This window comes from Populus alba, chromosome 3 (assembly GCF_005239225.2).
Source record: "Populus alba chromosome 3, ASM523922v2, whole genome shotgun sequence".
Taxonomy (NCBI): Eukaryota; Viridiplantae; Streptophyta; class Magnoliopsida; order Malpighiales; family Salicaceae; genus Populus; species Populus alba.
In genome coordinates, this window is record NC_133286.1 from 16,684,573 (window position 1) to 16,962,603 (window position 278,031).

General features: G+C 33.5%; 37 protein-coding genes, 2 long non-coding RNA genes and 2 other non-coding genes across 57 annotated transcripts; 30 read left to right on the forward strand and 11 right to left on the reverse strand.

The window, feature by feature from the left end:
- Positions 1–501: 501 nt before the first annotated feature.
- LOC118034136 (nucleoside diphosphate kinase 3) lies at positions 502–3,780 on the forward strand. Of its 3 annotated transcripts, none has more exons than XR_004684983.2 (7): positions 502–689; positions 1,386–1,517; positions 2,439–2,476; positions 2,586–2,636; positions 2,835–3,002; positions 3,084–3,268; positions 3,456–3,780. XR_004684983.2 is itself a non-coding variant. In XM_035039356.2 (7 exons), exons 1-7 carry the CDS (start codon positions 605–607, stop codon positions 3,577–3,579), a joined length of 708 nt encoding a protein of 235 aa, XP_034895247.1. In that variant the 5' UTR covers positions 502–604; the 3' UTR covers positions 3,580–3,780. The 3 variants fall into 3 exon arrangements, 2 of the variants coding, with proteins under 2 accessions (XP_034895247.1, XP_034895239.1); XM_035039356.2 differs by having other exon boundaries at positions 1,389–1,517; positions 3,084–3,196; XM_035039348.2 differs by having other exon boundaries at positions 504–689; positions 3,084–3,196.
- A 1,254-nt stretch (positions 3,781–5,034) lies between these two features.
- On the forward strand, positions 5,035–8,834 carry LOC118034153 (uncharacterized). Its single transcript, XM_035039369.2, has 7 exons — positions 5,035–5,211; positions 5,648–5,714; positions 5,816–5,874; positions 5,966–6,055; positions 6,159–6,298; positions 7,954–8,008; positions 8,376–8,834. The coding sequence occupies exons 2-7, from the start codon at positions 5,648–5,650 to the stop codon at positions 8,565–8,567; spliced, it is 603 nt and encodes a 200-aa protein (XP_034895260.1). The 5' UTR covers positions 5,035–5,211; the 3' UTR covers positions 8,568–8,834.
- A 636-nt stretch (positions 8,835–9,470) lies between these two features.
- On the forward strand, positions 9,471–9,543 carry TRNAA-CGC (transfer RNA alanine (anticodon CGC)). Its single transcript has one exon. It is a non-coding gene; the product is annotated as a tRNA-Ala (tRNA).
- A 77-nt stretch (positions 9,544–9,620) lies between these two features.
- Positions 9,621–14,301, forward strand: LOC118034162 (uncharacterized). Of its 3 annotated transcripts, XM_035039380.2 has the most exons (12): positions 9,625–10,238; positions 10,304–10,455; positions 10,550–10,627; positions 10,827–10,906; positions 11,107–11,191; positions 11,769–12,188; positions 12,571–12,678; positions 12,850–12,917; positions 13,010–13,097; positions 13,270–13,341; positions 13,425–13,478; positions 13,814–14,301. In XM_035039380.2, exons 1-12 carry the CDS (start codon positions 9,791–9,793, stop codon positions 13,892–13,894), a joined length of 1,734 nt encoding a protein of 577 aa, XP_034895271.1. In that variant the 5' UTR covers positions 9,625–9,790; the 3' UTR covers positions 13,895–14,301. The 3 variants fall into 3 exon arrangements, 2 of the variants coding, with proteins under 2 accessions (XP_073263918.1, XP_034895271.1); XR_012169311.1 differs by lacking the exons at positions 13,270–13,341; positions 13,425–13,478; positions 13,814–14,301 and having other exon boundaries at positions 9,621–10,238; positions 12,571–12,702; positions 13,010–13,145; XM_073407817.1 differs by lacking the exons at positions 13,270–13,341; positions 13,425–13,478; positions 13,814–14,301 and having other exon boundaries at positions 9,621–10,238; positions 12,571–12,702; positions 12,850–13,145.
- Positions 14,302–19,379: 5,078 nt separating this feature from the next.
- On the forward strand, positions 19,380–23,098 carry LOC118034171 (UDP-glucose 4-epimerase 5). The gene is made up of 9 exons (XM_035039398.1): positions 19,380–19,840; positions 20,162–20,211; positions 20,415–20,550; positions 20,649–20,750; positions 20,926–21,153; positions 21,681–21,759; positions 21,941–22,023; positions 22,501–22,592; positions 22,763–23,098. The coding sequence occupies exons 1-9, from the start codon at positions 19,658–19,660 to the stop codon at positions 22,854–22,856; spliced, it is 1,047 nt and encodes a 348-aa protein (XP_034895289.1). The 5' UTR covers positions 19,380–19,657; the 3' UTR covers positions 22,857–23,098.
- A 1,380-nt stretch (positions 23,099–24,478) lies between these two features.
- On the forward strand, positions 24,479–31,526 carry LOC118034176 (dynamin-related protein 5A-like). The gene is given in 17 exon segments (XM_035039406.2): positions 24,479–24,929; positions 25,023–25,086; positions 25,188–25,295; positions 25,448–25,549; positions 25,757–25,807; positions 26,126–26,187; positions 26,441–26,531; positions 26,660–26,724; positions 27,818–27,875; positions 27,878–28,011; positions 28,130–28,249; positions 28,386–28,456; positions 28,700–28,925; positions 29,632–29,682; positions 30,516–30,744; positions 30,907–31,046; positions 31,168–31,526. Coding segments are annotated over 17 exon segments (1,830 nt in total). The 5' UTR covers positions 24,479–24,800; the 3' UTR covers positions 31,297–31,526.
- Positions 31,527–33,107: 1,581 nt separating this feature from the next.
- On the forward strand, positions 33,108–36,002 carry LOC118034183 (GDSL esterase/lipase At4g10955). Of its 2 annotated transcripts, XM_073407950.1 has the most exons (4): positions 33,108–33,682; positions 34,366–34,429; positions 34,525–34,643; positions 34,912–36,002. In XM_073407950.1, exons 3-4 carry the CDS (start codon positions 34,582–34,584, stop codon positions 35,879–35,881), a joined length of 1,032 nt encoding a protein of 343 aa, XP_073264051.1. In that variant the 5' UTR covers positions 33,108–33,682; positions 34,366–34,429; positions 34,525–34,581; the 3' UTR covers positions 35,882–36,002. The 2 variants fall into 2 exon arrangements, with proteins under 2 accessions (XP_073264051.1, XP_034895304.1); XM_035039413.2 differs by lacking the exon at positions 34,366–34,429 and having other exon boundaries at positions 33,109–33,682.
- Positions 36,003–38,669: 2,667 nt separating this feature from the next.
- On the reverse strand, positions 38,670–39,624 carry LOC118034194 (uncharacterized). The gene has a single exon (XM_035039424.2). The coding sequence runs from the start codon at positions 39,451–39,453 to the stop codon at positions 38,830–38,832; it is 624 nt and encodes a 207-aa protein (XP_034895315.1). The 5' UTR covers positions 39,454–39,624; the 3' UTR covers positions 38,670–38,829.
- Positions 39,625–42,352: 2,728 nt separating this feature from the next.
- LOC118034203 (GDSL esterase/lipase 7) lies at positions 42,353–44,975 on the forward strand. The gene is made up of 5 exons (XM_035039436.2): positions 42,353–42,841; positions 43,466–43,593; positions 43,681–43,920; positions 44,108–44,363; positions 44,445–44,975. Exons 1-5 carry the CDS (start codon positions 42,457–42,459, stop codon positions 44,675–44,677), a joined length of 1,242 nt encoding a protein of 413 aa, XP_034895327.1. The 5' UTR covers positions 42,353–42,456; the 3' UTR covers positions 44,678–44,975.
- LOC118034210 (calcineurin B-like protein 7) lies at positions 44,925–47,336 on the reverse strand. 2 transcript variants are annotated; one of them, XM_035039447.2, is made up of 8 exons: positions 47,124–47,336; positions 46,919–47,001; positions 46,651–46,710; positions 46,450–46,558; positions 46,317–46,369; positions 45,898–45,978; positions 45,690–45,802; positions 44,925–45,056 (listed from the first exon to the last, which is right to left on the reverse strand). In XM_035039447.2, the coding sequence occupies exons 1-8, from the start codon at positions 47,191–47,193 to the stop codon at positions 45,011–45,013; spliced, it is 615 nt and encodes a 204-aa protein (XP_034895338.1). In that variant the 5' UTR covers positions 47,194–47,336; the 3' UTR covers positions 44,925–45,010. The 2 variants fall into 2 exon arrangements, with proteins under 2 accessions (XP_034895338.1, XP_034895347.1); XM_035039456.2 differs by having other exon boundaries at positions 44,986–45,369.
- A 2,017-nt stretch (positions 47,337–49,353) lies between these two features.
- On the forward strand, positions 49,354–52,046 carry LOC118034226 (SUN domain-containing protein 5). Its single transcript, XM_035039465.2, has 4 exons — positions 49,354–49,534; positions 49,930–51,281; positions 51,361–51,446; positions 51,809–52,046. Exons 1-4 carry the CDS (start codon positions 49,354–49,356, stop codon positions 52,044–52,046), a joined length of 1,857 nt encoding a protein of 618 aa, XP_034895356.1.
- A 1,757-nt stretch (positions 52,047–53,803) lies between these two features.
- On the forward strand, positions 53,804–57,221 carry LOC118034235 (F-box protein SKIP8). Of its 2 annotated transcripts, none has more exons than XM_035039473.2 (3): positions 53,804–54,494; positions 55,528–55,724; positions 56,828–57,221. In XM_035039473.2, the coding sequence occupies exons 1-3, from the start codon at positions 54,048–54,050 to the stop codon at positions 57,087–57,089; spliced, it is 906 nt and encodes a 301-aa protein (XP_034895364.1). In that variant the 5' UTR covers positions 53,804–54,047; the 3' UTR covers positions 57,090–57,221. The 2 variants fall into 2 exon arrangements, with proteins under 2 accessions (XP_034895364.1, XP_034895371.1); XM_035039480.2 differs by lacking the exon at positions 56,828–57,221 and adding an exon at positions 56,212–56,819.
- Positions 57,222–59,445: 2,224 nt separating this feature from the next.
- On the forward strand, positions 59,446–59,517 carry TRNAQ-CUG (transfer RNA glutamine (anticodon CUG)). Its single transcript has one exon. It is a non-coding gene; the product is annotated as a tRNA-Gln (tRNA).
- Positions 59,518–61,984: 2,467 nt separating this feature from the next.
- LOC118034259 (uncharacterized) lies at positions 61,985–63,507 on the forward strand. The gene has a single exon (XM_035039503.2). The coding sequence runs from the start codon at positions 62,147–62,149 to the stop codon at positions 63,239–63,241; it is 1,095 nt and encodes a 364-aa protein (XP_034895394.1). The 5' UTR covers positions 61,985–62,146; the 3' UTR covers positions 63,242–63,507.
- A 2,991-nt stretch (positions 63,508–66,498) lies between these two features.
- Positions 66,499–69,208, reverse strand: LOC118034267 (DCD domain-containing protein NRP-B). The gene is made up of 5 exons (XM_035039512.2): positions 67,956–69,208; positions 67,397–67,497; positions 67,190–67,273; positions 66,970–67,080; positions 66,499–66,857 (listed from the first exon to the last, which is right to left on the reverse strand). The coding sequence occupies exons 1-5, from the start codon at positions 68,788–68,790 to the stop codon at positions 66,816–66,818; spliced, it is 1,173 nt and encodes a 390-aa protein (XP_034895403.1). The 5' UTR covers positions 68,791–69,208; the 3' UTR covers positions 66,499–66,815.
- A 4,911-nt stretch (positions 69,209–74,119) lies between these two features.
- On the forward strand, positions 74,120–77,335 carry LOC118034278 (3-oxoacyl-[acyl-carrier-protein] synthase I, chloroplastic). The gene is made up of 8 exons (XM_035039523.2): positions 74,120–74,534; positions 74,894–75,252; positions 75,337–75,768; positions 75,900–76,073; positions 76,190–76,303; positions 76,452–76,553; positions 76,658–76,724; positions 76,925–77,335. The coding sequence occupies exons 1-8, from the start codon at positions 74,369–74,371 to the stop codon at positions 76,990–76,992; spliced, it is 1,482 nt and encodes a 493-aa protein (XP_034895414.1). The 5' UTR covers positions 74,120–74,368; the 3' UTR covers positions 76,993–77,335.
- Positions 77,336–87,470: 10,135 nt separating this feature from the next.
- LOC118034289 (auxin response factor 9) lies at positions 87,471–92,052 on the forward strand. Its single transcript, XM_035039531.2, has 14 exons — positions 87,471–88,011; positions 88,084–88,199; positions 88,362–88,457; positions 88,739–88,795; positions 88,915–89,067; positions 89,149–89,233; positions 89,404–89,494; positions 89,584–89,748; positions 89,884–89,997; positions 90,116–90,188; positions 90,274–90,427; positions 90,529–91,136; positions 91,237–91,424; positions 91,537–92,052. The coding sequence occupies exons 1-14, from the start codon at positions 87,948–87,950 to the stop codon at positions 91,673–91,675; spliced, it is 2,103 nt and encodes a 700-aa protein (XP_034895422.1). The 5' UTR covers positions 87,471–87,947; the 3' UTR covers positions 91,676–92,052.
- Positions 92,053–98,320: 6,268 nt separating this feature from the next.
- On the forward strand, positions 98,321–103,294 carry LOC118034298 (cellulose synthase-like protein G3). The gene is made up of 6 exons (XM_035039543.2): positions 98,321–98,987; positions 99,853–100,002; positions 100,224–100,349; positions 100,479–100,922; positions 101,340–101,687; positions 102,522–103,294. The coding sequence occupies exons 1-6, from the start codon at positions 98,382–98,384 to the stop codon at positions 103,065–103,067; spliced, it is 2,220 nt and encodes a 739-aa protein (XP_034895434.1). The 5' UTR covers positions 98,321–98,381; the 3' UTR covers positions 103,068–103,294.
- A 1,402-nt stretch (positions 103,295–104,696) lies between these two features.
- Positions 104,697–110,291, forward strand: LOC118034306 (cellulose synthase-like protein G3). Of its 2 annotated transcripts, XM_035039556.2 has the most exons (6): positions 104,697–105,354; positions 106,607–106,756; positions 107,422–107,547; positions 107,745–108,188; positions 108,474–108,821; positions 109,643–110,291. In XM_035039556.2, exons 1-6 carry the CDS (start codon positions 104,728–104,730, stop codon positions 110,186–110,188), a joined length of 2,241 nt encoding a protein of 746 aa, XP_034895447.1. In that variant the 5' UTR covers positions 104,697–104,727; the 3' UTR covers positions 110,189–110,291. The 2 variants fall into 2 exon arrangements, with proteins under 2 accessions (XP_034895447.1, XP_034895456.1); XM_035039565.2 differs by lacking the exon at positions 107,745–108,188.
- A 2,814-nt stretch (positions 110,292–113,105) lies between these two features.
- LOC118034320 (cellulose synthase-like protein G3) lies at positions 113,106–119,140 on the forward strand. Of its 3 annotated transcripts, XR_004685003.2 has the most exons (8): positions 113,106–113,759; positions 115,480–115,611; positions 115,894–116,019; positions 116,652–117,095; positions 117,181–117,528; positions 117,750–118,396; positions 118,706–118,779; positions 118,997–119,140. XR_004685003.2 is itself a non-coding variant. In XM_035039576.2 (6 exons), exons 1-6 carry the CDS (start codon positions 113,139–113,141, stop codon positions 118,293–118,295), a joined length of 2,217 nt encoding a protein of 738 aa, XP_034895467.1. In that variant the 5' UTR covers positions 113,106–113,138; the 3' UTR covers positions 118,296–118,603. The 3 variants fall into 3 exon arrangements, 1 of the variants encoding a protein (XP_034895467.1); XR_004685002.2 differs by lacking the exon at positions 118,706–118,779; XM_035039576.2 differs by lacking the exons at positions 118,706–118,779; positions 118,997–119,140 and having other exon boundaries at positions 117,750–118,603.
- A 786-nt stretch (positions 119,141–119,926) lies between these two features.
- On the reverse strand, positions 119,927–122,571 carry LOC118034334 (probable E3 ubiquitin-protein ligase RHA4A). The gene is made up of 3 exons (XM_035039596.2): positions 122,051–122,571; positions 121,764–121,840; positions 119,927–120,680 (listed from the first exon to the last, which is right to left on the reverse strand). The coding sequence occupies exons 1-3, from the start codon at positions 122,270–122,272 to the stop codon at positions 120,236–120,238; spliced, it is 744 nt and encodes a 247-aa protein (XP_034895487.1). The 5' UTR covers positions 122,273–122,571; the 3' UTR covers positions 119,927–120,235.
- A 6,005-nt stretch (positions 122,572–128,576) lies between these two features.
- Positions 128,577–131,616, forward strand: LOC118034343 (26S proteasome non-ATPase regulatory subunit 8 homolog A). Its single transcript, XM_035039607.2, has 6 exons — positions 128,577–128,772; positions 128,929–129,007; positions 129,164–129,266; positions 129,992–130,255; positions 130,781–130,892; positions 131,272–131,616. The coding sequence occupies exons 1-6, from the start codon at positions 128,668–128,670 to the stop codon at positions 131,410–131,412; spliced, it is 804 nt and encodes a 267-aa protein (XP_034895498.1). The 5' UTR covers positions 128,577–128,667; the 3' UTR covers positions 131,413–131,616.
- A 1,994-nt stretch (positions 131,617–133,610) lies between these two features.
- Positions 133,611–135,569, forward strand: LOC118034349 (protein ABIL3). Of its 2 annotated transcripts, none has more exons than XM_035039635.2 (6): positions 133,611–133,785; positions 134,299–134,358; positions 134,537–134,669; positions 134,832–134,914; positions 135,004–135,154; positions 135,388–135,569. In XM_035039635.2, the coding sequence occupies exons 3-6, from the start codon at positions 134,562–134,564 to the stop codon at positions 135,529–135,531; spliced, it is 486 nt and encodes a 161-aa protein (XP_034895526.2). In that variant the 5' UTR covers positions 133,611–133,785; positions 134,299–134,358; positions 134,537–134,561; the 3' UTR covers positions 135,532–135,569. The 2 variants fall into 2 exon arrangements, with proteins under 2 accessions (XP_034895526.2, XP_034895510.2); XM_035039619.2 differs by having other exon boundaries at positions 133,612–133,785; positions 134,178–134,358.
- An 8-nt stretch (positions 135,570–135,577) lies between these two features.
- On the forward strand, positions 135,578–136,713 carry LOC140954203 (protein ABIL2-like). The gene is made up of 5 exons (XM_073407966.1): positions 135,578–135,674; positions 135,788–135,827; positions 135,919–136,010; positions 136,133–136,230; positions 136,393–136,713. Exons 1-5 carry the CDS (start codon positions 135,593–135,595, stop codon positions 136,519–136,521), a joined length of 441 nt encoding a protein of 146 aa, XP_073264067.1. The 5' UTR covers positions 135,578–135,592; the 3' UTR covers positions 136,522–136,713.
- Positions 136,714–138,277: 1,564 nt separating this feature from the next.
- On the forward strand, positions 138,278–141,718 carry LOC118034384 (cyclin-dependent kinase E-1). 4 transcript variants are annotated; one of them, XM_035039677.2, is made up of 2 exons: positions 138,278–138,498; positions 139,551–141,718. In XM_035039677.2, exon 2 carries the CDS (start codon positions 139,687–139,689, stop codon positions 141,094–141,096), a length of 1,410 nt encoding a protein of 469 aa, XP_034895568.1. In that variant the 5' UTR covers positions 138,278–138,498; positions 139,551–139,686; the 3' UTR covers positions 141,097–141,718. The 4 variants fall into 4 exon arrangements, with proteins under 4 accessions (XP_034895568.1, XP_073263966.1, XP_034895559.1 ...); XM_073407865.1 differs by having other exon boundaries at positions 139,555–141,718; XM_035039668.2 differs by having other exon boundaries at positions 139,574–141,718.
- Positions 141,719–146,829: 5,111 nt separating this feature from the next.
- Positions 146,830–151,900, forward strand: LOC118034402 (protein NLP6). Its single transcript, XM_035039685.2, has 5 exons — positions 146,830–147,443; positions 148,590–149,161; positions 149,337–149,384; positions 149,517–150,444; positions 150,597–151,900. The coding sequence occupies exons 1-5, from the start codon at positions 147,140–147,142 to the stop codon at positions 151,751–151,753; spliced, it is 3,009 nt and encodes a 1,002-aa protein (XP_034895576.1). The 5' UTR covers positions 146,830–147,139; the 3' UTR covers positions 151,754–151,900.
- Positions 151,901–152,977: 1,077 nt separating this feature from the next.
- Positions 152,978–154,860, reverse strand: LOC118034411 (bidirectional sugar transporter SWEET7). Its single transcript, XM_035039692.2, has 5 exons — positions 154,660–154,860; positions 154,440–154,476; positions 153,669–154,047; positions 153,362–153,481; positions 152,978–153,284 (listed from the first exon to the last, which is right to left on the reverse strand). The coding sequence occupies exons 1-5, from the start codon at positions 154,700–154,702 to the stop codon at positions 153,096–153,098; spliced, it is 768 nt and encodes a 255-aa protein (XP_034895583.1). The 5' UTR covers positions 154,703–154,860; the 3' UTR covers positions 152,978–153,095.
- Positions 154,861–157,427: 2,567 nt separating this feature from the next.
- On the reverse strand, positions 157,428–160,943 carry LOC118034419 (protein KINESIN LIGHT CHAIN-RELATED 1). The gene is made up of 3 exons (XM_035039704.2): positions 160,048–160,943; positions 158,398–159,306; positions 157,428–157,898 (listed from the first exon to the last, which is right to left on the reverse strand). The coding sequence occupies exons 1-3, from the start codon at positions 160,710–160,712 to the stop codon at positions 157,673–157,675; spliced, it is 1,800 nt and encodes a 599-aa protein (XP_034895595.1). The 5' UTR covers positions 160,713–160,943; the 3' UTR covers positions 157,428–157,672.
- A 4,014-nt stretch (positions 160,944–164,957) lies between these two features.
- Positions 164,958–165,855, reverse strand: LOC118034426 (uncharacterized). Its single transcript, XR_004685031.2, has 3 exons — positions 165,708–165,855; positions 165,562–165,614; positions 164,958–165,235 (listed from the first exon to the last, which is right to left on the reverse strand). It is a non-coding gene; the product is annotated as an uncharacterized lncRNA (long non-coding RNA).
- Positions 165,856–174,945: 9,090 nt separating this feature from the next.
- On the reverse strand, positions 174,946–179,411 carry LOC118034431 (beta-amylase 1, chloroplastic). The gene is made up of 4 exons (XM_035039721.2): positions 178,759–179,411; positions 176,500–176,710; positions 176,282–176,398; positions 174,946–176,159 (listed from the first exon to the last, which is right to left on the reverse strand). Exons 1-4 carry the CDS (start codon positions 179,301–179,303, stop codon positions 175,272–175,274), a joined length of 1,761 nt encoding a protein of 586 aa, XP_034895612.1. The 5' UTR covers positions 179,304–179,411; the 3' UTR covers positions 174,946–175,271.
- Positions 179,412–182,481: 3,070 nt separating this feature from the next.
- LOC118034439 (luminal-binding protein 5) lies at positions 182,482–185,706 on the forward strand. The gene is made up of 8 exons (XM_035039732.2): positions 182,482–182,681; positions 183,031–183,298; positions 183,378–183,592; positions 183,685–183,927; positions 184,050–184,529; positions 184,627–184,781; positions 184,868–184,950; positions 185,027–185,706. The coding sequence occupies exons 1-8, from the start codon at positions 182,627–182,629 to the stop codon at positions 185,526–185,528; spliced, it is 2,001 nt and encodes a 666-aa protein (XP_034895623.1). The 5' UTR covers positions 182,482–182,626; the 3' UTR covers positions 185,529–185,706.
- Positions 185,707–186,337: 631 nt separating this feature from the next.
- On the reverse strand, positions 186,338–192,041 carry LOC118034448 (glutamine-dependent NAD(+) synthetase). Its single transcript, XM_035039743.2, has 13 exons — positions 191,533–192,041; positions 191,102–191,407; positions 190,692–190,915; positions 190,349–190,452; positions 190,001–190,135; positions 189,683–189,851; positions 189,068–189,203; positions 188,247–188,385; positions 187,801–187,977; positions 187,350–187,517; positions 187,088–187,183; positions 186,870–186,998; positions 186,338–186,794 (listed from the first exon to the last, which is right to left on the reverse strand). The coding sequence occupies exons 1-13, from the start codon at positions 191,724–191,726 to the stop codon at positions 186,579–186,581; spliced, it is 2,193 nt and encodes a 730-aa protein (XP_034895634.1). The 5' UTR covers positions 191,727–192,041; the 3' UTR covers positions 186,338–186,578.
- Positions 192,042–196,281: 4,240 nt separating this feature from the next.
- On the forward strand, positions 196,282–197,063 carry LOC118034456 (uncharacterized). The gene has a single exon (XM_035039757.2). The coding sequence runs from the start codon at positions 196,423–196,425 to the stop codon at positions 196,678–196,680; it is 258 nt and encodes an 85-aa protein (XP_034895648.1). The 5' UTR covers positions 196,282–196,422; the 3' UTR covers positions 196,681–197,063.
- Positions 197,064–199,996: 2,933 nt separating this feature from the next.
- LOC118034463 (uncharacterized) lies at positions 199,997–200,973 on the forward strand. The gene is made up of 3 exons (XR_004685034.2): positions 199,997–200,089; positions 200,557–200,689; positions 200,807–200,973. It is a non-coding gene; the product is annotated as an uncharacterized lncRNA (long non-coding RNA).
- A 6,023-nt stretch (positions 200,974–206,996) lies between these two features.
- LOC118034472 (probable trehalase) lies at positions 206,997–211,322 on the forward strand. 2 transcript variants are annotated; one of them, XM_073408021.1, is made up of 11 exons: positions 206,997–207,694; positions 208,069–208,188; positions 208,628–208,698; positions 208,782–208,882; positions 208,994–209,103; positions 209,224–209,296; positions 209,374–209,541; positions 209,636–209,723; positions 210,323–210,422; positions 210,606–210,819; positions 210,911–211,322. In XM_073408021.1, exons 1-11 carry the CDS (start codon positions 207,021–207,023, stop codon positions 210,992–210,994), a joined length of 1,803 nt encoding a protein of 600 aa, XP_073264122.1. In that variant the 5' UTR covers positions 206,997–207,020; the 3' UTR covers positions 210,995–211,322. The 2 variants fall into 2 exon arrangements, with proteins under 2 accessions (XP_073264122.1, XP_034895666.1); XM_035039775.2 differs by having other exon boundaries at positions 206,999–207,694; positions 208,583–208,698.
- A 1,940-nt stretch (positions 211,323–213,262) lies between these two features.
- On the forward strand, positions 213,263–217,656 carry LOC118034480 (probable trehalase). Its single transcript, XM_035039788.2, has 11 exons — positions 213,263–214,036; positions 214,403–214,522; positions 214,931–215,046; positions 215,135–215,235; positions 215,337–215,446; positions 215,656–215,728; positions 215,806–215,973; positions 216,068–216,155; positions 216,669–216,768; positions 216,950–217,163; positions 217,255–217,656. The coding sequence occupies exons 1-11, from the start codon at positions 213,417–213,419 to the stop codon at positions 217,336–217,338; spliced, it is 1,794 nt and encodes a 597-aa protein (XP_034895679.1). The 5' UTR covers positions 213,263–213,416; the 3' UTR covers positions 217,339–217,656.
- Positions 217,657–228,842: 11,186 nt separating this feature from the next.
- LOC118034486 (short-chain dehydrogenase TIC 32 B, chloroplastic) lies at positions 228,843–231,470 on the forward strand. The gene is made up of 8 exons (XM_035039800.2): positions 228,843–229,405; positions 229,504–229,735; positions 229,839–229,918; positions 230,004–230,163; positions 230,384–230,465; positions 230,618–230,705; positions 230,794–230,840; positions 230,953–231,470. The coding sequence occupies exons 1-8, from the start codon at positions 229,282–229,284 to the stop codon at positions 231,181–231,183; spliced, it is 1,044 nt and encodes a 347-aa protein (XP_034895691.1). The 5' UTR covers positions 228,843–229,281; the 3' UTR covers positions 231,184–231,470.
- Positions 231,471–235,352: 3,882 nt separating this feature from the next.
- LOC118034495 (uncharacterized) lies at positions 235,353–236,615 on the reverse strand. The gene is made up of 2 exons (XM_035039811.2): positions 236,263–236,615; positions 235,353–236,118 (listed from the first exon to the last, which is right to left on the reverse strand). Exons 1-2 carry the CDS (start codon positions 236,393–236,395, stop codon positions 235,409–235,411), a joined length of 843 nt encoding a protein of 280 aa, XP_034895702.1. The 5' UTR covers positions 236,396–236,615; the 3' UTR covers positions 235,353–235,408.
- An 11,645-nt stretch (positions 236,616–248,260) lies between these two features.
- LOC118034517 (uncharacterized) lies at positions 248,261–249,491 on the forward strand. The gene is made up of 2 exons (XM_035039841.2): positions 248,261–248,551; positions 248,712–249,491. Exons 1-2 carry the CDS (start codon positions 248,419–248,421, stop codon positions 249,395–249,397), a joined length of 819 nt encoding a protein of 272 aa, XP_034895732.1. The 5' UTR covers positions 248,261–248,418; the 3' UTR covers positions 249,398–249,491.
- A 3,774-nt stretch (positions 249,492–253,265) lies between these two features.
- LOC118034503 (uncharacterized) lies at positions 253,266–257,678 on the reverse strand. Of its 2 annotated transcripts, XM_035039829.2 has the most exons (8): positions 257,458–257,678; positions 255,927–257,120; positions 255,707–255,797; positions 255,297–255,454; positions 255,151–255,202; positions 254,618–254,697; positions 254,427–254,520; positions 253,266–254,208 (listed from the first exon to the last, which is right to left on the reverse strand). In XM_035039829.2, the coding sequence occupies exons 2-8, from the start codon at positions 257,085–257,087 to the stop codon at positions 253,631–253,633; spliced, it is 2,214 nt and encodes a 737-aa protein (XP_034895720.1). In that variant the 5' UTR covers positions 257,088–257,120; positions 257,458–257,678; the 3' UTR covers positions 253,266–253,630. The 2 variants fall into 2 exon arrangements, with proteins under 2 accessions (XP_034895720.1, XP_034895714.1); XM_035039823.2 differs by having other exon boundaries at positions 255,927–257,678.
- Positions 257,679–272,595: 14,917 nt separating this feature from the next.
- Positions 272,596–274,192, forward strand: LOC118034525 (dof zinc finger protein DOF4.6). The gene is made up of 2 exons (XM_035039854.2): positions 272,596–272,809; positions 273,231–274,192. Exons 1-2 carry the CDS (start codon positions 272,786–272,788, stop codon positions 274,041–274,043), a joined length of 837 nt encoding a protein of 278 aa, XP_034895745.1. The 5' UTR covers positions 272,596–272,785; the 3' UTR covers positions 274,044–274,192.
- Positions 274,193–278,031: the final 3,839 nt, after the last annotated feature.

Here is a 278,031-nt window from a genome sequence, read left to right on the forward strand (position 1 = left end):
AAACATTTTAAAAGTTGTAATTATCACTTAACACCCACCTTTTTCTTCCCAATAAAATAAAGTATTTTATCATTATATAATTATAGCAAAACTGTAATCAAGACACACTTTATAAAAATCCTTTTCACATCAACTGTCTCCTTTTTTTTTTTTTTTTTCAATTGGGACAGCACAACACAGCATACTCGTGGATCACATTGCTACACATGCTAAGATTCGAAGATCAAAAAGAAAAATGTTTGAACTAACAGCATATCAAATCACCTTAGAAAAACAAAACAATCTAAATATCCTAACCGTTAGTTAGTTACTGCATTTGATGGATCCTCTCCCCACAGTTCTGGTAGGATTTGAGCTGTCGGCTGTGTTTGGAATTGTATTTTGAAGTGTTTTTAAATATATTTTTTAAAATAAAATATTATTTTAATATATTTTAAAATAAAAAATATTTTAAAATTTAATTTTTAGCCTACTTTCAAATACACTAGTCTTCTATCACACCACAGCTTTTTCACTCCCTCTCTTCTCACTGTCTCTCTCTCTCTCTCTCTCTCTCTCTCTGCATCTCCATTTTGCTAAGCTCACGAAAAGGATATAAATAAAAATGAGCCCTAAGATATGGAGATCTGCTTCTAGAGCTGCACAGTCTCTCCTCTCTTCAGCCTCTAAAAGCTCTCGTTTTTACTCTGGTAATATAATGCATTATCTTTTAGTTCTTTTACAATTCTATTATTCTGCTTCTGTTTTTATTTACCTGTTGTTTACATTTTGTTATTATTGCTGTTGTTCTTAAAAATACTTGATTAGTTTTTTGAATTACTGAAGTGTTTAAATCTGAATGTTACGATTTTTATTTACTGAAATGCTTCTGTTTATGTGATTGTCTATCTTTTTTTGGGTTGTTAATTAACATGTGTACGCAAGCGTAGAGATGGTGTAATTCTTTTGATTGAGGTTAATTTTTCTTTTTCTTTTTTTTCGTATTTAGGCTTATGAATCAGGGTTTAATGTATTAATACTGTGATTGGAATTATGATTTTGGTGAGCACAAGGAAAAGAAAAAAATAGAAATATTTTGATATTCTATATATAATCACTTTGGCTCTAATTTAATTTCGTGGTGGAAATCTTTTAATCTCTAATCTGCTTCTGCTTGGCCACTGTAAACATCAGCAACAAGAATTTCTATTTTGCTCCTCGCTGAGTTGTCAAATAAGACATTAAGCATGTGTTTATGCCGTTAAAGGCGATTCTTTTCTCGCGTTTTTGCTGAACTTTTCTCATCCCACAAACACGAATGTATGCTATATGTGTAGTAGAAAAATTAATGTGAGTAGGATTCGAGAAGTTGTTTTTTTACCCCTTATGAGTTGTCTTATTTGTAGAAGGGAGAGCTGTCGCAGCAGCAGTTTCATTCAGTGGAAAGTTGCCTTTCCTAGCTTCGGCTCATGGAAGGACTGGTTCTTCAAATGTGGCTAGGCAATGGATTTCAGGGGCTCTTGCATTTCCTGCCGCAGGTTTGGACCAAAAATACTGTACTTTTGGCCTCTTTATTTTGTGGTTTAATATGGATTTTGCATGTCTTTTCGATCCAATTGGAATTTTGGCACATCATCATAAACATTTTCTCCTGGATTTCCTGATGCAAAAAGAAAAGAAAAGGTGTTTTGTTTTATTTATTTGGAATTTTACTTATTTTCTTCGTACCAAAGCATCGTGTTACATATTTCACGTGAAAAAAGAAAAAGAGTTTGTGTTAGCTCTTCCATAATTCACGTGAAAAAAAGAAAAGGAGTCTTCAGCATAGAAATGCATAAAGGAAGAGAAGCCTTGTTCCTTGCTCAGGTTTTTTTAGCACAGTGACTTTCAGGACCTCTTCTAGAATAATCACTCTGTGCTTAGGCTTAAGCATGGTAACAGTTGAAATCTTAGGCATGGGAATTGATTGCTTCCCTAAATTTCCCCTGACATTCCAGCTGACTTCCAAAATGCATGAATATGTTGGTGCTATCATACATTCTCTGCTTGTCCTTTCACCAGTTTGAGCTTGTGGGTCTTACGACCACCCAGCCATCCACCCTTCTTTATGACATCCATTAAATCTTCATTTTCATTTGGGAAGTTGTCTCTTGTGAAAATTGCTTGTCAAGCAATATGGAGATGTGGAAGAAGTAAAATAGAGTTGTAGACACCTTAGATTTTCGTATCCTTGCCTACCTCACACCTAAAATTCACCTAAACAATGTAAAAAATGTCTTTCTTAGTGTGTATTTAAGGCTGATCATGTCTATATCTCTTGAAGATATTGATAATTGTGGACGAGAGTCACCATATAATAGTATGCTTTATGAATTATTTCTTGCTTGCATGATATTATTGATTGATTTTCCTCTCTTTAAATATTTGATTTTGACTTTCCTTTCTTCAAATTTTTGCAGTTTATATGCTCCAAGAACAGGAGGCACATGCTGCTCAGGTAATCTAATGAGAATTTGATCCGTGTCGTTAACTGTCACCTACTCACCGGGCGTCTTTTCTTCCTTCCTTGTCATTCTGTTAATGTTCAATCTTCATTCTATATTCAGATGGAGCAAACTTTCATTGCCATCAAGCCTGATGGAGTGCAGAGAGGGCTGGTAAGATAAGCATCTGAATTTTGGCATCTTAAAACCCTATTCCTTGGCAACCTTCTTTAGAGTGCACTGATGCAATCAACTTGAACAAAATTTTGTTGTCTTACCTGTCTAGGTGGTAGCATTTGCTTCTCCCAGTGTTCTGATTGGGCAGGAATGCTTTTTGATGTATAGGTTTTCTGACATGTATTTTTCTTCCAGATTTCAGAAATCATTTCTCGTTTTGAGCGAAAAGGTTTTAAACTTGTAGCAATTAAAGTGGTGGTTCCTTCTAAGGAACATGCTCAGAAACATTATCATGATCTGAAGGAAAGACCGTTCTTTAATGGTCTTTGTGACTTCCTTAGCTCTGGACCTGTTGTTGCCATGGTATGAAAATGAAGAGCAGAATTTTTACCTCAATGTTTGATGTCTACTCTTGACATACTTGAACTTATCCAACTCATGCAGGTATGGGAAGGAGAAGGGGTGATCAAATATGGTAGGAAACTTATTGGAGCAACGGATCCTCAGAAATCAGAACCAGGAACTATCAGGGGTGATCTAGCCGTTGCTATTGGAGGGTAACTGAATTTAGTCCAAATATCTAGTTTTCTGGATCTTATGACATGTTACATGGAGCTCGTGATTGTAAAGTATTGCCTTGCAACTCTTTCACTTGATTGACCCCGTGTGATATTAGTGTTGTTGTGTATTTATTTATCGGGTATCTGACTGTTTTGTATTACGGGACCTGGAAGCCTGCATGATAGTTGTGTTTCATGTTTTTTAGCCTGTAATTGATTTGCATAGGCTAATCTTCCCCTGGTTTGTTTCATGTAGAAATGTCATTCACGGAAGTGACGGACCCGAGACCGCCAAGGATGAGATTAACTTATGGTTCAAACCAGAGGAATTGGTTAGCTACACTAGCAATGCTGAGAAGTGGATCTATGGAGTGAACTGATGAGTATTTTTTGTTTTAGCATCTCTCTTCAGGGATCTAGGTCCCTCGTAAAGAGTGGGATGGACATAATTGTTAGAATAAAATCATTTCTTGTAGAGAGGTGAGTGACATAATTCCTTAGCTACGAATTGCTGGCAATGTGAAATTTGATCATTAATGCATTCCACCTCATTGCCAATAAATGTTGCTTATTTACCTCTAGTTAATTTATCATGGCACACCCTGTAATAATGCTTGGGGTTGCCAAGATGATCCTCCGGATGGTTTGTTTTTAGTTGAGATTGTGCTTGTGGTTGTAATGTGTTTTTTAAAAAATTAATTTTTTTATGTTTTTGTATTTTTTTTAATGTGTTGATTTTAAATATAAATTTTTTTAAAAGTATTATGTTAATATATTTTAAATAAAAATTATTTTAAAAAATAATTGACTATATTCTTAAATATTATTGGTATCGATCAAGTTTGGTGATTGAGTATGAAAAAATGAAGTTTTGAATTAGAAAATATTGGTTTATGAGTTTGTTTGCAAGCGCAGTTCAACATGTTTTTAAAAGAAAATTAAATTTATTTTTGTTAAAATTTAATTTTAAAATAAATTATTTTAATATATTTTAAACAAAAACTATTTTGAAAATTAATTTGCTATATTTTTAAATATTATTAGTAACGATCAAGTTTTTGTGGTTGAGTGTGATACAATGAAGTTTTGAGTTAGAAAATAATGATTTATAAGCTTGTTTAGAAATGCAGGTAAACTTGTGTTTTTAAAAATTTTAAATGTTTTTTTTGTTAAAAATTAATTTTTTAGATATTTTGATGCATTGATATTAAAAAATAATTTTTTAAAATAAAAAAATATTATTTTAATATAAATTTTTTTAAAAAATTTAAAAATAATCACGATTATATTTTCAAAGAAGCATGCATGCATTGGTAACCGCGGTTCCTGTGCAAACAATGATTTTGAGAACTCAAAATCCCAAGCAAAACATAAATAATTCTGTTGGCCCGGCATATGCAATTGTTTCATGCTAACAAGGCGTTTACATAGTATGGGTTGGCTGATAAATGTCAATAATACTTCAAAAAATTAAAAATAAATAAATTAGAATCCGTCTGCCTGAGTTGCGTTTCCGTTCTCCTTTTGAGGTTCAGTCTCGAGGAAAAGTCATCAACACGGCCACCAAATCTCCTTGCATCAGCAATTTTATAAGCATTCAATTCCTTCGTTTTTATTTTTCTACTTTTATCTCAATTGGTCTCTGTTGTCCTTGATGATAGCCAACCAAATACAGCCACATAAAGCCCATTTCTGCTTTCCCTCCCTACGGCGCCGCACCGGATGGTTAACCCACGGAACCCCCGAGATGACGCAATAATTGCTTTAATTTCCACGCGGACTTGAAACATAAATTATTTCATTACCTGTTTTTAATCATTGCTTTAATTTGCCAATCAAAATCCGCTCTCTGTATATAAATATCCCACTCGTCTTTGTCGCCTACTTTCTTTCCCCTCCTCTCGCAAGAATCCCCGATTTGTTTCCTCTTCTTCTAGAAACCCTAACCCGAGTTTCTCTTTCGGTTTTCGCTTCTCCGTCGACGATCCCTTTTAATTTCTTGCTGCTAATCGGTAACCACAGCAACCTTTACGCCTTGATTTTATACAGCATTGATCCTTTGACCTTCCTGTATACTTTAGCTATGCCATGCGTTTCTCTTGTTTGGTCGATTTGTTATGCCTGGCTGTGTTTTGGTCAACGAATGTTGAAATGCTACATGGTTGTTGATTTTGTGATGATTATGTGTGAAGAGCTCTCAGTTTCCTGGATTTAGGGTTTAAGAATAACTAGAAACAGTGCCTATTTTAAGCTTAAAAGATTGAGTTTGCTGCCTGGTTCTTTCCCTTGTTGGGGACATTTGGGCTGCTTTTTCTACCTTTTCTAACTTATGTTTTTGATATTACAGACTTGTCCATGCTTTGTGGTGTTATACATTTATTTGTCAGCCTTTCAAAATATCTAAATAGTTGTATTCTATAAATGACTTTTTTTGTATCCCTGTTGCAGATGGCCATTAAACCACTTACTCATGACGAAATTGCAAATACAGAAAAGAAATTGGACATGCCATTAGGTATGCCAATCTGCCGTTTAATGATTTAACTTGATTGTGTTTTCTCTCTCCTTGTGAATGGACTTCTCATGGATATAGTTCTGCTTTGTTTTATTTTTTAGATGACATCGTCAAAATGTCTAAAAATACAGCTAAACCCAAGAAGCAGCAAAGGGCTCCAGTAGGGAACTTTTCTTTTCTTGGAACATCTTTTGTCTCCTTTCTTAGATTTTCTAGATGTGATTGATGACATGTCTTTTAAATTCGGACAGATTAAAAATCAGAAAATGTTCAACAACCCTGCCCATGAAAAAGCTTTAAAGATGCAGCGTTATATGGACTCAAGGCCTTTGGTTCGGCAGGTATTAAATAGCTGCTTCTAGCACTTGTTATTTTCATACATTTTACCTATTTTTACTGACCCGGTTATTGTTACTCTCAATTTGCTTTTAATTTGGTAATCAGGCTGCCTTGGCTCAAAGAAGGTCAAATTTCCAGAGGAATCAATTTCCTCCAACATCTGAGGCTGCAAGGAAGGCCGCAGTTGCTCGCTTTCGCAATAGAAGTTTTGGTCATAATTTCATGGCTAATGCAAACAGTGCAAGGTATAATGCGATGCAATTTCACACTGCTCCTTTATATAAGAACACTGGTTCTGACTAGTTGGAACGATGCCGGCAGTAACAGGAAATCATCTTATCTTTTTGTGTTGAATTGTGGACTTGTTGCAGGTAAATCTGATGAACTCTGTCTGCCACGTGGTCTTCTGCTTAATAGTTTCCTCACATAGTGTTGTGGATTTCTTGTATGTGACTCGTTGTGTTACAAGTGGCCCATTTGGAGTTATACTAATTATCGATGGCTTCCATTCACATCACCCAAATAGAATCGCCACATTTTGGATATCGTTTGCCTGTTTCGATACAGATATGTCATTTGGGCTGGCTGTAAAAGGTGGTTTGCATGTGATCATGGATATTTTATTTGGAGATGGGCTATGAAAGACACTAAAAAAATGGATGTATTTTAAAACAGTAGACAGGCTTAACAGGTATGAAAAAAGAAAAGATGTCCAATCAGTTGAGGTGATTCTTGACCAGCAATTTTGCAAAGAAATTCATCCTTTGCATATGACCACTAGTGTTCTGTGAATTATTTCTTTACTGAACAGTTCTCTTCCTGTCTGGCAGCAGTGTTAAGTGGATAGTTATTACCTTGTGGGTGTATTTCCATCATTTGGAGGGTTTGAATCGTGTTATCATATGTGGTCATCAGCTTCTTCTTACCACTGGTCTCTGCCCCTTTCCTTATGCATTTAGGTTGAATTTCAACTGATGTGATTAGTTGTAGCTTATTTCACATTCTCAGTCTTCATTCTCATTAATTTTTTACTCTTTCCTGGAAATGGGTGGATAACCAATGAAGGTGCCTATCCTTTGCTGTTAGAAGGTAGTGTCAAGGAGATTTGAAGTCTGGAATTTTCTTTCATTTTAGTCAATTTGATTGATTCTTCCTTGTTCTCGTCTCTTTGATATCTCTCATCTGCCAGATGCATGACTGGCTTTTGATCCAATTTTAGGTTGCTGAGATGGAGTTAACGGGCTTCTTGGTTTCAAAACATTGGACAAGTTATTGCTTGGAAGAATAAAAGTTGTGTTTTGGAATTTTTATGCTCTGAGTGATAAAGAGGGATGCAATGGACTGGATTTCTAGAATATGCCTTCTTTGAAGTTTATGTACACTTTAAGATTTGGCTGGAGAATCATTTCTTTACCAGCACAAGCTTTTCTGTGGCTTTTGTGGGTGATGGATGGTATTCTTGACCTGGGCCTGGAGTTTTTTTTTTTCATAGACAGCACGAGAATTGGTCCTCATAGTTCATCAGATCTGCTGCCTACATTGAGGTCCTGCCCTCAGTTTTTGCAAATAGCATAGACTTAAAAGAGTCCCAACAAAAGCATCCATTCCTTTGAAGTTTTCTTGAGTATAAAAGGAAAAACTGCTGTGAAGAATGATCACTTTTTTTATTCATGTGACTGTTGTCTGCAAAAATGGTTTGTCTTAATTCTTAATTCAATGTAATTTGAACATTTATGTCAAGAATATCAGGTCTCAACCAAGTGGGATTTATCTCATGTGGTTTTCATAAGATCTGATTGATGGTGGTGCTAGCAGTTCAGTGTGGAGAGTATTATGTTGGATTCAGGTGCTTGGTACTCATCCTAGTTACAGAGTCATTTTTTATTGTTTCTGGATGCAGGGCTGGAGGTTTTACAGTCCAGAGGAGAGCTGCAAATGGAGGCTTTGCTATGAAGGTACTTTCTTTTCGTCTCTTAGCTTCATTGGCTTTCTTTCAGGGTTTTCTTCTGTTAAAGATTCTATCTTTTTTCTAAGGCAGATGCATTGTCACTACCACCACCACTACTAGCACCATCACCTTCACCACTACCACTATTATTTTTGAAGTTCTTGCATCCCAAGTTGTGATTTTGTTAGATACATCTGCAGCCTATATGGGTGCAACAAGTTTTTGGGCAAGACATGATTAAACAACGCACCAGACCTTTTTAGGGTTGCTGACCACCATTGGTGATTTGCTAGGGTGTGCAGCAGCGACAATAACGCTGATACTTGTTGTTAATGCATATTGATATGATGCTGATGTTTGCCATTACTGTGCAGTCACCACCACGCCCGAATCAACAACAGCAGCAAGGGGATGGAGGTGCTAAGCAGAGGCCTCAAACATTGGATTCACTGTTTGCTAACATGAAGGAGCAGAGGATGAAAGTCTTTTCACGACAAAACAAAGTTATACAACACAATGGCGGCGGTAGGCGGCCAAGGGTGCCATGGGCAAGAGGTCGATTCTGATACAAACCCTTGTAACATACCAGTCAGAGTAGGTGTTTGTGGCGCTAAAGCAGAGTCTTCTGTGATCATGTCCTTCTCAGTTTCTCTGTGGACCCTGTTTGTTCAAGTTGGGGTGTGCTTCAGTTGCATAACCTAGGGTTCCATAAATTTTCTTTTCTGCTCGTCATCTTGAACTATTTTCAGCATGGTATTTTCTAGTGGCATTGTATATCAGTTGCAGGATATTAATGCAATTCATGCCTTCTCAGAAATTCGTAGTTGATCGTATTTCCACCTTTGCAAGCACTGCTTAACTTGTTGCTGTCGAATGCATGGTTTTTGTCCTTCACTGCCTGGTGAATGCAGATATCAAGCCTGAAGATGGATGGATTTTGGTGCTTTTTAGAGAGATAAATGAGTTGTTCTGTTGTCGCTTTTACCTCTCCCTCCTGCAGCAAATTGCAGTTACTGCCACCCTAGCGTCCCACAGGCCCAGTAGCAGTTAGATAGTGTTTGGCTTTGGTAAAAATTCTAAAAAAAATAATTGTTTAAAAATATTTTTTTATTGGTCTCAAAAGATAAATTTAAAAAATAAAATAAAAATATATTCTTTTAATAAAAAAAATCCAAAAACATCGCCATTACAATATTAAATTAAACGCTATTTTAATATAGAATGGGACGCGATGTACGAATGTGAGATCGCATCTATGCTCCAATCTTCTAATGAGTTAAGTGTCACCTGGCGTAATTATAGGTCAGATTCTCTGAACGGTAGATGTTGAGAGTGCACAAGTCTTCTTCGCTGAGGAACTTTTAAGCAAAATGGCTGGGGAACTGACAACGACATTGGGGAAGGAAAGTCATCTATAAGCTCACGTTATTAGTATAGATAATAATGGTGTTGACCAATTACAACAAGTTGGGGTTGTAGCTCATATGGTAGAGCGCTCGCTTCGCATGCGAGAGGCACGGGGTTCGATTCCCCGCAGCTCCAGCCCGTATATTTTGTCTTACAAAATTATTATTCGTTTTAATCCTAATTTAAGTAATCAGCCACGTGGCAGTGAATAAAGCCCCCGCTTGTCTCTCGCAGTGGCTGTCCTTCCTCGCACACCTCTGGTTTCTGATCTCTTCACCCAGACAGTAACCACAAACTAACTACGCCGGAAAACAAGAACCTCCCTCCCTCACTCCATCCTTTCTTTCATCAAATTTCCTTTTCTTAAAAGGAAAAAAGAAAAATGACAGTAAACTTAGGCTCCTCCTCCTGCCTCTCTCTCTTGTTCTCACACTCTCCTCCTCCAGTCTCCAAACTCTTTCCAAAACCAAACTACACTACTACAGCCACTCTCATCTCCCTCGTATTTTCTTTCAATAAAACCACTCCATTCCTTTCCACTTCAAGAACACCGTCTTTAAAACCACTCCCTTTTTCCCTAAGCCAATCCGATAACGAAATCGTTGACAACACCAACTCTGTGTTATCACTAAACGAAGAGTCACTTTCTAGAGTCTCCGCTGCTAAAGACGCCAATGAAGCATTACAAATTATCGCCGAAATTACTAACAGAAGCAACGGTTTAGTTAGTGTAACCGATTGTTGTGGTATTATAACTGCCGCCATTGATCGCTGCAATGCCGATTTGGCTCTCTCTGTTTTTTACGCTATGCGTTCCAGCTTCGACCAAGGTAGTTTGTTTGTTGTCAATAAGTAGCATTCAATTTTTTATTTTATAATTTGATTTGATTTTCAGGTGATGCTGAGATTGAGAGATGGAAATGGTCACGGCCGGATGTCAGTGTTTACACGTCATTAGTTCAAGGTCTTGCTGCGGCTTTGAAGGTTTCTGACGCTCTTAAAATGATTGATTATATTTGCCGCATTGGAGTGTCGCCTAGCGAAGAGGTAAATGCTGATATATATATATATATATATATTAATAAAAACAAACAAACAAAAAATTAAGTAAATTAACTTTGGATGTTTGTGGTTTTGGTAGGTTCCGTTCGGGAAGGTAGTGAGATGTCCAACTTGTATGATAGCTGTTGCTGTTGCACAACCTCAGCATGGCATTCAGGTATTTCAATACAAGGAAGGGGTTTTCATAATGAGCTTTATTATATATATTGGGATATGATTAATGTCGACTCAAACTGTAAAAAAGCTACCATTTTGGGAAGGGTCTGATGCTTCTGATCATAAAAAGTATAAGTTTATTCCTTGCAATGTTGTTGTTTGAAATGTTGTGGTGATAGTATATAATGCTTTTGCTGTAGATTGCATCTTGTGCCAAGTGCCGATACCAGTATGAGCTTGTTTCTGGGGATATCACTAGTATTGACTCAGAAGCAATCAGGTTGGTTTACTTCCATCTGTATTGTTGCAATCAAGCTACCTGCTGTCTATTGTGTTTGTAAAGTTTAAAATATGTAGTCCAGTGTTTCTTATTTGATAAGGTACAGTTTGAACCGATAGATTCCTTTTTACAATAAAAGTAGTATGGTGTTGATCTTGGGATATTCACTTTTTCTAAGGAACTACTCCTGCCGAACGCAGCATGGATCTTCCAGCTTGGGAAAGGGGGCTGAGATTTTTGCAAATAATGAAGCAAAGTATTCCTGCAGCTGTTCACTCCATTGTGGTATGTTTTTCTTGAATTTGAATGTCAACTGGTTCTTGTGCTTTTATGAGTTTTATGAAACATACAGGTTGTTGTGGTATTTTTAACTTTTATGGCCATCACTGCTTGTGTTTCTTAGGTCTAAAAAGCTCTGCAGTTGCAGGATGAGATTGTCATGATAGTTCAAAATGGTCGAATATTTTTTTGTCAATACCAGGAAGTTATTTTTGCTAGTTGATCTAATGTCCTCATGCTAGATAGGATACTTAGGTTCCATACACCATTAATGCCAAATTTTGCTTTCTGTATGCTTAAAAACTCATCTTCAATAGCAACCTTTATGCAATCCCATGTGGCAAGTTTTTCCATCCAATGTGACATAGTGGTATATCCTTGTCCGTTGTCCTAGTAGATTATGGAGACCTGGATTTTGATCTTTATGCTTCCTTTCTCACTGTCCATTCACTGGACTAAATTCATATTAACTAAAAATACCGCCTGATTAGACCTTCAAATGGTACCTTAAGTTTCCAATCTTCTGCTGTGCTCATTCCCTTTAAACATCTTCTAGTAATTTCAATGCATCTCTACTTTTCAGGTACAGACCCCTTCTGGTATGGCACGTACACAGAGATTTGCTACTGAAACAGTCGACCTTCCAGCACAAGAAGGTGAAAGGGTGACCATTTCTTCAGCAGCTCCATCAAATATTTATAGAAATGTTGGCCCCTTTAAATTTAGTCCAAAGGCGCCCAATGTATACCCTGGAGAACCTTTGTGCCTGATGAACCATGAAAATGATCGGGAGTCACTTCTGTTACGAGCCCCTGTAAAAGATGAAAAGTTATCCTTGCTTAACCCTTCTGTCCTTGTTCCACTTCTTGCTGTCTTGGCTACTGGAGACGCTGCATCTGGTATTATTGATCCCAGCTTGCCCCAGTTCCTTTTAGTTGCTGCTATTTCTTCTCTGGGTGTTGGAGCTACTCTAAATAAACTAGTTCTCCCGAGATTGAACCAGGTGAACCTCATTCTCCTGTTTTCTTGGGTTTTTTCCTGTTAACAATTATCTGCCATCGAGATACCAGACATGGGCGTATGACTTTCTTCTAGCTCCTAATCTATTCATGTCATTAAAGTTCCAGCATTTAGCTACTACACTCTGCTTTTCTTTTTCCTTGTTTTTTGCATGTCCTTTATGTCCAAGCTCGATTTGCATCTTAAACAGAACATTGATTCACTGATTCCTATGCCTCCATGCCTTTTTTAGACTGTCACTGTTGTAAAGCTGCTACTTGTAATTCAATGAAGTTTAATTTGTTTAAGTGGCATAAATGGTCTGCAACCCTAAAGATTCTGTTTAGAACACAAAATGAATATACTCATTTCTTTGATGTTGTCAGCTTCCTCAAAAGTCAGTGGATGTAACTGCAATCAAGCAGAAGCTGTTATCTCAATATGATGTACTTCAGTCTCGCATCAAGGAACTAAAAGAAGCAGCAGAAAAAGAGGTATTCCCGTGCATACCATGACTGGTACTGTCACAACTTAAGTGATTAGTTTCTTGATATGGTTGTAATTTCTTAACTGAGGTTTCAAATTGTTGGAACGTCAAGTGCAACAGATGTGCTCAAAAGATTTGAAAGAAATGGCTGTAATATGTCTATATGTTGTGTGTATAGGTATGGATGTTGGCTCGGATGTCTCAGCTGGAGAACAAAATTTTTGCTGTTGGAGAACTTTCTTATCGGTGAAACCCCCTTGACCCTCCAGTAATCCAGTTCATAATATTTACCGTGTTCATTCCAAACCTATTGTGGCTCACTCCCTTCATTCTCTCAGTGCTCGTATGGATAGGGTGAAAAGGGTCCGAGAAGGATTGGAAAAGTCACTCAAAGGACTGATTGGACTCATTGATAGCTATGCAAGAGTATGTGTTTGACACTAGAGGAGGAAAAAAAAAAACAAGAAAAGAAAACTCAACCTTTTCCCCCTATATTCATTCTCATCACCCAATTTCAACACCAACAAATGCACACATTTGTGTTTCAGTTTCTGCTTCCAGATTGGGATCAGTTAAGATGATTACTGTTCACTTGCAGATTTCTTCCATGATTGAAATTGAAGTTGAAATGGACTCTGATGTTCTTGCTGCTGAAGCAATGAGCAATGTGGTGTGTGGCATTTCAGTTGCTTTGTATCCTTGATCTCACAATGCTGATATAAAGCTACTGAACTCAGTAATTTTTGTTTGCAGGAAAGCATTGCTGAACAGATACAGAAAATTATGGAACTGGAAAATCTTGAAGAGGCAGGTTTTTTTTAGTCTTTACCATCTCTGAAAGCAAAATAGTCGGATTGAGAATGTCAAAGCCAAACTTTAATATAATTACAGCAAAAGAAGAGCTAAAACCTGGATTTTTATGAAATGAGTATGCAAACGTGACTTGGTCGTGAACTCTTGAGCTTAACTGTATTGGATTCTTGAAAACAAACAGATCAATAGAGAGAGAAGAGGCCAGCTGTGTAAATCATCTGGATATCCATTCGTTGTGCAGTTTGCTTTGGTTTTCCATTTATTCTTTCTCTCCTTCTTCCTTCCTTCTTTCTTTTTATCAATTAAAAGAAAATTCTTGTTTGATGCAGAGATGGAGACTACAAGCTGAAGCAAATGATGAGGCTGAAAGACTACTTAGTTCCCAACCTGTACCAACTGAGCAGGTTTAGCCATGGTTCGGGTTAGAATTCAGCCACTGACTTCCAGTTTGCGAAGTGTTACATTGATATACCTTAGGCCCCTGCTCAAGAAGATGTGCTCGGCTGAATCATCTAAAAAGCAGGCAGCAAATACACTAGCGTGAATACTAACCCATGATCAGAACTACCATAAATTGCACATCTATGCGTAGATATGGAGGATCAGAAGCTAGCTGCTTGGTGGTGTCACAGCCGAAAACGTTTTCTGGTACTCATTGAGTAATTAACCCATTCAAGCTACAAAGGTAATTCTTATGTGTTTTAACGTATGTTAATGGAAATCGTAAAATTGATCACCTCACGTGAGTGTTGTAACACTTATGCCTGTACAGATATGGGGACTTGCTTATAATTTTATTCCTTATTATTGTAGTTAATTTCCGATTATTCTGCAGAAAGAAGTTAGAACCATTTGTGTTTCCTTTTGTGAATCCCGGATTACGTCAACAATGAATAGGATGTTAAGGTGTCTCCATCTGATGATGTCCTGTAGTAGTCCTGTGAGTGGATTTCTTATTTTTCCGACTACATGTTGCATATGTTTTTGGTCAAAAGTCGGTTGAAGCTAAAATAGGTGGCAAGTATATTTAATGGTTGAGTCAACGTTGCCACTGCAATTCGTTACCTAATTCAGCTTTGCTGTTGGTCCAGGCAGCAAAGCATATGCAAAGTCAATCAGTTAGATCTAAGGATTTCTTTTATTTTTGTATTTTTGTTTTTGTTTTTGTTTTTTGCTATTGTTTTCTTGTTTTTCTAGGTTTAGTTGTGGCAGTAATTTGAAGAAAAAAAAAAGACTCATGTCAGTTTGTTTCTAATTTTATTTTATTTTTAAGAGAAGGGGAAAGAAGATGAGAGGAGAGGGTGGCTGAGGATGACAGGGATTTGCCCTCTTCTTTCCCTGCCATGTCTCTTATGGTATTATTACGTAGTTTGGAAACAAACCGATATTAGTAAAGGGTTTTGGCTTTTACTTTTGCGGGTTGCAAAACCTGCTAACCTAAAGTAGAGAATTCGAGCTCCTTTTGCATGTAAAGTACGAGAATTTTAACAAGACAAAAAGCAAGATGACACGAGGAAACCTTGTTAAAGAGATGATCTGAACTCCTTTTTGCTTTTGTGTGAAGCCAGGACAATGAGACAACATGCAACTCAGTTCATGAAATTGATACTTGTGTCTAAAAAGTTGGTGTGTGGCTTGTAAATGGCATTACTGCTTTTACACATCATGTTAGAAAAGCTAAATTAGACCCGAGTATCATTTTCGGCATAATGATGCTGATTAACAAAATAATTAAAAGAGATGGGTTCGGTTTTATTCTTCATATGAATAGTGAACCAATTAACTCTTTTTTTCTCATTTTTAAATGTTTTTTTTTCTTTTCAGTTATATCATTTTATTGCCTAATTAGAAAGAAATTAAGCTTGAGTTTGTGATAAAAATAAAATATTTAAAGATAAAGGACTGACATGTAAAACATGAAGAAAATATATAACTAGACATATTAGCGACAATTTTCTTGTTGATCCAGAGTTTATTTTTCTTTATTATTTAGTCTTTGAACAAGAGAGAGAAGAGAGAAATTTATCTTAAAACAGTAAATAAAGAAAAGGTGGCCGGTGAGATCTTTTTTAGGCAAAAAAAACTCATCATTATAAGGTGTCAACAACGATAAAAAATTTAATGGTGATGATTTTTTTAAAAAACATCCTTATTAAAAAGATTATGCTCAATTTAAAGATTTTTTATTTAATTAATTTTTGTTTTTTAGATGATTTTAGAGTATTTTAGGATTATTAAATGGTTTGAAGAGGGTTTTATACTTTTATTATGTTTTAGATATCTTCTTAAGTGAAAATGGTTTTTAATCTAATTTTATTATCTAACAAATAAAATATCATTTATCATAATAAACAATGTGTTGTTTATTATTTTTAAAAAAAAAAAGAAGACAAGTAATCTATTATCCACCTTTTTAAAAAAATATATGGCCTAGATATATAGACCTATCTCAAGCCCATGCTCCAGGGCTATTTTTTTAAGGCTTGAACATGATAGGGCACTTAGCCCGTATATCTGGTTTTTTTTTTTTTTTTAATCTTTATGTTTTTTTTATTTTTTATTTTTTATTTTTTTTTTTATTCTTCAAGGTTGGGTTTTTATCGATTTTTTAAAAAAAATCCTTTAATATTTTTGTTAATTTTTTTTTTTTATTTAATAAAATAAAATAAATTAATTGAATCCAGTGAAGGTTAAAGTGAACTTTTGTTTTCCTTTAAGGTCTTTTTTTTTAGATTTGTTAGGCAACAAAGTTATAATATAACGATTTTTATATAATTTAATTTAAAATTAGAGTAAAATAAAGAATTGAGGTGGGAAGTTTTTAAGTTCGTCTTATTATACGTGTAATGACAATACTAAAAAAAGTATTACATCTTGAATATATATATATATATATATATAAAAAATTTTCGGTCCAAATTGCAGTCTGGCGCAGGAAATAACTATTATAATTTAAAATCAAATCAATAAAAATATGACAATCTTTTTAGCCACCTTTTAGTTATTTGTCGCCTCAAAACTCTTTAAAGGTGCATATATTCGAGTCCTAGAGGTTTTGTTGAATCATCAATTAATCTTAATCTTATTCATTAAATAGGTCCTGTTTGTTTTTTTTTTATTTTAAAAATATTTTTAAAAAAATTAAAATTTTTATTTTTTTGTTATTTTAAATTAATATTTTTATTTTGTTTTTAAATTATTTTAATTCACTAATATCAAAAATAATTTTAAAAAAATAAAAAATTATTTTAATATATTTTTAAATGAAAAGCATGTTGAAAAGCAATCTCAACTACACTTCTCATTTTAAGTGTTTTACTGTTTATAATGAACAGTTAACAATTAATAGTCTTCCTTTTCTTTTCTTTTTTTCATGATATCAGGTTTATTTATTTATTTAATTATTTTGTGACCTAATTTTATGAAATAAAATTTTAAATTATAGAAAAAAAATTTAAAAGAGATTATCATAATATAAAACGTGAAAAAAAACATGTGGTCAACCTCAAAGTTTTTACTGTTTTCATTTTATTACAATAGTATATCTTATTTAATTTTTAATCTTTGTCTTCGAATAAAAAGAAGAAAAAGTCACCTTAGAATGCAAAAGAACAGGAAATATATGTAACATTCCAGCTATGAAAAAAATCATGTTTTGTATCAACGAATTTCATTTTATATGAAAGATAAAAGATAAAAGGCAGGCATGTAAGCTTTACCTTAAAGGCCACATGGGCCTAGATTCCGAACCTCTATTTATTTAACTCATTATGCTCTTTCATATATATTAAAAATATCAATCTATTAAATATAATTCAATTTACATTTCTATTTTATGACTTCATAGCATTTCTTGATAACATTATCAAATGTGTTACATAAAAATATCATGAAAATAAGTAACTTAAAAATATCATTTCTAAAAATAAGATTATAGTTTTTTTATATAAAATGATCATTTGCCTTCTTTTTACGGTCCTTCATAAATTTTATTTATTTCTTTTCTTAAATTTTGATTTTTGAATCTTTTGCATGAGTTTTTTAACATTCTCAATATATTATTTTCATGTTTATCAATAGATCTTCAGCATAATAATAAAATCATCAAATATTTTTAATTAAATCTTGCTCTTATGATTCTTATAATTTTATTTCCTTAGAAAAATAAAAATATTTAAAATTTTTTGTTTTTTGGGATCCTTTAGAGTTTATCGGATATTTATTCTAATTCCCTTCAATTTTTACCAAATGAAGTACATGTTAAAAAAAAACTATATTTTTTATTGAAAAAATAGATTGATAAGAACAAGAAGGATTATACTGGTAAGTTATTTTATTTTGATAGAATATCTAAACTCATAATCTCCTTATTAAAATATATGAATAACTTTCAGCATCACGAGATCGGATATATTGACTTGTAAATTATCTCTCAACTTCCTTAGCAGTCAGTAAGCCATACACGTGTACGGGCCAAGAGAAAAGAAAAGGAAAGTTATTCTTCTCTCCCTCTCCTTTTTATTTTTCTTTTGGATACTGTCTCTCTGTGTCCTCTGAGTGGAAGAATATATACGAAACTGCAGAGCATGCCATTTCTCAGCTCTTTTGTTTTATTACTAGTTTGATTTATGCAGATGGAGTTTTTTTTTTTTTTTTAATAAGAAAAAAGTGTGAAAGTTGCTAGCATTTTCTTATCATCAAAATATCAAATATCAGAGTTTATACATGTATTTAATAAAACAAATTAAAAATTATTTGTATTAATAACTAATAATAATTTTATTCATTTTATAAAAGATATAAGAGCTTTCTATGCCATGCGTGTATTTGGGCCGAAAAAGAAAAAAAGTTATTCTTATCCCCCCCTTCCTTTTATCTTTCTTTTGGATATTGCTTATTCTTTTCTCCTTGTTAGAAGCATAGTTTTAAAATCCGGTCTGATTCTACTGGTTAACCTAGTCAACCTGGTGTTGAAATCGGATCAGATTAAAGAAAAAAAAACCCGGTGTAACAAAATGGGTTGACTCGGTAACCCGGTAAAACTCGGTCAAAAATTTAGTTATAACTTGTTTATTTTTAATTTTTTTTACTAAAATAACATTATTTTAATTTTTTTTTAAATAAACTGATCAAGACAACTTGGTGACCTAACCCAAACCTAAAACCTGAGTCTTTAAACTGAACCGAATCTGAAAAATATGAGTGTAGATATACAACACGAAACTGCCAAGTATGCCTGCTTTCAATTCTCCCACTTGACCTTTGTTAACTCACATTGCATGTTGAGTTTATTCTCGGCTCATGATAGCTCATTTTTTTATTTTTTAACAACAAATGAATGTTTGTATATTTTAATTGATTAAATTTTAAATTTGTGTTTAAAAATTACTAGTTTGAATGTTAATAATTTTAGGATAACTGAAAACTTATATAAATATTAATTTTAAGATCTTGGAGAATTAATCAAAATATACATAAACCGACTTAGATACCCACAATTAAAAAAAAACAAATTAATGTAACAAAAATAAAAATAAAAATGACTGGATGAGTAGTCACACATGGTTTATCACTATTATCCTACACACATGGCTTATTGCATATTAAATTTGTTAATTCTTAATTAATGAAATTTTATGGATGTAATTATAGTATATTTTAAAGTTATTTAAATTGTTATAAATTTTTATTTAAATTATATATTTTAAGGTGTTTGAATTTTTATATTTTATATTTTATATTTTACTTTTTTCTTTAATTATATTATTTAATTATTTGATTTTTGGCTAAAGTTATTGGTATATAATTAATTAAAAAAAATTATTATAATTTTATGATTTTACTATACAAATACTGATTAATTTTTCGTTTAATATAAAAAAGAGTTTTTTTTTACAACCTTCGATACATGATACAATCTAGAACCGAGGAAAGACGTTCGCTACATTCTGCAACAAAAAAGATCCCTGTAACAGACAAATTTCCGACCACCACCACGTGGCTGATCACCACCTCTTCTTTCTCCTTCAAAATTATTTTTATAAACACGAATAACGTAACCCTCTATTAAATACTGCACTTCATTCTCCCTTGCTAACTTCCTCCCTTTATATAAGCATACAAATCCTCTCCCTCTCTCGTTTTTTCTTCCTTTTCGGGATATTACTGTTTTCATGGCGAAGAGTATTTTGGTTACCGGCGGTGCCGGTTACATAGGGAGCCATACGGTGCTGCAGCTTTTACTTGGCGGTTACAGCATCGTGGTTGTTGATAATCTCGACAACTCCTCTGATATTGCTCTTAAAAGAGTTAAAGAACTCGCCGGTGATTTCGGTAAAAACCTCGTCTTTCACCAGGTTCGTACCTTCTGTCACCCACTGCTCTTTTTTTTTATATATATATATTGTTGTTGTTGTTGCTGCTAAAGAATTGGTGGTTTAGATTGAGTATTAATTAGCTAATCACGCGTTTAATTATGATTATCTTTGGTGATTTTGAGTCAATTAGGTTTTGTATAGATTTGATAATAATTTTTGTGGGACATAACGGAAATGCAGACTGTGGCTCGGTGGGCCCACTTATACTTATAACTGGGCACTGTATATATATATATATATATATATATATGATTGTCGACGGAATGGTGTGATATTTGAATTTGTATATTAAATTTGCAGGTTGATCTCCGGGATAAGCCAGCACTGGAAAAAATTTTTGCCAGGACAAAGTATGATTAGCCTTTTTATTTAATTGTTTATATGAGATTTTGCAGCCGAGTATTATTTTATTGTGATCATGGATAGTGGAAATAAGTGTCATTTGATATTTTTGATTAATGTGTGCTGTTAGGTTATAATGTTTAACACTGTTATTAGTAGTTGCATTTCTAATTTTCGTTCTCTCAAATTTGGTTGACTGTTTATGCTGCAGATTTGATGCTGTCATTCACTTTGCTGGGCTGAAAGCGGTTGGTGAGAGTGTGCAGAAACCATTGCTTTACTTTAACAACAATCTCACTGGAACAATTACCCTGCTAGAAGTCATGGCTTCCCATGGATGCAAGCAGGTAATTTTCTTTAGGTTGATTTGTAGTTATAGGTGACATGTTATATAAAGGTCAAGGCATGCTTGAATAATCTTTGATTTTTTTTTCTATGTTTTCAGTTGGTGTTTTCATCTTCAGCTACTGTTTATGGTTGCCCAAAGGAGGTTCCATGTACAGAAGAGTTTCCTTTGTCTGCTGCCAGCCCATACGGAAGAACCAAGGTTTGCTTATAATGTTCATTAAATGCATCCAGAATACATATTTGGAGAGGGAATTGTATGGCTTTCAATCTCTTCGGCTCATACTGAGTTTGCTGCCTCGTGGTGTTTAACAAAAATTCAGCATGGATTCTTTATCTTTGAACGCAGTTGTCATCTGACAAGCTTCATCTTTCAGCTCTTCATTGAAGGGATCTGCTGTGATATCTACCGTTCAGACTCTGAATGGAAGATCATTTTGCTTAGATACTTCAATCCAGTTGGTGCACATCCAAGTGGTCATATTGGCGAGGATCCACGTGGAATTCCAAACAATCTCATGCCCTATGTGCAGCAAATTGCTGTTGGCAGGCGGCCTCATCTAACCGTATATGGAACTGATTATTCAACTAAAGATGGTACTGGGGTATGTTTACATTGTCAGCATTCTGCCTTTATTACATTTTTCACATATATGTGCGACTGTTTTGGTGTTTGAAGCACAAACACAATTCCTGTGATTAATTTACACATTCCAAATTCTAAATATTTCAACCTGTCAGGCAAGGTTGATTGTCAAGAAACCTTAAAACTGTGTGTCAATAATCAGGTTAAGGAGCATTAAAAAAATATTTGAAAATAGGACAGTCTTTTCATTAGTAAATCTGCATACTGGGCTGTGTTCATCTGAATGTTTTGTGTAACTAGGAACCTGGTAATGTAGCTGTTTTTCTCTCTGGCTTCCTCACAATCATATGGGTTTTGTAAACTGTGTTTTCCACTTTGCATGATGGACCCAGAGTTATTGGTTTGTGGAACCTGTTTTCTTTGGTTCAAGTCTATCAAAGGGTGGTTATGAACTTGATCCTCTTTTTGGTACTAGGCTTAGGTGTGCTTCTGCTGCTAACTCTTTCCTTATGTTCAGTCCTCTTGATGGCTTTTATGTCTTTCCAGGTACGTGATTACATTCATGTTATTGATTTAGCGGATGGGCACATTGCTGCATTGCATAAGCTCTCTGATGCTAATATAGGTATGAACTTATGCCATTTCCTTTATGGCAACCCAATTTTTTTCTCATATGCATTAACTTGCAAGCTCACAATTTGGTAGCTCTTGAAGTGTTGTCCATTCAAACTGATTGTTTTCATTGCTTGGAGTTCATCTCATTAAAATCTGATGAAATTGGACCCGATTGGTGCATCTCACAACAGGTTGTGAAGTGTACAACTTGGGAACAGGAAAAGGTACATCTGTTTTGGAGATGGTTGCGGCATTTGAAAAGGCATCTAGAAAGGTACTGAAATTTTTTGGTGTTGCTTGCATATCTTCTTAAAGTTTCTGTATTGCTTTTCACTATTGAGAAACTGTGATCCTGCCATGGAGTTGTTGCTTGTGTTGTTGCATTGAGAAATTTATTGAATAATATGCTTCTTGTAAAGTGAGAAGTAATATGGTGTTTTGTCTTGTGCCCATGACATAACCACTCACATCTAGTTTGCGGGGTGTGCCCATGTTTAGAGCTTTGTAAATAGCAGGGAAGAGTATGATGCTTCCAGGTTAGACTTCATGGATGATAGTAGAAGGAAAACATGAATCAGACAGGAGCCTAAGATGATATCCCTTTCAATTTTCCCATCCTTGTGTCAAATTAATCTTCAGTAGATATTGAATTTCACTCTGGATGGATGAAACTGGAAATAGCTCGAACCATGTTCTTCAAAAAAATTTGCCTGTACTAATTTCTCCTGATAGTTCTTTCTTCTTGTGCCAGAAAATTCCCCTTGTAATGGCTGCGCGGCGACCTGGTGATGCTGAAATTGTGTATGCAGCAACAGAGAAGGCAGAACGTGAATTGAATTGGAAGTAAGTGTGAAGATGCATACCATGTGGCAAAAAGTAATTGAGGGGATGAAATTCTGAAAAATTAAGAATGAGCCATATATCTGGATAATAAAAGCTGCTTTGGCATTGTTATCTGTAGTAGATCTTGTCAAATTTCCTATATTTTCCTCACAGCATGTGTAATCTTGCAGGGCAAAATATGGTATTGATGAGATGTGCAGGGATCAATGGAACTGGGCCGGCAAGAACCCTTATGGCTATGGATCTTCTGACAGCACTAACTAAAGTTCATATCCGTATCTATCACAGACTAAATACTGTCTCGTGTCCTGTAAAGGCTTCCAAAGCATTAGGTTTTCGAAGTTTCACTCGGAGTTTTTATTTGATAGACTTGCTGAATAAGCTGCCGTGCCATGCTGGGTTGCTTCTGTTTAAAAGGTTCAATTTGTTGTCCCTGTTGTGGAATAGGGACAATTTTTTTAAGTTTAACATATCGATATTCACTCTCTAACGAAGAACACTTTTCTGATCTGGTGTCCCTTGTTCTCTGTTTCATTTTCGTGTTTGTGGAGGCAACAATTTGTAGCCATACCATCGATAACATTAAATTTGCTTCAGGATGGTAAATCACAGAAAACCACCAAGTCTGGAACTTTTGTTCATGAAAACAACAGATGTCCTGCTGACCCAAGAGAGTTTGACTTTTGCTTGCGGGTTTGTAAGTCTTGGATTTATGCGGTTAATTATCATGACTGAAAGCTGCAAGGGGAAGGGTGATTGAATCTGCTACTCTTGTTCTGCACTTAAAATAATTATACAGAGAAATTATTAAATGCTCTCCTCCGTGTTTTAATTTTGGATATCTACCCCTAGTTTTTAATTTTATTTTTATGTGAGAGGAGGAGAAGCATTATGTCCAAAATATCATTAGATATTCTTGAGATGCAACACTTGGCAATCATCTGGCTTCATTTCCTCTTCTTTTTTTCTTTTTTTTTAAAAATAAAAATAAAAACTCGGACATATTTTTTTGTCGAGTGTTAATAAAAAGGTAAAACTACCAGATATTATCGTAATTTCTTAATACCATTTTATTTGGTCATGAATTTTTTTTTTAATATTAATTACTGATTTCATGTTTATTGAAAACGAAATACAAAACAATCAATTCTTTTATAACATCAAAGGACCCCAATAAATAATTTAGATTATACTATAAGAAATCTCAGCATCTCGAATCTCATAAACGTCATCGTTGAGGATCCAGAAGCTTTATTAGTGGTGTCCAAAAAAGAAAATAATTCTCTTCATTTAACAAAGGAGGTTCAAATCAAAGATAACGAGAAGAGCTCTTAGATATAATGGAAGACGATATTTTCTAACGAGTTTACAAGAGACAGTATGAAAAAAAAAAAAAAAAAAAAAATACTCATACAATATTGAAAGTACATGCTCAAGTCTAAACAAAAAGAAAGAGTCGAGTCTCCTATGAGTGGCTTGAAAATGATTTTACTTGGGTGTGTTTTGCGTTGCGGTTGAAACGCTGTTTTGTTTTGTTTTTTATTATTATTATTATTATTATTATTATTTTGTATTTAATTAATTTTAAAATATTTTTTGATATATTAAAGAATTTTTTTAATTTTTTTTAATATATTTATAAATAAAAAAACACTTTAAAATAAAATCATTGATGAAATATCAAAATGTTTTTGTATTATAAAAGTGTTTTTGAAAAAGAAATTTTTTTTTTATTTTAAATTAATTTTTATATATATGTTTTTAGTTTGATTTGCTGATAATTAATATTAAAAATAATTTTTAAAAATAAATAAAAAATATTATTTTAAATAAAAAATATTTTAAAAAATAAAAGATATGATAGTCTTCGTAACCTCGTGAATCCATCCCGAGCTAAACTTCAAAATAGTGAAACAATGAGTATGAACCGAGCTAGCCAGGAATGCTATTCATAAATCCAATTATTTTTTCCTTGATGCCCCAAAGATCAAACACACCTTGGAAAGGAGTGTAAAAAAAAGCAGTGAATATTGGTGCATCGAGAATCTCGCAAAATTGTTTTGTGCGGTAATCTAGTGGGAGTCCAATTCATGTCCTTCCATTTCAAAAGCCACCAAATAAAAACGCGCTTCTCCTTCTCTTGTCTGCTCACACTGATCGACCTGAATCTGACCCTCACCTCACCTGATCACCCTCTCCGATTCAGTCATGGAGAACTTAATTTCTTTAGTTAATAAAATTCAAAGAGCTTGTACTGCTCTTGGTGACCACGGTGAAGCTACTGCCCTGCCTACTCTTTGGGACTCCTTACCCTCCATCGCCGTAGTCGGTGGCCAGGTCATCCTCCTTATCTCTCTCTCTCTCTCTCTCTCTCTAGCAAACATGTGACCTAGATGTTTTTTGCCTTACAGTTTTTGTTTCTTTTTATAGAGTTCTGGGAAGTCATCGGTGCTGGAAAGTGTAGTAGGGAAAGATTTTTTGCCTCGTGGTTCCGGTAATTGACTTATAATTGTGTCTCTTGTTTTCATTGCCGAATTATTTAGGGTTTTTTCTGCAATTGGAATGAGAAAGTGATGTGATTGTTTGTGCCTGAAGGTATCGTTACACGGCGGCCACTTGTGTTGCAGCTTCATAAGATTGATGAAGGAAGTAGAGAATACGCTGAGTTCCTTCATCTCCCGAGGAAAAGATTTACTGATTTCGGTACATTTCTTTTATCTATCCCGTGTTGTTTATGTATAGATATAGGAAATCTTTGGTGATTAATATTATATTGTGTCCGTGGTTGTTGTCATTGCGTTGGTTGGATGGTGGTTGTTTGAATTGTGGTTGTTGATGGTGATTTGTGCGTGTAGCTGCGGTGAGGAGGGAGATTCAAGACGAGACTGATAGAGAGACTGGCCGAACAAAGCAAATTTCTAGTGTTCCAATTCATCTTAGTATTTACTCTCCTAATGGTAAGTCTAGTTTGAGTCTGAAACAGCCTTATCTAAAGTAGCTCATGCTTCTGGTTTGTATCTCACTTATGGAAACAAGTTCGTGTTTATGATTTTTTTTTTCCTATTTGTATTTAACCACATCTACATACATTTAATCCCCCCCCCCTCTTCTTTTTCATTACTTTTGAATTTGCATAACTCTTTTGGATTGTTGGATTTTGGCAGTTGTGAACTTGACATTGATCGATCTTCCTGGGCTTACTAAAGTAGCAGTCGGTGAGTTGCATTTGTGCTTCTACTCTTGGCTTCCCAGTTATCTGCATGCTTTCTTCTTCTTCACTATTCTTCAGGTTACTTAGAAGCTGAAGGAAAATGAATGGAATATGGATTTTAAACCTTTGACCCTAAATATTTTTGCTCATATCAACTCAACTTTCGTTTACACAACATTCTGGTTACTTTAAGAAATTCTGAGAATCAACTAGCATGAAGTTAAAAAAAATATATCTGCTATTTTCCACCCGCTCTACCTCATCATTATCAGGTTATATTGTAAACAGTTTATGAATATCCAATATGTATTTTCAAATGCAGAGGGTCAACCAGACAGTATTGTGCAAGATATTGAAAACATGGTTCGCTCTTATATCGAGAAGGTAATGCACATTTCATTCCTCTTAACTTCTTCTATCCTGTTGGAATACCTTTGTAAAGTGGATATCTTCACTCTTGTAGATAGTTTTTCATGAAAACATTTGGAAGCTTAGCAAGCAAATGATTCTTAGAAAATTTGCATAATCATGTTTTTTTATATTCTACCATTTTTCTTATGCCATAGTATTCTTTCATATTTTGATCTAATGAAACTTCACAAAGTCAAGCTATTTTGTTTGCTAAAATTTAATGCAGCCCAACTGTATAATTTTAGCCATTTCACCCGCCAATCAAGATCTTGCCACCTCTGATGCTATTAAAATCTCTCGTGAAGTGGATCCAACAGGTAATCTTGTGCAATATTTTTATTTAAAAATCAAAAAATCAAAATCTATGTTTATATCATTGATTTCACAAACATTCATTCATATAACTCTTTAGATGTTCTGGTTCTTACATTGGTCTGTTTTTCAGGAGAGAGGACCTTGGGAGTCTTGACAAAGATCGATCTTATGGATAAGGGCACTGATGCAGCTGATGTAAGTTGGATTAGTTTCTTGTTTTGATTGTATAGACATAATGATGCTCCTTATATGCATCTTGGTATGTTTTTAAGCCCTGTGGATGCTGAGAATTCATTAGTATCTGGCTAGAAAATGTTTGTAAGTACAATTTTACACGAGTAACAATAGATCTCATGTTCAAGAGCCTTAAATCATATGATGAACTCTTTCCTCTCTTCACCTCTTTGTCCTTATCTCCCAGGAATTATAATTCCTACTCGGTTTTAGTTGTGAAGTGCTTTATATGAAGACAGAAGCACTTCTCTCAGTGGATGACATACTATATATTTGGGTACTCTGATTTTGTATGCTTTTTGCTGGGTCGTGGCCTGGTAAATTTTGGAAATTCATGGTTGCTTTATACTTGGGGATTTATAAGGGGAATTACAGTTGAGGTTCTTTTTCGGAACTGTTTAGTTGGCAAGAAATTAAGATATATTATGCAAGTTTTCTAGGGCATCAAGTCAACATTTAACTATCAGATTTGAAGTTGAATTTTCATGTTTCATTAAGGGAAGTAAGTATAAGGTTTTGAATGCTGCAACTGATGGCAACTGCCAGCATGCTGTGAGCTTAACCCGGGTTCTGTAGCTGCAGTGCTTGGAGAATGAAGGAAGATGCTAGATATGCTTGTCTTCAAACCGTAACCAAATACTCTAATCTGTCATCGAAAATTTATGAAACTAGACTAAATATTAAAAGGATATAAATTAGCCCTGTCGTTTAAAAATAATCTCGGCACTTTTAGAAATCCTAAAAAGTAAAAAACCAATCTTGTCCTAAACTACCAGCTATAAAATTTGGAGCTTCTATTATGCAGGACATTGTGTAATCTACAGTGACCATAAAGCATTGTGGTCACTGTGGATTACACAATGTCCTGCATAATAGAAGCTCTAAAGTTCAAAATTGTCAAAATCCCTTATATGTGGCTGTGGTATCCACTAATTTCCTGCTTGATGTTGCTTTTACATGTTTTTGCAATTTGGTTGCATCCTTGTTTTCCTTTTAGAGATGTTACATGCCTTCAGCACTATCACAATCATGAGCTACTTTTTTGCCTTCTTAGATATTGGAAGGAAAATCTTATCGCCTAAAATTTCCATGGGTCGGTGTGGTGAATCGCTCAAAGCAGATATTAACAAGAATGTCGACATGATTGCTGCTCGGCATAGAGAGCGCGAGTATTTTGCCAGCACCCCTGAATACAAGCACCTTGCCCACAGAATGGGTTCAGAGCATCTAGCAAAGATGCTGTCAAAGGTGGGTGATAAGCTTTATGTCCCTTCTCTTTTACTTTAGATATGTCCAAGTCTCATACATTTCAAAAAGCTTTGTAGTGTTATTGTAATAACCTAAATATTAATGATTAATACTGCAGCATTTGGAAGTTGTAATCAAGTCCAAAATCCCAGGCATTCAGTCCCTTGTCAACAAAACAATTGCAGAACTTGAATCTGAATTGAGTCGTCTTGGAAAGCCTATTGCTGCAGATGCTGGAGTGAGTGTGTTATTTAACTGTACATATTTTAACCACCTATGGGTATTTTAAGCTCAAGAAGAGTTAATATCCCTCCCTCCCTCTTTCCCATCTGTGCATTTATGTGGATTACTAATTATTGTTGCTTGATGTGCAGGGAAAGATGTACTCAATCATGGAGATTTGCCGCCTTTTTGATCAAATATACAAAGAGCATCTTGATGGCGTGTATGTATCATCCTTTATTTTTTTTCTTGCCTCTGACCAGCTTGATTTTGTGCTACATTTAATATTCTGTACTTGTCTTTTCAAGAAATTTAATTTGAAAGGTTAAATTGTTGTTTGCAGCCTATCTGGTGGTGATAAAATTTACAATGTTTTCGATAACCAGCTTGATTTTGTGCTACATTTAATATTCTGTACTTGTCTTTTCAAGAAATTTAATTTGAAAGGTTAAATTGTTGTTTGCAGCCGATCTGGTGGTGATAAAATTTACAATGTTTTCGATAACCAGCTTCCTGCTGCTCTGAAAAGGCTGCAGTTTGACAAGCAACTTTCAATGGAAAACATTCGGAAATTGATCACTGAAGCTGATGGGTATCAACCTCACTTGATAGCTCCTGAACAAGGATATCGTCGTCTCATTGAATCTTCCGTAGTTTCTATCCGAGGTCCTGCTGAGGCAGCTGTTGATGCGGTATGCATGATATTCCAAAAATTATTGAACATTCCCTCAGCATGATTGAAGTTACATTTCTTACTTCTGCTGCATTCTATTTCATCTGTGCTTTGGTTGAATTGATGTTGCACAGTCAACTTAGCTGCCATATGTTTCCCCAAAACTCAACAGTTCATGATTTCGCATGAGACCGTAGTGGAAGAAACAGTTTGAAGTTCCTCTAGGCTTCATACTCAATTGTAATCATGGATATTGCCAGCTCAAATGATCTAAATATCTGTTTCAGAATGTGGTTCTTTAAGTAGATTTTTTCTGGCCCTAGGAATTGGTTCACATATGAAATTGGGATTCCAATATTCAGAAAACACTTCTCTCCGTAATAAACTGGTTGCCTAGTCCATATGTTTACTATATCAGCCTCCTGGATTCCCTCTTCTTACCAGGCTGGGATGCAAAAAGTAAGGAGAGGGAGGGGGAACATAGTTGAGAGGGAGCCAAGCTGCATGTGGCTTCCACCTAGGGCAGGTCCTCTCTTCTCAGAGAGAGGATGGGAAGAGGGTCCCACATGATTTTTGGAGGGAAAAATTATAGATGGAGAAAGTTAGTTCTCTCTGCAGGAGACATTGCTTTTCCTTTTTCTTTTTTTCTCTTCTATGTGCAGTTTCGGAATCTCGATGCACTGCATGGTTCTCAGTTAGCTGATACATTTTTGTTTATAATCCAGGTTCATGCCCTTCTAAAGGAGCTGGTTCACAAGGCTATCAGTGAGACTATAGTAAGTTCCTATCATTTCCAAGTCTAATTGCTTCTATTATGCCCTTGTTTTTGGTGCACCTTGTTAGCAAGGTTTAAGAGGTTCTTAATTTGTTATATTTATGTGAAGAGGGGGAATATATTCCCTGAATTGGTTGTGGTATGGTTCTACGCATGGTTAAGTACAATGACAGTTTTCCCTTCTCTTTTAAATGCTTTTGTCATGTAAGGAGCCAAATACATGGTGGCATACTAGAAGTTGAATTACCTTTTGGTATCAGTATTAAGCATTATGTAGTCAGTGAAATAAGGCATTACATTTTAGGAAAATGGAAAAGAATGCAGCTTTGAACTCAGTCTGGTCATGTGTGAGAATTTTGCACCTGCTAGTATTTTAAAAGGTGAGAGAAAGGGAAGGAAAGGAGAGAAGACTTGAGGGCCTGACATGGTGCTTTACAAGCAATGAACAAAATATTGACCAACACCTTGGAACGCATTGATGAAAGTTCCTGCTTCTCTCAGCTTGCAACACCTAATAGAGGTCGAGCAAAAGTCGACCTTTTCTGTTATTTTAAAACATCTACTATTTATCATGGATGTGTTCTGATAATGTGATCTGAAGGCTTTTTTTGAGAATCAGTCTCATTTGTTGTAGGCATTTGATTCAAGCCATTCAAAAAATTTAAATATTATGTTGCGTGAAGAAGATTGAGTCAAACTCAGTCATCTTCCTTTAGTTTTATCCATTTTCTGGAGTATTTTGATTACATTGGACCTGTTTTTTCATCATACTTCATTTGTCCTCTTCAGTTAATTTTTAACCTGTTGGATAATACCACTTTTGATGTTTCTCAGGAATTGAAGCAGTATCCTGCTCTTAGAGTAGAGGTCAGTGATGCTGCTATTGAGTCACTTGAGAGAATGAAGCAAGCAAGCAAGAAAGCAACACTTCAGCTAGTCGATATGGAGTGTAGCTACCTGACAGTGGACTTTTTTCGGAAACTTCCTCAGGATGTTGACAAAGGTGGAAACCCTACACATTCCATATTTGATAGATATAATGATTCATATCTTAGGCGAATTGGTAAGTTCAATGAAATCAACTACTTTCTTATATTGATGATATGTACATCCTCAGCTATTTAGCTATTTTCATGTTATATTTTTTTTAAAAATGTGGGTTATGGTATCAATTCTGCATGATTCACTACTGATCTTAGGATTTCTCCTGGCAATATGTGAACAGGATCTACTGTTTTGTCTTATGTCAATATGGTCTGTGCTAGTCTACGTAACTCTATTCCAAAGTCCATTGTTTATTGCCAAGTGCGTGAGGCGAAACGAAGTCTGCTTGACCATTTCTTCACCGAGTTGGGTAAACTGGAGGTCAGAATGAAAATCATTATTTAACTGTTATCTATATGCATTCCTGGTCAAATTTGATGCCAAAGTCGATTTTAGATGATTCCATGATGAATGGAATTGACTATGGAATTAACCCTTGCAGCAAAAGCAATTGTCATCATTATTGAACGAGGATCCAGCAGTCATGGAGCGCCGTGCTGCCCTTGCAAAGAGACTTGAGTTATATAGGAGTGCACAAGCAGAAATTGATGCAGTTGCTTGGTCTAAGTAGATATGCAGCATTTGAATCGTCCATCTCCTGTGCGTGAATTTGGCTTTAATTGTAGCTGTGTTATTCTTTCATTTATGGCATGGGTAGCAGAAAAAAGGGGAGCAATATTTTTGTTCGATTCCACACGCTATAAAAGTATATAACAAAATGACCACTGTAGTCGTATATCATAGGTGACAATTTGTTGCTTCTGCCTTCAGCGTTTATATGAATATAGTATGTGCTAGTTTCCATTTTTGTGCCAAGCTAACCTAAAAATGTTCAATCTATTAAGAATTATTAGACATTGTTAGTAAGTCTCAAGTCTAATGGACTAACCCTGAAATATCTTGATGTAATTGACTTTTTGTTTAACCCTATAAAATTATTATAGGAGTTATTTTAATGTAATTTAATTAATTAAAAAAATACAAAACAGGCCAGGAAACATTTAAGAATGTAACACAGTTGCACTTGTTACAATTGTTATTTATAACTAGCGTGTTGCAGTCTATTTTCACAATTATCAACATTTTGTCAGTTTGAGTGAATCTGACAATGACATGGCAAAACAAGATGAGTTTCGATATATGCCTTACTTTTTTAATTTTGAGATGTCTCATTAATTAAATTTTTGATGATATCTTCCATGCAAATACTATCTATATCTGAATGCTTGTAAACAGTTGATTGTATTGCGATGAATTTCTGATAGATCAACACTGAATTACATTAATACATTTAAACTTGTTTTTGAATTTTTACCCACCTCTAATTCATCAACTTATAAACCTAAATCACTAAGACTATTAATCCAATTATTACATCTATATTGGTCATGCCCACTTATAATATCAAATTCAGGAGCGATAGGTGTCATGTATTAATTTATAGGCTCAACATTCTCATCTTCCATTAATTACCCATTTTCCTCCTTTTTCTTAACTCTATCAATGTGACAATCTTCTTCATTATTTGGTTTAGATTTTATATGGCAATTTGAAATAGAATACCCTAATTGAAGTTTCATATTAACAATTTCTTATATTGATGTTTGTTTCTTTTCATTACCACCTTAACCTAGATGGATCAACTATTTGTGATACATATGTGGTCCTCCAATTGTTACTTGGAACTCGGGCCAACTCCACACTAAAAGAGTTTTCATCTAAGTCTATTATTGAAGTAGAACTCTAACATATTAATCTCATTAATGCGCGCAAACTTAAGCAATTAAATTCACAATTTTGTTATTACAAATAGAATGTACCGATATAATGAGCTTAACTAACCTTAATTTACAACATTCTTAAAATAATTTCAATTTCTATTTAAAGCATATTTTAGCTAAGTCGATCACATAATATTCTATATAATTCGTTAAGAGACATTTAATATCGCATTTGGGAGCTCGTGACTTTCTTTATTATACGTGATACCATTATCAGTATTGACAATGATACCACCCCACAAGCATAGTATTTCAATATTGTTAGATATTGTGTCAAACAATACAACAAAACACAAGTCTAATTTATTAATATCGTGGATTAATCAAGGTATATAGTTTATCAACAAAACGATAACAGTAACATAATCAGTGAAAATCAAAATTCATAAATTTTTGCCATTATAATAAAGTTAACAACCTAATTCATTATTTGCGATAGCTAATTTACATACATATTTTATATTTAATTTGGAAAAAATTCTTAATTTAACCTAAAAGTTTAATCTAATTCTAATCTTAAATTAAAAGCAACAACAACCTAAAATTATTTATTATCTTAAAAGAATAACATAATTAACAACTCAAATCAATGTTTTTTTTTATTTAATTAACCTAATCTAAACTTTTTTTCTCTAAAAATCTCTAATTCTAAATCCTAACATCTTTAAAATCAGCAATTAATATAAATTAACATTAATTATATCAAATTAATAGAGAAAAAGTTGAATATACCTCTAATTGTTGTGCGGGCGGTGCCGGCTGAAACTTTGATGAATGACCCGCAGATAGAGAGCGAGGGAGAAATTGAAGTAGTGGTGGAAAGAGAGGGGGTGATCTTGCGGTGGATTTGAGTGTGTTTCGTAGTGAGAAGAAAGAAAGAGTTGTTGCAGGCAAAGGGAGTGGAGGAGAGTGTGACGGCAGGGAGAAAAGAAATAATGGGAGACCAAAAAACTCTCTGTGGTGCCATGCTACCTTTAATTGAAACAACGTCGTTTAGAATCCCTTTCTTAACCCTTAAAAACTCACACAACTCGTCATCATTATTCAATAAACAGGAGGCTGTGCTCTGTTGTGCCAACAACCACTATTAAGACACACCATCTCCCACCTTAAAAACTTTAAAAGAAAGAAAAGTAAACGTATCATCAGATCTGCTCTTCATTTGAATTAATCCAGGTATTGCATCTCTCTCTTATAGCATCTCTTAATTCACATTTTGATTTTTTACGAAGATTGAAGATGGAAATCTTTGGGTGCCCATCATAATTCCTTAGAACGTTAGCATCTTCTTCGTTCTTATTTTGCTATGTTAGAAATCATGTGATGATGGGTTGTTAGAAATGCTATTTATATTGTAAAATGCTTTGTTGAAGTTTTCTCTGAAAGAAATTACTTTGGCAGGGACTGTCGTGGGTACAGGGGATGTTATATAGTTTTTTTTTTTTTTTTGGTTTCTGTATTTTTTTTTTTTTTAAGTTTGCTTCTTTTTTTTTTAATGAAAAGCATTTTGTTCTGTACTTTGGTTCAGAGGGGGATTCTAAGTTTAATTCCAGTTGTTCTTTTTTGATGAATCTGGCTCAAGGGTCATTGTCAAAGTTGTGCTTGTTTGCTGGTGGAGATGAAGATTGTGAGCCTAACTTATGTTTTTTAAAAGATTTTTAATGGAAGAAAATTTGTGAACTTGTAAATTATGAATTCTTTTTTGATGGGAGGTATTTGTGTTTTGTGGGAACTGCAAAAGTATTATGAAGGGGTAAACTTTCGTATGGGAGGGTTTATGTATCTTTCAAATGGATTTATTACTTTGTATAAGTTTAACTTATTGGAGAATGTTCTTCTTGGATATCTTTTTTGAACAGCTTCATCTACTTTGAATATTGCATGTTCAACACTTAGTTTCTTCCAGTAAAAACTTGCCGTCAGGTTAACTTATTTGTTATTTTTCTTGTGAAAGAACCCGACGGCATGTGATCTATGTATCCGGTAAGCACTCACTGTTTTTTATCTGAGCAATGCAGTGGCTTCTTGGTGGATATCAAGAACCAGCAGCAGCAGCAACATCTACATTTGGTATTATGGCCTCTGAGAGGGAAGAGTTTAGCCTCTCAGGACCCTTACATCTAACTGTTGTTGACTGGTAAGCTCTTTGATGCTCTGGTATAATTCTCCTGCTGTATTTACCAACTCATGTGCATAAACAACATCACATAATTTAGGGGCCAGTACTATTTTTTGAATGTGATGCAGCGGCCATATTCTACTTGTACTTTGTGATGGTCTGCTATTTTGATTAATCTTTGCTGATGAAATAGCTGTAATGCTAAGTGACATAGTGATTAGGTAAAATAGCATATTTATAGTACCAAGATCATGTGGGAAACAATGTTATTTGTGATCTTGTGCAGGAAAAATGCACATCATCGAAGATCTGTTGCTGCCAGTTTGGTTCAGGGTGTCCGCATTTTAGAGCGGGACCGCCAGGTAAAACGTCAAGGTTCCCAAGCTCTTGCTCCTCCATGGTGGGAGTTTTTTGACTTCCAGTTGATTCGTCAACTTGTGGATGATGTGGATTCCTCCATTTTTGGTGCCATTTATGAATTCAAGCCTCCAGAATCTCATTATCACAATTCAGTAGATGAAAGCCCTCGTTATGTAATTGCCTTCCGTGGCACCATAACCAAGCCAGGGTCTGTGTCACGGGACCTTGAGTTGGATGTCTGCATTATCAGAAACGGACTCCATGAGACATCTCGGTTTGAGACTGCTATCCAGGCAGTCCGAAATGTGGTTGCTACAGTAGGCAAATCAAATGTCTGGTTAGCAGGCCATTCCCTGGGAGCAGCAATGGCATTGCTTGCTGGAAAGACCATGGCCAAGACAGGCATCTTTCTTCAAGCATTTCTCTTTAATTCACCATTCATCTCTGCCCCAATTGAAAGGATAAAAAATAAGCGAGTGAAACATGGACTCCGGATTGCAAGCAGTGTGATAACAGCAGGACTTGCTCTTGCTACAAAGAAGAGCTATCAGAATAGTCGATCTGTTGACCCATTTGCTACTCTTTCTGCTTGGGTCCCTCTTCTATTTGTCAATCCAGGTGATCACTTTTGCTCAGAATATATTGGGTATTTTGAGCACAGGAAGAAGATGGATGATATTGGAATTGGAGCTATTGGGAGATTAGCAACCCAGAATTCACTCGGCGGTCTTCTCATGAGTGCAACGGGTAGGGAGTCAGAGCCACTCCATCTCATCCCTTCAGCAAATCTAATCGTAAATTTAACTCCTTGTCAGGACTTTAGAGAAGCCCATGGAATTCACCAGTGGTGGAGACCTGATTTGCACATAAAATCCAAGCTCTACAACTACAAATAGTTTGGTTGAATCTGTGTATAGACGGTGTCTCTTATCTTGTATTTGTTCGTGTTATTGGAGGAAGGATTATTAAAAATCGGTTCATCGCCTTAACTATTTCAAGCTGATTTTTATTGCTGAATTATTTTGTCATACTGTATCCCATGATCTTGTTTGAAGTTGCGCATCTTACTGTAGAGGTAACCACTAACCTCGTCTTAAGGCTAGGGTTTCAGAAACCAGCCGTTTGACAGTCACTTCCTAATGCTCAACAACTAGGGTTGGAACTTCCAGCAGTCATGAATTCGTATAGAGGTTTGCAAGCAAGGCTGCTTGAAAATTTATAGCTGGAAGGCCATTTTAAGCATGCATAATATCTTGTAAACATTTCCGGTTTTAAAAATATAACCCAGCAGATCTGTTCACATTTTAGATCACCACACCGAGCGATCTTTAGTTCTTCACCAAATGTTACGATAAATGAATTAGAAGTTATGGTGATTGTTTGGAAGAAGGTACTTTTTTATTTTGAATACTTTTAAAAAATACTTTATTATTTAAAAAATATATTAAAATAAGGTGATGATATAGGGAATATGGAGCCTGCTGCCTCCACAACAGTACAAGTCAAAAAAGCAAGGGCTCCAATCCCAAGAAAGTGGAGCATGCAGGACAAGATCTGCAGTCGCCAACCCCACAATCCTCTTACTGCACTCACTTTGGTAACTCTGTAAATCTTTAGCAAATATTACCATTTACCACCTCTGCTGCATGTAATAACCAGTTCCTGTACTAAGATTCTTTTAAACCAAAAATCACAGGCCACCACCAATTCAGTCCCCGCCTGGTTAAATCAGCCCACTCTCCAAGACTCCAACGTGACAAAATGACATTGTCAAGTGTCGACCTTTTCATGTTACTCCTCCATTCCCATTTACCGATTTACGATTTCTTTTTCTTCTTTTTTTAATTTAGCACGATAATTTACAACTTTTGACAGAATTCTATCATTTAAAATTTTTCTTCGTAAAATAACATATTTTTATATTGTAACTCTTTTAAAATATAATATTTACTAAATATTGATATTTTCAAATACAATAATATAATTGACACCCTTAAAAAAATAATAATTAAATATGTACAATAACTTAGTATGTGGTGCTTAAAAAGTACGATATGTAAAATCTAAACCCTTTTCCAGATTAAAGGTAAGATAAACATAACTTTATCTCTCTAAAAACCAATATCAATAACCTACCTCTCTCTACAAAACTCATCAATCACTTTTTTCTCTCTCAAAACATAAAAAAAAAAATATATATACTCTTCTTAATCTACAAGTATTATAGGATGTTTTCCTCTTTAAAATTCATCGTTGCTGCCTCTATCATCACCGCCCTAGCTTTTTTTGTAGTTTTGCATGCAAGATAAACATACTATATTAGTATAACATACAATGACAAAAATAGTTTATTGTTTGATGATAATCTTGGCATATCATATGTGGAAATTAAAGAATCTACTTGTCATGGATTTTGATGAAATTATAATGATATCAACGTTGAAATAACTTGGAGGTATCAAATTGATAAACATCAGTATTATCTTATATTGATTGTATGTGATAATAATTTTAAGACAATGATTAATTTTTTTATTTAAAATAGATTGAATATAATAGTATCGTATATAAGTAGTCAATCAAATTTTTTGTATATCACAACTTTTGCTTGTCCTTCAAAGTTAGTTAATAGAGAAAAAAACAATTTATTGTTGGATGATTTACTAATAAGGATGGATGATACTATTTTTTATGATTCATTTATTGATTAATATAGATTTGACTATTTAAATTGAGTGATGATGAAAATAATAAGATGTGAAACTTGAATGTTACAATAAATATTGATGATAATGTTGATTATGAAATAATCCCTCATGTTCATAAATTTAAAGATATTTTTTATATTTATTTTTGTTATTTCTTATAATTAGATATTTAGTCATAGATGTTACACTTTTTTATTTGAAACATGGACAAATATTTAGCAGTAAAAATAAATTAGTTAATACAATTGAACAGTGGTAAATTGTATATTCTCAAACAATCAAATTTGATATTAAAGTATAATGTATGCAATCATCTACATATAAATAGTATTTGCAAGGAAAATATAATAAAAAATTATTTTCACCCAAGATAATAAATTTAAAAAAGTCACAGTGCCTCGATTTTTGTTTTGAAAAACTACTGTCAGCTCAATGCAACATTAAAAAACATGCCTTTTCACTAAAGTTTTTTTTTTTAGTTTTTGTTGCTGCGTTAATTGTCATTTTTTAAAATCTATAAGCCAAGTGTCCAATTTGTCCCGGATTTACTAACCCAAATTTTAGAAGGAAAAAAATTACTTCCTCCTTTTTCATTGATAAACAGAAAATACGGAGCATTCTGCGGGTCTTTCCAGCTCATTTCTCACTAACCCACTGACCTTTAACAGTTACACTTTAGTCCATGATTGGACCAAACTCAAGTTTCATTCTAACCTCAACTGCCCCGTGTTCTTACAATAATCATGGTATCATCCTTTACCTAGAGCACAATTAATCCCGGAAGAAAAAAAAAAAAAGCAAAGAGAAAGCAAAGGAGTTTTTTTAAAAAAAATAAAAAAACTTCTCTTTTTAGACCAAACTCATCATAATTAACAGCTTTCCTCCTGCTTCAAGATCTTTTACTAAAACTGTAAATTAAGAAAAGGGGAAGCTCCAAAAACTCAAAATTTTCAAAATGGAGATCAAAGAGTGATCATAAATAAATCACTGGCGAAAAAAATCAGATTTTTACACTTCCCTTCAACATATCAGTCCTCATAATACAAATTTAAACACCCAAAATACTACAATTAAAAAAGAAAAGCTACACTTTAAAATCTAAATATAAAAATACCAAAAAAGAATTAACATTGATACTAGCAATGAAACCCTAAAACAGATCCATCACTCACAGCGATGACAACCCTGCATCCAACTTTAGTCTCCAAATGATGGGTAAAAAAATGCAAGACGCGAACCCGACCCGCCATGTGAATTCTGGACTCTATCTCCATCGTAGGCCCGACCCGATACCCATTATTAAAACCGGATTGTCCACCACCGCCAAACCCACCGTCATTGAACGCAGGTCCCACATTGACCGCTGCATCCGGCGAAGCCGATAAAGGGAAAGACTCAACAGAAAAGGTAGCGGCCATGTACTGGGTTCGACCCGCATCAATTTTACCAGCAGGTATGAACATGAACCCGATTTGAGAACCCGAGTAAAGAAGCTGAAGGGTACTATCAAAGTGAGAAAAAACAGCTCTATTTGGGTTCTTGACGGAGACATATTGAGAGAAAGTGAAGTTAACAGTGTTGTTAGAGACAGAAAACGATGGGAGTTGAACAGAGTTAACAGAGATTTTAGGATCTTTAGGCTTGAAAACAGTGAAGAAGACAATAAGGATTATGATAACAAGGAAGATTAAGAAGATCGTAGCCACTATGCACGAAGCAAGATTTGTGCGCCCGGAAGGTGGTCTGTGTGGTTTGCTCATTTTCTCGACGGATTGATGAGTTAAAAAGAGGGGATCAGGCGGGTGGAAAGAAGGGAAAGAGGGAATCTTGGGAGTGAGAGAAGATGGGAAACTTGATAGGTGTTTTGGTGATGTATGTATGTATGTGCTCCTGGGAAAGTGAAAGTGATAGGACTGGAGTGGAAGTAGCGAAAAAATAAATAGTGTGAAAGCCAGACTTTTGGTTTTTGTTTTCTTTATATTTCACTTGAGGGAGAAGGTTTTGATCGTGGCTGAAGATCCAAAGAGACGGTAAAGGTAAATCTTGCCTTGGTTCCGTGGTGGGACCTCTTTTCTCAAAATAAATAAACAAAACACTTGAACTGCCATGCCATGGTTACTTTCCGCCTGGCATTTATCTGGGAATGCTCTCGAATACTGGTAGATGTTATCTTCTTTTGGCGGGAAAATCAAGCAGGAACGAATCAGTCTCCATCACTGTACAGCGCAGTGAATAATTCACGTGTAACTTTCTGGAATTAATTGGCAATTGATGCTGTGGCTATCATATGCCACCATCATCATGACGATGATAAGTGTTGTTATTATAAATAAATAAAAACTCTACGAGGGATCATTGTTTTAATATATAGCATGTAAGGTAATTCACCACAAAATATAATGCGGCGAGTTATTTTTTTATATAAAAAATATATAAAAAAATTAAAATTTAAAAGTGTTAAGTCTTTTTGCAAAGCTATACTCAAAAATTTTGGATTTGGTTGTAATAACTAACCTAAGAGTAATATTTATAATATTAATAATAACATTAAACTTGCATGACCCAAGTTTTTAAGTGAGTTTGACTACAACACTGGATCCAAGAGCATTGGATGTGGGTCTGGCTATAAAGCCTTGTTATAAAAGTATGATAATTAAATAGATTAATAAAAAAAAACAAAGAAAAAAAAACCAACATGAAGAAAAAAACTAATGAAGAAAAAGAAAAAAAATCCGAATTAATTGGGTTAACCCTTCAAACCAGTTTAACCCGTCAAACCTTGGATTCGTGTCATGAAAGTTTGATAACTAAATAGAAAAAAAAAATTGACGGGTTTACCTATAATTAACTAGGTTAACCCATCAAACCAAGTTAACCCGTCAAGCCCAGGATACGTGTCATGAAAATCTGATAATTAAATAGAAAGAAATTTAACATTAACAAACTAAACTAAAAGAAAAAAATTAATTAAAAAAATTCGGGTTAACTCGTCAAATCAGGTTAACCCATCAAACTCGAGATCCATATCATGAAAGTTTAATGACTAAAAAAAAAAATAACATTAACAAACTAAATTAAACAAAAAAAATTATTAAAAAAACAAACAAAAAATAAAAACAAAAAAAAAGACAGTTCTATAATAATAATAAGAATAATATAAAAGAAGAAGAAGACATTTTTATAATATAAATATAATATAAAAAAAACCCATAAAAGCATAAAATAAATAAAATAAATAAAACAGTTAAGAGTTTCACTGTACACACAGCGAAACACTGTTATATAAAAGACATGGGGAAAGCTATAGTACTTTCCTCACGCTTGTTACTAATGAAGAAAAAAAAAATCTGAATCAACTAAGTTAATCATCAAATCAGGTTAACCTGTTAAACCTGAAATTTACGTCATGAAAGTTTGATAATTAAATAGAAAAAAAAAAATCGACGGGTTAAATGAAAAAAAAAATTAACAAACTAAACTAAATGAAAAAAATTGATTAAAAAGAAAAAAATAATTCTGGATTAACCCGTCAAATCCGAGATCCGTATCATGAAAGTTTAATAACTAAATAATTTTTTTTTCACATCAACAAACTAAATTAAACAAAAAAAATTCATTAAAAGAAAAACAAAACATAAAGAAAAAAGCAAAAAAAAAACCCATAAAAACATATAAAAAAAAAATAAAAACAAAAAAAAAAAACAAAAAAAAGGTTAATAGTTTCACTTAAATATTACAATCTTCACTGGAAAACACTAGATAGTTATGAGGGGAACGGATAAAAAGAAAAACAAAAGGTTGTGTGGGGAAAGCTACAGTGCTTTCCCCGAGTATTCTATAATTTTATCATTTTTTATATAATTTTTTTTGTCTTGCTAGCTGATTAGAAAGGTATTTTCTATGAGATATAAAGATTGTTTGTAAATTGATTTGGTATAATTTAGTAATTTATATTTTTTTTTTACGTAGATACCATTAGAAAGAAGAAGAAGAAAAAAAAAGGCAGAGAGGGGTTTTTGCACATTTCTTTTTTACAAATAGTACAATTAATTCATTGTTATTAAAAAAGTCAAAGAAATTAAAGAATGGGTTAAAGGACTTTTTAGTATTTTCCTTGTTGTATTTTTGTTATGCTCTATTTGGATTTGGATCAGAGAAAAATTAATATTTTCAGAAATAAAAATAAATTAATAAAAAATATTGACACATGTTCACATGCTAATAAGTGGATGTCACCTATGTTTTTTGAACATGTGGTGACCAAAGTTTCCCAACCACCATGTTGTCGAGAACGTCCAATGAAGATGAAGCTATTGCGGCAGCACGTATCGTGTAAAATACGAAAGTTTAACAGTGGTTGGTTTTTTCTTCTCCCTCTATTTTTTTCTCTATACTCCTTGAAAATCATGCTAAGCCGGTTGTCCTTCTATTTATTTTATATTTCAATTATGCTTCTCTTTCTTTTGACTAGCCTTTATTTATTTTAATTTTTTTTTTTAATTTTATCCCTTAATGTATGCGTGTTTCATTTATTTATTATTTTTTAATAATAAGGCCACATCTACAATCAATCATATTTTGGGCTAGCAGATCCAGCCAGCCCTATATAAGAACACAGAAGCTCAGAAATTATAAATTCAAGAGCCAGTTGAAGTGAGGTTATTTTTGGACTTTCCATTGACTCAAATCTCCTTCTACTTTCCCTTTACGCGCCATTGAGCACTCTTTCTTGATCTCTATCAAGAATTGATAGAAACTTAACAATGTCGATCAGTCTTCTTCTGCCTCTCCTCTTACTTCTTTTATCCTCCTTTTTTACTCGTTCAAGAAATCTTGCAGTCCCTCAAGAACTCAAGAACTTATCTCAAAACATCATTACCTATAACACCTCCGCTATATCACCTTCTTCTTCTTTAGTTGTTTCCTTTTCAATCTCTCCATCTCCATCTCCAACACCAACAACCTTACCAGTCAATCCTCCTTTAGTGCCTGCTTTCTTTGTTTTCGGTGACTCTTCTGTTGATTGTGGCACCAACAATTATCTTGGTACTCTTGCTCGTGCTGACCATAGTCCTTATGGTAGAGATTTTGATACTCATAAGCCAACTGGAAGGTTCTGTAATGGAAGAATCCCTGTTGATTATCTTGGTAAACATTTAGTTTTTAATCTTCACAAGAAAAAGCGAAATATTGGGTCTTGTTTAATTCTTTTGCTTTGAATGTCCTTTTCAGTGAAAAGAAGACTTCAATTCAGATGTTTGTTTTGCATTTGTTGATGGTTTCAACTTCTAAGCGTCTGTTATCTGGGTTATTTTTGTTTTGGTGATTTTGCTTGCTCTTCTGTTTGATATCCAAGAAAGTGAGGGAAATTATCAAGAAAAAGAGGACATTGGAGTGTCCTTTGTCTTTTTATTTACTGATTTGGAAGAGATGGAGATATCAACTGAATACAGATTCTGAGATATTGTCATTTATTTTTTGTTCTTTGATCAATTACTCTAGGCACTGTTAGTGAACAAGTCAAAAGAGCCTTAACTCCTGAATTTTCCTACCTTTTCTTGCCAGCCAAACATATTTTTGCCTTTGTTGCTAAAACTGACTTTTCCAATATTGATTATGTTTACTTGTAAAGAAATTCTTTGTCAGGGCCAATAATAGATATTGGGAATCAGTAGTTTATGTGTCTTGCTTTAGATTTCTCTTAGAGAAACAAGGCTGGTTTAGAATTTTTTTTCCTCATCAGTTCTTATCTATTGTCATTTATTTGATCAGCATTGCGCCTTGGGCTTCCCTTTGTACCAAATTATCTTGGGCAGATGGGAACTGTCGAAGATATGATTAAAGGGGTGAATTATGCATCTGCTGGTGCCGGAGTTATATTCTCGAGTGGATCAGAATTGGTAAGCTCCTCAGTACTATGTAGGAAAGATCACAAATTCATTCAGTAACGCTTACACCTAAGCAGCAATCATTTGATTTTGCCGCAGGGTCAGCGAATCTCCTTCACGCAGCAAATTCAGCAGTTCTCGGATACTTTACAGTCATTTATTTTGAACATGGGAGAGGCTGCTGCAAATGAGCTCATCTCGAACTCAGTCTTTTATATTTCCATTGGAGTCAATGATTACATACATTACTATTTGCGTAACGCATCCAATATCCAAAACCTGTACCTACCATGGAGCTTCAACCAGTTCGTAGCAGCTTCAATAAGGCAGGAAATAAAGGTGACCTTTCTAGTTTTTCACTTTTCATATTTTGTTGTGTTCATGCAAGAAAGATTTCTTCTACTCAATAAATTGTGGTTATATATATATATATATATATATATATATTCTCTCTTTTAACAAGTCCTTAGAATTCAAGATGTTATTTATATCAGAAATTCCTAATTCTTGTATGTTTATGGAGCAGAACTTGTACAATATGAATGTCAGGAGAGTAATTCTCATGGGGCTGCCACCTATTGGCTGTGCTCCTTACTATCTGTGGAGGTACAACAGCAAGAATGGGGAGTGCATTGAGGAGATAAATGACATCATTCTAGAGTACAACTTTGTAATGAGATATATGATAGAGGAGCTAGGCCTGAAACTTCCCGATGCCAAAATCACCTTCTGTGATATGTATGAAGGTTCAATGGATATAATTAAGAACCACGAACTTTACGGTAAGGCACGTAACATTTTCCTCCCTTACGCTGCTGCAATGTCTATAGAATTCACTAGTCTTGCGTGATGTTTTCTCTCAGGTTTTAATGTCACTGCTGACGCATGCTGTGGGTTAGGAAAGTATAAGGGTTGGATCATGTGCTTTGCATCGGAAATTGCTTGCAGCAATGCAACCAACCATATCTGGTGGGACCAATACCATCCAACTGATGCAGTGAATGCCATCTTGGCAGACAATGTATGGAATGGCTTGCACACAAAAATGTGCTACCCCATGAACTTGGAGGACATGGTTGCTCCTAGAACCAAATAATCAGAGGCAGAAGTTAACAGTTGTTGAATTTTGTGGTCTACTGATCGAGCGTTTAGTCCTGGTATTTTCTGTGATGCTTATGCCCTGTGAACCTATTAACTGACAAGAGCGAAGTGTAAGATTCATGTAGATGAAGTACAGACTAGAATAGTGTGTAACATACAATATGTACTTGAGGAGCTGAGATTGTGGAATGTAGGTAGTACATATGTGATATTACTTGGAAACTTTGCCTTTTGATAGATATAGTAGAGTTTCCATTCTTTATATATAGCAATTTATTCTTAGATTTTCTTCATCATTGGATGAAATAGCACCGACTATTATCACTTGTCAATATCGCCTTCGATGTCTGATCTCGGATGCAGTTGTGACCTCCCTGCAACAGTGAAGTTCCATCAACAAATTATTTGCTCGAGAATGGCTAAAGAACTGGAGCTTAGTACTACATACAGAATTTAAAAGTTGAATAGGATCCCGAAATTGAAAAAACAAGTCGCTTTAGCTTAAGCTGGTTAGATACAAAACAATTTGAAAAATTCCCAGTTTGACACTAGATAGATATTAAGTGAGGATCTACATCCTACACAGGCTTGTAATACAGCTAAATTATCTTGAGATGATCTTTCAGCCAAAATAAAGAGGAAATGACGGCACCGTTTCCTCTTTAAGGTGATAAAACAGTCGCCAACCTAGAGGAAACACAGATAGGTAAGGTGGTCGGTTACAGCAAAGGAAGTCAGTATCAAAATCACACCTTTGACTTCATCATGTGGACATATTATGAAAATAAGGTTGAATGATAGCAGTACATCACTATACAAGGATTTTTTTTAACGAAACAAAGCTAGAATATCAAAATCCTAATTCTCATGTATGGACTGGTTAAAAACCTTTCTTGATCTGCAGTGGATTTTCCATATACTACGTTCTTTTTTGAAAGTACATCCAAATTCCACGGAATCTGATAGATAGGAGCAAACTAAGATTAACATGGGTGAAAGGGAATTACTTCAAATATGGAATTGTCATGTTCTTTAGCAAGGATGGATTTCGAGTTGAGAATTCGTTCCACTCCTCTTGATCAATATTTCCATCCCCTTTAGAATCCACGTCCTCAAATGTCTAGGCAGACTCAAGGAAAAGGTTTCAATAATTTTGTGTACTTTACAACATGATGAAGAGATTAATTTAATTCTTTAATATCATGCAAACCTTACCTTGTCAATAATGGCTTCAACAACGTCATCTGAAAGCATCAATTCTGATTCATCTAAAAACGCCAATATCAGCACCTTGACCTGTCACCAGTTAAATATTCCAAAGCATATCAATATGTATTTTAGAAATCCAAAAGGAAGTGCTTCTACTTGAATTAGCTAGCCTGGTTCTATGCAGAATAAGAACTTGTATGATGCAACTTATTTTGTTTGAAAACCATTGCCTGGATATGAAGATCTTCAAGTAAATATATTTTAGCCAAAAGAAGCCCTTCCAGTTAAAAGTATATTTAATCTTATCAAATTAATATGATGAGAAGCCTGTACTAATTTACTTCAGTCTTACTATCATGTCACTATTCTGGAAACTCGTTAGGAAATGAAAAACAATGATCTCAGATTCAGTCTTTAATCTTTACCTCATCGCGTTCGATGAAACCTGTCTCCCATATATCATATAGTTTAAATGCAACTGCCAGACCAGAACATCAAACTTTTAGCATAACTTTCAAATAAGAATGATAGCACACATAATATGAGAGGGATTCATACAAGCAGCTTTGTCTGATTGGGGTGCTTCTGGGTGAAAGACACTGAGGGATCGTACAAACTCTGCGAATTCTATGACTCCATCATGCTTGGAGTCAAGCAATTGGAAAATCTGGAGAATGTATAATTAAGTAAGATACTGCTATCTATTAAAAAAAGATACAGGCCAGTGTAGGAATGCTTGTAAGGAAATAGCAAGCTTACCCGGTCGGAAAAGAGACTTTGATTCTTGCTATTTCTGAATAACCCCAACTGAAACTCTTCCTGGATATTAATAAGAAGCCAGGTTCAGGAATTAAAAGAATATCAAGTAAGAACCTTTTCGTATAAGCTTAGATTGTTTCATTGAAATTGAAATTGCAATTCTGCTCTACAAGAATAAGTCCACCTTTTTTATGTTAGATTGTGTTTCTCTCACAGATTGCATGCCTTCAGCGTATGAAATTGTATAAATATAAAATTAAGAACTTACTTTGCTAATAAGCCCATCATCTTTTAAAGCACTGCTTAGTTTCCTGAATAGCTCATGCAAGGCTTCAATTTCAGCTTCATTGACTGCAAGAATACGAGCACAGAGGAAACAAATGACCGAACAATGCGTATCACCAAGAATCTGGCTTGTGGAGAGGAACCCAGAGAAGTAATTCCATTCTAAAAACAGTATAAACGAAACTTACAGCAAGTCTCTGCTGCAAGAACTGCTGGGTCATCATATTTAATTTGCTGCTTTGTGCAAATACATCCCATAAAGCTGGACTTTTATGTTAACAAATAAACTTCCTTCGATGAGAGAATGTTATACCAACACAGCTGGTTTCTCTTTCTGTACTTTCAAGAATGAAATTGTTCAGTTTACCAGTCCAGCAGAGGATAGAGGTTGGTTTTTAATCAATCCTTTCAACAACTAAAGCTAAATATCACTGGGATCTTTGTTATTCAAAATTTAGATTTACCTCTTGAAGCTTTTGAGAATTCTCTCCTTTTCATTTGATTTTGGAACCAGTGTACAGTTAAAAAGGCAAAAAACAGTATAGTTCTAACAGTCTAGAACAATGAATTTGTTGAAAGAATGTCTTAGAAGGCTGCAGAAGATCAGGAGACTCTGTTGATAAGGTTCTCAGCTTGAAGACCAAGTTTTTAGGAATAAAATCTGATTGTATTTGATTTGTTTGTTATGTAATTTTAAAATCTGATACTCTTTGTTTCAAACTAAAACTCTATCTCTATTCAAGAGTGTTTTGCAATCAATAAAATCATACTTCTTATTTTCTTTTATTCTGCTATTCTTTTTATTTACATGTTCTGCACTTAGTGTAAAACAATCAACAGAATTGATCGCCGGAAAATCGTCACAAGCCCATGTTTTAACATGGCTGTTCTTGGTTACGAACTCACACACGTTCCATGACCTACCACTGGAACTCGCAGATTGAAAGCTCAAAAATTTATTGTTAAAAATAGCAGAAAAGGTGTCCTTAAAGAAGCGTAGGTTCTTCCGGCATCTCCATGCTACTTTAAGCACATAGTTCTATTCTGTCATTACTGTTTTTGGCATCTGGTGCGAGCAGAATTTTCATACCACATGTACACCATGCATGTTATTTATAGTCTGGCACTTCATTGTCGAGCACAAATTAAGCTGGGAAATACCAGAGTTAATTGCCTGAAAAATGGAACCAATCTTCGAAAAGTAAATCATGATGTTATATACTTCTGGGCCCCTATCTGGAAATATACAATTTAAAAGTTAAAACAAAAGGAATTTAAAATATGGAAATTCCTGCCATGCAGTAGATTGTTTCTCCTGATGTACTCGATTTTAGGGGCAGGTTTTTAACCCCTAGGATCGCTAGCTTTCAACTGATAATCTCCCATCCCTCCTCTAACATGGAAGCTTGCGCATTTGCGTGGGTTTAGAACATCATCAACTTCAATAAAAAGAAAGCATGTTTACTTTAACACTGTCAAAATGAGTATCCATGATTCTCAGGTTCAAAATAGTATTATTGGCCTCGATTTTCTGTTGGACATTGCTGGCTGAGTTGCTAAAATAGATGGGGTTAAGAAGTATGTTTTCTATGTAATCTTCAGTTCAACTTTCTCTACTTAGTAATATTGCAGACTACAGACTATAGGGTATAAATTTTATTCGGGATATAAAAATTTAGTTCGTGTGTGTAAACTAGCATAAAATACCTTATATATATATATATATAAAGAAACATATCTTATATCAATGATGTTGAAATGATTTATATTGAAGTTATTTTTATAACACCAAGATCAATATTTTAAGAGTGGCTACAAGGTTTTTAGTAAATATACTTTCATGACTAATATATATATTGTGTGGTATTTGTGGAGTTTGTTTTATGATTTTATTTGAGATATATTAATTTTTATGTTTTAATATTCAAAGATTTAATATGATGTGATTTCATTTAAAAAAAAGAGTAAAAATAAAATTGAGTCGGGTCGGATATCCACGTGTCTAATGATGGATGTAGGGGTGCAAATACACTAAAAAAAACAGTCAAACCCGTTGTCTTCCCTATTGGTACGCCGATTAGCTCATGCAAGACGGGCATCCACAAGAGACTCTCTCTCTCTCTGAGATGATTATGACCCAAAAAAAACTCATGAAATGATCTTCCAAGTTTGCCCTTGGAAGTGGCCGTTAACAATCAACAAAATTTTGGTTAAAGGACAAGTCTGGTAAACAAAAAAGACCCCGAATTTGGCGGCCTTTTAAATGGCAGCATAGTGGCAAGTGGTTGGTTCCCGTAAGATTGAGAGACTTCTTGTAATAACTCCGAAGATTCATTCATGTGACAGTCCGAAGCAGAGTCGGAAACCACTACCATCCCCCACCTCTAAGGAGAGGAGACGAGAGGACATCGAAGAGCCATGAAAAAACCTCGACAAGGGTTCTCAGTCTCAAACGCCATTGCTTGTCAAAACAACAAAATCAGAAACGGCCATTCAAGAAGGAGAAGTTTATATGAGCTGCGCTTCTCCTTGCTTTTCCTACTTTGTTATCTTCTCTTCTTGTTCTGTGCTCGACTTAGCATTGGTCTTGGAAATCAAGGTGATATTTATTTTCAGGGCTGATCTTTTTTGTTTTTGGAAGTTTTTCATGCTCCATTTTTCTTTCTTTCTTTTTGTTACAACCCATTATTTTGTTTTATATTTCTAGCAAATCCATTTTATTTGTCTTCTTATACACATATTAATTGCCTAGAAAATTGATGCAAAAGATGAGGCCTTTGGGTTTCTGCTGTTTAGTTTTTCTATGATAATGAACTTGCTCGTCACGACTTGCTTAAGTGACCACATAATTGTGCAGGAGCGTCAACTCAAGTTCTAGCACTTTTATGTTTAGGGTCTGTTCCTTCGAAGATTTGTTTTTCTCAATAGGGGTGCTAAATTGGCCATTTATTTTATGCATGATATTCAATTGATATATTGATTATGCGTTTTCAGGGAATTTGACTCTTGATGACAGTAGCATACCTTGTTCCAGTGATCTCAAAGATACTCTTTGCGGTGATACATATTCACGTGATGCCAATAGAAGCAATAATTGTACAAATGGAATTCTGCTAGGGGTCAATTTATCTACCAGCAATAACAATGCTACAGTTCATACTGCCTCAAGAAATCGGAGGTGCCCACTCCCAGAGACAAATAGATTGGAAGAGGTAATTTTGAGTGCTTTAGGGCATGGTTCTTCAGGGTTAATAATGAAGAATCCAGAAGAACTGAAGGCAGTTAAACCAAAAGAACTACCTAGCGGGAGACTTCAGCATTTGACTTATCTCAACTTTGACGAGTTCCGGAACTTAACAAAACAAGAAAAAGGAAAAGTTGTGCCCAAGCAGCTTGCTAACGTCACCCACCGGCTTGAGCCTGATGGAAAAGAGTACAACTATGCTTCTGTGACTAAGGGTGCAAAGGTGCTTGTGTACAATAAGGAGGCTAAAGGAGCATGTAACATACTGGGGAAGGATCATGATAAGTACCTGAGAAACCCTTGTCTCACGAGAGAGAAGTTTGTTGTGATTGAGCTTTCAGAGGAGACACTGGTTGATGTCGTTAAAATAGCAAATTTCGAACATTATTCCTCCAATTTCAAGGATTTTGAACTGTCAGGAAGTTTGACCCATCCAACTAGAACTTGGACACAATTGGGAAATTTTGTGGCTGCAAATGTGAAGCACATTCAAGATTTTAAGCTGCCTGAACCCAAATGGGTGAGGTATTTGAAGTTGAATTTACTAAGTCATTACGGGTCAGAATTTTACTGCACGTTGAGTGTTGTTGAGGTATATGGAGTAGATGCAATTGAGCAGATGCTTGAAGATTTCTTTGTTCCATCCGAAGAACCTCTTCCCAATGAATTCCCAGAGCCTAATTCAACTGCAGCCCCACCTTCAAAGCCAGAATTAAGTCTGGCTGACAAGGAAGATAGTGGGAAAGTTCACAACGGCTGTGATAATGCTGGTATGGAGACAGAGAACATACATGGTATTCAACAATCCAATCCCAGCGTGAAGAAGAATCCTGAGAGTATAAACATGATTGCTAATCCTGTAACTGGAGTTAGACAGCTTTTAATTAGCAGAAAACCAGGTGACACTGTTCTAAAGATCTTGATGCAGAAGGTGAAGTCGCTTGAACTAAGTTTAACTATGCTCGAGGAGTATATCAAAGAAATGAATCAGAGAAAAGGAGATATTCTGCCAAAGCTTGATCAAGAGCTATTCAGGATTTCATTGCTTGTGGAGAAGAGCAGAACAGAAATTAGAGATCTCATGGAATGGAAGGAGAACACGGTACTGCTCAACTTCCAAAATTTTCAAAGAGAAGGAATTTCTGCGATTGCCTAACCCTCGTTTTGTTTCTCATTTTCAGGATAAAGTGCTCATGGAGTTCGAATCATGGAAGGCTGGTGTTTCATCTAGTATGGATGCAATGGTTAGAGAAAATACAATGCTAAGGTGGGAAACATCTATCTTATAGTCAAAATTCATGAACATCTTTTCAAATATTTTGGTTATTATATCTCCTGAATGTCTGCTATCTCTGATTGATTCAAGTTGTCTTACCTAATCCATTTTCCAAAGGGAAAAACACATCAAGCATTTTCTTTTACATGCTATGCTGTTCCCTGTTCATATAATCCTTTGTACTTTGACCATCTAGCTGATAATCTACAATAGTTTGCCAATCCTCTACTTTTAGTATTATGTCGCTTTTAGCTCATGTTTTATAAATTTTTACCATTTATTCACTGTGTGCTTTCGCTTTGCTGGCTGACTAGCTTTCCCATTTGTTTCACCCCCTCTCTTTCCTCTCACAGATTGGACGTTGAAAAGCTTGCAAACGATCAAGCAAATCTGGAAAGTAAAGAACTCGCAGTGCTAGCCAGGAGTCTTTTTTTTGTGTGCTTTTCAATTGCCATGCTGGTTTCTGCAAAAGTTTCGAAATTCTTAGGAGCAGCATCATGTTTGGGGAAGGCATGCCGGAGTAGAAGAGGCTGGATAATGATACTAGTTAGCAGCACTGTGATAATATTCGTTACACTACTCTCCAGCTAGTCCCTTCTTCGTAGCTTGAGAACCGGTAGGTAGAGCTTCGATTTTTTTTCCTGGAGCATCAGAGTCCGCTAATGCAATGCTTCGGGGTTGTGATATCAACGGAACCATAACAATATTCATTTTCTTGCTGTGGACGTAGTCTTCACTTTTGTAGCCCTAGAAAATCAGATACCTCGTTGATATTTGGCTTTTGCCTCTTCGTAACTATAGCTTTTACATCAATGTAAAGCATGCTGTTATTATCTTTTCTTGTTTCTTTAATCTTGAATGAAGTTATGGTAGTGAATAATGTGACATTTTTCTTTGATTTCTTCAAAACGTCATGCGTAATATCAAGAATAGAGACGAAGGGTGTAGTCTAGAGCAAAAAAAACTCGTATTTTTTTCTTAAAACAGTGATGGTGGGCTTCACGATATCCTTAGCACGAGTGGACTCGGTCACGGGAGGTGTAGTAACTTCATGACATCGTGGTATATGATATCTCTCTCTCTTTTTATTAAATAACGCTAGTTTGATTCTACGCCCTATGCTGTGGGATATAGTAATGTTCTTTTTTCAATGCAAGAAAAAAAAAAGTGTGGGCATTATCTTTAACTATAAAGTTGATACATATATTTAATAAAATAATTTGATAATTATATATGTAAATAAATTATAACAAATATGTTGGTTTCAATCAAATATTAAATTGGGAAGCTGAAATAAAATGCTATTTTTTAGAGAGAAAAAATATAATATTTGTTTTAATTTGAAATTAAATCTTTAAAATTTTAATTAGTTTAAATAAATAAAGTTAAATTTTATCTTCTTATAATAGAGGGCTTTCATCCTCGTGTGTTTGGTAATGTAATTTTTGTCGTGACGATCATGAAAAGCTACTTCTAAAACTTGGTAACTACCACTCGATGTTATGGTTTCTTTAACTTATTAGCGTGTCATTAATTATTTTTTTCTTTGTATATCTAATATAGTTTATTATTTGGCGGAAAAAAAAGGATCAAATATTTGTTTCAAGTTTAAATTTTAAATTGTATTAAACAAATTCTTAGTGTGTTTGTTCTTATAGTTTATTTTGTGGTTTTGAATTGGCAGGAAGAAAAAACTTTCGGTATTTTTTTATTGTGTGTTAGTAAATTTCTATTATTGGTTTATCAACAAAATAATAATTATAAGTTTGATGAAAAAGCTGTAATATTAATATTATAAGAATTTATTATTTGAAATATTATAATAATCTTATAAATATTTTGAATTATTTTGTTAACTTTATGTAGAAGATTGATATGATTAGTTTGTTTTTATATTTTTATTGCGTGGTTGCCGCTGAATCGATTTAATTTTTTTTTAACTCTTTTCTAATTTTTTTTATAAAGTTATAATATTAATTTAACAATAAAATAGTAATTATAAGTTTGATGAAAACAATATTGTAATATTAAAATTGTAATGGCTATTTAGTTATTATTTTATATAAAAAAGGTAATTTTGTAAGTATTTTGAACTATTCTGTTAAAAAAAAGTTTCATAATTGTAATGTTCAAAACTATAAAGATGAAATAAAAAAATAATTAAACTATTAGAAAATCAGGTAATTTTCTTTTTTAATTTAAAACTTAACGCAGACAAAAGACCGAGTTAGCAGACCACCGAGTTTTTTCCTCAAAATTCTACAAAATAGAAAATATTTTAGTTATTTAGCACAAGAAATCAACTGTAATATCATTTGAATATATTATTAATTACACTTAGTACGCACCCACTCCCACGCGATCGAGTTTCTCTCAGTCAGTTGACTCGCACGAGTCGCGACTCACAACGACCTCCCTCCCTCCCTCACTCTCTACTCTGCAATTAAAGAGTTCGACGACTCCGTTTCTTCTAGGGTTTCCATGAAAAACCAAGACGACGACACCCTCTCAAATAAAACGGCACTGATTTTTCCAAAAATACGGTTTCATGTTCTTCATTTGTGAAATCTCACTCGCTTTCATGTCTTGTAAATGGAGATTACTGCCTTTAATTTCACTCTCTCTGAATATTTCCTCATAGCCTCATCTCTTACCCTTCTCTCTCTCTCACTTGCGCTCCTCGCTCTCCGATCAAAATCTCCCAAGTCGAACCTCACCGTCCGTTCCTCCACGTCAGCAGCATCAACATCGAAGACGAGAACCTGCAGGTGTTGCTGTTCTTGTATCGGTGAGATTGGAAGTGATAATATTAAGGATTCTGTTACGGCGGAGAAGTACGTGAACGGTGTTGGTGCGGCGGAGGATATGGTGGTGGATAAGCATACCGGAGCTTCGATGATGGAGCAGTTAGTGCCGGAGATCACAACGCACGCGCTTAGTTATTTGGATTATCCAAGTTTGTGTAGGTTGTCGATGACTAATTCGTTGATGCGTAAAGCTGCTAATGATGATAATGCGTGGAAGGCGCTGTATCATAAGGTTTTCATTTTTGTTAATTTTTAGATTGTTCGGTTAATTTTATTATTGATTATAGATTTTAAGTGCATTTATTGTTGTGCCGTGGAATACGCTGCATTTTGGTATGAAATTTTTTTGTTTTTAAATTTTTGGGAGCGGCTATTGTGATTGTGATTGTGATTGTGGGTTTATTTTAGAGTAAAATTTGGTGTTTTGGTTATGGTGAAATTGTTGCTGATTTGGCTAATTGTGGGGATAGTGTGTGAAATTTGGAGAAATAGGGAATCGATGTAAATGTGATTGGCATTAACAAGTTGTAATGTAGGGTTCTAGTTTCAGAATTTTCTTATATGCGTTGTAAAATAGGTGTTTTTCTTTGAAGTGCTGTATGACACTATATTTTTTGTTGGATTTTATGTAAGTGAGAAATCATTTTGTTGCATAACATGCGTTTTGGGGAATAAAGAGTGTTATAGTTTAGTTCTCTTTCTTAGAACTTGTAGATGTTGAAGAACTATAGATTAAAATCCCCTAACCTGGATAATAAGGCAGCATAGGAGCTACAGCCGTAGGGAAACTTTTGAATTGGGAGGCCCAAGGAAGGGCATTTGGAACATTCTTTTTAAGGAGGGAAAACGTGGTACCATTACTAGCTCAACATATATTGAGTGTTATTCCATGAAATAATTTATAGCTCAAATTATTGCTATAAGGTTTAAATTTTACTTGTTACGAGATCACCCCCCTACCATTATTTAGGAATATCGTCTTCATTTTTGCCTTGCATTTTGATTTCCTCTTAAGGATATCTTGATTTTTTCCCCAAAAATTCTGGAAGTTCTTCTCTGCCATTCCTATTTTCTCTTCTGTTTTTTTTTTGGCATTTAAATTTTTCCTTATCAATGTGGATTTACCAGGTTGCAAATGTGGATTCAAAGTGTAGATCTTTTTTTTTTTTTAGTAGTAGTAGTTGCCTTTTAGATTTTATTGCTTGAGGATTTTCCTTTTATTGTGTGTATTGATTTTTTCTTTTCTTTTGTGTTTGCTGTGTTAGGATTTTACATTGGAACAAGGTAGTGTGATTCCTGTTATTGGTTGGAAGGCTTACTATGCAGTTACAAGAGCAATTGTGAATGTCAATACAGAATTCTTTAACATCATTAGAGAAAGGTCTCTTCAAGCAATGAGTCAATTATGGCTTAATTCAGATTATGTGAAGTGCACCCATGCATCTGGGGAAAATTTTTCAGGGTATGATCATTTATCTATACTTCAGCTAATAAGACTATTTTTATGTTTTTGAGTGATGATCATAGAAAAGGTTTATAACGTTCCTGCAGTTTGCAGTACTTACTGTATATATGAGTTATTGAATGTTTCTCTAGTGGCATCCTCCTGTGATCTTTTATCCCATGTCCTGCTGTTAACTGGAAATCCCTAGGCATGGGACTTCCTAGTAGTTGTTTTTGATTTACAGAGGATTCACACTTTTCACTTATAGGAACTGTTCTTTAAAGACATTTATCCTGGTTAATGCATTTGGGGAGCCTAGGAGGATTTATATAGGATGATAGTTGTCCTGTAACCAATTTATATGGTAGTGATGAATTATTGCTGAATAGAAATACTGCGGTGACTTCTTCTATTATGAAATAAAAAAAAATTCTTGCATTTTTAAGATGCATATATTGATTTGACTTGGTTATGAATTTTGATATATGTTTTCATTATTTGACAGAGTAATCAATCTGCTTAGCTTGGGCTACAGGAATTTGTTTTCGAATTTGGTAGATGGGGGAATATGTGGCTTGGTAGAGTAAATATGAACAAACTAGTAATGTTAGAGATGTACCCGCATCCATTGGAAAAGCAGATGAGGGGTGAGGTTCTCTCATCCTATTTGATAAGGAATATAGGAAACCGGATTTTAAAATAAGGAACTAGATGTTAGGAATGAGAACTCTATTATATCCCAAAATTAATTTGCCTTCGTAACTTTTGAAGTCATGGTAATTGGAAAGAAGTGATCGACACGCAGGAGATGATTTCTTAGATGGTATGAGCGAGTCACCTCAAGCACAAGTATATTTGGATGCAGTTTTACACTTGTCAATTAATGAAATGGTGGGAGAGATAATCATAGGATTTTTTATTCTTTAATCACCTAGCACTGATTCCAAGTTGATGAAGTCAATCCAGAAATGGCAGTTGGATCAAATAAAGTAAAAATGAGAATTAAAATGGTCAGGTTATTTATTGTATTGGAGACTTATTTTATGCAGTATTCAAAACTTGTTTGCCTTTAATGTTTGATTGAACAGAGCTTAGAGCTGAGACGTGCTTGACCCATACAGGTATAATGCTGTAATACAGAGTTGGCAGTTTGCATTTAATTGGGAGCAAGGATTGGACTTGCAGGTTCGTGATGTAAGAACTCGTGTGCTGACTGACATGGCTTGGGTTACCATGAAAATGTACGTTGTTGAGATGGACAATGGGCCATTTAACGTAACTAATGTCTTTGAGTTCCATGATGGACGGTGGTACATGGTGCATCATCACAGTTCAGTGATGATCATTGATGCGGAGGTGGACCAGCAGATTGTGCATGCATGAATTAAGAGAAAAGTAAAATGATACTCAAGTGATAACTTAAATACTAGTTGCAAAATAGCGGTCTTTATTAGCAAGAGCCAGTTTCTCGATTTTTCTTTATGAATTCATGGAAGATCATTTCAATTTTCTTCATTTCTGTTCTTCTCTCGGCTTTTAGTTCTGTAATTATTTCGCCCAATTCATTCCTTAGACACAGATAACATATACACACATCCATAGCAAAGTTGTTATTGTATCATCATTTGAGGAAGTAATTGAAGGATAAAAATGAGAAATGAACCCATGCTCATCTTTCTGTGCTGGGATTGCCAGAAAACATGGAAGTCAACTTGCGAGATGAGTAGATGGGAAGCAATTTACTTGTGCTTGCATTCAATCTCTGCTTTCTACCTTAGTGTCCTGTTGTGCTATACCTTTTCTTTTCCGCTTAGATGTTAAAAATCAAAATGTTCAATATAGCCATGCCCTAACCGTGCTGGTTGACTAGGAATGACATTTTTGAATTGTTCATGTACTTTGGGTTCTTGTATGCTGAACTAATCACAATGTAAGGATTTATCCCATTGGTCGATCCTTTTCCAGAATTGGTGGGAGCAGTTCCATCTCTGCCCCGCAAGAGTTCAGGAGGAGGGTGAGGACCTGGATAATGAGGGACCCTTTTGTAATAATTTATTTGGAGAATACTTGGGTTGGTTTGTCCTGGAGGTTGGCCTGCAATTGTATCTACACTAAAGGAAGTGTTTGGTTAAAATAGAGGTTTATTTTAAATAATTTTGTTGATTTTTTTTCCATACATGATCTGAGTTTGGATTTTTTTTTTTCAGACAAACCAACTTCACCATGAATATTATAATGAAAAAAAAGTAAAAGTGCTGAGCTGTAAACCCCCAATTTATTATATACTGTGAATTAGAATAGTGTAATGATGGTATCAAGAGTAATATAATTTTTCACTCAAGTTGTATTGTTTATTATCATATTAATTATGAATAACTTGATTTTCATATTTTTTGTAGCATAATAAAATAATTAAATTATCTTTAAAATAAAAAGTCCAAAGGCTTTTCTTAATTTTCCCTTTTCAAAGCATGTTAAATGATAAAATTACCCTTATAAGAAAAATTTCTTTAACTAGCATCCAATGACTTTTTCGTGTTTTCATCTTGGGTTTTTTTTTTTTTTATCAAGTTAATTAGGAGAAAAATTAATATTTTAATAAATATAAAATACCATTAAAAAAAACTAGTTAGTGTTTGCATTGCACAGCATGTAAAATATATCCTTGTTATTCATGCAACTGAGGGGGCATTTGACAAATAAACAGTGGCTTCAAAGGCGACATTTGAATCATGTCAATGGATTATCCATCTATAGGCAGCACATGTGATTTGATGTGAACGATCTTTTTTTTTTTCTTCTTCTTTTATCTATCATTGATTTCCATGTTTCACACTTTAAATTTTCAAAGCAATCCTTCAATTTATTTTTTCTTTAAATTTGATCCATATTTTTTTATTACTATTTGTTGTAATTAAAATAATTTATATATATATATATATATATATATATATAATTTCTGTTGAATTTGGTCCGCATTCTTTTAATTGTTGTTTGTTTTATTTATATTTTTTTAAAATTGATTTTTTCCCCACAATTTCATCCTCCAAGTTTTTCTTCCTATTAGATTTGATCTTCATTCTTTTGATTAAGTATTTTTTTTTTTTAAATTAATATTTTTTTTTCAATTTGATCTTTCAACATTAAATTAGTTAGAAATTAAGCTCAGGTTTAGGATTTCACATGTTACAAGTTTAGGGGAAATAACCTAAGTTTAGAAGATTTGCTCGGGTTTACTTGTTTTTGTAGTAAAAAACTCATATTTTTTTCAGTTTTATCTTTTAATATTTATTTAATTGGAAGGCTGGGCTCTATTATTTTTTTTATTTGCTTTCTATAGGATTTTTCATTAATTTTAAAAATAACCTGGATTATCTTGAAATCTTTTTTTCTTGAGTATGATATCGGTAGCTCATTTATTTATAGTTTTTATTTTTATTTTATTATTTGCTTTATTTACTATCAAATTTTTTAAAAAAATTATATTATTAAATTAACTGCTCTTATTCAACTTAATTAAATTAATAACCAGAGTATCCAGTTTTTTTTTTTAATTATTGAAAAATATTGGCATTGCTTCAACATATTTTTATTATTAAAAAAAATAAAACCTGGTCTGCGGCATAGCGCATAAAAGATATCCGTCGAAAGCCAAATGGGCACTAACAATCTCGGATGGAAAATGAGAGACTTGTCAAAGTACGTATTAGTATAATAAAATGAAGGCGTGAGTATTCGAGGTTCCATGGTCTAGTGGTCAGGACATTGGACTCTGAATCCAGTAACCCGAGTTCAAGTCTCGGTGGAACCTTTCGTTTTCTTACATTTCTTTTTGGTGAGCTCAACACGAGCTCATAAAATCTTTCTGTGGGGCCTAACGAATGCTATTGGATTTGAAGCTGCTAGTGGCTACCACCCATTCCTCTGCCTTCGCAGTTGCGCACAAACACACTGCACAGGAGAGGGGGAGAGAATGGCAATAACTCTTTTTTCAGTTCCAACACCTCACCAATCCCTTTGCCCTCGACGCTCATTTACTAACTGCAACTCAAGGTTTCATAGCTCTACAATAACTCTCATTCAGTACCCATCTAAGTCTAACATCATCCCTCTTTCTTCTTCTTCCTCTTCTTCTTCAACTTCTGTTGTAGAGGATGGTCCCCCTCCTCCATCAGATGCTCTTCCTGCTACCGATGATGTTGACAAGCTTCCTCTTAGGTACTTCCTATCTCTTCTTTTTTGTAGTTGAGCCATTAATTTTCTTGCTATGCACTTCCATTTGTTTGGTTGCCAATAATTCAATGGAAGAACTGGTCTTTGATGTTAATTTTATGTCAGGGCCGGCCAGATTGCTAGCTCAGTTGAGCAACCAATTTGTAATACGTTATAGTTGTGGATGAGGAATTTGTAATATCTCTTTCCTCTATGTTGTTTGTGAAAACTAAAATATCGCAATTGTTTCTTAAAACTGAATTATTTTCTAAAATCTTTTTTCACCTACGCTAGTTTTCTAATTATTTTATTGGGATAATTTTCAAAAAAACAAATCCAGTTTTCCTTGTGAAAAGTTCGATTTTTTAATCATAACCATTATTGTGAGAGGCAACATAGAATTGTCACTAGGGAAAGTTTGTTAGCTGTACATTGAGACAACAGTTAATATTGCCCACTAAATTACCGAGGGTTTACTGGGTTTTAGGAGAGGGGTGGGATTATATTGCACAAGAAAGTTTGAAACAAATTGCCCATCTTAAGTAGAAAAAATCATTTCTGATCTGGGCAGCTTGAAAGATGTTCTCGTAGCTTTGCTCATGGAAGAAACTCTTAACTGATGGTATTATATGACTGGTTTTGAGTCATTTGACACATTTTTCAGTCAAGAATTTTCTCCTTTTGCTTTCCTTAGATGATGGTTGATGAACATTCTTTCTCCACAGTGGTTGTAAGAGCTGTGGGAGAGAGGAAATAGAGAAGGGATGCAACGGAGAGGGAAGAATTCAAGGTGGGATCGCAACAGTTCCAGGGTTTGGTTGGTGGCCAATAAAAGCTTACAGGCCCTGTCCTGGATTTTTAGCATCCGGTGGAAGGTATAGGCGACAAGGGCAAAGCATGGATGAGGTTGCCTTCGGAAGGGGAGGGGGAAAAAACTCCGGTAGTGATCAGTGACGAGGGCGAGACCAGGTAAATCTGAGCACCGTTTTACCTGAGCAATCGGGCATCCTGCTAATCACTTCTGGAAATTTTACCAAAACAAGCTGTCCTGGATTTTATGCGTATAATTGGATGAGCTGGCCAAGTATGATTGTAGTTACTGTATGTACTGTCTGGTCAATTTTCACTTCAACTATAATCAAAGCCATAGACCAACATAGTATCGTATCCCATGTAAAGTTTTTGAAGTCTACATTACATTTAAAATGTCTTCAACCAGATGTATTTATACATATTAAATTATGTTACAATCTTCAATCAAACCAGTAATTATATATATATATATATATATACACATGAAAAAGATGTCAAAACCCTTGTTTAATTGGCTTGGATTTTTTGTTTTTAAAGTCATATAGATAATCTTACTATTTTATATATATATAAAAAGAGACAACAGCGCCTGTGTTCATCGGCTTCATGTCTTATTAAATTCAAACTTTGAAATTCTTCCAAGCCTTTTAAAATTAAGAATATATTGATATTCTTAGATTTTTTAAAAATACATTTTATGAATAAAGATTTTATTAATTTTATTTTTTTCTTCAAAAATATCAGATTAAAAAAAAACACAAGTATAAATTTCTCAAATTCTCCGGCCCAACACGCATCAGCCCAAACACACTCCAACGTAGACGTGTTGGGTACAGTATATTATCAGCCCATGTATCAGTGGGCTTGGCATCACACCTGGCCCATTTTATATGGTCTAAATAGATGTCAGATAAGCTTTGTAAAAAACAAAAAAAACTTACAAAGTAGGGAATATCGGGATTCTGAAAACACAAACAAACAAATTTATCTTTTGAATCCCTGTTTGTTTATGTGAATACGAAAAACAAAAAGCTACAAATCCAAGCAGAGCCAAATAAGCAAAAATAGCCTATTTTGTATCTCACTCTCGAAACCCCCGTTGTCCAACCACCTGTCATTCCAAGATAACGTCCCATGTCATTTCCTACGTGGCACTCATCGACACCATACATCAATCCTGAGGCCGAGAACCAAAATCCCACAAAATTTTCTTGCAGCTATCCTTCTATAATCCAAAACATAATTAGACTAAAGCTTCTACTAAAACCACACAAATATTATTCCACATTGCATTGCAACCATAAAAATACCCTAAATTCCTTTCACGCATTACAAATCACTACATCCTGTCCTTGAACACCCCAAAGACGCCAGTTCAAATCACACACACACACAAAAAAAAAAGCAACGCAAAAATGGGGTGCACTTCTTCAAAAAGAATTGAAGCAAATGTAGATGTCTATCGTCCGCCGCCTTCAAGCTTTGCAGTATTTGACATCAACTCAATTCAAGAACCATGGCTTGTGGTGGACAATTCAGCTCCAGAAAAGACATCAAGTGTGCCAGCGCCGATATTAGAGAAGCTCAACAAGTTTGAAACCGATGCTCCTCGTTCTTGGGATGAGGTTAGCAAAGCACTTCAAGACCTTAAGCCTACACTCAATAGCAAAACGCCTATTGCCACACCTTCACCACCACAAAAGCCTGATACTACACCAGCTCAAGTTGCTAAAACCAACCAAGAAAAGAAGCAAGAACCAATTAGAAAGAGTGTTTCTTTTCATACCCTAGAAGAGTTGGAAGCAAAAATAGCTCCAAAACCAGAAAAGGAGTTGAAGAAAACAGAATCCAGCAGGACACTGTCGAGGAAAGTTGAGGTTGTCAACAAGACCGAATCACGAGTTGGTACTGAGCCAGTGACCGAGCCATCCGGTGGTGGTGTGATCCGGTCTGTGAAGGAGAATATATTCATTGTAAGGGATAGGTTAGAGAGGGAAAAGGAAGGGAAGCCTCTGAAGAAGTTGGACCCGCTGAGTGGATTCGAAGAGAAGTGTCCACCAGGTGGAGCTGACTCGGTTGTGCTGTACACGACGTCGTTAAGAGGGATACGAAGGACGTTTGATGATTGTACACGTGTCAAGACCATATTTGAGCTGCAACATGTAGTGTTTGATGAGAGAGACGTGTCGTTGCACGGTGAGTTTTTGAACGAGTTGAGGGATTTGGTAGGGGAAGGAGCGAGTGTGCCCAGGGTTTTTATCAAGGGAAGGTACATAGGAGGAGTTGATGAGATGGTTGAGCTGAACGAGTCGGGTCAACTCGGGAGGATGCTGGTGTGGGCACGTGTGGGACGAGTCGAGGGAAGGCAAGCGTGTGAAGGATGTGGGGATGCTAGGTTTGTGCCATGTTTGGAATGTAGTGGGAGTTGCAAGGTTTTGATTGATGGGGCCAAGGAGAGGTGTGGAAAGTGTAACGAGAATGGGCTGGTTCGGTGTCCGACTTGTCTTTAGGGGTGTTCTCGTCTTCTGAAGGAGAGGATACATCAGAAAATCCTTCGAGCTCGGTGTCTCTGTAGTTTGCTGCTTTGGATTTGGTGTGATTGTGGGCGAAGGGATGGTGGGGGGCGCCGAGTGGGCGGGCGGTGATGGCCGTGCTTTTTATTCTTCAAGTTTGTAATTGATGTGTTCCATGTTTGTCGAGTTCTGAAATTGAGATAAAAGGAATTGTATATTGAATAATTATGTGGGTTTATGGTGATGGTTTTTAATAGTTTCAACACGTTAATGTTAAAAATAAAATAAAAATCTAAAAATTACTATTTTATTATATTTTAAATTAAAATACATTACCAAAAACACTCACTGAGTAAACTGGAATGAATAATATATTAACTTCAGTGTAAAAGTAATGATAAGGTTTTACACATTAACCGAGGCCTCGGTGGCCAATTTCCTATAAGGATTCCAAAATGGTAGGATGATCCCTTACTTTTCGAGGGTTGATCGTTCACGAAGTTCGATGGCACCATTTTTTCTTGACGAGGGAATGCATTGAGTATGTTTCTTTAAATACTAACCCTTTAATATTTGTATTTTTCAAGTTTTTTGGTGTTTCTTTTTTTTAAGAAGATAAGAAAAAGTTAAAGGTTTAGAATCCTATCTTCGAAGAGGGTTCAAGTATGGTCTGTTTTTGGCAAGAAAGTGTTGAGGAGAGAAATTTGTTGGGATTATGCTCTTTTATTTAATTATTATTTTTTCAAATTCTCAAAGCACTGTACCCACCATTAATTATTTTTTAATTATATCTTCTTTAAAAACAAATTTCTAAGATTTATTGGAGCTTAACACCGCACACAGTTTTTATATACTAACTGGACATCCTTAGAGCCCGTTTGGCATTGCTGCCAAACTTTTGTAAAAATTCAATTTTTTTTTTTTTTGCTAAAATTGAGTGACGGTTGTACTTTCTGGATCGTTTTGATGTGCTGATATCAAAAATGATTTTTAAAAAATGAAAAAACATCATTTGCATGCTTTTACGAAAAGCTATTTGAAAAGCAATCGCTCAGTTCTTCATCTTACAACTATTTTTTTACATTTTTAATACTCCATCATTTAACATCTAATATCTAAATACTTAAACTATTGAGGATTTATCCATCATTTAATCCAAGTGTTTCAATCTCTTTCATTTTTTTTTTTTTATTATTATTAATATAAATGTTTAAATCAGCTTATACGTATCTGAACTAATTCTATAGGTCCTGAAATTAATAATTATATAAATTTTTAATGATCATGAGATTTATAAGATTTGAACTAATAACTTCTAGATAATAAATCTAAAATTGAAGTAATTAAACTATATCATTCGTGTTAACTCTCCTTCGTTGATATATCTGTGAAAGCCTCTCTTGATCCTGATTCGACATTATTCCACATTAAAATACATTGATCTTCCCCGGGATTTCTTACCATGACGAAAGCGCAACCCAGGTCTTGAAAATGAGAGGATAATCTTTGGGTCTAGAGATGGGCTTAATCTGAGTGGTTTGATTAAATGGACCTGATCAAACGAGGACGCAACAGGCCTGCAACGGAAAGGATAGCCTGCATGCACTGAGCTTTAGACCCAAAAGCCATCTTTTATTTATTACTGGGCTAGCTGTTTACCCTCAAATCCGAACACCATTATTGTAAGAGACTCGTGTAATTATTGCCTGGCTTCAGGTGTAGACCTCACTCAAGCTGCTCGGATTAGAATTTAATAATAATTTAGGTTAACAGGTCATAGTCACCGTCACGTTGCACCTTTCCGACAATTAAAATCCATTGGCTAATTCATTCTAATGGTGGCACGAGATTTAAAGTTATGTTTGTTTAAATAAAATTGAAGGAGGGTTGCCTGCCTTTAGTACGACAAACAAATCAGACCCTTCATCTGTAGTAAACATGAGACTTCAACTCTCTTCCGAGGAAAAAAAAAATATAGTTGTTTTATTCGTTTGAGCTGTCAATTCATTTATATTTAAATTGTTTTGATTCATTGATAAGTTAATTTAGGTTGCATTATTTCAAATGTAAATGGCTTGTGAGAAAGCATTGACTTCGTATAATATCGATATTCATGTATGCGAAGAGCATCCACCAAACATGAAATAAATAAATAATTGAAATAAAAGAACTGTAGTCGAATCTTGAACTGAATTGGTCCAGTTATCTGGATAGAACAACCCCACCAGCCTTCGAGGCAGTTAATGTCCTTTGTCTTCTTCCTCCTCCTCTTCTTCTCCACTGGTTTGTTTATTCATACGACATTAGTGAAGAATCTGTCAAAGTGATGTTCGGCACATTTTGAATTGGTAGTAGGTGAAGACGTGTAGATTGTCGAAAAAGATGGTGCAGCGCCCAATCTTTGAGTTGGGTTAAAGTTTTGTGTCCCATTATTATTTTATTTGTTTTTATATTTTAAAAAATAATTTTGTTTATTTTAAATTAATATTTTTTTTAGTGTTTTTCATATATTTTGATAAGCTAATATCAAAAATAATTTTTTAAAATAAAAAATATTATTTTAATATATTTTAAAATAAAAATTATTTTAAAAAATAATCAAAATCATACTTCTAAATATAATAACTGCTCCTCCACCTTTCTTTGAGTGCCGAAATAAAGCTTAAGCAGGCAACATCACCCTTGTCAATTTCCATCCCGTTTTTGTATGCTTGCCTCTTGTTATAGCCGGCCAAATTCAAGAAAAGATCCTAAAGGGCTTGTTTTATTTGTCGGGGGAGATGACTGGATTGTAGAGTTTTGGTTTTCAAAATGAATAAAAATTACATATAAACATCTCTCCAAATCTCGATCTAAATTATAATATGAGAAATAAATCCAGTTATTTGATAAATTAACAAGGTGAGTAATGTTTTTTTTTTTAAAAAAAAAATACACTAAAATAATATATTTTTAATTTTTACTTTTAACGTGTTATAAAAATAAAATAAAAAATAAAAATATTAATTTGAATTTGAATTTTTTTCAAAAAAAAAAAAACAATCAAATTACACTCCCGAAGCACAACAAAGGATGTGGCAAACGTAGGGTTTAGTGCATCAGACAAACAAACATATTACGACACACTCAACGTTGAGCTCCGCAGGCATTGAAGGATAATACGGGGAGAGGCATGGAAGAACCATGGCTATGAGCTTAAAGTCATCTCCTTCTTTAATACCATTTATTTCCATAGCTTCTTATGCAAATGGAAAGAAATTCAAACAACAATACATCCTTTATTACAACAACAACTTAAATAGAAGTCTCATTTATGTTTGTTTGTAGTACTTATTTATACGACAAGCTAGAGAACAGAGAAAGAGGGCAGACAGCCTCCATTCGAAAAGATCATACATCGCCCTGGATTCATTTAATTCCCAGCCTCTTTCCTATTCCCATAATTCATCTCCAAACCCTCCTTAAAACTTTAGTAAATTGAAGCCAAACAACTATTCTTTATCTTCTACTCTGTTTTCAACTCTTCTTTTTCACTTTATGTGTGTATGTATGCCCGCATGGAGTCGTGTTTTCAAGGGTTTTGTTCTTCAAAGATGTCCAGGAGAGACAATGCCTGAAAATCCAACAAAAAACATAGTTAGGAACTCAGATCTTGTTGAAGAAAATGCAATGAACACAAATACACCGTGCAAGACTCATTTTGGTCACAGTGAGACCCAAATTACCTCTGGTATGTTGAGCTCGAGGCGGAACTTAGGGCCATCATAATGGTGGAGAACTGGCCGGAAAGAGTCCTCTTCCAGTGGCTCGCAAACTTTCCTTGTCATAACTCTCACCTGTACAAAACACAGGTATTAAATCGACAATGATCCAATATACGAGCCACATTAAACCACAGGCAGATAATTATCTGACTAATAACAAGCAGACTTCGGATATATATACCTGAGCAGGGAAGCGTGATTCCCCAAGACATTTCTTGTCTTCCCAGGCTGAGGGATCAATGTTTGTTCCTCCAAAACTTGCAGCCTATACCATCAACGACGTCATTAGTTTATTTAAAAGGACTGCTCTATCTTTTGTAATCATAGCCATAAAACGAAGAACAGGTGAAAACTGCTTAAAGACGAGGTAAAGAACTGAGAAACAAACCTCAAAAACTCCATGGAGTTGGTGAGTGGAGTAGTTGTAAAGGAAAAGGGGCAAGCCCGGAGTGATCTGCCTCACTGAATCGCGGTATCGGGGAGGCAAACCTACACAATTCACACAGTTGTTTAGTTTAGAATTCAAGAACAACAAAAACCACTTCAACGGTGATAAAAAAGAATTAGTGAAGAGAATATCAATAAATTCAACAGGGCTCAAATAACAACCGAGCAATGAATTTTTATCTTTTTATTTGTGGGACAAATCAAACTATGCCTCTCAGCTAAAATAACCAGATTACTGGGGGGGGCAACCCTAAAATTTCGCACCTAAAATTTATTATGGCTTAACATTCCAAAATTATTTTTTTAAAAAAAAAAACTGTTTTTGCATATAAAAACCTAGCTGTTACAAAAAGAAAATAACTAAGATCGAATCTTCATAAGACCAGAAATTTGTAAAACAAATAAAAGAAAATTAAAAGAACAAAACATGCCATATAACACAGAAACACACGCAAAAAAGAAAAAGAAAAAAGAACAGAAATGAAATTTGACAAACTTACCAAAAAGCTCTCTCTTGAGATTCTCTGCCATGGTATCATTGTTGCAGACGAAGATATATCCACCAATTGTTTCATATCTAGGCAGAGACTCAGATGGTGGTAGTGTCTTAAACCTCTTATCAGCAGCACTCTTATTATCATTATTATCATTACTGTTGCTCTTCTTGTTGCTATTCTTTTTGCCATTCTTGCTTCCAAAATCATCATCCCCTTTGTTCTTGCTACCCTTCACACCAATATTAAGGTTACTGTTATGGATGTTATTGTTCTTTGAATAGATCCCATTACTGAATCCTCCGTTGACCCCAACGTTTTTTTGAGATCCACCAACAACTTGACCCATAGGTCCAATTGGACTAACACCATAATTGTTGGCACGAGAACCCATCTTCCATCCATCATTGAACACATTCAAATCAGATCCTTTTGGCTTCAGATTATAAACATCATTGAACACATTCAGGTTAGATCCCTTTGGCTTCAAATCATTGACAGAATTCCACCCTTCATTGAACAGATTCAAGTTGGACCCTCTTGCCTTCAGATCATTAACAGGGTTCCATCCATCATTGAAAAGATTCATATCAGAACCCTTTGGCTTCAAATCACTAATCGGGTTCCATCCATCATTGAAACTATTCAAATCAGAACCTTTTTGCTTCAGATTGTTAACTTCAGCACCAACTCTGATATCAAAATTCCTCCTTTGATCTGGCTTCTTAGATCCATATGAATTGCTCCAAATTGAGTCATTGAGTGACAGATTAGCTAAATTTGGTGTCTGCACCCTCAGTTGATCACTGAATTGATAAAATGATTGCCGGTTGTTCTCCATTTCTTACTCCAACTTCCTTCAAAAACAAACAAAAAAGCAAGCGGGTTTTCGAGGATGGATAGAAATATAAAAGTTTTAAAGAAAATGTAAGGAGCAGGGACGTAAACAGAGGTGAGAGTTTTGGATATTGATGTAGGGAAAGGAGAAAAGGAAGTATTAATAGGTGAAGATTAGGTTAAAAGTGTGGAAATTTCCTGGAAATGGCTAGGATTTTATACGACTTTCAAGATTGCGTGTGGATTTGTCAAGGAGGAAAGCTACCAAGGATCTGTGAGTTTAATCGGTCAAAACAGTATACTGCGTGTAACAAATCAATTACAGCAAAAGGGGTTTTAATATTAATGTTTACAGATGGGGGGGTAAACACCACGATTGCTGGTTTGTGACAAAGGACTTTGCTTGTTATTACCGTTCTATGTTTTTTAATTTTCTTTTTGTGAAAGTTTTTGAAGTTCGAAGAAATAAGTATTTGCAATTAATAATTATTGGTTTGGATTTTGCAGTTGAGCGAAAATGACAACGATATGGCAAGAACGCGGTTTGGAAGTGGGGTAGGAAGGAGAAGGAGCAAGAGAGAGAGAATGGAGGTGGACTATCTAGAAGGTCAGTTTCTACTTCTTGGATCCCATGTACAAGTTCACACTTGGCAACTTGTCTTCGCTTATGTGTTAAGACTTTTTTGTTTTTTTTTTTTTTTGATTTATATGGTATCTGGACTAGTTTACATGTACCATGATTAATTTTATGGTTCATTGAATATCCTGCAAATATAATAATCATATAAAACATCAAGGGATGATAGACATGCCCAATAAAATTTAAATCCTATACAGGAAAAGAAAACAAGCTATTTCCAAACCAAGACCTCAAGTGGACAAGTTCACACTTGGCAACTTGTCTTCGCTTATGTGTTAAGACTTGAGAGAGAGAGAGAGAGAGAGAGAGAGACTTGGGGTCTTTTCAGGATAGGAATAGGTTCGACGGAATTTTTCATCCTTCATAAATTGCAATCTTAGCACTCCAGTCCAGTGCTTTTAAAAAAAACAAAATTGAGTCCTTAGATTTATGGCTGGGAGGTCAAATTTGAATTGTAATCATTTGTTCAACATGTGTCAAGACTCTAGAGGACAATCATGGGACACGTGACACGTTCCTATTAGCCATCAAACTAAATGAAGTTGGTCCTTCTAAAGAACAATATATATTTCCCACTACATTAAAAATATTATTAATTGATGTATTATTTAAGATATTTTTTATTGTTATATACAATAATTTTCTTTATTTTGTTCACAAGCCGAAGGAAAAACAACACAAAAAGTGTCATTGCTGAGGGCTTTTATATTTGATGATTTTTTTTTTCCAGTCGTTCATGATGATATTCTGTGTGTTTTTCTTTCTCCTATTTATTCTATATTAAAAAAAAATCTTTTAACATGTTTTATTTACCTTGCAGACCAGTATAAATGCGCCATGTGTTCAATATGGTAGCCTCTAAAGTTATGACATATTTTATGCAAATCACTTTAAAGTCATGACAAAGTCGTTTTCTTCGTGGTTTCTGATAGGGGAGATTTTAGTAAATTTATGTGTTTTTAATGAAACAAAATAAATCATATGATTTTGATATGACTATCTAACCATGGTTTTAACTTAAACTAATAGAAAAATCTAATTAAGAATTCCCTAATCAGAGCAAAAATAGATTGAGGTTCTATTTGAGATTACCCCCGGCTGGGGACTTTTTATATATTTTTTTATTTTTCATGTTTTGTTATTTAAAAAAACTTGATGAATGTAAAATATATTATCATTAAAAAATTATAATTTACTTTTTAAAATTTTATTTTAAAAAAATAAAAATAAAAAGTATTTTTAATTTATTTTTATGACATTACTAAACATCAAAATATAATTTATTTAAAAAAAATTACTTTTCAATAAAATTACTTCTTAAAAAAAAAACACTTTTCAATAAATAAATATAACCTAAAAACACTTCTATCGCTTCTTACAAACTAACTAATAGTTTTGAGTGTGTTTTTCTTAAAGTAGCACTTTTAAAAAAATAAATTGGAAACGCAACACACCTTTTAAATTTTTTAGAAAAATATCACATTTTTATTAAAAACATTTTCAACCATACAGTTTTTTTTTTTAAATGGCTAACGCTATTATATTCTCAATAGTAATCCATTTAAAACTTAATTGAAGTCTTTGAATTATTAGGTTAATTAATGATTATAATAATCATAAAATGATTAGTTGTTGTCAAATTTAAAAATTCAATAAGATTCTTTAATTGATTAGTTGTAGTCAGTTTCAGTTTTATTGATAATTATTAATTAACCTAATGAAATTTAAGTTTAATACAGCTAACATCCTATTGAATTTTAAATTGAATATAACTAATCATTTTCATTGGAGTTGAATTATCCAATCCATTAAAATGTGCTATTTCTATAAGAAAAAATTATCAAAACTTTAACTAATTTGGAATTGTATTGGAGACAAGTAACGATGACAGGTGTGGAAGGTGAGGCTCCCTTCTACTGGCCGGTTTAAAAAAGTCATGGCACTCTTTCTGGACTCCAATTTCAAACTTAACATCTATAAGGGTACAAAAGTCGTATCATCATGTGGTATCGTGTGGTTAAGATAAACAGTGTTGACCTGAAATTAGTGTATGTTTTTAATGCAGACATCGTTTTTTCTAGAATGGGACATTGGTGGACCAATCTTCTCCACAAACCGTAGAGAACCATTCGCGTTATGCATTACACCCTTTCACCATTAACACGTTTTTTTAAAATATATATTTTTATTATTCTAAATTATTTTTTTATTTTATAATTTTAGATTATTTTGAAGTGTTAATTTTAAAAATAAAAAATAATTACTACCATAATTTCAAAAACTATCTTCATCATAGCAATAATAAACCACGTTCTTCCATGGCAGTTTAATTTTTTTCGTTCTTCCATTGTGGTTTAAATTTATTTTTTTTATGATAAGGATACCATAGTAATTACACTATTTAATAAAAAATGACAAAAAAAGCCTTACTTTTTTCATGGGCATTTTAGTGTTTTCATTATTCATTTTGTTTGCGAAAAAAACTAATATGGCCTACCCAAATCAACCATGACCAATATGTCATTGTGAAAAGATGATTCTACCCCAATAACCAAGGCTAATGTTTTTTAGTGGAGGGATGAAGTGGTCATTTCACTATAATAATCCACAATAATATGTATTTATTGCTATAGTACAAAAATCACACTTTATATGCTTTTGGGATGATGGTTTTACCTAGGTAGTTTTCTCTTTCTTAGAGACAATGACACATATTTCTCACATTTTGATCTCGAATGAAAGATTTATGACCATTGATAAAAAAAATTTGGGAGTTTTTAAATGTGAACACACAAAAAATTTAGGTGGTTTTGCACAAATAAACATCTCAGTTAAGGCTAATTGAATTGGCCACTTTCAAGGTTTCGCTGGAGAAACTCCGATGTAAACTTAATCGGAGATCACTTGAACTTGATAAAGGAGATTCACACCTTTTGTTTTGATATATCCTTGCTTCATTTAGAGATCTGTAGCTACACGCTCATTTGCTTAAAAGCGATAATTCAATCAATCTAGAGTTTGAAAATGCAACGGTGACTGATCATAGATAAAATATTGGAGACTTATATGAAAGAATTGGGATATAAAAGTTCAATTTCATAGAAATGAGGTCGTAGGGAGAATGTTCATCTTCTATTTACAAAAAACCTCATGTTATTTTGAGGTTTAGAACTCCACGACGAGTTATTGGAGGTGTCAAGATCATCCAAAACTACTAAGGAAAGAGAAGAATAATGGATGAACGACGTGTCGTTTAGGCTAAACCCCTAGAAATTAGGATTTTTAATTTGGGATCTAACAAATTTTATTTTAGTCTCTATTCTTCCAATTACTTTTAATTGCATCCATAATTGCCTCACAAAACTCTTAATTTCATGCAATTTCACCTGTGCCGAATTCAATCATCAGTCCCAAAATTTAGCATCATTTTCATCCTAGTCCTTGGTATTTTTTTGTGCATTTGATCCCTTAATTGACTATGAAACTTTTACTTTTCTTCAATTTGACCATTGATTTTGTTAATTTCAATCTTTGAAGTCTCCCAACTTTTATAATTTGATATTTGGTTTTAATTTCTTCAATAAAACTCTTAATTTGTTATCAAACTTTATTTTTTCACAATTAAACCTCTTATTTGATTGATTAAACTTTTCAAAGTCCAATTTCAATCCCAAAACTTTAATTTCTTCCAATTAAAACTCAAATTAACTCCAAAAAACTAAATTTTCTTGCAATTAAATTCCAAAAAAATGAATTAAGCCTTCTAAAATCCTCACCGAGTCTATAATCAACCAAATTTATATCTCTTTATCCCAAATAAACATATTTTCACTGAACAAGTTTTCCGTCAATCAGAATTTGATCGCTAAATTTATCAATACATTATTATCCTCTAACTTTTTCACTTGTCATTTTGGTCATTGAGTTTTGGACCTTTTGGTCACAAAATCATGACGGGCCTCAGCATTTAAGTGAAGTTTAGGTTTCCATTTAGAGGTTGAATTTATTTTTTATTTTTTTAGTATTTTTAAATTGTTCTAATATATTGATATTAAAAATAAATTTTAAAAATAAAAAATTATTTTGATATATTTTTAAATAAAAAACACTCAAAAGTCACAACTACATGCTTGTTTTATATATATTTTTTTTCAAATTATTTTTTTAGTATTTTTAGATTTTTTTAATGTGCTCTTATTAAAAATTAATTTTGAAAAAAAATTTCTAAATAAAAATATTTTAAAAAATAATTATTATTACTGCAATACCAAATAAATATTTAACCGAGTTAATCAGGCCAACATAATTATTACAAAATAATAAACAAACTACAAGAGCCGTTAAGCATTTATAAGTGCTGACTAAAATTGCAAAAGATAGTTGTCTAAATAGATATTATTTTGATATATTTTTAAGTAAAAATACTTACAACTACATGTTTGTTTTATGTATTAAAAGTAACTTTAATAAAATTAAAATATTTATTTATTTTTAAATTAATATTTTAGTATTTTTATATTTTTTAATGTATTAATATAAAAAATAAATTATTTTAAAATAAAAAATACTTTAAAAAATAATTATTCTTATGGAATATAAAATCAATGTTTAACCGGCCAACAGGCCGACATGATTATCACAAATGAACAAACCGCAACAACCGTTAAGCATTTATAATTCCCAGACAAAGTTGCAAAAGTTAGCTGTTCAGGGTAGTTAACCGGCTTGAACAAAATGAGGGGGGCGAAAAATACAACTATTTTGCTATTATCGCCCCGGTATTCTTGGTGGCGGATTCTCCAATATTAACTCAAACCAGCAAACAAAACCCATTCTTTGTTAAGTCCTTCTCTTGCACTGATAACCCAAAGGTGAGCAAGTTTTTAAATCATCCAAGCTTTACCCAGAGAGGAGAAGGAGAGTGACAGAGAAAGAAAGAAACATGGCAGGCGTTGCTGGTGCTGCTTGCTCTTCTAATGTACTGTTTAGAAGCAGAGAAGTGGGGAACCATGGAGCTTCCATGGCTCCATATAATGGGCTTAGACCAGTTGAAAACATGCAAATGGCTCCAACAGGGAGCAAGCTGAGTGGATCCGTTTCTACTTCAGGTATGAGTCTATTAAATTGTGCTTCGGTTTTTTTCTACCTTGCAATGCACCTAAAATGACAAGTAATGATGCTACTTGGAAATGTTTTGGTTGTCTATAAAATGCAGTTAGCAAATATATAGGAGCCAAAAGAAAATGTCTGAACTCATGTTCTAACAATGTTCTAACACACGATTCGAATGGGAAACTATGTTTGTGATTCTGAATTTTCTTCGTCATTGCTTCATCTTTCTAGTAATTTTCCTACATTAACTTGGGAGACGAACTAATAAGCATAGGAGTATTCAATATGATTGTGTTAAATTTTTACACTTTGACCTCTCACAGGATTTAACTCTGGTTGAATTTACCATTTTCAGCTTCAAAATTAAGAACAGTTAGAGCCAAGGTATCTCAAACTGTTTCAGCCCCCAAGCGTGAAAAGGATCCCAAAAAACGAGTCGTAATTACAGGAATGGGACTGGTCTCAGTTTTTGGTAGTGACATTGACACGTTCTATAACAAACTCCTTGAGGGAGAGAGTGGGATCAGCCTGATTGACAGGTTTGATGCTTCAAGTTTCTCTGTTCGATTCGCTGGTCAGATTCGTGATTTTGCTTCCAAAGGATACATTGACGGGAAAAATGATCGTCGTCTTGATGATTGCTGGCGGTACTGTCTTGTTGCTGGCAAGAGGGCCCTCGTAGATGCCAACCTTGGCTCTGAAGTGCTTGAAAATGTAAGTCATACCTCAGTTTGCTTAATGTGAATCACCTTAGACTAAGCGGTAACGATGAAATCCCTTGACACGTATGCATTGCAGATGGACAGAACAAGAATTGGAGTTCTGGTGGGAACTGGCATGGGAGGCTTAACTGCTTTTAGCAGTGGAGTTGAGTCTCTTGTCCAAAAGGGATACAAGAAGATATCTCCATTCTTCATTCCTTATTCCATCACCAACATGGGTTCAGCATTGTTAGCTATAGACACAGGGTTGATGGGCCCTAATTACTCCATCTCAACTGCTTGTGCCACCGCGAATTATTGTTTCTACGCGGCTGCTAATCATATTAGAAGAGGCGAAGCAGATATCATGGTAGCTGGGGGAACTGAGGCTGCAGTCATGCCTACTGGTGTTGGTGGTTTTATAGCTTGCAGAGCACTATCTCAAAGAAATGAAGACCCTAAGAAAGCTTCAAGACCTTGGGACAAGGATCGTGATGGTTTTGTCATGGGAGAAGGCTCTGGTGTGCTGGTAATCTGTACAACTTCCTCCTTCATTATGTTTGAGTACCTATTAGCATCGTATCACTAGACTCGTGTACATATCAGTAGCGTTTCAACCCTAAGAATTTTATCGGGACTAATTTTGTTCGATGGGAATAGATAATGGAGAGCTTGGAGCATGCGATGAAAAGAGGAGCTAATATAATAGCAGAGTATTTAGGAGGTGCTGCAACTTGTGATGCTCATCACATGACCAATCCCCGTTCAGATGGTCTCGGAGTTTCAACTTGCATAGCTAAAAGTTTGGAAGATGCCGGAGTTTCCCCTGAGGAGGTAGGAGTACTCAATTTCTTCACAGAATGGAAACCTGAATTACACTTTCCTTGAGATCAATTATATATTTTCCCCGTGGATCCAATTGTGTAACTGGTCTAATGTCTGCTTTACAGGTGAACTATGTTAATGCTCATGCGACATCAACACTAGCAGGGGATTTGGCTGAGGTTAATGCAATCAAGAAAGTCTTCAAAGACACTTCCGAGATCAAGATGAATGGAACTAAGGTAAGATACCGTGCAGTTGAAATTTACAAAAAAAGAGAGTACATTTTACATCTTTTTGCGATATCCCAACAAATATAAATTGGATTTTACAGTAATCATGCTGGAGAATAACATCAATGCTAGCTAATTTGATCTTGTCTTGTCTTAGTCAATGATTGGACATGGGCTTGGTGCTGCTGGTGGATTAGAAGCCATCGCAACCATAAAAGCAATCAACACTGGATGGCTTCACCCAACTATCAATCAAGATGTATGAACCACCAACCTTATTTTCATACTGATTTCATGCTCCATATTAGTTTACTCAATATACCGCCTGCTGTTTTTCATGTTATATATTACTTGACTCTGCAGAATATTGAGCTTGATGTTACAATTGACACTGTTCCAAATGTGAAGAAGCAACATGAAGTTAACGTTGGTATGTATTATGTTCTTCTCTCTACATGTACATATGATAGACGCCGGTCCAACATGTAAAGATAAAATGTCTTACTGGACGTTCAAATGATCAAACAGTGCACGAGTGCACATATACAAATGCAATATCTTGGTGATATATGTTAATATAAGTGCATAGATTGTATGATGATATGTTTTCCCCCTTTCATTTCATTGCAGCTATCTCAAATTCATTTGGCTTTGGAGGGCACAATTCTGTGGTTGTTTTCGCTCCCTTCACACCCTAATTGAACAAAACTCAAGCCAAGCAGTCTTGCTCCTCCATCCTTGTGAAATTTATTAATTTTGGGCGTCAAAATTGTCTCAAGCATGGCTGATATCGCACAGATATCGGAACGTCTCTGAATTTTTCAATGATGAGGACTGAAGATAATGTCGCCTTTTTTATCATTTCATTAATTTGCTCTCATAGCTATGTATCATGAGATCAGATTCTGCGTTTTGCAAGTCAATAATAAAACATTCTTGTTGTCTTCCCTTCGGTGCTCTTGTCTACTAATATTGTTTCTATTAGTAGACAGACACCAATGGAGTTGTGACTCCATAAATATTGGTTATTTTCCCCTCGACTATGGAAATGTTGAGACGTTCCTCTCCTAGCTTTCTTATGACCATTGCAAATATGATCTCATGCATTTCTGTTGTCTTCTCTTGATGTTTTTTACTATAGTCTTCCTGCTAAAGGATCCACGAACTAACTGGTTAAAATTTTTCCGGAGGAGGATGCAGCAACAAGTATATATTTTAGGTGATGTTTAGCATTGTGATCTAATATTATTTATAAATTTTTTGAGTTTGTTTTACATTTAAATTATTATTATTATTATTATTATTATTTTATATTTTTTTATTATTTTAATGTGCTGATGTTAAAAATAAACTTTTAAAAATAAAAAGTATTATTTTTGATGTATTTTAAAATAAAAATATTTTTTGAAAAACAACTTCTACTATACTATGCACTCTAAAATAGTAACTTATTATTTTCAAAGTTTAAGCTTAATCATTGTTTAAGGTGCATTAATTGAGAGTGTGGTTGCGGTGTGGGTTTTCAAAATATTTTTTATTTGAAAATATATTAAAATAATATTTTTTTTTATTTTTAAAAAATTATTTTTAATATCGACATATCAAAATGATCTGAAAACACTAAAAAAATATTAATTTAAAGAAATTTTTTTTTTTTTCAAAAACGCTTTTAAAATAAAAAAAACAAATAGAAAGTAGTTTGACTATATACTATTGCGGTATAGCCATCATTATGTCATTCTCAACTTTTAATTTTGTATATTAAATTGAAATTGTCACTCTAAAACTTGTTTGATATTATGATTTAATCTTGTTTTTTAATATATAAAAAAAATTAGCTCAAATTATTTTTGTTTATGTTTTTAGATTATTTTAATGTGTTAATACTAAAAATAAATTTTAAAACATAAAAAAATATATTATTTTAATATATTTAAAAAAGAATCACCTTAAAAATCAGCCACCCACATTCTCAAAAGACATTTAAAAAAAGTTCACGGAAGCAATGGGAGAATTAAGTGAAGAGAAAGAGATATATACCTGGCAATATAGCAGAGCAAAGAACGGCATGATAATCTTTGCAACTTTCCTTTCACGAAGATTTGTCAAAGAATCAATGTAAAGGAAAGCTACTGGCTGGGGACAAATAGAACCTCTCTAAATTAAAATATCCTAATCTTTAGAGCCGCCATAATTAAAGCTAGCCAAGTTACTGCTGAGCTAGTGAACTTCGAGGAGGAGGAAGCACATGGGTAGCTTGATGTTGACGATGAGAACCTGGCCCTTCTTGATTCCTCCATTAAGTTAATGCTATGCTGATAGATCAGGCCATCATGAGCTTTTCAAACCACCAAGAGAATCGTTCTCCTGTTAGTTTAGTTGTGGTAATATTCCTCTCAAAGAATCTTCGAGCACTCCCGCCCTCACCTTTTTATGAATCCTTGTAGAACGCAGCCACAGTCCACGACTAGTGTTCATCTGCATCTACACACTTCTCAGTTCTTACTTTGCTTCCCTTCCACTTCGAGCGAATAAAAAGTAAAGCAGACAGCCTTCTTTCAATCAATCTTCCACAGTGATTTCTTCTTAAAATACCGAGTCAAAAGGTCTGGGCAACACCTAGCTACCTCGCAAAAAAGGAAACCTATAATGCTAGTTTAGGCGATGGCATCATGGTTACAGGTGAGAGGGCTTCATCAGGACACATTTGGTTGGGTGTTGTAGTGACATTGAGGCTTCGTTTGTTCTGGAACTGTATTTTGTGCTTATACAACACAGTTTTTGTAAAATAATTTTAAAAAAACTTTTAAGTGAGTTTTTTAAACATTTTATACATATTTTTTTTATATATAAAATTCAACCACAATATTTACCAAATACATATCTAAATTTCATTAACCACATTTAAAAAAAAAAATTAAAATCATAATCATAAAAACTACTTAAAAATAAACATACTAGAACAAGCGCTAAATAAAGTTTTTAGCCTTTTAAAATATTAAAAAAATATATATTATTTTTTAGGTATATAGATAAGGAGGGTTTATTGGCTATCTTCATTTTGTGCTTCAAGTTTTTTTATTTTAAAAAAAAAGTGTACGTAATTTTTATTTTACATAAGTATAATTAAAAAATATATTTTATTTATTTATAGCATCTTGAACCATTATCCAGGTAGCCTTAGCTTAAACCCATCCTGATAACGTTCATCATAATCCAACTCAAAATTTATCCTAATTTATACATTTCAACATCTAATCAAATATACCCTGAAAATCGATGGTAGATAATCTAACATTAAGGTGTTCAATATCGAAGGCTAAATGAAGAAAGTAGCAAACCTTCATTTTTCCCTAGAGCAAGTGATATCACACAATGGCCACATTCGGACACCCCACGTCCAAACCAAAGAGAAGACCACCTCAATAATCGGTTGCCTTAATGGACTTAACTTGGAGACGCAAATGTGCTTGACATTGATATCCAACGCAAGAGAATAGGTGGTTGGAATTTTTCTTTTTCCTTTTCTTTTTCTAAAAGGATAGGAATATTTGGATCAATTGTCTTCCATTCTTGCTTCATCCACTCTTGAAACCTTTCTCAATCAAGTCTTCAATGGAAATTAACAGCTCATTTCAAGTCGACAAGAAAGGATCAAGCCGGTGTCGATTGATTAGCATTTTGAACGGATAGAAATGCGCAGGACAGCTCTAAGTGGTGACACTCCCCTTCAAAATTCATAGCAGCATGCCAACTAATTAGCATTCTAACAGACGTATTTACATAAAGCTATCAAACATGATTGTGTTCACTAATGATTCTTGAGTGGCAGCTACAGAAAATTCAAGATATATCCAGACCATCCCTGTCTTCTCCAATTATCAATTGGCAATGTAGGGTTTTGTTGTTTGATGCGTATAACCCTATCTACAAACTTTAGCACTAAATTCTTTGCTAATTGCGCTTAATTCAGCCTTCACTTAACCAATTGGAGAGTACTAACATGGGTACTGACCTGGTTAGTGCTAGGTTAATTGGCTTGCCTAATCTTATCGTGCTTGTATGAATTGCTGCCATGTACTCAATTGCTTAATTCAAGGCCAATATCCTCGTAACTGCTCTTTTGCCCGTGCTTGCCCTGCATGTGGCATGTGATTCTCTCTTTTCTTTTGCGAAAGACGTGCATAATTAATGGGATTAAATGACATCAGATTTAATCTAATTGTATCTGAGAACAAATCGTGACAGCCAGCTTAACACGACTAATAAATGGATTAACTTCAGCACCGCATAAAAATATAAGAGAAATTAAACTCGAAGTTGATATCGTGCTAAACCCAAAAGCTGGTTCGTGGCTTGGGACGATGACGATGACCTCCATGTATTGACAAAAGTCTAAGGAAGTCAGGGCGTCATACTATGGTAATGGTAATTTATAAAGGGGATCTGTGTCCTTTCGTTCTTGCGCAAAGGTAATGGAAAAGGTTGAGAAAACGAGGAGGCAGTGTAGCTCTCTAGGTTTTTTGGACTGATGGAGTAGGCAAGTCCTCCACATCGAAAGGCAGTCGAGGCCTCTGGCTGTAAGATCCCACGGTTGGAAATGCTTCAAATTAGGTCAAAAGGGAGTCAATCTTGCAGTCCTACTCTGGGGGGACCAAAATCCCACCCCCACACCTCTTTCGACTAATAAAAAAGCAATTCTTGAAAGAGCTAAGCCTCCACTAATTGAACATTTTCCAAATAACCATGATTGTCTTCACATGGACTTTTCATTATTTAATGCTCTTAAGAAGGCATCCACCCAGATAAACCCCATCTTAATCGCACCTCTTTTATTAATTAATTACTAATTTGTGGGGTAGCCCTACAAAAGCAGTGCTGAGTCCTAGGATTGGTTAGAACTTTCATCCCGTGGTTCTCTTTCATTTGTGCGGGCTAAGGGCAGCCAAAGGAACACCAACCAAATTGGTCGCCACATGGGGCATACAAATATAAAGTGATCACCAATCATAGTACAAAAACATTTTAAATTCATAGGAGTGATGTCCAAAAAAAAAAAAAAAAAAAAAACGATAATGGTTGTCTTAGTAGCCTCCCAATAAAAGCATCCCTTGTTTTCAGGGGCTGGTGGGGAATTCCACTGCTTGTCGCTTTTGGACACTGTAGATCGATTGAATCAATGGCAACATGACTGACTACAGGTAGGCTGGCCGCAGAGCTTCCCTGTAGACCCTCAAGTTTTCTAATATTCTTTTTTTCTTCGGTGAAAAACTAGCTCGACTGAATTATCAGCCTTGTTCGATTATTAATATTGCTTGCATCGATATTCTTTCTAAAAAAAAATCATTAAAGTCTCGGTATGATGTATATTTTGTAGACTTACTTAAATTGCTCCTTAGCTCTTAGTTAAAAAAACTATTAAATGATAAAAACATTTTATTCGAAGTAATTTTTTTATTTGAACAGAAAAACTTGTTGCGAAATCGAGTAAAAATACAGACTCGGTCATGAATCAAAGTCTTGAATTTTTAACTTCTTCATGATAACTTATAATGTGTATTTTGTTTTTTTTCAGAATATTACTTTAACTGTAAAATATACTTTCTAATTTAAGGTATTCTTATTTTAATTTATTCATAAATATAGTTTTAAATAATGAGAAAGCTCAAAAACTATTTTTGAATGAATCATATACCAAAAAGACTAAATCTTTCTAAAAATATGATCAAAGCTAGAATTTTTTTCAAAATTTATTGATGCTTGAATGACTAGAATATCCTTCGAAACCGAAATTCAATGAACCAAATTCAACGTTTTTACTTCAGAAGATCTATCAACTCTCTTGACAAAACGCGAGGAAGGGGAACTTTACACGGCAAAAAATGCTCAAGGAGTCGGATATTATGAATAAATAAATATGTTTTAACGTTTTTATTCATTCAAGATTAAATGGTAATAATTATCCATGTATATATGTTGGTCTAATTTATGATCAGTTTTTAAGCCAATGTTTCGAGTAAAATGGCTATGTAATTAGCTTCTCCAATCAATGAACCAATATTCTTAATAGTCGACGACAGAAATTGATCTCTCGGTTAGCTCATGCTCAGCAACCGTAATCAAGTTATATAGAATAGCAAGTAATACCATCAACTCTCCGAGAGAGGCCACCGAACATGTAGCTTAACTGGCAATAAAATCCCTCTCCCCTTAAAAAAAATCTCGTGTCTGAGCCACTCGTTTGTAAAAAAAAAAAAAAAAAAAAAAAAACTCTCCAAGGTAGCAAGAGTCGCTAATTAAAAACACATTTCCCATTGCCATAAAAGCAAAAGTTTGACTTATCAAAATAAAAGGACAGGTGTCAAGCAATAAAGTCATCCTTTGTTGCACAGTCAAGCACGTAGAAGACAGGCAAACACACACATAAAGGGGCCGTGATTGGTTTATCCTTGTTCGTGTTCATGTTCTCTTATGAAAAGGGCTAGAAAAGGTGTAAGACCTAAGCTAAGAAAGCTTTTCCAAGTGAATCAATAAAGCTAATCACTTAAATAAATGAGGATGACGTGGACTCGACAAATCATGTTGCTGGTGTGAAATTAATCTCTTGGATGCACACCAAGACGAATCCTGTAAGAGGTTAATAAAAGAAATGACACATTTTTTCCTCTTTTTTTTTTTTTTAACATGTTGGTGGCCACAATTATCACTCACATTACTAACCTTTTTTTTGCATAGCAATACATATAATTGAAGTAAATAAAATAATATAGGGTACATTCTTTTCATCCATCCTTTTTTCGTCTAGCGTTCGTGCTATATTTAGACAGCCACCTCTCTACCCCACCGCAAGAAGGAAGGCAAAAAGAAGCATAAAGGTTTGTCCCTTGGAAAGCATATATAGAGTTCTTGGACTTTATTATACAGTTTCGTCGATTTTTTCACTTTTCTTTTTCCTTAGTTATTAGGGTTGCGTTTTGGTAAAATTAACCCAAATTAGCTCGGATTGTTTTAAAAAAAAATTATTGAATTTTGTTTTGTATGCTAGGTGCTTTTTTATATTTTTTTTTTATCCCCATCTCATATTATAAATTATGAGTTTATCAAGTTAAATCAAGTTAACTTGAATTTGCTTCTTCAGTATTATATTTTTAGTTTTTTTTTCATCTTTAATATTAGGTTGTTAGGTCTTAAACCTTGCGATTTCTCTTAGGTATTTTTTTATAGGTTATTTAGATTTTATATCATGAGTCGTGCCTTAATAAATTTAACCTGATTTATCTTGGATTATTATCATTTGAATATTAATTTTTTATTTTAAAAAAATTTAAACAGGCACATGCCCGTAGCACAGATTAGCTATCTAGTTTATCACTCAAACATCGTTTGGGAATGCGGTGTAAACCATATTCCATAAAAAATTTATTTTTTTTGTTAAAAATTAATTTTTTGTGTGTTTTGGATTATTTTAATGTGTTGATCTCAAAAATAATTTTTTTTTAAAAAAAAATATTATTTTAATGCATTTAAATCTAAAAGATATTTTAAAAAGTAACCACAAGACGTGATTCGATTTCTTATCTCACTTTGTGGCCAAGTGAAGTCATGCGTTACTCTCAATAAACAAACAAATAGGTCTAACATGGTTTGTCAAAAGTTTTTGGTCTGTGGCATCTATTTCCTTAATACCTTAGTAATTTTGCGTGTGTAATTCTAACAGGTTTATTATTACCGTTCCTTTTCTTCACCTTTTTAATTTGAAAATAAATTGTTTTAGTTTACATAGACATGCATAACTCTTTGTTTTAAGCAATCATGCCCTACTCCAAGCATAATTTCTCATTCAACCAGAATCCAAGAAGAGACAAGGTCGCAGATAGTTGTGGACGTACGTGGAAGGCATCTTTGGATAGATTATGCTTAGGAGAACAATGGTCGCTCTTTGTGCTAAAGCTTCAAAAGCTGGAAAACAAATTATAATTCATTAATTAATTAAACTAAAAGTAAGGTTGAGCAATCCCCCCCCCTCCCCTTTCAATCTCCTTCCATGCAAGAAAGAGGTGAAAGCAGCTTGAGAAAGGAAATTTAATTATTTAATTTCGTAAATTGCTCGATTTATCTCCTTGTGGGAGTGCTCTTTATCACTTGAGAAAAGCACATCAGACACTTTGACGAATACTATTTCTAAAAAAATAAAATAAACATAAATGTATGTGAATTCATGATAATTATTTGAGAAGAGAGACATTTTGTGTGCGCAATCATTCATCAATAATGGAGATGTGATGATCCCATCCATTACTCTTTACAGTAAATTAGATAATGGTGAACAAATAGAGTAATATCTTGAATGCATGATTGGATATATGGTTGTGTTTGTTTTTAAAGTTTTTTTTGTATTGAAATATATTAAAATAATATATATTTTTATTTTTTAAAAATTATTTTCAAAATCAGCGCATCGAAAACGATTTAAAATATATAAAAAATTAATTTTTAATAAAAAATAAAAAATAAATCTTTTTAAAACATAATTTGTAACGTGTTCTTAAACTGTGCTAAAACGCTAGCTATTATTGATGAAATTCAACTTGGAGAAGATAGCTAGCTAGTCTGGTTATTATCATTATTTAGTGTTAAGATTCCGGTGTGCTGGTTTAAGTAATAAGTAGATTTGTTGTTTATGTTATCGAATTAGAACATAAGAAAATGTGAATTAATGATTAAGACATTGACTTAGTTTTCGTGCCGAAAAGTGATCGCATGTTCGAACTCAATTTTAGCATAAAATTTTAAAAAACCGTTCCTGCCCTTTAATTTTAATAATCTGTTCGCTCAAGATTTTTAGTTCCATTCTCGCTTGATAATATTTATAAAGAATTTATAATTTTAATATTAAAAAAATATTTTAATATGTTAATACCAAAAATAAATTTAAATAAATAAATAAAATTATTTTAATATATTAAAAAAAACATTATAAAAACAAATTTACCTGGCCACGTGGGATGTGAGGGGTTCGTGGACTTTTTCCCAAGGCCTCGCAGGCAATCAGCGGACGGTTTTTATGGTCCCTGTCATGACACGTCGGTAAATTTCTTCACTCAACCTCCGAGGTAACATGTCGCTTGGTTGTCCCTCGTTCTTATTTTAACACAGACGACAGTCACTCGCTTCAGAATGGCAAACCACGTAAAACAATTATATATTTAAGGTCAAAATATAATAAGGATAAAAACTAAAAAACCCCAAAATTCTGCCGGGTTAACTCAAGACAACCATGTCGTTGCCTGCTTCGTAGCAGACAACGAAAGAGACGGCAAAACAACGGTAACGTCAGTTCCAGATCTCCGTTACCCCAAACACACGCATCCCAATAGAGTGTCCGTACAAGCAAACAAATCATTTTAAAATAACCGCCATTAAAAAACATATATATATATATATATATGTGTGTGTGTGTGTGTGTCATTTAGTGCAGCATAGTTAACATATTGTGCATATATGATCAACACGTGATTCTAGGGAGGTGTTTGGCAACCTCAGATTTACAAATTTTTTATTTCAAATTAATTTTTCCATGTTTTTAAATTTTTAATATATTGATATAAAAATACTTTATTTTAATATATTTTATATATTTTAAAAAATAATTTATATCACTATAAAAAATAATACTTTTCTTAAAACCTTTTGTTTTTTTCACCACTTAAAAGTAATTTTTTTTAATTTTACAATCTAAGAGCAAATAACATATTATTAAAATTATTTTTAAGAAACTAGTTTTGGATCTTATGTTGAATTTCTTATTAAGGAGATATTTAAACTCTTGTAACATTTAATCTCTATAATGGTAGATTGCTCAAGTTGATCTCACGAAAAGTATAAATTATTTATTTCTCCAGTATAATATTTCATGATTCATTTGTTATTATTTGTGATTAATCCTTGTAGGTTTTTTTTCTTCACTTATTAACATGCTTAAACTTAGCGGGTAATCTCATCTAACCTGGAGTTTTAACGAGAATATTCTAAAAATCCAATGCTAGAGGGCTCACGAGATTCATGTTTTAACAACACCATAACTCGTATGATCTTAGAAATCAATGAAGCGAGGGGCTGAGATGGGCACAAAAATTGTTCTTATCAAGCACGGAAGAATAGGAGAAAATTTATTCCAATTTACCTTTAAATTATTGATTTTGTTAAATTAATTTCACTATTAAATAGTTTTTCCAAACTTATCTTTTTCAATAAATTTAAACTGGTCTTTCAAAATAAACCTCTTTGACCATGTATATCATGAATTATGATTCAATCATCAATATATATCTTAAAAAATTATCAAACCACCAGCACCATCTTCAATTACAAAAACAAATAAAAAATAAAAACCCCAAATATCCTCTCATCTTCAATTGACCTCCATTCTAATGAGATATAAAAGAAGTTTTGAAACAAACAAATTCTAATTATTACCAGTCTTTATCTATTCGACAACATTACAGTTAACAACGATGAAGATTTACTGATAATCAAAGAGAGTAAAGAAGGAAAACAAGAGGCATTGATTGGCTTTAGTTTTTATAAAATGATGGAAAATAAAAAAAAAAACGTTATTTAATTTACCAGAAACAAACCGAAAAGAAAAAAAAGAATTTGAGAAATTCACACACTTCCTGGTAATGATGGGATTCAGAGTAGTTTTTTTTGAAATCTTTCTTTTTCTTAGAAAAGCAATTTATTTTTACGAGTATTATGATGCATAATATTTTTTAAAATATTTTTTTATTTAAAAATATATTAAAATATTTTCTTTTAGATTTTTTTTTAATTTTACAATAACTTATTATTATTTTTAAATATTTAAAAAAATTAATCTAATAATTTTTCAAAATAAAAATAGAAGACGTGCGAATCACACGTTCAAAACAACGATACGTCTTTAAATTTGCAAGTCCTCATCCCACGTGGGATCCACAAATTGGTAACCCAAAAAAATTATTTTTCTTTGAAAAAAAGAAAACTACCCGCCATCCGTTAAGTAACGGCAAAATGATCATGCTCGTTAACGGCATCCATCTACTAACTCTCTCAAGTTAAACCTCTTAACTAGGGTTAGGTTGGTGAGCGTTGCAAAACAAACAGCAACAAATAGGAAAGAGAACAGTTAAAGCAACCCAAAGTCGCGTACTATAAGAAGCGCGCAGAGCAGAATTTGTGTTCGTAACGGCGTTTTTATTTTCCGAGGAGAGACAAATAGAAAGAGAGAGAACAAAACCAAAAAACAGCTGCTTTTAGTGAGAGAAAACAGACATAGAGAGGCCAGAGCTAGAGTTTGTGGGGTGTTTTTTGAGGCTATTAAGAAGAAGAAGAAGGTTTTGTGACGTTTTGAAAGTTGGTTTTTTTAGCTTTACAGGTTCTTGGATCTCTCAAGTGTGAAATAAGTGGAAGCTGGGGACTTTTTGTTGGTTTTTTAATGGATCTTTTAAGGGAAGTAATTGTTGCAATTATCGAGGGATTTAATTGTTGTGATTAAGTGTAGATAATGAGAGTTAATTAAGGTTTGTAAAGGAAGTTATTTTGAGGGTTTGAATTTATTTTTTGGAGGGTTTTTTTTTGTTGACTTTGGCTGCTGCTTGGTGGGTTTTAAAAAATGATGGCTATGAATAGAGGAGAAGGAGGAGGAGCAGGGTCGTTTTCACAGGCGAATAGTGAAGGTGAAGTGTGAAATGGCTTTATTTTTTTTTGTTCGTTTCCTGCGAAAACTGACTTTTCTTTTTTGCTTTCAGGTTGTGGAGGGGATGATCTGTATACGGAGTTATGGAAGGCATGTGCAGGTCCACTTGTGGATGTTCCCAAGCGTGGAGAAAGAGTGTTCTATTTTCCTCAGGGTCATATGGAACAGGTAAAGATTAGATTTTGAACTTTTTTCTGTCTAGTAAGTGAGTGATGGAGTGAATGGGTGTGGTTTGATTGGGAAGTTTGAGTCTTGGATTGGTTTTCGCTTGTGGGTTTGTGCTATTTCTGGTTAAAGATTTGAATTTTTGCTATTTGTGGGGTTGTGTAGTTAGAGGCATCAACAAATCAAGAATTGAATCAGAGGGTTCCTTTGTTTAATCTGCCTTCGAAGATTCTCTGTCGTGTTATTAATACTCAGCTGCTGGTATTTTTCGCTCTCTGATCTTAATTTCCTTTCTGCAGTTTCTATTTTCTTCATTTTTTTGCATGGTTGCTTCAGTTGAGTATTGATCGATTTAATTGAGTTTTCATGAAATTGATCATATTATTTTGCTAAACTCGTTACTTTATATGTAAGGCTTGTTTGAGTTAGGTCTTAGTCATACTTATTTTTGTATTTTCTTGGTGACTGAATGATCTGCTAAATTTTAATGGTCGAAAGGGTTGATTTGAGAACTTTTTGTTGATTTCTTTCTATCTGTACAGGCAGAACAAGAAACAGATGAGGTTTATGCGCAGATTACTTTACTGCCTGAATCAGATGTAAGAAACAATTATTTTTCTTTCTGACTTTATAGTTTTAGTGTTTATTTAGCAGATATGTTGACAATCATTTGTTTGATTTAACTTCAATGACTTTAAATATTGTTGAAATACTGTAGCAAATTGAACCTACAAGTCCTGATCCATGTCCATCTGAGCCTCCAAGACCTACGGTTCACTCTTTCTGCAAGGTTTTAACTGCCTCTGATACGAGCACCCATGGTGGATTTTCTGTTCTTCGTAAACATGCCTCTGAATGCCTTCCTCCACTGGTAATTTGTGTGTGCAGTACTAGTCTTGGTTTCTTCCTTCTGATCATATATTAACTTTACCATCTCGTATATGTTTTAAAGGATATGATCCAGCCAACCCCTACTCAGGAACTGGTTGCCAAGGATCTACATGGTTATGAATGGCGATTTAAGCATATTTTCAGAGGTAAAGGATTTCTATGTGCTTTCCGTCTATCATTGAGATGTCGATGTTTTATTCTTGAGTTCAGAGAGAATTTTTCATTTCTCGTCAGCTATGCCTAGAGTAGTTAGACTGCAATTAATTAGTTAGAATTGATGTAGCATATCATCACTCACATTTGGTCAAATAAACAGGTCAACCAAGGAGGCACTTACTCACCACAGGTTGGAGTACATTTGTCACTTCCAAGAGATTAGTTGCTGGGGATTCATTTGTCTTTCTCAGGTATTCATTTTCTTCTAAGATGTTGGTTTGTTGTCCTCTATAAAATAAAATAGATGAAAATCTTATTCATATAAGAATTGGTTGTCTAGAGGGGAGAATGGTGAATTGCGTGCTGGAGTGAGGCGTGTTGCTCGCCAACAGAGCAGCATGCCATCATCTGTGATTTCCAGTCAGAGCATGCACCTTGGAGTTCTTGCAACAGCATCCCATGCCATTTCAACCCTAACTCTCTTTGTGGTTTATTATAAGCCAAGGTATGGTACATCTTTCACCAGAAACTCATGCCTTCTAATGCTTCTTTTATCGAGACATTACTGCTGAATATGTCAGATTGCTTTAACTTTTCCTTAGATTATTTATGTCTTTCTTTCTTCAATTTAACTTATCAGGACAAGCCAGTTCATCATAAGCCTGAACAAATATTTAGAGGCTGTTAACAATAAGTTTGCAGTTGGCATGAGATTCAAGATGAGTTTTGAAGGCGAGGATTCTCCTGAGAGAAGGTGGGAGAATTACAGTACATGGTTACTTCAATCATTTCTTTTTAAAGTTGGAGCTCTACTGTAAGTGCAAAATAGAAGTTTGTAGTGACTTACAATTCTGAGTTTATTGATTGATCAGGTTTTCGGGCACAATCGTTGGGGTTGAAGATTTTTCTCCTCATTGGAATGATTCTAAATGGCGGTCATTGAAAGTAATGTCCTTTTAGCTTGACACTTTTTCCTTTATTAGAAACTATAAGTTTGAAATTAATTAATCTGTTACTGTCTCTTTACCAGGTTCAATGGGATGAACCTGCTTCTATTTCAAGACCTGATAGGGTTTCACCATGGGAGATAGAACCCTGTGTGGCTTCAGTACCAGCCAACCTGTCTCAACCAGTTCAACCAAAAAATAAAAGGCCCCGGCCTCCGATTGAAATTCCTACTTTTGGTAAATAAGAGTTTTGGTTCCTCTTTTTATCGTTTGAGTACTGAATGATTTGGTCATAGCAATCTCTCATTGTTGTTGTATTGGTTCCCCTACTATTATAGATTTATCTTCAACTGCATCAACCCCTTGGAATTCTGGATTGGCACAATCCTGTGATTTAACTCAACTGAGTGTTACTGGTGAAGGCAAAAGAAATGAAAATCATGTGATGTGGCATCAAAAGCAGACTGATATTAATGGCCATAGCAACTCTATTACAAGGACTCAGGGTGAAGGGGGTTGGCTATCTTCTCCTCGTGTGAATGTTTCTCAGCATCTGTTTCAGGAAGCCATGGAGGATAGCAAAAGTGTCCCCCCTTGGCCTGTATTAGTAGGCTATTCCACTCCCCTCTCATCTAAGTCAAAGAATGACCCTATCCCTGACCCGTCTGATAAGGGGAGGAAATATGAGGTGCCTACTAGTTATCGATTATTTGGCTTTGATCTTGTAAATCGGTCTACGAGCTCATCTCCTATTGAAAAAGTGTCTGCACAACCAATCAGTGTATCTAGTGGCGCCACTGATGGACGTGTCCTAGCTGCCCTGCCTGCAGTTGATTCAGACCGAAAACATGAAGTATCCAAGGAAAAGAAACCAGAGCAGTTACATATATCATCAAAAGAAATTCAGAGCAAGCAAAGTTCTACTTCCACTAGAAGTCGCACAAAGGTACTGAAAATAAGAACTTCATGTTTAATTAAAACATGTTTTGCACTCCTCAGCTGGTTTCTGAAAGAAGTTTTTTGTGTGGTGTTGAATTTGCCAATAGGTTCAACTGCAGGGGATTGCTGTTGGTCGGGCCGTGGACTTGACCTTGATTAAGGGGTATGGTCAGCTTATAGATGAGCTGGAGCAGTTATTTGACATTAAGGGACAGCTGCACCCCCGGGATAAGTGGGAAATTGTTTATACTGATGATGAAGGAGATATGATGCTTGTCGGTGATGATCCATGGCCGTAAGTATTGTGATTTTAATGACCTTGGAAAATTTTCATCATAACTTCACAGATAATTCCTTTACCTGTTGCAGAATATGATATACTCATTGGTTTGCTGTATTTGATGCAGCGAGTTCTGTAACATGGTGAGAAGAATCTTTATATGCTCAAGTCAGGATGTGAAAAAAATGAGTCCAGGAAGCAAGCTTCCCATGTTAACCCTAGAAGGTGAAGGAACTGTATTAAGCTCGGATTCAGCAGAAAACTGAACCATTCAACTTCCCTTTCTCTCATTTTTTTTTTCCTTTTACCTTTGTTGCTGCTGCTTGTTTGTTTGCGGTTATAGTACTCTGTTTTAGTTTTTGGGCCCTGGAGGATGCTTTAAGTTTGGAGGCAAAGGAGGCACTGGCTAATTAATAGCTCGGTTTTTTAGAGCTAACTACCTAAAACGAGACAAAAATAGACGTTGACCGGATTCCAAGTAGTGATGGAAGTTAAAACCATAGGGCTAGAGTTTGTACAATTTTTGGTATTTGCAGGTAGGGCTGGGGATTGGGGTATATGTCTCTGTAAATATTTTGCGCATGGAAATGTAATATTCGTCTTTACAGCGTGGAAACATTCATGCTCGAGTTTCGTTGGATTATTTTGTCTATGGCCGTTTATTTAACATCAGCTTTTAGTAAAGCTACATAGCCGTATCATGTCTTGAATCCTCGAACTATGATGCAATGGGACAAAACGTCAGACTCGCAGAACATTTTTGTCTTGAAGGCATGGTGTTTATAATGCTTTAAAGGCAAGGCTCTTCTAGCAACCTCACCTTTGCACTGGTCTGGATAGTGGACTTATTATGGATGATGACTCTCCATGAGAACATTTTTGTAAATCTGTGGTGGCAATTAATCAGGGTTATTTATGCAGCTCCAGGCTTAACTATGGCCTCCCCCGAATTGCACCACCTGTGGGGGACATTGCTAGGCTGGGCTGAGTGGTTGCAAATAAATTCAAATGCTCAAGGCCCTGCCTCTAGTGGACCCATGTTTGGTTAAAAGTTAAAACTATCTCGTGGGTCCTATAAAAAATAGAAGAGGGAAAAAGAATCCTTTGTTTTTGGTAGCTGGACTGCCCTATTTGATGTGAGTTATGCCTGAACAAATACTTGGTTTGTGTTTGATTGTTTGTTATAAATAGGTTTAGTATGACTTGGGATTTTTTTTAATTATTGGTGTAATTATTTTTAATTTATTATCTTTTTAATTATTAAGATTTTTTAAGTTTGGAAAAATTTCAAACAAGTCTAACATGTATTCTGATGGAAACATCCAACCATAACTTTTTGTTTTTAAACCCAAATTAGGCTTGTAAGTTATTGTTTCAAACTTTTTTATTTTATTTTCATTGTTTTTTTTGGATTTTTTTCTATTTAGATTATGACTTTTAATTTAATTAGAATTTTATTAAAGGAGAGTTATCTTGATCATCCTATAATTTAGTGTTGTTTAATTTTTTTTTTTTTGAGAAGTAGCGATGTTTTCTTACCCACCATGTTTTTAAAAATTATATTTTACATCTTAAACTTTGTTGTGCAAGTAATAATTTACATTCTAAATCATTATATAATTTAGTTTATTTTACACTCATTAAGGATGCAAATTGCAATTTTTCAAAACATGAAAGATACGTGTAAAAATGACTAAACTATAGGATAATGAGGGTAATTTTCTCTTTCGCTAACTATGATGTTTTTTTTTTTTGGGTATTGAAACAACCTTGTAGGTAATTTTTAAGGAGATAAATTTATGGAAAAAAAAAGCTTTTATAAATATATCGGAGTTTTCTTTATAATCTCCTCTATAGTTAAGGGTCGTAACTTTAGGCGCGATAACTTTAATTTCTATATCTACTTTAGGGACAAGGGATTATAAAGAATCTAAAAAAGATCAAATAGAATTAGCAGAAATTTATTTTAAATGATATTCAATGTTAAACTAGTGGAAGCTAACATCAAAGTGACTACATATATGTCTTAGAAGTTTTTTTTTAGTTTTTTTTAATTTTCATGTTTAGTAAATTACTAGTACAATGACTTATCATGAAAACAGAACCATCTCAATTTTTTAAAAAAAACAGAAATTTAGGAGTAATGTAAGAATAAATTGATTAAACGAAAAAAAAAAAAAAGATGAATAATGCAATACAGGAAGCTTTTCAACCCCTAGACTCTCTCTTTCTGAAACTTGGATTGGTTGCAGATTGAGTACCCCCATTTCTCCTGAACAGGGCTTTGAATTGGAGCAAGTCCAATAATGTTTTTCTACAGCACTTTGGAGGTCAATATCAGCTAAACAGGATCAACATACATGGGGGAAAAAAAGGTTAAGGTCGATTATCTTGAAAGATATGTGTTTAGTTTAGAACATAGATGAATATCCCTCTTGAACATTCTCCTAACCTCTCTATTTAATCTTTTTTGTTTGAATATTATCAAAACGTGATGGCAAATCAGGACATTTATGAGATCGAGAGCCATGGCCCATGAGAAAGACACATGATCATCGTTCACCACCATTGTTCGACAAAAAACGTAATGGTAACATTTAAGAAATCGAGAGACATGGCCCGTGGGAAAGATGTGATCACCTCGTGTCACCACCACCGTTCGACTGCAGGAAGTGTCGACAGACTAGTGGCCGGCAGACGCATGTTCAATCTTCGAGGGGCCAATTATGGATTCGGGCTGAAAACTAAAACCATTCATAGTGAACAATGTTTCTCATAGTTTTCATTTGACCCGGCTCCCAAATGCATTTTATCGTCTACTTTAAAAGATATATTTATTTAAAGTTCTAGATTTTAAAAATCTTATATTGAATATGCATGTTTATCAATTAGTTGTTTAAAAGTGGTTTTAATGTTAAATTAGTGTTCATAATGTTGAGTGGAGTGTTTTGATCATTTCTTTCTCTTCTTTTTTTTTTTTTTATGAAAATAAACCCAGGAATTAATGTTTTCCTAAATGGGACCGGAATTGGATAATAAAATCTACATACCAACAAGAGGTTGAAGAAGATAATGAAAGGGTTAACGACGTATTAATTATTTGTACGTTTTTTTCCATCTTATACATTGTATTCCAACCTAAGCATCTAGGATTGATTCCAAGCCTAGTACTGTTGTATATATAGGTGTGGTTGCACGCTTAGATATTTTATGTTTTTTAATTTAATTACTCATTTTCACACATACAATATATATATATATATATATATATATATATATATATATATATGAAAATAAAGATCTTTATTTATTGCAGTCAGTTTGATATTAAGAAGAAGACAAATTTTTATATAATTTGTTATGTATTGTCTTTGTCTAACTGTATCTAAGAGTCCATTTTAATGTATCATGTATATAAATATAAAACATGTTATGTCACTATTATAGAAAACACTACTATAGTTTGTAGCCACATGCTCTACTCCTTCGAGATATATATACGTATCTGACCTCTTCTCCATACTAAATCTATACTTTAAAATATTTTAAAATAAAATAAAATAAATAAACCTTTTGTAATATCATCAAAATTCCAAATAAATTCTTTCAGCACATCACAAAAATATATTTATCATATCATTCATAAGTTAGATTAATAAACATAAAATACAATAACCTCCACCTGATGATATTATAAGCATTTCAAGTGACACTACTAGAAAATCTATGATTTGTAATATAAAATCTCGGCGAGAATATTAAAGAATTCAATTGGAAATTAAATTGACAATTTTTCATAGAAAAATCAGTTCAAAATACGCTCCTTTGTAAGAAAAATCTTCAATGTACTATTACCAATCCACGTTACGTCTCTAATGGTAGAATATTTTTCCGGCGTGCTATATATTTTATTAATAATAGGGGTGGTCCATCATTACTAAATAATTAGAAGGTAACATGCACCAATCACGTGCCTCGACTGCAAGGGCAATAGTTGTCATGATTAATTTGGTGGAAAAATATCACTGCCAAATCCCAATAATTCAAGTGGTCCAAGTAATGGAGAAGACGGCGTTAAAATTTAGAGTGGGCTACTTGTTACTTGTGACTTGTGGCTTCTTAAAAACAAAAAAAAAGAATGATTGGACTTGTGGTTTTGTCCTTACGCTTGATTCTCCAGTGACTCACGTAGAGATTTCTTTTCAGCTAAAATGTCCTTTCCTGACATCCAATTATATAAATTTATAATTATTACAGTAAATTATTTAGGGTACTTTTTTTTTTAAGTATTATTAACATATTCAGAACAATTTATTTATAATTTGACTAATTTTATAAATTTTAAAAATTAATAATTATTTAAATTTTTTAATGATTCTAAAATTTATAACATTCAAATAAATAATTTTTAAAAATCAAATATAAAATCTAACTAGTTAATTAATACTTTATTAAATTATAAATTTTTTAATTGAATTAGAGAGAAATTATTTAATGTTCTTACTCATAGTCTCGTAGTGAGTTTTATTTTGAAAAGTCACGTCTTGAAGAGAGAGGTGGTACTTAAAACTTATAGGCTTTCTAATCCCTTGACTCGTAGCCAATATGAGATATTGTTATTAACATAGCCTCCATGTCAAGGATCTTAGAAGAAGAGAGCACATATTCCACAACATATGTTTTGTGTAAAATGTTTTATATAAAAAAAAATTAATCAACGATAGTTTCCGGACACTTTATAAATTTATTAAAAAATATTTTTAACTTATAAAATTTCATGAAAAACTTTACAAATAATAACCAACTCATAATAAAAATTAATTATTTTTGTCACCACCCACTCCACTGGTAATACTACAATCACCATCTTTCCATCACAAATGTTGCCATTATCAACATTCTCACATTGTCTATCATCATCCTACCATAATTATTACCACCTCATCTTTATAAGCACCTTTATTATCATATTTATCATCAATATTATTATTATTATTATCACCTCACATTACCTCTATTATCATAGTCATTGCTATCCCATCAACAATTTATAATCATATATTTTTTCATATCATTATTAAATAAATATTGTAAAATTTGTTTGATGTAAAATAATATATATTTTATACACAATCAACAAACTCTTATTGAACAAATAAAATGGAGTATTACAACCTTGTTTTTTATTTCTCTACAGGGCAATTCTCAAACAACTATGAAAAATAATCTAATGAATCACTTAGGTAATATTTGATTATTATACTAAGACATAAAAGATAAAGATATTTCTGTATTTTGTTTTGTTGATGGTGAATAAAACATAATAAAAAAGATTATTTAAACTTTAATATGTATTATTTCCAACTTACATATTTAAATAAAATAATTATAATTTTCAAATTTACTCTAGTGACCCATGTTCTAATGATCGCGAAACACCGCTAAGGGCAAGGTATTATCTAAGTGATCCAGCAACTCGGCCACAATTAGCGTATGTTCAATTTCCTCAAATATTTTGAGGAATCAACAAAAATGACATCTACAATGCCGAATTCAAACGTTTGTATCGAATTAATGTCATGGGATTTGATGGATTGAGTGACCTAATTATCTCGGAACCGGATGTTCTTTCAACGACGAGCCTTACACGGAAATCCGTCAAGCCTCGCATCGATCACCGGAGATTCCTGAACTAGCCCCAGACTATAACATCGTGGACAAGCCTATCCAATCGCCGTCAGTTCCGGCACGAGCACATCAAGTAGCAAGTTGCAAGTTGCAATGATGAAAGCCATAGCAACCGGGGCTCGAAGGTAACTCATCGCTTGATGCTCAAGACTTTTAGAGTTAAGTCTTTTTTTGACCTCAAAAAGATCTTTAAAAGGACACGCATTGTCGTTACTCACTAAATCAATTATTGAAATCACTCGACAAATGGACGGACGGACGAGACTCATTTGACAGAATAAATAGTTATCTTTATAGCTCTTGTTTAAAAACTTCATTTGCACAACCTATTTCATGTGAACCAACCAGTTGTGTTCTTCATTTTTCCTCTCAAACTGCTTACATATTTAATATCTTACAAAAGAACAAATAAAAACCAGCTTTGGTTAAGGATAACACTGAAACTATTGGAAATTAGAAGGATACTTTTGGAAAATTGTAACTATAAAGGTAGTAGGAGTCATAGATGATAATTTGACTGGAATCCAATAATTGATACCAATCGAAATCTACTAGAATGAGTGGAGTTTTTTAGATGCATGATTGTCTTTTTTGACAAGTAATATGTAGTATAATAATTTTTTAAAAATAATATAAATTATATCTTGTGATTTTAATTAATAATTTAAGTTTTTAGGTTTAGATGATTTTTTAATATTATATCATAATTTTAATGATTAAAAAATCATGAATTTTATAAAATATTATGGATGTATATACATTTTAAATTTATAAAATTTTTATTTAAAAAATTATATTAAAAAATAATATAAATTATATTTTAAAATTTTAAAAACTCATGTGATAAACTACACCAATATTTTAACTCCGTGATATCACCATGCAAAAACACTGCTCTGCTCCACAACCTCTGTCTCCTGCTCTAGGATCCACACACAGACTTTTCGCATGTGTCCAGTCTATCGTAAGCAATTCTCTGAAAATGGTGGAAAAGTCATGAAAAGAAGTGGTTTTCCAGCTTTAGACCATGAATAATTCAAGAGGCTTGCAAGTTGCAACTATTTTTCTAAATATTTTCTGGAATATATTATTATTATTTTTTTTTAGCTTGTACACTCCAGCGCGAGTAGATCACTACAGAAGTAATTTCCTTCTAAGTTACAAGAAAAATAGATTAACAGTCATCATCACCTGCCCTTCTTGACCAGTTCTTCACTGAGGACTATATATAAAGACCTTTATAACCACCATCATCTCGGGATATAGCTAGCACCACCAAAAAACATGGAGGGTCGTCTAAAAGGACAAGCCGCCACCAATGTTGCTCCTCCTCTTCACACTGTTAAGCCCTTGCCGAGAACAATCTTCAACCGTGTGTTTGCCGCAATATATGTTCTTGCCATTTTAACTCTGCTCTATTATCATGCTAAAACGCTCATCTACTCAACTACCCTAGTCTCATTCTCTACAACCCTTGCCCTTCTATTCTCCGACCTTGTTCTTGCATTCATGTGGGTGAACACGCAGACCTTTCGCATGTGTCCAGTTTATCGTAAGCAATTCCCTGAAAACGTTGAAAAAGTCCTGAAAAGAAGTGATTTTCCAGATTTCGATGTGTTTGTATGCACTGCGGATCCATACAAAGAGCCACCAATAGGTGTAGTGAATACGGCTTTATCAGTAATGGCTTATGACTATCCAACAGAGAAGATGTCAGTTTACATATCTGATGATGGAGGCTCAGCCTTGACTCTCTTTGCTTTCATGGAGGCTGCTAAGTTTGCTACCCACTGGTTACCATTTTGTAAGAAGAACAACATACTAGAGAGGAGCCCTGAAGCACTTTTTGAATCTAATCATCCTTGCACCTCCGAGTCTGAGAAGATTAAGGTAAGATACTGTAACTTTGATGATGTTCCCTTGATATCTATACTTGAGATTTTTTTTTATATCAAAATTAAGGAACTTTTAGAAAAGACGAATAAAATAGCCAAGCCAGTAACTTAACTAGTATTTAGACCTCCAACCACTAATTCTAGAGCTTGGCTTCGTAATTTCGGGTGGCGGTACCTTAATTTCTGGTTATGGAGGTATGCTTACAGAACGATTGCTTGCAAGTTTGTTTTTATATGTTAAAAATATTTTTTAAAAAAATTAATATTTTTTTGATATTTTTAAAATATTTTGATATGTTGATATTATAAATAAATTTTAAAAAATATAAAATATTTTTAATATATTTTTAAGAAAACAATACTTTTGAAAAAATTGAATTTTTTTGTTTCAAATTTATTTTTATTTTGGTATTTTTAAAATGTTTTAACGTGCTAATATTAAAAATAAAATTTTAAAAATAAAAAAATATTATTTTAATATATTTTTAAATAAAAATGTTTTAATTAAAAAATAATTATTATCATAATAACAAATATGGTTAGATTATTCATTTGTGGATAGATAGCTAGCTAGCCAACCGCGGAATACATGTAAATCTTTTTTAAAAAAAAAAACAGAAGAATAATCAATTGTAACAAAAAAAAGGGATAAAGAAGATTTGCTGAAATGACCACTTATTGTATTGATTCTGAAAGAGGGAGTATGGAATAAACATTTTCTTCTGAGACCATGTGATCCACTTTTGCATATTTATGAAATCCTTTATTAATTTGAATGCTGCAATTAGAGAAGAGATTATCTCATTAATTATACAAGTAGCGGGTATCAATAAAGATACTGTTTCTTGATTATGTGATAGATGATGTATGAAAGCATGAAAGACAAAGTAGGGCATGTTCTTGAGAGAGGTGCGGTTGGTGATCAGTACATCACTAGTGACCATGAACGAGAAGCTTTCAATAAATGGAGTAACAACTTCACCCGACAAGATCATCCCGCAGTGATTCAGGTTTGGAATCATACAATTATTATCAGACGCCTTTTATTTTTAACCACCGTCATAATTTGACCTCCGAAGGTTGCTACTGTTTGTGCCGGGTAATGTCAACCATCAACGGCCCACCCTGCACATTTTCAAGAAACAAGCCCCCCCGTCGGTGGTTTACAAGAGTTCAGAAATTCACCAGCCTATTTATTGCATCCTAACACATTTCTTTGAACAATGGGCAGGTTTTGTTAGATGCTAGCAAGGACAAAGACATCGATGGTTATTCGATGCCAAACCTCATCTATATCTCCAGAGGAAAAAGCAAAGCTTCACCTCACCACTTTAAAGCCGGCGCCCTCAATGCCTTGGTACGCATGCCTCTCCACAACCACAGCGTTTCAAAGTTCGGAAATATATCGCTGTACAATTTCATGTCAATTCACCTTGCTAGTTCTTAATAATTAGATTAATACACATTTCTCTTGTTTGCTTTGAAGCTACGAGTATCAGGTAGCATGACCAACGCACCCATGATTTTATCTCTAGATTGTGATTTCCGCTCGAATGATCCTCAAACCCCTCTACGGGTACTGTGTTATCTCTGTGATCCAGCGATTTCGCCCGACTTTGCGTATGTTCAATTTCCTCAACTGTTCCAAGGAATCAACAAAAGTGATATCTATAATGCTGAATACAAACGTTTGTTTCAAATCAACATGTTGGGTTTTGATGGATTCAGCGGCCCTAATCATGTCGGAACCGGAGGTTTCTTTCGACGACGATCTTTTTTCGGAAGTCCATCTAGGCTAATATTACCAGAGATTCCTGAACTAGCCCCGGATTATGTTGCAGACAAGCCTATCCAATCCCACTCTATTTTGTCATTGGCACATCGAGTAGCGAATTGCAATTATGAAAATCAAACCTACTGGGGCTCTAAGGTAAGTAATCGATTACTTATTACTGTTCAAAATATTTAGAGCTGGCTTTTCATTTTTACCTCGAAGTTACAGGAATTTTTTTTATTTTTATTTTTAAAAAAATGGGTTGCTAATAAAAATCTAAAGTGTAATCCTTAAATTATTGGATGAAGGAGACTCATTTGATACGCGAGTACTAATTTTAGCAGATTCATTAGGCAATTGGAACAGTCCTGCATATAACTGATTTTCAAAAAATTATAAGATACATTTGCTAATTTGATGTCAGCTTAAACAACTATGTTGTAATGATCAATTGCCCGGAACAGGTGATAGTACTAGAATTCATCGTATCAGACAATTGGATAGCAAAAAACATAGTAATTTCCGAGTTTTTCATATGGTAACTTCGCCGACAACTGGTTGTAAAATATGCAGATCGGATTCAGATATGGATCATTGGTTGAGGATTTCTACACAGGTTTCAGGATGCATTGCGAGGGGTGGAAGTCCTTATTTTGCAATCCTGATAGGCCTGCGTTCTTCGGTGATGTTCCCACCAGCTTGATTGGGGCGCTTGATCAACAAAAGAGATGGTCAGTCGGACTTCTTGAGGTGGGGTTCTCTAAATATAGCCCAGCAACCTACGGTGTTAGGACAATGGGTCCTTTGATGGGACTTGCTTATGCACAGATGGCATTTTGGCCACTGTGGTCAATTCCGATCACCGCATACGCTTTCCTTCCCCAGCTAGCACTTCTCAACAAAGTTTATATTTTCCCAAAGGTATGCTATTCTTTCCTGACAAGAGCATAAATTAAAAATTAACGTTAATTAATAATCAAAACAAATATAAAAGGGGTGACCAGCTTTTACTATTTGTCACTTCCTATAACACTATTCATTTTTTATAGAGTAAACTATGTTCCAATCCCTGCATATTTCATAATATTCTGCTTCATCATCAATAGTTTAACATTTTTCATCGTTAACCTTCAAAAACTTCCAATTTGATTCGTTGCCGTTAAATACTGATAAAAGTTGTAAGAGTTTTACGGAACACTATATTTATGTGTCTTGAGTTTTCTTGGAGGAAAAAGCGAGAGAAAAATAAGAAAGCAAGAACGAGAAAGTTGGAGAAGTGAGTTTTCCAACAGTTGCTTAGCTATTTGAGGGCGAGGGATCACATTGCAATTCTGGAAAACTATAAGTTTATGAATTCTTAATTGATAGGGCCGGAATGGAAATTACTGAATATAATTAAGGGGCTAAAATATAGTTTGTCCAAAATAAATTATAAAGGAAATTTCCTGGAAATCATGTAGAGCTGGTCTGCTATAGATGCTTAAGCCCAATCCAATGAGATATTCAAGTGCTATAAAATTCAATACTGAATGGAGATGTTCTGCACGCTTGTTTGTGAATTTATATACGAACTGTTAATTGTACTTGTTAATTATAATAAACATATAATCTTCTAATTATGTCAATTACACTATATTTCCATCACGGAAGAAACCACAAGAGTTGAATATCTGATATGGAAATCTGTTTTCTTTAGAATTAAAAATATTTATTTTTAAGATTATGAAAATAAAAACTGGAAAAAATGTGTTGTAGGTCTCAGAGCCATGGTTTTTCTTGTACGCGTTTCTTTTCTTGGGGGCCTATGGTCAAGATTGTCTTGAATTTATCTTAGCGGGAGGAACAATCCAGAGATGGTGGAGCGATCAGCGGTTTTGGATCATAAGGGGAATAACAAGTTACGTATTTGGTTCCATGGAGTTCTTCCTCAAGTTCTTGGGAATTTCAGCATTTGGCTTTACCGTCACAAGCAAAGCAGTAGATGCTGAACAGAGTAAAAGATACGAACAAGGGATCTTCGAGTTTGGGGTACATTCACCCATGTTTGTGACCCTAACAATGGCGGCCATAATTAATTTAATCTCATTTTCCCAAGGGCTTGTTGAAGTTTGCAGAGGAAACGATTTGGAGGGACTATTTGTGCAGATGTTCATATCTGGTTTTGCTGTGGTGAATTGTTGGCCAATTTACGAAGCCATAGCTTTGAGAAATGACAACGGGAAAATGCCTATCAAAACCACCATTATGGCAACCCTTCTGGCAGGCGCATTCTATGCAGCAGCTTCTTTCATTTGCAGGTGAGAATACGAGGGCATTCGATTCATGTTGTGAAGGAAGTGACGGTTTTACTCTATTTGCCGATCTACAGCAACATTCCTCCCCGGGATGTATTTCTGAAAAGGAAGAAATGAAAATAAAAAAATTATTTTAATGTATTTTTGAATTGATCAAAAATACTTTCAAGAGAAACTGCTAGCTATTATAGAATAGCTTAATACAATAATTATGAAATGAGGTTCAATTATTTATTGTGCCTTCCATTTTCCTTTCGGTATAATCTATCTCATTAAGAAGTATGTTATGTGCTATCAGTTTAAAATTTTAAAATCAATACTTAAAACTTGTATAGAAGGGAACAATTGAATGGAAAGAGGTCATTTATTTAGATATTAGATTCTACGAAAATCCTAGTGATGAATGAGAGATTAAAATAAATCTCTAAACTATTAGATTAGATTTTTAGATGGAAATTAAAATCTAAAAAACTATAAAGGTTTGTCAGTAGAAGAAAACTAGGTAAAGTAGCAAATAAAAAAATAAAAATAAATCTATAAAAACACACAAAAAATTGTAAAGAAAAACAGTAAAGAAAGCAATTAATCCGTGCCACTTCAACATTTGGTTTGAATATTGTAAAGAAAGCAATTGTAAAGAAAAACAGTAAAAACAAATTCTAAATCTATGTGTCGTTTTAATCTTATACCTCAACATTTAATTTATTAAAAATTAAATTTTATAATTTATTATGATTTGTTTTATATATGATTAACTTGGTATCATAACTTATATTAATTTATAATTTTTTAAATCTATGCTTTCAATAATACCAATAAAAAAATAAAAAAATAACAAAAATATTAACATGAAAGGATAAATATCCCTTAAGTAATAGCTTTGATTTTGTTGATTTAAAGGGTATTTTAATGAAGTATCCGTACACTCAAACATAAAAAAAAAACGAAATAAAAGTATAATTTTTTTTTTTTTTTTGTCTCCAGTCACATTTTTAGTATTTTTACTATTGATATAAAACAAAGGATTCTAATACCGCAAAACCAATTGCTATTTTAACGAGGGTCAAAATAATAATTTTTTTTGTTAAAATGCTAAAATTCACAGAAATGTTTCTCATGCTAGAATAAGTGTTTACAGAAGGGGAGTAAAAAAATTGAAAAATTAATTAAATTTAAAAAAATTAAATCATGAAAAAAACTGATTAAACTTGATTAAAATTTTTAAAAAACCAATTAGTTCTATTCGGTTTGGGTTTTATAAGTCTGAAACTAAAAAAACAAACCGGAAAAAAAGTAAAACTAGAAAAATTAAGTCAAATCAAAAAAAAACCAAGCCAAACTAAAAAAACTGAACCAAATAGATTTAAACTAATTTTTGTTCTAAAATAACCAATCCGAACCAAAACTAGCCGGTTCGAATCGGTTCCAATTCAATGTTTAATTTTTTTAAAAAAACTAATTTAATTATTTTTTTAATAAATACTAGACCAAACAAAAAATAATTACCTCTAAATATTCCCTACCCCTTTCGTTTTTTTTATTCTTTTCATGTCATTTAACCACATTAGTCAAAGAATTTTTTTTTACTGTACTTACTTATCTGTCCCTCCTCTCCACACAAGTCTTTAAATAAAGACTCGCAATCATTTAAAGCACCGACGAGAAGTATGGGGGCTCGGGCTCGTCAGCAAGGAGGCAGCGCCATCCAAGCCACCAGCACAGGCGGGCATCCTTCTCTTCACACGGTTAAGCCCTTGGGCAGAACACTTTTCAACCGTGTATTTGCAGCCATTTATGCTCTTTCCATTTTAGCTCTACTCTTTTACCATGCAAAAACACTCTTCTACTCCCCAGCCCTGGTCTCCTTCTCCGTAACCCTCGCTTTGTTAATCTCCGATCTTGTTCTAGCATTTTTTTGGGTCAGCACACAGACTTTTCGAATGTTTCCAGTCTGTCGAAAACAATTCCCTGAAAACCTTAAAAAAATAATGGAAAGGAGTGATTTTCCTGCCCTGGACGTGTTTATATGCACTGCCGATCCATACAAGGAGCCACCGATAAGTGTGGTGAATACGGCTTTATCTGTAATGGCGTATGACTATCCAACAGAGAAGATTTCAGTTTATGTATCTGATGATGGAGGCTCAGCCTTGACTCTGTTTGCTTTCATGGAGGCTGCCAAGTTTGCTACTCACTGGTTACCATTTTGTAAGAAGAACAACATTCTAGAGAGGAGCCCTGAAGCATATTTCGAATCAAATCACAGTTTCACATCTGAGGCTGTAAACATCAAGGTAAGATGCTTTAATGACAACTTTAGGAATGTTTTTACATTTACTTATATTTTTGTTTTATTTCTCTTTGGGATTGTGATAGCCATAGGAGGAGTTTAAAGTTTTTTTTTAGGAATGTTTTAGAATAATATTTTTATTTATTTTAAATCAACACATAATTAATCTAAAAATATATAAAAATATAATTTTTAACAAAAAAATAAATAAATTTTAAAGGAACATGATTTCAAACTGTTCCAAACACGCTCTAATGTGTTTTACATCATTTTGTCAAGGTTCTTTGTGTGGATTAATCCATCGTGGTTCGGATTTATTTATAATTTATTTTGGGAAACGCCATAACCATAATTAAAATAACACACCAATAGGTAGCCTCCTGGAGAAAAAAAGTACAGAAAATATGCAACGACAAATCTATACCATTCAAACAGCCAATGGGAAGAAACAAGACTCGGCTCCCAACCATCACGTCCCCATATAGTGCCTGTTCTTTCTTTATATATATATATACAGTAACACACACACACACACACACTATATTTTATTTTAATTCGAATCCCTGGCACATATTCTTCCCCTAGTTGCATTTTTTAATTTACATATACAGAAGACAAGCGCATTTTGTGGTGTGCGTGCTCGCCGGTCCGACTGGTTTCCTCAGCACGTTAGTTTAAGGAAATTGTATAAACTAGGTATAAGGAAACTTTTAGAAAAGAATAAAGTAAAATATTCATATTAATTTGCACAGTTATAATCCATCTGTATGCGTGGCCCGGGGCTAAAATCTTCCTATATCTTTATGCGATAGCACAGGTTATTGTGTTGTCATCTTGGACTTTTCTGTGTGCAAGTGGGGGTAGTCATCTCGTCGGTGAGATGAACCGCGACAATTTGTGGCAGAATATGTCTGGCATCCATTTCTATATTTGCTCTTTCCTTTATTTGGATGAATCATATCCTAATCCTCGATAATTGATATTATTATGCAATCTTATCACATCCCTTGAAAAGAGTGACGGTCACTCAAAAACACTGTGATTCTTTATTTGCATTTTTTTTTAATTTTATATCAAATAATAAATAATAATGTAATGATTAGTAAATATTTAATAGATAGATATAAATATTTAGAAATCTTAAATAATAAATAAGATAAGAATTGTATAAAAAAAAAAAACAGAATCAAATGCTGTAGAGGAAGTATGTGATTACTGTAAATAACTTATCGTCTGGTTTCTTGATAATGTCACAGATAATCTATGAAAGCATGAAAGTGAAGGTAGAGCGTGTTCTTGAGAGGGGAGAGGTTGACGATGAGAACATCACTAGTGGCCAAGAACGAGAAGCTTTCAACAAATGGGCTGATAGCTTCACACGACAAGACCATCCAGCTGTGATTCAGGTTCCCTTTTACAGAATCAACCATGCTCATAAGAGCTCGTCAATCAATACTTTTATTGGGGGAAAGTATACAAACTAGTACCCGCACGTATCATTATTGAACCTGTTCTTGTTTTCTTTATTGATTTTGACGGCTTTTGATCTCATCTGAAGTTCACATTGGTCCTTCAGTCTATAGTTGATTTCAGTTAATCTTATTTTTATTTTTTTTAATAAACTAATACCATTTTAATTTTTTTAATACATAACAATTAATCCAAACAAATTTATACCAAATCAAATTTTTTTTTACTGAATTAGAGCGATTTAAGTTGAAATAGTGTTTTCTTAAGAATTTGATTTTTTAAAAAAAAATTTGTGTTAATATAAAAATTAAATTTTAAAAAAAAAAAAAATAATCTCTATTGTATTTTCAAACAACTTCTTAATTAGATATGATTAGATCTTCTTCTTAACTAATTTAATTTCAAATTCCATCAAGATTAAGTCTTGGGTCATCGGATTCTCAAATCAATCAGGACGGCATGGTTGAGCAACTATACTCAAGTTAAAATACTAATTTTATTTTTTTTTTTAAAAAAAAAAGAAAGAAGATCCCACGTATGATGGTCACGATTCACTAACCTACTCACCTGTATCCCTCACATTTGCTTGAGCCATGAACAGGTTTTGTTAGATGCTAGCAAGGATAGAGACATCGCTGGTTATTCGATGCCAAATCTCATCTACGTCTCTAGAGAGAAAAACAAGGCTTCACCTCACCACTTCAAAGCTGGTGCCCTCAATGCCTTGGTTAGTATGCATGTCCAGTACATTTTTATTCAGAAAACTTATTAATTCAAAATAAAAAAAATATTAAAATTTTTAAAAAATATTGTTTTACCACATTACCAAACAGCAGCTTCTAGGACGCTGCTTTAAATCGGTTGCGTAATGCCAACCTAATCTTTACGTTAATAGAACACTCGTTTTTCTTATTTGTGCTGTAGCTAAGAGTATCAGGTTGCATGACCAATGCGCCGATAATCCTAACTCTGGACTGTGACTCATGCTCTAATGACCCCGAAACACCGCTGAGGGCAATGTGTTATCTGAGTGATCCAGAAACTCGGCCACAATTAGCTTACGTTCAATTTCCTCAAATATTTCGAGGAATCAACAAAAGTGACATCTACAATGCCGAATTCAAACGTTTGTATCGAATTAATGTCATGGGATTTGATGGATTAAGTGGTCCTAATTATCTTGGAACCGGATGTTTCTTTCAACGACGAGCTTTCTACGGAAGTCCATCAATCCTCGCCTCACCAGAGATTCCTGAACTAGCCCCGGACTATATCGTGGACAAGCCTATCCAGTCGCAGCCAGTTCTGGCACTAGCACATCAAGTAGCAAGTTGCAATTATGAAAACCGAAGCTACTGGGGCTCAAAGGTAATGAACTAGCCCTAATTATGAACTAGCCCCGAACTCATCGGTTGATGCTCAAGACTTCTAGGGTTGGTCTTTTTTTGCCCCCCTATTTTAAAAGGACACGCATTGCTGACACTCACTAAATCGATTATTGAAATTACTCGACAATTGGATGGACGAGACTCATCTGACAGAATTTACAAATAGTTATCTATGTATTCAGATAGCAAGTCTTCTTTTCATTCGGTATCTTTGTATATGTTATCTTCAATGCCGATGGTATGTAACTGGTTTTGAAATGTGCAGATCGGATTCAGGTATGGATCCTTGTCTGAGGATTACCACACAGGTTTCCGGATGCAATGCGAGGGATGGAAGTCCATATTTTGCGATCCTGAAAGACCTGCATTCTTGGGTGACGTTCCCATCACCTTGAATGATGCGCTGAATCAACAAAAGAGATGGTCAATTGGACTTCTCGAGGTGGGGCTCTCTAAATACAGTCCTGCAACCTTCGGTGTTAAAGAAATAGGTCTTTTGATGGGACTTGCCTATGCACAGTCAGCATTCTGGGCCATCTGGTCGATTCCGATCACCACGTACGCTTTCCTTCCCCAGCTAGCTCTTCTCAACAAAGTTTATATATTCCCCAAGGTACGCTATTTTTTCTAACAAAACTAAATCCACTATCTTCTGATTCTATCAATCATACGATATTTCTAAAAATGAAAATGATTGTGTTATTTCTATTCTATATTTTGTTAAAATCACTTTATAATCTACTTTTATTATTAATTTTGATAGATCAAAATACCACCAATTAATTATATTTTTCACAAACGATGATAATTCGTTTTTTTTTTAAAATAATGATGTTAAATACTGGTATTATATAGAAATATAGCTAGTTGAAAGTCTTGTTTTATAATTAGAATATTAAATTTTATCTTTTCAAATCATTACCTATCACCTAATTTAATTTCTTCAAAAACCTTTTTTTTTTGTCATGCTGCATTTCTTTTCTTGTTAATGTTTTTATCCTTTTGTGCTTCCAAATATATCTACCAATAACATATTTATTTTAAAAAAAATATAATATAGTAACTAAAATTGTGCAAGCTTCAATTTATATACTCTAGTTTTTTATTTGAAATAATTTTTAACTTTAATAACTAAACATAATATATATTCCAATAAATTTTGATTATTTTTAAAAAAAAAACCAATCTTGTTTTTTATATAACTTGTGCTTTTGAATGCTTTTAAGAAGTGTAAAAAATTAAATTAATGTTTTTTAAATATTTTCTGATAATTTTAATGATTTATATTAAAAATTATTTTCAAAAACAGAACATCTATCCGCAACACTTACAGCATTTATGAATAAAACTTGTTGCACAGTTGGAGTGGGAATAAAACTATTCTATAAATTGAACATTAATTTATTACAAGAACCGGGAAAACACGTGATGCAGGTGTCAGAGCCATGGTTTTTCCTGTACGCATTTATTTTCTTGGGGGCATATGGGCAAGATTTTGTTGACTTCATCTTAGCCGGCGGATCAATCCAGAGATGGTGGAGTGATCAGCGATTTTGGATCATAAGGGGAATATCAAGTTACGTATTTGGTTCCGTGGAGTTCTTCCTCAAGTTCTTGGGAATTTCATCATTTGGCTTCAATGTGACAAGCAAAGTAGTTGATAATGAACAAAGTAAAAGATATGGACAAGGGATCTTCGAGTTTGGGGTACATTCACCCATGTTTGTGACCCTAACAATGGCGGCCATAATTAATTTAATCTCTTTTTCCCAAGGGCTTGTTGAAGTTTTCAGAGGAAACAATTGGGAGGGACTGTTCGTGCAGATGTTCATATCTGGTTTTGCCGTGGTGAATTCTTGGCCAATTTATGAAGCCATTGCATGGAGAAAGGATAGGGGGAAAATGCCTATTAAAACCAGTATTATTGCAACACTTCTGGCAGGTACATTGTATACTGCATCTTGTTTCGTTTTCTTGTAAGAACATTAATGAGGACTTGTCGATGAATTGTATGATAATTTATCGCGGTATTCCTCCTTCGAATGTCCTCTTCTTTTTTTATATTAAAAGAAGGTTCACTTAATTTTGCCATCCATTTACCTTTTCTCTTATATATTAGCATATCTTATAACTAGCGGTCACACCACGATGTGAGGTCTTGCACGAGTTTGAATCGCTGAATCGGTGCCCCCACATTTTGTATACATTTTTTTTTATATAGTAAACGAGAGCATTATATATTAATTTTGTATACATTTATAATGTATGGTTTTGTAATTTTCATCCGTACTTCAACCCATAACATGAAACAGGTAATGCATCTCTTATTACATTTTCCAGCGAAGTCCAATTGGTGGACGACGGGGCTTATCCAGAGCCCCTTTTTTTTTTTATAGTAGAAATTAGGAACTAGAACCCTTAATTGAGGGACAGAGATTTGAAGAGAAGAATAGGAAGAGAGAAAAAGTAATGGAGAAGAAGCCGTAAAAGGTAGCTAAAGAGAAGAAGAGCAAAGCTAGATAAAAAAAGAGAGAAACTTTGCAACTCTACAAATTTTATTAATTCATAAAAAAAACTAACATTACATATAAATAGTCAAACCATAACAACCTTGCTCAAAACTAACAAAAGGAATTATGGCATACTAAATAAATGTTTAATAAAATAATATAAATTAAGTCCACTATAAATTAATCTATCCTCTATTATTTATAACGAAACATTGATATAAATTGTGTTTTAAATTATTTTGATGTGTTACTTTTAAAAATAATTTTTTAAATTTATAAAAAAATTATTTTAATACATTTTTAATTGATAAACATTTTTTAAAAAAAATTCATAATCATACTACCAAACAAGTCTAAAATAAATTTTTTAAAAAAAGACCTTCAATATTTCCTGATCTTTTTTATTTCGACATCAAACATTTTATGTTGAACAAAATTTGAACAAAATCATCTACTATTTCTAATATCTCCAATCCCAGGCTTTAATCTTTATTTTCGTCGTATATTTCCTTATACTTGCAACTTTTCAACATGACGGGGAAGAAGAATAGGTGAGCTTGAAGTTTTTGTTTTTGTTTTTTATGGGGAAAGAGAGAGTTTTGGATTGGGATATCAATAGACTAGCCAAGCTAAAAACTAAATTGAATCTCTTCTTCCACTTTTTTTTCGAATTCAAACGTTTGTATCAAAAAATTATTATTATTATTATTATATTATTTATTAATATAAATATTTGAATTAATTTATATATATTTTAACTAATTTTATAAAATTTTAAAATTAATAATATTTAATAACCCTGAAATTTATATAATGCTTGTATCAAATTATTGTTATGGGATTTGATGGATGGAGTGGCCCTATCTTGGAACTGGATGTTTCTTTCAACGGCAAGCTTTATACGGAAATCCATCAAGCCTCGCATCAACAGAGATTCGTGGACAAACCTCTCCAATCGCAGTCACTTCTGGCACTAGCACAGCAACCAGCAGGTCGCAATTATGAAAGCCGTAGCAAGTGGGGCTCAATGGGTTTGGTAACCCATCGATTGATACTCTCTTTTTAAATATATTAAAATGATTTATAAATATTTAAATATTATTTTTAATATCAAAATGATTTATAAATATTTTAAAAAATATTAATTTTAAATAAAAAAATTCAAATTTTTTAGAAATGGAGGTTGGACTGGATTCCAAATGATCCTTGTTTAAGTTTGAATTATTTTTTGGATTTTTGTTTTGTTAATGTTAGAAATAATTTTAAAAAATTAAAAAAAATATTTTAATATATTAAAAAAAAATTATTTAAAAAGTAATTATTACTACAATACTAAATATCATTTAAATATTGATATACTTATAAAAAAAATTCATATAATTATAACATCATAGAAAAAAATATTATAAACATAACATATTACATGAATATTTAAACAAAATCTATCTATAATATTTTGAACTCCTTGCAATTACACATACATATGATTGCCGAATTTCTTATTAAACTCTATTTTATAAAAAAAAAATATTTTGGATTACATATTAACGTAATTTATTTCATAAAATCTTAAGCAAATTGTTTATTCTTTTAATTTTTCACAAGTTTATAAATGAGATTGTTATTTACAAATTTAAACGAACTTGTGAATGTAATTCATATAATTGAGACGACTCATGAATCCTGTTAAGTTAAACTTAGCTTAAGTTAAAACTCGGTCTATTTCTATAGCCAGCTTTAAAAATAGTTTTGTACAAGTTCATTATGTCTTAACAAGCGAGTTCGAGCTAAGCTTTTGGAAAGTCGAGCGACTTACAAGAGGTTCGACTTATTAATGTATTTGTTAGAATTTAATATGAAATAATTTGTTGGGTTGTGTTTTATTTAAGAAATGAATTTTTTTTTATCTAAAATGATTATTTGGCTTGATATATAAAATTATTTATTAATTTCATCTAATATTTTAAATTTTTATTTAAAAAAATTATTTGATATAATATTAAATTTTTAATGATAGGAGAATAATCATCTTCATTCTTCTATATATAAAAAAATATAATGCATAAATTAGTTATATATAAGTTTGGAGTTTATAGAGTGTTGTTTTCAATTAAATAAGGAAAAAAATTAAAAAACTATTCATTAAATTTCAATCTTCATATAGCCATGGTTGGAATGTTTACTTGATGATTGTTTGGGAATTCTAAAAATTTAAATTTTATTTTATTTAAAATTAGTATTTTTTATGTTTTTAAATTATTTTAATATCAAAATATTTTTTTTAAAAAATAAAAAAATATATTATTTTAATATTTTTAAATAAAAAATACTTTATAAAACAACAGTAACATACTATTCTGTATAGATAAGAACTATATATGACCAGTCATTGCTCCTGAGATACCACACCACCAGAAAGCATGGAGGGTCGACCAAAAGAATCCGGCACTACAAAAGCCTCTACCGGTGGTGGTCCTCCTCCTCTTCACACGGTGAAGCCCATGGGAATAACAATTTTCAACCGCATGTTTGCCACAGTTTATGCTCTTGCCATTTTAGCTCTATTCTATCACCATACAAAAAGACTGCTGTGCTCCCCAACCATAGTCTCCTTCTCTCTAAACCTCGCCTTGTCACTCTCCGACTTTGTCCTTACTTTCATGTGGATCAACACGCAGACTTATCGCATGTGTCCAGTCTATCGTAAGCAATTCCCTGAAAATGTTGAAAAAGTCATGAAAAGAAGTGATTTTCCAGCTTTAGACGTGTTCATATGCACCGCCGATCCATACAAGGAGCCACCAATAGGTGTAGTGAATACGGCTTTATCAGTGATGGCTTATGACTATCCAACAGAGAAGATTTCAGTCTATGTATCTGATGATGGAGGCTCAGCCTTGACTCTGTTTTCTTTCATGGAGGCTGCTAAGTTTTCTACCCACTGGCTACCATTTTGCAAGAAGAATAAGATACTAGAGAGGAGCCCTGAGGCATATTTTGAATCCAATCATCCTTGCACCTCTGAGACTGGGAAGATTGAGGTAAGATGCTTTAAGATTATGTTTTCCTTCATAAAAGAATATTTTCTACATATACACGAGACTTTAAGGTAGTGTTTTAGTCGTGTACATGTATAAAAATGAGAACAAGCATGAACTCTCAAATTAATCATGGCGAATGATTTGTTTCTCTTTTCATAACGAGATCTAATGAATCTTGAGATGCACTATCAAAATCTGAAGACTTAACCATTTTTTTTCCGCCTTCTAAAAAATGCCCAGGCATTTTTTTTTTTAATGCTCTCTTCTTTTTATTTTCTTATACTTGGTACTTGTTATATTTATAAATTAAATCATCATTTTTTATGTGTAGGCTAAGATTGAGTACTTTTAAGATGAAGGCATGCTATCTATATTAAAACAACATTATTTTTGAAACTTTACTTATTATAACTTGAATTAAGGTTTTGAACTTTGATAGTCAAGAAACGAATACGTTTTTTTCTAGTAATTAATTGCTAGAAAATTCCATTTTCAATGAGAGAGTCCTAAACTAAGACATGCGTGCATAAAGGGGGCTATTTAATTGGAAATAAATTGATTAGTGAAGTGGACAGTCTTTGAATATAATTAAGGAGCTTTAAGCAAGGATAAACAAACAATATATATATATATATATATATATATATATATATATATAGTGGACCGGGCGATCGGCGTATTCTATCATGTGGCCTTGAAAGGATGCCCTCGATGATGAGCATAATAAAGTCAGTAGTGTATACATTGGAGCAGCTATTTGTGCTGTCATCGTGGTGGACATTTGTGAGGAAAAGAGGGACCCGTCCTCTATTAATATCTTGCGTCCACACCTCAAACCATTTCGAGCAAATCTTTTATATTTTCCTCGAGATATTAAATTCATTGCGCCGTGTCGTCGCCGACAACTAGAGTTGCAACTTAGGCTTTCTTGGCAAACACATTTCTAAATATTATTATACATCAATTGAAATAATACTAATAAAAAAAAGATGGATCAAATCACATTCCTACTCTATAACCAATGTTATTGTTATTAAATTCGACACTGAAATACAATCCATTCAAAGTGCTAGAGTTATTGGGTCAGTCTATAAGTAGTTGGATTTTATATATATATATATATATATATATATATATATATTAGATAATATATAATTATTATCTCAAATATCCAAAATAGAATAAAGATATCTAAATCCATTAGTTATTGAATATATATAGTATACCAAATTTCTAATTGAGCATTGTAATTAAAAAGAGCTATTTGCTTTTTAAAAGTTATTGAAAAGTTATGGTAGGTATAGAGACATTTGTATTATGGAATTTGTTTTTGCATCTCGACCCAAAGAGCTGTTTTTTACTGTTTTGACACCTGAACATCATTAATTTGTAAAAAAGAAAACAAAAAACAAAATACCATGACATTGCGAAGTTGAGATTGCTGGTTTCTTTTGCGTAATATTCTCACTAAAGAAGATAATTCTAAACTCTGGTCTCAATATAGTTGGGTCGCGGCTAATCTCACCAGAGGAGACATTCTAAAATTTAATCTCAGTGTAGGTGCATCGAAGTCTCCTTAACTCCGACGTATAAAAAAAGAAATTAAATTAAAAATTTAAATTTAATATAGTTGATGAAAATTCCAGATAAGGTGTTTTTTTTTTCTCAACATGTATGGATTAGTGAAACCTGAAATGATTAGTTTTAAACATGTAATAAGGTGATGTATAAAAGCATGAAAGCCAAGGTAGAGCATGCTCTTGAGAAGGGAGAAGTTGATGATCAACAACATGAGATTTTCAACAAATGGACTGATAACTTCACACGACAAGACCATCCCGCTGTCATTCAGGTTTGCATTTCCATCACAGCTTCTAAAACCTTTTTTTAGAGACAAATATATACAAAGACACATTAATCACAGGAGTTGCTATAAAGTCTCACATCAATAACCAGGTTCATATGAATATATATATCCACATAATGTGATTGGTTTGATTCACATATGTATATATATACCGACATGATCCTACGTACGTATTTGTTTGAACTATGAGCAGGTTCTACTAGATGCCAGCATGTATATATATATATACCGACATCCTACGTACGTATTTGTTTGAACTATGAGCAGGTTCTACTAGATGCAAGCAAGGACAAAGACATCGCTGGTAACTTGATGCCAAATCTCATCTACGTTTCAAGAGGAAAATGCAAGGCTTTACCTCATCATTTCAAAGCCGGTGCCCTCAATGCCTTGGTAAATAAAATATATGCCTCTTCACAATCACAAACTTTTAAGTTCTTTTTTTTTTATTATTATTATTAAAAAAAAGGTATCATCGGTTTTTGCATGTCAAGATAAGATCTTTTTTTTCAGTCTTAAACAAACCATTTACACACCTTTTTAAGTGTATATATGTTAAAGATCGCACACATAAATATAGAAAATATCACAATAAAGAAGAAAAAAACATTAACACCATGATTTTTCATTGTTAGGTTATGCCTGCATCCACAAAGAGAAGAAATTTTACTATATTCGGAACTTCAAATATACCTTGTAGTGCATACTGATTTCTCTTACTAGCTCATTTTGTTTTTAGAACACAATAGCATATAAAATCATTAAAAGAAAAAAACCTAGACCCAAGCACATATTAATCTGTAAAGAATATATGTGTAAGTTAAATGATTAATCATAATTCTTTTTTTCCAAACAAAACAATATTAGGTCTATAAAGTATACACTATTCAAAATGAAATTATACAACGAAGATTTGAATCCATGTCCTGTCTTACTGCTATGTAAGTTATAGCATAAAGATTTGAATTCATGTTGCTAGCTAGTTATTAATAGATTAATGCACGTTTCTCTCACTGCTATTGTAGCTACGAGTATCAAGCAACATGACCAATGCACCAATAATCTTGACTCTTGATTGCGACTTCTGCTCGAATGATCCACAAACACTTCTACGGGCAATGTGTTATCTATGCGATCCAGCAATTAGGTCCACATTAGCGTACGTTCAGTTTCCTCAGATATATCGTGGAATCAATAAAAACGACATCTATTGTGGTGAATTTAAACGTCTGTTTGTAATTAATACAATGGGGATGGATGGAGTAGAGGGTCCTAATTATGTTGGAACTGGATGTTTCTTTCATCGGAGATCTTTCTTTGGAAGTCCATCAAGCCTAATATCACCAGAGATTCCTGAACTATCCCCAGACCATGTTGTGGACAAGCCCATCCAATCCCAGTCAGTTTTGGCACTGGCACATCAAGTAGCAGATTGCAATTATGAGAACCAAACCGACTGGGGCTCTAAGGTAAGTTCATGATTCGTGCTCAAGATTAGCGTTATTTATTGTGTTGTTATGCTTGCAATGGTATAACTGGTTGTAAAATATGCAGATTGGATTCAGATATGGATCATTGGTGGAGGATTATTATACAGGTTTTAGGTTGCAATGCGAGGGGTGGAAAAGCATTTTGTGTAATCCTGAAAGGCCTGCGTTTTTTGGTCATGTTCCCATCAACTTGGCTGATGCTCTGAATCAACAAAAGAGATGGTCAATTGGACTTCTTGAAGTGGCCTTCTCAAAACATAGCCCTGCAACCTTCGGCGTTAGATCCAAGGGTATCTTGATGGGCCTTGGCTATGCACAGTTAGCATTTTGGGCCATATGGTCTATTCCAATCACCACATATGCTTTCCTTCCCCAGCTAGCTCTTCTCAACCAAGTTTCTATATTCCCAAAGGTGTGCTATTCTGTTCTTCTAAGAATAAAACAAAGTTTATTTCAGGGAAAAAAGAAGAAGAAAAAAGAATCCTCCATTTCTGACATGAATTTAGAAAGCCGCAGCAAGTAGAGATGGAGTCACCTGAAGGCCAATGAGATATTCGAGTGATCTATCAATTAGCTACTTAAATTGGTTCTATAGAAGTTTCTTTGTTGAATTTATCGTAACATTTGTTGCAGGTTTCAGAGTCATGGTTTTTCTTGTATGCGTTTCTCTTCCTTGGGGCCTATGGACAAGACTGTCTTGACTTTGTCTTAGCCGGTGGATCAGTCCAGAGATGGTGGAATGATCAGCGATTTTGGCACATAAGGGGAGTGACGTGTTATTTATTTGGTTCTATAGAGTTCTTCCTCAAGTTCTTGGGAATTTCAGCATCTGGCTTTACCGTCACAAGCAAAGCAGTTGATGCTGAACAGAGTAAAAGATACGAACAAGGGATCTTTGAGTTTGGGGTACATTCACCCATGTTTGTGACCCTAACAATGGCGGCCATAATTAATTTAATCTCTTTTTCCCAAGGGCTTGGTGAAGTTTTCAGAGGAAACGATTTGGAGGGACTATTTATGCAGATGTTCATATCAGGTTTTGCTGTGGTGAATTGTTGGCCAATTTACGAAGCCATAGCTTTGAGAAATGACAACGGGAAAATGCCTATCAAAACCACCATTATGGCAACCCTTCTGGCAGGCGCATTATATATGGCAGCTTCTTTCATTTTCAAGTAAGAATTCATACGAGGTTTTTCTGGGTTGTCCTCAATTAAATGCGCGTCGATGCAGATTCTCCTTTTCTTTCCTTTCCGTTCCTATCACCGGATTCATGTCAGGTGAATTCAGCGGCCGGCCCTTCTTGTTTCCTAGAATTGTTAGTTGAATCTTCGCCTTCCAGTTTATTATTTTCTTTTTTTCTGCGTGCTGCTTTCCTTCATCGACTACGAAAAACTAATAGAATAATTGATGATACTGTATTAATTACTTTCTAAATCTATTTAAAATAAATAAATAAATAATCCTAAATGAAAATATTCAAATCAGGTGATTTTTGCAGAAAAAGTAAAATCCAATCACCTTGCTGCTAGTTTTTGCTTCTATGTTTTTCTCATTCTGACTCTAAGACCAATTTGCACATCTTCAAGCTTCGCATTCATCGAACGGAAAAATCACATGAACCACAGGAGAGGTGAGGAAATCAGTGCGAAGAATTAAAGAGGTGACCCTATATTATATATTTGCTAAAAATCACGTGATAAACTAATTTTATGTTGTTAAGATAAATATACAATAGAGAGAAAATAAGAATCCAGATTTCATATTTATGAGGTGGGTCTTATTTCTTACATTGAAAAAGAAATAGTTTTGATAGAAAAGAAAAGATAATAATAATAAATTAATGATCTAATAAAACCTCTACCCTGTTTGACTTGCAGGGCTTGGATTTAACGAAGATGATGATAATATTGGAGAGGAGCCGAATTCGGAAAACTTACACTAGTCTATCCTGCGTTCTATAGGATTCTTTTTTATATATGTACAAGACCTACCAGGTCTCTCAATATATTTCTCTTGTTATAGCTGTAAAGGCGACAAGATGCCACCGGACATTTCATGGCGAGCCTGATTCACAACTCTAGAGCCGAAAGCAAGAGCACTTCAAACCACCACTTGAGAGCCTGTGCCCTAAATTAATGTCCTTGTATATATCTGTGCTCCCCCATGACCAAAACTGTTGCGGATCGCATGTTCCTTTGGTTTAGCTTTAGCACACACTGATTAAGTATTGAAGATATATAGGATTTTAAGTTAATTTTTAATTAGAAAAAAACTCAAAAATATTATAAAAATTAATAGAAAACTATAAAAATAATAACTTTGTTTAATAAAATAAAGTGAAAGGTATAAAAATATATAAACTAATTTTCAATCAGTCTATGTCTCTCTTCCCCCATTGCCTCTCATGGATTCATTGATTTCCTTCTCAGGCCCTTGGGAATTTCCAATGGTGGTTTCGCTGTGACGAACGAAGTAGTTGATGATGAACAAGGCAAAAGATATGACCAAGGGAACTTTGAGTTTTGAACGCATTCACCCATGTTTGTACCCCTAACAATGGCTGCCTTAATCAACTTTTAGTCTCATTTATCAGAGGTCTGGTTTAGATTTTCAAGGGCAGCAATTTGGAGGTACTATTTATCAGTCCAAATTTTGATTGCTGGATTGCTCGCCAGCCTAAGAAGCCATGATTTTGAGGAATGATAAAGGAAAGTTTCCTGCCAAAACATCTATAGTTTTGATAAAGGCACTTGTTCACCTTAAGTTGGCTATAAATAGATGATATTAATAAAAGAAGATCAAGATGATGCTGCCACAAAATTTCACTATATTTACGGGCAAAAAGTTCATCTTTTCGCATGCTTCTCTTGTAATTTCTGCATTTAATGACATGAAATGAGCTCAATCCGGATCTCGGTACAAGGCTAGCCTCATCTCTGATTCCACCAACAGTACTATTAATAGTGACCGGCCTTTTGATATCTAACCCCTTTCAAGAAATTCTCAAAACAGAATTACGCAGCTAACTGAGAGCATGCGCATGCCATTTGGTGTTCTGCCTTGAGAGCATTTGCCTATCTATTTATTTCAACTTCGTATAGAGGCAAGAATTTTCTTCATGTACTATGTCTTTGGATATGAAGAATAACAGATTCTCCATTTGGAGATCCCCTTCCATTCTCCATGGAAATGGATAGCTCAGGTAGCCTGGAAGAGTCCCTCAATTGTGATGTCACACTTGATGATTCTTCCGTAGGTATCACGAGCTGTTCTGTCGATCCTGCACCAACATCTTGTTGTTGCTGCAGTTCTGATGTTGTATTCTGAGGCTGGTGAGAGTTTGCACCAACACTAGATTGCAGCAGTAGCACAGGTCCACTAGATTGTGGCCGCTTAGTACAAAATACGGTGGTGGGAAATATGACATAACATCTGCAAAGTGGACAGGTTGAGTTTGAGTGCAGCCAATGATGTATGCATTCAATGTGAAACACATGCTTGCATGATGGGATTTGATGCAATTCCTCTTTGATCTCGAATTCGCCCAAGCAAACACAGCATCTGCAACCAAAAAGTTTCAATTAGGTTCAGTTGAATTGAAGCCTTCACCTTTTCTTTTTAAATATTCTAGATAGATTTCCTTATATCAATTTCCCTGATTTTTTTCTGTTAGCATCAAAAACTCTTTGTACAAGCTTACAGCCAATTTGCTTTCAGAAAGTAGTGGATGTAATTAGAGATTCTTCGACGTCGCGTTTGAAATGGGAGAAAAACTTTACAGTTTCAGTTGTCTCATCTTACAAAGTATAGACATGAAGCATCGATAGAAATTCTGATAACTTATTAGACTTTAGAACTTGATGCCCTTGGCATTTTGCTTGGTTAAGACCTATTGGAGGGTCTAAATCTTTTCTAACCATTCTTTAGCTAACAAGAATATCTAATGGGTCTTTCAGACTCAGGTAAAAGTAGACACATTTGTGCAATTGGAAATAATGCAAGCTGGGGACCCAAAAAGAAATAGAAAGATAGGGCTACTGTTGGACCTGTGAGCAAATAAGAACCCAAATAAAGGTCTTTAGGCTTCTAAGAACTGAAAAATCTTTTACATGCTTAACATTTCATGTCTTTTTCAATAGGTTAAGTGACTAAACTTTTCTAAAGAATCTCTCCAACTTTATTTCATACATGCTTTGCTACCTCCATACGTGTCAATTGCTCTAGAGATTTAATTAGTTCTTCACCATATTCTTATCAAGAAGCGCCTTCAGAGAAAATGGTGGATGTTATTAAAGATTCTGATTGGCATCTGATATAAATGTTAAAGCTCTTCTGCCTCGCTAGCCTGTTAAGGATGGTTCATAGGGATTGCTGCTTTACTAGATAACTGAGCATGACTTTAAGGGGGATGTGAATAGTGAGACCTTATCTAAGGCCCTTTCCCATGTTTACAAATTAGAGAAACTTTGCTGAAGGTGAATATAAATCTTCCAGTTTTTCAGTGAATTGCCCTCGTCAGCTTATGATCATTACTGCAATATAACCCTATATTGAGTACATGTTGTAGGGCAGGATAAATACTAGATCACATCATTTGAATTAAGTAATTATCTTAAATGAAAATTGAGTAAAGTGACTACTTACTGAGAGTCCTTTGTCCTTAATTCTTCATCAAACAAGACTGTTGGAAGCTTGTGTGTAATCTCTTCCTTCTGATAAATCTATAAATATAATCATTGAAACAAGAAAAAAGATTAGAAAAATCTTAAGATGATAGCTGTAGTGCTGAATAGCAAACCATCACAATAGTATACAGCTAAATTTCAAAGCACAACATAAAAACAAAGAAATGCTCCAGTTTTTCTGCCTTTCTTTTTTTCCTTGCTGCATGCATGCGGTACATGAGAGAGAAAAATGGAGAGGGGGCTTACAGAGGAGACATGATATGGAGTAGCTTGATCGGAACTCCTTTGAATAATACGTGGAGGAGATGAAAGCGAGGGAGTCCTTCTTTTGAGGTAGAACAAGTAAAACAACAGAAAAAGAATAATGGAGAAGAGGATAGGAATTGAGAATATGAAAGCCTGGTAGAGTTTAAGTTGAAGCTCTTGAGGATAACGATGAGAAGGGGTTGGGGATTGAGGGAGGCCCATCAGTCTCCCAGATTCAAAAATGACTGGATGTAGAAAGTAATGACCAGTTCAGTTGAAGTTTCATGGAAGAGTTGCAAATGCCTAGTTGAGTGTATTTATGGAGGGTGGGTTGAGGGAGGAAGAGAGGTGGAGGTGGTTAATCGAAAGGGGAAAAGGATACATTAATAAGGCAACCTTTGTTAATAAAATAGAAGCCAGCAAATTAGAGCTTTTGAGATCAAATTTGCATGATGACAGTATATATTCTCACTTTTTTCAATGATGGGACAAGCCCATGTCTGTCCACTAAGCCATGGGTCCTCTCACGAAGCACTACCGAAGACCGGTTTGTCTTCATTCTTCAAGCATGGACCTAGAACACTATCATGAGCTCTAAGATGCCTAGACCATAAGAATGCTGGACTGACAAACGGAAGGTGAAATTGATTGGTTTGGTAATTTGTAAAAAATGGAGCATTTGGTTAGCGAATGCAACTTCTAACCACCCCACACCCGTTGTCCTTGTGCGTGTTTTTTGTTTTGTTTTCCTTGCATAGAGAGATTGAGAAGACCCCACTTGCAAAAGATGACCTGAGCAGGTGGTGGTTTCTGGCGAGTCTTGCTTGGACAAGATTTCTAGGAGGGTGTTTCCTAAGATGTTAAGGCAGAGCCTGATTCATGGGTGGCAGGTCACCGGTCCAACAACCTTCAGATGGAAAAACATAATGGGGTTTGCGAGATGGGTTTAACTCAACTTCAAATAATTGACACCTTCCTACCATACAGATCAATACAAGACACCACTAGCCCGCTAGTATGATTAGGGCTGTATGCCTCCCACTTGACATGAACATCTGTTATTGTTAAATGTTAACCTAATCTTGCAATTTTTTTTGTTAGTTGTCGAGACATCAACAAAACTCTCTGAAAAAATAAATTTGTTTTAACTTGTAGTTTTTGTTCTTCAATTTGGAGTTCAATTTTTGAGAAGTTGGAGTTTTGTTGTTTTATGCAATCAAAGTTCAGGCGAGGAATTGGAAGGAGACCCACCCCGGAGTGGTTCTTAGGGCCAAAGCTTTTGGTCTATGCTACAAAAACATGGAAGAACCATTTTCTTGGTAACAAAAGAAGGGATTCCATAAGAAAAGAAAAAAAGGAAAAAAAGGTGATGTTTGCGCCCCAACCTTTTATAATTACACAAACACCAGAGTTGAGCAATAAATAATCATGACAGCATTAACAAAAACTCTAAACTTCTAGTAGAAATCACTGCACACATGTATTATTATTATTCACTTCAACGGTAAAATTACGATTTTTGCTCTTGTAAAAAAAAAAATAGATGCCTTGTGATCTTTTTCAATAGCAAATTAGTTAATACAGTGTTAGTTACTTTCTCAAAATAAAAAACAGAATCGTGTTTGATAATAACATACAAGATAAAATAATTATTTTTCAATTATATTTGATCATAATAAATAAGATATAAAAAAATATAAAAAAATCTATTTTATTTTTAATATATATTATTGTCAAACTTATATATTTAAAAAAATTATTAAATATTTTTTTTTTTTTAGTTTATATCAAGTGTTGAGATTAATAATATTATTTATAAAAACATGACTGATTTGACGTGTTGATCCAAGACTTAGCAAGTATGAGTTAAAAAAAAAATAAAGAAATGATTGATCCAACATAATCTAGTTAAAAACTTAGGTTAATCAAATATAAAACATGAGTCAAAAACCTATTAATTTTTTTTAAACAGAAATTTTGGCCAAAATAAGGTTGCTTTAATTTTTATTTTTTTTTTTAAATTACGCAAGCAAGGTTACCCCTCACATCGTTGACCTAAACTTTACCTCGAGACAACCCTCAAGTCAAGTTTAAAAATTATGATAATAATTACTTTAATCCAAATATATTTTTGTCTCCATTGTCCCATGATAGTAACTTAACACTACGTGAAAGATTGTTGAGGTGCATATGCATCTTTTCAACTTTTTGGAACAGTAAAATAACTAATTTACCCTTCAAGTTAAGAAAATCTAGATATGTTGATCAAGAGTATTTATGTCTTTTCATTTTAAAAAACAGTTAAAAGACATTTTTTCCCTTTGAATCGGATAAAAAAAATTGTTGGCCAAGAACATCTTCATCTTTTCACAAGGGTGTCTTTGTTAATTCTATATTCTTTGAGGGCATATTGATCTTTCACACTGATTCATTAATTTTTAAATCCAAAAGGTTGTCGAAGCGTGTGTTGTCCACAAGAAAGTGTATGGGAATGCATGCGGTGGCTATCGGTTGCCAAAACTGCCCTTTCATCATGTTGTTAGAAGCGTTGTCCCATCCACTTCCTGCTAGTGCAACGCGTGTTAGCAGTAGATGAAAAATTTGTTGCCAGCTGCCATTTTTTTCTTCTTCTTATTTTCTCTCTCATCTCTTAAAAAGTACTTGTTGGTCTTCTTTATTTTTTATGTTTCAATTTTAATCCTTAATAATTTGATGTTTTTTTTTCTCTTGACCCTTTTATAAAATTTATGTTTGTTTTCAATTTGCTCCTTCATTACAATTTTTCATATATTAATTTTTTCAATTTGGTTCTTATTTTTTTTATCTTTAATTTTTTTTAGCTCATTTGTTAAAGTGTTATTGGTTTTCAATTTCATCACTTGATTAAAGTTTATGATGTATTATTTTTTCAATTAGTCCTCATTCTTTTGATTTTTTTTTGTCAAAATTATTTTTCTTTTCAATTACCCTCCATTCAAAAAATTGGTTGCCCTCTAATTTGTTTTTTATTTGGATTTTCACCCTTGTTATTTTTATCACAATTTTTGTATTTTAGATAATTTTGTGTAATTTTTTATTTATTTTCCTAGTTTTTTCCTTCAGACTTTGATTTGTTAGGGATTGGATTTCATAATTTTTCTATTTATGTTGCTTTTGATCTAATGACTTGTGTCACAGGTTTGAAAAATTAAAACGGGTCGATATCTTTTTTGTGGCTTATTTTTTTAAAATTTCATCGTTAGTCATTATTATTTTTTGGTATCTTTTATAATATGTCTTTTTATAATATTTTTTTAGTTTGTGTTTCAATTAATATCTCCCCCTTATGATTTTTTATTTTGCTTATTTAGCCATTTTTAAATATATTTTTTTACAAAATATTTTGTGTGTATTTAATTTTGTAACATATTATTATGCTTGATCTATAATTTTTTTAATATTTTATATAGATGAACTTTATTTTTTAAAATAAAAAATATTTATTCTTAAATAATATTTATAATATGTGTAGCCTTGTATGCATAATATTTTTTCCTTTTATTTTATTCAATTATTTTTATATTCGTGTCTGTTTCTATTATCATTTGATATAATAAAAAAAAATATTTTAATGAAAAACTTCAGTAAAAACAACTGGGTAAATATTCCATGTTGCGAGATCAAAATTTTAATATAAATTTGTTTCTCAATTTATCCAATTATGCTTTTAGTTATCATTAATGATTTATTTATTTATACAAATAATTATCAATTTATTTAATTACATCATTTTATAAGTTTTTTAATTTACACTTAAAAACATTATATTGAAAAATAAAATAAAAAAACCAGCATATCTAATTTTTTTATATATAAAATATATAGAACTTGTGGCGAAACACATGCTATCCACTACTTCCACCATAGCATTTTCAATTTGAACAAAAACCAATTGAAGAATGGCAATGTCCTAGATCATTTGCCAAATACTTTGAATAATTGGGTCCGATATTGGGTTGAAATATCCTGTATGGCCCCAATTAGATATGATCTTATCAATCAATATTGTTTTAATATCTAATTAGTAGCTTAAACTTCTACGAAACATTGCTATCTAATGGCCCCAAGTTGATCAAAGTTCATGATCCATTTTCAAAAAGTCAAAAATCTGTTGCTTTAGGTTAATTCCAAGTGGTTAAATATAAATAAATATCTTGTTTCCGATGACTTGAAACTCGAAATTAACCTTCCTTACAGCACACACACGCATACGTTGTATTTCACATTTATTTTACGATCCTTTCCAGGATGCAGCTCAATGTGGGCGTGCATGCTCTTAACTTTATTTGAGAAGATCTCACCGTTGTTAGTGGATCATGAAGACAGCCATCTGTCACACAAAGTGGGTATCAGATAAGATCTCAAACTGCCCTACTAGTCAGATTCTCTACTTGTAAAAATATTTCCAGGTGATCCCTAGCAATCCCCCGGAAAAGTGACCCCGGAAATTACCAGGCAGGTGACGGCCGGAATCCTGTCTGAGCACTATTTGCTTTTGTTAGTTACTGGTGTGTAATTGGGAGAGTCTGAACCAGAGAACTTTTGTGCTTCATCTATACTGTATGGAAGTAGTTTTACATTAGTGCTCTCGGAGACAGGATCACTGACGGCGATGCTTATATATCTTGTTAATACTCAATTTCCAGACGGGAATGGAGACTGCAATCCAGAACAGTCGCTGGAAATTTCTTTCTATAATCAAATCAAGAGGTTTTTGAACCGTCTTGGATATAAAACGAAGACAACGAGAGGTCGTTTCATAATATCTAGTTAATTTTTTAATGTATCTCAAGATTGAAACTAATTATTAAAATTGTGAAAACCCATAAAAAACCAACAAAAAAATGAAATTTAATTTCAAATCAATTTAATATGAAAGGATTAGATAGGTGACAGAAAAATAAAACAATAGAAAAAAAAAACATTATGGGTAGTTATTAATGCAACTCTCGGTGGAATGTATTCTTCTTGTATGTTGCTTTTCCTTCTTTTTTTTTTTTTTTTTTTTGATATTTCATCCAGCTTGTATTATCTAGCATGTGTATGATTTTAAATTCCATTTCATGATTCATCTAGAATCAATTTTGCGAAACTGAGTTGCTAAAAATAACAATAAAAAAAATAAAAATAAAATTTAACATAAAAAAACATTATAGAGTTAGGTGTAAGAACCGAGAAGATATACACACACACACAAGGGGTGGGCCTTCATCTTCATGCTCCACCAAGTAAGAAAGCCCTTATAATGACAATTCAATCGGTACTGCGAAAAGTCTCATTTAGAGCTTTGTGATCATCTCACGTGCCATTGGAGCCCTACTTCCTTTTCTAAGTTGTTGGCACTTGTGTTACCCATGGCAATTATTTTTTTGTTATTCATTCAATTTAGTCTTTGGTTTGGTAAAAAAAGGATTTGACAATTGTTTTAATTTCAAATTTGGTTCATAAAACTTCAAGTATTTTAAATTCATAACATTGAATTTTATTATGTCTAATTTAACATCTACCTAGGGCCAAATTTATTTTTCATTATATTAAGAGCTCTATATAAAGTCAAATAAAATAAACTATCAAGCCCAAAACCAAATCAATTTATTGTGAAATGATCAAATGAATATAAAGAAAAATGTTTATAAAATATATATTTTTAAAAAATAATCAAGTATTAATCGATCACTAGGTTTTTTTTCTCAACATATCAAGAACCTTATATGAAGTCAAACAAAACAAATTAGTAAGCTCAAAGATAAATCATTGTAAAAAAATTAAATATAAAAATCTAAGAGTGAAATAAAAAAATAGAAATGAATTTTTTTTTGACAGAATATGATATAATACAAATATAAGTCTAACCCAACTCGCATTCATCGGTTTTATTCTTATTATAAATAAATCTTTTCCTCCCTTCATCTAGGGATCAAGTGTATGTGAAAAAATTAAAACGAAGTTTCCATATATTTAAATTATCCTTATTTCAAGATTCTTATCCTATTACACTATCACAATTTAAGAATAAATTTCCTCTACCATCTTATATTATGCGAATCACACTATTTTTCTCTCTATGAGGTGTTTGGCGTGATTGATTTAGAGTTTTTTAAAATATTGAATTTCTTTTAAAATTTATTTTTTATATAGTTTTCTATTATTTTAATATATTAAAATTTAAAATAAATTTTAATAATTAAAAACATATTATTTTAATATATTTCTAAATAAAAAATAATATTTGTCGGTATTCAAAACAGTCCTGTGTATAATCTCATCTCTATCACTTTATAAACACCGTTTCACATCAACAATTACTTCTTTTTTATAATTGTAATTGTAATGATTTTGACAGATGTGTATTTGCTGACTTATGGTAATTCATTGTAGCCCAGCCCAGCCCAGCCCAGCCCATACTTCTCTGGGCTAGACTCAATCTGGTCAAGATATCACCCGAACAAAAACTCCTTTTAAACCCTTATAAAACAAAACAAAAAATTCTTTTCTTTCTGTAGAAGCTAGAAAACTCGAGCCTTAAATATAAATCCAGATAGAGGTAGAGAGAGAGAGAGAGAGAGAGAGAGAGAGAGATGGATCCAAAGCTAACAGAAGCATCCCAGCTATTGGAGCGATCCAAAGCGGCGTGCACAAGAGAAGATTTCAATACTTCGACGAATCTGCTCTCTCAGCTCAAGGTAACAATTAATCTTCACACCTCAAAACCCCAATTGTTACTCATTCTCTGCTTAATTCATTTCTTTTTTGTTTTTCTTTCTTAGTGATTTTATTTCAGTTGAATTGACTAGTAATTAGCGTTAATTGCAATTAATTTTGATTTTTTTTTGCTGCAGGTCTTGTTGACAGGATTTCGAAGCTTGCCGCCGTTGTTTGAAGACACATCTAATGCTGTTGAAGAATTAACAATAGCAAGTAAGATTGTGGTTTTTTTTCTTTATTTGTTGAGGATATCAGGATTGTAATGCTGGGTTTAGGGTTTAATAATCTTTGATTTTAGGTTATAAGATTGTGTTTTAGACGCGTGGTTTTTATTTATTTATTTATTAAGTGTGGGGGATGCTTTTTCAGGGGATGTATTTGAGCATGCTGTTCTTTTGAGTGTGAAGATTGGGGATCAGGAGGCCTTTGAAAGGGATTTCTTTCAGTTGAAGCCTTATTATACCGATGCCAGGTAAGTTTTTGATTGGTTTCAGTTTTCAAGGAATCATGCGTGCATGCTTAGTTTTGTATTTGGGGTAGCGTTTTTATTATAAATTAACTGACATAAACTGCATGCTTTTTTAATTATGTTTCCATAGTTTGGTAGAATGGTGACTTGAATTCCTTACTGAGTCTGATGAGACATTCAGAACCTCATAGTTTCAACAAATTAATTAGTTTGTTTGACTGTAGGCAATGTGGAGTATTGTTACATGTAGGGTATCAGAAATAGATATCCTTACTGTGATAGGATAATTGACTCTATTCTTAATATGTCAGTTTGTACAACCTAGTGCAAACCAAGGAATGGAACTATGTTGCACAAGGCTCATAACAAATAAGCTCTCCTACACAGCTTGTTTGATGTTTCGAGTTTTGTTTCAAAGGCTTCATTTTATCTGTGAACATGATTTACTTCTCTTTTGTATGACTTTCTCATTTCAGATTTGAAAATATTATCTGGTTTGTTTTTTAGTTGTGCATTTGGTTCTTTAAGCTTTTGGCTTTTTATTAACTGATCTGTCTGGTTTTTATGTATTAGACAATACTGAGGTCTTAACTAAAGAAATCATAGAAGAGAAGAACATGTGTAGCCTAGACAAGGAAGAATTTGCTGTTATCTCTTCTTTATTTGCCAATGTTGAGTGGTATAATGTTAGAGCTTGATTTTTATGATTTGTTTTTTTGATTGAGCAGTAGCTGTCTTGCCCAATCTCCTCAGGAGTATATGATCTTGGGTCTCAACCTCCTGAGACTCTTAGTCCAAAATAGAATTGCTGAATTCCATACTGAATTGGAATTGCTCTCCCCTACTGCTTTGGAGAATGCTTGCATCAAGCATGCTGTGGAGTTGGAGCAGTCCTTTATGGAAGGGGCTTACAATCGCGTGTTATCTGCAAAACAGAACGTGCCATACAAGACGTATGATTATTTTATGGATCTCTTGGCGAAGACTGTGAGGTAATTTCTCCATACTCTGTAGTAATAACCAAGTGGAAACTTGTTTGTTTGCCTGGAATTTTAATTATTATTTCTATTTGTTATGCCTCTATAAAAGTGACATCTTAATCGATCAATATAGTTTTTTTTCCCCTAACAATAAGCTCCATTCCCATAAAGTTTTTGCCATCGTGCTTCTTCTTCTTCTTCTTTTTTCTTTCTTTCTTTCAATTTGATTTATCTAATAGTTTTGTGGTTTGATGTAGCATGCAAACCATATTTTGCAAGTTTCCATGCTGTAGTTTTGCACTGTGGCTCATTGTTTTTTTTAGGTCGTACATAGTTCAAGTTTGAAAACAGGGATTTTTTGTTCATTTTAACCACATTATGCAGACTAAAAACTCATCTTGCAACTATACTTTGAAAATCTGTCTTCAGAATTCCTGGTTAGAAGCTGCAGCTCATCCTATCATCCTTTATGAAAGGAAGCACAATGCATTATCCTTCTATGTTCTTATTAGTTGATTTCTACTGTATCACCTCCAGGGATGAAATTGCTGGATGCAGTGAGAAGGCATATGACTATCTTTCAATAAGCGATGCCTGTCAAATGTTGCTCTTTCCTTCTGAAAATGAACTTTTGGAGTACATCAAGGAGGTACTGGTTTCTTCTGCACTGAATTTTTTTTTTCTTATGTTCAAGCTTTTGGATTTGAATGATTTAATTTTTTAGATTGATTTAAAAAATATACGAACTTAGATAAGAAATTCCTTTAGCACTACTTCAGAGCTTGTAACCGGCCCTCTGTTTTAGCTCACCAAGTGATGTTACAAGATTCCTCAGTTAAGAAACAGTTTGTAGGGGAGGTGGATGCTTCGGGGTATTTGACAAACTGGATTAAGGTGTTCATATTGTTTTCCAACTCCTTTGGTGGAGTCTAGACCAAGAACGGACTTTTCTGGGCATCCTAATTTTCCTTTTTCAGATTTACTTTCATGATTAACATAAATATGACATACTCTGTTGCTTAATGCAGGAGCATCCCGAGTGGGAGATAAAGAATGGCTCTGTAGTCTTCCAGAAGGCAAAAGAATCTGCCCCCTGCAAGGAAATACCATCACTACAACTCATCAACCAGACATTGAGTTATGCTAGAGAGTTGGAGCGGATTGTGTAACAGATTATACCTGTCTTCGCAGACAAAACTTCAGTTCTTCAACTTGGAACCATTTCATTTGAGGATATAACTTTCATTTGCCATCTTTTGTAGTTCAATTGGGTCACTCCAGCGGTCTACAGATGAGCAGTTCTTGCTCGCTTGATTTGTAATGCTCCAGTATATTTTACGTTTAATTTCACAATTCGACATCCTTTTGTTTCATGCTGCTATCGAAATTTACCTTTACACCCCCTCCCTTACTTCTGGGCTACGGAAGAGCTAGGAAAAAGGGGCAGGGATGTAGCGATTTTGACGCCTTAATTGACCAATCCATATGCCCCGACTAGGGTGATTCGCACTTGAACTTGCGCCCACGGCAATCAGGCGCCTGGTATTCAAGGAAAAAACATCATGTTACAGCTCATTACGGTGTGTGAGCTCTGATGTGCAATCAGACTGTTTTTCTTTTTAGACAAGTCATAAATTGGACGAGGCAGGGCCCGATTTTGAGATCTCATTTCTCTTGGTCGTACATAATAAAATTACACTCGAACGTGTTTGTATAGGCGTTAGTGCCTGAACTTAATTTTGGCTGATTAAACGTTGTGATGGAACACCAAGGTCTAAACCAGGAGTTTTGTCTTCCAGCAAGTGGATGCTGGCCGTTAAACCAAGCAACAGGCCAAAAAACTCAACAGTGATCGAATAATAGCTGTTGAAATGTGACGATCAGTCACAAAAAAAAGGCAGTCATATCAGTCCAAACTTGAGATAACGAGCCCTCAACTACTACGCTCTAAATGGGTGATAAGCCAATGTCTTAATAACTCTTGCCGGCCTTTGTTAAATGGGTTGACTCCATGTATTATCATTTCGGGTCAAATCTGAGGTTGCAAAAAAGGTTGGTTTTTTTTTTTTGAAAAAAAATTAGAAATGTATTCATGCAGGTAGATACGAATGGTGTTTCTATGACTCGACAAGAGAGGAATTTCTTGAAATTTGATCTGAGAACGTGTATTCATAGAAGGAAAAAGAAATTTAGTTAAACTGATTGAAAGATTACTCCTCCACTCACCAAAGAATGCAACATCTTACCTATGACTACTATTAACGAATCTGTTAGTTGAGCTAATTCCACAATTTAAACAAAATCCTGCAACAAAGAGTTGAAATATTATGATCCATTAACGAAACCGATAGCTACTCAAGAAATACTGCAGCTGCTTCAGGGAAAAAGAAATCACTGATATTTATAACTGTTGCTGTGTTTGTCCAAGTGGGAATTCCAAGTTTTCTTGCTAAATCTCCTGGCTGTCGGTGCACATGCTTATTTCCCTTTGCCGATAACTGAGTCAAGGCAGAATACTAACCTAGGCGCACATTTAGAATAAAATAATGGTGTTATTTCTCTAGTTAATTGATTGCCAATTAAAAAATAATAATAATAAAAAAAGAGGATGGAAAAGGACGGCCAAGGAGAGAAGAAATACCCCCTGAAAACCTATGCAAAAAATGTACAGAGAAGTGCCAAGTTAATTCCTGATTAAACGTTATTGGTGAGTTTGTTACTCGTTAGATATCACTGATTTTTATTTTTATGGTTAAGATTCATTGATCAGTCTCTCAAAAGGGTTGTTTTTGAGTCATAACTCTATGCCTAATAAGATATTTGATAATATAACAAATGTTGTTTTTCATATTCTTTTTATTTAAAAATGCATTAAAATATATTTTTTATTTTTTAAAATTTATTTTTAATATCAACATATAAAACAATAAAAAATATTAAAAAAATTAATTTTAAATAAAAATAAATAAATTCAATCTTAATTTCAAACAGACAGCCAGTGCCATGAGCATTTGCACGCTATACACCAAAACCATTTATGCTCATAATTTCCCTGATAAGGTGCCATTGACCTACTGGCTTGTGAGCTAAAAAAATCATAACCAAATCGGAGGAATCTTATTAAAAAAGAAATTTAATTTTGATGTATGAATTATGATAGTAACCAGTGGAAGGACGGGGTAGTTATAGTGATGTTTGAATACACTGAAACAACCAAATGGTTGACATGAGGCTTGTTCCTGCCAAAAAATAATAATAATAATAACCTAAGCTAACAGCAGATAAATATATCATTTTTTCTTTCCAGTAATAATCGTTCCCTCTTTTTTCTCTCACGACATAAATATTTGATATTTTTCTAAAACAATAATCTCCCAATCATCTTTTGTTTTTAGTTGAAAGGAAGTCAAGAGACTTTATATAGCGTGATGCCCTTTACTTCGTTTTTATTGTTTTTCAGTGCCTGGGTACACATCAGAAATAGTGAGTGGATTCGGGATTGAATTTCCAGTTCCAGATTAATTAACAACAAGGAAGACCAGGTTACCTCGCTGTCTCGTTCTCTTTGTGGTTTATGTTTTATGTTATCCATCCTGTCCTCTTTTCTGTTATTTTCCAATAATGTTTTTGAAAAAAACCCGATGTTTGAAGCTGTTTTTTTCCTTTCTGATAGAGAACATAAAGAACTTGAACTTACCTCTGTGATTATACCTGCTAAGTACTAGTGTTGGTAGGAACAGTAGGATTCAGTGAATGTCTTCTTTTTTAAAGATGACAGGGATCAATACCTAACTCGCAATATCAATATGGAGAGTTTTGGATTCTCTGACACGGCTTCAGTTCTTTGTCGTGTGTTTTATCTCAAGTTTTCTGATTTTAGAATCTCTTTAGTCCACTTTCTGTTCTCTGATAATTGGTTTGCAAGCTCAAACAGGAAAGAAGTGGTAGAAAACAAAGTTTTGAAGCTTTCAGTCAGATTGCTTTAGTTTCAGAATCATAGTCCTCAACTCAACTAAGCTATGTTCATCAGTTGATGAAGAGTTTTGTTTGCACAGATTCCAGGAGATCATTTAATCTCAGATTCTAAATTGTTGGTTTCTCCATTTGAGTACCAGGTAATCATTAGCTGGAAATATGTTTTTTGTGACTTAATTTCTATCTTTGTAACTATATGTGTACTTCGCTCTTGTTTAAGAGTCGAGGGCAGGTAGTGCTATGGTGGTGGTATTTTCTTGAAATAATTAGAGGTACCTATGTCTTAAATGTTGAAGTGGTTTTTGATTAATTTGGCAGCTAAAAAGAGCCAGGTTTCATTGTCATGGATAATAGCAAGACCTCATCCTCTTCAGCAAATGGTCCTCAAGAACCTTCCAATCATGATGAACTTTTCATGCAGCAGAGCTTGCTCTTTTCTGATACTCTCAAGGTACACTCGATCTTATAAAATCCTCTCATTAGTGGAGCCATGTTGCAGATCATGATTGCGTTTCTTTAGCTACAGAAAACTCCAACGGTTACTAGAAATTCAGAGATGATTGTAGAAGTAAATTACCTTAATTTTGATAATGAAGTTGTTTTCTTTGATTAGGACTTGAAGAACCTTAGGAAGCAGCTATTCTCCGCAGCCGATTATTTTGAATTGGCTTACTACAAAGAGGACCAAAAACAAATGTGAGTCAGTTTTACAATCCCTTTGTAAATGCCATGATTGTGACATGGTATGCTAATTACCCCCGGCCACCGGCTTTGTCTCAACGCAGAGTGGTTGAGACCTTGAAAGATTATGCCATCAAAGCCTTGGTCAGTACTGTTGACCACTTGGGTTCTGTAGCATACAAAGTTAACAAATTTTTAGATCAAGAGATTGGTGAAGTTTCAGCAATGGAGCTTCGTTTCTTTTGCACCGAACAGGTATCCTCCCTTCCGCCCTTCTCTTAGCCCTTCACCATACATTCTTGAATACAAGATTCATTTTCTGGTTTTTTTGGGACGGTGCTGAAACATTATCCCAACATGCTTGTGAAATCATTTATTATGAAATTATTTTGCCTTTCTGGGACAATTCACTTGTCTACACAGGAATTTTAATCATGTCAGACTGTCTAAGACTTCGATACCTGACCTTTTTCTGTGGCATGCCACAGAGACTGGAAGCATGCCAAGAATATATCAACCAAGGTGGCCTTTCACAACAGTCATTGGCAATAAAAACTCCAAAGCACCACAAGCGCTACATTTTTCCAGGCAAATATTTTACCTCTCCTATTCTCCTTTTGCATTTTCTCTAAATTTCCAATATTTCAAGATGTTTGTGACACTGAAATTTGCTGTTCAGTTGATGAGGAGAACATGGATGCACATAGCCATACTAAATCAAATTATCACAGTAGAAGCTTTAGTACTGAACACAACTTGCTTGATTTAAAAAATGGTATGCTACTTCCTCTCCTGATGTGCTTGAAATAAATCATCAAACACCAGACTTTTATGATCCAGAAAACCTCTTTCAAACTGATTATTTCTTTATGTGATTGTTGTGCCAAGCTGTTCAAGCAACAATCAAAGGAGCTCCTTCTTCCTTGAGGTAAACTTGATGATATTTTGTTATTACTATGCTCATCTTGCCATCCCAGTTTGGCCACGACATAGGATTTCAAGGTATAATTTTAATGCAGAGAAAGGCATTCTAAATCACAGTACTCTCCACAATTCTACTCAAGACAAGGAGCATTTACGATCACAAGGACTTCAACCAACAACAAACCTGGTTTGTGCGCATGAATTCTTTTTATTATTATTTTTATCTAGACAAAGTTGCAGTACACACAGCAGAGACTGGTCAGGAGAGTATGACTTTTTCTTATAATTTCTTCTCTCCGTTTTAATCAGAAAGAAGATCATCCTCTCCGCAACACTCTCCGCTCATACGTTCTGGATCTCTTCTCAAGAGACCAGTATCTTCAAATTATACTAATGCACGACGAAGGGTAAGCGCAACCATTACAAAGAATACGGGCTGTCAAAAACAAAATCATACACAACGAATAGTCATGACTTGAAATTAACTTGTTAAAATGCTGCTGCTTAAACCTGAATTCTGGAACTGAAATAAACACTGTTCTTTCACTAATTAATTTCATTTATTTCAGTATCCATCTGAGCCTCGGAGATCAGTTTCGTTGTCCATGTATTCGGAAAGAGACAAGACAAAAGATAGTGATCAGCAATATTCTGGCAAGAGCAAACGCCTGTTTAAGGCCTTGCTCCGCCTGCGCTAGTCTAGAAAGCAAGGCTCCCTGTATAAACATGTATTTGGATGAGATTTGAAACAGCAAAACAAATGGAGATCGTGCATGATAGGAAACTTCAAACAACAGAGAGACTATCTCTACTTTCTGGTTGATAATTTGTACTCTCTCTGTGTTTTAAGATTCAGTTGGAGATTTCAATATATGCCCCCTTATTCATAATTTAGATGCTATTTATATGATTAATAATCATCACCAACAGAATGAGTATAGCTTGGCTTTTTTTACTTTTTTTGGTTGGGATAAATTACCTAAGAGAGCCAAATTAGATCATTTACCCGCGGTGGGTAGAATCACTTTTTTTAAAAAAATGTTTTAATAAATATAAAGGCATTGTTAATGTATTTTGAACGAGAAAAAGAGTTTATACTGTGCAGGACTGATTCCAAGTAATATAATTGACTTGATAAATTTAAAAACAACATAGATATTTTAAAAAAATATATATAATTTGATAAAAAAAAATTTCAAGATAATATTTTTTTATATTGATAAAACAACATAATGGATTAACTCGGGTTAACATATAAATTTTACAATTCGGGTCATGAAACCTTGATAATCTCATAAAAGCAAATAAAAAAAAAACATATTGAAGCCTAATTTTTAATTAATCCAATATTAAAAAATAAAATTTTAAAAAAAAGTCCTTAATCAATACAAATTAAAATGTTAAATCCATATCACGAGACTATGATAACCACATAGAAAATAAATAATAAGAAATTATGAAACTTAATTTTTAATCAATCCAATGTTAAAAGAAAAAATTAAAGAAAAAAAAAGACTCGAGTCAACCTGGATTAACCCATCAAACCTTTAACTCAAGTTATATGACCAAGATAACCTCATAGAAAGTAAACTAAAATAAATTATGAAGCTTGATTTTCAATCAACCAAAAATATTGATGAAACTAAAAAAAAATCAATTATAAAAAAGAACCCAAAAAAATCTTGAGTTAACTAGATTAATCCGCAAAACTTGTGATCAATATCATAAGATTGAGAAAACCTTATCGAAAGCAAATCAAAATAAATTATACAACTCAATCCCCAATCTAACATTAAAAGATAAAACTAAAAAATTAAAATTTTTATGAGGGTTTACAATTTGGTTTAACTATTTTTTTTAAATTGTGATTAGTCTTTTATGATTTTTATAATTTCATAATACTAAGGGATTATTATAATTTATCTTCAATTCTTTTTCTTTAATTTTAGATGAATCCATTGTATTTACATGCTGTGTTTATATTAAGAACGAAATTCATATATACTTAATGACCACAATAAACCTCAAAGATAAATAAAAAAATGTATAAACTAAAAATAATGATCAAGGTAAAATATTTGAACATGCATGCATTTATCTTTTGATTCTTACTAGAATGATTTAACTTTCTGCTTTAAATCTTTAATTTAAATCTTTAAGTAGCATTCATAATATTTTTTTATGATTTATTAGTTTATATATTTTTTAATATATTTTATTAAGCATAAATATAATATTTTCATTAATCAGTGAATAAATTTCATGATATTAAAAAATACCCAACACCTTCTTCTAATGTGTTAGAAATTAAATAATATTCCTATATTATATATAATGTCTTGAGAATAAAAGAAAAAAAAAAAGAGAGATGAATACAGTGATGAAACATGTGCAATACTTATTTTTTCCCCTAAAAAAACAATTGGTTATTTATTTTCCTTTTCAAACAGTACCTTGCGTTCCAAATCAGCTAGCCCGAACTACACCTGAGCTCCCTGTATATAAAAAAAATCCCAACTCAAAACATAGGACATGGCATATTGATTTATGCGCTCAGTTTGTGTTTCAATAGCAAAAACGTGCTGCCTTTTTTGACGCTTTGAGGCCGCAATAAAGATCTGGGTTTTATTGAGCGGTAGTAAAGTTCTTGACTTGATCCATTTTCAGCTCGATAGGTGAGTTTTTTGGATTTTTTTTGTTGATTTGCTCAACTAGTTTTTTTTTTCTCTCATTTATGTTGATTTTTAGCTTTTTGTTGACCATTCAATATTGGCTGAGTTCTGGGCTTGGTTTGTGGGATTCAATTTTTGTGTTTTTAGCTATTGAGAGAGTGCTTTTTTTATGTTCTTCTGAGTATTATAACTAGTTAGGAACTGAAAAGTTAGTTTCTTTAATGGATTCGGTTTTAACGATTAGATTTTTTTTCCTGGAAGAGTCTGTTATTGTTAAATTGAAGACTTTAAAGCAGGCTGGTCTTGCCTGTTACGAAGATTCAAATTAGTGGGAATTTTGAATGGCAAATAATGCATGCATTATATGTTTAGCATGAAACTCAAAGGAATTGACGGGGCGCGGAAGCGGTGGAGCATGTGGTTTAATACGATACAATTCACATGCTCATTCAGTCACTGGAAAAAATGTGCAAAGTTACTTTGAAATTTAAGCCATTTCTATGGAAAAGAAGTTTGCATGCTTCTGGCAGCGCTTTGATGCTGTAACTGAAACCCTGAAAATCTCTGTTGTTGATGATCTTAGGTGTTTCAATGCCTTTGTTGATTATTGTTTGGTTGTTTTTCTGTTTTGGATATTGGTGTTTATAGTAGAAATGGAAGATTTGTATATATTTACATTACCTGGTGAGAGCATGTGTTATTATGTTGTCTTCAAGATTTTTGCTTGTGCTGTTTTGTTAAAAGGATAACGTTATTTCTTCTGTCATCTTGTTGTATCTTACTTTAATTCATAAGATTGAAATGAGATGCTGGGGTTTGTGAACATAGTGTTCCAAGTAGTTGTTGGATAGGGAGAGGTTTCACTGAGATTCGAACACCTTGCAGATGCCATATCGTTTTGAAATGTTATTTCCAGAAATCTCTTATTGAAGTAATCATTATGCTTCTGAACATGGAGCTGTACAGAAATTGTGAAACATTTTCAATATATCATCTATTCATATTTCCAAAGATTTCAGTTTCTTTTTCTTACCTTCTCAATAATTCCATGACAGTAAGCCCTTGCCTTTAACCTCAGGGAACCTGACACTATAAGCTGTTGCAGGAGACTGGTGCCCTTTGATTTTCAACCTCAGTGCCAATGTGGCAACCTAATTTGTAAGGACAGACAACCAAAGCTGTTTAGCAACCATGGGAGATGGCAATAATAGAAGCAGCAGCAACAATGAGAAGCCAGAGTGGCTGCAACAGTACAATCTTATTGGCAAGATTGGTGAAGGAACTTATGGTCTTGTGTTCCTTGCAAAAACCAAGTCTCCTGCAAATCGTGGAAAGTCCATTGCCATCAAGAAATTCAAGCAGTCCAAGGATGGTGATGGTGTCTCTCCCACTGCCATCCGTGAAATCATGCTGCTCAGGGAAATTACTCATGAGAATGTTGTGAAGCTTGTGAATGTGCACATTAATCATACTGATATGTCACTGTATCTGGCTTTTGATTATGCTGAACATGACCTTTATGAAATCATCAGGCATCACAGAGACAAGGGTAACAATTTGATCAACCAATACACTGTTAAATCATTGCTCTGGCAGTTACTCAATGGACTGAACTATCTGCACAGTAACTGGATCATACATAGAGATCTAAAGCCATCAAATATCTTAGTTATGGGTGAGGGAGAGGAACATGGGGTTGTCAAAATTGCTGATTTTGGACTTGCAAGGATATATCAAGCTCCCTTGAAGACATTGTTTGATAATGGTGTTGTGGTAACCATTTGGTATCGTGCACCTGAGTTGCTTCTTGGGGCTAAGCACTACACAAGTGCTATTGACATGTGGGCTGTTGGATGCATTTTTGCTGAACTTCTGACTTTGAAGCCACTTTTTCAAGGGGCAGAAGCCAAATCAACATCAAATCCTTTCCAGCTTGATCAACTTGACAAGATATTTAAGGTCCTAGGCCATCCTACACTGGAAAAATGGCCAACACTTGCAAGCCTTCCACATTGGCAGAATGATGTGCACCGTATCCAAGAGCACAAGTATGAGAATACTGGCCTACATAGTGTTGTACCTCTCTCTCCAAAAGGTGCTCCATTTGACCTTCTTTCTAAGATGCTAGAATATGATCCTCAAAAGCGTATAACTGCTGCACAAGCTCTAGAGCACGATTATTTTCGAAGCGAACCTCTCCCTGGACGGAATGCCCTGGTACCCTCTCAACCTGGAGAGAAAGTCATCAATTATCCTACACGTCCAGTAGATACAAATACAGATTTTGAAGGAACGACTAGCCTTCAACCTCCACAGCCAGTATCATCTGGAAATACAGTTTCTGGAGGCATACCAGGTGCTCATGGAGTTAACAACAGATCTGCACCACGACCAATGCCTGTGGGCCTGCAGAGAATGCAAGCTCAGGGCATGGCGGCTTATAATCTCGCATCTCAGGCAGGGATGGGTGGTGGAATGAATCCTGGTAACATCCCTATGCCACGCGGTGTTGCCCAGCCCCATCAGCAGCATCAATTGAGAAGGAAAGACCCTCCAGGAACGGGGACTGGATACCCTCCCCAACAAAAATCAAGACGCTAATTAGCAAATGGCATCTAGACAGACTAACAATTAACCTTTTTTTTTTTTTTTTTTTACATCTATGGAGCCCTACCTTGTCGCTGTTGATGAATGATCCTGTTGAGTGCATCCAAGACCACATCGAATTCAAGAAGGTTTTCCACTTGTCATGTATGGGACAATTATTGTAGGCTTTTTTCCCGTCGTCTTTGCTTGAGGCAAGTAATAGCTTCATTGCATTTCTCTTCGGGAGATTCTGAGTTTACACGTCCAAGTTGCAAGATAATCTTGAGAGGGGCATGTTCTAAAGGAGAAAGCAGTAGTTGTATTGTAGCGATTGTATTGTGTTACTTTTAAAGCAGAACACAGAAGTGTAGCATTGTTCAGTTCAAGACTACTAGCATCTCAGTCTTAAATGTGAATGTATTTCCACACGCGGTACAAGGGAGGTGATTCCCCTAGTTGATATTGAGATCTTACCAAAGTCAATTTCTGAAAGCTTTTACTATATTTGCTATTTGTTCAAGAATACTTCTTGTTGATACACATGAAGTTATATGCATTCCGTTTCTAAAATATGACATATCCATGTAACCCCTTGTGGGTTTGATTTGATTTGGTCATCTTCCTCGTGATTGACTTCTATTATCTTTTTCCACGTCTCCCCTGTTATGTTGATCTGCTTATTTTGCTTGCCACTTGACCAAAAATAAACGAAGTCTGTCTCTTCACGAATATGAAGAGAAACAGAGAGCCTGGGAAGGATTCTTCGAGCACAAAATTACTCCTCTGCAGATAGTTTAGGCCATTAAAGACTTAGATTATGTCCTTTCCAGCCCATAAGCAGCTCATCTCACTTACTTTCAGTGCGAGTAAATGATATCTGTCAATGCCATGGCTAATCTTCGGCCATCCTGAGAACCATGAGGCTTTCAGGCAATGTTACTAAAAGCTCTATCCAATTACAATGAAAGCACAATATAATCCCGTGAATTTGCCATCAAAATATGTTGACCCTCTAAAAGTACTAGAACGAGGTTATTGGAATATATTTTAGATGTTATATAATACTATCACTTTCTTTAATTGTTGAGCAGCTTTCTAGAGGATTCTTCATATTCTATTAATTAGTTTAGATGGGGAGCCTAACTAGCCTAGACCATTTAGCCAGCTTTTAGCTAAATTATTTTTATAATGGTGTGTATACCATGTTGCTTGTTGACCCTCGAGTATCGGAATACAGATGACATCAAATACTTCCTGTAATTATCAATAGGTTTTCAACATATTTTATTGCTTGTGAGTCAGATTAATTATTTTTTTTTATGTAAAAAAAGATACAAATATTGTTAATGTACTTTTTAGTAGAGAAAAAATAAATTAAACTATATAAAAATTAACTTAATAAACCTCGTTGACTTGGTAGGTTTAAAGAAATATATACAATCAATAAAAATATAATTTAACTAAAAAAATCAAGACGATATCAATTTTTAAATATTAAAATAATAATATATTAGATCGACTTGGATCAATTCGGGTTAACCTGTTAAATCTGCTATCTAAATCATGAGACCTTGATAACCCTATAAAAAAAATATTAAACCAAATTCACAATTAACCAAATGTTAAATCATAAAATTAAAAATAAGATTCAACTAAAAAAATAAACTAATTTAATCTGGATTAACTTGTTAAACCTAAATCATGAGACCGGGATAACCAAACAGATCAAAACAAATTATAAAGCTCAATTCTCAAACAGCTCAATGTAAAAAGATGAAATATTAAAAAAAAAAAAAACCACCTGAGTCGGCCGATCAAACCCGTAACTCAGGTCATGAAACCAGAAAAACCTTATAAAAACACAAATCAAAACGAATTATGAAGCATAATTATCAATCAATCTAATATTAAATGATAAAATTAAAAGGTAATCAACTAAAAAAACAAAAAAAAAAACTCAAGTCAACTGATATAACTTGTGACTCGATTCATAAAATTGTGATAACCCCATAGAAAGAAAAAAAAAAATAAAACTCAATTTTCAATCAGCATAATGTTAAAAGATTAAATTGAAAAAAAATAAAGGACAAAAAAATTATTTGAGTCAACTTGGATTAATTTGTCAAACTTGAGTCAAGAGACTAAGATAACTCCATAAAAAAAAAATTAAAAAAATATAAAATCTAATTCTCAATCAACTCAATGTTAAAATGATGAAGCTAAAAAAAAATTATTCAATTAAAAAAAAACTCGAGTCAACTTAATTAACCCGCAAAACTTGCAATCAAGATCATGAAACCACAATAACTTTATAGAAAGCAAATCAAAATAAATTGTATTAAAATCAACTAAAAAACACACTAAAATAATCATTTTAACCTCCCAATAACATTTTAATATTAAAAATAATTTTTAAATTCAAATCATATTAAGAAAATGAGTTTTTTTTATATATTTTATTTGAAAATTCTCAATTCTTGAAATAGTTAAATTAATAATGATTAAATTTAAAATTATTATGGATGAATTTGCTAACTTGTGGCAACGTGTCTAACCTTTTATAGTGGTATTTTTTGATATCATTAGATTTATCTTAGTAGAGGAGCAATCTTCTAAGATAACAGGGCGTCGGAGACAAATTCAGCTACAATAACTTTTTTTTTTTTTTTTCCTCTCTTTCTTCTTCTCAATTTCTAGGTCAACTTAATAAATTGTCTAGTAGAATGCATGTAACGCAAGGGCTCGGGCTCAACTTTCAGCCAGTTATGAAGTAAAAAATTTAGATTTCGAATAATAAAATTAACTCGTTTGAAAGGATAAAAAAAAAAGACCTTTCAAGGAGATATGGAACACAAAATCCACCGCCCTTCGCTCGCCAAGGAATTTAGATTCCATCTCGTGGATAGATTCCTTGGGCGGTGGTCATCATTCTTTCAAAAATTAAAGCATCTTGTTGACAACAATCGATAATGGTGCTTTTTGAGAAGAGAAATAAAATCATGAGTGGGGAAACTGCAAAGTTTTGTGGACGTGTATTTGATATATATTGTACAACAAAATATTAATTACATATGTTTAAGAAGAGAATTATCATTTTATCTTAAATTTATGGGAGATTTTCCCTTCCTTTAATCCAAAATGAGACCACAAACAAAAGACTTTTCGAAAGGGAAAAGGGATTATCTCCTGTTTTATACTTTTTTTTTTTTTTTTTTTTTTGCATTGGTGCTGGAGGAATTGAGAATGTGTTCCACTTTCATGTACTTTTCTTCCTCATTTATTGTCCTCAGGCACTCCAAATTAAGGGCTTGTTCATACTGTCATTGTCTCCAGACCAGAAAAATATGCAAACAAACAGATGCAAGTGGGAGTGGTGGGCTCAACATTTGCCCACTGAAGTTTTGTAAATTTGCTGTCATTTACACACAGAAGAAACGCATCAATACCACACAATGCTTTTTGTCTTCTTTTTCTCTCCTACGTTAATCATCCTTGATGATTAAGTACAGGCTAATATTAACTCGCCTCTTTTTGACCAATTAGATGCCGTAAACGTGCTGGCTTTATGGACCTTCATGATTGCTACTTGTGAATGATAATGTCTTCATGATCTTCTTTATAATTAGGGTTTAACTTTCTTGGCTGAGATTACCGGGGGAGGGAGGGAGGGAGGTGGGCCTCGCCGGGCCGGGCCAGTAAACACCTTGCTCGTGTCATCTCATGTAGAAAAAACATAGGTGGCTATCTCGAAATGCTACATGCAGAATTGATTGGTGTGGAAACCCCCACGTGGAAATTGAAGAACCTTCTCTGCGAGAACCACACGTCCGCCCATCATATTATCGAAGGGCAACAGCCATACAGCCGTACAGCCCTGCAGAATCAAATTTCAAAAGGGATACGTTTACGTTCAGTGATTGAGATGTTTTTCAAGCTACTTGAGTGTCGGGACTCGTCTGGCACCCGCATGAATTTTAAAAATATTTTTATATATATATTTTTAAGTTGTTTTTAATATATTAATATAAAAAATATTTTTTAAAAAATAAAAAATATTTTTAATATAATTACAAGAGAGATCCATGGGAGAGAAAGAAATTAAGAAAAAAAAGAGACAGAAATCAATCCATGAATGGATGGTAGGGGAAGAAGAGGAAAAGGAAAAAAAAAAAAAAAAACCTCGAGAGATATTAATTAGATACGCATCTAGCCTGTCTGCTTGGCTCCTATCCATCATTTGAAGCTCTGAGGCTTCCAAGGCTGGAACTTGATAAGATCGTTAATGGCGGCCCCATCATGTCCATGCAACTCGTTTCCATCGACTCAATCCAAATAAACAGCTTGCTATAATTTTAGTTCGGGATTTCTTATTGCTCTACTCAAAAACTTCGGAACACCCAACATATTTTTGTAATATTTTTCTTGTATTTGCTACAGAAAGGTATTTATTTTTCTTGCAGAATACCTAATTATAAACTCCCTTCATGTTATTTATAAAACAAATCAGGATTAAATATTATATTCTTAACCTTTTTTTTTTTTTTGGAATGTTTCTTAGACTTCGGAATACACATTATATAAGGGTAGCCCTCCTCCATTACATGATATATAGCTAAACAAAATATTTGGGTTGTATTTACTTTCATTTTATTTTATTTTTGCTTCCTTCTCTAGTTTTCTTATTTATTCTAAAATTGATTTTTCTATGAAAAATTGAGAAAATAATTTTATTAAATACAAAATATTTAAAGTAGAAAACAAGACCCTTACTGAAGTACTTAAATTAAAAATGTTAAAAGAAATAATCATAAAATGTTAGAAGCTAAACCAAATAAAACTCTTATTTTTATGGTGAAGCATTTGAAAAACAGTCATTTTGATGTTTTTAAATTTTTTAGAAAAACAAAATTAGAAAATACAAAACAAAAAAACTATACTAATTTTGTTCTAAATTAGTAACACATTATCTTTAATTTTATGTTTTGTTAAAAACATTTGAAAAAAGAGAAAACTTTACACAAGTAAACACAACCTTAAATACTCATAAAAAAATGTTTTAAGTTTTACGTGAATGGAGGGAGATAAAGTACAAAAAATAGATATGAACTACTCATATAATCCACGCTATTATTACTTTTTTAGTAAAAAAAAAAGAAAGAAAATCGTTGTGTTCTTAATTATTTAAGAAAAAAAATTATAAATACTATACACATATCTAATTAAATAAATTGTTAATTTACACCTTGTTATGGGTTGTAATTTTGTTATTAGAAAAATGAGAATGCATGTTTTTTTAACATTTTATTTGATAAAAAATAATAATTATAATTTGAGAAGCTCACATATGTATTTAATTAAATCAACCAAAAACCACTTGCAAAAAAAATATATTGGAGTACTAATTTGACCTCCTTTATTATTGGCAAACACTTATAGTAATGAAATTATATAAAATAATAAGATAATTGTCCGGTAAAAATAAAATAAAGATAAGATTGTTATCAAAAGCCAAGATTTTTATCTAATACAAATATATTTTTTATTGTAAAGTTTATCTTTTACCACAAAAAAATTATTTTATAGTGAAAATAAAATTAATTTATATAAATAATAATAATGAAAGATGAAATTATGCGTACCACGTTCAAAATACAACAAAATTAGAAACTTATGCAGAAATCATTTTAATTAATTCAATTAACCATAGCTGATAGGGTCAAATGGATACGAATGCGGCGACTTGGATGGTTTTGGTGTGGTTAGTAGGGTGAATTAGAGAATCGTCGTTCCATATATATTATCTTCCATTTCCTAAGCAACTAGCACGAAGCACAATTGATGGATTCCATGGAATCACACACACAAACATTATCCTGCAAAAAAAAAATCGTCTTTTGACCCCACTTACTTTCTCTCTCTCTCCCCCCGACGAAAAAAAAGGAAAATACATCATCATCCATAACATATCTTCCCATGACACAACAACAAAGACATGGTAAAAGCATTGTTTCTTTGAATATAATCTACTCACAATCTTAAGAAACGAAACAAAACAAAAATGCAAAAACCAATAGAAGGTCGAGGAGTAGGAGGAGGTGGAGGTGAGCCAGAAGGAATGAAGTCAATGGAGTTGGATCTTGATCTCGCTAACTCTTGGCCTTTAGATCAGATCTCTTTTATTTCCTCAAACCCCATGTCTCCTTTTCTTATTTCTACTTCTACTGAACAGCCTTGTTCTCCTCTTTGGGCTTTCTCTGATGCCGTTGATGATAGACTTGCTGCTACTGCTTCTGGTCAGGCTTCCCCTGCTCTCGCTGCTGCTGCCTCCTGCCGCTTGTCTGATTATCCTATCTTAGTCACATGTTAGTCACGTGTTTTGCTTAATTTTCTTTTCTTTCCTGTTTTTTTTTGCTTGAACTTTGGTGTTTTGTACGTGAATGAATGAAGAGTATTAAATGCTACAGTTGCTTTCTTTGGCTGAGAAGATGTGAAAAAGTTGTAATTTTTGCTTTCTTTTGTTGGGTTTTGTGCTAGAAATGATTTGACTTTTTCCTCTTACTTTCTCAGATTGAAAAGTTTGTGACTGTGTGTGTGGTGGTGAATGTGTGGAGAGAGAGAGAGAGAGAGAGAGTTGATATTGGGTTTTCTTTTCTGTTTTGAAGTTTTATTGCCTTTCTTTTGGTCATGTTTGGCGCTTGTGATTGGTTAATTTGAGCTTTTTTGATTTGATCATGTAGTATTTATTTTGTTTTGCTGACTGTATTGAGGTATTGAAAACTCATTGGTGTTTGAATTTGATTAGAATTTTCTCAAGGCAATCTCTATCACAGAAATTGGAACTCTGGGAACATGATTCTACAAAAGCCAACACTTAAAGCAATAGAAATGAAACATAAACATGATCTCCAGTGTTTTGGAAGACGAGAAAGCCAAAAACTAAGAAGAACGAAAAAGTGATGCCATTAATTTGTTTCTGTTTTGATGGCCTTAATTTTGTCTTCCCTCAAATGGATAATATTAGTTAATACCCAAATTCAGTACTGTCTTCAATTTGGAGACTTAATTCAAGTTTAGTGTTCTTTTCACTATCTTCTTGACAAAATTTCTATCCTTCAAAGTTTGTGATCGTACTGAGGATTTTGCTAGTCTAAAGTAGCTTTCGGTATTGTGGTAGCGGTTTTTTAATGTGTTTTTTGCTTTGAAATACATTAAAATAATGTTTTGTTTTTTTTTAAAAAATTATTTTTAACATCATTACATCAAAACGATCTTATAATATGAAAAGATTAATTTTAAGCAAAAATAAATTTAAAATTTTTGTGAAACACTATTTGGGCTGTGTTCCTAAACGGCAAGTAGGTTGCTCTTGCTCTTGCACCAGTTAACTGCATCATTTAGTTTTTGGTAGTTTATCTTCTCTATATAGCACTACAACTCATTAAGCACTCTCTGGATGGTGATCATTTGTTTCTTTTTTCTTTTCCAACTTGGAAATTTGCTAAATGCAGGTAATCCAAATTTGATAACCGAAAGCCAAGGGGAAAATGATGATAACAGTAAACTTCCTTCTCCATTTTTGGGATTGATGCCTATTGACAACCCAGATGGTTATTGTATGATTAAAGAGAGAATGACACAGGCCCTAAGATATTTCAAAGAATCAACTGAACAACATGTTCTAGCTCAGGTTTGGGCACCTGTGAAGAATGGGGGTCAACATGTATTGACAACTTCAGGGCAACCCTTTGTTCTGGACCCTCATAGTAATGGACTTCATCAGTATAGGATGGTCTCTCTCATGTATATGTTCTCTGTGGACGGCGAGAGTGACAGAGAACTTGGGCTTCCTGGCCGTGTTTTCAGACAAAAGTCTCCAGAATGGACTCCAAATGTTCAGTATTACTCCAGCAAGGAGTATTCACGGCTTGATCATGCTCTGCGCTACAATGTCCGAGGAACATTGGCTTTGCCGGTCTTTGAACCTTCTGGACAGTCTTGTGTTGGTGTTCTTGAACTTATTATGAATTCACAGAAGATCAACTATGCACCTGAGGTTGATAAAGTGTGCAAGGCACTTGAGGTTGGGTTTCATCTCCCCTCGATATGCACTTTAATCACATGTTATTTCCTTTCCTAATTGAGCTTGGTGCTATCCTTTAATTTTTAGTTGGATTTCCTTTGGAAAACTTGGATATATAATTGGCAAATAATACATATTGAGATTCCCCAGTCACATAATTTCAGTTATTCTGCAGGCAGTAAATTTAAAAAGTTCAGAGATATTGGATCCTCCAAGCATACAGGTGAGCTGTAATGATATATTTTATGTGAAATCTGGTATTGTTGGGAGAACAACCAGATAAAACTTGTGCTCTTCTTTCATTTCTTGATCCTCTATTCTCACAGACGTATACTTGGCACTGCTTTTAAACCAGATTTGTAATGAAGGTCGCCAAAATGCACTGTCTGAAATCTTGGAGATATTGACAATGGTGTGTGAAACTCATAAATTGCCCTTGGCTCAGACATGGGTTCCATGCATACATCGTAGTGTCTTGACGTATGGTGGTGGTCTGAAGAAGAGTTGTACCAGCTTTGATGGCAATTGCAATGGCCAAGTCTGTATGTCCACTACTGATGTGGCATTCTATGTAGTGGATGCTCACATGTGGGGTTTTCGGGAGGCCTGTCTTGAGCATCACTTACAAAAGGGTCAGGGTGTTGCTGGGAGGGCGTTTTTGTCCCAGAACTCATGCTTCTGCCCAGATATCACCCAGTTCTGCAAGACTGAGTATCCTCTAGTACATTATGCACGGATGTTTGGATTAACCAGCTGTTTTGCAATCTTCTTGCGGAGCAGTTATACTGGAGATGATGATTATATTCTTGAATTTTTTCTGCCCCCTAGCATCACAGACAGTCACGAACAGAAGACATTTTTAGGCTCCATATTGGCAACAATGAAGCAGGATTTCCAGAGTCTTAAGGTTGCTTCAGGGATGGACCTTGAAGATGAAGGATTTGTAGAGATGATTGAAGCCACTGCTAATGGGAGACTTGAATGCATTCAGATACCCCAACCTACAAAATCTCCCCCTGGTGATAATATGTTGCCAAATGAAGGACACATTGGGCAAATTGATTCAGAAAAGAACAATTTAATGTTTGACTTGGATGTCATACAAAATGGAGGCAGTGCTGTTCAAGCTGACAGAAAACAAACTCCTCCATCTCATCCAGAGAAGAAAGAGACAAAAAAGCCAACAGAGAGGAAACGTGGAAAGGCAGAGAAAACAATTAGTCTAGAGGTTCTCCAACAATATTTTGCTGGAAGTCTGAAAGATGCTGCAAAGAGACTTGGTGGTATGATTACACACTTAAAAATTGTTGCTTGCAATTTTCTCTTGTCATTGCAAAGATGCTGATTTCTTTCTTTATAAATGCTGTTTAATGTTGTGATATAGGATGTTATAAATGGATTTTTCTTAGACAATTTCTTGTGTCACACTTTACAGTTTGCCCTACTACGATGAAGCGCATTTGCAGGCAGCATGGGATCTCCCGCTGGCCATCTCGCAAGATCAACAAGGTTAATCGTTCCCTGTCTAAGCTAAAGGGGGTAATTGAATCAGTCCAAGGCACTGAAGGAGCATTTGATTTAACTCCTCTTACTCTTACTACAAGTCCACTTCGTGTTGCTGATGGCACCATCTCTTGGCCTTCCAATTTGAATGGTAGCAATCAACAGAACTCACCAAACTCTAAACCCCCTGAATATCATGGCAACAGGAATGGATCACCTACCTGTAGAAAACCAGGAAGTGATGGGCAGGCTGGTTTTGAAGATCAATTGCTAGGATATAGAATATTGAGTCGAGAGAAACTAAATGTGCAAAACAGGTTTTCACCAGAGTTAGGTCGAGGCTCAAACAGATCCCAAAAAAGGAGTGGCTCAAGGGATGGGAGTGCAGGGACTCCTACTTCTCATGGCTCATGCCAAGGTAGCCCAGAAAATGAAAGTGCACCTGTAAAGGACCCATCTGTTTCTCCTGTCCATGAGCGATGTATTAAAGCTGGGGTATCACCTGAGCTGGCTCTTCAACAAACCAAGGAACAAAATCTGTCAACTGCATACTCAATACCTGATGCTCTTGTTGCAACAGAAGCCCAGGAACCGTTTCGTGGGATGCTAATAGAGGATGCGGGGAGCTCAAAAGATTTGAGAAACCTTTGTCCTGCTGTGGCAGATGCTATTGTGGATGAACGAGTTCCAGAATCTAGTTGGACAGATCCTCCATGTTTCAATATGCTTCCCACACAAATGTTTGCTGCTCCTTTGCATGCAATTCCTCAGGCGACAACCAGCCAAGAAATGAAGAGTGTAACCATAAAGGCAACATACAGGGAAGACGTAATAAGGTTTCGAATTTCTCTGAGTTCTGGGATTGTGGAGTTGAAAGAGGAAGTGGCCAAGAGGCTGAAGTTGGAGGTGGGTACTTTTGACATCAAGTATCTGGATGATGATCATGAGTGGGTTCTGATAGCTTGTGATGCTGACTTGCTGGAGTGCATGGATGTTTCAAGATCATCAAGCAGTAATATAATCAGGCTCTCAGTTCATGATGCAAATGCCAATCTTGGGAGCTCCTGTGAGAGCACTGGGGAGTTATGATTAGGCTGTCTTTGTAAATATGGAAAAATTTTGAGCACAATTATTAGATTACTAGGCAAACGAAGCTGTAGAATTTTGGTTCAGAGAAGTTGACTGGATTCTAAGAAATTTTCCTTCGAGTTATAGAGATCCACTTCTTTAGATTTATACACTGCCAGGGTGACTGAAATGACTATATTTGATTTCATATATCCCTTTCATGCGGAGGGTTCTCATATATTAAAAGCCTAGTTTGTTTCTTTCAAGGAGTTCGGTGGAAGACCCAAACATTTCCAAGCCAATAGGTTGCTTAGTGGAAAGACTGCTGGAACCATTTATGGTTTGCTGATATATATATATAGGCGTTGGAGTGCACTAGACAAGTCACATCGTTATTAAATAAATTAAGTGATAAATAAATGGAATTCAACTTTTTAGTATAATGCATGGAATGATATCTTTATAATGAAAGATTATAAAGTATAAAAGGTAAGCTACCTCACCTTAATCCTCAAAATTTATAGCATAAATAATAAAATAAGGATAATATGATATATTATTTATTTAAAATCTAACCTAAATTGATAATTTGATCCATGACACGAGTAATTCGAAAGCCTAACACTTTGAGTTTATCACCATGTACAAAATGACTAAATTATTAAAATTACATTGAGTTTATTACTTTATAAAATAATTAGTTTTTGAAGATCATTTTGAGTTAATCATTATAAAATAAAATGATTTTTCAAATTATTTTAAAATTATCACTTTATAAAATAACAATATATTTTAAAATCCTCTTTGAAAATGACTAAAATCTAAAAAATTATCTCAAGTTTTTCACTTTGTAAAATTATTATTTTTTCACAATCACACGAAGTTCATCACTCTATAAAATAATATATTTTTAAAATCACTTCTAATTTATCATGCTATTTGATTCTAGCGTTTTTCAATTGATTCTAGTGATTTCAAATCTTGATATATTAATTTCCTGTTTTTTAATAACTTTTCGGTTTAGTCTTAAATTTTATCTAACTTGAGGTTAGTGAAGGACGAGAAAAGAAGGAAAAGGAAAAGAAAAGAGATAGTTAGCCAATTAATGTATTGTTATCATTTTTATAAATCAAGTCATGAATTTAATAATTAATTTGGGTTAATTTAATATATCATTTTCTTGATATAAAAGAAGAAGATATCACTGTGAACTCCGGTCAGCTTCATTCTTAATTAGATAAATAGCATCACCTAAAAAACCATATTTTTTAAAGCATATGCTTCTTGGTTTATTTTAGTAGATAGACGCATTTATTTTTCCTTGCACAATCAGAGCGCGGATAGCTAGCTAGTTTCTTCTCTTTCAGCCCTCTGAACCGTGGCCATTCCGAGAGGAATTTGTCTTCCTCGAGCTTCCATTGACAACCACCTCTGATAAGCCCACGTCACCCTTGGCCTGCCTTGCTGCTATCTGTCTTTGTGTGGATCTGTAGTACACAGCATATAGGATCAATTGGGCCACTGCAAATAATGCGCCCGTTCCATTGGGAGCCTGAAAAACAAACCATCGGACTGTTAATTTAGAACACACACAGAGGGAGGAGGGACGGCGGCGGGAGAGATGATTACCAGAATGAAGGGGTCAAATTTGATAAAAGCATAAGCAGACCAGGCAACACCATTGGCAAAGGAAGCAAGGGAGACGTAAAATGGCATGTACTCCACACTTTTTGTAGTAATCACGATTTTCTGCATGATTAAAACAATCCTATCAGTCAACTGAACAAATTATGTTTAGCCCAGAATTAAGCTCACAATTTCTCCTAATCTAGCTAGTAACCTCCGTTATGAAAATCAGCACACACATGAAATTAAAAAGATAGAGCAATCAAGATTTAAGGAATTGACTGAAATTTGCATGATTTAGGAGACTAACCATGACTGATAAAGGTGAAGCATACATCATGGTGTTAAAAACTATGGCAACAATTCCAACAATGGCAGTTCTCTTCTTGGTGGTATGGACTAGAGTTAGGACCAGAGTGGCGAGGAGAGCGATGGATACAACCTCAGCAAGCACAATTTGGAGCACCTTAAACCTCCTTTTCTTGTCTGAGTAAATAAGAAAAAGGAGAAGGTAGACCGTCTCAATAGCAACCCCTGTTCCATTTATGGTCCAAACCAAGGTGCTGTTGGGGTGCACAATGGGTAGTCCGTATAAGACCCAAACCATGCAGTTGATCAAGGTTGCAAGGTATGGGGCTGGTGAGAATTGCTCCACTGATTTCTTTCTCCATATCTGTGCAAAAGTTGGCCTGAGAAAGTCAATAAAAGAAAACGTAAGTTTTTAAATTAATACTCGAACCATGCAAGTTTTACATTTTACTTCCTAAAGAAGGTTCAGCAAATCAAGTGTTTTTAATTTATTTTTGAAAACAAAAACAATAAGAAAAGAAAATGCATATGTAATTTGGTCCCATATATATATATATATAATTAAAAAAAAAATGGGGCGACTTTATAATTCACATAAGTTGGTTTAAATATTATCAAATAGACAAAGCATGCTATAGAATGTATTAAACTGAGAAAGAAAATTGATGCAAGGATAAAGTAATAATCAGATTAAACATGCATACAAGGTTTATAAAATATCCACGCAGTTCAAGAGACTGTGTGCTCAAGAACCATTCGCAGTAGTACTTACACTGGTGACAAGAACAGGAGAAGTGAGATGACATTTCCTACAAGATAAGCAAACAAATCCCACGTCATTACAGAAAAATTATAAGAAACCCAAAAGCATTCTCCTCTTCTCTAATACACAGACAAGAAACCCAAAAATCCCTCAGAATGTTAATGGAGCTTAAAGAAACTAATTAGAACATCATTTTTATATAATTAAGAAACTAAATAAACCTTCTTACCTATGATGCCAACCACAGTTCTAACAAGGTCTGCAGAAACCATGATTCTGAGATGTGAGGCTCTAAACTAAAATGAAGAAATGTAATTCCTTATATTGAAGATGTTTTGATGTGAAGAGAATATAGATAAAGAGTCTCATAAGCAAGGGAGATGAATTAAGGAAGGTATTCGGTGAGTGCGTGTCTTGCAAGCTTAAATTTGGCACCTAAATCCAGAAGAAGGGGTTACATGCATTGCAGGAATTGGCTCGTGCAATTCGCACTAACACGTGTATCAGTGTATCTTAACTCGCTTCCTGTATTTTAAGAAACTAATAAAGTAGTCCTTTTGTTTCTAAGAATCTCATACTTAATCCTTTTTTACTTTTCGTCCATTTGTATCTTTAGGATGGGACAAGTTTGAAAATAGAAAAGAATTATCATAAAAATAATTGTCATGAATTTTTTTAAAAAAAAAAACTATGTTTTCAATGAAGTCTAATCATTTTTTTATTTTATTTGTGTGATAAGATAGATAAATAAAAATTAAGACAATAAAAAGAAAGAATATAAGGGATGAAAAAGGAGGAAAGAAAGAAAAAAGGGTCTAAGGAATTAAAAAACTATATAATGGCCTGGGAGATCATGCAAAAAAAAAAAAAAAACTAAATAGGATAATTGATTAGAAAAATCCTAAAGAGATCCTAGTTTAAGATGCAAATAAGGAAATAATATAAAGTTCTATTATTGTTCTAGTTTACTTTTGTTCCATGTATTTTCAAAAATAAAATTTTTTTAAAAAAATATGTTTTCAATGAAGTTTAATCGTTTTTTTATTTTATTTTGTGTGATAAGATAGATAAATAAAAATTAAAATAATAAAAAGAAAGATAACAAAATATAAGGGATGGAAAAAGAGGAAAGAAAGAAAAAAGGTCTAAGGAACCAAAAAACTATATAAGGGGAGATCATGCAAAAAAAAAAAGGAGGAGAATTAAGCAAAATTAGAAAAATCCTAAAGAGATCCTAGTTTAAGAAGAAAATAAGGAAATAATATAAAGTTCTATTATTTTTCTAGTTTTGTTTTGTTCCATGTATTTAAAAAAATATAAATTTTTTTTCAAAAAATATGTTTTCAATAAAGTTCAATTATTTTTTTATTTTATTTTGTGAGATAAGATAGATAAGTAAAAATTAAAATAATAATACGAATTAATGGGTAGATGAAACAAACGGGGTATAGTAATATCATGGTTTGTGGAGATAAAATAATTATTGGGTATTCCAACTTCCAAGAACGCACTCCTTCAACTCCTATATTAACTATTCATTGACCCCCGTCGCCTCTAGCATATCTGATACTCATAATTGCTCCTTGGAAGGTGGGTCATGGCGAGGTCTTCAAGTGCACATGCATCCATCTCGTTTTTGCTTTCCTCGTCAATTTATTGCTATCTGATCTTCTTCTTCTTCTTCTTCTTTTATGGAGGATTTGGTGTCATTAATTCCTCGAAGAAAAGATTTGCTGTGATGTAATTATAAGACGCCATTGTTCTTTGATGTGGTTAGCTTATCTATACATTTCAAGAAAAAAGAAGAAGCAAAGAGCTCAAAAGTATCACCATGTGCTGGCTTCGTAGCAGCTAGTTTTAGTGTCAAAATGGATGGTGATGGAATTCTATTACTAAATAACTCCAAATCAAATTCATTATTTCAACGCTCATTAGAGTAGCAAAACTCATTAAATACAAAACCACCCCAAGATTTCATTGCATTTAAGTTGCCAAGTTTTTCACTTAAAAAAAAAACATTAAATTGATGTTTTAAAATGATTTTAATATACTAATATCAAAAATTTAAAAAATATATATATCATTTTAATATATTTTGAATTAAAAAACACTATACGCTGAAATACCCCCACACATGCTTAAGCAGCCAGGCCATTCATGGTGAAAAGAATTAGAATGGGTGGAGGCAGCCGCCAGCCGGTGACCCAACCACTAAAGATGAATTCAATTGAGGTGCTTTAATTTTCTCTATTTATCCATTAAAGACAAGGAATATATTCCTCAGTATGGTTAGAGCATGTGGTCAACTCATTTAAGCAAAGTTACAGCAGCTAATTCCTCAGGGGCTTGTCCATGTAAACGAGGGATTGCATTACAGTTAACCTGGACATGGACTGATGGACCCATGGCAGTACAGTTCAGTACCATATCAAGAAATCTGCAGTGCCCAAATGAATGGTATGCCCCAACAAAAATGATGCTTCCTTCCAATCTATCTAGTTCTTGATAGATATCTTATCACCTGATACTGATTACGAGAAGATGCTCATATATGGAGTATCGTGGGCACTGAAGTCATAATAGGATATATTATTCAGACATGAGTTGAAAGAATCCACAGAAATATGGCTGCGATTGGCTACGCCTAATCATGGTAGCCTTTGGATGGACGAGAACTTACGTTGCTGCTTTTATGAAAGAACTTCCTGTCAGTCCTCCGTGTCTAGTGGCTCACAGGGATTAGAAATCAACATGCTATCATTGGTTGAGCAGTGCAATCATTGAGAATGAAGGCAACATAAATTTTTACCAGCTATTGTTGATGCCACTCCGCTGGCTCATACTCTGGCAGAGTACTGGAATATTAGGGCAAAATTTTATCACCAACTCGAAAGGAGAAAATCCATGCAAAACCATTTGAGGAGTTGTGTATACCACATGAATTCTTGAGTTCATATTACAACAATAAGTGGGGGATGCAGAATCGTGATAGAGAAATGCAGAAGAAAACAGCAGGCATTCTCAAAATTTATTTGCTCAGATGAACATTCTTCCATTCGGTGAACAACTTTGAGGTCACAATACAGACAATCAATAAAACAATTCAAATAGACAAACAAATTGGGATTTCAACGCGCAAGAAACAGAAAACTCACCAGATTATAACTTTGACACTATACAGGATCTTCTAAGCTACAGAATGTGCAGGTGTGGTAAAGTGGATAAATACTTGCCATACATTTTCAAATTCTAAAACCCCACTTCTTCATTGATTCTTTCTTATTCCTCCTTGAATTGGGATCGATGAGGTTTTCCAGTGATTTTGCCTTTTTGTTACGAGCCTTGCCTGCTTCTTTTAGGAGCTCAGCTAGCCTACTTTTCTCGTCTTCAAAATCAGGATTTGCAATTCCAAGCTTTTCTTCTCTAAGTTTTAGAACATACTCCAAGATCTCTATTGCATCTTCAACCCTGCAATGGAAGCCATAAAGTTCAACATCAGATGAAAATAAATAAACGAATCTCCAGCTTCAAGTAATGTTTGAAGTAGTAAGATTGAAACCTCAAAATTAGCCATATGCTTATTTATCCTGAATGCTGTCTCTATTATAAGCTTTAACAAACAAAATTACAAGACTTGAATATACACTTCAAGATGTCAACCGTAATTTAGCACTTAAACTCCACCATAAATCTTCTCATCTCTCATCAATGCATAGATAGTGGAGACAGAGACATCAAATAAATAATTTTCAAGATAAGAGATGCGCATGCAACAACTTCACAGAAACAAATGAGATAAACTTAACATAGACTCAATCAGTTATACTCTGTCCAGAAATCCTCCCCAGGGACAAAATACAAAACCAACGTCAAAATGGATAATTCAACCATTCTAGTCATCATAATAAGATGGTTGTCTGAAGTAGTAATATTGAGTGGCAAAAGTTTGAAATGAATGACAAATTACCTTCCCATAGCATCATAAGTTGCTGCAAGATTGCTATATACTCCAATGGTATCTTGATGGCATGGACCACACTCCTGTTCTAGTATCGCCCTCGCCTCTTCAAACAACCCACAAGCCTCGTCTATTTTAAACAGCTGTACACAAGCCAATCCCATCTGGTTCAGCACAACCCCGAAGAAGGCTGACTTCCTCTCACCACTGGTTCTAAGTTTTGTCACAGCACTCTCAAATGAGTTCCTTGCTTCTTCATATCTCCCAACCACGTAAAACATCACTCCCATTCGAGCTTCGATTCCAGCAATAGTGCTTTGCTGTCCTGGTTTATCCTCCAACAACTTCATTGCCTTTAGCAAGAGCTTCAATGCCTCCTCGGGCTCACCTACAGATTCAAAAATGGCTGAAATCTCAGTCAATCCCCCGGCAATCTCTTCTGTCGTGGTTCCTGGTACTGGTTTCGCATATATCCTCAGAGCATTTTCACAGTAAGACTTGGATTCTCGGAGTTTTCCAGTCCTGTGGTATAAGTCAGCAAGACGTACAAAGACAGATGCAACCGAAGGGTGGTTGTCACCCTTTGATGACTTGAAGACAGTGAGTGCCTTCTGATAAGAGAAAACAGCCTCATCAAAGCGACAAAGAGACATGTAAATGTTTCCAACGCTGACATCAATAGCAGCAACCTCATTGTCCTGTTCATTTGCAATCATTGCCATGCTGGCAAGGACAAGGTGCTCGAGTGCTGGTTCATAGTCTCCCTTTGCCTCGCATATTAGAGCCATCAGCCTGCGGTCAGCTGCTTCTTCAATAGATGCTGGTTCACTATGTGCACGATGAATTTCAAGTGTTTTCTTGCACAATTCTTCTGCTTTATCAAAGTTCATAGCTTGAACATGTGCCTCAGCTAAGTACCTGGCATATCCAAATTAATAGACTAAAATCGAGATAAACAAGAAGAAGCATGCTGATTCAAACTTACTTGTACTATACATCATATGCAGAGAACACCAAAAACTCAGTATTAAACATGTCAGGCTCATTTAATCAGACTTTGAAAAAACAATAGCTAGAGAATTTGGCAAACATAAACATAAACAAAATCATATCAAGCAAAGAAGTAATAATAAAACCACGAATTTTCTGAAAAACACGATCATATCACGGCGTAGTATATACAAATATATAACACACCAAACAAATAGGAAGATTTACATAAATGGATATTTTAGCCTCCAGCAGCAAAAGTTAAGCTCACGTCTCTTCCTAAAATAGCCTGCAGTATAATTCCCTCCAACAAAAGATATCACAATTTATGTCATGGTAACAAATCCAAAATCTATTTGTTTAAGGCAAAATCAATCTTAATTACCCTATTAACAACCAAACTCAGAAAAACAAAGAACGCGCCCAAAAAGCAACACTTCCCCTCCAAATACATTAGCATTAGCATAATCAGTGAAAATAAGAAAAACACATATAAATCGAACTTGAAAATCTTAATCTCTCATTAAGAAAAAAGTCCCAATCTTAATTACCCGAGTATATCAAATTTACTTTCACACACACACAAAATAAACACTTGAAAAACAAAGAAATCTCAGAAAACAAGAACAACCCGTTAAGAAAACAGTTGAAAATCCAAAACCCACAAACCTGCAAGTCTCGCCAACTCGTGGATCAATCTCCCCCAAGCTCTCGATCTGAATCTGCAACCCCTTCTCATAGCACTCAATAGACTTATCAACTTGACCCAGCATTGAATAAGTATCCCCCAACTGCATATAACCACTAAACCCAGCAAGTGCATGATCCATTCCTTTACTGAAATCAGGCACTTTGATAGCCCTTTCAAGCACAGGCACTGCCTCTTCAAACCTCCCTAAACTACAATAAATAGCACCCAAAACATGAAGACTCATAACCAAATCCAAACTTGGCTCCTCTCCTTTCTCAATTGCCACTCTTTCAAACGAATTTGATGCTCTAATTGCATAGTCCAATGCCTTAATGGGTCCTTCACCAGATGCAATTGTGTCACGGGCGAGCTTTAAGAGAAACGGGCCAAGATCCGGGTTATCCAACGAAGGGTCCGAGAGGAGAGAGTTCGGGTTTGGAGAATCCGGTGGAGGCTTTTTAGTGGAGCGGGCAGGGGAAGGTTTGGATCGGGAAGGAGAAGGAGACGGGGGTTTTTTGGGAGTCGGGGTTCTGGGTGGTGGCTGTTGTTCGGGTCGGGTTGAGGATCCGGGTAGGATCTCAGGGACAGAAATGTGAAGTGGTGGTGCATCTGGCGGGGTTTTAACAGAGACAAGACCTGGCATGGTTGTCTAGTGAGAGATTTGCACGGAGAGAATGTGTGTGTGAGTGTGAAGAAGAGTGAGAGTTATGGAGAAGAAATTGAAAACGAGAGAGAGGGAGAGAGGTTGAGGAGGGGGCAATTAGGTGATTAGAGGATCAATTAAGAGAGATGATTAAAGACAAGGTACCAAGATGGAACTGACAGGAAGGTGGTGCCTAATTTTTAGGACATGTCAGATTGTAGACAGTCGGACATTTTCATGATTCCAGGTACTGTCGTGTTCTGTGTTTTGTATGGTACGGATGCGGGGATAAATAAAATATCTGGATTTTTTTCCTTATATAGTTTTTACTTTTCTAACTGCCAACTGACAGGCTGAATAATCCTCCTTCTATCGGATATATTACGCTCATGAATTCAGTGATCTCCATAAAATCATACAAGGAGCTTAGAGAGGAAGCCCATAATGAGAGTACTGTTCCTTACTTTACTCTGGTGTCTCCATGATTATCTGGATTCGAATCCTGCCGTAGAAGGTTAAGATCAATATATGAAGTTGAGCCACTGATTTTCAATATTTAGATTCGAGTCCTCTACTATGGATGGTTTCATTTTTATTTTTGTTCTTCTCACTCAGTATATAGTATGATAATTGAAGCTATTCCGAGCTTACCTGATCAATATAAATTCTGCAATGAAATATCTTTACATGTTGTGGGCATGATATGCTATGCTGGGAGTTTTGGATGATCCTCTAGATGCCTTCAATTTTCTGTACAATTAATTAAACGCCAGAAATAGAAATATAACTTCTTTTTTTTAATTTATATGTCAAGTAAAGATAAGAATTTGATTGATAAATGTACATTATTTAGACAAAATGAATTCGGTTTGCAGTACGTCGAAGGAGCGTCTTTTTCTTGTTATATATTTCTTATCCATCTCTAATGTGATCATGGATATTTTACGTACGTTGTGATCTAGATTTACATTTCAATGTCAAACAATAATGATGATGAAGAAGATGAATTTGCAATCTCTTTATGTGTATTTACTTGTCTCTTTGGGTAGTGAAGCAGTCATAAATTGCTTCGGCGAATAAAGACTTTTTGCAACAAAATTTACAGCCAAGTACATAGTTTAACATGACATTCTCATCTTCAACAAAGAGTCCCCCCCCCCCCCTGGTTTCACGGCTAGATGTACGTACGTAGCCCCATCCGAAGCAGCTAGCTTTGGCTAAGCCTTCCTTTCTAGTTTCACCATTATTCATTTCCGTTCTAAAATACAAGCTCAGAATTTATGCTCTCTCTCATTGAGTTAATTCAACATGATGTAAGCCCTTTAGGACATTGAAGGTTTGAGCAAGTAGCTGGTTCAGCAGCGAGGGATGTCACCAACACCACGAAATCTTCGTTGTTCGTGTTCAGGCTCGCCACGGCAATAATAGCCCTGTACCTCTGTGTTAGCTTCCTCATCTCCATCTCAGCTATATATGGCCTAAAATATTGAGCAATCATAGTGTTTATTATAGCGGCAGGCTTTCTATACTTCAACAACCATATATATATATATATATATATATATATAGTTCTGTTACCTCACTTGGTGAATTTGCACGAGTCTTGCCATCCTGCTGCACAGCTAAAACTCTGGCTGCAAGAGGAAAAAGGATGGAAATAATGCTTCTTTAATGACTATTTTGCAAATAGAGAACAAGACTGATATATATAAACATGGAGAACTTGCTTACCTGCAGATAAATCAATGGGGTATAGAAGGAGAATTAATGATAAGTGTCATTCTGGCATGTTAAAGTACTTTTGTTGTAAAATATTTTCTAACAAGCTTGAACCTGGACCGAAAATTTAATTTGGACCTTGTTTAAGAACCATTTTTCCAGCATAATGTTATGATGAAAATGCAGTTCCCAGTATCTAGCTAAAGTCAACCGCATGCACTAAGGGTAGCATGAACCATTGGCTGCAAGCCATGACCTATTGATTCCACATACATGATTCAACTCTCTATAGTCATGAATGATGCATTTCATCTTAAAACACAGTATTGGTGCAAATGGCATCATAATAAAACCAATTTAGGATAAGGTTAGGTTAGGTTAAATGAGCAGATTTTCTTATGAAAACAGGCAACAGTGCTAGGGACTGCAATGTCCTATGCAGGATGCCGAAATTCAAATAACGAAGAATTGCTCATGATTTGTGCTGGCTGTTCATGTTGCTTGCTTACTGTTCAATAGTGTTACTGCTTCTCTAACTCCTTTTAGTGTCATATTGTATGGTAATGGACGAAGCTTTTCACTTCCCATGGAGGGCCAAGTCAAGGAATATGAAAACACATCTACCCTCTTCTTGTTGGCACTCAATATCATGGCAATTGGATGGTGGAAGTCATACCAATAATATAATTCACGGCACCTTCTTTAAGTTGACCACTCAACCTTCCCATATCTTCCTTCATAAACTTCAATCCTCTTCTCCTAGAAAGATTCGATGATAGCTTAACACGCCAACTCTCTCCTTTTCTCTATGTTGCATCAAAGATTTTTAAATAGTTCTTAGTTCATTGTCTAAAGTCCTTGTACATTAGAAATAATTAGGCCATGGTTTTCCAATCCGAGACCTTGTAACCATGCAAGGAGAAAAAAACTCTATTCAGACCTGGATATGTTATTTAAAATTTTAGCAAACTTTTTCAGGCCCTCGATGTCGATTGACTTTGTTGTAATTAAGCCATTAATTTGTGTGGCAAATTAGTTTTATTCTACCCAATGACGCTGTTGAAGAAATAGAAATCACATTAGCCAAATTGGCTTGAGAATCAAGAATGGATTCATTATTAGAGATAGCAATCTGCTGGCTCGAGTTTACCTCTTATTATTACCAAACCATTGGAGTGCTGACATTACAGCGTTTCATTATTGATTTTTTTTTTTTTTGATAATCCTCGATTTTATTAAAAACATCAATAGTTATAAAAAGAAGATAAAAAAACTTATATTGAGATATAAAAAAAGAAAAACAAATAAAATAAATTAACACATCAGTATAAATCCTATGTTGGTTTGTCCAAAATTTAATGTTATTTATTTTGATGAACAGATTAGATCCTGAATATATAAATTGGTGATTATAGAACTTCAACCAATAAAAGGTGAAGAATAAAGCAAAAGAAAAAATCAAGATTTGCAGTACTCTCTTGAAAGATAATATTATTCCAAAATAACCATATATTCTAGGTTGTCCAGTAAAAATAAAAGCTTTCAAGCTTTTTTTTTTAATTTCTAGTAACCAGCGCATATCATTTTATAATATGTCAACCAAATACCTAGAAAAACATCTACAATAAATGAAAAGATGGTCAATGCTCTGAATACCTATATCACCAAGGTTGCAAGTTGCTTTAGTCTCTAGCACTGAGCAACAATGAAGCAAGAAATTCTTTGTGTTTAGTTTATTTTGAATAACTAGCCAAATAAAACATTAGATTTTTGGAGGTCAATTCTTCAACAAAACATCTGTCTGAAAGTGAAGATTCCCTCCATTGTAGCACCACAACATGTATTCATCAAAAAGCTTCCATCATATTGGTGGATGTACAAATTTTCTTGTCATTATTGAATATGTTATCTGTATGGTATCTGAAAATGATACAGTACTGCATCATTTCTCTATTTCCTTACACATTCTCTGGCATGGCCAGAAATTATTGGATCCTCAACTTCGCTGCAAAGGAAATATATATATACTGTCCTGGAATTCAAAAGGGCATCTTGTTTCCCAAGGTCATAGAAAAATTGACTCAAGGCCACAATCTTATGCTGACCTCATAGCTGATAATGCATTATCAGATTATAAAATACTCACAGTTATGGTACTTGGTACATATGATATGCACATTTACATCATATATTAGTTTAATCTTTCACAGATATTATCCCTATAAGGAGAAAAAAACCAAAACTTGTCCATTCTGCTGTTTTTTTTTATTGTTGTGAAAAGAAACTTTGATCTGAAGCTCTTGTATACAGTACTGGAATTTTAATTGGCTTGCTTACTTTGCAAATCATTATGAGGAATTTAGTTATACTACTCAATTGGTCACCCTGCTGATGCTATTAAGAAAAGAGAAGGGACATACTGACATGCTTATCAGAAGGTGCTACATTTGCATGGCATCTAAGATTGGAAGCATCTTTAGATCAGAAGATATGGTGGAAGTTGAAGATTCTCTATAAAACCCAATAGAGCCACAAAGAGTACGTAACTTTTCATTATTCATTTTCTATAATACATCCCATAATTTATGCACTCTCTCATTGAGGCTCTCCTTACTTAACACTCCACATAAATACATATATTTTATTTCAATAGGCCTTTTATTAAGGCATTGAAGTTTTGCACGTAGTGTGGTGGTAAACAGTCAGGGGTGTGGTTCGTGTTTAGTATTAGGCCCCGGATCTTTTTGGTAGTCCACCATGGCCTCCATCTCTGTGAGCTTTCTCATCTCCACTTCATAAATGAGCTACACCATAAAAACATATTATAACAGAAGAGTTTGATCAATCAACAATGACTAATCAATGATGATGCTAATTATGCAGCTGTGATATATATGTTATATCCCTTGTAATTAGGACTGGACCCGAAATCCATCTAGGCTTTCGGATGGTCTGAACTTGAACTGGAACAAGCATCGATGGATTGGTCATCTCAGATGAAATTCAAGCAGTATCAAGTCATGTTATAAAGTATGGTTTATTGTTGAAAATAACAAATAATTAAGGCATGACATGTACGCATATAGTTGCGTAGGCAAGTACTGCTTGATTATTAATAAAGTCTTGTTACCTCACTTGGTGGATTTGGCAGAATACGGCCCTTTTGGATGCCTGAAAATCTGGCTGCAAGAGGGAATGAATGGAAAACATGTTACTTTAATCATTACGAAATAATAAGGTGATTTTACAAGGAGAACTAATTAACTGCATGCTCACCTGCAGATAAATCAATGAAGAGGAGCAGGAGGATGAGAAGAATAGTTTTGGTCTGAGAACCCATTGTAAATGATCTGGTACTGATATTGTTGTTGTAGGTTCTGAGAGGATCGACAAAGGATGTGTTAAATTTATAGGGACAGAACCATGTAAACACTTCATGGTGCAAACTGCACTCAAAAGCTTTGTAGAATGTTATGATTAAAAATGCAACAGCCATTAGCAAGAACACAACCGAGTCAAAGGCACTAATTTGTGACCTCAAGAGTCAGGTCCTCCTGTTCTCCAAAAGCTAAATTGATTAGGTCGAAAACAACTGACTTTGCATTTGCATGGCTCACGCTCTATACATCAATTCAGCTTGGTTGGATACAGTATTTCTTTAGTAATTGCCTTCGTTTCACTAGTCTCAACCATTCTTTCCAGTCCATTCGTTCTCCACATGTGTTGAACCCAATTTTGGCTTTATTTCAGTACTGTTTAGGACAGTGTTGTCTTTATCAAAAACAGGAGCCAATGGCAGGAGGGGCCATGTCAAAATGTGGTGCTGATGTAAGAAGATAGTAAGAGAAAAATATTTTGAAACTGATCACAGCTAACTTGCTTCTACATTCTCAACTCAAGCATTTACATAAATACTTATACAACTCTTGGTACGTACATGCCCAACTCTTATAATAATAATCTCTAATATATGTACCATATTAATACGTACAAACAATAAACCAAATACAAAGTAATTATGTGATTAATGCATAAACTTTGCTAAATGTATACACAAACCATTGCTAGGGCACATCTTCCAACGTACCTCCTGAAACTTGTTTCTAGATAACTCCTAGCAGATCAGTTCTTAATCTGCATAAATCTTCATACTTCAAAGCCTTTGTAAGAATATTTACAGCTTGATCCTTGAACTTCAAGTAACTTATTTTCACCTTCTTCTTGCTTGCGCACCTTATAATAAAGTGATATTTGGTGTCGATATGATTGCTTCTCTCATAAAAAAAATGGATTTTAATTTTCCCCAAAGAAATTGCAGACTTATTCTCAGTAAAAATCTCTATATTATAATCCTTTTGAGGCGTGTGCATTGTCTCCAAAATTATCCTTAACCACACAGCATAAAGAAATACAAAAGAAGTTGCTGCCATATATATATATATATATTCCGCCTCAGAGTCACAATTGCTTGGTTTAATTTTTGAACTTCATATATGAAAACAGTATCTCTCTCCCTCAATCACTGTGATTGTAACCAACTAACTTGAACTCTTTGTAGAGCAATAGTGTAAACCATAAGAAACGGTTCCTTTAGTAGACTTGAAGTATCCGTCTTGTTACTTTTAGATGTATTGTAGTATGAGCTTCTATAAAATGACTGACAGCTGTAACTCCAAAAAAAAAAAAATGTTTTGTCGACGAGTGCAAGTTAAAAATCTCAGAATGCCAGTAAGCCTTCTAAATAGTATCGGATTTATCTTCTCACCATCTTCATGCTTTGACAACTTTGCACCACATTCAGCAAGAATATTCATAGGTTTACAGCTCTTCATGTTGAACTCATTAAAAATCTTCTTTGCATAGCTCTCTTGAGAAATAAAAATGTTTCATTGAACTTGTTTTTATCTCAATATTAAGATAATAAAACATGAGTCTAATAATATCCAACATTTCAAACTCTTGTAATTATGGCCTTTCTAAAATCATCAAACATGGCTAGATTGTCACTTATAAAGAGATCAGATGATCAACAACATATAATCAAGCAATTAAAATTCCAGCATTCTTCTTCTCTTTGACATAAAGTGTGTACTTATTAGGACATCTCACAAGCTTGTTCTCTTTAAAGTAATTTATAACACGGCTATATCAAACCCTTGGTGATTGCTTCAAACCGTGTAATGCTTTTTTCATCTTCATGCCCTTTTACAACATAATCCAGAGGTTGTTCTAGACACACTTCTTCCTCAAGATATCCATTTAAAAATACTGACTTCACATCCATTTGACAATCTTTCATCTGTGTTGGGCTGCCAAAGCTATAAGAAATCAAATGGTTTTCAACCCTATTTTACTCCAGTAGTCTTCTTTCCTCTTGAAAGTTTTGTTAACTATCATGCATCATTCTTATCTATTGTCTTATTTCTACATTCATTACAGTTTTCTACTTTTCTTCTTTAATATCCTCTTTGAAATTTAAAAGCTCTAAATTTGCAAACAAATAAAAAAAGTATTGAATTATTAATTTCTGTTATTTCTGCATAAGTTTCTTGAAGGCTTCTTATACGAAGAGGATGGATAACATAAAAGAGCTTGTTTGAGGAGATACACCACTGTGAATAGATGTTGAAGAGTTTGGTGGAGCAACAAAAACTGATGCAATTATTTGACTTAAATTCTTTTTCAAACATAGGTAAAAAGTTATGCGTCTCATCCTAGACATTCCAATACCTTGAAGCGTCTTCATCAAAGTCCACATCTCTATTAATCAAAATCCTCTCATTACTGGGATTATACAGCTTATAGCTTTAAGAATTCGAGTCATGGCCGACAAAAACAAGTTTCTCACTTTTCATCCAACATTGATGTTTTTTTCATCTGAAATGTGAGAATAAATAATGATGTAAAATCTCGTAAATTGAGAAATTCTAGGCTTCCTTCCACGTCATGCTTCTTATGGTGTGATATTCTTTGTACTTGTTGACGGAATATGTTGATGAGCATACAACATCAGCTACTTCCTCAATTCAAAAAACAAATTAGGCATTTTAATTTCTTTGACTTCAACATATTGCAAATCATATTGAGAATGGTTCTATAATTTCTTTCAGGTGACCTCGGAACAGTTAGAGGGCATCAAAGACCATGATAATCATACAACTCATGAAATTCTTATGAAGTGGACTCTCCTTCTCTATCAGACCTCAAAGCTTTTATAGCATAGCCACTTTCTTCTCCACTTGCGCCTTGAGTTTTTAAATGCTCCAAAGACTTCTAACTTTTTATTCAAAAAGTAAACTCAGATTCTGTGACTAAAACCATCGATGAAAAAAATAGAGTAGTTGCTTTTACCAAATGAAGTTGACTTGATAGGTTCACAGGCATATCCGTGTACACTAATTGGAGTGGTTCAGTGGCTCTTCAAGTGACTTTTTTCAGAGAAAGAATTTTGGATTACTTGCTATAATACAACCTGCACAAATCTAATATGGAAGATCAATAAGAGGTAGTTTATTCACCATTTTCTCCTTTGCTGATAGTTTCAACCCAGAATAGTTAAGATGGCCAGCTCTCGAATGCTAAAGCCAAGAAGAATCACTTGCACAAGGTTTTAAACATTTAGCACTATCAATCTGAATTGTAGCAATTATCCTATTCTTTGCCATAACAACTCTAGCAATCAACTTCCATTTTTTATATCTTACAGTGAGGCAATGATTCTTCATATCAATCCCATATCCTTTCTTAAGAGGGTAGTCCAAACTCATAATATTATTCTTCAAGGTATACTAAACATGGCGAATAAAACTCATTTGCTCCATTCTTTAGCCGAACAAAAATGCCACCTTTGCTTTTAATTTGCACCTGCGTATTATCATTAAAAGTAATATTGTCATTAACAGATTCGTCAAGCTTCACAAATATATATGTATTACCAGTCTTGTTACAGTATCCAGATTCTACAAATCTTGCTCTCAATCTCTCTTAGCTTGGCATGCAATCAATAAAGTAACCTCTTTATCTTATTTACCATCTACATAGCTTGTTTTTTCTTTATTATTAACAAAGACATTCATATTCACAAGCATAATGGCCAAACTTATGGCGAATATAACATCTAACATTACTTCTCATTCCTCCTTTTCTAGAACCACTACTCTTTCATGCCCACTACTCTTTTCATGCCCTCTTATTGCTTGAGATTGCTAGCACTACTAAAAAATAAAGGGGGCTACGTACTAGCAACTATCTAGTCCGTTGCATATAGAACTAAAATTTGTTACTAATAAAAATTAGTAATGAAATCAGCAACCAACAATATTAGATGCAAATAATAGATTTTAATTTCTCACCAACAGATATTTCATTGTTAATCCATTGCTAATCAGCAATGAAAAATATATAACTTGTCTGTTACTGATTTGTCCAATAAATATATTTTTAAAAATGAGAATTTTTTAAATTATTCTTTTCCTATTTATTGAATTTTTTATAATTATTTGTAGATATTTCAAAAATAATAGAACAATATATAAAGAACACAAATTAATACTAGAAAATATTTTATCAATAATAACAAGTCAAATAAAAATAAATTTCAAAATCTTATTAAACTTGCATTAATATAGATAAGTCACAATTTAAAAAATATATTCTAATTATGGAGGTGGTGGTGAAAACAAAATAAGAATAATGTTAATCATCATAAGGTAGACCAATATAAAGTAGTTGAGGCTTAGGTCGATATATTGGTATAAACAAAAGATACATAATGTCATCATATGTGGAGCCACATGTAACAACATCAATAAAGCCATAGGTGTTAACATTTCTTGGTCCATATTGGATAAATCTTATTACACCCATAATAAATTCATGAGAAATACGACCATCACTACAATGACAATACATCTATAATCAATCGTCCATATTAATCTAATTAACATAATTAAAACCAACAAAAAATTTAGAATATTATTTAATATTTTTCTTAATCTATATTTAAGAATTTATATAATAAATTATCAAAATAACTTTGTTAATTACTAGCTCATAAGTTATAAAAGGAACCTAAATTAGAATTATGAATGGAAGAAAAAAAAATAAAGTTTCAAGATATAAAATAACTGTTGAAAAAATGTTCTAAAAACTCAATTTGAACAAAATCTATTATTTATGTTTTTGTCCATTCTCCACCATCAAGTAATCACAAATCAGTATATTCAATGGCCATAAAATTTTTCCATGAATCAAGTTATACCTCCAAATCTATACAGAGTTTTAAACTACATTGATAAACTTAGAGTTTTTAATGTGCATAATTTAAAAACTTGACAACTTCAAATGCAAATAAATAATGTAATGTGGAGGGTTCAATGATATGAGAATTAAAAAAAAAAAAAAAAGAGCAAGAGTAATAATGTTAAAAAAATAAAAAATGTAAATTAATGGCATTACTTTAACTAGAATGAAGATACATAGTAATAAATAAAGAATGTAAGTAAATATAAGATTCCAACCTCAAATCTAATTATTTTTCTTGATATGCTCTAAGCATATATAAAATGCAAATCATTCACAGCAAGACAGAACTTATTTAACTATGAGATTTCTTGAAATAAAGTACTACTAATGTTTTGTTTTTGACAAGTATATGACTGAAATAAGTTGAAATTTCTGTCCTCAAATAGCTCCTATCTCATTAGCATTCCTTTGTTTCTGCCTATGCTAGCTCCACCGATGATCGCTGTCACTTTACCTTCTAGCATATAAATTCCACACGATAGGATGAAGACAAGATATGACTGGTTAGGTTTTAGTCCATGTCTTAATTAAGAACTAAAAGAACAAATCTATTGCAGGTAAACATTACATTTATTTTATAGCAAGTTGGTTGAATTGATTCCTAGCTAGCTAGCAAGTTAAAGTGCTAGAAGGTGATAAAAACTAATATTACTTTCTTGTAAATGTAGCTAAACACTTTCTATGTTAATCTCATCACTTGGAGCTAGAAATGGTATTGCAAGATTAAATGTTAATCTGTACCATATTAATGCATAAACTTAATTAATTAAATGTAAATAAACCATTATTAGAGTAGAAGTGGCGATGCCCTATTCATTGTATATGCAATATTTAACGCTCCAGCTTACGGCGCGTTCGTCTTCAGACACAGATTTTTGGTACTAGGATAAGTAAAATTATCAGGAAAGTATCAGTGAATTCTACAAATGAAATCATCGTAAAAACAATCAGAAGGTTGAATTTAAAAGAAACCAATAGGATGAAAACAGACAAAGGGTTGTAACTGCAATAATATCCTATACAGAATGTCAAATACCGAAGTCCACAAGAATTGCTCGATGTGTGCTGTTCATGGTGCTTGCTTACCGTATCGGAGCATGTGAAGTTGCTTCTACACACCTCTTTATAGCGTCATAGTATGGTAATGGACAGAGCTTGTCGCTTCTCATGGAGGGGACCCCTAATTCCTCCATAAGGAATATAAAAACACGTCTAGCCCTCTTATTTTTCTGGCATTCAAATCATGATAAAAGTGATGGTGCGAGTCATATCATAGCAATTCTGTAAGTTGACCACTCAGCCTTCCTGCATCTTCCTCTATAAACTTAATTTAATAATTAGTCCTCTTCTTTTAGAAAGATTCAATGATAGCTTGTTACACCATTTGTCTCCCTTTTTACCTTCATAGCCAACACTATTTTGATAATTCCTTGCTAAACCAAGCTACGGTTTTCCCAGCCACCAAGACCTAATAATAACCCTCGTTGGAAAAATGCCCTAGTCCATCTTGGGGTTCATAGTTAGAATTTATAAGCAATCTTTTTTTTTTTCTCTTTATTCTTCCTTTTTTTACCAGTAAATTTTCTTTGTCTGCAAGCTATTGTACTGAGATTTTCTAACTTTTTAGTTGTATTGTACCTAAGATTGATGGTGGTGAGGGAAGAGGAGTGAGGTTAGCCACAATGGCATGAAAACTAAGGCTGGCACCATCATTAGAGATGGGTAATCTGCTGGCTGCATATTACTTGGCTGGAATTTATGATTGCAAGCCATGGAGGTTTTAATAATTGATACTGCAACCCTTAAATATTGAATCTGTGGGTTGTATGGTATATAAAAATGATAGAAAACATTTTTTGGTATGGCTAGAAGATAGAAAATCCTCAACTTTCCTGCATTTTCTCATACTTTCATGTAATTAAAAAGGGCATCTTGTCTCCTAAGGTCAAAGCAAAATGACTTAGTTGGGGCCACAATATTATGGTGGCTTTGTTACGAGAGAAAATCATGTTTCATAGTATGAGATAGGCCATTCAGTTTCGTAAGGAAAAACATGATGAACATTTACATCTTATATTATTATTTAGCATTCGGGATGTCAAACTTTTGCAGGATTTCTTCACAGCTATCAACTTTTAAAAATAAAGTTCCACTAGTTGTCCATCCTTCTGTTTCTTTATTACTGATGATGATTGTGAAGACCTGAGCTTAAAACCTGATTACATTTTTGAGAACCAAAAATATCTCTCAGGGGAAGAAGAAGAAGAAGAGAGGTGACCCCCCGTATTACCTTACCTGATTAATGATGCTATAAAAAGAGGAGGAAGGACATGATGACCTTGCTTAATTAGCAGGTGCCTGCAATATTTTCTTAATTTAACGAAAAGATTTTTCCTGAAAGCACTTAAGAAGAATTTATTAGTGGATCCCATTAATGTATCCTGTAAAAACAATCAATGGTTACGATCCTTCACGATGTGATATGGCGAAACGTCGTCTATAAGATATTTAACCCTATATTGATATGCAAGTTGCAGATTACATAGCTGGAAAAAGAGGTGTGGTCCTTGGCCCTTACAAGTAAAGGGAAGCAACAGTTAATGATGCAAAATCATGACATTTCACATGATTATAGCATTCAATATATATATATATATATATGGCATTGATATGAGTTGTTTTAAATTTTAAGCAACCAAACGCAGGGCTGTTCTTGACATTCATTGACTTTGCTGAGAGAACAGATTGATGCCATTTACCAGAACAAGCAAGCTCAACATGACAGCCAATATGTGTTCATTCTGAGACGATGGGATGTCTGTGGTTTCAGTTTTGATATTTTAAGTAAAAATAATATATTTTGATCTAGATTGAAACCATGCATGATGTGAGAAGGAAAAGAAACAAAACAAATTATATGGTTATTCAACCTCATGATCTTTTAAAATAATTTAATTTTTATCTGGTGAGCCTACTGATTAGGAGGATGACATTTAAAGAAAGAAAACATATCTATAGGGATCAAATTAAGAAAAAATAAAAATTAGGAGATGATATATAGAATTATAACCTGATAATATTCTTATGTGCCACGTCATTTACTTGTGACTAGTCCATTGTCATATAAGCATTGGTATCATGTTTTTTAAGAGTAAAAAAAATCATTAATTCATGATTTTACACGTATTGGACGACTTCTTTTTCTCAACACTAACACAGTGATATATTATAATATTTATTTTTTAAAAATATAGAGATAGGAATCCATTTGATTGAGCTTGGTTAATTCAAGTAAATTATTCTAAACTTGTAATTCAGATGATAAAAATTTAATGATTTATAAAAAAAAAAATTGAAATAAATAATGATATTTAATTATAAAATAACTTAATAATAAAAGATAAAATTAAAAAAAAATATTTAACAAAAAAAGGTTTAAAAAAACTTGAGTAAGCTTGAATGAACATGTTAAACCCGTTATCCTAGTTATCTATCTCACTAAATTTAATATATTTTTATTTTTAAATTAGTTTTTATTTAATTACACAACAACTAAAGAAATAATGAAGAACAAATGAGATGTTAAAAGTATATTTTCAAACATCGAGAGGTGTTGCGCGTGCCCTTCAAAAGACATGATGTCTCCGATGCATGAACACATGCAACAACTTTTTTAATTTAAAAAATAATAATTAAATAATAAATTACTTTAATCACATTTGATCAAACCAACAATTACAAAAAAAAATGATATTAAAAAGACACTAATAAGAGACTCTTATGTTGATGGCATATTTTTTTAACCTTGGGGTCTCATTTATAATTTTACTATATATCTTAAAAAAGTAAAAAACCCTTGACTAGATTTAAATAATTTTTTAATAATAAAATCATTTTACCATGTAAAAGCATAAAGAAAAGGTAAAAGACATTCCTAAACAATTCTCAAATAACAAATTAACAGAAAAAAATATTTTTTTACTCCTAAAAAACAACAATATTACAATCGACAGTAAATAAAAATATATATACAGTGATTCTCTCACATATTTTAGGTTTTGTCTTTAATTACAAGTGTAATGTCATAGAGCAGATTTGATTTGGAATTGGAGATGAGAATTTTAGACTCGAAGGGAATTGAGAATTAGAGAAGAGCTCCCAACAACCACAAGGCCACAGCTGTGTAACTGGAACCCAAGTAATTGGCCTCAAAATAAATAATAATAATAATAATAATAATAATAAAGAAGCACCATCGACGTGCTCTCACAACACCCATTTAATTTTAGACATGCCAACAGGGGTTGATTCACCGTGCAGAGAGGACAGATTTGTACTACGAATCATTACAAGCATATAAGAAATGTTTTCAAGTACAAATTGATGAGACGCCAGCCACTTCAAAAATATCAGGGAGGCAAGATGTACACAGACAATTAATCTGGTCCATAAGAACCCTGCATGGTTAAGGGGAAAAAATGATTGGAAGTGAGGCATCACTGCACATTTGGCGACAATCTATCAGATATCATCACGTTATGTACTGCTATAGGTACAGAGACCGAGTGATGGCGGTCGAAGTATAAGATTTGCCTTGCTGGTTTGTATATGGGTTTGATTTTTCTTCCTCAACAGTATGTATATGCACCTCTTAGCTTGTACAGCATCTGACATTGAAGTTCGGTGTTCATCGCCTCCAAAATCTAATCTGGCTCGAAAAATACTGGCCCCTGACATTTGCCTTACGAAACGAGTGAAGCGAGCCCAGTTATGTTGTTCAAAGAGGTATCTGTCCATCCTCATAAAGTTGAAAGAAAACGAGGGGCCTCCAGGACCATATGAAAAGAATTTTGACATCTTTAGCACCTGTTCATACGATTCTTCTTCCAAAAAGGTGGCAGAATTGTCACCTTCCATTGGTATTTGACAGACCCTGGCTGCCAATAAAAGCTGTTTAAGAAAATCCTCTGGACTGCTAACTGGGTTTGTCTGTTTTTCTTCCACGTCTCTCATTCCAAAGACGGAGCAGCCTAAACCGAAACCATATCTGCCGAGCATGCGAGCAATCGGCAAGTACCCATCTCTTCTTGAAGTATTGTAGTAGCCAGCTGTCAACTCAGATGGATGAGATTGTGTGCCATAATGCCAGTGGATCCCGGCCAGTTTGGCTGAAGTATCAACTTCGGTGCCCTGAAAGATGGTCTTGGCTTCCCTGCATATCCTTTCCCCGTGAAGCAGCAGCATCCCAGAATACCATTGAAGAAAAAACTCCCCGTATGGGGTATTCCAAGATCCACCGTTGCTTTTGAAAAAATCAGTATTGTCAGGGCCATGCATCAAATTACCAGCAACAATCGGGCCTCCATGTCCCCATCCACGCATTCCAACATCATGAGCACAGGCATTCAGACATGCTGCCATATACTGCGAACAGTCAAATCAATAGAGACGGTGAGGAATTGCAAATAGGATGGAGCAACCCAACCATTTATGCAGCTTGAAAGATTTAGATATTGCTTTTAAGTAAATTGCACTTATTGCTGTACCTTATCGTAGCATTGAAACTCTCCATGTTCACGTGAACGCCAAGCCCGTGCGAGCTCCTGTGATGGGCATGAAGGGTACCTTAATTCACCTGCAGGACCCATGCCTACTTGGACACCCTACAAAATGACCTATCAGGAAAACTGACTTACAACATCAAAGAATCAGTTGTCAATGATCGAAGCAGTGATTTACAGCACTGTAAACAGTATCATCTCACCGTAATGACAGAACCAAGTAAAGGTCTAAAAGTATCTCTGAAGTTCATCATAAAATCTGAATAAGCTTGGAGTGGTGATCGTCCCTTCAGCACAGGAAACATGTCACATCCAAGAGAAATATATTCCATGTTTCTTCTACCGAATCGATCAGAATACGCTATATCTGGATCTTTATCCATCTCTTCAAGCACCCATTGAGGAAGAGAAATCCTTCAACACATAAAACAAATTGTTTAGAGCCGCTAGCATATAGACAAACAAGAGGGAAAGCTAAACAACAAGCTGAGGGAAAATTATCAAATCAAATTTGTCAAAAGAATTTTTCTTTCAGATCAGACTATCACCCTGAAACACAGTGTAAGGGCCAATAATTTTGAAAAATGTCTATAAGACAACTTATGGTGCCAAAATTAAATGCATCCAACATATGCAAAATATGACTCACTAAATTCAAATACTACCAGAAGCCCAACAAAGAAAGAAGAATAGAGGAGCCAAAAGGTTGCCCTCACCACACCAGACCATGAACTAAACTTGCCGAGAAAGCTGATAGCAACAAATACTTCAAATTTGCCGAGAAAGCAACGCACAATCTGGTCAATGATCTATGACTAAGAGGTTACTCAAGACAGATAAAAAAAAAAATAGGAGGGGATTGTATAAGCCAAAGATCAACATGGTTAGATGGTTCAGACCATCAATGTTGTAAAACTTATCGTACTATCCAAAGAATAGAATCATTTGTATCATCAGCATTCATCGAATGTGTAAAAGCTACTGCATTGTGCTTGATTCACGGAACCTTGACCACACTACATGCATACTTCTACTTTTCCTGAGAATGTCTTCCAAAACTTTCTAGAGGCTGTTTCAATTTTATTTGGATTGGTACTCCATAAGATCCTAGAGACAAATAACACACTGTTCCATCCATTCATTATATACACAGAACATAAAACTCAATGGATAAAACTAATGGAAGAGAATATACTTTCTTAGGTCTTGCACACGCATTGAAAGAATCAACTTAGGAGATACAATCACCTAGATAATGTTTGGTTATTCTAGGTGATTGTTATCTAGGTGATTGTATTCACATATGATATTTATTATATTTTTTCCCTAAAACATCATTGTAAATAAATTTTAATTTCAAAATTATTCAATTAGAACATATAATGATAAAAATAATTATGATTATAGTTTTAAAACCCGACTTAAGACAAAATCTGAGTCACGAGTCGGGAGTTGACCCAAAAAAATTTCTTTTAAAATGGATCAAAACAACGTTATTTTAACCCAAAAAATTCAAAATAAAAGTCACGGTTTTTTACCAGGTTTTATCTTAGGTCGACCAGATCACATACTGACCTGGGTTTTTATCGAGTTAAGTCGGGTCAATTAGTCCTTTATTTTTTAAAACCCGAACTAGTCTATGCAGGTGTGTTCGGAAATGTAATAGTGGTTGTTTTTCAAAGTGTTTTTCGCTCAGAAATACATCAAACTATTTTTTTTAAAAAAAATATATATTTTTAACATTAACATATCAAAACAATTCAAAAACATTAAAAAAAAAAAAAAACATAAATTTTTTAAAATATTTTTAGAAAACATGTTTTCAAATGTGTTTCTAATCAGCCTCTAAGGAGTTCGAATCACCTGGTCATGTCAAGAGAGAGAAGGGATGAAAATGCACCCAAAGCCTTCCTCCAAAGCATATGTGACAACCGAAGAAATCTTCAACCGAGTTCTTGAGAGAGAAATTCACATTCATCTGATTCATCACACCTCAGGCTCTACATTTTTCTACAGCTTTGCGAGATTCAACAGCCCATATTATAAAAGAATTCCACTGACATTGGGCAAGCAGTAACACAGTACAGTCAAGCATTATCACATTCTCGAGACATGCACTAAAAAACTCCACATATTCAGTATTCCCACAGCCACCTACATTTATTTCATGAAGTGACAATTGATAGAATTGCAATGAAGACATTAACAACGACAAAAGTATTCACCGAAGATAGAACAGAAGATTTGACGTAATAATCATAAAACGATTACAACTTTCAATTAACAAAAAGAAACCCCTTCAATCTCCACACATGAAATCAAACCCCCCCACAACAAACTCGAATTCCCAAAATCACTACCAATTTGCATAACCCCCAGTATTAAAACTAAAAGAAACACCACACGATTAACTAACAAAACAAGAAATTAAAACAATTGATCTAAAATCAATAAGTTCTCACCATAAAGGGTCTCCAGGTCCAATGCCATGTTGATGGAAAGCCAAGAGAGCTCTAACCTTCAACCCACACCGTCTGGCTAACGCCACAAGATCCAAATATCCTCCCCAATTATAAACCATAGGTTTCTCCCTCTCAACTACCCCCCACCAAACCTCCATAACCACACCTTCCACTCCAGCAGTCACCAACGCCCTCAAAGACGCCGTCAAGACCTTAACCCTCCTCACTTTTCCATCCTTCGCCACCGAATCCGCCGGCAGCATCACGTACACCGGGGATCCCTTCTTCCGCCGCTCCATCGGGCCAGTGAATCCGTGTTGAAGTTCGTACTGCTCGAAATCTTCGCTTCCGCCATTTTCAGGAGAGAGGGAGCCGCAGAATTTTGAGGAGTTGAGTCGGGAGTTGATCGCGAATAGGCGAGTTGGAAGGCGGTGAGCCCGTTGAGTGCACAAGATAGAAGGGAAGAGAGTTGGGTGAGTAGACTCAGCTCGTTTGCAACAGAAGGAAGCAGAAAAGGTTGTTGTCGATGGAGATGCGATCGCCATTGATCGAATTTTCAGTGATTACTGGTTGGGTTTCATTTGAAAAGAAATAAGTGAAAACAGAAAAGATTAAAAAAAAAAAAAAAGATTTGTTGGAAGTTTTTTTTTTTTTTTTTTGAGCGAGAGAGAGTTCGTTGAGCTTGGTTAGGAGTGATAGCCTCTCTCGTGTTGTGGAAATGAAAAGGACGAATTGTGGGGTCCAGTGATTTCGATGGCTGAGATTGTCTGGTATTTTTGCTTATTAACCCCATTTAAAAGAAAATGGCAAAATAAAACAGATAGAAAAAAAAAATACCAGTTTGGGTTTGGGTCCCTTTTGGGTTAACTTTCAGGCTAGTCTTGGCTAGGTTTTCATCCAGATTTGTTGGGAAGAGATGGAAGTTAGAATTGATTATTATACATACAAATACTAGTGTGATTGTATTACCAAAGCTTCATATTATTGCAACATTAGAGGTTCTTAAAGTTGAGGGAGAAGATATTGTTTTTTGGTTTATTGTTTTAAAAGTTAGAGTGCATATATCCATCGCATCTAATATTTCAAGCTGTGAAGATAACTGAAAATTTCTTAAATGTTATATTGATGAGCTTGAATGCTGACTTTAGATGGGTATCAAATCAATAACAAAATAAGAGAGTGGGTATCATAAGTTATTGATAACTTATAAATACTCAAAATCTAATTGAGTTGTGTTTGGTTTATATCTAATTAAATTTGGGTTAAAAAATAAACTCGAGTTTGAGTATATATATTGCAAAACTTGACTCGTGTATATTCATTATCATCTAAATTCATAACGAGTACATAATACTTCCATACATCATTTTCATACAAATTTGTACATAATATGCACATATATTTACATTTACAAAAGCAGTTGATATGAAAGAAACTAAAAATAAAACTACAAACATTAATAAATAACATAATGAAATTAACAAATAGATACAATACACACACATGCACATATATAAAGAATTTTAACAAAAGGTTAACTAAATTTAAAAAGTGTTAGCTTTCTACTTGCTTCTCCTACATATTTCACCTTTTTAATTAAAGGTTCTAGGCTAAAAAACTTGAATGACAAGAGTAATGGAGTAATTACATTGATCATTAATTTGTAAAAAAAACAAAAATGCCCCTACAGCTAAACAACATTAATAAAAAAAAAAATTTATGAAATTACAGTTAAGCCTCTGAAACCAAAACTAATAAATTTTTAATGGTAAGGATAATAAAGTAATTTAACTATTCATTAAAAAGTCAAAATTACTATAAGGCTCCTTGATCAAAGGTTTTTATTATTAATTTTTAAGGGCAATACGATAATTATAATGTTATAAAAATTGAAAAGACATTATTGTCCCCAAACAAATAAAGTGTGATAAATTATTCGTGTACAAAGATTATTTTACCCCTTAAGCAAAGCTTTTTATAAATAAAAAGGTGAAGGGTAAAATGGTATTTTTTAATATTGAGATGATGACAGATTAGATCGAACTCAATCACCCTGCAACTTGGGCCATGAACTTCAATGAGTTTAATAACTTTGTTGTTTTTTTTAAATTATTTTTATTTAATTTTATGAAAAAATATATGTTTGTAAAATCGAGCACCAACCCTAAAAAATATGTTTATTTGAGATTGTGATAACTATATGAAAAGTAGAAAAATATAAATCATGAAGTCTATTTCCTAACCAATTCAATATTAAAAAAGAATTAAATAAAAAACAATTAGAAAAATTAAAGGATCAAAAACTAAAAAACAAACATATTAGGTTTGATGGATAAACTCAATAAACTCGTGAATCAGGTAACTCAGGTCAACACATCAAACCCACAAACTTGGGCAATGAGGCCCCATTGAGATTAATAAGTTTTTTTTCTAAACTATATTTTTAATCATATGATAATAAAAATAAACGATTATGAAATCAAACGTCAAACCAATAGTAATATTTTTTTTTAAAAAAAAAAAAGATTATGATAACCTCATAGAAAATAAAATAAAACATATTATAAAACTCAATTCTCAATCAATTCAATATCAAATGATAAAATTTAAAAAAAAGTTAAACCCACTAAACCAGTTAACAGGCCTATGAATTTTTTAAAATTTAATAACATGTTTTTTTTCAAAACTATTTTGTTTAAATTATATGATAACAAGAAAAATAGACAATCATATAATCAAGTTCAATTAGTTAAAAAAAAAAAATCACTATTAAACCCACAAACTAGGAAAAACTAAGGTTACCTTGTCATACTCAGAAATCTGGTCATTAACTCTATAAAGTTTAACCTGGCTTTTTTTAATTATTTTTTATTAACTAAACTTTTTAAAAAATAAACATATTGCGTTGATGTGATTTTTTTTTAATATCAATTCGATAATGCGATATTTTTTTTATATCAACACAATATTGAAATATGTTTTTGATACCACGATAACCATATAAAAAGTGAATTAAAATAAACTATCAACTTTAAATTACTATAAACACATCATATAAGAATTAAATAAAAAAATCAGTAATCAAAGGAAAAAAAGGGGTAAAATAGAAAATAAAAGAAATACATAATAATTAATCCATGTGCTAATTAGGGTGGGATGAAAATACAAGCTTCTATTTTTATAAAAACAGAAACTGTATACTTAATTAATTAAAAGAAATTAAAACTCGGAATACTAAGCTATGTGGAGCTGATATTATAATAGTTTTTTTAAAAAAAATAATTTACTTAAAAATATATTAAAATATTTTTAAAATATATTTATAAAAATAATACTTTAAAAGAACTTTTCTACCGAACAAACAAGGTTTTAATTTGTTTTCATTAAAGAACCAAAACTAAAAAGAATTAGTTTCATGCGCTACTGGGGTAACATGCACGTCACTATAACAAATAATAAAATTTTTGACCGGGTCAACTTGAGATTTTACAAATATATTGGACCTTAGAAAAACAATGCAAGCAAACCTGGAAGGCTGGACCAAGACACGTAATAATTGCCAATAACAAACGGCCACGATCACCCCAGCAAGAGCTCGAATTTAATTGGCCGATCGCATCATACTCAAACTACTATTGGTCCACGTAAGTTGCAATGACATGTTCTTGTTTCAGTTCCACAAGCTGCGCAATGGATCCTCGTTACTAATATAAAGCTCATTAACGCGCGTTACAGAAGAGAAACACTGAAACAAGCAGAACTCAACATCACACGCTCTCGTTAATATATTATTCACTCTTGAAACAACCAGAAACTCCTCCGTTGTAGATTCAGAGAGAGAAGGAGACAGACAGACAGAGAGGAGGCGATGGCGGGCACGTGGAGAGCACGTGGAGCTGTGGTATCCGCGATTCTCTTATTCGGTGTGTTTTCGATCTCTTCAACTTGATAGATCTGATTCGCTTTTCTATTCTTCTTTTTATCTGGTTTGATTCTGATAGAGATAATGCTGCAGATCTGGATTGATTTTTTTAAGCTCTTATACACTTCCGTTTAGATCTGATTACATTTTGTTTGTTTATAGTGCTGCTGTCGTTAATTAGGAAACGATTTACTATTTTAGCTGCTGAACGGTGTCGTTTATAGTGCGATAATCAAAAGCATCTATTAGTAGTGCCAGATTTTATTTATTTATTAAATAATAGTTATTTAAAATCGGGACACTAATTTGGATATATTTTTAAATATTTATTTATTTATTTATTGTTATAGGGTGTTTGTTTGCGATTTCGATTGCGAAAGAGGAGGCAACGAAGCTTGGAACAGTTATTGGAATAGATCTTGGAACGACATATTCATGTGTTGGTGTTTACAAGAACGGTCATGTGGAAATCATAGCAAATGACCAAGGAAACCGTATTACCCCATCGTGGGTGGCTTTTACTGACAGTGAGAGGTTGATCGGTGAAGCAGCCAAGAATCAGGCGGCTGTCAATCCCGAGAGGACCATCTTTGATGTCAAGAGACTTATTGGAAGAAAGTAATAAATGATTTTCCTATGCTTTTGTTGTTGTAAGTTTTTGGGAATGATTTGGCCACTAAGGTTTATTGTTTGGCAGGTTTGAGGATAAAGAGGTGCAGAAGGACATGAAACTTGTGCCTTACAAGATTGTGAATAAGGATGGAAAGCCTTATATTCAAGTTAAGATTAAGGATGGGGAGACTAAGGTCTTCAGTCCTGAAGAGATTAGTGCTATGATTTTGACCAAGATGAAGGAAACAGCTGAGGCATTCCTTGGAAAGAAAATTAAGGATGCTGTTGTCACTGTTCCTGGTTAGTTATTTTTTTTTGGTCACGTAAGTTATTTTCAAAGGTATCATCAGTTGTTAACTGTTATTGATTTGGTGGTCTTATTCATTTTGCAGCATACTTCAATGATGCCCAAAGGCAAGCTACCAAGGACGCTGGTGTCATAGCTGGACTCAATGTGGCTAGAATTATTAATGAGCCAACTGCCGCTGCTATTGCCTATGGTTTAGATAAGAAGGGTGGTGAAAAGAACATTCTTGTCTTTGATCTTGGTGGTGGTACATTTGATGTCAGTGTCTTGACAATTGACAACGGTGTCTTTGAGGTTCTTTCCACCAATGGCGACACACATTTGGGAGGTGAGAATGATAATTAGCTCCGTTTTAGTTTTCCTTTTGCTTCTGTTATTATTCTGTGTTTTTTTCCATAATGATATATTGCGATTGTTGATGCTAAGCTCATGCGGTCTATTTTATTGCAGGTGAGGATTTTGACCAGAGGATTATGGAGTACTTCATTAAGTTGATCAAGAAAAAGCACGGAAAGGATATCAGCAAGGACAACAGGGCTCTTGGAAAACTCAGGAGGGAATGTGAGCGTGCCAAGAGAGCTCTTAGTAGCCAGCACCAGGTCCGTGTAGAGATTGAATCACTCCATGATGGTGTGGATTTCTCTGAGCCACTGACCAGAGCCCGTTTTGAAGAGTTGAACAACGATTTGTTCAGAAAGACCATGGGACCTGTGAAGAAGGCTATGGACGATGCTGGTTTGGAGAAGAATCAGATTGATGAGATTGTTCTTGTTGGTGGAAGTACCAGAATTCCAAAGGTTCAACAACTTCTTAAGGATTACTTTGATGGAAAGGAGCCTAACAAGGGTGTGAACCCTGATGAGGCTGTTGCCTTTGGTGCTGCTGTTCAAGGAGGTATATTGAGTGGAGAGGGCGGTGATGAAACCAAAGGTATTGCCATTTATTTTGAATGTGGTTCCCTATGATATTAAATACCATTTTAGTTGAGCTGTGATTGACAACGGCTGCCATGGCATTCTGGATGCAGATATTCTTCTATTGGACGTGGCTCCCCTCACCCTGGGTATTGAAACTGTTGGTGGAGTGATGACCAAGTTGATTCCAAGGAACACTGTTATTCCAACCAAGAAATCTCAAGTTTTCACCACTTACCAGGATCAGCAGACTACTGTCTCCATTCAGGTAAAGTTATTGTTACATGTACTTTTCTATTATTTGACACTAAAATTAGTTGTATATTAATTGGGTGGATTCTGGTTTGATTACAGGTCTTTGAAGGTGAAAGGAGTCTCACAAAGGATTGCAGGCTGCTTGGTAAATTTGATTTGACTAGCATTCCTCCAGCTCCAAGGTCTGCCTCGTGTACCAGCACATGCTCCATTATTTTTCTAGGAGTTGATATTTTACTGATCCTTTGACTGTAACAGGGGAACCCCTCAAATTGAGGTTACGTTTGAGGTTGATGCCAATGGTATCCTGAATGTCAAGGCTGAAGACAAGGGCACTGGTAAATCAGAGAAGATCACCATCACTAATGACAAGGGTCGTTTGAGCCAGGAGGAAATCGAGCGCATGGTTCGTGAGGCAGAGGAGTTTGCCGAGGAGGACAAGAAGGTGAAGGAGAGGATTGATGCTCGTAACAGTTTGGAGACCTATGTATATAACATGAAAAACCAGATTAACGACAAAGATAAGCTTGCTGACAAGCTCGAGTCTGATGAGAAGGAGAAAATAGAAACTGCAACCAAGGAGGCCCTTGAATGGCTGGATGACAACCAGAATGCCGAGAAAGAGGACTATGAAGAGAAGCTCAAGGAGGTGGAAGCTGTTTGCAACCCAATCATCACTGCCGTGTACCAGAGATCTGGTGGAGCCGCAGGTGGTGGATCAGCTGAAGATTCCGAGGACGACTCTCAAGATGAACTCTGAGAATCTTTCTCCTTCCTTCTACCCCTGCTGGAAAGCAAGGGCAAGCGATGAGGATGTAGGCTAGATGAATTTGAGGATATTGTAATTTTGTTGATCCTAGAAGCTAAAGGGTTAAAATAACATATCCCCTTTTTTTTTTGTTTTTTGAGGTTAAAAATACATGGAATAGTTTGTTTTCTCTACATGTTTAAAACACCTACGAGTCGGAAGGTAGGTACGTGATGATGATGATATTCTTGATACAAGATTGAGTAGTGTTGTGCACGATGAAAGAAACAGGGCCCTAGAACTTACGAGGTCTTGAATAATCAGGACACAGAATTACTTGCAAAATCAGCGGCAAGCAAGACAAGCAGTCGTCTTCTCCCTCATTATTTGTTTGCTTGTGTCGTGGATCTGTTCTTTCTTAGGAAGCAATGTCCAACCTAACCTACGAAAGGGCGTGTCTTGTATTGCTCCTTGTTTAATTCAGATGAAGACAGAAGATGTTACGGCGATCTAATCCAATTTGCGGGCATTTAAACCCAGAAATCTCCGAGGCAAGCGCTGTCAAGTGGTTTCTTTTTACAATCTCCAGGTCTGGGTTTTTTTCCGCAAAGTAGAAAAAATATTTCTCAAACTAATATAATTAAAAATAATAATTACCAATCTAACACAATTTAACTAATTGCAAAGGTAGAGCAAACAGAATTTCCCTTCATTTTTTAAATCCCTTTCCTCATTTATTCCATCAAATTTCTTATTTAATGCTAATAAAAATAGTTGTTTTTTCTCAACTAAGAATAGGTTGGCATAATATTCAAAGGAGATAATAAAAAAGAAAAATGAGATGCCATTAACATTTCCCTCCCGATAATAACACATCAAGTACTTATCATCGTAAGTGGGGTGAAAGGACCCATTCTTGTTAGTGAGAGACATTTTACCCCAAGGAAACAGATGAAAAAGAAAATATTTTCCACTTATTTTCCTGACATAAATTGAATATCAATTATGGTGAAAAATATTTATTTGCACACAATGGGCGGATAAGCAAGCCTTTTCTTCAAATTAAAGACCAGATTTTGGATCGCCTGAGCCTGCTGCTACAACTCCCATCCCTAATCCATTTGCTCTTGATTTATCCTGTTCGCTAGTTTCTCCAAAAGCAACTTTATCACCATCCAACTCCTTAACAAGTTCATCGATCTTGCTAAACTGATAGGGCCATCTTGCATTGTAGAGAAACTGACGCAGATCGAACCTGTTATCCTCAGGTGAATAGCTCTGCACAAAGACAGAGGAATATGAGTTTTTTGAATTACAATAATGGTTTGAAGTTCCAGATTTACAATGCAATACCTCAGCATGGTAAGAAGGTGTCAAGACGGTCATTTTGTGCCGATTAATGGAGTAGTACTTGAAGAAGTATTTCACTTTATCAGCCACCTCTGATGGAGATAATCTCGACCCCCATCTGTAGCAGAGGTTCTGAAATCATGGATAAAAGCACCAGTAGATGTGAGACTTCAAATGCAACGAGTCAATTATAATACATAATAAGAAGTCCCAAACCAAACCTTAAACATTGACACTGGCCCACAGCGGAAGATCTTTCGCAGCCTTCCATAAACTGAGAGTTCCTCGTATGTCATTCCCATGTCCACTTCATCAAGCTGTCTCATGCAGAATGGGCATTGGAATTAGTTTATCACTTGGATAGAAGCTTACATATTAGAGGCAGAAGCATCAGTTTGAGACAAACAAAGGCATGCGATTAAAGATCTATAAGATTGCTGTTGTCTATAACGTGACAAATGAATATGGTTAATGAAAGTTCACCTGGCTGTAGTTGGAACGTATAGGCTCCAATTCAGCTGTTGGTGGAGCTGCTTCAATTTCTGCCAAGGAAGAGTAACCAAGATGGACAGCAGCCCATCGCAAGAATGCTCGAAGGTCCTGCTTACTAATACTTCCAATTGGATTTATATCTGCAGAGCTGCAATCATACTGCAAAAGACATGAAAAGTGAATTCCCAAAAGTAGATGGACCATTTCGATTGAATATTTTAACTATTGGTCATATCAACATCAAGCTCCCAGAACCAATTCACTTAATAGGAAAAACTGAATATATCTGATTTACAACACTAGAAAAAGTGAAAATTCTACTCAAATTGTTAAACTATACTCCATACAGATCTGGGGTGATGGAGTAATCAATTTTACTTAGAAAACCAGTTCGCTTTAGAACTAAAAACATGGAATATCTGGATTCTAAGTTATTCAGTACCTTAGTTAGGTAACCACGCAACCCTTCATCCACATTAGAACTACCCAAAACGAGGTAAAACCCTGGTTTGCTGTGAACCCATGGCAAGAGCGAGGCTAACATAAATGCCAGCACCATCCTGATTCGAGCTTGAATATTCTGCAGCCCCAAGTTCTCAATGTTAGAACCCCCATCCACCTGCAAAATGGAAAAAAATAAAAAGATATCATAAAGCTCACTCAGTCCCCAGCCAGGCAACTTTTTAATTTGAAAAAAAAAAAAATTCTGGTATTCTTAAAATTATAGCTCCAGGAAGAAAATTAAAAACAATGCTAAGATTTCATTGATCCTGAATCATCAATGCATAATCTGAGTAATTACTATACGGCACTCATGAAAGAAAATATGGAGGCAGTTCTTTTTCCTAAGCCATCCACTGGGGGCTGTTTATCTAAACATCATTTTACCTTATAACGTGGTCGCTTTCCTGTAAGTGTCTGAAACAAAGATAGTAGAGCAGAGACAACACCATCTATGCTAACATCCAGATGCCATGAACCAATCTCGTCAGTTAGATCCTTTGCTCGCTTTTTTGTGTCTTCAGAACTGAAGGGGAAACGAAAGATAAATCCAGTTGCTACACTAGCTCAAGTTATTGCAATCAATCTAAGAATGAAACAATTTTATTAAGTAACAAGATAAAGTATCAGAAAGTTGGCTTCTGGCAACGGGACTAGTCAATATCTGAAATTCCTCCCAAATCAATCCCAGCAATCCTCTTTGGAGATTCACTGCATCTTTCTACTTGACAACCACTTTTAGACAGCAGACAAGCACAAAAAATCTGGTGTTTATACCAAATCCTAAAGCAATCAACGACATGCATTAACATAAAAGCCCATTAATATGGCTAAACTTGTTAAGGAATCTTTTGTTATGAGTTAACAATGTTATGGTTTTGCAACAAGTCAAGAGTAACTGTTTGGTCCTAAACAGAAATTTAAATACTAGGATATAAAGTTGGGGAAAAAAATAAAAATAACGGTGAGCTTTACTTTCATGTTTCAAAATAACAAAATCTTTGGACCAGTCCAAAAAATTAGTTCCCAAGATTTAGTGATTTACATTCACTGCCAACTGATAATCCAGACAGCATCAAAGAAAATTTAATGGTTGCTATAAATAATGCAAATTCCTACAATAGCATTGACAATACTGAGCCTGTCTGTAAAACAACTGTAACAACAACAAAAAGAAGATGAGCAGCAATTCTATGCACTGTACCAACCTGTTCTCAGACCCCATAAATACAGTATAAAATATTCGTTTTGCAAATTCTTTGCTGTCAGTAGGAAACTGCCCATCAGTATAATTCCCAATTCTTATTGCATCAGCTTTGACCTGTTCATCCCCCTTTTCAATTTCTGCAATCAAAATGCATAACCAACCAATGAAAAGTAATCATAGGATTTAGGGATGGCTGTTTCGAGTTCACACGACTGCAAGCATTTTGCACATAAATTTATGCTTGGTGGCAGAGTAGGTACTACCTCAAAACTCTTCTTAGTCCACTCCTAACAACCTCATAAACTAGAGCTACGTTTCATGATTAATACCAGCTAAAAACCTCTCCCAATATAATTATGAACTAAACATTCTCAATCTAATTCATTAATGTGCATACTTGGGATTACCTAAAAGAATACTGTTTCACTTAGCTCTATCTATGCAATCCTGGATAGCGAGTTGGGTACTGAATTCAGCTCTAGGCAATTGGCCATTGGATGTTTGTATTGATAGTTGTGGCTAGTTAACTGGGCTACTTATGATCTCCTTCAGTAGTTGGAATTAGAACAAAAGGATAAACTTAAAACAGTGAAACAGTTGCATTGAAAAATCTGACCTTTTACAACAAGTTGGCACATGCAGCCAACAATAGCAGCCACAGAGGAGCTATCTGCTCCCCCAGAAAGAGGAAGCAAGAATCCAGAAGCTCCACTTCTTCTTAAATAGTCCCATAGCCAGCAACCAGGACCAAAGGCTATTTCCTCCTCAGGAGAGTGATAATTGATCTACAAATCATAAATCATGCCTAATTCAATAAACTTAGATAGTTGACTCACAGGTTTCATAATCAAGAAAACTCGTTGATAGTCTTCAAAACTCAGGTGCTAACATCAAGCATTCCTGATTTACCAATAGTGAAGGACCAAGAGGAAACCTGAAGGGGGCTAGAAAGGGACATTTGCATGTTAAAAGGCTGACAGAGCTTGTATGGCACCAGGACTGATGATACTGTGTTTTTGCAACTTGCTTGTTCTTGAAAACTACTGATAGATCCTCTTAGACTAGCAACCTGCCATCAAGAAAGAGACTACATGCGTCAGAGCAAAATGCTCAAACATAAAACATGAAAATATAGTAATATGGCAGCTTCTGAAAATGCTGCAAAATTCTATCAACAAAGCAAAATCAGCTGACAAACATATGTTACACAATGCTCTCTAATAAAATATTTCTGCAATCCATTAACACCCATATTCCACAGGGGTGCAAAAGTATAACATACCGCATCCAGATCCACTTGCGCAGTGACAACCTCAATATCCCTTAAAGAAAACTGTGAGCCTTGGGCAACCACTTCTCCGTTCACAACAACGCACGAGCACCCATCTGTGACAGAAGAAATTTTAACCACAAATTTCAAACAATTTTCTTTTTTAAAAACACACTAAAGCACTACCTAAAGAATAAGCAGATTTATAAAAAGTTGTCAATATCAAATCATAAAAACCAAAATCAGTACAACATATAAGCTTCTATATGAAATTCAGGAGATATTTGATCTAAACAGAATAAAAGCAGTGTTAAAATTAAATGCAATCACCAAGATACTAAGAGTATCTGTATACCGTAATAAAGGCGGCCACCATCACATCCTTGTTGATTACTGTACATGTATACTCCTCCACGAGTATGAGTGGCACCTATAAAAGCACGAAGACGAACATCAAGCTTTCTCAATTGGTGGTGACTTCCACTTGCATTCATAAACACTTCAACCCCATTGAGCGCAAGCTCAGCATGAGGAGGGATAGGGGTGAAAAGCTCTTCACAAACTTCAGCAGCAACAGCTCTGCATATGAATAAATGCAAATATTACCATTTAGTTGAAACAACATATCAATAACAAAAAAAAATCAATAATCATTATGAATACACTCACGCTGCAGTGCCTACATCAACCCTTAAATTATCAATCTAACCATAACTAAATCAAACTAAGAACAAAAAGAGCCACCAGAAAGCCACTATCACTTACGTATCTAAAAAGCGCACGTATCCGTAACCAAAAGGCACTGATTGCTGTAAAACAGCCTCAGCAATTTCACTAGGGAGTTGAAAGTCCACAAGCTGATCTTTGTGTTTCCATGCTGTAAACCACCTAAGTTCCCTATAATTCCCATCATTTGCAAGCCACATTTTTGGACGAATCATAATAATCTTTCTATTAAAGCATAAAACTTGACAATTATAACGCTCTGATCCCTTAATTACAGGCATTCCTATGCTACACAATATCCCATCTGTCCAATCACCAACCAATATCTCTTTCAAGCACTCCCATCTGCAATCAAGATTCAAACTCTTACTATTAATTTCCAATTCAGCAACGTAAAAACACCATACAAACAAAAACCAGATCATGAAAATCTAAAAAAATAACAAACAAAAACAAACATTGAAACTGACCCATGATTGATAGTGTCAAGTTCCAAGAAATGATCTTCACAGCCGTAACCAGTGATTTCAAGCTCAGGGCCGAGTCTAATGACTGCACCAGCTTGTTTAGCTTGGGTTATTGACTCTTTTATGTTGTTTAAATTACAGTCAAAATCCATTGCCCACTGGTTCAAGTTACAAGTAGCTACCTTCAACAGCCTCATGGTGTTTTCAAATCCTAAAATCCAAGAAAACCCCTCGAAAGTGTCAAAATCCACTCGATAAAAACAACACCGAGGAGCTCAAAAATCTTAAAAAGAAAGGATGAAAGAATTTCAGTAATTTCTAATGTGATGATTGATGACAATGAGGTATTGGGTTGGATGGAGAAGAGAGGAATTTTTGGCAGCCTTGTGTTTGGTGTTTGGTGTTTGGAATATTGGGAATTGGATTCTATTCTGTTAATTTAGGATTCAGAGGGACTTTTGTGGTTTATATAGGAACTGAATGAAAGAAAGAGGGTGGGTTTTTTTTAATTCAATTTTTCTTTTCTTTTAGGCTATGGGGTTCTGGGCCTTCTTGCATTCCAGGACCCTTGGACGGGTTTGGGTGACTGACTTTTGTTTTGACACGTCAATCAATGTACGTGTCAACCTTAACTAAATTGACTTTGATCTACTCCCTTTTATTTTTCCCATTCAAATCCGACCATTCATTTTGATTTTTTTTTTTTTACTGTTTATACTCATTGACATGGGATATTACATGAGAAACGAGAGAATATGGTTCCGAGAGAATATGGTTTTAAACTGTTTTTTAAGTTTTTATATATATATATATATATATATATTATTTTTTTTTTTTGAAATGATATTTTTTTATTTTAATATTAAAACATTAAAATAATCTAAAAATATAAAACAATTTAATTTTTTTTTCAAAACACTTTGCATCCACAAAAACAAAAGGGACTAAAAACTTCTTTAGACTTGGCGTGTTAAGAAAACCAATTAATTTATAATACTTTTATTATCTGAACTCTACTCTATCCATTAAAGTTAAAATAATGCAATATTATAAATAATAATAAATCATAAAATCTAAAAAATAAATATTATAGATATGATGGAGAGTAAAAATATTTTAAATAAATTTAACTCAACTCTATAAGTTTATTTTTCTTGCATTTTAATTCTTGAAAAAAAAAACAAGAAGAGAGAGAGTTCTTGAATTGAACAATTTCAACCACCACTATAATTTTAATATTTCTGAGTTCATATTTAAAAAAAGAATTGATATGATTTTTTATGAATTCAATGAAGGTGTTTGTTGTCTTTAATTATGCCCAACAAGATAAATCGAGGCTTGAAGATTTTTTCAAAAAATAAATTATATAATTAAAATGTATTTTGTGATTAGTAATTGAATTTTAAAGTTACGCATAATAGTTTTTTATTTATATTTGTAGATAAAAAAAATTAAAATTTAGCATTTTACAGTAAAATAAACTTAACTCCTATTTTTCACCTACCAAATCTTAATCTAGCTCACGTGGTCAGAAAATATTCTAGATGACGTGTCCACAATAATACTTTGAAAAAAAAAAAATAAAGATAGTAGACAACCTCCTTTAACAAAAAAAAAAAAAAAAAAAGAACCTAGGCGTGAAGACTCAGCTTTCTAGGCAAGAGAGCGTCTGGGATTTATGGTTTGGGCCAGGCACACAGGCTACAGCCCAATCACGCTTGATTTTTTTTTTTTCTCTTAAAATGGCCCAATTGCTTCTTCTTCTTCTTCTTCTTCTTCTTCTTCTTCTTCTTCTTCTTTTTTACATTTTATAATAGAATTGCCTTCAAAACAATTTATTCAGCTTGTAAGGCTAAGCTAAGCACATCCATTAATATTTGCAAATGCAAACTTCCCGTATCTTTTAGGGAATCAGATGAGTTCAGTGGATTAAAGTTTTGTCAACCTATTGGTTTTCTTTTTATTCCATTTTCTTAAAGCATGCTGAAATTTGTTTTTTTTACTCTTCTCAAATATCCCAAAAATAAAAAATATTTCAACCAAAAAGGATATTTCAAGAAAAAATTTAAAAAAAATAATTGAAAAAATCACGAATTAGTGTTGAAATTAGAAATAAATGTTGACAAAAAGGTTGAGATTGTCTAATTAAAAAGCCAGTGGTAAAATTAAAAAAGATGAAGAAGATGAGGGGTCATTTGTAATACAATTAGGGATGAAATTAAAAAAAAACAGTAAAATTGGATAGCAATTGAAAATTAGAAAGCCAAGAATCAAATTGAAAAAGGTATCAAAATTCAGGGACCCATTTTAATACAATCAAGAACAAAATTGAAAAGAAATTGAGAAAAAGATGGTGAAATTAGATATAAATTGAATATTTGAAAACCAATAATCAAATTGGAAAGGATGTCAAAATTGAAGGACTCGTTTTTATGCAGTCATCATTGAAAATATAAAGGAAAAAAGGAAATAAGGTTGAAATTAGCTAAATATTGAAAATTAAAAAGTCAGTAACCAAATTGAAAATGGTGCAAAATTCATGGACCCATTTTGACACAATTAGAGGTGAAAATGAAAAGAAATTGAGGAAAATAGGACTAAAATTAGTTGGAAATTAAAAATGGTAAAGCCAAAAACTAAAATATAAAAGGCAGCAACACATAAAGACCTATTTTTAATTAATCATTGATGAAATTAAAAATAAATATATAAGAAAAATATTGAAATTGGTTGAAAATAAAGAAATTAGAAAACCAATGACTAAGATAGACAATCCAAGAAAAGTAGAGGGTCAATTTAAAAACATAAAACTTTTAAAACGACATCGTTTTGAATTTGATAAAAAAAAAATCTAAATGAAATGATCAATTTTACATGAAGCAACAATGTTTCACATCCCAACCAACAAAAAAAATATAACATGCACCAAAATGACACCATTTTGGTGCATACCCGAACGATACTTTTTTTTTTTTTTAGCTACATACATTTCTTTCCTTTATTATTTCTTCAATGTCTCAAGGTATATTTTAGCCCATTGTTTCTCTTACTCATAACACATGTAAATGCTAAGAAAAACTTATTATCTTCTTGTGAATGTCTACCTCATACTTAATTTTTACACACAGTAACCCTATGAAACAATACAAAATATAATGTGAAAGGACAACACAATCATCTCGCTTATAGTGTCAACCATTATAAAGGGTTTGATTGCCTTAAAGGAATCAATAATCATAATTATACTACCAATAAAGGTTCTAAAATCTTTATCATTTCCTATAATTAGAGAGGCAAAACAAGAAACAACCGACCTCGAGCTAGAGAGAGAATAATGACTTAGAGAGAGAAATAAGAAAAAGATGGTTGTTGAGCTATAAATGAAAATGGTTCAAGATTATCATAGGAGAGAGAGAAGAACAAAAAAAGAAAAAGGAGAAGACAACAAAGAGAAAAAGAAAAAACCTTTTAAAAGAGAGAAAGTCAACAAAAACTAAATCAATTGGCGATGCAAATACTATCTCTACCACTAATACCCCCCTCATCTAGAATCACCCCCAATGTAAAATCCTAATTTTTTTTCTTTATTTTCTTTTTTATCCAAGGTTTTTGTATAAAAATTATTATTTATATTTTTTTGTTTTAAAAAAATATATTTTAGAACCACCCCTGTAGTTAACTTTTTTCATTTTATAAATATGTTTTTGTCATCTTTTTACATATGCATATTGTGAAAAAAAATTCATTTTAAAAAATTAACAAACTCATTACTCATGAGATTATTTTATTTTATTTTTAATAGCATTTAAATACCATTCTTATCACTTTGTAAAGTTTTGTTGTCATGTTATTGTACATACATGTATGGAAAAAAAAATATTTTTAAAAATTGACAACTTTTCAGCCATGCATTGTTTTATGGCTTTCAAATAATATCATTATTGTTTTTAAAAACTAAGTATTCACTTTTTTATGTGTGTATGTTTGTATAAATATTTATTTTTCAAAGAAGAATAAAAATTATATTCACAAGTTTTGTCAAGTTTGAATTATCTTTTGATCAAAACTTGATTTTTAAAGAGCTACGAAAACATTTATCCTAGTTTTTAGGAAACAATGTGCGTCTATCATGGTGTTTTAACTTTAAAACATATTGAAACATGCATCCATGAAATTTCATCAAGTTAACAACACTTTTTCGCTACTTGAATTTTAATGGTTAAGTTAATTAGTCTTTTTAATTTTAGGACCAAATGTAAACATAATATGATACTTCTAAAACAAAAATTAAATAAAATTATCAAGTCATGAGATTCTTCTTTAAGATTGAATTTGGTTCGACAAACACATATCATAATAAAATAATTCATGAATAAGTTTGGAAAATAATTTAGATAATTAATGATATGTGTAAAATAATTTTAAATAAAAATATATAATTAAGATAATTTTTTCACTAAAAATATATAATAATAATGATATTTATCATTCTTGAAAACATAACTACCTTTCTTTTTTAAATATCTGAAATTACTACATATTATAGAATTCTAAGTTTTTTTAAAAAAAACCAGTTGACGACACAATGTTTTCAATTTTCACTTTAATTCCGAAGGTCACAAGTTCCCTTTTCTGTTGACATAGGTTTTTTTTTTTTTTTTTTTTTTTTAGTTTTAATTTTTATTAATAAATTTTTGATATTATTGCCGAAATCTCACTCTATCCCACTAAATAGTAATCACGGATAAGACTGATGATTAGTATCGTTATTAAATAGCCCACAAAATCCAAAATTGTCTGCTCGCCCACCGTACTCTGCCAATTTTGACTCCCCCTCAATTTCTCAATTAGGGTTCAAAAATCTCTCCCAAGCTCCTTTTCCTTTGATCGATAATGGAAAATAGCAACGATAACATCAGCACCGCCTGCACCACCACCGCAACCACCAACAGTATTGTATCGGTGGAGAATTTGAATAATGTAGCTAATTGGGTCAGCGCCACCGTGGTCTCCGCCTTCTTTTCTTCCCTTGAACGCTTCTCTTGCGTCAATGTTTCCACCACAGATCCTGATGATGATGATGATGATGATGATGATGATCGCCCTCTCTCGCTCTCACTACTAATCCTCACCTCCAACATGACGACGTAGCTAATCTCCCTGTTTGATCATCGGATCGGTATCTTCTTCAGTACCGCGTTAAGAAAATAAATAAATCAAGATTTGATTTTTATTGCTGGGCCTTTCTTTTGTTAGGGTTTCATGAAAACGTAAAATTGTGATCAATTAATTAATTACTACTGTGTTCATTGATTGAGTGATCTCTTTTTCTTTGTTAATTGAAAATAACTTTGTAGACCTTTTTTTTATTATTGCCAAATGTTGATAATATTAAACTATGTGGCAATGATTATTGTCCTCGTCGACCCAAGAATGGGCGTGAAAAAAAATAATTGTACGTTTACTTTTATTTTTTCACTTAGGATTGGTAGAAGAAATGGATAGACGTTGGTTTGATGTTTTTGCCTGGTTTAGTAGAAGTTAGTGCTTTTATTACTGTCTGGGTGTTCGTAAACTTGTATTCATAGACAGAATTTAATTGGATTCTGATGCAAAACTTGTGTTCTATAAAGGAATCATCATAATAGAAGATCTTGTCATGTCACTAGTGATTTGAAGTCTCGTGAGAGCAGAATGTGTGTGAATTTCATGGATTTAAGCTGGCAGCAGCAACAGAGAACAAGGGGGGACAATAGCATGTTAGGCTCTTGAACAAGGGTTGAGCTGCAGCATGTTAGGTTCTTGAATAATAACATGATGGGTTGTAGTAGAACATGATGAATAATCTCTATTTTGATGAAACATATATAGCTTCCTCCCCTTCTGCATTGTACTGACCTTATGTAATGTGTTATTTTTCTATCATTATTGGTTTGGCTTGACGGGATGCGTTATTGCTTACACTAGGGTTTTTAGGCTTCAGTCTCTGCTGCAGTGAGAATGGGTTGGGCGCCTTGGAAATGTTATGATAACTTACTTTCCTCATTTTTTTCCCTTGACTATCAGTGAAGTAGAACATGTCTTCTGAAGCTGTTGCTTTTGACCTTGAGTTTAACTCAGACCACTCTGAAAACGAGGACAGTGCCAATGCAACAGTAATTCTACAGTAGCAATGCACTGAGTTCTGATTACTTGCTGAAGTGTTATGCAATAGGTTAGCTAGTGAACTCTGCTGGCTGTAGGAGTCATTACTGTTGGGTTTTTTTCAATGAACTCCTTGTATGTTTGTGAGTTCTAGAGGAAAGGATTTTTCCATGCATAACTTGACCATGTTACCTTGGCCTGAACTACCCTACTCATGGAGCAGTTGTTATTGAGAGAGTAGGTTTTGATTGCATTATAAATAGGAAGGTTAATATTGTTGAAGTTCTAATGTATAACCCACAGGCTATTGTCTCCTTGGTCTGTTTGGAGACATTTGATGACATTGGAAAAATACTGGGTTCAGTCTACTATTTTATCTTTCTTATCTAACCTCTTGCCTCTATGTTTTATTTTTCATATTCACTTTAACTCACTCCTTTGGATGGTGTCATGTGAAAGGTTTATCTACACTGTAAACAGGTGTGTCTGTGTCATGTTTTCTTGGCATTACTCCAATGAAACAAGACACATTTTTGTAGAAGGAAAGAAACATGAAATTTGATGATTGAGGCTAAATATGATTTTCAACTAGAATACGTATTGCATTGCATTTCCTTGATTCAGCATTTCATTCCATCACTACTACAAACTTTTTACATCTCTCTCTCTCTCTCTCAACCTTGTATGTCCACCACGTTGCTAGTCTGGCCTGATGAAAAGTAATACTCAGTGAACACATTTGCAATCTGAGCAGGATGGCGGTTTATGAATGTTTAACTTAACAGCATTACTCATCTTTGTACTCCTTCCAACAAAGCAGCATGACCATGCAATGGAAAATTATATACAACCTTGCTCTTGCCCCCTTCAAAGTCTTGTTCTTTGGCTGCATTATGGTTTTGCTTTTATGGGGAGGAAGTAGCTTTCTTTCCCTGGGAAGCTGACAGTTCCATGAACACGAGTCCTTTGGTTTTTGTGCACCACAACAACCACTTGTGCCCTCATCTGTCTCTTTTTCTGAAGAGTTTCTTTCGTATAAGAGTCTCTTCAAGGAGTTACTGAAGTTCATTTCAGTTTTCTTTTGCAAGTCAGTATGTATTGGGTGAAAGTAGCACTAACCTGAGTTACTGGCTCCGCTCAGCTTTTGCAGTCAGCCTGGTAGCTGTTTATCTGCCTACTTCCCTGGCTTAACATCCAGATTTTCAGGGTAATTGTTTCCTGTATTACTCAAATCAGTGTTCTGTTCCAGGATGTGTTCCTATAAGACAAATTGTTTAGATAACCCCCTAGACATATTAAGATTGTTTGCTTGCAGTTTCTTTGAATGCTTCAGTTATATACGCTTTTCGACAGCTGAATCACAATGAGCTTGGGTGAGGTGGGGTGTTGAGTTTACCCCCCCCCCTGGTGACTATTTCAGGACCTTTGTTTTCCATTTTGACCCGGTACAAAGTTTTTCCCTCTTGAAAGTGCCTTTGGTTAGTTACTCTGTAACGTACTTTGTTATTTATTTGTGTAGAGAATTTCTATGGTCATTCAATTTCCAATGCACCAACGTAAGATCCATCTTGGCTATTTTGGTGAAGTTATTTTTCATGGTGAAAAATGTCTATGCGAGGTGCAGAGTATACTTGTTGGCCTTTTGCAGCTCTCTCTCTTAGACTCTGATGTTGTGCTTCACAATTCATGTACAGAACAGAACCTTTCACGTACTCATTATTTTTTTTTTCAATTACCAGATAGCTGTGAGTAATTGGGATTACAATTATGTCCTCCTAGATTAAAACGTCATGTTCTCTTTCCACCAACCTCTTAGGAACCTGAAAATAATACTCTCAGCCATGTAAGCTGTTGGCTTTAGAGGTAACAGATTTCAGTACCTGGAGTCGAGGAGGGGATAGCAACTTAGCAAGTCGACTCTGCCAATCATGTCGTAGTTGGATTTAGAAATTTGAGACATTAATTAGTGTTGGCGGTGCCAAAAAAGCTATGTTGCTGGGAGAGGGAACTATTCTGCTGATTTTGTGGGTAAGCCAGGCACAAAAGGCAAACATATCTTGACGGTGAAGGCCATGGTTGTTAAAAATGCGTTTTAACTCGTAAAATCGTACGATTTTACGAGTTAAAACCAGCAAAACGTGTAGAAACGGAAGCAAAACTCGAAAACCATTAAAATCGCATAAAACCGAGTCAAACTTGCATAAAAACGGTCTGACTCGGAAAAAACATAAAAAACGGACCGTTTGAACGATTTAGCAAAAATTTTCACTTTCTCGGTTTTGACAAAAAACACAGAGTAAAAAATCACACTCTCCCAGGCTCTCCCAGACTCCCTTTCTCCCCTTTTTCCTTTCCCCTTTCCCCAGCAAATTAAAAAATCACTCCCCCGATCCGGAGCGTCTCGCCAAGGATGAAGGTAAGAATTGATTCCCAATCCCAAGCTTTGTTTTTTTTGTGTAATGGTGCTGATTAGAGACAAATTATCTAGGAATTATGTGTTGCATTATCTAGGATTATCTAGGCTTCTGGGTATTTTTTCGGAAGGGAAGTTGTGCTGCATTATCTAGGATTCTGAAGCAAGCTTTGTTTGCTGCTGGAGTGCTTGATTTTTTGTATGGTTTATGCATTCGATTCGATTAGATGAATAAATTTGACAATGGAATCTTGACAGAAGCTTGAGAGTGAGGGCCACTGGTTCAAGAATCCAATGCTTTCACTCTATTTCCTTTTCACTTTGTTCTGTTCATGAGGATGACAATGTTCTTCTTTTCACTTTGGTTCAATAATGAGATAGCAAAGTTAAGTGGCAGAAGATCCTACAAGATGTTGTAGTGACGGACTGTGCCATTGAATTCCATTTTCTTTCTTTTGTTTTTTTTGCAGAGAAATCTTTCAAAAGCTAATGTCAATCGTGACGAAGACTAGTGCATTATTTTTGCATCTCCTTCAAGCAAGTAATCAATCATGGGGTGGTTCTCTGTTTCCTGAACCATTCATCCGTTTCTTTCTTTGCTAGGTGAGTACTTTTACACATTAATTTTCTTTATTTCTTCGTAACTGTCTCTATATTACTACACATAGTATCTTAATTATGTCATCAAAATGCTTATACCTTGCCTTGTTGCTTTTGAAGCTGGATTCCATACAGAGCTAAAGGCCATCTCCTTTTCTTCCTCCCGCTATTTCATTGAGCAATCAGTACCAGTGGTAATCAAATTCCTATTCTCATTCTCTCTGCGCCTCTTTTACTTGCAATGACTCACTCTCATGTTCTGTATCCTTGTTTCTCTGATTTTGGCACATAATTTAGCTGCTTATTACTTCTTTATTGTTGTGTTTTAATCTCTGATTTTTCCTCGAACTTCTCAGTTTGTTTGGTTTGATTGTAGATTTCTAAACAGTTAGATTTTTGTAATGGAAGATTAATAACGACTGTGGATTTTAATTGTTTTTCTACTAAGTCTTGTTCTAAGTACATATGATATCTTGGCATTTAATTGTGCTCCATAATTTCTATGCAAATTATGTATTTTAATTGTTTTTCTACTAAGTTTGTATTGTATTTGAATTATGTATTTTAAGATGTTTGGATGTTTATTTTATGATTTATGATTTTAGTTAAAATATTTTACTTGCGATTTTTACGATTTTAGTTAAAAAATTTTACTTTCGATTTTACGATTTTACGATTCGAGTTTACGAGTCGAGTTTATATTGTATGTTCCGTGTCGTGTCAAAAAAGCGTTTTTGACAACCTTGGTGAAGGCCTCTTGTTTTTATTTATTTAACTTTATTGAAAGGTAAGAATGAAACTCCAAATGCATTTAATTATACATTTAACGCCGGTTCCAAGAAAAAAAAGATCCCTCTTGTTTCACCGTTTTATTAGTTATTATTGAGTAGGTGGCTTAAATAAGGAGTGAATTTACTTCGTGTTGTCATTTTGGATACAAATCTAAATTTTAAAGAGAAATTACAACAAAAACAATCTTAAACTAGTTGAGATGAATCTCGGACACAGAAATCACAGCATGCTCATAAGATTACACTTGCAAGAATCAAAAGGATTGAAAATAAATGCATCATCAAAAAGGTCCTTGTAGGCGCTATAGTGTTTACTCCGCACACCATATGTTTTGTGTAAATTGTTCACTTTGCCTTCCTCTTCATTTAACTTCCACATGGATCTTAAATTATCTCCTTTTAGGCCTCAAAAAATAAGGAAGCCACTTTTCACTTGGGCCTTTGGCCCATATCTCTACTATATATAGAAACAACACGGCGTCCCTTGTCGTTCACGCTGCGATGCCATTGGTGCTTAGGGTTAGGGTTGTTCCTTCTCCTTCTCCTTTTTTTTTTTTTTTTTCCCAATTATGATCGCAGTTTAGTTATATCCAAGCCGATACTGGGTTCATTTCTTTCCTTCTTTCTTCTTCTTTTCTCTCGAGGCTTTGAGTTTCTTGTTTTTCCTTTTTAAAAACAGAGCTCCGATGATGAGCAAAAGAGAAATAATATACGTTGATGTCGTTCCAATTTCTGAAGCTTTACAGCTTTGAATGTGTTGAATTGAATACGAAACTCTGAGGAGCTAGCTTTGTAGTCTGTACGTTTTCTTGGGCTGATTGTAAAAATCTCAGTGAATGAGAGTTTCCTTATTAACTAGACTAAGTCAATAAGCTAGGGAGATTGATCAAGTATTTTTAACCCAATGCAGCAATTTCTGGAACAAAATAATCGAATTCCACCTGCTTCTCGAGACATTGAATACGTTTTTTGGGTTAGTATGCTCAATTGCTAATTTAAAGGAAAAATGAACCAATTTTCCTTATTCGTTTTCAGCAAAGCAGACAGGTGTGAGGCAAGACTGGATTGCTTGAATCCCTAGCATTTCAGGTTAGGGATTAATTTGCTATTAGAATATACAATTTTCAAGTGGCAGGGCCAGATTTCTAAGCCTTCTCCGTTTAATTTTGTACTGCCTATTCATTTTCCTGCTACTCAAGTCATTACGGTAGATGCGGAGATTCATAATTTCATATACAATCGTTAAAGCGATCAAGTGAGATGATACAAATGATGCCCAAGTTCCACCGGAAAAGATGTACCATGGATAATATGAAGTTAGCCAGAATATAACTGAATATTAAACATGGAAGTTAAAATCGGCAACTAGAGGCTACCTACCTGTGGCTTGTCTATGTGAATTGTCTCTGTAAATGAACCTTTGCCCTTCATTGTTTGCTTGAAATTATTAAAGGCAACCACGGTTTTCGGTACATGCTCCGGTTAGAAAATCATAATCATATATAAATTCGGGGCATCACATGATTGGTTAATTACTTTTGAAAAGCAACATTCATGGTGATTCACTGTATAAATTTGTGGCATCACATGATTTGTTAATTACTTTTGAAAAGCAACATTCACGGTGATTCTGATTCACTGTATTCGGTTGATGTCTAGGGATGCTGAATTGCTTAATTGCGGAATTGATTGTTTTTTAAAATATTTTTTATTTACAAATAAATTAAAATAACATAATATTTGAAAAAATTATTTTTGAACTATATTAAAATGATAAAAAAATAATTTTAAACAAAAAAAATTAATATTTAAAAAACACAATTTCAAATACGTTCCCAAACGATCTCTCACGACTGTGTAGTATACTTTCGGTGATAAACAAATAAATAAAAAAAATAAAGTAAATAAATTTTTTTATTATTATATTTACATTAAAGTATCATTGACTAATTATATATTTGTACAATAGATAGGAACATGACCAAGGCATAATGTATAAAAACTTTAGATTGGAATGAGTTTTCACGGTTGTTGATAAAAAAGTGAAAAAAACTTCAGGCAAAATATGAGCTTTTTATGATAACATTCTAGTAAATGAATATAGATCTTTGTCTGGTTTGGTTTGAGTTGTTTATAAGAAACCAATATCCTTTAGAACAAGAAACATTCCGATACTTAAAAGAATTTATATAAAAGAATAGAATAATGTATGTAAAATAAAATAAAAATGAAATTCAGAGAGTGTATATTTGAGTATAATGACTAGAAATTGTATAATGTCATAGTTTTGTTTGGCTTTTATGCGACTAGATGACTAGCTTTTTATAGCTATCTATATGTGGCCAAGGATGAGATCCATATTTTTGCCCTATGATTGAGTATATTTATACACCTATGTTTTGGAATTTCTTAATAGAGTAAGAGAACAAATCATTGATGGAGAAATTAGTGTATTACCATTGGCTAGTCATGATGGTCTTTAATTATTGTGTCATATCATGTCATGGTTGTTTTATTATGTACCTTAATAGTGGAAATGTTAGTGATGGGCAGTGTCATTGGCACCTGCACTATATAGCAAAACTCACGTGTATGTAGAAACAATTATGTGAATGAAATGTTTGTGTGTGCGACTCTTGAAAACCTAAGAAATATATAAAAAGGTGTGTCAAGACAAGATTGAATAGACTGAGTTACTATCAAGAGTCGGGCTAAAAACTCCATAGTCTAAATTGGAATTTTAGGTTGGGATTCTAGCTGTTTGGGCATGATTTTCTTTTTAGAAAAACTCTGCACTATTAGTTGCATTATGGATCGATGGAGTGATTTGGTTGACTATTAGTTGGTGAAGTGACAGGGTGGTTTCCACTCTCTCATATAAAAACAAGTCTCCTATTAAAATACGAGCCCTCTGATACTTAAATTAATAAATGTAAGAGGAGAGAAGTATGTGAGTAGAAGAATAATATGAGAAGTATAAGAAACAACATACAGAGATGTGAGCAAGAGAAAATAAAAAGCAATGTGGCTTTATAGCCTCATATGGTTTTTTTGTTGCTTTAAATGGAGTTTCATTCCTTATGTCCTGAAGAACCTCTTTATTTGGTGACTCGAGATATTTATAGACCTTGATCATATATCCTTACCTTATAAAAAATGGAGTAATGATGGAGAACAATTACTTTTCCTCGCCCATGGGTCAATTATTATGCCTTAATATGCCATTATTGAAAAGGTTGTGCTCACAAGTGATGGACGAGAGAGGTAGGTGCCATTTGAGGAGAAATACTAGTAGGAAATAATCATTGATGAGAAAAATAGGCATCATATTGATAGTTTATGAATAAGTCAAGGAGAGTGTGGCACTTTATTAACTTTCTTAAAGCTCGCCACTTTATATTGTGGTGCACGATAAGGCCTAAATATCTTCTTAGGATCCGATCAAAACATAAATGAATAGGGGTTTTCATATGACATGTACAGTCAGATTTGAACTTGAAATTGATGGCGGCACGTGCTCCTTATATGTTGCTGCTGAAACCTAATAACAACTCAAAAATGCTGGGTCTTGGGTCAAGTTGATGGTTTAGGTGTTTTACCCTCTTTAAAGGATGATTTAAGGTTAATTTGTTATGGTTTTAGATGAAAATTTTGTGGGATTTTTTGGTAAGTTTTTTTTAGTTTGGCTAGGTTTTGGTGTTGATGTTTTGAATGGTAATGAATAAGACAAATCAAGAGAAATGATCATTATTTTGGATTTGTGGTGGCTTGGATTAAGTTTTTTAAGATCAGGCTGTTGTTAAGATGATTATTGTGTATTGTGTGGTGGCTAAGCAATAAAAGGTTGTTGCTGTGTTTTGGCTATGAGAGGAGGAACTATCTATCTATGCAAAGCTAAGGAAAGGTCGATGATCTGCTAATGATTGATGATGTAAAAGTTACTAATGACTAGGTTTTGAGCCAGCAGTTGTGAAGGGATATGTGTGGTGGATGAGATTTTGATGGTGAGACAGGAACTGCCTTGGATGGTGAGAGGGGAGTTGGATGTCTGACAAAGGTAGTGTTGTGGAAGTTATGATGAGAGGGAGAGGAAAATGAAGGGATGACTATATGGGAGAGTAGCAAAGAAGATGAAAAAAATAGGCGTTAGTTTTTTTTTTGGTTCCATGTATTTTCACCCCAATATTCTCTTATTTATTTATTTTTGGTTTTTTTTTCAATGTCTCTTCTCTAAAAAAAAATCTTTAGATTGCTTGGTTTATTTATAGACTTTTCATAAGATATCTATTTACCTATCCTAATCCTCTTAACTTTACTTTCATATCTCTTTACCCTTTATTTCCAAATACTTTTTCAAAAGTTGTTTTTGAGAGACTCAAACTTTTTATGTTTATTTTGGTTTTATATATATATATATATTTATTTTTTTTGGCTCCTTGAAAAAAAAAAACATTTTCATTTCCTTTTTAAATGTGAGATAAAAAAAGGGGCTATGACAATATATATCCTATTTTACTAATCTTCCAAACAAGTGTAGATATATAATCAATTTATTATGTTAAAAAAATTAAAAAGTGTCAATACCACAACTTTAAAATACTTTTTAAAAATTATAACTTTAAAATTGCTTCATTGACATTGACATTACTTATAGTGTAGTTCATGATACTTTTACAAAAGTACTTTTAACTTAAATATGCATTAAATTTTTTTTTATTATTTTTTAAATATTATCATTTCAAAACCCTCAAAACACAAAAAAAATCAAATAATTTATATATTTTTTTAAAAAAATACATTTAAAAACAAAGAACTATTATACAACCAAGCAATCACAAAATTTCTGAAATATTTTATAAGTAGCGCCACAAAATTGATGCCCCCTAGAATATTTGTGGTGCCAAATATTCATTAACAAAGATGTTTCGGCAGTAAAAGTCACCTCTCACATGATGCGTGTGAATGATTGAATATAAAAAGACATTATAGCCTATTTTGTGTGTCCAAGGAATCTTGCATAGGTGGGTGTGATTTTCAACTCCCAAATATTTAAGGTTCACTTTTGTCCTATTTTTTTTTTTTTTTTTTTAATGCTTGAAAATCAAAGGCTACGAAGATTAAATTCAATTATCGCGACAACATTGTTGCCTTAACTGCAAAAAGTGTGCTAATTTTTAAAAATAAATTTTCTATTATATTATTTCTCCAAGACAATTTTGAAACTGTCCTCCTTAAAAAAAAAAAAAAAAAAAGAAACTGAGACAAAAAGCAGCATTTTTTATGGACAAGAATTTTTCAAAAATAAAAATCCAGTTTTTTCCGAGCTGAGTTTTAAACATTATAAACATTTTTTTGGTTTTTTTTGTGATTGGATACGTGTGAGTCTTGAACATTGCACCGCATCAAACAAACTTTTCTTTGTTTTTTCGATTTAATATGGGAGAGTCATGTTAAGGTTATGCCTACCTGGAAATATGCAATCTATGAGATTGGTCTTTCATTTGTCTTCTTTTAACAGTCATTGAATCTTACGTTACAATTACATGTATTATGTGGAAATTTTAAAAAAAAATCTTGTTTTTTTTATATATATGTATCAATCATGTAGGAGCAATCAACTCCGACCCTTCAGAAGGCTCAGCAAATCCTTAATCTTTTCTCTCTCATTATTGTCTCTAGCAACAATGTCTCTTGCAACAAGTTTGTCTCCAAACTGCAGTGGAACAGATACTGTGGTAGCAACGACACCCTTAGTTACCTTTCTTGTACGTGTCCAAGAAACTGCACTCAGGACTTTTGGAGAGGAAGACTTTGACCCAAAGCTTTACGTTGATTTGTCATTAAAATTCAATCTTTCAAAGACACAGAAAGCTTTTGATGAGCTACCAAGAAGCGGTGAAAACGGGACTGTTTCAGCTGAAGATTTGAAGGTGTTTATCGCAACCTACTTTGATGATGCAGAGGATGATCTTGTTTACTATGATCCAGTGGATTTTGTTCCTGAACCAGAAGGGTTCTTGCCTAAGGTGAAGAACCCAGAAGTGAGGTCATGGGCTCTTGAGGTCCATGCTTTATGGAAGAAATTGAGTAGAAAAGTCTCTGATGGGGTCCTTGAACACCCTGAATTACACACTTTACTTCCCTTGCCCGAGCCAGTGGTTGTGCCTGGTTCACGTTTTAGAGAGGTTTATTATTGGGATTCTTATTGGGTAATTCGGTAAGTTACTGTTTTTGCAATTCCTTTTTTTGTGCTTGTCTTGTTTTGTTTTCCTTTGTCATTATTGCTGCCTGCTATACAGCTTTGGATGGTTGTTTGTTTAGAAGCATTTACTTCTCTTCATTGAACTACATTTCACAAGTTGGTCAATAATTTTATGCAAAGCTGATAATGGTGTCACTTGTTAGTTATGTTTTTTATCCAAATATCCATGCTGAATGAGCTACACACGAATAATGTCATCCTCATGGTGTTTGCCTTTGAGTTATTGGGGAACTTACTCGGGATAGATAACATTACTCTTGGACAATAAATTTTGGTTAGGTGCATCCAATTATGGTGAGAATAATATAGATAGAGTGCTTATCATGCAGGGGCTTGTTGGCAAGTAAAATGTATGAGACTGCAAAAGCAATCGTGACCAATCTCATTTTCCATGTGGATACATACGGTTATGTTCTTAATGGTGGAAGGGCCTACTATACCAACAGGAGGTATGTCTGTTGCATTTTTTTAAGATGTCTTTTTCCTATTGTTCTCTGTTCTTTTTTCCTCGTTCTTTGTGTAAGAATTGTTTGAGTGCTTGTCTATATTTTACCTGCCAAATTTCCCTTATTGAAAACCTACATCTTTTTTTTTTTTTTTTCCATTTCTTCATTGATAAATTGCATAAGAATTGGGTGGTTTCCATCATTGAACTAATCTCTTTCCCTTCCCTGCCTGTCCTGTTTCATTTCCATTAATTTTTTGTTTTTATAATGAATTAAAGACTTTCAAGCTCATAGACCCTTGCCTTCTTTTTTTAATCTAATTGTGAGTTGCTTGAAATGAGTTTTGCTCGTGTGCTTAATGATTGGAATTAAACTATAAGTTTCCATACTTTTTCAGCCAACCTCCCCTCCTGAGTGCAATGGTTTATGAGATATATAATAGGACTTGTGACGTGGAATTGGTTAGAAAGGCTCTTCCTGCATTGTTAAAAGAACATGCCTTTTGGAACTCTGGTACTCTCTTGATTTCCTACCTTTTATTTTATTTCTTTGTTTTGTTATTTGAGCTTTTGTAAACATTACTGTTCTTGTTGTAGAGATACATAAGGTCACCATCCAGGATGCTCAAGGTTGCAATCACAACTTAAGTCGGTATTATGCAATGTGGAACAAACCCAGGCCCGAATCTTCTAGAAGAGTGCGTTCTTGCCTCTGGCTAAGTTACCTGAGCGTTATTTGATTCTGTTCCATTTAAGTTATATTGGAGAAACTTATGATTTGCGATACATGAACTTATTTGCTCTAGCAGGATAAGGAATTTGCTTCCAAGTTCTTGGGTAATTCTGAGAAACAACAGTTTTACCGCGATGTGGCTTCAGCTGCTGAATCCGGATGGGATTTTAGTACAAGATGGATGAGGTAATGTTGCACATTAACAAAATTATTTAGCACAATGCCAGTGATTAGAATGTTATAATTGTTGAAGTCTAGTAGAACTGGAAAAAATGAAGTTGCTATCCTTCATATGACTCGTGACAGGAATACTTCAGAATTCAGTACGACGTCCACGACATCAATTTTACCAGTTGATTTAAATGTTTACATACTCAAGGTATGATTCAATTACCTTATTAAGAAAATCTAAAGTTAGTAGTTGTTTTCACCAAATCACCGTATCTATCTTTCCAGATGGAACTAGATATTGCCTTTTTTGCGAATGTCCTTGGAAACAAAAGCACGATGGAGAGTTTCTTGGAAGCTGCCGAAGCAAGAAAAAACGCAATCAATTCTGTTTTCTGGAATGAAGAGATGGGACAGTGGCTCGATTACAGACTCACTAATGGCACTATATGCACGGTTTTGTCCTCATGCTTGTGCTTTAATAGCCATTATCTGGTAATTATATATTTCTCTGTTCTCCTCCTGATTTTTGTTGATTTCACACTTTCAGGAATCTGAAACATGGCAGGCTTGTAACCAAAATCAGAACGCATATGCTTCGAACTTTATTCCTTTGTGGATAGATTTGTTCCATTCAGGTTTATGACTCTCCATGTCCAGTTTCAAGTATCTGCACAAATGATGAGCATGATAAAGAGAATTACCATTAAACTTAACTTAATCACTCTTACTTGGAGATAGAGAATTCACCTTTTGAATTCAAACTGTATAAAGCTGAAAGTGTATTGTTAAAGAAATAGCACATTTGATAGCCTATTGATGTTCTTAAAGTTCATGATTTAAATGGAAAACAGAAACTTGTACGAGACAAAGTGGGGCAAGAACAGTTAGAATAAGCAAGCTGTCACGCGGATAGTTCTGATATTTTAGACCTTCTGCAGGTCATCAGAATTGATTCTCAAGGACAGACCACATGGGTAAATGATGTAAAACAAGTGAACACCATATGCTCGCTTTATTTGTCAAGAAGTTAGTATGATATGATTCACCTTATTATTGAAATTTTTATAAGGTCTGCAGACAACCATTTTGAGAATTAGAAAAGCTAAGTTTAGATCATCATGGCCGATGATTCACGAGATAACTTTTTCCATAAGGAAATATATTAAGCTATATTGTCTCTTCTTTCACAAGTAGAATACTGAAAATGCTCTTGATTTTGATCACAAATGTAAAGATGCTGCTCTGGTGGAGAATGTCATGAGAAGTTTTCAAGGTTCAGGCCTGGTTCATGCTGCTGGAATTGCCACTTCTTTAATCAATTCAGGACACCAATGGTTAGAAATCTATTTTTACCCTTCCCTTTATCAGGAGCTTATTAACGTAAACATTGTTGTTACTAAGCCTTGTTACTTGAAACCTTTGTGCATAATTTTGTGTCTACCAACCTCTTACAAGTATACGGAGAACGACTGTCTTTATGTAAATATTGTATGACCTGATAGAAATTTTAAAACCAGGGACTTTCCAAATGGCTGGCCTCCAATTCAACACATGATAGTTGAAGGTTTGCTGAGATCTGGATTAAAAGAAGCAAGGTCATTGGCAGAAGACATAGCTGTGAGGTGGATCAAAACCAACTACGTTGGATACAAGAAAACGGGTGCAATGCATGAAAAATACAATGTGCAAAAGTGTGGAGAATTTGGAGGTGGTGGATTTTACAAACCCCAGGTACTGTATAAAACTCAAAAACAAGTATGGAAAGATTTGATGCATGTTTTATATACATTTGTACTGATTTTAGGATTTTGTGGTATTGCAGACTGGTTTTGGTTGGTCAAATGGAGTTGTATTGACATTTTTGGAGGAGTTTGGATGGCCTGAAGACCTGGGCATAGGTTGCTGATTGGTTAGGAAACTGAAGATTTGAATTTTTGATCCAGCAGTTTCTTGTTGTGATCTTAGAGACTAGAGGGCATTTTCAGTTCCTTGTGCTATTATTTTGATTTGATCATATGAACACAATCAGTATTTTTTCTTTATGTTTGTTGAAGATCTACCTTTATTTTCTGTTACCTTTAGATTTCTATGTTTCCAGCAAATAAAATTGCCCTAGTCTCTGGGAGTTGTTAGTCTGGTAGCAGATGATAGCATGATTTATGGCTATTAGTAAGCATTTCAGTCTTTTAGCTACTATTTAATTATAAGCATGATTATCAAATAAATGCAATCAATCATCCCTTGTCTGCAACATATCAGTATAATCTTTTACTTTCTTCTGCCTCTTTCTTTTCTTAAAAAACAAGAATATTAAAAACTAGAATTTTAAAATCGGCAACTACAGGCTGCCTACTTGCAGCTGCTTGTCTCTGTAAATACCCTTTGCCCTCTTGTCTGCCTGGAGTCATTAAAGGCAACCACAGTTTCTGGTGCATGTCCTGATTGGAAAATCAACATCATGTATACGTTCTTATCTTCTCTAGCCAGCCAAGTCAACCTAAACAAATTGGTCAAATATAAATTTGTGGCAGCACATGAGTGGCCAAGTGCATTTGAAAAGCAGCATTCACCAAATTCACACGGCTGCTGTAGTGATAATATAAACAAGCAAAAGAATGAAAGTAAATAAATCTCATGTGCAAGAGATAGGAACGTGAACAAGGCATGCTGTTCTGTTTCCCAAAAAAATATTTTATTTTCCTGTTAGTATTTGTTTTCCTTTCGATGGACAAAGAGCAGCATCTTCAATGGTCAACAAGTGCAGATAAGTAACTCTTCATAGAAAAGAAACAGGACAAAGAGAAGCATTTAATTATTCAGAACTATTAAATTTCTTAAACCCGACTACATTAGAGATCGAGATGATAAAATTAAGCCTACATGTAAACATGCAACTATTACGAGGTAAATCTGATACAATGAAATTGCTCTTTCATTTTTCTATTTTTAGCAGCATTGGATCTTACATTACAATTAAATATATTATGTGGAAGTAAGAAATCTTATTTTGTGTGTGTGTGTGTGTGTGTGTATTTATGTATCAATTATGTTAGTTTATCGAAGGGCAACTAAAACCGATTAGATAAAAAAAAAAATCTAATTTTAATTTGAACATAACAATGATGTTGATTTCAGAAAAATCATAACGAAGAACATATAATCAAGTTGGAAAGCTTTTTTTCATAATAATAATAATAATAAAAGAGTTGGAAAGTCACAAAATCCATGCTAGTAGAATCTTTTCTTATTACACCATGCGGCTTGATTATGGAAAATCCTACTAATTATACATTTACTACAAAAAAAAAAAAAAAACCCTCTTTATAATTGAAAATATTTTATTTAGCAGTGACAAATATGTAATTTTTTTTTGAAAAAAAATTATCTTATATTTTTTTTATATACTTGTATATTTATCACGTTATACTTGGTCTATTTATTATTATTTTTTTCTTTTCTTTGTAATAAGTTTTTAGTTTTTTCTCTTTTTTTCTTGACACTTTTTTGAAAAAAAAAATATTTTTTTTATACTTGAGATATTTATCACTCTACCCTTAGTCTATTTATAACATTTTTTTTTCTTATCTCCATTCTTTTGTAATTTTTTTTATTTACACTTTTTAAAAATAATTATTATACAAAACTAAAAGTAAATGGTGTTTTACTATAGTAATTTCAATATTTTTCTATTTTTTTAATATGTTGAAAATTAACTTGAAATCTTACACAGGTCTTTATAGACACATATAATTTTTATTTTATTTTATTATATATAAATATTAATTTTTTGATTCACAGTTATATTTTTTATTTGATATCAAAAAATTTGTTAATAACACATACTCATTTATTTTCTTGCGTTAGAAAATAAAATATTTGACCTACTACAAGGCGAGTTGAATAGAAACGTTAATATATTTTTTGTTTTATTTATTGCTATATATAATTTTTGATTTATTTAATTAAATACATGTATATGCTTTTCAATATATAACTATAATTGTTTTTGTAAAAAAAAAATGTTAAAAAAACCTATATACTTTTATATATATATATATATATATATATATATATATATATATATATACCTACGATCAAACACGAGTTAAATAGCTACTTATCGACAAACCACAAAAAATGGAATCAAAACTAGTTAAATCAGAGCACCAAACCAATGTACGAGTCTACATTTTCTTAGCCCAAGTTTTTTCATCAACAGCTTATCAAGCCCCAAAAACAATAAGATATTCCAATAGCCGGCTGCTTTGAAAATCCGTGCTTCCCTCTTTCCCTCTTCATACATATATATAGGAGCAATCACCACCGCCATGAACACCTTTCTTGTGTCCGACCCTTCAGACATGGCTCAACAAAACCTTAATCTTTTCTCTCTCTCCTTGTTGCCTCTAGCAACAATGACACTTGCAACAAGTTTGTCTCCAAAATGCAGTGTAAGCGGTCCCGTAGTAGCAACGACACCTTTAGTTACCTTTCTTGAACGAGTCCAAGAAAATGCGCTCAGGACTTTTGGAGAGGAAGACTTTGACCCAAAACTTTACGTTGATTTGTCATTAAAATTCAATCTATCAAAAACACAGAAAGCTTTTGATGAGCTACCAAGAAGCGGTGAAAACGGGACTGTTTCAGTTGAAGATTTGAAGGTGTTTATCGCAACCTACTTTGATGATGCAGGGGATGATCTTGTTTACTATGATCCAGTGGATTTTGTTCCTGAACCAGAAGGGTTCTTGCCTAAGGTGAAGAACCCAGAAGTGAGGTCATGGGCTCTTGAGGTCCATGCTTTATGGAAGAATTTGAGTAGAAAAGTCTCTGATGGGGTCCTTGAACACCCTGAATTACACACTTTACTTCCCTTGCCCGAGCCAGTGGTTGTGCCTGGTTCACGTTTTAGAGAGGTTTATTATTGGGATTCTTATTGGGTAATTCGGTAAGTTACTGTTTTTGCAATTCCTTTTTTTGTGCTTGTCTTGTCTTGTTTTCCTTTGTCATTATTGCTGTCTGCTATACAGCTTTGGATGGTTGTTTAGTTAGAAACATTTACTTCTCTTCATTGAACTATATTCAGAAGTTAGTCACTAATTTATGCAAAGCTGAGAATGGTGTCACTTGTTAGTTATGTTTTCTTTTATCCAAATATCCATCCTGAATGAGTTTCACACGAATAATGACATCCTCTTAGTTTGAGTTATCGGGGAACATACTCGGGATAGATAACATTACTCTTGGAAAACAAAATTTTGGTTAGGGGCATCCAATTATGGTGAGAATAATAATCGGGGAACTTATCATGCAGGGGCTTGCTGGCAAGTAAAATGTATGAGACTGCAAAAGCAATTGTGGCCAATCTCATTTTCCTTGTGGATACATATGGTTATGTTCTTAATGGTGCAAGGGCCTATTACACCAACAGGAGGTATGTTTGTTGCATTTTTTAAGTTGTTGCCTTTACCTATTTTTCTCTGTTGTTGTTACCTCTTTCTTTGTGTAAGAATTGTTTGAGTGCTTGTCTATATTTTACCTGCCAAATTTTCCACATTGAAATCTACATCTTTTCTTTCTTTTCCTTTTTCTTCTTCTTCTTCTTCTTTGATAAATTGCATAAGAATTGGGTGGTTTCCATCATTGAACTAATCTCTTTCCCTTTGCTGCTTGTCCTGTTTCATTTCCATTATTTTTTTTGTTCTTATGATAAATTAAAGACTTTCAAGCTCAAAGAACCTTGCCTTCTTTTTTTGAATCTAGTTTGTGAGTTGCTTGAAATGAGTTGTGCTCGTGTGCTTAATGATTGCAATTAAACTATAAGTTTCCATACTTTTTTCAGCCAACCTCCCCTCCTGAGTGCAATGGTTTATGAGATAAATAATAGGACTTTTGATGTGGAATTGGTTAGGAAGGCTCTTCCTGCATTGCTAGAAGAACATGCCTTTTGGAACTCTGGTACCCTTTGATTTCCTACTTTTTTTTTTTTTTTATGTTCTTTCTTTTGTTATTTGAGATTTTGTAAACATTACTGTTCTTGTTGTAGAGATACATAAGGTCACTATCCAGGATGCTCAAGGTTTCAATAACAACTTAAGTCGGTATTATGCGATTTGGAACAAACCCAGGCCCGAATCTTCTACAATAGTGCGTTCTTGCCTCTGGCTAAGTAACTTGGCATTATTTGATTTTGTTCCATTTTGGAGAAACTTAAGATTTGCGATGCGTGAACTTGTTTGTTCTAACAGGATAAGGAATCTGCCTCCAAGTTCTTTGGAAATTCTGAGAAACAACAATTTTACCGCGATGTGGCTTCAGCTGCTGAATCCGGATGGGATTTTAGTACAAGATGGATGAGGTAATGTTGCACATCAACAAAATTTGCTTGCATTAAATTATTTAGAATAATGTCAATGTTGAGAAATAACAAAGAAATTATTTATTGTCACCGGTCTTCTTTAGTTATTTACCAGCTTAGTTATAATGCCAGTGATTAGAATGTTGTAATTGTTGAAGTTTAGAAGAAATGGAAAATGAATTAGCTGTTCTTTATTTGGCTTGTGACAGGAATACTTCAGAATTCACTACGTTGTCTACAACATCAATTTTACCTGTTGATTTAAATGTTTACATACTCAAGGTATGATTCAATTACCTTACTAAGAAAATCTGAAGGTAGTAGTTGTTTTCACCTGATCAATGTATCTACCTTTCTAGATGGAACTAGATATTGCCTTTTTGGCAAAAGTCCTCGGAAACAAAAGCACAATGGAGAGCTTCTTGGAAGCTGCTGAAGCAAGAAAAAATGCAATCAATTCTGTTTTCTGGGATGCCGAGAAGGGACAGTGGCTCGATTACAGACTCACTAATGGCACTATATGCAAGGTTTTGTCCTCGTGCATGTGCTTTAAGAGCCAATATCTGATAAATTATATATTTCTCTGATTTTTCCTGATTTCTGTTGATTTCATACTTTCAGGAATCTGAAACATGGCAGGCTTGTAACCAAAATCAGAACACATATGCTTCGAACTTTATTCCTTTGTGGATAGATTTGTTCCATTCAGGTTTATGACTCTCCCATGTCCAGTTTCAAGTATCTGCACAAATGACGAGCATGATAAAGAGAATTACCATTAAAGTTCACCTAATCACTCTTACTTGGATATATAGAATTCACCTTTTTAACTCCAAGTGTATAAAGCTGAAAGTGTATCGCTTAATAAGTTCAGTTTACTTTTCATATACCACAATCGATACCCTATTGATGCTCTTAAAGTTCCTGATTTAAATGGAAAACAGAAACTCGTGTAAGTCTTAAAAGTGGGACAAGTTATTCAAAACAGTTGGAATACGCAAGCTGTCATGCAGATAGTTCTGATAGTTTAAAACCTGTAGCAGGTCATCAGAATTGATTCTAAAGGACAGACGACGGGTAAATGATGTAAAACTAGTGATGCTCCCGTTCCCAATTTATCAGATGCTATACTTCCTAGAACCCTGAAAATGCAAGCTCTATTGTCTCTCCTTTTATAAGTCGAATACTGAAAATGCTCTTGATTTTGATCACCAATGTGAAGATGCTGCTCTGGTGGAGAATGTCATGAGAAGTTTTCAAAGTTCAGGCCTGGTTCATGCTGCTGGAATTGCCACTTCTTTAATAAATTCGGGACAGCAATGGTTAGCAATCTATTTTTACCTTTTCCTTTATCTGGAACTTATTAACGTAAAAATAGCTGTTACAAAGCCTGACTCCTAGAAGTCTTTGTGGCATAGTTTTGTGTCTACCAACCTCTTACAAATATACGGAGAACCGTCTTTATGCAAATATTGTACGACCTGATAGAAGTTGTAAAAACAGGGACTTTCCGAATGGCTGGGCTCCCCTTCAACACATGATAGTTGAAGGTTTGCTGAGATCTGGATTAAAAGAAGCAAGGTCATTGGCAGAAGACATAGCTGTGAGGTGGATCAAAACCAACTACATTGGATACAAGAAAACGGGCGCAATGCATGAAAAATATGATGTGCGAAAGTGTGGAGCATTCGGAGGTGGTGGAGAATACATACCCCAGGTACTGTATGAAACTCGAAAACAAGTATGGAAAGATTGCATACTTGTTTTACGTACATTTGTACTGATTTTAAGTTCTTGTGGTAATGCAGACTGGTTTTGGTTGGTCAAATGGAGTTGTATTGACATTTTTGGAGGAGTTTGGATGGCCTGAAGACCGGAGCATAGGTTGCTGATTGGTTAGGAAACTGAAGATTTGAATTTTCGATGCAACAGTTTCCTTTTGCGATCTTAGCGAATAAAGGGCATTTTTTCCTCTTCAATTCCTTGTGCTATTATTTTGATTTGATCATACGCTGATGCTTTTTTTCTTTATTTTTTAATGAAGGAATGAATTCATCAGTCCCATTTCCTATTTAAGCCTATTTATGTTAGATAGTGCTTCACACTTCTAAGGGCTTCTTAATTCCATATCCAACTTCCTGTATAAAGGTACAGAACGCTACCGTTTCTATTATTAGCCTGTAAAGGGAATCAAGGCTTACAAACTCCAACTCCGCTCGATCCCGTATCGGAATTGTATTTTCATTATAAGTTCAAGATATCTGCAACTAGCAAATCCTGGAATTCATGAGGAGTGGTTTTGTTGGATTATTCAATTCCAGGAAATAGTAATTCGGATGGGCACCGAAATGCTCACAGTACTGCTGTAGTGAGCTTGGAGCATCTTTTTTTATGATCAGCTACCTTCGTAGACCATGTCCTGAGTTTATTAGCCCTGAAGGCTACTCGATGCATAGCTTCAACTTTGAATTCATTATAGGTATCAAAGAATCATCTCAATCCAATAGCTTTAAGCGGTTACGTAAGGTTCTAAATATAAATTTATATTATTCTCTAAAACACCCTGCTCAAGTAAAAGCTCTTTGGACTTGAAACTTTCATAGACCCACGTTACCTTGTGCTTAATTTTTTTATCAAATAAATAGGGATGATGAGATTCGAACTCATGACCGTTTGGTCATTAAGGCTCTGATACCATATCAAAAAACTATCTTAACCTAATAGTTTAAGCTGTTAGATGAGATTCTAGAATATTATTTATATTATTCTCTAACAATCGGCAGATCTTGCATAATTCTCATTGCCATGATCACCATGGCAAGACTTGGATGATATGTTCATTTCGTAGTCCTTAATTTTAAAATGAACTTTTCCCTTCCACATGCCATATACTGAAATTGCTCAGTATCATCTATTCCTGAATTTATTAGCTTCAATTGAGTTTCTTAGCAGTTTTATAGCCCATAAGAAGTCAGATGCCTTGTCCGAGCTCAAAAAAAGGTTAACCCTCCGAGCCCAAAAAAAAGGTAAGTTAATAATGAAATGTGTTGCATCTATTTATTTATGAAAAAGATAAACAGGGTTAAATTTGTGAAGAAGCTCGAATATATCAAGCATGTAACTTAATAAAAATAGTTATAATTTTAGATTCAATTATTACATCAAACTCTAATTTTACTAAATGATTTTATAGATTAAGTTCTATAAGGTTCCAAAAGACACGCAAATCAAGCCAAAAAATTGTTGTTTTTGTTATTTTGATTATTTTTATAAACTTTGGTATTTTCCCATTTTCAGAAGCTCACTACCACCACCTGTTTCCAGCCATCTATTTTCTCCCCTTCAGCTTCAAGTATAACATGTTCATAGACTTGGGGACTGAACCTGAAATTAACAAATGCCTAGAACATAAACAGCGTGGAACAACACTAGGGATAATGACTTGGATCACTCGAGTAATCTTCCGTATTGTTTTCGAATTTTTGGTTGAGAAAATGCATTATTTATATCATTCATTGGATCTTTCATCTTTATCTTAAAAAAACCATTCTAGCATCACTTCTCTTAACAAGTCATCTTTACCGTGTTGTTTAGCTAATATCATCTCATTAGCACCTTGATTTTTTTTTTTAATTAACATGGATATCGATAATAGTTTGTATATATCTTAACTAATCTTACAAGTTCTAAAATTAACAATTATATAAATTTTTAATAACCCTTAAAAAACTCAAACTTATAATTAATTTAAAATAAATTTAAAATTTAATCAATAAATTACCCTCGGTTTCTTTTCCTTAGCAACTTGAACATTGCTCTTCTTATCTAATTTTCTTCTTTTGTGATTCACCAACACATTTCTTTGGCAAAAACTCTCTTTTTGAAAATTTGACTCTCCAATTGACCTTTTATTTGGCTTATTCTTACCTAGGTTTCAACGTACCTTGTTTTTCATAATGGCTTTTTAGCCATTTTCCATCTCCTTCATTAAAAGGAGCGCTCTCTTCTCTTCTTAGCATGTGATCCCTCTTGAACCACACTATCTTCTATGCAAGGATTCATTAAACATTTGCTTTTGGAATTTCATTTTCTTATATATATACACATGCTCTAATCTATTAAACATCACTAAATTATCTTTAATACCATGTTAGAAAAAGAAAAGAAAAGAAAAGAAAAAACAGAGTGGAAGCAGGTAGGAAAACATGGTGGAATACACATCTCAATATATTATTCTAACAACAAAGGAAGTATGATGAGACTTGGACTTAGATTGTAATTGTTTCATGACTCATATTTATACTAATCTCAGAATTATTCTAGAGATTTTAAAGATAACATAATCATTAAATCATTACATACATGCATGTTTTTTTCTTAATAAACTCACTTTTATAGCTTCTTAGACTTCAAAATTAATTTCAACATATATTGTTTAATATGATAATTAGTCCCTTCTCTGTTTTTGCGTCTCTTGTCCTGGCAGCAGTTCATCATGTTTAGTTACCAAAGGCTTCAGAAGACTTTGACTCGAGAACGGAGAAAAGAAAATTAGATTATACATATATAATCAATTTCAGCATATATTGTTTAATATGATATTTTTTTTTCAATTTTTTTTTTAAAAACATTTCTTTGTTCATTGATATATTCCATCGCCAAATGAGAACTTCGTGATATGACTATATTAGCACGGGAGTCATATTCTAGCATACACCCCATCTTACATGTTTTAACCCAATATGTCAGGTTCAGTTTGCCTTGATTTCAACTACGCGGTGATGATACCAACATAATTAAAAAAAAAGAAAAAAAAAAAAAAAAGAGAAGAGACTTGGTCCAAATAAACAGATAAAAAGCTATCGAATTATCCGGAAAACAAATCTCTCTTGAGGCCAGGCCCAAATGGATAAATAGACAATTGTCCAAGAAGCTAATGTTGGGCCTTTCGGCCCAATAAAATAACATACTTGGGTCTCAAACCAAAAGACAAACCTACGCTCCTCCCATGCTGACATACTTCCTCATACTACCTCCCTTGTCTTTCACTCACGAGCATCAATTTTCTCACTAATAGCTCAACAAAAAACAACAACCAACAATTCATTTTCTTACTCGCCACAACGTGACAAAAATATATAAATATCTCATCTTATAAAATAATTAAATATAAAAAATGACACAATAAAAAAACAAGTTCATGCAATACATAAATTTATTAAGAATAGTAGAGAAAATCACACAAGTCACTTAGAGTGTGTTTAGGTAGTGTGGTAGCAGTTGCTTTTCAAATAATTTTTCGTGCCAAAATACATGTCAATGATGTTTTTTTTTATTTTTTAAAAATTATTTTTAACATCAGCACATCAAAACGATCCAAAAAATATAAACCGCACTCAATTTTAGTAAAAAAAAAAAATCAAAATTTAACAAAACACAGGTTGAAACACACAGCCAAACACTCTCTTACTCTACTATGCTACTCTCTCCACGTATTTTCTCTTGCTCTTATATTATTCTTTTAATTTAAGTACTCTTTTCCTTGTATATTAACTAACTTGAGCATAAGAGGATCTTCTAATCTAACAAGTCACCCATCAACCTGCTTAGACTAGTGATCAAGTCTAGTCACTCTAAGCAGTGACCAGATCTATAATTCCATGAGCTCTTCAACTAGCTCATGCACAATTACTTTATTAGCCCAAGACATGGTTATAAAAGGTCGAATCTAGTCTAATTTTTTTTTCAAACTTGTTAGGTTATTATTCATATCCAAGGTTACATTTTTATAATGACAAAGATTAAGTTGGATTTCAATTGTCTGTTGGACAATATAATAAGATACAACAACTTAATGATGCATGGACCATGCAATTGGTAATTGGGGTGATGTTTTTTTAATCTTATATTGTGTTCGTATTTTAAAAAGATTAAAAAAAAAAAAAAAACAGGAAGAAGAGAATAGGCTGTCATTTTTTAATCATATTGAATGTCCATTAAATGTTCTTAGCTGATTAAAATTATCAAGAAAAGGTTAGGTTCCCCAATCACGACACAAAGCTTGGATATGCTTTTAAAAAAGGTATGATTGAAAGTGATGGATCCACGCGTAATGTTATGTTTTTATTTTTATTTATTTGAATTCTTATGCAGAAGAATCAAGTGATAATTAAGAGCATTGTACTGCGTGATGAGGCTACATATATATGATATTAGTAATTTATTAAACCAAGCATATATAAAATTAAAAATTTATCAAACCCAATATCTTTAAATTTAGTGAAGTATTAAGTTCAAGCATTTACAGGTTTAACGACCTGCTAGACCCGATCTCTTTAGACTTAACCAAACACTAAACCCATACACATATAAAGATATTTTCCTCTTATTAAATCAGAAATATTTCTCTCTAACACAAAAAAGATTAAAATGTGATCAAAAAAATTATAAGCATTGGCTATAAAGAATCATTAAATCCTTATAAAAGGAGATTTTCAATCTCCGCTCTCCATGTCACATTTTATTTTTAGAGTCTTTTTTAAAAATATTAATGCATTTTTTTCTCCAAATAAATACTTAATTAATTATCAAAAAAGTCTCAAGACCTGAAAAAAAAAAAATGGGATATTTGTTGGTTCCCAATATTAATTATTTAACGCATAAACTTTATTCTCGAGCTGTATTTTTTTCCCTTATTCTCAAGCTATTTTTTTTAAGCGCCTATATATATATATATATATATATATATATATATATATATATATATATATGATAATACAATGATGCTCCTAAGCTGGTAGTGTTGTTGCTTTATACTTAATCAGTTTACGTGAACATCTTAACTGAGAAACTGAAGAGAAAAGATTAACCACGTGTAATTAATTATATTAATTCACACACAAGATTGCACTGCAAATAAGCTGGTCACTCTCCAACTCATCATATGTGGCAATGCATCTTTAGGGACTCATCTCATCACAAAAGATACAGAGCCTATGTAGTAGTGGGTGGTGGTGCGGGTGATTTCACAGATCCCATTTCTTCTTCTTAGCCATTGATAGATCTTCTAAGTGATAAGAGCAACAATAATATAATTTAAATCCTATTTTTCTAGTGAGATTAAGATGCTCTGTTTGTTTTTATGGGATAATTAGGACAGGAGAGAGCTAATAATTCAATGCAGTCTTTAATTTAAACCCCACATATATACTACTCGTGCATGAAAGACAAGGAATCCACCAGGTATCAATTTGGATTCCAATTTGTGATCCCAATCGAGTTAGGTACTTAAATTCACTCCATAATTAATGCATCTTAAAGCTTCATAAAAAAATGGCGGATAGTGTAAATTGACAAGTGACAACCTTGTCTTACAAGAAAACTATTAACAAATTAAAGTGTGATGTTCTTAATCATGAAGGTGGAGAGATGATTAGCCTCATCAATACAAGATTAATTTAGATTGAGAGATTGGAAATTAATCTAGCCCTAATTTTAAAAGGAAAGGGACCCTTTAAGATCAGGGCCACCCCACATAAAAGAGTGCTAACTGGCAATGATCGAAGGATGGTGGTATTATATATAATGACACTATCCATATGTCTTCATCGGTTAATTAAAAATGGGCTCTATTATAGATTAGGAGACGAGTGAGTGGGAAGTAATTAACGAGATGTGCAATCCCGTTTTAAAAATTATATGGTAAGGTGGTAGTGATTATTCTTTTAAAAAATATATTTAGAAATATATTAAAATATTTTTTTAATATTTAAAACGACCTAAAAAGCATAAAAAAATAAATAAATGGAATTTTGACCACTTTCATATGTACCACAATTTGAAAAGAGGGGCTTTATAATTTGAGTCCTCATCTGGGATTCTGTACTCAGTGCATCTCTTAATTGTCAAAGAGAGTTGGCTAAACAACACCTAACGAGAGAAAAAGAGGACTAGAGTTGGCTAAACAACTCCTAGATAAGATTTTTCAAAAAAACACAGCCAAGCAACAGTATGGGTCCCCAGTCTACTTGAACGCTATGCTTATGTTTCTCTCTCTCTCTCTCTCTATATATATATATATATATATATATAATATATATATATATATATATATATATATATATATATATATATATAGAGAGAGAGAGAGACAGTGATCAATGCCAAGAGAAAGTTACACGTGTACTTGAGGTCTTGGCTTAGCGGTTGAAGGGACTTGTTTTTTTTTTTTATATTTTGGGTTCAAACCTTACTGTGCACGCCTGTCATCCCCGCGATGTCTTACATGCTCACTGGGTTTGCAGGATATTCAGTAAGCTATGAGATTAGTTGTGGTGCATGCAAGCTGACCGGACATCTACATAAAAAAAATTTTAGGCGGCTGAAAATTGAAAAAAAAAAAAAGGCCTTCATCCAGTACTGTGTGATTGTGTGTGTATAGTCAAGAGATTTGAATATTGCTGTCTAATCATGGATGTAACTGGAGAAACTTCCATGTGATTGCTGCAACATGTTTCACACGACTAGACTAGAATATTCTAGGGAGACCATTCTTGGGCCACATCCATATTGTATGGCCAAGCAACCACAAACTTAAAACCTTTCGTCATGTAATTGCCACATACATTCAATCAAATTCTGTGTTTCTGCGCAGTGCATGCACATCTCAGATCCTCTGTGTGTGATTACTCAATCCTCTTATGTTGACTTTCAACCGAAGGTGTTGGAGAAGAAGATAGTTTTGTAAACAATTATTTTTTATATTGGTATATTAAAATAATTTAAAAATAAAAAAATAAATTTTTAAAAAATATAATTTCAACTACATTTCCAAACATTATATATTTTTTTTTATTTTTATAATGACTATTTAAAAAATACATATAATTAACATTACGAGAAATTTAATTGTGTAAAAATTGATCAAGAATACCATAGCCATTAAAAAGAATAATTACTAGTGATCAAGCTAAAAGGTATGTTTGACATTGTATTTTAAAAGTGTTTTTAAAAATATTTAAAATTTTTTATTTTTTATTTTACTTCAAATTAATAATTTTTTAATATTTTTAGATCATTTTGATATGTGGATGTTAAAAATTATTTTTTAAAAAAATAATATTATTTTAATGTGTTTTGAAATGAAAAACACTTTAAAAAGAGAAGAACTTTCCCTTGTAAACCTTTTTTTTTTTAACCAAATCACCCATTAATCCTTGTGACAAGAACAAAAAAAATATAATGAAAAGTTTAGTATTTTTTTTTAAAAAGATAGTTTAGTCATTTAACTGTTATAAAAAAAATATAAAAAAAACTCATGGATAGGAGGCTTTTTTTTTTCTTTTTAAAAGTAATTAAGTCTTTATACCATGCTAAAAAAAAATAAAATCATGCGAGCTTTTATTCACAGAAAGGTACTGTATATGTCCTGCACTGTTGTCAAACTCCTTTTATTTCGACCGTATAGCCCCATGCGAGCTGGAAAACTTGACAAGGAAGGCATACATGGTGGTTTTCCCACACCTTATCCCTTTCTGTGAATTGGACTCAAATGAGTGAAATGCCTCTCATTTATTCTTACTTTTATAAAAATCTGTAAAGCATTCCATGCTTGAGCTTTTATGATTTCTAATTCTATATTTATTTCAGTTGGTCCACCTACTATCCATAATTATGTTTTTTTAAAAAGAAAAGAAAAGAAAAATATTTAACCATATATCAAATTGTATTTTCATTTTAGACAAGTAAACACAAGTTTGTAAGAAGGAAATGTTAATAGCAGTTATAGCTATAAAATCTATTTGAAAATGTGGTTGAGATTGTTTTTTAAAATGTTTTTTATTAAAAAATAATTTTTTTTATATCAGCATGTTAAAATGAACTGAAAACACTGAAAAAAAAATATTAATTTAAAATAGAAAAATTTTAATTTTTTTTTAAAACATAAAATCAAACAAATTATACATCTTAAATCGAACACACATATTGTGATGATGTCTAGACTTGAATAGCCAAACATTGCTTAGCATTTCTTGTTGATTACGGAGCCAAAAACTTAAAATCAAAGAGTAATATTTCCTTTTGCACTAAATACTGCCTTGAAGTTTTCTATAGAAAAAATGCATCAACACGTGGCTTGATAAACTTCAAAGAGGAGAGAGATGGCAAAACGAAGCATGGTGATCCCACAAGACCCTCCTCCATTAACAAAATAAAAGAGTTGTGGAGGAAGGAAGGAATATGATATGTCATAGGGCCCCTGCAAGAGGGCACGGGCACTGTACAAAATTTTCTAAAAAGCTGAAATTTTCTTTCTTTTTTCCCTTCGTATCAAAATCTTGTGGCTCGGAAAGGTCCTGCCCACTTTTCTTGAAATTATATACAGAGTGCTACAATAGGTAAACGTGCCCTTGGCAAATCATTTTCTCTTTTGCTCATTATTAATCATATTCTTAATATCGTATCTGTTGTTTATAGTGTAGGTGTGGAGCAATAGGAGGGCAATATTATATCCACCATTCAAATGATTTCTATTGTTCTTTGACTAATATAGATCATGGTGTCTATAATTTTTTTTATTTGAAATCAAAGCTCGAGGTATTGTCTCATATTATTGTTTTAGTTAGTAGAGAATTAATATATATATTAATTTTTATTTAACTTTTAAGATGAGTTGATATGACCATATCTATAAATATATTAAATCATCAAATAAACTAACAAGTCACATTTTTCTCATAAGTAACACCTTCCATTTACTTTCAATCAGAAATGCGATGCTGAACGTCATGTGCACACACATATATATATTTTTTTTATCTTTTTATTTATAGATTCTTTGCAAGATCAAATTTCTTTATAGATTGGCATCATATTTTTTAGTCAATGGTCGATAGTGCAATCACACACCATATTCTATGCAATTACATATTTTTTTTCTTGATTAATAATTATTTCTAGCCAACATGTCATTGATATTCACCAACCATTTTACCAATAACATTCTAGACACTACATCTAATGGTGGTCACTAACCTTTCCACCTATCAATTTTCATGTAACTCTTAATGTAAGTTGATGTAACCGAAATCTATAAATACTTTGAATTATCAGGTAAACACAACCAGTCATAATTTTCTATAACACAATACTTCTCTATATTTATGTTTCACACGTGACTTGCTTTTTAAGCAAATTTCTATTTACTGCGGTCACTGGTCAAGCCTAACAACCAATAAACCAGGACACAAAACCCTTATTAATTTTACATATCTTGGTTGAAGGTTGCATATAATAAGAAATCTAATTTTATATGAAAAAATTTTATGACTTCATAAATGTAAATCAACTTTTAATTATCCTATCAATCATAATAAAACATCCAAAACTAATTAATTCAATCCATATTTTTTTTAGTTTTAATAAGATAGCATCTTCGAGTATTTTTTTTTGTTATATTAAGTATTAAATTGTTTTTTTGATGATATTTTATACAGGCGATCGGTTTTTGGATTGATACATTAAAGAAAAAAAAACTTCTTGAAATTTTTATGTGAATTTTGATGATAATAAGCCTATTTAGTTTTTACGTTTTAAAACATTTTTGAAAAAAATATTATTTTTTTATTTTTTATTTACTTCAAATTAATTTTTGTTTGGTTTTTTTAAATCATTTTAATATGTTGATGTTACAAATTATTTTTAAAAATAAAAAAATATTTTGATGCATTTCTAAGCAAAAAAATATTTTAAAAAACAATCACTATCACAATCTTAAACACCTCTAACATAGAAAAATATAAACTCAGTTGTCTTTGTTTAGGATTAATTACTTAAAACATAATAGTATAATCAAAATGTAACACCGTCATCCAAGAGAAAGAGAAGATTTAATTAGGTGGCCGATCATTTAACGTGTTCAAGGCATGTGAGGGTGCATGTGATTACTCATTAGTCAAATGGAGAATAAGCAGTCAGTGAAACTTAAACTTGAATTTCTATGAAGCAAGATCCACCTAAACTCTTTGAACTTGTCATGAAGAAATTCTTAAATCCGAGTTAAATTATAGTTTAAAACCCCTTATCCGTGGATTAATTATTTGATAGCAGATTGACACATTGGATCCTGAATTCATCACCTTCCCACATATTCAATCTTTCACATTGAATATCTGCTTGAGTTTAGTACATCTACATCGAGAATTGTGAAGGATCACAGCCCCTAACTCTTATCTTATAATCAATTAGCAATATTTACTATTTATGTCCTGTTTTCTTGAGGATGCAAGTCAAATTGTGTTGACTCAAAATTAATGAGTATAGAATTATGGAGTTTTCTCTTGGAAAAAATAACCCATGTTATGAATAAACGATTGTGTGTTTTGACTCGGGCATGCTCATAACCTCTTGCATTTTTATTTTTATTTTTCATTTTGTTTATACATACATTAATCAGGGCAGAGCATGAAAAAAAATTAAAAGAGATCAAATTAAAAGAATTATTTTAAAAAAACTAAAATTTTAGTTATTTTATTATAAACATTAAAAAAAAAATTTAAAAATATTTTCTTATACGGTCGGGGCTCCAGCCAGCCCTCACCACTACATACAATGACCACTTTCTCAATTACCTCAAATGACATGCTTAAATATTTGTGGGTGCGATAGATTATGCAAAGTCTGTCTTAATATTGTAAGGAAAATGGATTAAATAAGACGGGACATGCATGTATGTGATCGAAATATATTGGTATACGTAGGAATCATGCCTTCGATTTATTTATGAGAAGAACGATTAGTAAATGATTTTTCCTTTTTTTTATGATGCCTTTCATAAAATGAAAATAGCTATTTATATGAATTTTTAGCTTTTATAGAAAATATTATATTAAAAAAAAGCTTATACCTTCATTAAATATAAAATAAACTTTAATGTAATTTTCATTTTTCAATTTATCACCCTTAAATTAATTACGCGGCTACAATTTTATCTCATGTCCCAGAGGAACATACATTTCATAGCTCACGCAACTCTCTTGCTATTGTTATGTGTTGGTATTATTATAAATGTGTTTTTAAAAGCATTTTTTTTATTTGACGATATATCTAAATAAATTTATATATTTTTATTTTATTTTTAATATTAACAAATTAAGATTATTAAAAAAAATCAATCTACTTTTTTTAAAATCAATATATATATATATATATATATATATAAAACATCTAAAAATATAGAAGATATTGCTTAAACTAATTAATTAAACTGGAATTAGTTTTGGATTAGGCCAATAATTAACAATCACTCCCCCAATCATGCAAATTTAAAATTTATGACCACCTTCTTCAATCAATCAATCAATCAATCAAATGGCAAACACATAATCCTCCTCCCCTCTTCCCTCTCGAGCATTATAAAATCCCCTCCAATCCTCTGCTTTGATCCGGTTAGGCCATAATAACCACAACACAAATCAAAAACCTTCTCTTACTATCTCCCTTAATCACAACATCACCATCCTATAACACCATCATCTCTTTCTTCAGTAAATGCAAAGCGGCGTAGGCTGCAAAATCTGACAAAGAAACAAAAACCCCTTCTTTGTAAGTACAATCTCGCTCAACTACAAAACCACAGTAAAGCGAGTACGTCCTTTGCTTCTGCTTCTTCTTCTTCTTCTTCTTCTTCTTCTTGATTCCATCCTTACCTAACGCTGTGATCAGCTAGTTATAGCGGCGAGTGAAACAAAACTACAAAACACAAACCACTGTATCCATACCTTATAGGGATAAAAGAAAAGGGAAAAAAAACAGAAAGAAAGAAAGAAACTTTAGCAATGTTTGAAACTTTGAAGTACCTCGTTGGCTCAGCTGGAGCAAGTGGCTATGGCTCTAAGTCCACCGCCGAGCAAGTAACTGAAGACTGCTACGATATGCATTCCATAACTGCCATTATCACCGGTGAGTTTATTATTATTTTTTATCACAGAAGAGAGGCTTGAAACCTTAACATTTTGCTTTCAGAATACTGAAATAGACTTTTGTTCTTATTTTTTTAGGTGCCACATCAGGGATAGGAGCGGAGACGGCTAGGGTGTTGGCGAAGAGAGGTGCGAGGCTGGTGTTGCCAGCTAGGAACCTGAAAGGGGCAGAAGATGCCAAGGCAAGGATTTTATCGGAGAATCCTGATGCCGACATCATAGTTATGGGACTTGATCTTAGCTCTCTCAATTCTGTTCGGAACTTTGTTTCAGAGTTTGAGTCCTTGAACCTGCCTCTCAACCTCCTCATGTAAGAAGATAAACATTTCTTTTTTGTTTGGTTGATGAGACAGAGAACGAATATTTAATTTTTACTTTCTTAGGTTAATCTTCTTTCTTTATTCTGGTATCAGAAATAATGCTGGAAGGTTTGCACTCGAGCCTGCGATCTCTGAAGATGGGATAGAGATGACCTTTGCTACTAATTATCTAGGTAATTATTAATTATATACTACACGAATATTAATATTAATAATGACAAGAACTAAAATTTTGGCTTTGGATGGAATCCTTTTCAGGTCACTTTTTATTGACAAAATTGTTATTGAAGAAGATGATTGAAACAGCAAAAACAACTTCATTACAAGGCAGAATAGTGAATGTTTCATCGAGTATTTACAACTGGTTTTCCGGCGACATGATCCGATATCTTTGTGAAATATCCCGAAACAAATTTTGGTAAGAGAACAAAACTAATTCCCCCCACTAAAATTAACTATAAAATAACGAAATTGGTTTAGCGCAGTGAATAAAATTATTAACTATAGATGACCGGAACGGAACAAATTAATGAACTTATTATTTTCCATATATATAAGAAATCCAATATTCATAAACTACACACATGGTTGACCTTTAATTTATTGATAATTTTTTGTGTGTCGCGATGTATATACAGTGATTTCGATCCTACACGTGCATATGCTCTCTCGAAGCTCGCTATTGTCTTGCACACCAAGGAGGTTGCACAGAGACTTAAGGTTGTCATTTATTATTCTATTTAAATAGTCTGTTTTAATTTCCAAGTTGATCAGATAAAAAAAAGCGATATTTGTTGCTTTCCTTTTTATATATATGTATTGCATTTGGATTAATTGATTCTTTTATGCATTTTTCCAATTAATTAATGCAGCAAATGGAGGCCAACGTGACTGTGAACTGTGTTCATCCAGGAGTCGTAAGAACTAGACTCACAAGAGAACGAGAAGGCATGGCCACAGGTACTACAACAAGAATTCTTACTTCCGTTTCTTTTTAGAAAGTTACCCTTCTAAAGAATTTAACATGTTATCCTTTTTCCACACGCAGATATAGCATTTTTCTTGACTTCCAAGCTCTTGAAAACTATTCCTCAGGTAACTAACATATATAATTTATATCGTTTGAGCTTAAAGAACATATCAAGTTTGAACATCATATGTAGATTTTGAGTGAAGAATTAAATTGTTAATGGGTTGCTATTTGTAGGCTGCTGCTACAACATGCTATGTAGCAACACATCCAACACTTGTAAATGTGACTGGAAAGTACTTTTCGGATTGCAACGAAGCCTCGACATCCAAATTGGGATCCAACTCAACAGAAGCTGCTCGGTTATGGACTGCCTCAGAAATCATGGTTTCTAGAGGGTCAAACGCAGTTTTTGACCCTCTCAATAGTGCATTAGATCATGATACATCAAAAAAGCAATTCAAATAAAAGAATAGAAAAGAATAAATGCAAGATCATTAGGGACAGAGGGAGATCAGAGAAGAAGAAGAAGAAGAACCAAGAACTATATATATATATATATATAGAGAGAGAGAGAGAGATAGAGAGAGTAAATGATGAGAAAAGCTAGCTAGAGAAATATAATACAAAATGTACACTGCTTAATTACAGTATGTTAATTAATTAGTTTCATTTATGTCATAGATAATATTGCTTGGACGTTATACTGCTTGATACATTATATGTAGTTAGAGCATATGAGATTCTTAGAGGCAGCACTTTTGTAGTGAAGCGATTTTTTGCTGGTTTTTTAATTAATGAATTAATTTTGATATATATACACACATAATTAATGCTAAATATTTAGATTGGCTCCGGTATACTTATACAATGATTAATTATATATGGGTCGAGCAGATATTGTTTCAATTGAAGCTAGATATTAAAGAAGAGAAAAAACGAGAAAGAACAAGTGGGCAATAAGAACATGGGGTCGGTTTGTTCCATGTGGCGGTTCATTTTTGAAGAATATCTTCAAGGTGATGGTGGATGCATGGGACCCTACTACCAGGCGCCAGGGGAATGGACCGAGGTCGGAGAGAAACAATGCTTTTTAAGGAAATGAAACTTAAGAGCACAAAGAATATATAGCTTTCAATTGATTCATGACACCACATATATCGTAATTTCGTCGAACCCAATAAATTCTTGCTTCTTCTTGCTCTATAAAATCTTGTTCTTACGTAATTAGACGGGAAATGGGGCAGAGGTGGATTTTGACTCGATCCCTCGACTAATTCCCGTCCGGCCAGCTCTCAACTTGCCTCAACCTGGCTAACAAATTTACGTTTTGTTGCTGTTAAATCATTACATAGCATCCTCCCTTGTGTGACAGAATATCACAAAGATGTTATCTAGAGGCACAGAACCATGCAAAACGTTTGCAGCTTGAAAAGCCAGGCTTTGATGACCAAACAGGCCACGTAGTTAAGACCGTCTGCTCATGATAAGAGGAGAGCTAGCCCTATAAGATGCATGGCACGTCACAGTAAACATTGAAACCAGTGATAAAAGAAACCTTCGCTTCTAGAATTTTATGGAGTCACCCATTTCAAAGTTGAGAGATTTCATGTACGCGGGGCCAAGGTTTCGATCTTCCCTTTTTCAGATGATTTGTTTTTCGAATTAGAAGGTAAGGAGCATCTTCTAGGGATTCGACAGTGAATTCTCCAAGTCCTAATCTCAGAATCGGAGCTGAAAAGAGATTAAAAAAAGAAGAAGAAGGGTGGTGGTGGTTTCTTTTATCATGGTGCCAGCCCCTTGGGATTCCCTTTCCTAACGGTACATGCCCTATTTCTATCTCATGAAAATGACTTTGCTATGAAACACCTTTAACATTTTCTTGGGAATTTGGACGTGCACTTGTCCATGGCCCACCGTTGGGTTGCATGTCCCTCTCTAGCACATGCACTGCAAGCGTTGAAAATGACAATTCCTGGCTGTCCGATCCATCTTTGCGTCTCTTCGATATTGAGAAGACGAAGAAGAGGAGTGAGAATGTGGGCATACAGTGCATTTTAGTTGCTTTCATGCATATGAAGGAAAATGCCTCCCTCCAACATGGAGTTTGACCAAGTGCTGATGTGAAGTGTCCATGAAACTTCCTTACTTCTTCATCTATATACATTTCTATATTTTGGCTTCATGTTTTACATAGGAAGAATTATTAACAAAAAACTAAAAATGTCGGTGTTTCATTGTGAACGCAAACACTAAACAATGTAGATTGAAATAGTTTAATGAAGCTTTTGCTTTCTAAAATGAAAAATCAATGAAATTATTATATAATAGAGAGTAATATAATTTTGTTTTAAGATTTATTTGTTATTGTTTGATCTGTTAGAGTTATAACGATACTTTCACATTCTTAAAAAATAATAAAATAAATAAGCTATTCATAAAAGTAAAATTTATTTAACTGACAACTAGATGCTTTTTTGAATTTTCATTTTTTAAAACATAATAAAATTACTAAACTATCCTTAAAGTATAAAAACATTAACCATTGTCCAAAGGCTTTTTCAAATTTTCATCATGCATTTTTAGTTATAATTAAATTGATTAAATGATAATATGATAGTTTAATAAATATAAAATATTATTTTATAAACTAAAAGTGTTTTACTTAAGTTTTGCTTCATGACTTTTTATGTTTTTCTTCTTTAGAGTAATATTAGTCTAATGATCTAGATCATAGGTTTCGGAGATTAACTCTTGATTTGACTTCAGTATTTTTTTAGATTTTTTTAAATTTTTTTTTTTAATTTCATCATTCGATATTAGATTATTGGACCTTGAGCTTTTTTTTTTATAGAGTTATCTCAATTTCATATCTCGGGTTGTGGATTAATAGAACTAACTAGGATTAATAATAATAATAATAATAATAATACAACCTCCTATTCATAGAAAATAAATAAAATTCTATTATCACTCACTCATCGTCCAATTGATGTCCTTCAAATGGGTTACACCTAATAAATGACGGGTGATTTTCAAAGATCTTCTTTATAAAATTAATATTATATTTCAAGAATAAATTATTTGCGCTTATAATTGAGTGGTAAATATTTTAAGAATTATGAGCAATTGCTCTATTCACAAAGCAAGAATTGAGATATTAACCTTTAAAATTCCAAAATATATCGAGGCTCCATATTTCCTTTCAACTCGGCCCAATAGAGGCCCATTATAGTTTGGGCCAAGTCGATCCCATTACGACAAAACGCCTCAATATCCTGAAACCCCCCCCCCCAATTCCATTTCACAAGCCACAAAGCAGATACCTCCTCTCCCTCCCGGGACATGGACCTGCACTGCATCATCAGGCACGAAGATCCCACTGGGGTGACTTGTCGCCATCTTAAAGCGAAATGACCTCTGCTTTTTCCTTGTATTCGTTCTTGAACGTTGAATACCTGCCGCCATTAGATGCTGAGCTTTTATTTACCTCATCCTCTCGAAGGCTGGGATAATTAAATGGTAGTACTCCTGACAAGAAGCCTGTGCTGTAGCCGTTCTGACTTGAAATGAGAAGAAATTAATTTCATGAAGTTGAAAATTGCAATAAGAGAAACCTCTCTTCTTCCCTTCCAAACTCTGTAGAACAATAGATAGATATACCACGGTTTTCTGGTTTAGCAACTTGGACTGTAATCCTTAATTGTATTAAGCTTGTGCTCTTCAAGATCTTGTGCTGGCCTGGAAGAAAACTCTGGCAACAGCTTGCAGTTTTTTATTTTTTTTAATCGACTCCAGCCAGTTGAAGGTGAGCTCATTAAAATGGGAAATGCCAAACAACATTGGAACGTGCCTACCATTGGCTCGGCTTGATTTGTTTAAAAAACCAAGTTAGGTTTGAAATGCCAATCATGCAGAAACCTACTTTGAATTTTAGGTTCAAATTAGAGCACACGCTAAACTAAAATTCAAATAGCAAAAATTAGGGCTTGACTTGCCTTGCTTGCATAAGATAGAGAAACGATTGGTCCCACTTATCGACGATTTTTAGCCAAAGTCCAATCTAAATTCAACCTGTGCTTATCATAAGAGACAACAAATTTAAATTTCTAGTTAGTGAGAATAAAAAACAAACCCCTTTTCATTGGCTGAACACCTTAGTTAATTGACTTTGTGGCAATATTGAGTTATTTTATTACAACTGTGAACTTCAAAAAGAAAGCATGCATGTGATGGCATTAGAAATTAGTTTGCGAAAATCGAGAACAAGATCAAGAAGAATAACCACGTGATCATGTAAATTTGTGAATCGAAACAAGAAACCAAAGTTAAACCTAGTAAGACTTGTTATATAGGCCACGCTAGTTAGATAGCAATATTTATATTCTCGTGTCATTTTTTTTTTACATTTGATTAAAGTTTGTGTTTTTTATATACCTTTTTGTTTCCCCAAAAGTTCTGACAAAAACAAGTGGCCTCTTGTCTTTCGTAAGAAAAAAAACGAAAATCTTTATAGTCAAGACATCACAAATTAAAATTGTCAATATCGTTGATAGATGACCTTTAGTGCGCCGTGCTTTGCCGTGTGCAAGACAACTCGTTACAGAAGACAGAGAGTGAAAAGGGGTAGCAGATCATGAAGCGAGCTGGTAGGCGTGTGCAAGAGTGCACATCCTTTTTATTACATTAATAATCAAGCAATAAGAGAATCCACCAAGGAATCCAGTTGACCATGATCATCTGGCTTGAGGAGTTCCAGGTACTCCTCAAAGATATCATCTAGCATGATATCATTGGGTAAAGAATTTGGAAACGAGGAATCATGGTCGTAAACAAGACCATCAAATTCTTCACTGTTGAAAGCCCATGCCTCTCCATCATTGCTAACAACTTTAAGACCAGAGATGGCCCAATTAGCATTATCACCAATCTTTGCGTGTCTAGATGATGACCCAATCATGCTTTGAATACTGACGTTGACCTTCTTGGCAACAGAGGATGGAGAGACCCTCATTGCCTTTGGGAGGTGAATCTTTATCTTCGTAGCAGTCTCGCCATTTTCACTACAGATGCCTTCACTGTCCAGCTCCCTTTGATTCCTTTTCCCTTTTTTGTTGGAGCTGACGCCACTTCTCTTTCCAGCTGATTGCCCCGTGCATTTGGACTTGTTTCCTGCTGTGTTGTTCTTGACTCTTTTGCTGAGGTGAGAGTTCCAGTAGTTCTTGATTTCATTGTCAGTCCGGCCAGGCAACCTTCCTGCAATGAGAGACCAACGGTTGCCAAGAAGAGAATGCAGCCGAATGATGAGGTCATCCTCATCAGGAGTGATGTTCCCTCTCTTGATATCGGGCCGAAGGTAGTTCATCCATCTTAGCCTGCAACTCTTGCCACATCTGAGTAGCCCTTCATTAATTCATACGAAAATGCAAACAACAAAATCAGAAACTCGACTTTCAAACAGTCTAGTCGTCCACAGGTGTGCGGGTGAGATTTGCGCACTAAATCAGAAACGTAACTGTATAAGAAAGAGAGGAGTACTTAACTTACCAGCTTTCTTAGGCAAAGATCTCCAATGACCTTCACCATGCGCCTGGATATAGTTAATGAGCAGTGTGTCTTCTCTAGTAGTCCATGGACCTCTTTGCAAACCAACTTTAGAGCAACATGGAGCTCTTCCCATTTCAACTCACTTGATTAATTACACCCAACAAAAGGAGAGAGACATGCTATCAAGCAAGAAAATACAAGATTCCACGAATTATGCTTCCCTTTTAAATCCACAAGACTAGGAACTTTCTTAGATTTTTCTCTTGACTTCAGGAACCAAATTATGAGAAGAAATCTAGAGGGTTGTTGTATTTTTAGTATAAATATATATATTTAACCAATAGTTGCGCTGCATTCAGGTCTCCTGGAGAGGGGTGTGTGTGTGTGTGTGTGTGTGTATTATATATATATATATATATATATATATATATATATATATATGTCACTGAGTACATGTGAGGTGGTAAGTGACAATACAATAAGCTGAAAAAACTCTCTCATATATTTATCTGCCCTTCGCAGTCCATTATTTCTATTCATGCATATTATCACAATGTTAGCTAGGGTCAACCATTTTGGTTGTGTACAGCTAGAAAAAATAAAACTTCGTATAGTATAAACTGAAGTTCAAAGCAAGCAAATACAGTAATATCAGAAATTTCCACAATTTAAGAATGTGATATCATTACCTATTACCTATTATTGCTAACTAGGCAAGGGATGCCCTACAAGCTTGAAAAGGATAGAAAAGACATGCAGAAAATTCTTAAGAGCAGGTGCTCACCTATATTTGCTGCGATATAGCAAGTGCATTGAATGGCCTCTGAAGACCTTGTGGTTATTTTTATGATTGTAATTTAAAAAAAAATAATTTAATAAAAAATAATTTTTATGAAGTTTAAATTTTGATGTGTTTAATTAAAATTATGATTGAAAAAAAAATAATTTTTTATATTTGGTTAATATACTTTTTATATGAGATTTGATTGTAAAATTATCTAAAAAAAAAACATATATATATATAAAATAGCAAAACATTTTTATTTTATAATTATAATTCCATAATAAATTGAATATTTTTTGTGCATCAATAAAAGAATTTCAATGTCTCATCAAACTATTTGAAAAAATATATAATAAAAAATGATATTAACTAAAATAAAAACCAAAATTAGAATGAAAAAATAAGTCAGTTATAGTCCAGAGGCAAGTAAATATAAAAAATATAAACAAAAACGAGTTTTGGGGTAAAATAATCCTAAGATATTCAAGTATTTTTTATGTTCATATAAAAAGAAAATTACAACAAGGCCTATGCACAAAAAGTTTTTTTTTAGAGGTTATTTTAGTAATATCATTATTAAAAAAAAAGTAAAACAAAAACATGTTACTTTCGACAACTAGTCTTTATTTTAGATAATTTGTATTTTTTTTAGTTTAACGTGGGTGTTCGGGCCAGCTTGCGTGTACCTCGACTAATCCCACGGACCCTGAAATTAATGATCATGTAAGCCTCCAGTGGCTATCATATGAGCAACTTTAGGACTCGAACCTGAGACTACTAGTCTCAGAGGACAATTTGTATTTTTGCTCCATGGCAAAACAGTGCTTATGTGACAATTGATGTTCAATTGTGTGGCCATCATCCAAGGAAAGGGGGGCCATCGTTTTGTTGGTGGAGCTGATGAGAAAAGGTTGATAGTGTGTGAAGCTCCTTTATCTTTTTTGAAGACACTGAATCTTGCCACTTGTCAAAAGTCTAGTTTTCCCGAAAACATTCAAGTTAATGGCAGTAATTTGGGAACGGAGGGGAATATGAGCGCCGGGAAAGTTTTGCAATGTTTTATACTGTGGTGGTGAGAGAGGAGAGCAGCAACGAAAAGCAATTGTACATTGCTTTTCACAAACTGAGTTTTGTCCTCAGTCTTGGAGTGGGGTTCACGTGAAAAAAATGTGGTGAGTAATGTATTAACCAAATGCTTAAAAACAATTTTTAATTCAAATCGTAGCAGCAGCAGACCCAAACACCCACTAATATATGAATAAACGAGATTTTATTATATATCATGACCTTTGAGAATAATTAGGAGGTTAGTTCATTTTTCTATAATAATAATAATAATAATAATAATAATGAGACTAAAAAGTGTTTTTGAGAATATGATAGCGGTTACTTTTTCAAAGTATTTTTTATTTAAAAACATATTAAAATGATTTTTTTTATTCTTTTAAAATTATTTTTGATATCAGCACATGATCTGAAAACATTAAAAATATATTAATTTAAAATAAAAAACAAATGAAAAATTACTTGACCAACTGCAATGTCTACACTGCCTTACCACATGTCAAATGGGTGGTCGTAGAGGTTCTATTACTTGACCTCCAACGTTCAAATCTTGGATTGACCTGAGAGATAATTTTATTTTTAAAAAAATCTTAATATAGATTGGATGATATGCTTTTAGTTTGACATTAGATTATTGACCTGCACTATTTTATGGGTCAAATTATTATTTTTTAATATAAAAAAATATTCAGGTATTACTAACATGTTTTCTAGTAGAATATTTTTTTTTTAAATAGCGTGAAGGTTGTTCTAATGTGATCTAGCTAACTTTATATATATATATATATATATATATATATATATATATATATATATATATATATATATAAAATTTTGAACAACTTGATAAAAACATAGTTTGACTAAAAAATATTCATGAAGATATCTTTTTTTAATAATAAGATGATAACATATTGGATTGATCATAGTAAACCTGAGTTAACTTGTCAAATCTGTGATTCAGGTTATGAGACTGAGATAACCATATATAAAGTAAATCAAACTAAATTATGAATCATAATTCTCAATTAACCCAATATTGAATGATAAAATTGAAAAAAAAAAATCTTTAATTAAAAAGATATAAAAAAAAAATCGGGTCAACTCGAGTTAACTAACTAAACATTTGACCTAAGTCACAAGACTAGCATAGCCTCATCTAAAGTAAATAAAAAAAAATATTATAAAGCATTTTCCTCAATCAACCCAGTGCTAAAGGATACAATTAAAAAAAAGCATAAAAAATAACATGAGTCAATTAGGTTAACTTGTAAGATCCGTGACCTAAGTCATAAAATCAAAATAGAATCATAAAAAATAAATTAAAATAAATAATGAAGCTTAAACTTCAATCAACCAAACGTTGAAGGATAAAACATAAAAAAATTCAACAAAAAAAAGGACACAAGTAAATCAAGTTAACTAGGTTAACCCAACAAACTCGTGACTTGGATTATAATATTGAGATAACCCGATAAAAAATAAAAATAAATTATAAAGTTCAATCTTTATTACACCAAGTGTAAAATGATGAAATTGAAAAAAAAAATAAACCAAGGGAAAAAAAAAGATCATTGTTATAGTGAACAAACGATACATGAGTAAGGGAACAATAAATTGCATTCTGCTACAACAAGACCAAATTTCTTACTCATAAATATATAATGCTCAAGCCAAGAGAAATTCTTTAACAATGTCATTAAACCTAACTCAACGGGTCAAATTTAAAACTTCTCTACCATACTCCTTGCCAAACTCGAGCTACAAATTAATTGTATTGGAGTTGCCACAACGTGATTTGATTAGCCTGATAGGTTAAAAAAAAAAAAGCTTAGATGATTGGTTAAAACATGGTTTAATTTTAAAATATTTTTAAGACGACATTGTTTTTTTAAAAAAATATTGAGATAGTGACACATTGGATCAACAAGTGTTAACCTAGGTTAACACTCTAAACCCGTGACTTAGATCATAAACTCCATTGAGTTTAATAATTTTTTTTCATTTAAACTTTTTTTTTATTTAATTATATAATAAAAAATATATATACTTGCAAAACCAAGCACTAACTTAATACCGAGATTTTTTTTTAGACCACGATAACCCTATAAATAATAAATCGAGATAAATCACGAAGTCTAATTTTTAATAATTAAGTTTTTTTCTAGAATTAGTTTAATTAAATAATATTGTATAAAAATAGATGCTCAAGAAACGAGCACCAGCTCAATGCTGGTATATTTTTCAAAAATCATAATAAATCTATATAAAGTAAATAAAAAAAAAATCATGAAGCCCATAATAAATATGTTTTTTAAAATTATTTTTTATTTAACACTATTATAGACCATTTCGTATTAAATAATATGATAGAAAAAAAATAGATGATTGTAAAACTAAGCACCAACTTAATGTCAAAAAAATTTATGAGAACATGATAACCCTGTTAAAAAACTTAAAAAACTTAAAATAATTAACAAAGTTAAAAATTTTAATAAAACTAATGTTGAAATATGAAAAGGAAAAAAATGTTACTGTTCCCATGAATATTAACATGTGAGGGGAAAGTTGTTAATTAATTAAGAAGAAGTGGTTTTGTCTTTATGTGGAAAAACAAATCTATAAATTAAATTAAATAATACACAAACATGAACAGTAAAATGTAAGGAAAGTAATAATAATTTATCTCTTCAATTAGTTTTTTGTTAATTAATTAAAAAGAAGTGGTTTTATCTTCGTGTGGAAAAATTAATTTATTCATTAAATTAAAATACAACACACACACATGAACGACAACATGTAAAGAGGGAAACAATAAAAAATTAATAAAAATGGTTCTGGTTAATTAATTAATAAAAAATGGTTTTATCTTCGGGTGGAAAAAACTATTATATCCATTAAATTAAATAATACACACACAAAATCAACACTCAACCGCATTCCACGTGAGTTGGAAAATTAAAGCCTTTAGACATTGCATTAATATAGCTTGGCTTACGTTTTTGTTTTTATAAGTAAAAGTAAAATCTCAATTTATTTATTTATTTTTGACCTATGAAATTTTAATCGGATAATCAAATTGACTTACTGGTTTTAATTAACTAGATTAACCAAATCTTATTAAATTAATTATAAGTTATTCAATTTGATTTCAAATCTAATGTAATTGACGGCTCAGTTTTGATGGAGTTTTCTAAATCATGTGTGTATTAAAAAAAAAAAATAAAAATAAAAATCATTAACAATGAATAAAAATAAAAATAGATAAATTGAGAGATATACATAACTCAAAATATTTAATATTATAACACGAGTCTTTCACCTTTTATGTTGAATTAATTTTTTTTACCAAATTATTTAATCAAACAATAATAGAAATAGACATATATGAAATTGATTGAATAAAATAAATGGAAAAAAAAATATTATGAAATGTTACACATATTACAAATATTATCCAAAAATAAGTATTTTTTTATTTATATAAAACATAATATATATATATATATATATATGAATTAGAATTATCTATAAAAAAAAAATTAAATGCATACAAAATAACTAAAAAATATTTTTAAAAATACATATAAAAATTAAATTATTAAATTTTTTTTAAAAAAAGGATAGATATTATTAGGTTGTGCTTGGGCCCTTATTTTTTTTTATTATTGTAGATGAACGGGACAACATGTCACTTACCTCATTTAAAAAAAAAAAAAAAACAATTAGATGATGTGTAGTTTAACTTTGCCTAAATTTTAGCAACTGTTATGGCTGAGAAATCGAGGTTAGAGTTTTCTTAACTCAAAAACATATTTTTCAAACTTTTTTTTTACCACAAACACTTAGAAAATACCCTAGGCACCATGATAAAACCATTTATACCCTTAAAAAACCCAAAAAAATATCCCAAAAGCAACCCGAAATAAAAAAAATCTTCCCAAGTTTAGATCTTTTTTTAAGAATTTTCAAGGTAAAAAAACTCTAAGGCCTCGTTTGTTTGCTGGAAAGTAGTTTCCTTTTGGAAAGTGAATTACAGGAAAGTGAATTATTTTCATATGTTTGGTAGTGTAATGGAAAATAAGTTGGAAAACACTTTCCAGTGTTTAGTTATGTCATAAAAAATGAGTTGGAAAATAACTTATTAATGTTTTATTTTTTCAAGTTTATTAAAATAATTAGAAATAAATCTTACAAATCAAAAGGTTGAATGAGAATGAAATTGAAAAAAAATATATAATTTCATAAATTATCTCAAATAAAATAAATAATAATCAAAATAATAGAGATCAAATAAAAAAAAATTAAAGATGAAGAAATTAAAATAATAATAATTAACATTTCATAAATTATTTTAAATAAAATAAGTAACAATTAAAAGAATGAGGACCAAATTTAATAGATAAAAAAATTCAATTAAAAACATGATAAGGGAAAAACAAATAACAATTATAAAAATAAAGACCAAAATTAATATAAAAATTAAATTCTAAGGGATGAAATTGAAAAGCAAATATTCAAATATATATATATATATATATATATATATATATATAACAATCAAAAGTTTGAGGACCAAATTTGATATAAGCAGCAAATAATATGATATTTTTAAAGTTTTCACAACTTTCGGAAAGTGTTTTCTGCCCAAAATAAAAGGAAAACACTTTCCTAAAAACTAAGCCAAATTTTTCTTTTACTGAAAAGCGTTTTCTGTTGACTAACTTTTATAATGACAAACAAACATATGAAAGCTTGTAAAGTGGTTTAGAAACCAATTTTCGGGAAACAAACACAGTCTAAATTGAATTCTCCTTATCAAATGTAATTATTTGACACAAATATCAATTATTTTGGTAGCAAAAATTGGTGTCAATAATATTTTTTCTCTTTTCATTGCTAGAATCCTGCAAATTTCTCTCTTCTCTCTTAAACTATAGACTAGAAAATTAAAAAAAATAAATAAAGTTTTGGACCAAAATTAATTTTTGTTAAAAAATAAAAAATCAAGGGACCCAATTCTTATAATTAGTAAAGAATGAGAACCTAGTTGAATATTTCACAAAAAAAAAAAAAAAAAAACAAAGAAATCACCACTCATCTTCTCTATACTTTTTATTTTAATTCTTTATCTTTCAATTTCATTATTACTCAGCAATCTTAGTTAAATTAGCTTCTAATTAGACCTTTAAAAGGTAAAAAAAAAAAAAAAAAAGAAAAGAAAGGAAACGTAAAAAAATTCTCATGAGCATAATTAATCTACTGTATCCATGAGTGTGATCTGCATTGCATGGACCAATAAGATTTTCCAATACCTTTTAAATTTCTCAGCAACAGAATTAAGCCTGGTTAAGATGAAAAAATTATCACATTTCGTAACAGAAGCACAACCACGTGTTCGCTTGTACCTCTGTTTCCCATTGCGTGGACCAATAAGATTTTCCCATACCTTTGTTCGTATAAATTGAGACATTGAAATGATTTACTGATTTTATATAATATATTTTGTAGTATGTTTCTAAGCACTATAAAAAATATTTCATAGTTGATAGTTATTGAAGAATTATGATAGTAAGATTATACTAATTTTATAGTAAGAATTATGCACAATTAAAATAATTAAAATATATTTTGAAAATAATAATAATAAAAAAAGACTTTAATGTTGCATTTTACCTATTCAACGGCATTTCTTTTACAATTAGATTAGTAGTCCGCATTATATCGCAGTAGCTTTAATTATAACTGTTTTGGTAAGCCTTTTCTAATAATAAGCTAGTGTCCATCATAGAATAATTATGAGTCTTTCATATATATATATATATATATATATATATATATATATATATATATATATATTTATTCAAGTATGATATTTGTGACTCTTATTTATAGCTGATTTTTGTTGACAATTTTTATGTTTGATTTATTTACTATTGTTTATTTTATTATTATTGTGTTATTAAATTTATCATGCTTATTAGATTCAATCAGGTTAACAATTTTTATGTTTGATTTATTTACTATTGTTTATTTTATTATTATTGTGTTATTAAATTTATCATGCTTATTAGATTCAATCAGGTTAATAACTCAAGTATCATACTTGAATATATATATATATATATATACTTTTAAAAAAGCATTATCATTGTTTGAGTGTCATTTTTTTCATTATTGAAACAATTTGATTTCGCCTTAGGTGTCTCGCAGGCCACCAATCTAAGTTAACTTTAATCACTCTTTTAGGATCTTTTTTTTTTTAATTGAATTTCATTTTCATATTCGGTTGATTAGAATTGTGCACTTTATTTTGTTTCAATTTGGCTTCATGGAGTTATGGCGGTCTTATTTTTCAAATCGCGAGTTTCACGGGTTAATCATTTTGGTCTGAATCGATCTAGTTTGTCATCATCTCAATATTTTTTTAAAATAAATACATCATCCAATATATCACAATCTTAATAGTTTAAAAGTGTTTTATCCATAATGCATCAATTTTTTTTACTTCCTAATATCTTTATATTTTAAAAGATTAGAAACAAATGACCCTACCTATGGTGTAGTGTGGGCCAAAAATCTAGGATTTTTTTTTTTAAATAGCAAAGTAAATTAAAAATATTAGTAGATTAGCATAATTAAAAAAAGAATTAATGAAATAACACATTTTGTATATATCACGATTGAAAAACACGACATTTATACCTTGTTGCTATTCAGAATAACAACATTCATTTTTTTTTTAAATGGGCAGAAAAAAGGAGAGAGAGAAAAATATTAAAATAAAAAAGAAAAAGACTCTAAGAGCACATTGAAGCTCTAATTACGACACCACTTGTACCATTAGAAAGATCTCGACTAGACAAATCCAACAACATAAATAAAGGTCACCAACAGTGATTAGAGTAGACTACATTTAACAACTAAAGATGTTAGGTGGCTCACTTGTCTTAGGAGGCAAGTGAAGCCCACTTGGGTCACTATTTATAATCTTTTTTTGTGTCATTGGATTCGTCTCATCGGGATTTTTTTAATGGTATTCATAGTGTCGTAATCAGAGGTTCAATGACTTTTTTTATATCATTTTCTAATTTTCTTTTTCTTTTTCTCTCTCTCATCTCTCTTGCCCATTTAATTTTTATTTGCTTATGTTACTATTCTGAATAGCAATAAGTTATAAATGTCAACTTTCCTAAGCACGACGCATACAAACAGTGCAATTTGGCCAATTCTTTTTTCAGTTATGCTATTCCACCAAAATGTTTTTAGAAGGTGTTAATAACCAAAAATAGCTAGAATCTAGTTTTTTCCTAGCAAAATCAATTTAGGCTATTTAACTTCTTTTATTTGTTGTACACTATTATTTAGTGTTTTTTAGTTTTCTTTAGCTCGAAGAACATATATGCCTAGTATTTAGTACAACAATTATTGTTTTTTTTTTTCTAATCATTATGCGTTATAATCATGCTTTAGCGGGCGATTGCAAGAAGGCAATGACAGAGCTAGTTATTTTTTATTGAGAGTTCAAAGAATTAATAAACATCAACTTGATTAGCAATTAACTATTTATGCATGTGATGGGTCAACATTTTTTGTTAATATGAAAAATAAATTTTAAGCCTAAGTTCTTGTTTAGAATATCCAAAGATAAGGTGACAACTCATTGATAGGTTGGTAGGGCATGCATTCATACCCAAGATCCTTATGTTTGATAGAATATCAAGCCTAGATGATATGGATTTAGCTAGCTTCAAGGCTCGATGCCTTTGGGCATGACTATGAGTTGAGCCCATACGGCTATATATTTGGCATGCTGCCAAACACAGCATCCTAGACCTGGCTTTGTACCAAGACAAGTCAAACACGGGTCTGGCATATTGCCTCCACAATGCCCTTAGACTTAGCTATAAGTTAAGCTCAAATAGACATGAGATTAGCAAGTCTAGACCCGCAGCCCTTGAGTTTGGCACTGTTAGAGAATTATATAAATCATATCTTAGGATCTCACCTAATAATTTAAGCTATTAGGTAGAGATGGTTCTTTGATATGGTATTAGAGCCTTGATGATCAAGCGGTCATGAGTTCGAATCTTATCATCTCTATTTATTTGATAAAAATTAAGCACAAGGTAATATAAGTCTGTGCAAGTTTCAACTCCAAAGGGCTGTCACTTGAAGGGTATGTTAGAGAATAATATAAATCATATTTTAGGACATCACCTAATAGTTTAAGTTATTGGGTTGAGATTGTTCTTTGACAGACACCATACTGAGCCCAAGTGGGTATTGGTGTGGCCAGCTGCTGGACCCTACACTCTTGGGCTTGACTACATGCCAAGTCTAATTGGATATGGGTTTGGTGGCCAGACCCTAAGCCCTTGAGCTCGACTAGGTGTCACACACAAAGAGTTAAAGGTTTAGAGATATCAATCTCTTTACACCTATATATGTATAACATGTCTCATAATGACCTACTATATTTTTATCTCATTAATGTTTTGTAAGTGGTGTTTATACCTTATTAATATTGTGTAAGGAATATTTATCCATCATTAATGCTATTAGAAAGAAATGACTCTCCAGCTCCATTCCAGCAAAATGATGTAGTTTAAGGGTTATATATACTCTATGAACCACCTACAAGCCAAGCCCAAGTAGACATATGACTGGCGAGTTACCAGCCTCTATGCCTGGGTACACACTAAACCTAATAAGGCGCGGGTCTAGCGAGTTTCCACACCTAACGACTTTGGACATTGGCACCGAGCTGAGCCCAAATAGGTATGGGTATGATGAACTTCATGACCCAGTTACCAAGGGATTGGTTGTGCATCGAGCCTAATTAAACATGAGTCTAGTGACCTTCTCAACCCATCAACCTTCTCCATACCAAGCCCGATTGGGTATGGACCTGGCATGCTGCCGATCTCAAATAGACATGGGTTTTGCTTGCTGCTAGACCTTGAGCCTTTGATCCTGGCTGTGCGTCGAGCTTAATAGGACGCGAGTTTGGCAAACTACAAAACCCAACACCTTTGGGCAATGGCACTGTGTTGAGCTTGCCAATCAAACTCAACGCCTTTGGGCAATGGCCCAATTATGCATGTGTTTGACGACCTTCTCAACCGATCGACCTTGAGCTTGTCTTTGTTCCAAGCCTAATTAGACATGGAACTTGCAAGCTGCTATGTTCCAAGCCTAATTAAGCATAAAATACCATTTGAACCACTCAAGTAAATAATTTATAATTTTTATTCTCTAAACACTTATACTTTTATATCCCGAGCATTTGCCATATTAAATTATGAACAAACACTCTTGTTTTTTAAATTTGATACTTATTCTATTATTTATTGCAACCTCTTTCTTAAAAGTTACTTATTTTATCATCTAGGTTCATAAACCCCATTAAAAATGATTGTTTTGCAGGTGTTAGGTCTTATATCACCAATTATCTACTTCTTAAGCTTTGGTTAATGGAATATTGATATGAATATATGATTACCCATTAGTCAAACATCATAAAACCTCATTCCTAAAACATTCTGAATATCGTCGGCATGTATATTCAAAGGAAATCGTTCTTAGATGGAGGAGTTTTGAAAATTTGATAAACAAAAGGCCGTTTTACATAGCTTTAGCAGATAAATACATGACAAGATTTATCTGCTATAAGATTTAGCTTTAGCAGAAAATCGTTCTATAAGATTTTCATTGCTAATTTGACCTGCATATCATGAAATCATTGAATGTTTTATTTGCTAAATTTTCACTCAAGTGAATTCCATGCTAGTTCGGGGTACTTGTTAAATTTTCTAAAAGGACCACTCTAAAGGAAGACCTCCCTCATCACATGTATTTACACCTCATTTTACGGCACTGTCAAGAAAAAAACATACCAAAAATACAAGATTCACCTGCTTCCAAGTGCTTTGGGGGGACCATTGTCCCTCTCAATTACTAAACTATATGACCAGTCACACTTTTAAGATGATGAACCAGAGCTTGAAGGGCAGATGATGATGAATTAGAATGGTTGTTCAGGTCATCAGCCTACTCAATAAGCCGCCTCTGATTAATTACTTTGGCATAATAATAAATATATTAATCCACTTGCTATCTGTCTTCCTAGCTAGGAGATAAAAATAGAGCAAGTGGCTTAACGATTCTCACAACATATATATAAATGCGCAAGAGCACAACTAGAATTGAAGGGAACACAAATTAATTTGAAGGATCTTGATTGCGCTCCCTTTTTACCATGACTCTCCCTTAGCAGTCGTACTATTAAAATACTAGGAGGGAAAATGGGAAGAGCGCCATGTTGCTCTAAGGTCGGTTTGCATAGAGGTCCATGGACTACTAGAGAAGACGCACTCCTCGTTAACTATATTCAGAAACACGGTGAAGGCCACTGGAGATCCTTGCCAAACAAAGCTGGTAAGTGCTGAAGTAATTCTCTGGATATTCTTAATTCCCCAACTGGGTTAAACTCTTAATAATTATGGACATCCAATGATCAATTAGAGAAATTCTGCTTGAGAAAAATTGAGATAACTAAACTGATCGAGTTAATTTGTTGGTTTTTGTGTTCATGAAGGGCTGCTTAGATGTGGCAAGAGCTGCAGGCTGAGATGGCTTAACTATCTCCGGCCAGATATTAAGAGAGGGAACATTACCCCTGAAGAGGATGACCTGATCATCCGACTACATTCCCTTCTAGGCAATCGTTGGTCTCTCATTGCTGGAAGGTTGCCAGGCCGAACTGACAATGAAATCAAGAACTACTGGAACTCCCATCTCAGCAAGAGACTCCAGGCTAGAAGCAATAAGAACGGGTCAAAATGCATGAAGGAATCAGCTGACCGAAAGAGAAATGTGTCCAATCTCAACAACAAGAAGAAGCAGAAGAAGGACGATGAGGGCACTGCTACAAGGACCAAGATTCATGCCCCGAAGGCAATAAGGGTTTCTCCATCCTCGGTGAATATCAGGACTCATAATAGCACGGCTGGGTCCTCTAGTCTTGCAGGAGGAGTTGGTGATCACGATGACAATTGGTTCATGTCTGATCTTGAAGTTGATAAGAACATCAACGGGGATCTGGCTTGGGCTTCCAATCGCTGTCTTGACGATCTTGTCCATGATGATCTCTCAGGCCAAAATTACTCGCCGTCCAATATTGATAACATGCTAGAAGAAATGTTTGGGGAATATCAGCAGCTCTTGAATTCAGAGAATCATGCTCAATTATTGGACTCCTTTGTGGACTCGCTGTTGGCTTGAATTTAATCTGTAATAAATTGCTGTACGTATTTGTCTTCGGGTGCATTTACATCTTCTTGAAATAAATTATTATAGCCATCCTCTTTTTTCTCTGTCTTTTTTTCCCAGTGTGCTTAGTGAGAGATTATGTGGAAGTCAGGTCTCCTTTTGTAATGAATATGACGTTCCTCCATGCTCTCGATCTTACCTGATAAATACTTCTCAATTAATTGGTTTATCTTCATATACGAAAACTTTAGAGAGATATTTTAAAATTAATAAAAACTCATTTTAATAATATAAACATATATGATTACTTTTTCAATTCATCCGGATCATACTATATATATAAACATAGATGTCTGGGTTAGTTTTCATGTAACTCGATTAATCTTACGAGCCCTAAAATTAACAATTATATAAGTTTTTAATAGTTCTGAGGTTTGTAGGACTTTAACTGATAATTTTTAAAAAGTAAACTTAAAACCTGATTAGTTGAAGCTACATCCTTTAAAGTTAATTATATTATATATAATAAAATTAATGCTAAAATAAAATTGATTGATTGAAAATGGAAAGATAACAAAGCAAGATAATGAAGGATAGGTATAAGAGAATCGATGATATACGTAATCTTTATAAATTGAAAAGAAATAGACTACAAGAGTAAGAGAAAAAAGTTTCTTCTTCTTTCTTTTCTCGTTTTCGAATGATATATATATCTTTTTCATTGCCCAAAAAGCAATCAAAAGGAATATTCCCCCAAACAAAGAAAATGAAGTTTGCTAAAGTAGTAACTAATCAAGAAACAATATTTGTAGAGGAAATCATAGAAAATTAAATCTCGTACAGAAACCTTCTAAATTACTTATATTTTTTAGAAGGTTTCTAGAAAAGTAAGATGGTATTCTAAAATCATGTTTGATTTTATGTTTTGAAGTATTTTTTTTTAAATAAATTTAATTTAATTTTTTTATTTTAAATTAAATTGTTTTGATGTTTTTATATTATTTTGATGTGTTAATATTAAAAAATAAAAATAAAAACATTTTTACACCGTACTGTGTCTACGATGAATTAATGGACTGACTGATGGAACTCAGTAAGTCTTAGTTAATTGCTGAAGCTCCAAGCTTTACCTACTGAACATGATTATGTTTTACGGTACCCTTGGTTAATTATATTATAAAAAATAATTAAATTAATGCTCGTCGGTTAACAAATGAAAGTAATAATCTTTTATTGACAGCAGCAGAGGCGGTAACCACCGACAGCAGCATGAATTGCAACGCTTTAATTATTGCCATTTTATGAGTGATTTCTTGTGTCTAATTAATTAATTAATTAATATACTATTTACTGTAGCTAATAATGACAAGAAGTATTCTGATTTGTAATCTCGATCTCTGTTGATAATTGCGGAATAACATGTGCCGAAATCTTTTTTATTATTTTTAAATATGCGCTCTGAGTATCATATATAAGATGATGACAATTATGGGACCTCGTGTACCATTTATCTATAATTAAATCAATAATAACGTATTAAGCGGACCGTCTTCTGCAAATTTGGTGGAATCAAATCTCTTGTTTGACCTTTTAAAATAGAAAACTGCATGCCCACTTGAATTCATTTTCGCATTTTCTTTTTTCTTTTTTTTTGAAATGTTTTGAATTTAAATAATCATAAGGAATTCTCTGGGCCTGCACCTCATCGATCTGTCTATCACAGTTACAATTTGTTTTCGCGCTGTTGAAAAGTATTTTTATAAAAAAATATTTTTTTTATTTGAAATTGTATTTTAGTATTTTTTAAAAAATATTTTTGATATATTAATATTAAAAATAAATTTTAATAAATATTTTAATATATTTCTAAATAAAAAATATTTTAATACATACTACATGCTTTTAATTTAAAAAAAACATACTCTAAATCAATCATGGATGAATCTAAACTCGGCTAATAAATAAAAAAAAAAAACATAAATTAAACATTGTTTTGAGAAAATAAATTTTAACTTTTTTAAAATGGAAAAGAATAAAGAGATCTCTATTTTTATATTTTTATTTTTCTATGTTGAATTTTTTTTTCTAAATATCATAACAATTTCATTGTATAAATTAATTATCGTTTGAGATATGAATACGGGGTAAGTTTGCATTTTATCTTATTATTTTATTTTTAAATTTAAATTGAAAATTTGCTTTATTATTATTTGATTTATAGATTCGATCTTCATATCGTAATTCTTCATATCTTTAAGTTTTTTTTTAGAAAACTTGGATTCCATTAACTCACAAACTAACTTTAAAATATGTTTTTCCATCAAATAAATAAAAAAAATAATTTCGATACATGAGAGTTTATTTGAAGACACGTTAAAATTTATTAAAGAAAAAAACAAATAAATTAACCGGTACTTAAAAATAATGTAGATTGCTTGGCCTTTTTTCACTGGGTGTTGCTTTCCACTATGCTAGCTGTGATTCCAAAAAATAAAATAATTTATTTGAGATTATGATGATGGATGTTTTTTAAAGTGTTTTTTATTTTAAAAAAATATTATTTTATTTTTAAAAATTATTTTTGATATCAGTGTATTAAAATGATCTAAAAATATCAAAAAAAATATTAATTTAATTTCAAAACAAATTTTAAAATTCAAAAGCAAATCAGATCTATTTTAAGATATTCTTTAATGAAATTCTGATAATATTTGTCTGTTTGTGAATTAAGCTAATCATTATTCTGTTTCCATCATAAGGTTAAATAAAATATTATTGTGTGAATATCATATTATTATCACGACACTCCGGAGGGATATTATTTTACAACACTGGTGGTGTTGTAAAACAAATAAATTAAACTAGTGTCATTTGTTTTCTACATCTTTCTCTTTTTTCCCAAAAAAAAAAAATATATATATATATATATATATATATATATATATATATAAAAGATTCTTGTTTTTAACCTTTATTTCTGTACCTGTCTATTTAACTGTGAATGGTGGTGAGCACGTGATGTTAATAAATTCTTGTGTTTTTTTAGCTTGTTCAGAAACGTGATTGCTTTTGATTTTTTTATATACAATTATTTTTTTATATTTTTAAATTGTTTTATTATATTAATATTAAAAACAAAATTTTAAAAATAAAAAAACATTATCATTCCACGAAGATAGCATAACGAAGAAACTCTTCGCCCTGCCTCCTATGTCCTTCAAGGTATTCGATAGTAGCTTATCCGACAACGGGGGAGGGGGGGGAGGATGTGAGGTCCGAAGTCAAACTTATTAGGTACGAAAATGGTGCGAGCAATTACTTGTCTTCATCGCCGTAAGAAAAAAAAAAAACAGAAAAAAAAAATATTTTCATAATTTCTTAGTGGGTTCTTACCAGTCTTGACAGCGTATAGGGTTACTGAACTGTTAAGGGCTATGAAAAGTTTTCTTGACTAGGAACAGTTTTTCCACTGTTAATTTGTTTTTGATCTGTGATTAGATGTTCGGTCACTGTAATTTTCACTAATCAATTCAAAAGACTTTCACCCTCTTCTACACGCATAGATCTCGGCTATGTTGTCTGTAGTAGAAATGGTCATTTAACCTAATTTTATTTGATTATTCTTCACATTCTAATCTCCTTTGCTGACAGCATGAAGTGAAACTCTGGAACGAGAGGCCATGGAAATCATGGGGCGTGCAAATTAAAGTAATGGCCATAAAATGACTCAAATTGAAGTTGGATTTCACATCAGGTAACAGCTGCTAACACTTACCAGTGGAACTAGAGCCACAAGAACGTTTCTTTCAATGGCTTCTTCCCCTTGATTGTTAGCTTAAACAGTTGCTCACTGCTCAGATACGTTTGCATGGATCAAATCGACAAAATGGGCCGATTGGCACGTGAACATCTATTCAGTTTTGACTGAAACAAATCAAAGAATATCATATAATTAGCATGTGTACAATGCTCCGAAAGCAAAAGGAAGCCCCGGCAAATCGTCGACAACAAGGCTGAACCAAGCCAACTTGAATGACATAGTCAAAGTTACAGTACACTTGAGTATAATCTATGAAGAGTCCACAGTTTGTAAACTCCTTTGCTTTTTCTTTTTTCTTTTTTCTTTTTCTCATCTGTGGTATATACACCATCCCCGCCCATGGTCTAGCACCATGAAAATAACCTTGCTGGTATCTTTGAAGGATGAAAATTAAACCCCCTATTAATTTGCCGAACCCAGGGGTTTCATAATCGGAGAGGTAAACCATAGTTGAGGTATGTTCTAATCCGTCCGTCCCAGCCTGCAGTTACAATAACAAGACCCCACAAGTGAGAACTCAACATGTTATGGCAAGCATTCTTTAAATACTTGAACTCGGGTCTGGATTTTGTAAGTGAGGCTGTCTTCGGACTTGAGTTGGGAAGTTTCTCCTCAGGCCAAGTGGCAGATCCCCTTGTCGAAGACTCCAACAGAAATCCACGGGCTAGAGAGAAACAATCTGATGAAGAGGAAAGCTTTTTCTGGTCTAGCTCTCCGCAAAACTTCGGGCTTGTATGGTCACCCTTGAAACTATTACCACATGTAGATTCAAGAGATGAAGGCGTTCCTGGAATGGTTTCAATACCACGCCAAGGTATAGCAACAGATGCATTTTGAGATAGGAAGCTCTCACAGGACTGAAAGTTCTTTGCTCGAGAAGTCCTTTCCTGGCTGGCATAGTTCCAGACATGGACATTAAAATCCTCACTTGTTGAGATAATATGTTTTCCATCCGAGGTAAATGATGCGGAAGTCTGGTTCGCTACAGATCTTAGACCCGATGCTGAAAGGAAAACACAAAGTTAACTGCCAAACTAATGAAAAATCCAAAGCTATAGATTAAAGAATAAGGATATTAATATTGAAAGGTTGTGACACAATGCGGGTGCAAAAATCACAATCCCACTTGCGAGATCATCCAAACTGGTGTTCTGAGCACCATAGGAGACCATATAAAGAGGAAGAACAAATAAGAATTAAGATGGAGGAATAGAAACCAACCACTAAATTTGCAAATGACATCCAACCCACATAACACTCGTACTAGTGAATCGGCAGAAGTGACAACTACTTTGCTTGGGTCGCTTGGGGAGAACTGGAGAGTTAAATTATGGATAATTGAGTCTCTGCCCAGCATAATATGAAGAATGAAGCAACTTGTCGAAAAACAAAAGCAGGAAAAATTAAACCACCTCAAAGCCAGTTATCCTCTTGCCTGGTAACTTCTTTTTGCCCTGTAAGCATATTTGAGCATCCAGTTGCAGTTGATTATCTGCATCATCAAACCAAGATCATTTGGCAGTCAGCCAGGCAGCTCTTTTGTGCATACAACATAAATATGTATGAAGATGGGAAATTAATCAGTGTACTTATGGTTCAGAGATAATTCAAATATAAATTCACCCATCACCTAAGGAATCTCACAAATCACCTTAAAAAATTAGAGAACTGAGAAAATTGGCAGTGTGTGGTTTTGAACAAGACTAATAAAAACAACGTTATAAAACTCGAATATTAAACTTGGATAGAAAAATCAATGACTCTTGAGCAACCCAATACTCTTGTCGACAAAATCATCTTCACTTGCATAATAGAAGAGTTATCAAAAACAAGAAGCATAATTATTCATTAGCATCATGCAGACCTTCTATAGAGATTCCCAGTGTACTAGCTTTCTGCTACATGATTAACATGTTTTGGCGTTAGCTTGGAGAAATGCATATACCTATAATATCATAAAAGAGGCAGTTTCCAGTCATTGTGCCTACCAGTCCTCCCTGCAACATTAAGTAAAGAGATTGTCCAAACATTAATTCATTTTGAATATTGAATAGTTATTTTGCAGGAGCTAATAGCAAGAAATTCACCAACCTTTCCACCAGGATGATAACATACAGCAGTAACTATCTCTTGTATATCAGTATAATCAACAACCTGACAGCCAAGCACTTCCCAGATGCGAACTTTACCATCTATTGAACCGCTGATAAAATAATTGTCATCCACGGGATTGAAGTCGACAGAAGTCACTGCAACGATAACGACAGTGCCAAGTATCAGTGAACAAATCATTCATCATGCTACACGTATTAAAAGAAGCAATGGTGATCATACTTAAACAAATCAACCAACAGTGACCAAATCATCGATCATGCTACATATGTTAAAAGAAAAACGAAGAAACAATGGAGATCATACTGAACAAATCAACTAACAGTGACCAAATCATCGATCATGCTACACATGTTAGAAGAAACTAAAACAAGAAGCGAGATGCGCACCATAATTATTATGAGAAAAAACTCTCAGGCATCTGTCGCATCCCACTTGCCAAAGGCGAACCGTCTGATCAACAGAAGAGGACACTAGAAACTGCGAAAAAGTATAAAGAGAATGAAAGCAAATTAGACTTCACTAAGTTCAATTTTTGCAAGTTTAAGGTATAGCTATTACAATGATGAGTACAATTTCTCTGAATTCTAGAAAATTATTGATACTAACCCTTTTCTTAGACCATGACAGATCCAAAACCTCGCCACTATGTCCTTGAAACTCATGCAGGGGCCTCTCCAATACCCTGAACACCTTTGGTGGAACAACAACACATGTGGAGTCTGATGATCCATGTCTCTTCATTTTATAAATTTTCTTCATATCCACATCAAGAGAAGCTAAATCAGAATGATGATTCATTGTGGAATATAGACCTGAGGGGTCAGTTGCTGGGATGTCAAAGTGGTTGGACCTATCATCCTCAATCACCTTCCACACACGCACAACACCATCTTCTCCACCACTTGCCAGGTATTGCCCATCAAGACTGAATTTTATCGTCAAAATTGATCCCTTATGAGCCAGAAATTCCTGTCCGGTAAAGAGAGAAGACATATCTTTGATGTTCTTTTTGGATGGATGAACTTTCACTCTTTGCATCCTTGCTTCTGCGGTTGATTCAAGATCACGGGTCTTTGAGGCAGCTGTCCCTTGCCTATCAACAATCCTTCTCACCAAACCTAATTTCTTAAACCAACTCCGTTTATCTTTCCTTTTTGCTTCTGCTATATCCCTTTCATTATTAACATTCTTCAAAAATCGTTCAACCAAAGGAGATGTGGCAAATGTTCTCCGAAACTCTTCAAAACTAAGAGGTTGATTGGATCCCACTTCATGCAGTCTACTAAGCATTCCATCCTCATCCAATTCATCCACTAGAAACTCCATTCGGTCATCCAAATTCTTAATTTTACACACAAAATTCCCATCCAGCACACCATTTTCAAATGACCCGGAAGACATCGAAGACTGAGCCGACAAAAAGCCATCTTCAAAACTCGATGTCCTTAACACTGCCCCGCTATTATCCACCATCCTATCAACAACACCCAGTTGGATTTTGTTCAAGGAATCATTACCAAACTCCTCCTCAACGCGTTCATTTCCATCCAAACTTAAACCCATCCAACACTTTAAGAACCTCTGCCGCCGATCTTGGACACTTTCTGGACTCTTAGTCCAATCATCATATGTAAGACTATTGAAAACACGAGGACTACCATCCCCGCAATCTGAACTCCAATCAGAAACGGAAGATATCTCCTCACGGGTATCAAAAAAATTTGAATCTTGTTCTTCCTCTTCAATAAAATTCTCCATCCTTACCATTACTTCACTATAAATCCATTAAATCCCGAATCACTAAACCAAATATTCAAAACCCACAACACAAAATCAAACATCAATCAATATCCATAATAACGTTTTAAAACAAAAAGAAAACAGCTACCCCAGATATTGTAACAGACAATTCAATCAACTTCCATTCTTTTAAAACAAAAGAAAGAAAAGAAAGAAAGTTTTTTTGTATTTATCATCAAAAGACATAACATTAGAAGCATATAGTTTCTGAAACCCAGTGAGCACTTTCAGACGACTGCCTGAATCAAATAGGATAGGCGGGGGGTCATCAAAACAACAGATTGGTTGCAATAAAAACAGAGGAGACAGTAGGCATTAGAGAGATTCATTTACACACCTGGTGGTCACAAGAGAAATTAAGTCAAAAGGCAGAAATCAAAGATAAGTTTCCACTGAGGAACATAGAAAAGTATATAATAGTGGTGAAATCGTTAGATTTCAGTGTCGGTACGACGAAGGGAAAAGGAAGTGAAGGAAGACAGAGGATGCAAAAGGTTAAACGTTGCTTTTGTCTGTTTGTCCGAAATCTGAAATTTGTGGTTGGCTCCCTCCCTCCCTCCCTCCTTCCTTCCCTCTCTCTCTCTCTCTCTCTCTCTCTCTCTCTGTTTTTTAGCTTCTAGAAGTGTAGGACAGTTTACTTTTGTTTGACTGTCATTACTCATTATAGTCGTCGTGAGGTTACAATGTCCTTCATGGAAATGTTAATGGGTTTATTGTTTGTTTTACATTGCACCATATTATTAAAAAAATTGAAATTTTTGAAATTTTAATTTTTTGTATTTTAAATTATTTGATTCATTAATATCAAAAATTAAATTTAAAAAATAAAAAAAATTATTTTAATATATTTCTAAATAAAAAATCATTTTAAAAAATAATTTTTACCACTTTATAATATAACATTACTCTTTTTATTATTATTATTATTATTATCTTGAACTGAAATTAAAGAGAAAAAACATGAAAAGAAAGTTTTTAATTATAATTAAGTGGGATACAAACTATACATTTAATAAGAGAGATTTATGGGTGCATGAAAACTAACTTGAGAATGCCTCAACAGATATTTATATATATAAAAGAAAACAATCAATTACCTTGACTAGCCTCGGCGTTAATAGCAGCAAAGAGGAGCTTGCAGATTGGGCGGTCCACCATATTTATTCAGGTCAATGACAAGAGGCCATTTGAGGGTTCTAACGAGGAATTTTCATCCAACTTGTGAATTTTGGCCGCATTCCAGCTATTATGGCGACTAGGGCTTTGAATTTTCCTCACTCATTACCGTGTTTTCTCTGGGTTGACCCATTCTTTCCTTGAGTTGGATACGAGTTTTAGATTTTCCGTGCTTCGAGCCCGCAATGTTTTCCAGTGAGCATTAAATGTTTTGCATCCTGCTTCTGTAAGGAATAATAAGACTTGGTGAATGCATATTTTTTAACATTTCTTTCTCTAAAGTATTGAATCAAAAATATTTTAACTGTTAAAAGAATCTAAGAACTGAATGGGCGAAGAAACTCTAAAAATCAGAAATTAGTTTTAATATGATAACTTTGTCGTTTTTGAAAATAGATAGACATTTGTAAGCCAAAAAAATCATACAACATGCACAAATATAAGATAAATGTGACTAGTATTGTCTTTAAATGGATGCTTTAGAGTAAAAATATATATCAAATAGGGTGTTGTTTTGTTGGAAAAAAAATTAAAATTAAAATTGTAAAAGAATATTCAGAGCATAATTTTTTTGGATATTATTACTAAATTTGATTCACCAAGTTGACCTTTAAATCTTCAAATTTAACTCTTTATATAATTTAAGTTTTAAAATAAATATTATAGAAGTTACTCCATCATTATATTATTGACCTTATAAGTTTACAAGCAACTTAAATAACAAATAAAACATGGATTATCTTTGGGGAAAAATCAAATAATATTTTTTTAAAAAAATATTGAGATTGAAATATTTTAGATCACCAACCAAAGGAGTTCTAAGCTTCAGCAGACCATCAACCTCAGCCGTGGTTCACCACCAACAGCGACCCCACACCAGCGACTTTCCCTTCATAAGACCTTGAGCAGCAGCCTTCAATCCATCCCCAACCATCTCGCCAACTCAGACGCGTGTAAGTTTCTCTTCCAGCCTTCTCGTTAAAGAGTTATTATGTCCAGCAAATGTTTCATTCTTGCTACAGTAATGGGTTGATGAAGATAGGTTTAATCTTGGGCCTTAGCTTAATAAGTTTCATCGGTGATGATTTAGCTAAAGCCCACTCCTTTCCATGGGCTCAAATATGTGTGATATGGGCTTATAAATGTTTCATCGGTTTCGGCTAGAAAGCCCAGCCCGCGTGGTTGGGTGCCATGAAGGGCCTCAAGACCAGGTTTGGCTTTGCTTAAATTTTGTCAAACAAAAATGCAATTTTTGGGTCCGTAAAGGCTAGTTTGGCAAATGCATCCCAAGAAAAATTTCAAGCCTTGTATTTTTACTTTTTATAATGTTTTGCCAAACATAGTCTTAGGCTAATTTTAATAAATTTGTAAAGTTTTGGAAGATCATTTTACAAATAATTTTAAGTTCCCTGTCTTTTTTTTACCCTCTCGTATTTAATATTTGGAATTGTAATTTTCACGTGAGATTTTTAAAGTTGAATAAATTATTTTCTTTATGAAAAAACAACAAAGTCTTTCTTTAAAAAAAAATACATTTAAATATTGCTACGGAGAGAATACAGGGGCATTTGCAAATTTTTTCTCTTTTGACTTCGCTCTCCAACATATTGCCATAAGATGACAACTTCTCCCATTCTCTTGCAAGGTGCTAAATACACATTAAAAAAGATCACGACCCGAGCTAATTCTATAATCATGTTGATGCAATATATGTCAAGGGCATGATCATGCGTACGTTGACCCATTGACCAGCTAGGCACACCCCAAGAGAAGAAGCCATGCTCCATCTTCGTTAATTGGCTAGCGATCAGAAATCCCAGATCCTGGAAAAAGGATCATCAATATTGGCCATGAATTCTACGTCATGCTTTTATGGCCGTACAAACATTAGTAGGCCAGGTGGTCCAAGAGTAGTAAATCCATACCTTATTTTAGGAGATTCTGGGTTTCATTTCTTGAGGGCAGCTCAGCCTGGTTCGGTAACAAGGCCCTCTCAAGGCTCAGCTAGGCACCAACCAAGTGGGTCTATACGAGCCTAAGCCACAGGTCTTGTTTAAGAGGTGGTGCCCTAAAAGGAAATAATAATTGGAAATAATTAATTCGCTTGCAGTCTGTTCTGGTCTCATACAATTATCTGTAACCTAATAACCTTCCATGCAGTTGATGCGTCTCCATCACACCTTCACTCCACCATGTGAGTCAGGGTCAACCTACAGGCAATCATAGAATGGTGTACTTCAAATTTCAAAACCCAAATGTTATTTATTTATTATAAATTATACGTATTGGTACATAATTTCTCGTTTTCGGACAAAAAGAAAAGAAAAAAAAAAACTTGGATTACTCTTCGCATTCAATCAATCACACGCAAATATTTAAGCCTACTGCTAATTAATCGTGCGATAATAGTTGACTTGAAAGAACAGTTGCCTTACAGCTCTATAGGCAGCTCAATAGGAAATATTGGCAATACTTTCATATATTTTTTTGGGATAAAGAGAGCTACTTCATAGCGTGTTTGCTTATTGAAGAAAAAAGAGAGAGTGAGGATGACTGATGTAACAAAACAAGACTCTGTCGTCAAAAGCACTATTAAAAATACTATGACAGGGAAAAAGAAGTCACAAGTGAGTCCCCCTCAACATCCAAAAAGAACTTTTCTTTAGAATCCCTAAGCAAAAGTTACATCGAAGAGATTAGGTTTTGAAGCAATGAATCCATTTTTAATGAAGGTTTTACTAGCAACTGTGAGAATCCATGGAGAGATTAGGTTTTGAAGCAATGAATCCATTTTTAATGAAGGTTTTATTAGCAACTGTGAGAAGCCATGGAGAGATAAGGATGCTCGAAATTCTTGGAGAAAAAGGGGCGAAGACTCACAATCTAGCCTCAATCAGTGGAGAGAAGTTGAGTGATTTTGGAGATCTGACGGTAACAAATTAAAACCAATATGATAATTCACTCAAGCCTTCAAATAAATAAGGAAAAACTAGCAGAATTCCAATAGATGGGGGATTCTGTGTTATCAAAGGATCGATTCTCTGTTATCGAGCAAATGAGGAATTCTCTGCTATCAAGGATTCTTTGTCATCATGCAAGCTATCCAACGTAACAAATAAAGATTATCTTTAGCTGTCATATATGTAATGACCAGATTTCATGGGATCCTGATTTGATTTTTTGTCAATGTAATTGTACTTTAAATACATCACTGGTAGATCCTATGTGTTCACGGTGGTATAACAGTGTAAAATTCTTCCAGCAATATTATAACAAATTTCCTTAGGTTTTTCTTTTTTTCTTAATGGTAGCAGAGCATGTGGGAGCACTAGGCAACGTTACAATCACAGCCAGTCTTATCTTCCATCTTATAATTCCAGCCATTAATTCCATTAGCTATGACTACCTCATCACTCAATGTTGCCAATTTTATCATTCTTCGACTCACCCAAACAATTTTCCCTTGTGGCGTTAGCAAGCCTTGGCTCTCGCCGGAAGTCAGGAATTGGTCGGCATCTCACAAATGAAGATCCTGCTCCCGCAACAAATTCACAACCTTAAATCAAAACAGCTTCGAAAATACAAGACATTCCACTTCACAATTCTCGACACAACTCATGTAGTCTGGGAGGCCCTAAAAAATGCATATGCCCAAGAATCACAAGAACGTGAGTTTATATTGCGACAACAAGGTGACCTATCTTTGAAAAGAAGAAGATCACACAACAACTACCGTGAGGTTTGCAGGTGCGCGCAACTGGTTCTATCCTCACTCCAAAATTTTGATCAAAGGCGCAATTGGTCACTCGGTCTAAACTAGGTGTAGTAAAACCGAATCCTAAGTATGCTCTAAACACCATCACCTCCTCTCATATCCCTTGTGAGCCTCACAACGTCAGAAATGCCTTAGCACACCATGGTTGGAAAGCAGCCATGGATGAGGAGCTAGCTGCACTGCATAAAAATGAGACTTGGCTCCTTAATTCTACTTCTTTATGTAGATGACATGTTGCTCACTGGATCAACTCCAACACTTGTTTCAGATTTTATTCAGTTGCTAAGCAGTGAGTTTGCAATAAAAGAAGATTTGGTACGTATTCATCATTTTCTTGGGTGGAAATCACTTATTATAATTAAGATACAGTTTTATTTATACACCCTAAAACTATAATTTTCGATGCTAAACTAATATTTTCGGCTGGGAGGGAATATTGTGTAATTGTGTCGTCATGGAGTTTTGGTTGAACCATCCAATTGTTTTTGGACACAAAGGCATGTTGTGGGGCTTGATCAGAACCTCCATACCCAATCTATTCGCACGGTTTGGGGAAAGTGGAAGACAGGGATGATGATAACGTGGATGCATTATCTGATAAGGAAGAGTTATTTTTTTTTTTTTAATAAGAGTAAAAGAGAAAAAACTGTATAAAAATATGAGGGTATATTATAAAAATTACACAGGCCTTACGAGCTAAACTGCTTCAAGGAATTCATAGCCCATCAATGAAAGTGCGGTGTGGTCCCTTTCTCCAGTGGCGCCGGCCATTGCTAAGGCAATGATAGTGCTTCATGCTGCCAGCTTTTGGAGCCTAGTTTGGATCACTATCATAATTATTGAGTTCTGCATATATATTCAACCACATGTATCTAATTAAATTATTCATCACGTAATCGAATTACATCGCATTTATTTCTCAGCGTTTTCAGGCTTTTTATTGGGAACGTTGATTAATTTCAATCTAACATCAATTGGGGAGTACTCACCTCGTCATCAAAAGAGTTTGAATTCATCTTTAGTTGGTGACAGTTCCTTTATCATCATATAATCTCATTAATCTACATAAATATTCCAAGTTTTAGATCTCTTTGTATATACACACGTGTGCGTGTTAATTATAGGCATAACGCATCTTACTTATTATAAATCTAAAATATCCTATTCATTTTTTATTTTTGAAAACAACAAATTGTTTCTTCTCTCTTTATCCACCAAAATTAGAAAAATTAATTTTTTTCATGAATTTATTAATTTCGTGCATGAATTTTTATTATGAATCCTTTAAACGTTGTTCTTCTTTGATTCCTTTATTACCCTTTCTTAATTATAACAATGGGGATTAACTATCTAAGATGAAGGTTATGTAACTTGATGAAATCTTGTCAAAATATTCATGATTTCAAGGTTGTATATTTGGTTAAAGTCTTAAAATAAATAAAATATATAAAAATATTAATATGTTTTGTTTGAGAGATGAAAATACAAATATAAAATAAATCTATATCCATGATAGTTTTATAATAAAGAAAGACATGCTTTACTTATCTTTACTATTTTCATCTTTTTTATTTTGGTAACGTAACAAAAATGTTACTATAAGTAAGAAATTTAATAACTATTATATTAGTTTTTTTTTTAATTCATTCAAAAGGCTTGGCATGCAATATTAGAGCCATTTTCTTTTCACTTTCTTCAATCTTACGTATGGTGTAGAAAAGATTCTAGTATTTTGCCTGTGTGTGTTGGGGCTGGAAAACTTTAACTCGGGCATTACAACTCACAAGGATTCAACTTCTAGTTCCTAGGCGCTTGACTAATGTTTTGGTTAAGTCAACATAAATCATACAAAGAGATTGTTTGAGCAAATTTATCAACTATAGGTTATAAGAATTAAACACACTCGATTATAATATCCTTAATGAAAGGGGGGCCCATGCAAAAGAATTGCCAAGTCAATGGAGGGGTGGAGCAGGAAGCAAACAAAGTCCCCCATTGAATAAATATTGGTAGACAATAACTCTTCGGAGATTTAGGGGCCCTACTTGGAAATTCCCTCTCCAACAAGTATTGCTAAGGCCCAATCGACGGCTGTGATTGATTTTCTAATCAAATCCCTTTGTTCTTAATTAAAATCATGTCAAATTGAGTATAATTTCCCCACAGATTTTCTTTATATTCACCTCACCGTCTCAATTAAAAATAAATTATTCACATCCGAATTATGAATTTCTGATAATTATATTTCACTCATGGTATGTTATGAGATCTGAGTGTTGATGGTTGAGAGAACAGCATGCCACTTAGAGCTGATTCACGGTTATATTATTATTCTCTTTTTTTGGCGTGGAATGCACTATGCAATGCGGTCCACGTCAAGAGGGGGAGCCCACCACGTGACATCATCAGAGAATAGTAGGCAATCAAGATTGGGAATTTCTAGATCTAACGGCTGTGATCAGATTCCTTACTGGGTTGGGCAAGATCTTGATATGGTAATGGAAAGATCGGCATGCGCGTGTGTGGGGGCCCACCCAAGCCAACCAATGCCACCACCACCGCCCACTCCTTCTGTGGGGTCAGCATCATGGGACACGTGTCGTTAGGCAATGGGGCTTGCTCCTGGTGGGTCCTTAACATCAAAGGTGCCCCACATCTGACGGCTTCAATTCGCCGCCACTCCCTCTGGAATACGGCCAGTGTAACGAGTACGCCAGTTGAGTGAGAATATAATGTAGAGGTGCATCTTTGATCCTCACATTTCCCATGCATAGTTTTCTTGGCGCTGCAACAACAATCATCATAGATTTTTTTTTTCACGTATCTCGACTTATTTTGAAGCCAGCATTCACATAACCCATCAAGATTTTTACAAATATTGAGTAGTTCATAAATAAAATTATCATTTTAATAAGACTATAATCAAGATCCCAGCTTACAGTACGTGTGTCTGAAAATTAACAATATGCATGTTTTATTTCTTGATAAATGAAATAATTCATCATCACTAAAAGAATCAGCAAGCAGGCTGCTTCATTCTCTATAAAAAATCAAGAAAAAACGACAACCGTAAATATGAACGATTGAATGACATTGGTTTGGTCGACGAGATTCTTTATTCTCTACCAATTAAATGCATATTTTTGAAGAATATTTTGAGTAAGACTTTTTGCTTGTTGAAATCTTTCCATTTCGACAAAATCAATGTCTCGTCAGGTTGCTTCTAAACCACATTTCATTTGCCTCTTTAATCTTCTCCACTAGTAATTAAAATAGGAGTTGGTGCATGAATGGTCTTGGTTCATGATATAGGAATTATAGAGATGTTAGTCCAACTTTATAGGCTGATAGGTTGATGTGATAAATTCATATTCCAAACATTATCTGGAATAGATTTTAAGTTGGATCATAAAAGATATTGTCTTGATAAAATTCAATGGCTCGTTTAAATTGAATAGTTAAAATTTTGGGTTTATATTGAGACTTTCTTCTAATAAAACAAAATAATATTATTTTAATAAAAAAAATTGAACTTGATTTACTCGATAACTCGCGAGTTGATCCAATAACTCATATTCATTAAATGGTTTTAATAATTATTGTAGAAACCAAATCTCACATATATGCAAATGCATGAATTGTAAAAGAAGGGATAATTCTCCTTTAAGTAGTGAAGAGTGTTTTTATATTGATTCGTGTAATAATTGAATCTTTTTTTTCAAGCGAATATAAAAATTACATCCTTTTTCTCACATCAGTACTCTAGAATAAATTTCTCTGTAATTTTTCCATAAACGAACTTTAAAGATTTAATAAAATCGCAAATAGGCTAGATCAGGACAGCAATCCAGCCACGGATGATGTTTCTTGAGCTTTTTTAAGCTTGGTGACGCATAATGATTGAAGCGGTCAAAGCACCATCAGATGTTCACCATGTGTGCATGTTAAAATAATAGTATGGCGTTGAGATTGTTTGCAATTTGATTATGTGTTATTTTTTAAATAATTTTTTATATTAAAATATATGTTAATAATATTTTTTTAAAAAAAAATTATTTTTAATATTAACATATTAAAATAATTTAAAAATATTAAAAATTTATTAATTTAAAGTTAATAGAAAAATAAAAAAAAATAAAATATTTTTAAAATACAGAATAAAAAAGCTCTTAGACAGTGAAATATTCTTGAGAATTTGAGCAGGTATTAATGCCGATGATATCATGGCGGTTTGTTCAAAGAGATCCCCACGTTTGGCCCCCACGGTGGATAAATGGAGGTAGTCGTCATGATTACTACGGGAAGAAAATGGAGCCAATCACGACCGTTTAATCACATTTCAAACTTAAGGATGTGATTGGGAGCACAAAGGCAGGCATTTTCTGTCTCAAGTGACAAGTGATAAAATAGCATTTGCATGTAAATGGTCATGGCCCAAGGGACCGTTTGGTAGAGATCTTTCAATGCCATTCTTTCCTTTTTGGTGATTGTCATATTCTTGTTCATACTCCTTGGTTACAAGGGAGCTCTCCATCATTGAAGTCTCAGCTCCAGGACGACACGAAGCTATTTAATTACTCTTCTTGCTTTCTATGGTTAAAGGTAATTTAGTTAGGTTAAAAAGTTTTTATATATATATATATATATATATATATAGCAGCATAGATATAATTAGAGAAAGCTTGCAAGTTAAGAATACAGGATTTTTCTAAAGTTTTAGGTAATGTGATGCATACATACTTCAAGTGGGATTCAGTTAACTGTGCAGTCATAATTGTATTGCAAACTGCTAATTAGACCTCCTTTTAATTCTTTTGACTTGCCACCTTGAAGAACACTATGCGATAAACTAGATTCTCCAGTTGATTCGGTTTATACAATTGACGTTCTTTTAAATGGTATTGTGCAAATATATATATAATTCTACTAGCCAAATTAATCAACCTGCGAGTCTAGTCTACGCTGGTCTAGGTGTTTTAATTGTATTTTTACTTCTTTTTTTTTTTGAATAATTCTCTTATAAAGATCTACAAAAATATTCAAGAACAATTTTTGCTAGTATAATAATTTTTCTTAAGAAAACAATAATAATTGTGCATAGATTTATAGTATACGAATAATTTAGTGTATGACGTACGTAATCATATAACAGGAGTTGCCAATATCAAACTATCATATCCCTTTTGATCTATCGCATAATCATCGTTCTCAGCAAAAAGAAAAAATGGATACTAGAATTAACAGGAGAAGTCATATGCATGCTTGCAATTAATAAAATTATGTTTTCTTAATAATTTTCTCAGTGTAAGGCAACTAGTCGAGACAAATATTGTCATGTAGCTTTGGTGATTTTCATGATATTAAGGATATTTATAATTTTATTTTATAAATGCTAATTAAGATTTTAACCCCCATTGCCATTCAATGGATGCCCGCAAACATGCCGTTGAGTTGTGACACGTACAAGGATCCTATTAAAGGCATGGATTTTTAAATTTTCTTCACGAGAGAGATTTTTAATTCCCAATTAATGAAATCCTTTATCTAATTTCTCATTTAGAAAGGGAATTTTAACATCAATTTGGTGAATTCTTAAATCAAGTATAGTGGTTTTCGTTTTTTTGGCTTAGACCCTTTAGCAACAAGCCTATCTTTTTATTTGTGTATGATTCCATTTGAGTTTGAGTTTCCTCCTAAAGAGCCATTTATACCTAATAGTTTTATATATATCCTGCCGATAAATCTACTAACTTTCAAGTTTTATTAGAAATTAATGACTCCATCTCATCATTCACAGCCTATTTTCAAAAATCAGTATCATGTGAAGATAAGATTAATTTCTTGTAAGGTTATGAGGTTTTCATTAATGTTAAAAACATGAAATCACGGTTAAAATCCTTTTCAATTCTAGCTCTTTTACTTCTTATTGGTTTAGGAGCTGTTTGTTCTAATAAAAGAGGTATAGAGGTAAAAGAATATTTTATTTAGTTTCTTATACCCTATATATTATTTATAAGTTTAAAAGAATTGTTTTCATGAAAAATAAAATCACATTACTCAATAATCATATTATTTTTAATGTCTAAAAATCTATAGGTTGTATTATATATGTAATGTATAATAAAGAAAAGCACAAATGGCAACTCTAATTAATACCTAGTTTAGGTATTAATTTTAGGATCTTTTAACCTCACATGTGCTAAATATCCCGACACTCTCAAATATATTAAATTTTGCGTATGCTCCTTCCACAATTCAAATGATATAAATTTACTATCTTTATATGATACTTTATTTAAAACATGGTATGCAATCAAAATTACTTCACTCCAAAGAAGTATATTTTGAAAACAATCATCAATAAAAATGATTAAGTATTTATTTTTTCAATTAGTTACAATTCCTCGGATTAATTAACAAATAACAGTGTGAATTAACTGTAACAATTTAATATTTCTTTTAACACATCTGTAAAACTTTATTATGATCTTATCTTTATTCATGTTTCACATTTCTTTTATATAAAACATGTTTAACATTTAAATTAATCCTAAATTACTTATAACTCTCACATATCTATTATATATATAGGTGACATAAACGTGTTTGCTAAAAAATATAGAATATAGCATGCTAACTACATTAGTAAATATATTACTATTTTCAATATTTGATTTGAACATGCCATCATAAGCTTAATCTTTATCCATAGAAAAAAAAAAAAATTTTTTTTTTGTATGATCACATGTTGATAAGACTTTATAAAATATTTAAAGCCAACCTTGGTTAAGAAGAAAACTTGACATCAAATTTCTTCTCGTAAAAGGTTTGGGAGTGTAATTATGGTTACTTTTCAAAGTATTTTTTACTTGAAAATGTATCAAAATAATATATATTTTTTATTTTTTAAAAATTATTTTTGACATTAGTGCATCAAAATAATTTAAAAACATCAAAAATATTAATTTAAATCAAATAAAAAAATTAAATTTTTTTAAAATATTTTTAAAACACAAAAATAAACAAAAAAAATACCACATCTTTTAGAATCCATACTTTTACGACGGTGAATTTTAACTTGACTTCTCCACTACAAATTATTTTGGTGGTTTGCGAATGATCACCAAGCATAAGCAATTATGGCTCCTTATAAAGAGTGTAAGATGTCCCCAAATTTTAGTCCTAGCAAACATGTTAATTAGCACTAGAATTATCGCACAACCCTTATACTTCGGATTATATATATATATATATATATATATATATGCGCATTAAAATCCTATTTTCATTTGGTTCCTATTTTCATTATTATATTTTGGAAATCTACAAATTTTTATTTTTTTTGTCATGTTTCTCTTCAAGAGGTTTCTATTGGGTATTTTTAGGGTATTTTTTTTTAGACAAGTTATTATTTTCAAAAACTTAAATTTACTTTACTCGTGGTAGATTGTCCATAGCTCTTTTGTGCCATGATTGCATCTTGTCATGTAGCTCTTTCTCCAAATAAATGCGAGTTATGAGTCCCATCAAGAATGTCTTTTTTTACTTGTTGCATATGGTGTTTTGAAACTCCTTTTAATTAGGTGATAGCTTGACAATAATTAGCTTATCTTTGATTTTAATTCTTTTATACATAAGCTCTTCAACAATCATTATGAAGTTTTAGGGGAAATTATTTTTAAAGTATTTGTTTTTAAATATATTAAAATAATATTTTTTTTATATTTTTATATTTATTTTTTATATCAGAATCTTAAAACAATTTAAAATTAAATATTAAATTAATTAATTTGAAACAAAATTATTTTTTTGCAAACTTCTATTTAGACAACTTACCAAGGAGGTACTTAAGCTTGGCCTACAACGGATTTTTCATCCATCATTTAGAAATAGAAAGGGCAACTTACAATATATTTCGTAGTATCGTCTTCCTCAATATCATATTTATTCTACGAAGCTTTCCAAATTTATTTTTTAAAAAGATGAATAAATATTATCATAAAAATTACATTCTTGGCGGTTGAGGAGATAATTAATACTAACAAGTGTACTCATTCTTGTTTATATTTTTCCACCTTAGCTTGGTAGGCCTATCATATTTTTTTCATCGATCATGTTATAACTAGTGTCATGAATCCTTTTCAAGTTTTTATATTAAGTATATAAGCATGATTGAAACTTGTTTGGTAATATAGTTGTAGTTGCTTTTCAAATAATTTTTCATGTTAAAATACATGTTAATGATGTTTTTTTTATTTTTTAAAAAATTATTTTTAACATCAACATATCAAAATAATTTCAAAACATAAAAAATATATTAATTTGAAGTTAATATAAAAATTAAAATAATTCAATTTTTTTCAAAAATATTTTTAAAATATAAAAACAAACATGCCAATCAGATTTCTTGGAATGCTCCATTGAACCTCCATTTAAGATTGATGGTGCTAGCTAGTACAATAATACCCTCTTTACCACCCTTAATATATACACGCCAAGGGAATACATTGATAAAGCACCAAGAGAGCAAAATGGAGCTTCCAACTTCCAAGGATAATGAATATTGAATAGCACTGACTTCTGTGAAGAAGAAAATGAAAAGGGTTTGTCGATATGCCTCTTGTACCGATTATTGTACTTTGTAATCAAGCTTTTCCTCGACTGTCTAGGGATCATATTGAATTTAATTAATTAAGCATGTACTGGACTAGAATAATCAAACTTTATAATGATATGGGAAAGTATCAAATAACGATATTATTTTATAATAAAAGCTTAAGGTTGTGTGATAATTAAGCACAGGCATCTGCTAGCTTGCGACTAATAAAAAAAAAATTGCAATTCATCTGAAATGAATAGAATTACTCAATACAATATTGAATAATTAACTACTGTATGATCCCCAGTCTTATGATTAGTTACAAAGAAGCATCTCTCTTGGCTTTACGGGGAAAAAAAACTGGGCCACACGTCTAAAATGGCAGTAATGCTCGTCAAGCTGGTGCTTTTGAAGGGGATGCAAACAAAGGTTGTTTGGTGCAGTCTAGTCACTTTTAACCCAATTCGATCGGTTGAGGAGGATTTTCAGTTGGCTTTCAGGTTTAATTCAAATAATTTGAATATAATATTTGTTATTGATTTTTAGTCAAAGTTAGATAGAGTTTTTCTTTAGTCTAGTTAGTTATTACTAGCATACATTTTCAAAACATAAACGGAATAGTAAGTAGGTTTGTTTTCAATTGATGCATTCGTATTTCTAGTTAACTATGGTTCTGTTAATTAGGATGTTTAAGCCATATGATTGTTCCTTGATATTGAGCGTCCATTTCATTTCGTTGATGAAAATGTGGTTGCACAATTGATCAAGCGAATTTGTAAGTGTTCTAATTTTTATTTTTAATTTTATAATTTTTAAAAAATATTTTTTACATCAAAATATATTAAAATAATTTTTTTTTAATTTTTTATATTAATAAATCAAAACGATCTTAAAAAACTAAAAAAATATTAATTTAATATTTTTTAATATAGACATAGTTTCAACAAGATATTCGTCACTAAGTTTACAATTGTTATCAAAATTCACTAGCTAGGTGCTCCAAAAGTCATTGCCTACTAGACTACAAATAAATTTACTGATCAAAAGGGAATTCAAGCTCACATAATGGTGGATCTTGATTCACTCAATTATATATATACTCCATGTACAATTCTTTACACTGATCATGGAGTTATTAGAGTTTGGTTGCATCAATTAAAGTGATTTCGATGTTTGTGAGCATTTATAAGACTCCAAACAGCTTGATTTTCTTAATTTCATTTCTGAGTAATTTACATCTTTTCTCAAAAATAATATAAAATAAAATCTAAACTATTTCACATGGATGCTTAATCTAGAATTTGTGTACTAAATAACTTCTCTTACGAAGTGAGTTCTTAACTATAGAATTATTAAATTTTGGAAATGATTTAAAAAAAATGTGAGAATGGTAAAATTATTATTATTATTATTATATATTCTTTAACTTCATGTGCAATTTCTATACTAGTACGTGACCATATATTCTGACAAAGCATGCTGAGACTGCAGGTTCATAGAACTCTAAATATTAATTGTATGCTCTTTTCTTACAGTTATATATTATTTATTAAAATAACAAAAATAAAGCAAAACTAACCTTAACAATATCCAAGATGTTCTTGTATAATTCAAAAAAAAAAAAAAGAGGATATTCTTCCATACCCAAAGTATAAAAACTTTAAACACACACAAGGATGTCGATAGAAATCAGCTGGCCCAAAAACGTGAGAGAAATCCGAGTTTCTCCTGTTCAATTAGTGAAAAAAAGAGAGCCACTGCGTTTTTTATAAATTAAAGGATACCTGTATTTACGTATGCGTTTCATAGTTTTATATATTCCACAAATGTTTATATAAATTGTTGACAAATATTTCATACTTGGAATAAGAAAAGAGATATTATAACAGTATATGTTACTAGACTCCATCAATCGCTGTTCACACACAAGCACTCCCCTCTTTCTTGTACGCACGCACATAATCCATAAAGCAACGAGGTACAAAGGATTTTCTCACAAAACCATCCGAAACATTCCTCTTCCTTCTTTTAAAACCAGTTTCAAGAAAAGGGCATCCTTTTTCTTCATTGCTTGAAGCTCTAGCTAGCTAGCTAGCTGTTTCTCAAATTTCATCCATGGATACTGCTCAGTGGCCACAGGTATATAGACAGATCTATGATAATATCCCTTTGGCTAGTTCTTGATCTCTCTGAGACTCTTGGACATGAATTGTATGGTTTTTGTTGTTTGTTGGGTTCTCCTTTTGCAAAAGAGTGATGGTGTGTGTGTTCATGGCTGGCTAGCAAGTGCAAGCCCCCACTCTTTTGGATTTAGTTTGTATCGGTTGTTTCTTTCACCATATATCAATACCACTTTATCTAGCTTTCTCTTTTGCTTATGTGATAAAAAAGAAAGAGCGCTATGTATTTTTGCCTTTTTCTTTTTGATCATGGGCTGATATAATGTTGAAAAGTGTAAAGTTGCTAAATTGGTTTTTTTTTGTTGGGGTTTGTTTGTTTGTCTTCAAGCTCTTTGATCTTCAAGTAATGGTGTTTCTTTTCTTGTTTTTGTGCTTTATAGGAGATAGTGGTGAAACCAATAGAAGAGATAGTTACAAATACATGTCCAAAGCCTCCTGCTTTAGAGAGGAAGGCAAGGCCTCAGAAAGAACAAGCCCTCAGCTGTCCAAGGTGCAATTCAACTAACACCAAGTTCTGTTACTATAACAACTACAGCCTTACACAGCCTAGGTACTTTTGTAAGACTTGTAGAAGGTATTGGACAGAAGGGGGTTCTCTGAGAAATATTCCGGTCGGAGGAGGTTCAAGAAAGAACAAGAGATCATCAGCTTCTTCTTCATCTTCTTCAAAGAAACTTCCTGATCTGATTACACCAACAAGTTTGTCACAAACTTCTACACAAAACCCTAAGATCCATGAAGGCCAAGATCTAAACCTAGCTTTCCCATCCACTCAAAGTATTAGAAGTTTCTCTGAATTGATTCAATTACCGAGCATTAATGAAAACAACAAGAACCCAATATCTTCCTCTCCTTCTGCATCTACTACCACATCCCAACTTTCAGCTTTGGAGCTGTTAACTGGAATCTCCTCAAGGGGTTTGAATTCTTTTCCTATGCCAGTTCAAGATCCAAGCACACTTTACACATCAAGTTTTCCTCTTCACGATTTCAAACCAACCTTGAATTTCTCTTTGGATGGGCTTGGAAGTTGTTATGGGAGTCTCCAAGGGGTTCAGGAAGCTAATGGAAGACTTTTGTTTCCATTTGAAGATTTAAAGCAAGTTTCAAGCACGGCTGATATTGAGCAAAATAAAGAGCATGGTGATTCTACAGGATATTGGACTGGAATGTTAGGTGGAGGATCATGGTAAATTAGATGAAGAAAATAATTTGAGGGTTTTGTTCTTTTTCTTTTTGGATTTTTTATTTTAACTTTATTATAGTAAGTTCTTAAGGTGGGTGACTTGGTTTGCATTTCTTCATTACTAACAGATAGGATACATGGGCGTCTTACTCTCTCTATCGGCTTTGTTGTTTTACTCTCAATTGTCTTCTTTACTCTTCAAACTTGTGGGAATTTGAAGCTCATTTTAGGTTGGCTTCATTAAGGCTAAAGTACTGATGGGATACCGTGAAATGATAGAAGAAAAGATCAACCCAAGCTAAGTCGAGAATTTTCTTAGGTAACAAGTAGAATTGAGGGTATGCTCCGTGCCCTTTAACTTCGTGTTAATTATATCTTCTATCATTTAAAGGAAGAGCTAGCAAAAAGGCCAGTACCCACTATATATTATGTGTCATTGGTTGGCATGGTATAATAAAAAATAATGTATAGCGTGAGAATTTGCAAGGAGTTTTATAGATTAAATGCTATATATGTTCATTAGTTTCTTTCATTTTAGCAGGAATTAATATTGTTGCTGTTAATATTATTCTTATTGAAACCTCGGTTGGATTGCAATGGTGGCTTTGGATTTTCTAGTTCCACTCTCTCTCTTTCTCTCAGTTTTTGTAAGCAGGTTTTGAGTATTATTCTCATCAAGACTGAGATTCTAGCAGACAGTAAGCATAAGTCCAGAAAGAAAAGTTGGGGGTAAGAGAAGATGGAACCAGGTAGGAATTCTAATCCTTCCAAGTGTAATTCCAGAAAAGAAAAGAAAAAAAAAAAACCTCCTCCACGAAGTAAATCGCAGTTGTGTAGATTAGAGGCTTCAACTGAAAAGCTCACTACTGAAAATTGTATTATATCCAAACAGTTCTTTGAAGACTCTTACACTCTTCACAGCTGCCTTGTTTCCACATGAATGATCATTGCTTCCATGCTACCTCTTCTTTTCCTCTTCTTTTTTTGTTTTTCTAATTGAAAGATTGAGAAAGATCTGACAAGCCCTCATTTCTGTGGTCTTCTTGTTGGGACCCACAAACATTCTCCTAGGCAAGTGTGCAAGAGAATAATACATCCCACTAAAAAAAGTCTGATGATCCATCTAGATCTAGACCCTTTTATTTATAAAATTAGTTTATTTCGTTTCTCTGCTGTAAGGCACTCAGTGTGCATAATAACTAGGGCAAATGTTAGAGGCACCACCCTCTAATATAGGGGATGTTTTTCCAGCCAAATTTAGAGGCCTAGTTTATGCAACATGTATGACCTTTGATTAATCCTACCCTTTGCCTTCTTCTATGAGCTGTTTGGCAACCAGTATATATCTCCGGCCAATATTTGGTTCAACCTGACAAAACCAATATGTAAATGTTCAACTGTTTCCTCAGCAAGGCAGGGCTGTTCTTGGAAAATTAGGACTCTCAACTTTGAGTCACCTGGCCAGTCTTAATTACCCCTTTTTTTTTTCTAGTTAATTAGGACCCATATTATCGAACCAAAATATATATATCTCATCATCGGCGCATAAGATTTATCCCCCAAACAGGTAAAGCATTTCATGGATATTTTGGTTTCTTCCCGATTGAATGGATTTGATTGCTTTATCGACGGGTCCATAGCTGTGCGACTGTGAACAGTGAATATCCCAATCAATATCAAATTTAAAAGAATTCGTATGCAATATCTATGGCATGCACCCCCTCCCCTCTTTTCCATGCACTCATGTTGAAGGGCTGAATGTTGCAGATATTAATGCACAATTTGGGCAAAAAAGAGGGGTGAGTCATGAGCCATGCTATACACACACACACACACACGCACGCATCTGCTGCTTTGGATCATGTTCTGGGTGCTAAAAACAACATTAATAAACGAGGTTCTTACGTGAAAGGTGGCTCTAAATTCCAAGCTAAATTAATGAGAACTGCCAAACATGGCATCGCTTATAGGACTCTGTCGGAAGGGGCAGTTAAGCTAACCACGTGTCCTCAAGCCCGCATTACTTCATCTCACCAATTTTATGATGTGTTGGCGTGCGAGTTTTCAAGATAGTGGATTTGCATTGTTAACGCAAAATTTACGGCTCAAATTCTAACAACCCCAATTTTCACACATTATCTATACATAATTTCGATTAATCTATCTGTTGGGTGATTTTTTTATTATTATTATACTTTGTGACTATAAAAATTTAGCCAAATTTAAGTAGAATCTTCTCCAGAAAATTTCAAGTATTAACTACTAGAATCTATTCTCAATTCATCAATCATCAAACCAACTTAATTAAACATCATTCAATTATAAAATAACCTTTAATCTTATATTCCAAACGATTCTCATTTCTTCCATGTCAAGTAGTCATTACAAAATAAATTACAAATTATATAATCATTAATTTTAACAAAAAAAAAATTCTACATATCTATTAATTTGTTAAAAGCTACAAAATACCTGTAATTTAATTCAACATAAATATAGCAAAGTTACATAATAAACAAAAGAAATAACTTTAAATTTTACTTTCATTGCAACTATATTATATCACTATCAATGATTTCTTTTACAAACCAATTAATTTCAATTACTTTAATATGAATTATAGTCACGCTTTACCCATGAGTTACAGATCTATTTCTGGGTATTCACTCACTCATCCGAGTATTTATTTTCATCCTTCATATCCAGGAGATAACCTATCACTGGAAAATTAAGTCTTCCTGTCCATTTTCCGAGCGTTAGTTTCCTCACTAGTTAATTAGTTTCTCCAACCATTTTTGGACATTAATTTCATTTCTGAGAAAATATCTTCCTTACTCATTATCGAGCACTAGTCTCGTTACTAGGAAGCTAGTATCAGGCACTAATATCATTACCAGGATGCTAGTTCATTTGCTCATTATCAAGCAATAGTTCATTATGAGGGATTTGTCAAAACTAGTCTCATTAACGCGCTCAGACCACTTGTTATTGTAATTTATCAAAACTATCCATTATAATTTTCAATTTGACATCCCCTCAAATTTTGATATGTATCTGGAGTTTTCAAGCTCCAAATTAAGTAAAAGTCAATCTCGTTGGAAAGGTAACACCTCAGGCTATAACTTTTATGAAGAAATATATCCTAAATTTTATTATTTTCATGCCCTAATCTCCTCCGTACTTTAAAAGAAGAGATTGTCTAGTTTTTCTTTCTATGGCTTTATGATAAACCAACATTCTTATTCAATTTCTCACCTTTCAAAACAATCATTACCATGTCATCTATATTATAACATCATTAAATACAACTTTATAAAACTTATCAACCTGACTCGCATTTATTTAAAATAATCAAAACTATTTCAAGAAAAAACATGCTCATTGTAGGAATCATTCATATCAAATTTACATTCCACAATATTAGCATAGTCGTATATACTTCCAATTCATCACAAATATTTATCATAATTCACATTAACAATAATGTAATGAGATAAAAAAGTATATTTTCCATCAATTCCCTCCTTATATATGCAAAATCAACCAATCACAATAATTCTCGTCTTTAAGATCTGCGATCATTCTCAAGATTTCGATTCATAATGACATAATTGATTCAATTCATGTTATATAATTATATAACTAAACTTATGTAAAATTATCTCACACATAAAATTATGGATTAATAAATTACAATTCACTTTAATAAATACATTTTCATCATACATCAATTAGCACCCCTTGGCCGATCATGAATGCTTTTAGGATTATCATGCTTTCTTCATTAATTCTCACTTATTTAACTTCCATTACAAGTCATCCTAACTCAATTAAGTCAATTTATCATTAATTTATATTTTCCTCAAATTTCTCCCTCTTAAGGGTGGTAATTCACAACCCCTCTTCAATTAATGTTTTTGTCTTATGAATTCTCCTCAATTTTATTAGTTTTTCTCTCTTCTTTTCTTTTTACTTCTAGCCGGCCATTAGAGAGA

Coding starts and splice junctions, on each gene's coding strand:
- LOC118034136 (XM_035039348.2), top strand. CDS start 605: ATGAGCCCTAAGATATGGAGATCTGCTTCTAGAGCTGCACAGTCTCTC. Junction 690..1,385: donor AAGCTCTCGTTTTTACTCTG/GTAATATAATGC, acceptor TCTTATTTGTAG/AAGGGAGAGCTGTCGCAGCA. Junction 3,003..3,083: donor CTGGACCTGTTGTTGCCATG/GTATGAAAATGA, acceptor CAACTCATGCAG/GTATGGGAAGGAGAAGGGGT.
- LOC118034153 (XM_035039369.2), top strand. CDS start 5,648: ATGGCCATTAAACCACTTACTCATGACGAAATTGCAAATACAGAAAAG. Junction 5,715..5,815: donor GAAATTGGACATGCCATTAG/GTATGCCAATCT, acceptor TTTATTTTTTAG/ATGACATCGTCAAAATGTCT. Junction 8,009..8,375: donor ATGGAGGCTTTGCTATGAAG/GTACTTTCTTTT, acceptor ATTACTGTGCAG/TCACCACCACGCCCGAATCA.
- LOC118034162 (XM_035039380.2), top strand. CDS start 9,791: ATGACAGTAAACTTAGGCTCCTCCTCCTGCCTCTCTCTCTTGTTCTCA. Junction 12,918..13,009: donor GTTGGAGAACTTTCTTATCG/GTGAAACCCCCT, acceptor TCATTCTCTCAG/TGCTCGTATGGATAGGGTGA. Junction 13,098..13,269: donor TCATTGATAGCTATGCAAGA/GTATGTGTTTGA, acceptor GTTCACTTGCAG/ATTTCTTCCATGATTGAAAT.
- LOC118034171 (XM_035039398.1), top strand. CDS start 19,658: ATGGCGAAGAGTATTTTGGTTACCGGCGGTGCCGGTTACATAGGGAGC. Junction 20,551..20,648: donor CTTCCCATGGATGCAAGCAG/GTAATTTTCTTT, acceptor CTATGTTTTCAG/TTGGTGTTTTCATCTTCAGC. Junction 21,760..21,940: donor GCTCTCTGATGCTAATATAG/GTATGAACTTAT, acceptor ATCTCACAACAG/GTTGTGAAGTGTACAACTTG.
- LOC118034183 (XM_073407950.1), top strand. CDS start 34,582: ATGGCCTCTGAGAGGGAAGAGTTTAGCCTCTCAGGACCCTTACATCTA. Junction 34,644..34,911: donor CATCTAACTGTTGTTGACTG/GTAAGCTCTTTG, acceptor GATCTTGTGCAG/GAAAAATGCACATCATCGAA.
- LOC118034194 (XM_035039424.2), bottom strand. CDS start 39,453: ATGAGCAAACCACACAGACCACCTTCCGGGCGCACAAATCTTGCTTCG.
- LOC118034203 (XM_035039436.2), top strand. CDS start 42,457: ATGTCGATCAGTCTTCTTCTGCCTCTCCTCTTACTTCTTTTATCCTCC. Junction 42,842..43,465: donor AATCCCTGTTGATTATCTTG/GTAAACATTTAG, acceptor TTATTTGATCAG/CATTGCGCCTTGGGCTTCCC. Junction 43,594..43,680: donor TCTCGAGTGGATCAGAATTG/GTAAGCTCCTCA, acceptor ATTTTGCCGCAG/GGTCAGCGAATCTCCTTCAC.
- LOC118034210 (XM_035039447.2), bottom strand. CDS start 47,193: ATGGGATGTATTTGCACAAAGCAGCAAATTAAATATGATGACCCAGCA. Junction 46,559..46,650: donor AAAGTCTCTTTTCCGACCGG/GTAAGCTTGCTA, acceptor TACATTCTCCAG/ATTTTCCAATTGCTTGACTC. Junction 46,370..46,449: donor CCAATCAGACAAAGCTGCTT/GTATGAATCCCT, acceptor CTGGTCTGGCAG/TTGCATTTAAACTATATGAT.
- LOC118034226 (XM_035039465.2), top strand. CDS start 49,354: ATGAAAAAACCTCGACAAGGGTTCTCAGTCTCAAACGCCATTGCTTGT. Junction 49,535..49,929: donor CATTGGTCTTGGAAATCAAG/GTGATATTTATT, acceptor ATGCGTTTTCAG/GGAATTTGACTCTTGATGAC. Junction 51,282..51,360: donor TGGAATGGAAGGAGAACACG/GTACTGCTCAAC, acceptor TCTCATTTTCAG/GATAAAGTGCTCATGGAGTT.
- LOC118034235 (XM_035039473.2), top strand. CDS start 54,048: ATGGAGATTACTGCCTTTAATTTCACTCTCTCTGAATATTTCCTCATA. Junction 54,495..55,527: donor GGAAGGCGCTGTATCATAAG/GTTTTCATTTTT, acceptor TTGCTGTGTTAG/GATTTTACATTGGAACAAGG. Junction 55,725..56,827: donor TCTGGGGAAAATTTTTCAGG/GTATGATCATTT, acceptor TGACCCATACAG/GTATAATGCTGTAATACAGA.
- LOC118034259 (XM_035039503.2), top strand. CDS start 62,147: ATGGGGTGCACTTCTTCAAAAAGAATTGAAGCAAATGTAGATGTCTAT.
- LOC118034267 (XM_035039512.2), bottom strand. CDS start 68,790: ATGGAGAACAACCGGCAATCATTTTATCAATTCAGTGATCAACTGAGG. Junction 67,081..67,189: donor AATCACGCTTCCCTGCTCAG/GTATATATATCC, acceptor TGTTTTGTACAG/GTGAGAGTTATGACAAGGAA. Junction 66,858..66,969: donor TCGAGCTCAACATACCAGAG/GTAATTTGGGTC, acceptor TTGGATTTTCAG/GCATTGTCTCTCCTGGACAT.
- LOC118034278 (XM_035039523.2), top strand. CDS start 74,369: ATGGCAGGCGTTGCTGGTGCTGCTTGCTCTTCTAATGTACTGTTTAGA. Junction 76,304..76,451: donor TCAAGATGAATGGAACTAAG/GTAAGATACCGT, acceptor GTCTTGTCTTAG/TCAATGATTGGACATGGGCT. Junction 76,725..76,924: donor GCAACATGAAGTTAACGTTG/GTATGTATTATG, acceptor ATTTCATTGCAG/CTATCTCAAATTCATTTGGC.
- LOC118034289 (XM_035039531.2), top strand. CDS start 87,948: ATGATGGCTATGAATAGAGGAGAAGGAGGAGGAGCAGGGTCGTTTTCA. Junction 89,495..89,583: donor GATTCATTTGTCTTTCTCAG/GTATTCATTTTC, acceptor TTGGTTGTCTAG/AGGGGAGAATGGTGAATTGC. Junction 91,425..91,536: donor GTCGGTGATGATCCATGGCC/GTAAGTATTGTG, acceptor TATTTGATGCAG/CGAGTTCTGTAACATGGTGA.
- LOC118034298 (XM_035039543.2), top strand. CDS start 98,382: ATGGAGGGTCGTCTAAAAGGACAAGCCGCCACCAATGTTGCTCCTCCT. Junction 98,988..99,852: donor CCGAGTCTGAGAAGATTAAG/GTAAGATACTGT, acceptor ATTATGTGATAG/ATGATGTATGAAAGCATGAA. Junction 100,003..100,223: donor ATCATCCCGCAGTGATTCAG/GTTTGGAATCAT, acceptor AACAATGGGCAG/GTTTTGTTAGATGCTAGCAA.
- LOC118034306 (XM_035039556.2), top strand. CDS start 104,728: ATGGGGGCTCGGGCTCGTCAGCAAGGAGGCAGCGCCATCCAAGCCACC. Junction 106,757..107,421: donor ACCATCCAGCTGTGATTCAG/GTTCCCTTTTAC, acceptor AGCCATGAACAG/GTTTTGTTAGATGCTAGCAA. Junction 107,548..107,744: donor CTGGTGCCCTCAATGCCTTG/GTTAGTATGCAT, acceptor TTTGTGCTGTAG/CTAAGAGTATCAGGTTGCAT.
- LOC118034320 (XM_035039576.2), top strand. CDS start 113,139: ATGGAGGGTCGACCAAAAGAATCCGGCACTACAAAAGCCTCTACCGGT. Junction 115,612..115,893: donor ACCATCCCGCTGTCATTCAG/GTTTGCATTTCC, acceptor AACTATGAGCAG/GTTCTACTAGATGCAAGCAA. Junction 117,096..117,180: donor AAACCGACTGGGGCTCTAAG/GTAAGTTCATGA, acceptor TAAAATATGCAG/ATTGGATTCAGATATGGATC.
- LOC118034334 (XM_035039596.2), bottom strand. CDS start 122,272: ATGGGCCTCCCTCAATCCCCAACCCCTTCTCATCGTTATCCTCAAGAG. Junction 121,841..122,050: donor CTCCATATCATGTCTCCTCT/GTAAGCCCCCTC, acceptor TTATATTTATAG/ATTTATCAGAAGGAAGAGAT. Junction 120,681..121,763: donor TTAAGGACAAAGGACTCTCA/GTAAGTAGTCAC, acceptor TTTTGGTTGCAG/ATGCTGTGTTTGCTTGGGCG.
- LOC118034343 (XM_035039607.2), top strand. CDS start 128,668: ATGGATCCAAAGCTAACAGAAGCATCCCAGCTATTGGAGCGATCCAAA. Junction 130,256..130,780: donor CTCTTGGCGAAGACTGTGAG/GTAATTTCTCCA, acceptor TATCACCTCCAG/GGATGAAATTGCTGGATGCA. Junction 130,893..131,271: donor TTTTGGAGTACATCAAGGAG/GTACTGGTTTCT, acceptor TGCTTAATGCAG/GAGCATCCCGAGTGGGAGAT.
- LOC118034349 (XM_035039635.2), top strand. CDS start 134,562: ATGGATAATAGCAAGACCTCATCCTCTTCAGCAAATGGTCCTCAAGAA. Junction 134,915..135,003: donor AAAGAGGACCAAAAACAAAT/GTGAGTCAGTTT, acceptor GTCTCAACGCAG/AGTGGTTGAGACCTTGAAAG. Junction 135,155..135,387: donor GTTTCTTTTGCACCGAACAG/GTATCCTCCCTT, acceptor GGCATGCCACAG/AGACTGGAAGCATGCCAAGA.
- LOC140954203 (XM_073407966.1), top strand. CDS start 135,593: ATGGATGCACATAGCCATACTAAATCAAATTATCACAGTAGAAGCTTT. Junction 135,675..135,787: donor CTTGCTTGATTTAAAAAATG/GTATGCTACTTC, acceptor TGTTGTGCCAAG/CTGTTCAAGCAACAATCAAA. Junction 136,231..136,392: donor ATACTAATGCACGACGAAGG/GTAAGCGCAACC, acceptor CATTTATTTCAG/TATCCATCTGAGCCTCGGAG.
- LOC118034384 (XM_035039677.2), top strand. CDS start 139,687: ATGGGAGATGGCAATAATAGAAGCAGCAGCAACAATGAGAAGCCAGAG.
- LOC118034402 (XM_035039685.2), top strand. CDS start 147,140: ATGCAAAAACCAATAGAAGGTCGAGGAGTAGGAGGAGGTGGAGGTGAG. Junction 147,444..148,589: donor TTATCCTATCTTAGTCACAT/GTTAGTCACGTG, acceptor TGCTAAATGCAG/GTAATCCAAATTTGATAACC. Junction 149,162..149,336: donor AAGTGTGCAAGGCACTTGAG/GTTGGGTTTCAT, acceptor GTTATTCTGCAG/GCAGTAAATTTAAAAAGTTC.
- LOC118034411 (XM_035039692.2), bottom strand. CDS start 154,702: ATGGTTTCTGCAGACCTTGTTAGAACTGTGGTTGGCATCATAG. Junction 154,477..154,659: donor AACTGTGGTTGGCATCATAG/GTAAGAAGGTTT, acceptor CTTATCTTGTAG/GAAATGTCATCTCACTTCTC. Junction 153,482..153,668: donor CTTCACCTTTATCAGTCATG/GTTAGTCTCCTA, acceptor TTAATCATGCAG/AAAATCGTGATTACTACAAA.
- LOC118034419 (XM_035039704.2), bottom strand. CDS start 160,712: ATGCCAGGTCTTGTCTCTGTTAAAACCCCGCCAGATGCACCACCACTT. Junction 159,307..160,047: donor CGAGTTGGCGAGACTTGCAG/GTTTGTGGGTTT, acceptor TGGATATGCCAG/GTACTTAGCTGAGGCACATG. Junction 157,899..158,397: donor ACTTATGATGCTATGGGAAG/GTAATTTGTCAT, acceptor CTTCCATTGCAG/GGTTGAAGATGCAATAGAGA.
- LOC118034431 (XM_035039721.2), bottom strand. CDS start 179,303: ATGGCGATCGCATCTCCATCGACAACAACCTTTTCTGCTTCCTTCTGT. Junction 176,711..178,758: donor GGACCTGGAGACCCTTTATG/GTGAGAACTTAT, acceptor TATGTGTTGAAG/GATTTCTCTTCCTCAATGGG. Junction 176,399..176,499: donor TACTTGGTTCTGTCATTACG/GTGAGATGATAC, acceptor GTCATTTTGTAG/GGTGTCCAAGTAGGCATGGG.
- LOC118034439 (XM_035039732.2), top strand. CDS start 182,627: ATGGCGGGCACGTGGAGAGCACGTGGAGCTGTGGTATCCGCGATTCTC. Junction 183,299..183,377: donor AAGAGACTTATTGGAAGAAA/GTAATAAATGAT, acceptor ATTGTTTGGCAG/GTTTGAGGATAAAGAGGTGC. Junction 183,593..183,684: donor TGCTGTTGTCACTGTTCCTG/GTTAGTTATTTT, acceptor TTCATTTTGCAG/CATACTTCAATGATGCCCAA.
- LOC118034448 (XM_035039743.2), bottom strand. CDS start 191,726: ATGAGGCTGTTGAAGGTAGCTACTTGTAACTTGAACCAGTGGGCAATG. Junction 190,453..190,691: donor TGGTGGCCGCCTTTATTACG/GTATACAGATAC, acceptor CTTCTGTCACAG/ATGGGTGCTCGTGCGTTGTT. Junction 187,978..188,246: donor GAAAGCGACCACGTTATAAG/GTAAAATGATGT, acceptor TCCATTTTGCAG/GTGGATGGGGGTTCTAACAT.
- LOC118034456 (XM_035039757.2), top strand. CDS start 196,423: ATGGAAAATAGCAACGATAACATCAGCACCGCCTGCACCACCACCGCA.
- LOC118034472 (XM_035039775.2), top strand. CDS start 207,021: ATGTATTATGTGGAAATTTTAAAAAAAAATCTTGTTTTTTTTATATAT. Junction 208,189..208,582: donor GCCTACTATACCAACAGGAG/GTATGTCTGTTG, acceptor ATACTTTTTCAG/CCAACCTCCCCTCCTGAGTG. Junction 208,883..208,993: donor GGCCCGAATCTTCTAGAAGA/GTGCGTTCTTGC, acceptor TTGCTCTAGCAG/GATAAGGAATTTGCTTCCAA.
- LOC118034480 (XM_035039788.2), top strand. CDS start 213,417: ATGAACACCTTTCTTGTGTCCGACCCTTCAGACATGGCTCAACAAAAC. Junction 215,236..215,336: donor GGCCCGAATCTTCTACAATA/GTGCGTTCTTGC, acceptor TTGTTCTAACAG/GATAAGGAATCTGCCTCCAA. Junction 215,729..215,805: donor TAAATGTTTACATACTCAAG/GTATGATTCAAT, acceptor CTACCTTTCTAG/ATGGAACTAGATATTGCCTT.
- LOC118034486 (XM_035039800.2), top strand. CDS start 229,282: ATGTTTGAAACTTTGAAGTACCTCGTTGGCTCAGCTGGAGCAAGTGGC. Junction 230,164..230,383: donor ATATCCCGAAACAAATTTTG/GTAAGAGAACAA, acceptor ATGTATATACAG/TGATTTCGATCCTACACGTG. Junction 230,466..230,617: donor AGGTTGCACAGAGACTTAAG/GTTGTCATTTAT, acceptor TAATTAATGCAG/CAAATGGAGGCCAACGTGAC.
- LOC118034495 (XM_035039811.2), bottom strand. CDS start 236,395: ATGGGAAGAGCTCCATGTTGCTCTAAAGTTGGTTTGCAAAGAGGTCCA. Junction 236,119..236,262: donor ATCTTTGCCTAAGAAAGCTG/GTAAGTTAAGTA, acceptor GAATTAATGAAG/GGCTACTCAGATGTGGCAAG.
- LOC118034517 (XM_035039841.2), top strand. CDS start 248,419: ATGGGAAGAGCGCCATGTTGCTCTAAGGTCGGTTTGCATAGAGGTCCA. Junction 248,552..248,711: donor ATCCTTGCCAAACAAAGCTG/GTAAGTGCTGAA, acceptor GTGTTCATGAAG/GGCTGCTTAGATGTGGCAAG.
- LOC118034503 (XM_035039829.2), bottom strand. CDS start 257,087: ATGGTAAGGATGGAGAATTTTATTGAAGAGGAAGAACAAGATTCAAAT. Junction 255,798..255,926: donor TGTCATGGTCTAAGAAAAGG/GTTAGTATCAAT, acceptor ACTTTTTCGCAG/TTTCTAGTGTCCTCTTCTGT. Junction 254,209..254,426: donor TGTCATTTGCAAATTTAGTG/GTTGGTTTCTAT, acceptor TTTTCCTTTCAG/CATCGGGTCTAAGATCTGTA.
- LOC118034525 (XM_035039854.2), top strand. CDS start 272,786: ATGGATACTGCTCAGTGGCCACAG. Junction 272,810..273,230: donor ATACTGCTCAGTGGCCACAG/GTATATAGACAG, acceptor TGTGCTTTATAG/GAGATAGTGGTGAAACCAAT.